The 274,371-nt window shown below is 40.4% G+C and overlaps 3 protein-coding genes across 7 annotated transcripts; 1 reads left to right on the forward strand and 2 right to left on the reverse strand.

The window, feature by feature from the left end:
- Window positions 1-5,467: 5,467 nt before the first annotated feature.
- On the reverse strand, window positions 5,468-169,015 carry MYO7B (myosin VIIB). The gene is made up of 48 exons (XM_078146147.1): window positions 168,962-169,015; window positions 129,212-129,319; window positions 127,110-127,262; window positions 125,375-125,559; window positions 114,936-115,057; window positions 113,578-113,720; window positions 111,431-111,544; window positions 109,936-110,089; window positions 106,747-106,823; window positions 104,131-104,250; window positions 101,291-101,433; window positions 100,315-100,525; window positions 99,335-99,470; window positions 94,851-95,014; window positions 87,564-87,701; window positions 86,188-86,340; window positions 85,305-85,403; window positions 81,054-81,148; window positions 77,442-77,526; window positions 71,031-71,249; window positions 69,369-69,476; window positions 67,916-68,092; window positions 67,046-67,255; window positions 66,131-66,301; window positions 63,408-63,485; window positions 58,749-58,876; window positions 56,312-56,438; window positions 55,158-55,277; window positions 53,031-53,204; window positions 50,693-50,920; window positions 46,153-46,320; window positions 42,899-43,016; window positions 42,665-42,791; window positions 39,543-39,712; window positions 37,405-37,586; window positions 33,060-33,187; window positions 31,162-31,319; window positions 27,254-27,407; window positions 26,373-26,531; window positions 20,839-20,944; window positions 18,616-18,729; window positions 15,937-16,024; window positions 13,946-14,052; window positions 12,356-12,541; window positions 10,065-10,181; window positions 8,608-8,691; window positions 7,981-8,100; window positions 5,468-6,799 (listed from the first exon to the last, which is right to left on the reverse strand). Exons 1-48 carry the CDS (start codon window positions 169,013-169,015, stop codon window positions 6,722-6,724), a joined length of 6,558 nt encoding a protein of 2,185 aa, XP_078002273.1. The 3' UTR covers window positions 5,468-6,721.
- Window positions 169,016-192,411: 23,396 nt separating this feature from the next.
- On the forward strand, window positions 192,412-235,574 carry IWS1 (interacts with SUPT6H, CTD assembly factor 1). Of its 2 annotated transcripts, XM_020967160.2 has the most exons (15): window positions 192,412-192,785; window positions 195,123-195,238; window positions 210,176-211,466; window positions 219,415-219,610; window positions 220,128-220,185; window positions 221,466-221,566; window positions 223,671-223,821; window positions 224,683-224,765; window positions 225,242-225,371; window positions 225,995-226,112; window positions 227,149-227,260; window positions 227,618-227,674; window positions 232,339-232,450; window positions 232,923-233,070; window positions 235,193-235,280. In XM_020967160.2, exons 1-14 carry the CDS (start codon window positions 192,752-192,754, stop codon window positions 233,049-233,051), a joined length of 2,688 nt encoding a protein of 895 aa, XP_020822819.1. In that variant the 5' UTR covers window positions 192,412-192,751; the 3' UTR covers window positions 233,052-233,070; window positions 235,193-235,280. The 2 variants fall into 2 exon arrangements, with proteins under 2 accessions (XP_020822819.1, XP_020822818.1); XM_020967159.2 differs by lacking the exon at window positions 232,923-233,070 and having other exon boundaries at window positions 192,413-192,785; window positions 235,193-235,574.
- Window positions 235,575-240,779: 5,205 nt separating this feature from the next.
- Window positions 240,780-264,430, reverse strand: LOC110194699 (coagulation factor X-like). 4 transcript variants are annotated; one of them, XM_020967188.2, is made up of 10 exons: window positions 264,339-264,430; window positions 263,234-263,370; window positions 260,699-260,859; window positions 259,811-259,835; window positions 253,078-253,191; window positions 249,261-249,392; window positions 246,905-247,039; window positions 245,700-245,758; window positions 244,789-244,906; window positions 240,780-241,515 (listed from the first exon to the last, which is right to left on the reverse strand). In XM_020967188.2, the coding sequence occupies exons 2-10, from the start codon at window positions 263,310-263,312 to the stop codon at window positions 240,938-240,940; spliced, it is 1,401 nt and encodes a 466-aa protein (XP_020822847.1). In that variant the 5' UTR covers window positions 263,313-263,370; window positions 264,339-264,430; the 3' UTR covers window positions 240,780-240,937. The 4 variants fall into 4 exon arrangements, with proteins under 4 accessions (XP_020822847.1, XP_020822846.1, XP_020822848.1 ...); XM_020967187.1 differs by having other exon boundaries at window positions 264,279-264,356; XM_020967189.2 differs by lacking the exon at window positions 264,339-264,430 and adding an exon at window positions 263,485-264,222.
- Between the last annotated feature and the right edge of the window lie 9,941 nt (window positions 264,431-274,371).

Consider the following 274,371-nt stretch of genomic DNA (forward strand, 5'->3'; position numbering starts at 1 on the left):
AAGAAATTGTCAGAAGAGAAGTAAAAAAAGCAACAACTTGAAAAGAACACATGAATATTATAGAAGCCAAAACAACTTACCTTGAAGACATTGTGCAGAGGCAACTTAAGGATTGTAGTTGTCCCAGAAGAACAAGACAGATTAAAAACTTGAATGTCATACTGCAGGGGGTAATAAAAACAAACAAACAACAACTACCTAGAACTTTGGAATATAGACAATGAAGCACTGATTGACTGAATCTCTAGATTGCTGTCAGAGAAAAACCCCATGCTTGAAACACTGAGGTAGGTAGTGGTAAAATTTAACATTTTCAAAAGCAAACAACATATTTTGCTAGTAGCCACGAGAAAGACTTTCAAATATGAAGGACTGAGTTTGAGTAACCCAGCATTATGTTTCAGGGGTGAGAAATCAAAGAACAAAATGGGATAGTATATTTTAAAACAACCACAACCACAACAAAGGAGCTCAAACTGGAGCCCAAAATAACATCTCAAATGGAAAAAAAAAAGATGTACTCTCAACATTAGAGGCATTTGAGGCATTTCTACAGAAATATCGATGTGATGAGAATATTTGATTTACAAAAATCCCCCAAACACACACAGTTAAATAATAAAAGTTGCTATTCAGTTGTGTCTGACTCTTTTTGACCGCATTTGGGGTTTTCTTGGCAGAGATACTGGAGTGGTTTGTCCTTTCCTTCTCCAGCTCATTTTAGAGATGAAGAAACTGAGGCAAACAGGGTTAAGTGACTTGCCCAGGATCACACAGCTAGTAAATGTTTGAGGCTAGATTTGAACTCAGAAAGATGTCTTACCTGACTCTAAGCCCAGTGCTCTATCCACTGCACCACCTAGCTGCCTCCAAAATAATCAGAGTAGCTAACTATTTCATAGTGTCTTAAGGTTTGCAGCACACTTAACATATATAATCTCACTTGATCCTCGGAACAACTCTGTGAGGGAGGTGCTATTATTATTCCCATCTCACAGTTAAGGCTGGAAGAGGGTAAGTGAATTGCCTGCTGCCATATGGCTGGTAAGTTCCTGAGGCATATACAAACTCAGGTCTTCCTTTACTTTATCCACTAGAACACCCAGCTGCCCCTATAAGCACAATCATCAAAGAGAGGACTAAGTGATGAAACCAAGTCTTTCATGTTTATGTTATTTAAATAAAAAGTAACTGAACTAAGAAGTAAAAGAAAAAAGGGTCAAAAAAGCCCAAAGGAGTTAAAGATTTAATGCAAAAGAAAGGAGGAAGAGCTTTCTAAGTCCAGTGATTCCCTATAAATCACTATCTTCTGCCAGAACAGAAGAATAGCACAGTGGGAGGCTGCATAGAAGGGGAGAAAGGAGATAAGAGACAGGGAAGTTGGAGATTCACCCTCACCAACTACATAGATAAACAGAGGAGGAGTAATCATTTACCTAATTTATTTATAAGAATGGAGGCTGTTGGGGAACAGTTTATAAGCAATGGAAGGAAAAGACTGAGATGGGGCAGTAGAAAGAGGGATCTCAATTTAGCAGGGGAAGGGAAGGATGTGTCTGTGGTAAGAATCAGCAAGGGGTAAGAGTCACCTAGGAAATATTTGCACATTAGGAGAGCACCTTGCTTGAGAAAGGTTTTTTTTTTTTAGAAAGTGTTGTACCTCCTAGTACTACATATTATCCCAGGAGAATGGATAGATGAGTCCTTCGTGTCAGCCAGCACGCAGGGTCTTAGGGATGAGATTAGAATTAGAGTTAGGATAACCTGGTTTTAGAAGTGACGTATAATCAAGTTGTTGATCGTTGTCTTTTGTTCTTGAGGACCAAAATGACATCACTATGTTGGAGTCAAGGTACCTGGTGTCCAACTATGGCTGATCAGACCAGTACGTGCTCAGAAGGCTCTACGATAGGTCGAGTACAAATAGTCCACATGAACATTTGGAGTGGAGGTGTCTCTACATTTGCTCATCTCATGTTTCTTTTGAGCTACTGCAATTCTGCTTTGCTTATAGAGCACAGCACCTTCTTTGATGCAGGCACCCATGATGGACAATTCTTTGCCAGTGTCTCCCATGAGAGGCAATTGATTTTGAAGTTCTTCAGAGAGACATTGACAGCGTCCTTTTATCATGTTTTCTGACTTCCATGTGAGTGCTTGCCTTGTGAGTTCTCCATAAAATAGTCTCTTAGGCAAGTGTACATTTGTCATTTGAACAATGTGGCTTTCCCATTGGAGTTAGGCTCTCCGTAGTAGAGTTGGAATGCTTGGTAGTTTAGCTGGAGAAAGGACCTCAGAATCCAGTAACTTATCTTGCCAGGTGATCTTAAGAATCTTCCTAAAGCAATTCAAATGGTGGTGATCCTATTTCCTGGCACGCCACTGGCATACTATCCAGGTTTCATAGGTATACAGCAATGGGTTCAGCACAACAGCTCTGTAGACCTTCAGTTTGGTAGTCAGTCTAATACTTCTCTTCCACACTTCCCTTTGGAACCTACCTAACACTGAACTAGCTCTGGCAATGTGTGCATCAACATCATCATCTATGTGGACATCCTCGAAGGCATATTGCCAAAGTAAATGAACACGGCATTCAACATTTCTTCATTTTTTATAACCCTGTATGGTTGGTGCAGTGCTGGCTGGTGGAGAATCTATGTTTCCTTGGTGGTAATTATTAGACCAAAATTGGCACAAGCAGCAGAGAATCAGTCTATATTTTGTTGCATCTTGGCTCCAGAAGCTGCACTGAGTGCATAACCACTTGAAAACAAAAATCTTGCACCAGCTCTCCCTTCACTTTAGTCTTGGCTTGTAGCTTTTTCAAGTTAGCATCAGTGTGGCAGCTGACCTTGATGCTATTTTCACCCTCATTGAAGGTATCTGACAATATCGCTGAAAATATCATGCTAAAAAGCATGGGAGCAAGCATGCAGCCCTACTTCACTCTACTGGTGACCAGGAAAGCACAAGAACATCTTCCATTATCCAGAACCTGGGCAAGCATGCCATCACGAAACTGATGTACAACACTGATGACCTTCTCCAGCACCCAAATTTTGCCATAATTTCTCACAAGCTCTTATGACTGACAATATCAAAGGCCTTGGTCAGATTGACAAATGTGTACAGATTTCTGTTCTGCTCCTGGCATTTCTCCTGGAGTTGTCCAGCAGCAAACACCATGTCAACTATTCCTTGGCCCTTTCTGAAGCCATACAGGCTTTCAGGTAGATGAGCATCTTCCAGGTGAAGAATCACAGTAAGGGCAAAGGAAGGACCAGACCTTATATCTCAAGACATAGATTGACTCCTGTCACATCCCACTGCTTCCCTTTAATATTATTTCCCTCATCAATTAATATTTTAAGAATGAGGCATAGTAGAAAAGAGAGGATGGAGTAAGATCTCTAAATGCAATGACAAAAGTGGGGTAGAGGAAGGAATTCAATTTGTTACTTCAGAAGCCATATCTTCATGACAGAGACAGAAAGCTTAAAGAAAGAACAAGTAAGAGTAAAGGCCATATATTAGAAAGTAAAGTTCATAACAGACTAGAAAGAGAAGTAAGGAGGACAAAACAAAGGAAAACTTCTTGGGAAATGGTGCCACAAGAAAACTGGAACACTAATGCATTGTTGCTGGAGTTGTGAACTGATCCAACAATTCTGGAGAGCAATTTGGAACCATGGCCAAAGGGCTATAAATTTGTGCATACCCGTTGACCCAGCAATACCACTTCTAGGGCTGTATCCCAAAGAGATCATAAAAACAGGAAAAGGACCCACATGTACAAAAATGTTTATAGCAGCTGTTATTGTGGTGGCAAAGAATTGGAAATTGAGGGGATGCCCATTTATTGGGGAATGGCTGAACAAGTAATGGTATATGAATGTAATGGAATACTATTGTGCTATAAGAAATGATGAGCAGGCAGACTTCAGAAAAACCTGGAAAGATTTACATAAACTGATGCTGAGTGAAATGAGCAGAACCAGGAGAACATTGTACACAGTAACAGCCACACTCTGTGATAACTGACTTTGATAGATTTGGCTCTTCCCAGCAATACAAAGATCTAAGACAACTCCAAAAGACTCATGGTGGAAAATGCTATCCACACCCAGAGAACAAACTATGGAGTCTGAATGCAGATGGAAGCATAACTATTTGCTCTCCTTTTCCTTTGTTGTTTTGTTTTACTGCTTCATTCTCATGGTTCTTCTCCTTAGTCCTAATTGTTCTTTACATCATGACTAATGAGGAAATATGCTTAATATGAATGTATAAGTAAAGCCTATATCAGATTGCAAGCCATCTTGGGAGGAATGAGGGAGAAAAAAATTTAAAACTCAAAATCTTATGGAAGTGAACGTTGCAAACTAAAAATAAATAAATAAATAATTGAAAATAAAATAAAATGGTGCCACAAAAAGAATATTATTTGAAGCTAGAGGTTGGATGAAAGTGGGGAAGGAAGATTTGAATCACACATTTACTTTAGCAGGGAAAAAGAAAGAAAAGGAGTAGAAAGAGATAAAAAAAAAGAAAGAAAAATTAACAATTTAAGTAAAACCAAGGAACTTGAGGTAAGGTAAGTAAATGGGAGTGGGGTGGGGTGTGCTGCAGGACTAGACTAGGATCAAAGTAACACAGGAAACTAATCATTGAAGCAAAATGCTCACTTAAAAGAAAAAGATGATTAAATTAATACAAAATAAATGTAGGAAAAGACAAGCCTAAGAATATTAACCTCAAATGTAAATAATTAAACAATACAATAAAATGAAAGAGAGAATCAGGATGGATAAGAAAATAAATTTGTTGTAGAAAACAATTTGTTATATAAAATTTGTTTATATAAAACAAATTGTTATATAAAAGAAGCACATCTAAAAATAAAGGCATACAGAAAGTGAATAAAAAAGGCTGGAACAAAATTTACTATGCCTCAGGTGATCTCAAAAAAGCAAGGATTGAAATGCTCAAAGAAAAAAACAAAAATGCATAAAGTCAAGAGAGATAAACATGGAAATTATATTATACATAAAGTGCCATAATAGACAATGAAACAATATTAATACTAAACATATATCGCTGAATAGGAAAGCATCTAGATTCATAAAGGATTACCTGAAATAAAAAAATGACATCAACACAATAATTATGGGAGATTTTAATGTTAGTGCTCAGGTAAATCCTAACAGAGATATAATAAAAAGGAAAATATAGAATTAAGCAAACTGTTGAAGAAGTTAGATTGGAAATACTCATGGCATCTTGTGAATGGGAGCATTAAAGAATATACATACTTCTCAGTTTCACATGATACCTTTGCAAAACTTGACCATGTGCTAAAATGCAGTGAAACTAAAATCAACAACAAAACAAAACCAAAAACCAAAATGGAGACAGAATATTATGTTGTCATGAATTTGAGTGTGAAGAAATTACAAAGGAATGATTATCATTCATTTAAATTTAATTCAGTTAGGCATCAAGTGCCTACAGCTTGAATGCACTTTATTAGGTCTTGGAGACACAAAAACAAAACGAAAAACAGTCATACCCTCAAGGAGATTACATTTTACTGGGTGATTTAATAGTTATATAGTAAATACAAGATCACTTTTGGAGGGATAGAGTACATTATCTCCTGGTGGAGGGCATCAGGAAATACCACCATTAGTAATGTTCCTATATTGAAGCCTGAAGAATGATAAGGATTCTAGGAGGGACATGTAAGGAGAAAGTATATTCCAGGAGATGGGGGCAGCTCTGGCAAAGACAGGCCTGGAAGTGGCTGATGGAATTCTAAACTAAGGGAACATATTGGCTGGAACATAAGAGTTCATAGAAAGAGAATAATGTGAAATAAGTCTGGAAAGGCAGGCTGGAACCAGACTGTGAAAGGCTTTAAATATTAATGTGGGGAGTTTGTTATTTTATCCTAGAGGCAATAGGGAGCCACTAAAGATTTCTAATCAAGGGAATGAAGTAGTTAGATCTGTTCTTCATGAAAATTATTTTGGTAAGATGGATTAGAGAGAGGAGATACTAGAAACAGTACCCTAAGGAAACTATTTCAATAGTTCAGGTAAGAGGCTATAAGGGCTGCAACTAGGCTGGTGGTTACTTGAGGTGGATAAATGAGAGAGACTTTGTGGAGGTAGAATCAAAAAGTCACGGTGACTGATTGGATATGGGGAAAAATGAGAAGGAAGAAGTGAAGATGATTCTGAGGTTGTAAATTGGGGTAACTAGAAAGATGGTTATGTCCTCAAGAGAAATAGGTAAATTTGGAGGACAGTTGGGTGTTGTGTGTGTGGGGATAATTAATTCTATTTTGGATACTAGGAAGCTACCAGATGGTGGGTAGTGACCTCCCCAGCAGCAACCTGACTCTACTGGATACCCAAGTGGGTGCTGGATGTCTTCCCACCATCCATGGGGTAGACTCTTGACATTCCTCATTCCACCTCCACCCTCAATCACAAACTAAGGATATGCTTCACACTACGTGTTGCTTGCCCTGGTGCAAAAATTCCTAGTTAATGCTCTGGCTGAGCTCAGTCCATTCCAGGATGAGGAAACTGGAGAAGTGAGAGGTAAAACAGGTGGCAGCCTTGCCTTTCTCTGTGGAGATGAGAGTTCCTGTCCATTCAGCAGGTGGATGGGTAGCTGTGACCTCAGCCAATGTGCCACCTCAGTCTAAGGTTCAGAGATTCTTCTGTCTGTTCACCGAACACAGGAGCAGCTGCACATAGGATGTCAGTAGGTCATCCATCTTATAGCCCTGGGTTGGGAGACACAGAAGGGGCACAGAATGGTCAGGGTGGGCCATTGGGGAGGGGGAAGAGTGTGCTACAGAGCCCCAGGAGCTGTGAAGGAGAAGGGAAAGGAATAAGCATATAGAGCCTACTGTGTGCCAGGCATTGTACTAAGTTCTTTGCAAATATCATCTCATTTGACCTTCACAACAACCCTGGGAAGTAGGTGCTATTATTATCCTCATTTTTCACAGTGGAGGAAACTAAGACAAACAGCAATTAAATGACTTGCTCAGAGCCACACAACTTATAAGTGTCTGAGGCCAGATTTGACCTCAGATGTTCCTGACTCCAGGCCTAGCTCTCCATCCACTGTGCCAACCTAGCTGTCAAGGGGAAGATCCTTCATGCAATAAACATTTAATATGTATAACTGTATTAAGCATATTAGCCATATATTCCTTATTCTAATGGGGCTTTCAGACTAGCATAGGAATATAAGACATGACAAGTGGCATCTAGGTGATACAGTGGATAAAACACTGGACTTGTATCCAAGAAGACCTGGGTTATAATCCTGCCTCAGACACTTACTAGCTTTGTGACCTGGGGAAATCATTTAACTTCTCTCAATCTTAGTTTTTTTCATCTGTAAAATGGGGATAATAACAGCATCTACCTACCTCACAGCATTATTGTGAGGATCAGATGAGATGACATGTGTAAGTGCTTTGTAAACCTTAAAGTGCTACATAAATACCAGCTATTATGATACGAAAGAGTCTCGAGGAACCCCAGGAATCCCTGGACCACACTTTGAGAACCATTGCCTACACCATGCTGCAAGTCCAGAACCTAACATAGTTCTTTGTACATAGCAAGAGCTTAAAAAGGGTTGGTTGAGTAGATGAATGAGAAATCAAAAATGACTGGGGCCACCTGAGAAGTCAAGAATCTTTGACATTTCACAACAAAACATTTTTGCCCATGGTTATTTCTCCTTTCCAAGCCATGTCTGCAAGTTAATGATCTCATAGTAGGACAAGGTAGATGAAAATTTTATCTCTGTTCCCTGTTCCTTTTTCTCTTCTACTGGAAACAAAACCAATGACTCCTCGTGCCATCCTCTCCCCTGCCCTCCCCACACCTCCAGAGCCCCTGGTATTCAGAGGGGTCCCTTGCACTCCCAGCCCCAGGGTGGGCTCACCAGGGAGGTCTCACACAGCAGCCGATTCCCCCTCATGAGGTTCCCAAGCACCAGGTGGAAATAAGTGCTACCACTGCTCCAGCTGGAGATTTTTGTAAAGGGGTAGGTATTTAGGAGCTCCTGCAGGGAGAGATAAGGAAGAGACGACAGGAATTCAAGGAGCCAAGGTTAGGGGGAGAGGGTTTGGGGCCAAGGTGGAGGGATGCCTAAGAAACCTAAGTAAAAATTCAGGGCTGGCAGTCCGGAGAGCTGGCTTACGGTGAGTCCTCGATCTACTGTTTAATCTGTCTCAATCCCAGTCCATCAAACAGGGCCAGTTCTATCTATTCTATTTTGCAGAGAGCTAAAGAAATAAGGTGCCCTCCACATCTTTCCCGAGCCAGAGCCTTGACTAGGATCCCCTCCACTATCCTCTCGTCCACCCTCCTTTCTCTCGTCCTCCCCACTGCCAACACTGGGGCATCACTGTGCCTTGATGGGGAAGGACCGTGTTCTGTATCCAGCCTGGGCTCTGGAGAGCAACACTCTCCTGCCACCTGTCCTCCCCAGGCCCAGTAATTGTCATTGTTAGGTCTTTGTCCTCCTGTGGTCTTACTGGAGGACCTAGCTAGGTTAATAATCTCCGACCTTGGTCTTGGGGTGGATGAGCTGCAGTCCATGCTTGTTGATAGCAATGAGGATGACCTCTGGGTAAGTGGGCTCTGAGCTTTGCTGGAATGGAGAGATGGAGAAGGAAAAGAGGAAGTCACTAATGTTCCTCACTTCATCCCCCAACCCATTTTTTCCCAAACCAATTAAAATAGGCAACTTGGGATGGAGTTGAGAATAGCACTGTCCTGCTTTGTAGCTCCTGGCCTGGCTCGCTTGGGCAGGGACTAGCTCTAAGTCTCTTGAGACCTTACAATTCAGTAGCTACCGGAAAAGAGAGTGTCAAATCATATTTCCCTTTTCATCTCCTCTGGCCAGTACTCCCATGTCCCCTTACATATAGGATCAGAATGGTCACAGCCATGTTCTCAGGCACACAGAAAAAGCTTAGATAAGCACTCTCTCTCTCTCTCTCTCTCTCTCTCACACACACACACACACACACACACACACACACACACACACACACAGAGCCCCCCACAGAACTTCCTTAAGACCTGATGTGTATTTGCAGGACAAAGAGGCTTCCTGGATAGGATTAAAGGAAGAAGTCATAGATTGTAAACTCACTGAGGACTGGGTGGCTCCTTATGTATGTAATAGAAAGAATTCTTTACTTAGGGTAAAAACCTAGCATTTAGATTCCTGCTCTGATACTGCCTGTGTGACTTTAGGTGAGTTACTTAACCTCTTAGGGCCTCAGTTTCCTCATCTGTAAAATTAGGGGATTAGATTGTTGTTATTAAGTCATTTTGGTTGTGTCCAACTCCATGACCTCATTTCCTTCCTTTCCTTCTCCAGCTCATATTACAAATGAGGAAACTGAGGCAAATAGGGTTAAGTGACTTGCCCAGGGTCACTCAGCTAGGTAGTGTCTGAGACTGGTTATATCACTTCTCAGATCCTTTCCAGCTCTAAATGGATTAGCAGGATAGTAGTATGTGACTCTGGGCAATTGACTTAACTTCCCTGAGTACCAGTTTAAGCATCAGCAAATTGGGGATAATAATTCTTGAACTATCTACCTCACTGTTGTGGCGGGGGGGGGGGGGGGGAAGTCCTATACAAATGAATCATCATCATTATTATTACTATCCTCTTAATATCCCCACTACTTAGCATAGTTCCCCAGACATAGGTGTCAATCAACAAGCATTGACTGAGCACTTACTACGTACCAGATACAGTATTAAGTGCTGGGGATACAAAAAAAAGGCAAAAACACTGGCTGCCCTCAAGGAGCTTGCTTTCTAATGGGAGAGACACTATGCAAATAACTGGGGACCTACAAGATGTCTACAGAGAAGGAGAAGGTTTTCTGAAAAGGAAAAGGCATTAGCAGGTGGAGGAGATGCTTAATCCATCAATTCTTTTCTAAATGAATAAGATTCTGCACAGGGAGGGTTGGGATTGGTGGGGTCTGAAACAGAACCTACCTTCACCTCGAAGAAGGCTGACCCAAAGGTGGGCCACCGGTAAATCAGCCTCAGGAAGGCCACCTTGGCTTCATCCACTGTCTTCTCTTCACTCTTACTGTAAGCGGCAAAGATGTTCTGGAAAGAACGGGAGTGCAGGCATATAAGCATGGGTGAGCTGGAGCCACTTATGCAGGGACTTGTGAGGATGCTCTATGATGTTGGGGCACTAGCACTGGCTTCATGGACTCCAGGAGACCAGAGAGACTGACCACATCCAACCTTTGTTAGTAAATCTGACCAGAAAATCTGGGCTCACAATCCAAATAATCTTCACTTTACAGGAATCAATATCAACTCTTTTTCATTCATTCTGTAAGTTTCTTTAAAAAGCGAATTCTCCTTTGAGTTTTTGTCTGTGATCCTCTTTTTCTATTCTACTTTGTACATGGACATGAATTTTATTTTATTTATTTTTTTGGGGGGGTGTTATATTCAGAATAGAAAAGTTACAAAGAGACTCCTTTCTCTATCAGGATGGATAATGTTCATTACCCACATGCTCTAAGTGTTTACAGCAGTTCCCAAAAGAAAAATTGCAAACTATTAACAACCATATGAAAGATTGTTCCAAATTACTACTAATAAGAGAAATACAAACCAAAACAACTCTGGGGTTTCATTTCAAACCCAGCAAATTGACAAAGACGTAAAAAAAAATGGGAATAGTAAATGTTGGTGTGACTGTGGAAAGAAAGGCACTCCTGGTGTGGTTTCATTTGATCTGACCATTTTGGAAAGTGACCTGGAATTACGGTTAAAAAAAGTGACTATGTTCATACCCTTTCACCCAGAGATCTGACCATTAAGGAGGACAAAGATAGAGAGAAGGGCCTTCTAGACATCAGTATATTCGTGGCAGTACTTTTTGAGGTAACAAAGAACTAGAAACAAAGTAGATGTCTCTTAATTAGAGAATGGCACAAGAATATAATGAAATATTACTACACTATTACAGAAAGATGAAAAAAGAATTCAGAAAAATGTAAACTGATGCAAAGTGAGCATAATCAGGAAAATAATATACACAGTGCCTACAGCAACGTAAGTGGAAACTACAATAACAATAACAAAACTGTGGATGCTGATTAATTATAATAACCAAATTTGGCTGAACAAAGAGATGAGAAAATATACCTCTTTTCCCGTCTTTGCAGAAGAGAGGGACTATGGATATAAAATACTGCAAATACGGGCAGACTTGGTCGATGTGTTGATTAGTCTTACTGAACAGATTTCCATCCTTCTTTCCTATTTCTTCCTTTCTCTCTTCCTTCCTTTCTCCTTTTCTTCCTTTCCTCCTTCACTTCCTTTGTTTCTTCCTCTCTTTCTTCCTTCCTTCCTCCTTCCTTCTTTCCTATTCTTTCTTATTAAGAGGGGCTCTCTGGGTAGGGAAAGGGGGAGGTATATATTTAGAAATAAAGAGTGATGTAAAAAAAATCTTAATCATTTTTAAAATTACATTTGTCTATAGACTAGTAGCTACATGGTACAGTTGGAAGAATACTGGACTGGGAGACAGGAAGTCTGAAGTCCTGTGTTCAAATCCCAGACTTCACATACTAGTGGCAAGTCATTTAATCTCTTCGAGCCTCCATTTTCTCATCCATAAAATAGGAATAATAATACTTTCACTAGCTACTGTTTCATAGACCTTTAAAGGGCTGTATCAATCTGAGTGAATATTGCTTGAGTAATAATGTGTGTGTATGTCTGTCTGGAGGGGTTGCATAGGGAAGCTTAAAGCTAAGGTGTGAGTATCCATTGCTTCTTTCTTTTCTTTTTCTTTTTTCAAAGGCAATTGGGATTAAGTGACTTGCCCAGGGTCACACAGCTAGTAAGCGTCAAGTATTCGCTCTGAGGCCGGATTTGAACTCAGGTCTTCCTGACTCCACGGCTGGTGCTCTATCGATACACTGTGCCACATAGCTGCCCCTCCACTGCTTCTTGATGATCTGTTAGATATGAAGAAAAACCTCTTGGAACTGGTAATGTAAATCAATGGCAAAATAAAATTCAGCTTAGAAAAACATCAATTTGTAGATGGTTTTTCAGAAATTTGTCTACTGCATAAAGCAAAGGATGCCTGTACCTGGGAGGGACTTAAAATATATTCTAATAAGAGTACCCCAAGAAACAGTCCTGGAGTCCCCCCTCCCTTTCCTTTTCCTATACTCCTCCAGGTGAATGGATTATTCAGTACATGGTCACCCTAGGGAAGGGATGGAGACTGCTAAGGGCAGACCAATGACCTTTTTCCATTCCTCTGAAGACATCAGTTGGATCATGTTCTCAGGCACCAATTCTTTCAGGATCCTGGAGACAGTGGCTAGCTGGGACCTGTCATTGTCAAACTGGACTTTGTAAATGAGGCCTGCGAGCTGGATGGCATCCTCCCTGGAGCACTTGTGGAATCCACGCAGGTATTTGGGCAGCTCCTGGCATAGAAAGACAGACAGACAGTCAAATTGAACATTTCCTCCTAGTGTACTGATGTCTGAAGACTGCCTAGCCCTTTAGCAAAACTGGAAAATAGAAGTTTGCACGTGGTAGCACTTCATGTCCCCACTGTGCTGCTGCTCCAGAACTCTCCTGACTCTCCTCCCTCTTCCAACTGCTCCTCCTTCCCCTGCCCCGAAAAATGGCTGAGAAATTCATCTACGTTCAGGCGTTAGGACTTCATGTGTCTTTTCTCTCAGGGGGATTTGTTCCTTAAAAATGGATCCTGGAGAGGGATGAATGAATCACTAAGTGTAGAATTTCAGCACAATGTCTGGCATAGAGTTCCCTTCTGGCACGATGAATGAGACTGAATTGTTCCCACCCCTAAATGAATTGGCCCCAGGCACAGTTTTAGCTAGTCATAGCTCAACTGTGAACTTTTCTATGAGTGCATGTGTGAATGCATGTGAGTGTGTGAGTGTGTGTGTGTGAATGTGGGTTTCTCTGCCTCCTTTACTGCAAGATATGGCTAAATTGTTTGGTTTAGAAGTCAGTTCTTTGTGGCTTACAACTCACATGCCATTCAAATCTCAGTGTATCATAGGGATGGAGGCCCTGGGAGAAGATAGCCCTTGAGTTCTAGTTCTAGCTTTGTCATTAATTAATTAGGTACAGTTGGGAAGTTCCTTCACCTCTCTTGTCCTTAGTTTCTCCATAAGTAAAATATTATGGAGCAGGACTCGATGAGTCTAATATTATTGCATAATCTAGTTTCCTGCTTCCTGTCCCCTCCCTCCCATCTATGAGCTGACCAACACCATTCTATGTAACATATCCTGCTTTATTGATCACAGTGGAGTATGATCTTTGCCTACCCCATCAAATTCCAATTCCTCTTCAAATGCAAGAGCCTCCACAATCTGACTCCAACTTACTTCTCCAATCTTATCTTCCATTGCTATCTACCATGGACTCCCCACTTTACCCATGCTCACTCCCACCTCAGCTTACACTATAACCTACTAGAATCCCCTACCTCCACCCTAGCCTTCTTTCCACTTGTCCAAATCTTACTCATCCTTTAAAGCCTAGCTGAATAGTTTCATTCCCTCCTTTTTTTCTTGAGTCTAAAATAGTGTCTGTGTTTAATAAAAGTTTGTTAAATGAATGAATCAATGATGTCTAGGCTCTTCCTTGAAGTGTCCCCTGATCACCCTAGCCCATGATTCTTTCTCCCTCCCCTGGAGTCCTATATGGGCCAGAGGTCCATATATATGCGTGTGTGTGTGTGTGTATGTGTGTGTGTATACACACATGCACATATGTATGTATATATGTATGTATACACTGTATGGGTCAGTGGTCCATCCATTAGTGGAGTTGACAGGCAGCCCTTTTACCTGATGATAGTGAAGGATGGTGTCAGCATTCAAGTCTTTCCCAGGGAAGACATTCAACCAGAGTTTTCTCATGAAGTACACATGGTAATACAGGGTTACTGCTGCCCCTGAATGAATAAGGTCATGGCCATCAGCCACAGGGTCAAGGTCTTCCTGAAGCAGACAGCCTCCTCAGGCCAAGTGATCTAGGCAAGGCTCAGCACAGAGGATATTCTGTGTGCCCCCCCAACTCCTTCCCCCCGGGCTCTGCCTCCTCTCCCTCCCATACTACATCCTCTTAGACTTGATTTCATTTCAAACCTCTCCCTCTACCTCCACCCATGGTCCCTTTCAACTCCCTTTGATATCAATTTCTCCTTCTTCCCTGCCCCCAAAGGGCCATACACTTTATGTTCATTATTTTTGATCAAAGCAAGTGAATCAGTTTGGGTTTGAAAATTGAAGTTACACTTCAATTGAAGTTACTACCTGCCCTGTCATGCCTTCACAGAGTCACAGATTTAGAGATGGAAAGGATCTATGAGGTCATCTAACCCTATATTCCTCTCCCCATTTTACAGCTGAAGAAACTAAGGTCCCAGAAAATTCAGCAATTTAGCCAAGATCACATAAGTAGAAAGTAGCAGAGCCATGATTTGAATCTAGGTCTTTGAACTTCAAAATCCCATCACTCCAGCTCTGCATTTTCTTCCCTGACTATCCTGGCTCACAGTGATTTCTCCCTATCTTGAACTCCCCAAGCAGTGCCTGTCTATATCATTCATATGGTACTTAGTATATACTGTGCTAGCTAGGTGGCACAGTGGATAGAGTGCTGGGCCCAGAGTCAGAAAGACTTGTCTTTCTGAGTTCAAATTGGGCCTCAGACACTTACTAGCTGTGTGACCCTGGGCAAATCACTTAATCCTGTTTGCCTCAGTTTCCTCATCTATAAAGTGAACTGGAGAAGGAAATGGCAAACCGCTGTAGTATCTTTGCCAAGAAAATCCCAAATGGAGTCAAGCAGAGTTAGACGCAACTGAACAACAAGAATGACATACTGCCCTGTGTTGTTAGATAAGTGCGTATGTGTGTATGTAAATATTTGTGTGCATGTGCGTGCACAGGTATATCTTGTCTCCACAGCCAGATTGTTAGCCCCTTTAAGACAGGGATCAAGCCTTCCACATCATGTGTCGCCCACATCACTAGTGGGTGGGCAGTAAATCTTCACAGAATCACAGAGCTGGGAGGGATCTTAAAGGTCAATTAGTCCAGTCCCTACTTGAACCATGCTGACTGATTGATCACTGAAGATGTTCCCTGTGCATCTTGTCTCTTAAGCAGGTTATAGGGGACTCCCAGGTTCCTACCCTGTCCACTCACCTCCATCAAAGCCCCCAAAGGCTTAGTCAGAGCAATCTAAGGGGTGGAAACGGGTTAAACACTCTATTTTCAGCAATTGGAGTCCTGCACACCTTTTCACCTACTCTAACCAAACCTTTAGAGAAACTCCTACGATCAGTCAAAGGGGAAAAAGGTGTTTTCTCCTTCCTCTCAGAAGATACTCACATGTACCACTGATTAGATCCCTTCACAACCACATACCCCAATAGCGTAAACTCATTCTACCCGGGCCACCTCCGCCCTTGAATCTGCAACTAGGGAACTTCTCTATGAAGGCCAAAGTCATGTTCTGAGAGACAGGTTTCCTAGCCGTCCTCTGGACATTGGGTCAGAAAACCCCTGTGGTACTAAATGGTCATGGTACATTGGTCTGGGAGACAGGAACCAGGCTCTGATAGTGACTAGCTGTGTCACCTTGGGAAAGTCACTCGTGCTGTAGAAATCTTTACTTTTTTTAAACGATAAAATTAGGGGATCAGACTAGATGATCTCAAAGGTCCTTTGAAAGTCTAAATTTTTTGATTCAAGGATTCTATTTAACACCTCTCATCTTGCGGTTTCCACTTTCCACCTCCCCTAGGATAGCTGGCAGGGACCCCCTTTACCTTCTCTTGCAGGCTTGGTCTTTTTCATCCAGTCAGACACCTGCCTTAAGGAATCAAAGAAGTAGTCTTTTTCATTTTGGCTAATGACCTGGTGAGGGAGAGCAAATGTGAGATTAGATTGCAGCTAAGAACAATGCAAATCCCTGCCCCGTGAGTGGCTCCTTGCTAAGGAAGGAGCAGAAAGGCCGGGCCTGGCCCTGGGAGGTAAGAGAGTTTTCTAGGGGAACCGAGAACATAGGCAGGCAGAAGAGACAGTTGCCTGCGATGAATTATTTTGAATCTTGCTCTTCTATAGTGAAATCACACTTAGAATATAGTATTTAGTTCTGGAAGTCACATTTTCGCCAGCCTACCCATCCAGATTTATTACATACTTTGACCCTTTGCCCACACTGTGGTCCAGCCAAATTGGCCTAGCAGCCACTCACGTAGCCCTCAATCCCCCACGTCTGTGCCTTTGTATGGGCTGTGTATCCCATCTTTCCTCATCTCTATTTCTTAAAATCCCTAATTTCCCTCAAAGCTCAGTTCAGGCACTTCTTCAGACGTGAAGCCTTTCCCAACATTATTTTATTTTTGAGTTCCAAATTTTCTCCCTCCCTCCAGCCCCTTTCCCACCCACTGAGAAAGCAAGAAATATGATACCCATTATACATGGGAAGTGATGCAAAATAAGTGTCCAGATTGGCCATGTTGCCAAAAAAAGCTAGAAAAACAAAGTAAAAAAAACCTTTTGATCTGCACTCAGAGTGCGGCCTTTCCTAATTCACCCCACTGTGAGCACTTTCTCTTCCATCCAGGAAGCAGGCAGGTAGTAAAACCAATAGAGTTCAGGGCCTGGAGTCAGGGAGACTTGAGTTCAAATCCAGCCTCAGACATTTTCTAGCTAGACACTTACTAGCTTTGTAATTCTGGGCAAGTCACTTAACCTCTGACTTCCTCAGTTTCCTCAACTGTAAAATGGGGATAATAATAGCACCTACCTCACAGGGTTGCTGTGAGGAACAAATGAAATACGATGTGTGAAGTACTTAGCACAGTGCCTGGCACGTGGTATGCACTTAATAAATGTTTCGTTTCGTTTCCTTCCTTCCTTCCTTCCTTCCTTCCTTCCTTCCTTCCTTCCTTCCTTCCTTCCTTCCTTCCTTCCTTCCTTCCTTCCTTCCTTCCTTCCTCCTTCCCTTCCCTCTCCCCCCAATCACTTGGTATTTACTACACATGTATGTATATGTACATACATATATGCATATGTGTGCATGTATACACACATATACACACAATATAGAACTATAATACCATATTAAATATAATATAAATGTAAGACTATCACATAGTTAATGCGATGATAATACTGAGGTATTAACTTACATTATAAATGTGGTTTTCCTCCACAGAATAAAAGATATTTGAGGGCAGGAGCTGTTTTTGGTTTTGTCTTTGCGTAGTCATGACTTAGTGTGGGGCCTAGCACATAGCAGGTGCTTAGTAAATCCTTCCTTATTGAGTGAGTGACTAGGTGGTGCACGTCCAGAGGAAGTTAAGCGGAATGCAGAGAAGACTAAAAACTATATCATTCAAGGATTTGTTGAAGAAACTTATCCTGAAGAAAACAAAATGTGGGGGCGCTTATAATAGATCTAAAGTATGACAGATTAAAGTACTTAATGAGCTATCATGCAGATGAAGGATTGCTAATTCAACTTTCTATGGTTAGCCCTAAAGGACAAAACTAGTAGCAATGAGTGCAAGTCACAGAAAGGGAGATTTCAGCTGAATATAATTTTTTAAAATAGTAATAATACTTTGAGGTATCTATAAACTCTCAGACATGGGTATTTCCTTCAGTGGTGCAGATAGCAACCTCTCTGTGCCTTCCTGATCTGTGCAACTGCGGTACATGATTCTTTCCATGAATGCCCCATAAGGACCGACCCAATGTACTGAGGATCTTCCTATTTCTTGACATTTTATGGATACCAGCGGAGGACAGTGGATGCACATGACCTGACTACTTCCTTTTTTGGTCACCCATTTCTTTGATAATATCTTTTCACTGCTTTTGTTGCACGCTTTGCTCTAGGTAGCATGCTAACATTCGCCTCTCCATTGCCTCTTGTGCGACTTTAATTCTTTGCAGACTGTGGCACTGAATTACTTATAAACATCACTAGAATAACATTAATATTGAAAAGGTGGACTTTTCCATAGGCAATTCCTCCTGTTAAATTATGGACCCATATAATTGTTCATTTGAGATGTGTTTCCAATATATATGTACTAAACATACAACTGGACAACAGATATTTTTCATCCACTTGGTTTTTCATGTATAGATAGGCCAAACTCTTGAGTGATTATGGATCTCCTTAGGAGGCTCTCCGATATTTCAGGATTTGATGTGATCAGCACAATGTCATCACTGCCAGAAGCATCAGGAAATCATTTTGACAATATATCTGGACCTCCCCCATTAGTGACAAACACCTGTGGCCATTGTATACTCTTTTTCAAGTTTTGTTTTTGGTCATTCATTAGCTGGACTGGGTCTTCTGGTCACCTTCTCCATTGTAGGCTCAGCTAGGGTAAATTGGTGTCCCCCACTCCAAAACTCTAAGTTTTTCACCCCTCCTGAGCACCAAGCCCTCCCACCACTGTCTGCTGCCATTATTACTGTCATACCTTGTCTGAAATCCTGACAAATAGGCTACAACCCTCCCAGGAGCTCAGTTGCAGGTGAGTGCTGATGTTTTGACACAGGTCCTGAACCTTTGTGTTGGCTCCAACTTCAAAGATCTGAAAGAAGCAGAGCCATCAGTTATGGGGGAGAAAGGCTGATCTTACATGTGGGCAGGACTGGAATGGAGGACAGGAGAAAATGAGGAAGTCTAACCCCTGGCATAGCATGGCCAAACAGAAGAACCAGGACAGTCTCTCTACTGTGGGAATGTCTGTGAATATGTGAGCTTTCCCTCTGCTCTTCCCACAGGAACTCAAGAGAGGCTGGGGTATTTTCTCTGCAGTGAGGATGTAAAGAAAACAAGTCAGGGTTATAATTCATGATCTTTTGTATTCTTTAGCGCTGGAGGGGACATCATAGGTCATCTAGTCCAATTCCCTCAAATTACACATGAAGAAACTAAATAGAGGGAGTGACTTGCCCAAGGTCACACAGTCAGTGAGCAGTAGAACTGGGATTAGAGCTCAAGTCTTCTGATGATTAGTCTAGAGTTCTTTTCACTATTGTTGCTCTTCCAGAGCACTAAATATGGCATCGGAGGTCTTTGGCTTAAATCCTAGTTTTACTACTTACTACTTGTCATTGGAGTTTCTGGGGCTTCAGAGGTTAGATTAGTTGACTTTAAAAGTGGCACAGTGAAGAGAGCACCAGGCCTGGAATCAGAAAGACTAATCTTTGTGAGTTTGAATCTGGCCTCAGACATGTACTAGCTGTGTGACCCCTGGGAAAGTCACTTAACCCTTTTTGCCAACGGCAAACCACTCTAGTATCTTTGCCAAGAAAACTCTAAGTGAGGTCAAGAAGAGTTGGACAGGACTGAAACTATTGAACAATAACAAAAGGTTAGTTCCAGCTCTGATCTATGACTTTACCTTTTGAAGACTCAAGGACTAGAACAGGTGAAAAACATCTAAAATACAGCTGTCTCTCCATTACCCAAGGGCCAATGATTTACTTCATAGCTTCTCTCATCCATGGCTTTTTCTCTTACTCCTTCCATTTGTCTCTTTGTCTTGGGCCATTTTCTACTAGGACCTCTCCCCCCCAAATAGGACAGGGCTAGAGACAGGAGGCGATTCCCCCCCCCATCTTATTTATTTCAACAAATTATAAAGTACAGGAAAAGTCTGAATACTATAGTACTCCATGTGGTATTAGGCACACAGCAAGAGATTAATCAATACTCCTCGAGCTAAACAAAATTATTGGACTAAGACTCAGGTCTGGGTTTCAGTGGTGGCTCTTTTGTCAATTTTCCGTTTAATTCAAGGCAGGGTATCTCAACTCTTTGTGCCTCAACTTCCTCAACTGTAGAATGGGGATATCACTTTCTGTCTTATTTACCTCATAAGGTGGGGTTGTGAGGATTAAATGAAATTAATTGAGAACATTCTTGAAAGTTTGAAGTGCTAGTCCTTGAAGATAAAGCTAGAAACTTTGGTCCCAGAGAGAAGCTGAGAAAATATACTTCCCTCCCACCTTTACATACGGGGACTATAGGTGTGAAGCTCTTCATACATTGTCAGGCTTGTGCTTCTAAGTTTGCCTTTCTCTGCCCCCCTCCCCTCTGTTGTATTCTTTGTTACGAAAAATGGCTCCCTGGGTAGGGCCAAAAAAAAGATATGTTTGGAAATGAAGGTGATATAAAAGCAAAAGGCATCTGTAAAAAAAATTATTAAAACCAGTGGCCAAAAAATGAATTTAAGAATTTCATTCTTCTTTACCATTTCTGGTTTCTCTTAGTTCAGAGAAGGTCAGCTAGGATATTATCCTTCAAAAACTCAGATACACATCTCTTCAGGAGTCTAGTAATAGCCATGGGTTTGATAGCCCCAGATCATACCTGGCTTAGAGCTAATTGTTAAATTTTCATTATGAGCATTTACACCTAAGAAATCAGCAAATGCTGACAAATCAGACCTTGACTTATTGCTTTGTTGATTGTCTATATGTAAGAAAGTGATAGAGAAAGTGTTAATAATGCAAATTAAACTTAAAAGTACATCATAGGTGTATTTTTTTTCTCCTGGAGAGCCAGTTGTTAAATATTTAGTAGCATACCAGTAGTAACACCCAAACATTGGCAGACCCAAGTTCAGGGACCCATGCCCAAACAGAGGCTGGAGGAGTAGCCTACACTTGGAGGAAATGCCTGAGCCTCTCACCTCATCTGTGTCATTGGGGAAGTAAACCTTGTGGCAGATCTTGGTGATGTTTTGCTGAATGGCCTCCACTTCTGCATGGTGAGGGGGATACTTCCGGGGGCCAGTCCTAGAAAAGAACAGCACAAAAAGTGTGGCCAACCTCAGGATTGAAAGTAGCTTGTTAGCTCAGTAGGGTGGGCTACAGTGTCAATAAAGCTGAGATTCCAGAGTCAATCCCTGACTGGGCCAAATTGTTTTGCTCAGTGACCCTGGACTATCCCCCCAATCCTAGCTAACCAACAGTGAGTCTGTGTGTGCTATTGGTCATAGGAAGAAGACAGTGAGAGTGAGCCAACCCTACTAATAAAAACACAATTCTGTACCCATTACTCTTTTGTGTATACTCTAAGATCCACAGAAATTGCTGCTCCTGTTTATAATATTCCATCTAGGCAGCTAGGAGGCATAGATCCTGCCTCAAGATACTGACCAGCTGTGAGACCCTGGCAAGTCACTTAACCTTTGTTTGCCTCAGTTTCCGCATTTGTGAAATGGCGTAATAATAACACCTACCCCCTAAAGATGTCATGAGGATAAAATGATTATATTGGTAAAGCCCTTTGCAAACCTTAAAATGTTATGTGAATATAAATTATTATTATCAATTAATTTTCTGACTCCATGCTTCTGTACTAACTATCTCTTATGCCTGGAATGTACTTCCTCTCTCTTATCAAATATATTGAAAAATACTTTGATGCTCATCTCAAGGGCCACCTCTCCTGACTCCCCCAGTTGCTAATGTCCTTCTACCCAGTGGAATTTACTTTGGATCTATTTTGTATATATCTGTGTTTCTGTTGTTTCCCTCCAGTAGAACATACTCTCCACGAGGCCAGAGGCTGCTTCATTTTTATCTGCATCCTCAATTGTTGTTGAATCATTTCAGCTGCGTTTGACTCTGTGACCCCATTTGGAGTTTTCTTGGCATAGATACTGGAATGGTGTGCCATTTCCTTCTCCAGCTCATTTTACAGATGAGGAAACTGAGGCAAACAGGATTCAGTGACTTGCCCAGGGTGGTTCTTTCTTCCTTGTTGTCCTTCCTTCTCAAAGAAGACCATGACATCAGAAAGGTGATGTCATGACTTGTGAGTGAATTGGATTTAAATGACAGAGGGCTGTACAAGGTCATCAGCCTCACTCTCTCCTCTAGAGCCATCTGGGTCCAGTGGCAAAATATAGATCAGGACGACTGGAGATGGCAAAATGCAGTGGGAGGGTCACACCGATAGTAAGTGCTTGAGGCAGGATTTGAACTCACTAGATGAGTTTTCCTGACCCCAGGCCTGGTGCTGTATCCACTGCGCCACCTAGCTGCCCTAGTTACATATAACATGCTTAGTAAATGCTTGTGGAATGAAGGGTATTCCTAAGGACTGGCTCTCACTAACCAGGCCTCTATTACAAAATGAATGAGTGAATGCTCATCTGTGGGTAGTACTGTTGTTTATTGACTGACCGATTAACTGACTGCTGGGAGGTTTGGTCCCAAAGGTAATGAATATATATGGAAATCAAACAGCTTTCAATCCCTAACCTTATGGAGCTCATTATTGGTAGAGGGCAGGCTTTGGCTCAGACTGTGAAGGTGTCAAAGTTTGCTGTTAGTGCTCCACGCTGCCTTTTTTTGCCTCAGATTTTACAGAAGAGTGGGCTGAACTTGATGGCTTCCTAGGATCTTTCTGGATCTAAATCTCTGATCCAATGATCCTTTTCTGCATTGTATGATAGAAAGCGCATCAGACTGAGAACCAACAGCCAAGTTGGAGTCCCAGCTCACTAGCAACAGGACCCTCGATAAGTCACTTTATTCTTCTGCGCCTGAGTTTCCTCCACTGTAAATTGAGGGAGTCAGAGTTGTGATCTCTGAGGTCCTTTCTGATGCTAGCATTCTACCATCTGTGTTGTTTTTCCCACAAAATAAGATTACAAACTAGAATGTGCTGTTTGGGGCTACTGTCTGGCTGGAGCTGTCCTTGGCCCTCCCCATCCCGTGGCTTCTGGGGAAGGCCTCCCCACTCAATTCCTGAATAAAGGATTCATTCAACCACAGGACAGTGCATTTCATTGCAGGGCAGCTGGGCTGGGCTTTCCTACAGCTGTTGATTTAAGGGGCACCACTGAAGGCCTGGGAGCTCTTCTGGAATCTGTCTCAAGATCAGGTCTGTTGGGCCCAGATGTTACCGCCTTCTCGCTCTCAGTTTAGAAGGGAACAAACAACTGTGACCCAGTGGTCACAGAGCCCCAAGTCAGGACTAGGGAATGGCAAGGTAGGCAGCTCCTAGGATACTCAGAGGGGTGTCATGAAGGATACTTTTTAATGTCAATGTTTAGAAATGCTTATTTTCAATGCCAAGAAATTCTATTCTCTGTGGCACGTAGGATTTATTGTGGGAAGAGTTAAGCTGCGCGTGTTACAGAGAAGACTCAAAACCTTTGGCGGACAGTCACGCATAGGGCCAGGGCATCAATGCCATTTTCTGTCCTTGCCTGGAGTGCATAAATACCTTGTACTGGCTTAGCTCTTTTTAGTGGGATCTGGAAGTCATCTCATCCCCTTTGCATCATGGCCTTGTGCTGGAAATCTTCTTCAGCATGGTCTAGTGAAGAGAGCCCTTGATTTCAGAGTCAGATCTGTCTTTTCACTACCTGTGTGACTTTAACCAAGTCAATTAACCCTCTAGGTTTCAGTTTCTTTTTCTATAAAACAAGGGGAACTGTACAATTTTAAGGTCCCTTGCAGTTCTAAATCCTGCGATCTTAAGTTGCTTTGTTTATTTTCCTGTCTCTGAGCAAGCTTCTCCTAATCCCTTCCAGATGATAGAAACAAATAGGGTATCTGTGTGTATTTTTTCCTACCAAAATTTCCAGGATCAGAGAGTTTACATTTTTCTTCGGAGTTTTGATAACCCTTTTCTTTAGAGTAGTTCTTTCTGTTCAGTCTCCATCCCTCCAGCTACAATTTCTATGCATCCCTTCTTGGCTATCTGTCCACTAACTTGTCATTTTTAGAGACCTCATCCTGTTATCTACAATCCCAGATGCCCTCAGGCAGCCTTAGCTCAGTGCTATCGTTTCTCTTTCTCAGTGTTCAAACTAAAGAGATGGGGAGAATTGGAAGAGGAAGCTGTATCCAACTTGGCCACTATACTGTTTCCAGCAGAGCCAGGTCAGTGACTGGGGAAGGGGACTCCTTGAGAACTATTTGGAGTAAAGCCCTCATGGCTATGTGCCACATGTACATCCGGTTAGAGCCCAATGCCAAATAGTTTGAAATGAGGGAGGTCTATACAATATCATCTCTGGCTAGAGGAGGAAGGATGTCAATTTCCTGAATTAGGAAAGGATGCGGAGACCTCTGTGGGGCCCGACTTTCTCTGGATCAGCACCAGAAAACTCTAGAGGCCTATAGTTTAACTTCGCTCTCAGGTCTCAGGCCTTCTCCCTCCCAATTCGCTCATAGAGATTCTCCCAGAGGAGATAGCCCTGGCCGGGGCCCAGCAACTCCTCTATCCTCAGTGAGGTCTCTCTGGGTTGCTGCTGCTCAGATCTGGACAGAGTAGAGACATCCTCTACTCTCTAAACCCCACTTTCATGAGCACAGAAGGTTGTAAGAGAGAGGGGGGAAGACATGGAGGTGGGGAGGAAGAAACAAATAACAGAGTTGGGAAAAGTCAACAAGCATTTATTAAGCATCTACTACGAGCTAGGCATTGTGCTAAGCACTGGGAATACCAAGAAAGGCAAAAAAAAATCTCTGCTCATAACTTATAGTCTAATGAGAGAGACAACATGCAAACAGCTGTGCAGAAACAAGTATAGACATGGGATAAATTGGACATAATCCCAGAGCGAAGGCATGATAATTAAGGGGGACCAGAAAAGCTTGTTGTTGAAGATGAGATTAGCTGGGCCTTGAAGGAAGCCAGGTTCACTAGATCGAAGAGTCATTGGAGAAGAGGCAGGTATTGCAAGACCGGAGATGTACGAAGGGGCCAGGTTATGAAGAGCTTTAAAGGACAAATAGAAAAGTTTGGATTTGATCCTGGAGGCGATAGGAAGCTACTGGAGTTTATTGAATAGTTGGGCACGTGGTCAGACCTTTAGGAAAATAATTTTGACAGCTGAGTGGAGGATGGATTGGAGAGGGGGAAGAAAATTGAATTAGAGAGACCAACTAGAAGATTCATACAATAGTCCAGGTATGAAGTGATGAGGGTCAGTGTCGGGAAAGATAAGCGAGTCTCTGTGAAAGACATTACATATCATAGAATCAATAGGACATGGCAACTGATTGGATGTGGGGGATGAGAGAGTGCGAGCACTCAAGAATGATGCCTAAGTTGTGAGCCTGGATGACTGGGTGGATGATGGTGCCCTCGACAGTAATAGGAAATTAGGAAAAAAGGAGGGCTTGAGGGAAAAGATAACGATTTTAGAGAAACACAAAGTCAAGGGGAGGGGAGGAGAAACAGGCAACAGAAAAAGAGGGAGGAGAGGGGGAGAAAGGGGAAGTCACAGGAAGAGAGAGAAAAGGGTAGAGAAATAAACAGAAATTGTGCTATAGAGAAAACACACATGGTAGGAAAAGAGACATAAAGATTGCATCAGAGAGGGGTAGGAAGAGAAGAGAGGCAGAGTGTGGCTGAGAGTGAGACAAAGACAGGAAATGAGACAGTGACAGAAATGGAAATGGGTAAGAGATAAAGATAGGGAGACGCAGAGAGAAATATCTATCTAAAAAAGACAGCAACAGTTACTTGAGCTTCTACAGACTACTTCTGGCTTTCTGGAACCACAGAGGACTAGAAGGGCATAGATATTTGATGCCCACAGATAATCCACAGAATTATGATCTCTTAATCATATGAGATCTCATTTCAAACCCCAACAAGCATTTCCTTTCCCACCTAACCTTTTACTAGAGCTGGGGGAAGCCTTTAACAGGAGTGAGTTAGAATACTATACCACCTTTCTCCTGAGCCTGCCCTTGGAGGGAAGACTTCCCAGGCAGGGAAGCTGTCAGCAATTAGGGAATAAGGCCGAAAAGGAGTGGCAGGATGACCAAGGTCCCAGGCTAGTTCGCTGGGAACAGCCTCAACTTCTAATGCAGCAGGTGCAAGGGGTCCTTCTCCTTCAGTCTGGTCTCCTCATTGCTTGTATGTGCCATACTTTTCTCTCCCTATCCTCTCTCTGCCCCTTCCCCATTTTCTCTGTTTACCCAAATCCTACCATCCTTGAGGGCCCAGGTCAAGTTTCACCTCCTCTAGAAGGCCCCCGACTGCTACTCTGACCTCTGATCTCTTCTAACTTAAACAATTATTTGATTGTATTCTCTCCTGTATTGTTCTCTCCCTGTCCAATGTGAGTGAATTTTGGTTTTCCCAATTAGAATGGGAGTCTCTTGAGGGCAAGAATTTCTCCTTTTCTGGTCTCTTTGACAGTGTCTAAGGCTCAGTAGAAACCTGTTGACTGACAGGAGGAGCAATTACCTCATCACCTTTTGAATCCTTCTGCTGCAATCAGGTGCAATGTGTTGCTTCTTCCTCCTTGACTCGATGAACTTCTGGGTGTGTGGCAGCAGTGTTTTACTGGGTGGGAAGAGGCCGGTGCAGAGCCAGAGAAGTTGCCAACCACGCTCCAAGCTGTAACTGAAGAAACAACCAGCCACCACTTGCCACTCATCATAGCCAATAAGGAGTGAGTTAGTGGAGGGGGCCCTTTGGGCATCCCACTGAATGCTGAATCCTGGGGAGCCCCAGGGCACAAAAACTATATATTTCCCACATAATCAACCGCAGGTAGCAATATGGAGAACGTTATCTAAGTACTAGGAGCTAGGAGAACCTTGGACCTAACCTGATCTTCTACCCTTTAAGGGAGAAGTCAGATATATATATAGTGTGTATACATATATGTATATGTGTGTATCTGTATATATGTGCGTATATATATATATATATATATAGTATGTATACATATATGTATACGTATATGTATGTATCTGTATATATATGTATATATAGTGTGTATATGTGTATGTATATATACTTATATACTCTATACACATGTATACACATGCATATATGTATATATACATATATGTATACACATGTGTGTATATATACACATTGAAAGAGACATATATGTATTTATAGATTCACATGTATATGCGTATGTATATATATGTGCAAAAATCTATTTTTGCCTCCTACTTTCCTTCCCTATTGAAAAAAGAAAAAAAATACTTGTAACAAATATGCATAGTCATGCAAAATGATTCCCAGACTGGTCAGTAAGACAGGATTTTTTAAAAACTTGGGCTCTGTGATATTTTTTAAAAATGTTTTTGGCTAATTTTTTGATAGCCTACCGGTTAGTGTTGTTCGTCAGTTGCTTCATGATCTGGCAGTACACTTCATCCCTCAATATGGCCTCCTGGACAGCAGCTGCGAAGATCTGATCGGTGAGCTTCATGGTATCCCCGGACTGTTTGGATGGGTAGTCTCCCATATACTTCAAGATGGGTGGGAGGCAGTGAAGGAAAAGGGAATTTGCTAGACTTTGGTGGAGTAGAAAAGTGGAAGTGGAGGCTCTGGAAGGTGTATATGCAGTTTAATATGCAAACTATAGCTCCCAATTAGTACAGTAGGCTGGAGGCAGCTAGGTGGCACAGTGGGTAGAGCACTGGACTTGGAATCACGACGACCTGAGCTCCAAAGAGAGAATAACATACCCATTCAGTTGGGGAGAGAAATCTATCTTAACCTATAGGAAGTAGGAGTGGAAAGGGGAAGGAAAAGGGAGGGGGGCTGATAGAAGGGAGGACAGATGGAGGGAGGTGGTGGTCAGAAGCAAAACATTAGTGAGGAGAAAAAGGCAGAAAGGAGAGAGAAAAGCTTAAGGAGGGGAGGGAATAGGTTGGAGAGAAAGACCCAACTAGTAACCATAACTGTGAATGTGAATGGGATGAACTCTCCCATAAAATGGAAGCAGCAGAGTGGATTAAAAACCATAATCCCACAATATATCATTTATAAGAAACACATCTGAAGCAGAGAGATACACACAGAATAAAGGTAAAAGGCTGGAGCAGAATATATTATGCTTCAGTTGAAATGAAAAAAGCAGGGGTAGCAATCCTGATCTCAGACAAAGCAAAAGCAAAAAAATAGGTCTAATTAAAGGAGATAAGGAAGGAAACTTCATCCTGCTGAAAGGTACCACAGACCAGGTTTTCTTAAACTTTTTCCACTCATGACCCTATTTTACTTTTAGCAGCATTAGTTAGCATTGCATGGCCTGAAGACAAGCACAGTGCAAAGTGCATATGCTTTGCATTCAGAACCAAGGCTGCAGTTAAGTTGTGTGACACAACACCAGTAAGTGCTGCCAGAAACACCTAGGATTCAGTACTCGTTTGATTTTTTAATTAATTTTTGGCCATTAAGCATTCAGAAATCTTTTACTGTCACCAAATTACAGTTGAAGAAATGCTGCCATAGACAATGAGGTAATCTCAATCATAAACATATACACACCAAGTGGTATAGCACCCAAATTCTTAGAGAAGTCAAGTGAGTTATAGGAAGAAATAGCAAAACTATACTAGTGGGGGACTTCAACCTCCCCCTCTCAGAACTAGATAAATCTAACCAAGAGAGAAAGAAATTAAGGAGGTGAACAGAATTTTAGAAAAGTTAGATATGTAGACCTCTGTAGAAAACTGAATGGGGATAGAAAGGAATATACCTTTTTCTCAGTGGCACATGGGACCTACACAAAAATTGACCATATACTAGGGCATAAAAACTTCAAAATCCATTGCAGGAAGGTAGAAATATTAAATGCATCCTTTTCAAATCATGATGCAATAAAAATTACATGTAATAAAGGGCCATGGAAAGATAGACTACAAATTAAGTGGAAACTAAATAATCTAATCCTAAAGAATGAGTGGATCAAACAAGAAATCACAGAAATAATCAATAACTTCCTCCAAGAGAATGACAATAATGAAACAACATACCAAAACTTAAGGGATGCAGCCAAAGCAGTTCTTAGGGGAAATTTTATAACTCTAAATGCTTACATGAATAAAATAGAGAAAAAGGAGATCAATGAATTGGGCATGCAACAAAAAAAGCTAAAAAAAGAAGTACTGAGCTCAAATACTTCCTCAGACACAGCTACTCAGCTGGTGATGCTAGGCAAAACTTCTTTTAGCCTCAGTTTCCTCATCTGTAAAATGGGAATGATAATAGCCCCTATCTCACAGTGTTGTTGAAGATCAAATGAGATAATCTGTATAAAATGCTTTACAAATTTTAAAGTGCTATATAAATGTTATTATTATTAATAACAACAATGATAATAAGTCATAGGTTTGAGTTCCATAAGAACTTAATTCTATGGACACATAATGACCTCTAACCTTGGCCACAGACTAACTGATGAACAGTCATCTCCCAAACATCATTGGGTCTGAGTGAAAGAGTGAGAGAGTATTGATGGCTAAGTGCAGTTCATCCCCATTAATGGAGACCAATTGCTACAGTGTCTAACTACTATGGTACCCTGACATGGCCTTGAATAGAGACCGTCAGCTGGGAGTAGGAGACATTTAGAAGCACTATCACATAGCAGACAGAATGCTAGCCTGGGTGTTAAGAAGACCTCAGTTCAAATCCCGCCCATTTCTATGTGACCCTGAGATACGTACATCTCTCTGTGGTTCAGTTTCTTCATCTATAAAATAATGGGATTGGATTCAATAGCATCTAAAGTCCCTTTTATATAGCTCTAAATCTATAACCTATAACCCACATCTTCACTCTACCATTTATTTACTATGGGATCATAAGCCAGTCACGTAATCTTTCTGAGCCCGAGTTCCTTTATATATGAAGCAGAAACAATACTTACAGTACCTACTTCATAGGGTTGTTGGGAGGCTTGAATGATATGGTATTGGTGTTCCAAAAGTCCAAGTGCGGTTTTAAGCTTTGATACCTTTGGGGATACTCTACATATATAAAGTGTCAGCTAAATAAATAAATAAATAAATAAATGTCAACTCTTAGAATGGTTTATTGAATTCTGGGGGGTAATGAAAAGTGAACTTGAAACTTCTTTTTGGTTTTACCCTACTGCTGAAAATGATCGGAGTATCCTTTCTTACTTCAGACAGTCCAGTCTAATGACCAGGACTGACTTTGTCTTTGCTGACTGAGGATCTTCCTGGGCTCACCTGCATTGTCCTGAATAGCCATTATCTGTGTACCAGCCCTAGGCATAGAGGCTCATTGAGTGCTGAGCACTCCAGGGAAGATGCTTTTTTTTTTTCCTTTTTACTAAATTCCAAATATCAGCTTGTTGTTTTGTCACTTGTAACTTTTTTCCTTAAAGCTGAGGGTGGAAAAAAGAATTGCAGTTAACTTATTTCTAATTAAGATTTTATATTTGCATAATTTAAATTTACATAGCAATGACCTCTAAGGAGTTTAAACTTTCTTGAGAGTTGTTTTTTTTTTTTTAAGGTTAATGAAATTCTATAAAGCAGGTAGGAACAGCCATTATATCAGAGCTTTGACTAGGATGGAGCCATGGGGCTTTGTCACAAGGTATGGTATTTATAGGGCAATGTTGGCTGGCAACACTGTTGAGGGAGGAACTTCTTATCCTGACAGCCCAGGCCCCATCCCTAGGGACAATAGTAGTGAGTTCCTTCCACGGTGCATCTCCTCTTCCTTCAACAACATGGAAACCTCCCTGTGTCCTGGGATGGACCTCCTTCTTCAGGACTGTGTGCCTGCCTCAGGTGCAAACATTGCTGGGTATGTCTCTCCATTATTGTTCCCATTTTGTAGTCAGAGGAGCATAATGGGCCCAGATTGGGTAAATGATTCACCCAAAGTCACAGCAAATCCTAGGTGGAGGGACCCTCCTGAACATTCAGTCTGTTTGGTACTTGTTATTCTGTGACTTTGGACTGAGTAGCTATTTCTTCTTCTTTATCTCAATGAATTTCTGAACTTTGGGCAGCAGTGACTTATTGATGGTCATAAAGAGGCCAGGTAGAGTCTGCTCTTGGCTCTCATCCTGGGGGACACAAAACATGAATTGTACAGGAGAGTCCACATGGAAGAGATTCTACTCCCTGCCCCCCACCTCACCTTGGGGTCATATTGATAAGGGATCCCTGGCAAAGCATAGTGCTCATTCTCTGCCCCCACCCCATGGAATTGGGGAAGGAGGCCTGGCCCATCAGAGAAAGGATATCAGCAAAGGTCTGGCAGGCGATGTCCCGAAGGTCCACATTGGCATGGACTCTCTTCAGTAGCGGCTGTTTGAGGGGCTCCCAGGAATGCTCCCACAGCTGGCTCTTACCCCTTGCCTTGGGGAACATGACTGGGTTGATAGTCTCCTTTTCGGGGGGCCTAGATAAGGAGAGAAGCTTGGTTGTGGCCTAAGGACTCTGGTCAGGGACTCTCCATGGTGGGACAGCAGGGTCAAGGCTAGGACTACAGGGAAGGAATCCTAAGGCTTAAACATATCTGAGCAGCCAAGTTAGTTCAATAAGCCTTTACTGAATGTCTCCTCTTTGTCAGCCCATAAGAAAGACTTGGAAAAGGGGAAGGTCACCAATTTATGTGGGCCAAAGGCATTTAGTTTTGTCTTATTCATTACACTTTCTTTTTTTCCTCCCTCTTTTCCTTTTTTTTTTCTCTCCACCATTTACTCTTCAATTCTCCCAGACATTTCCTTTTCCCACACATTAGCCAGCTAATGATTCTCTCACCTTCTACTCTGCCACTCACCTCCAGCCTAACTCCTATTGTTAAGTCTACATGAGAGCCCTTGGACCTAATGAGGTATCCACAAATTGGCCCCACCTGCTTCATTTTACAGCCTTATATCTCACAACTCCCTAAGCAATTACATTATGTACCCAGTGATAAGAGAATGGGTAGCCAAATGAACTCAGAATCACATAGTAAGACTTCTATAGTTTGATGTATACAGAAGAAAGCAGAGCCAAAGACTGATGACTACAATAATGTAAATTGGGGGTTCTTGATCTGGGGCACATAAGCAAATTTGGGGGAATGGTTTTGAACCTAGATGAAAAACAATTATATCCTTGTTTTCACTAACCTTTAACTGAAATTTAGCATTTCTTCTATTATGAAACAAGTATAATTCTGAGAAGGATTGCTTTTCTTTGTAATTAGAAGTGTTTTCTTTCATGCATTTAATAACAATATTCTGAGAAGGGGCCATAGGAATGTCCACTTGGTAGACTGCCAAAGGGGTCCATGACACACAAAAAAAGGTAAAGAACCCTTGAAGTAAATGAAGACAACATTAAAAAGCAACAAAACTCAGGTCAAAGGCAATGGATCACACTGACACCAAAGCATCAAAGTGAAAGTTCGTATTCTACTTTGTTGGTGATAAAATGATGGGTACTATCAGTTGCAATCCTTCTTTTGAGCATTTTTTCTTTCTTTTTTTTCTCCTTAATAGAATTTTATTTTTTTCAATTACTTGTAAAGATAGTTTTCAACATTCATTTTGTAAAATTTTCAGTTCCAAATTTTTCTCCCTCCTTGCCTACCTTCTGTCCTCCCCAAGACTACAAGCAATCTGATATAGGTTATATGTGTACAATCATATCAAACACATTTCTACGTTAGTCATGTTGTGAAAGAAGAATCAGAACAAAGGGGAAAACTATGAGAGAAAAAAACAAAAACCAAAATAAGTGAAAATAGCATGCTTCGATCTGCATTTGGACTGCATAGTTCTTTCTCTGCATGTGGATAGCATTTTCCATCATGAGTCTTTTGGAATTGTCCTAGATCATTGTATTGCTGAGAAGAGCTAAGTTTATCATAGTTAATCATTGCACAGTACTGCTGTTGCTGTGTACAATGTTCTCCTGGTTCTCTGAGGAATTTTTCTTAACTGTTCTTGGGGAATACACTTTGTCGAGTAGCATTAGTTACATGTTTGTTGGGATGTGTCTGCTGTGTCAAAGCAAAATGTATCCATAAAAGAAAAAAGTTGCTGATGGAGGCTGAACTAAGGAGCCTCTGTCCTTGGGTGTTTGTAACGCCAGATCTGGGTCTCACCTGTTTGTGAGGGTAGAGGGTAGTGTTACCTAGGAATATTACCTGAAGTATTCATAGGAGTACTCCTCTAGTGTGAATGGCTTTTCCTTCGACTCTTCTTCTGCATGTTCTTGTGGCTGTGTGTTCTGGGTGGCCAGCTTCCGATCCTCAGGGGACGTTGCCAACAGACTCTAGAAATACAGATACTCCAAGTGTGGCAACACTCTGTCTTCATGCAGCAAGTCTGAGCCCCAGCAAGGTTCTGTCCCACAATTACACACTGAATACTTGAGGCCAGGTCTGGAGGAAGGGCTCTCCAAAGAGGAAAACACCTGTCCATAGTTCCAAACTCATGTTTCCCAGGTGATGACATGGCCATGAACTCAGCACAAAGTACCAAGGACACATTAGAGAAGGGACAGAGTGACCTTTAGCACAGAAGCCAATGTCTAACCCGAGCATTTTGCTCTTACTCAGGCTCTCTCCCTCAGACTCCTCACCCACTCACCCCACATAGCCAAATTCTTGCTAGGTCCTGCTTTTTACATTAAAAACATCTCTTACATACACACCCCCTTCTCTCTACTCACATAGGCTCACTCTGGTGGAGACCCTCATCACATTCCACTAGCAATAGCCGTCTAGTTGGTTTGCTTTCTCATCTCTCTCTCTCTGCTCCACTCCATTCTTCACTCAGCTGATTGTCCTTAAAGCACAGCTCTGACCGTATCACCCCAGTACTCAATAAACATCTGCGACTCTCTATTACCCCTGGGATCAAATACAAAATTCTTTGGCTTTTAAAGCCCTTCACAATCTAGCCCCTTCCTATCTTTCCAATCTTCTTCCTGGCTTTCTTTTAATCCCTGGTGTCTGGCACCCAGTAAATACTTAATAAATGCTTTTTGAATGACTTATGGGTCGGTGAAGGGCTTCTTTCTTTACTAAAAGGGCCAGGGCCTCACACACATGGCCTGACACAGAGTCAAATAAATGCCCATTCCATGTGCAGGGTCATTCTCTGGGTGACCCTCATTCCCTGCCCTGCTGGGATGAAGCCCCAGAATTGGCACTGCACGTGAATTCTGTCCTCTTCCTGGAGACCTGATCTCTAGGTATTTCCTGACTTAGAATTAAATTCTATATCACTTCCACATGAGTTCTTTTGTACTTGTTAAGACTAACAGCTCCACTGCTAACTCCAATTACCACCTATCTTTGCACTGACTGACCCCTCCCCACTATCCACCATCCCTAGAATATACTCCCTCCTCACCCCCATCTAGTGGAATCTTTGGTTTCTTTCAAGGCTCAGCTCAAATGCTACCTTTTATATGAGCCTTTTCCTCTCCCACCCTTATCCCAGCCTGCTAGTGTCTTTCTCCCAAATTACTTACTATCTATTTTATATCTACCCATATGTATATGTCGTCTCCCCCAGCTAGACTGTAAACTCCCTGAGGGCAGGGAAATTTTCAGTTGTGTCTTTGCAGCCTTTGGGTCTAGCACAGTGCCTCTCACATGGTAGGTTTTAATAAATTTTTGTTGATGGATTGATTAACTACCCTACTCTGGAAGGTGGGGACCCTAATGAAGTCTAATTTTCCATACTATAGCTAGAAAATTTACATCTTTCTTCTCCCCATCTGCGCATGCTATCGGTTGCCAAATATTGTCCATTCCAACCCCATAATCTCTTTTCCATCTGCCCCCTTTTTCCATTTCCTACTAAACTCCCCACTCTTTTTGCTTGTGGGCAGGGTAGGCAGCCACAACTTTAGTATAGGCCCTTATTATTTCTCCTTGGGACTAGGACAATAACCTCCAATAACCTCCTCGTTCCCAGGATGTCGCCTCTTTGATGCAGCATCTTCTTCATAGCTGCTGAATCAATATCCATAAAACTCAGATCTAACAATGTTACTCCCCTACTCAGAAATTTTCAATGGCTTCCTTGCCTCAAGGATAAAACATAAAATCCTCATCCCGATATTTAAAGCCCTCCACAACCTAGCTCCAACCTATTATAAACTCCCTTATTTGTCATTTAATGCCACATTCAAACTGCTTCCAGTTTGGCTTATCATATTCTACTGCCCTTCATACCCCCGAAGGTCCAGACAAAGAGGCCTTCTTCCTGTGTCTTACTTATGACATTGCGCTTCCTCCCCGCCTGCCATGCTCTCTTTCTTCCCACTCATCTTAGAACTCCTTTCAAAGTTAAGGCACCACCTTCTATAGGAATGCTTTCCCAATTTCCCATTGAGGCTACTACCTCCCCTCCTCACCAAAAGACTTTTTTTTTTTGCTTTTTAGTGAGGCAATTGGGGTTAAGTGACTTGCCCACTCATGTGGAAGTGATATAGAATTTAATTCTAAGTCAGGAAATACCTAGAGATCAGGTCTCCAGGAAGAGGACAGAATTCACGTGCAGTGCCAATTCTGGGGCTTCATCCCAGCAGGGCAGGGAATGAGGGTCACCCAGAGAATGACCCTGCACATGGAATGGGCATTTATTTGACTCTGTGTCAGGCCATGTGTGTGAGGCCCTGGCCCTTTTAGTAAAGAAAGAAGCCCTTCACCGACCCATAAGTCATTCAAAAAGTGACAGCTGGTAAGTGTCAAGTGTCTGAGGCTGGATTTGAACTCAGAGTCAGAGCTCTATCCACTGTACCACCTAGCTGCCCCAGACATGGAGTTGGATTTTTTTGTTTGTTTGTTTTTTGAGGGGGAGGGATGAGGCAGTACGGGTTAAGTGACTTGCCTACATCTAGTGTCAAGTGTCTGGGGTCGAATTTGAACTCAGGTCCTCCTGGCTTCAGGGCTGGTGCTCTATCCACTGTACCACATAGCTGCCCCTTTATCTTTATTTTGTTTATGTACCGTTTCTTCCATTAATAGAATATAAAGTCCATAATGGAAAGATCATTCCATTTTTGTCTTTGTATTCTTATTGCTTAAGCCCCAAACTCATAGCAGGTGCTTAATAAATGCTATCGATTGAGGGATTAACACACTCTCCATTAATAACAGTTCCTAGTCCTGCTGATGTGCCAGCATGATCAGGGATAACCACTGGGGAATCTCTCTGAAGGGTTTCAAATGTTATGTGATTACCTTGCTCTTTGGCAGTGGAATAGAGGCACCAGATTTAAATCAGGAGCATCTGCTTTAATTCTCCTCCATTCACTAGCTGTGTGATAATAGGAAAGTCACTAATCTCTCTGAACTATCTAACTCACTATCCTAATCTGTAAAATGGGGATAACATACGGTGTTCTCTGTATTGTTATCTTTATGACGCTGTATTTTTAGGGGTGGGGCTGCGGGTGGTGAGCACTGTAGAGGAGGGGGGAGCTCCTTCAGGGGGAGAGAACCACTCAGCTGTGGTCTCCAAATCCCCAGTCATCACTGCCCAGCTCTGCCCTCCCCTCAAGAGGAGGTTTAACCCGAGGTAAGTGCAGCCTCAGAGGAGAGGCCTCTTTTTCCATCTCCACTATGGGGAATGGGCTCTCTAGCCATTGCTGAGAATATCTCCTTTGCCTCAGAATTCCCAAGCAGGAGGAGACCTCTAGAGGTCATCCGATCCAGCCTCTTGTGTTCTGACCAGTGAACAAGAGGAGTGGAAAGAGCTGGACCTCGAGGGACATGAGTTTTAGTGCTTTAGTTTCCCTAGCTGCTGCATTGATTATGGACAATTACTTTTCTTCTCTGCATTTGCCTTGCTTTCCTTATCTGTAAGAGAAAGGAGAGTTAAACTAAATGACCTCGAAAGTCCCTTGCAGCCCTGATATTCTATGACCTATGAATAATTAAGATATTTAGGACAGTCGACTGTCCTTTTTGGTTTTTTAAACCAGTCACTTTTGTATTCTTTCACAGTTCTAGGGCTAGTGAGCCCAAGGTTTTTGATCTTGGCATCATTGAGGTGGAACAAGAAAGACATTGACCCACACACAAATCAGAAAGGAGTGTGGAGGCTTCCCCTGACACAGAACTACTCTCTCCTCCTACCTCGTGGCAGATAATGTTACAGATAGGGACAGAAACATCTAACAGGGGTGATAGGAAAGGTGATGGGGAGAAGTACAAAACTGGGGACTTAGGGAAGTGCCATAAATCTATGACAAAAAGGGATATAGCTCAGAGATCTTGCCAACAGGTAAAAAAAAAATAGCAGGTGGTTCTGCTTTACATTTAGCTCTGTAGGGTATAGTAGAAGAAGTACTGAGATCTGTGTTCAAGTCCTGACTTTGCCACTAATTTGTTTTATGCCTGTGGGTGAGTTACTTCAATGCTCTGACCCTAGTTTCATCTGTAAAACAGGGATAAGTTCTGTTAAACATTCAGGGTTGTAAGACTGTTTTGAGAAGCACAAAATGACATAAATGTAAGAGAGCATCATTACCATCATCTTGGGGGTAGGCTTCACGACAGTGGGGATGATATAGATGCTTTCAGTGGATACTGCTCCCATCTTGCCCATCCTATCATTCTGGGCCAGGATCCAGTTGTCATTGGGCACTAGCCCTTCACCTTCAGTCAGGATCAACAAGTCTCCTCTTCTATACATCAGGATGGTGGGGTCATCTGGAAGCCCAAAGATAAACACAGGGTACTGTCTACCTGGAGGTGAGGGGGATAGTGCTAACACATTATCCCTTGGCCCTGAAAATCAGGTATTTTTAGGAGGATCAAGGCAAAGAAAGACTCAGAGAAGAAGAGACAATAGTGACAATAGTTTCCACCTGTTTCTTTGAGACCTCTCTTTAAAAGGAATGGAATTATCCTGGTTCTCATTTTACTTCTTTCCTACAGTATTAGGAGTCTAGAGATAGTCTCCCAGAGACTTTCCAGAGACTCCATCTCTAAACCATTATCATTACCTTCTTCAAAATTCACCTCTCCTAGGCAATGTTTCTTCATTGTCCCTATTCCGATCCCTTCCTTTCTTTGCAGTCCATAGTACTTCACCAAATACTTCAGCCCATTCTAGGGTTTGGACCTCTTATCATTCTTATATGTAACTAGGTGTCATAGCAGAGAAAAGCTTGGAGTCAAGAAGAGTACATAGACATAACATCAATGAAGAATGAATCTAATTCCTTATATTACTAGCATATCCAAGTTCAAACCTGACCTCAAACACTTACTAGTTATGTGGCCCAGGGCAAGTCACTTTACTGCTTCCTGCCTCAGTTTCTTCAACTGCAAAATGGGGATAATAATAGCCGAAAGGGTTGTTGTGAGGATCAAATGAGACAATATTTGTACAGTGTCTCGTCGACCTTAAATTGCTACATGAATGCTAACTATTGATCACCTATGTGTACAAGAATCTTGTTTCCCCAATTAGACAATAAACTCTGGAAGGGACAATATATACTTCTCTTTTATTGGATATTGGAACAAGAGTTGGTGACTGTTTGACTGGGGAGGAGAGGGTATTGGTGAGAGGGAGACAGAGTTAAGCATCAAGGATGACTCTAAAATTGTGAACCTTGGTTGCTGGATGGATGGTGGTACCCTTGACAGAAGGAAGGAAGTCAGGAAGAGGGGTAGGTTTTGAGGGGGTAGGAAGATAATGAATTCTGTTTGGGGAATGTTGAATTTGAGATGTATAGGAAACATACAGTTGAAAATGTCCAAGAGGCAGTTAGTGATGGGGGTTGGGGGGGCAGAGGCTGGAGTTCAGATGAGGAACCAAGTCTAGAGAGGGCCAGTCACTTGGTCATACATACACTATGACCAAGATCATAGAGCTACTGAATTAGTGGACTGGAATCTGAAACCAGGCCTCCTGACTCCCAGGTCAGTGTTCTTTTTCCTTTATACTTGATGTGGGCTATTTCTTACCCTAAGCATCTCCTATATGCTTTGCCCTGATGCTGTCTGATATTGCTTGAAGATGACTTTTCCCATAGAGAGCCAGGAGGAAAGCTCAGGTGAATTCAGAGAAAGCTGGAAGGTAGAGCTGGCTCCAAGAGAGGCCCTCAGAGCACTGAATGTGACAAGTCCAGAGGACTTTTTGCCAAACTCAACCCCATTGTCAAGTAGAATGCAGGCTCTTTGAGAAAAAAGACTATATTGTCTTTGTATCCCCAGTGCCTTACACATAATAGGGATTTAATAAATGTTCCTTGAATTGAATAGTTAAATCGACCTCAGGACTGAATCCCTACAGCCCAACCCCAGAGCCTGGCCTTTTTCTAGATCCCTTCAGACTTCATCATGCTAGTTATAACCTTATTCCTAATGAAAAAAGGAGTTTTTAACCTATGGCCTTCAGATCCACGAACCTTATTTGATTACTGACATGCTTCTGGCTCTTGTCTGGTCAGGAACTTTATGACTGTGGATTCTTCCCCAGCTCCCTTGCTGCCCCACCATCAGTCCCTCCCCTACCCCTCAACCATCCACCATACTAAGAAGGCTTCAATCAGCATCATGGAATCACTGGCCCATTGTAGGGTCTGCCCCTGCCCAGCACCTCACACCCCTGCCTGGTACCTTGCCCCCCTCCCCTATTCCCTGGGACCAGGGTACCTGTGGATTTCTTATCTGTTAAGGCCATAGCAAAGATCGATCTCTTCTTCAGACCCTCCAGGAACATGGCCACTAGCTCGGCGATAGCCACGCTCTCGCTGGAGGTAAACACATACTCCTCAGCATACAGGGTGGACAGTGTGAAATTCTGCTTAAATACCTGAGGTGCCCTGTGGGTAAGAATGCTGGTTATCACTAAGGCCAAGGACTAACCCTGGCCTCAGAGTTAGACAACTATTCTCCATTATCCAGGTTGAGGGTATGAATCAATCTATGGATTTTCCTGATTGTGGATTATTTTATTTGCAGATTTACCAGACTATGAATTATTTAGGCTCAGCTGTTTCTACTTCTCTTTATAGCATTTAAGTTATTTCCTGTTTCCTGTGGTAAAGGAGAGGAGAAAAATAAAAGTGGAGAAATTTTCATTCATCAAATTTGGGAGAATCACTCGAAAAAATTCTGGCCAGAGATATGGTAGAAATATTCAGCTAAAATGGTGTCAGAATAGAAACCAAAAGGGAAAGGCAAAAGACAAAGCTTATAAAAGTAGGAGAGAATGAAGGTATAGGTGAAAGAACAGTGGGTTTGAATCCTGGCCCTGGCATTTACGATGTGACCTTTGTGTGAATCCTTTCATCTCATTGAGCCCCAATTTTCTCATCTGTAAAATGGGAATAATAACTTTATTAACTACATGTAATCCCTTGACTCCTGGGATGCTGCCTGGAGAAGATTGCCATAGAGATGTCAGACTCCAGAAATGGCCAAGTCTGTCCCAGACTTCACCCATTTGGTGACACTTTTGATCTATTGGGAGAGGGAAGTTGGAACAGTAAGTCAACATTCAACACGCATTTAATAAGTGCTTACTATATGCCAGGCACCGTACTAAGTGCTGTTCCATCTTGTGCACCATGTAGAATGAAGAGCTGCAGACAGGACCAACTGTGTGTATGTGTATGTGTGTGAGATCTAATAGCTAGCATCCCTATTTTATGGATGAACAAACTAAGGCTGACTGAGGCTAAATGATTTACCTAGGGTCACACAGCTAGTAAATGTCTGATCTCAGGTCTTCCTGACTCTAGGTCTAGCGTTCTGTCTACTGCACCACCTAGTTGCTTAGTGATTCTTCTTCCAAGACTTTGGAGAGCGGCTGCTGCAGAATTATGGGATGCTTGTTAGTGGTGCCCACCCTGTTCAGCCAGGGAGGAAGAGAGAGGAGGAGATGTGATCCTCTCGGTTGCTGCTCACAGCATCTGATGTTTCATATATTATTTATCTCCTGGTCAGGTCTCCTCTTATTATCATATGTCTGATTATAAACAAAGTATCTTGGTTGTATGATTAATGCCAGTACAAATGAGGATTTGGAGGGAAGTTTTTCATGTCTTTAAAATGACAGGAAACATCAGCTGTCTTTCAGTACAAGCTGAGGTATCTTTTAGGGAGGTGGATATTGGTAGGTATGTATTCTGTTTGGATTTGTCGCAATCAAGAGAGCCGTTTTATAATAGTATCCCCTTCTCAGTGCCTCCATTCAGAAACAAACCACTGAGTGGGAGCATCTGTGGGAGTAGCCTTGGGGAGTGAATAGGATGAATTTTTGATGAGAAATGGAGGCTAATACTCTGTTCAATACAATGATCTGAGACAATTCTGAAACACTCATGATGAAAACTCAGAGAAAAAACTGATAAACTCAGTGGAGATTGAAGCATCCTTTTTCCACTTTATTTTTCTTGCTTTTTTGCAACATGGCAGAAATGGAAATATGTTTTGCATGTATAATTGACATCATTTTGATTACCTTCTCAATGGGTAGGGAGGGTTTGGAGGGAGGAACAGAATTTGGAACTCAAAATTTGAAAAATAATGTTAAAAAGTAAGTAATAACTTTTTCTAAGGAAAAAACAAGACATGAAGGCTGTTTCAGGTGGCTTGAAATTGATGGTATCGGAGACAGCTAGGTGGCGCAGTGGATAGAGTGTTGGCCCTGAAGTCAGGAGGACCTGAGTTCAAATACGACCTCAGACCAAACACTTGACACTTACTAGCTGTGTGACCCTGGGCAAGTCACTTAACCCCAATTGCCTAAAAAAAAAACAAGAAAAAAAGAAAAGAAAGGAAATTGATGGGATCAGCCCTTGTTAAGGGCCTGCCCTTAACAAAACTGTGAAGTTTAGTAACACGTGTGTTTCTCACCTTCCAGTCCCTATTTCAGCATCCTCTGCTTTCCAGGCTCTCAGCACCCAATATTTTTATATTACTACAACTGTCCTGAACAGAAAGATCTGATCAACTTATTTACATTGAAGTGTGAGAGACTTGATGTTTTACCACCTTTTCTGAGGGCATCTGTGTTTTAATACAAGCCTGGAAAGAATAGTGGTTAAGTGAAATAAATGAAGCTCAGGGCAGATGGATAATTATTTTGGGGTGACAATGGGTAGGGGGGGTTCTGAATACTCCTCTGTGAGGGAAAAGCCCAGACAGAAAAGGTTCAGTAATCATAGCTGAGCAACAGGTCTCCCTATTCAGAGTTTCCACCTCTAGCAATTCTGATTTACCCAAGGAATTGGGAAAGTCAGTGCTCCTACCACCCCTGACCATTAGACCCATTCTAATCATAGGAGGATAGGAGTTTAGAGCTGAAAAGAATCTTCGAGTTCATTTAGTCTGGGCTCCTGTATGCCCTTTCTTCGGTGAGTTCTTTCCATAACCTCCACTTTGGGAAAAGGCCCCAGAGTCATCCATGATTCTCTAGACTTAGCTATAATTATGCCCCAATTCAGATGCCTCCTTCTTGCCCCTCCCCTCCTTTCAGCTAACCTTTTATGCATTGCCTTCCTCCATCAGAACGCAAACTCTTTGAGGCCACAGACCATTTTTGTTTTTGCTTGTCTTTGTAGCGTCTGCTCTTAGCAGAGTACCTAGCATACAGTAAGTGTTTAATAAATGCTTGTTGATTGACTAATCTAGTTCAATCCTTTTATTTTACAGCTAAGGGAACTGAGACCCAGAGAGGTTAACTGTTTGGCCCAAGGATACACAGGTAGCTATGCCACTGCAGAGGGCACATGGCAGGTAAAGACATCTTTGCAGCTCAGGGCACTAACCTGTTGGTGGCTATGCCAGTAATCTCAGGGAAAGTTAGGTCCAAAAGTTTATTCTCTGATTTGTCGAGGAAGCAGATACCTTTCCAGTTGATGGCCAAAATCAGCTGAGTCTTGTGCAGGCTGGGCCCTGGAAATTGGATGACATATTCTTTATGAACACTGAGGGATGGTGCCCTGATTCAGTCCTGCCCCATTCTCCCTACTGTTTTCCCCTTCCCAATTAGCTGTCATTACCTGAAACTTTGGTAACTTCAAAAAACTTGGAGAATAGTAGAGGCCATTGAAAACAAACCATAGTCACAATTTCTTCCTTTACCAATAGTGGAGAGGAGCGATTTTGGATGTAGGGAGCCTAAAATGGAGAAAACATCTTCTGTGATACCCAACAGAAGTACTCTTGTCCGTATTTTCATTCATCCACTCAGTAACCCATTTGTTCAAACATTCATTGATTCAACAAATATTTATGGAATGACTTTTATGTACCAAACACTCTTGAGAGGCACAGGCATTTATTAAGCATCCATTATGACCTTGTAGATTACAAGTAGGTGTCAAGGTATTTGGAGACACCCTGTTTCCCAGACCTGAGGCCCAGAAAGCAGGCTGTGCTCTGAGCTTGGCATAACAACAAACCTTTGCGTTCTAGATGACCTCATCCTCTGGCAAAGTGTATTGCTTTGACCAGCACCAGGTGTTCACTGAGGGATTTATGACTTTCATATTTATCAACACCTGTTTAGATTTGTTGGAGTTCCCCCTGTTTCCCAGGACCTGACAGCCAACGTGCTGCAGCCTAAAGCCATCCATCAAAATCTCTGACATGCTTACAATTCCTGAAGTCCAGTGCTTGTGTAAATGAACTAGCTACTGCACGCTTGTTCTAGCCACGCTAACTCTGATTCTGTACTCTACTGACCCTTAAGATTTAAAGACAATCAATTTAAGAAGTGTTCCCACATAGGGGCAGCTAGGTGGTGCAGTGGATAAAGCACTGGCCCTAGAGTCAGGAGGACCTGAGTTCAAATCCAGTCTCAGACACAGGATATTTACTAGCTGTGTGACCCTAGGCAAGTCACTTAACCCCAGTTGCCTCACCAAAAAAACAAAAAGAAAAAAATGAAGCGTTCCCACAGGATCCAGGAAGACCTGCATTGTCCACACATGAGCCTCCCGTGGAACTGTGAAGAATGATTGTGTTGTGGTCCAGCCTACTTGTGGGGTTTTTTAATGTATTTAAGACCTACCTTTGCTTCAGCATGTTAAGCCCTCCTTCTCAGGAGGTGGGGCTTCTGCTTGCAAGCGTTTTCCTCGCTCTGAAATTAATTAAACTTCTGTTTTGTCCCTGATATACCCACCTCTGGCCTGCTCTGTTTAGCTCCAGCAATTCCCACGTTAGAGGCCAGTTCCAGTCTGGTCCACATAGGAAAACTCCATTATGGTGGCCATAATAAAACTCTTTATGGAGTTTCTCTTCCCGTAATGTACCAAATCATAATGGATGCTTAATAAATGCCTGTATCTCTCAGAGTGTTTGATACATGAGTCATTTCATAAATATTTGTGGAATGAATGAATGACTGAATAAATGTATGAAGTTTATGTAGCCTGTGGAAGAGGTATCAAAAAGGACATCAGGTCTTTTACGTACAAAACTGTAACACAGATTTAAAACCCTTTTGTTCCAGCCTCTGAGAAGGCCACAAGATGAAGATCTTAGTCCATGAAATTCTCTGTGCACATACTTCATCTCAGCATATCCCTCCCTTTGTGTTTTGCCCTGCCTGCTTTGTTCCTAGGGTTTTGTTTTTTTCTGTTTCCCTCTCCTTGGACATTGCTCTGTGCCTGATTTCTGCGTATGTGTCTAATTGTCCCTTTTGTACGTTTCTTTTCCCTGTATTTCTCTCTCTCTCTCACTTGACTTTTTTTTCATCCCTGTCTCTTCCCCTTCGTTTCCTTCCCTCGAATTCTATCTTCCTTAGAAAACAGAACATAGAACTGTTCTATATTATATTTTATACTTATTAAACAAAATCTCACGTTTTCTATTCTTAATTTTAAAAGTACACAAATGGAACATTTTGCCTTTATGTTAACCTTAAATTATGTTTCCCTCGTATACTAGTGCCTTTGATAAAAATTTCCTCATTACTTCTCTAGGAGAGCTAAGAATGGTGTGATCCCTACCCTCAATGCACTTCCTATCTATTACCATACAGTTTTTTCTCTCACGTGCAAAATACTAGTGGCATTTCAGAGCTATCTAGAGTTCAAGTTCATTCAAGAGAAAAAGGAGGTAATTTTGTTATTCAGTTGTTTCAGTCATGTCCGACTCCATGATCCCATCTGGGGTTTTCTTTTCTTTTCTTTTTTTTTAGGTAATTGGGGTTAAGTGACTTGCCCAGAGTCACACAGCTAGTAAATGTCTGAGGCTGGATTTGAATTCAGGTCCTACTGACTCCAGGCCTGATTGCTCTATTCACTATGCCATCTAGTTGCCCCTAAGGACAGGGTTAGCTCCAAATTAAGGATCCAAAGGATCATAACTTGCTCACCCAATGAAGAGAGTCTTTGTTCAAGCTTAAATCTGTTTGGATACCTGATCCCTTGAACTTTTACCTGACTTTAGACCACATTTTCCTGTTTTGTCTATAAGATCCTGACTTGGTAAGACTGCTGACTTGTACTTTCAGATCTTGGGTAGCCCTCCTGCCTCTAGGTTAGCTCATGTTAGCTGCCTCGCTAATAGACTCTATTCTCATGAATGAAATAGGATTACCTCTTGCTCACTAAATGAGATATTAGTACTGTGGACCATGCTACCCAGACTAAGCTGGCCTTTCAGTATTGAGGCTCATACCATGGAAAACTCTCGGCCGTAGTCCCTGAGTAGGCCCCACTGAGCAACAAAACTGCCTCCTCTTTCTCTTGAATGAATTTGAGCACTGAACAGCTCTGAAATGCCACTAGTATTTTGCACACGAGAAAAAAAAAACTGTAGTAGTAAGTAGGAAGCGCACTGGGGTCAGGGATCACACCATTTTTAGCTCTCTTAGAGAAGTAATGAGGAACTTTTTTCAAAAGCACTAGTATACAAGGGAAACATAATTCAAGGTTAACATGAGGGCAAAATGTTCCATTTGTGTACTTTTAAATTTAAGAATAGAAAACATGAGGCACAGGTGAGTCTGAAGGACACAGTATGCTTCTCTAGCAGACAAAATGATACCAGAGATGTCCATAAGGTTTATATTTTCCTTCCCCTTCTTTATTACCACTATTGGTAGTTCATGGATTTCTCTAGCCTGCAAGTTTCTCTCCTCTATTCTGAACACGTATATGCTTGTTACATCATCTGTTATTTAACTGCCATCCTTCACTGGGACAGACTATGTCACATCATCACATCTCTAGAGTGCCCAGAACATAGCAGGCGTTGAAGTTGGAATCGAGTGGAGGAGAATTGGTTGCCATCTGGAGGTTCTGACCTTTGCACAGGCTGCAGTCACGAGGTTGACCCACTGTTCCTGTGACTTTGTCTTGAGCACCCTCCCAGGGATGCAGGCAGGAAGGGTCTTCTGGATGTCACTGCTCTGGATGAAGCTCCCAAATTCAATGTAGCAGTGTTTGGCTACTACCTCCACCAGGTCCTCCTCCTGTAAAAGTTCAGTTTGTCATAGGTAGTCTGATGGGGATTGGGGAGAAAGAGTTCTTCCCCTTTAAGCCTTACTCTCCTCTCCTTTCCTTTTGGGGCCCATACTCAATTCAACCCAATTAACTGCTCACCACTACTTCCCAAGATCAGTACTGAATCCACTTAATCCCTAGGGAGGTAGAGAATGAAAATAAGTAGGACAGGAAGAAAGCCCAGCAAAACACATGTTTTAGAGAGGTCATTTGATTCATCCCCCTGCCTCCTAGTAGAACATCCCCTTTTCCAAACAATATCAGACAGAAAAAGACCATATGTTAAGCAGGACCTCAAGTTCAGATAGCAGTTGCTTCTTATAGAAGCAGGGTCCTGATTCAAACTTAATGATGACCTGATATTGGCCCTGGCCCTACTGCTAGTGAAATAAAATATATCGGTGCTTGTATTAGTTTTGAAGATCTTTCAGGTACCAGAGATATACATTTGGCCAGCTGCTTTCCCCATCTAGGAGTACCAGATAACTTAACATAGCCTCTACTTGGTTCTCAAGGTCCCCTAAAATGTAGTTATGGAATCATAGGGTGTTAGAGCTCAAAGGATATTTGTCATTATCTAGTCTAAACCCCTGTGAAGAGAGAGGGAATGACTATCCCAAAATCAGGTAGTAGGTTAAAAATAGAATGAAGATTAGAACTGAGACCATCCAACTCAATTTCCCATCCTTGTCCAAACTCCTGCTCTAGCCAGGCCAATTTTCTTACCACATTCACGTACCATGCTTTGTTCCCATCTTCTGTGTCCTAGCTTATGTAATTTTTTCCTATCTTCTACTCCTTGTTAGCCCAAATTTTACCCAGCCTTAAGACCCATATCAAGTGCTACCTTCTCCATGAAGCTTTCCTTGACTATTCCAGCTGATGCTGATTATGAAATCCCATTGTACTTATAATTGGAATCACACGATCTAACACTGCTTTATCATGTTCTCTAAAGTTTCTTGTATGTAAGCCTTGTCCAGCTTCACCCAGCAGCAAATTGGCCCATCTAACAGAGACAATGTTCCCTGAGAGGAATCAGTCTAGTTGATCCTCCCATTCAGCTGAGATACCAGCATTTGTGGGGTGCCAGCTCAGATTAGTTGTAGATTCCCTTGTGCATCACTGACCCCATGCCTTGAAGTGAACTTTGGAAAGATTGTTCAGAAAAAGGAAAGACATTGATGTCCTGCTGTTTTGGGGTTGCAGATTCCTTTGACCAAATGTATTCCCTACCTATGTGTCTTCTTAGGGCTGTGTCCACTCCACTCCCTGCTTCTGACTCTGTATGTCTTTGTGGGACAGTTCACCCCAATTTTTTTAGGGGAAATGCTTTGTTACTACTATTGCTGTTCACATGGTCTCCTGACCTGGCCTGCCTGCTGGAGGGGAGACAGGTACCATTCCTTTGAGCTCTCTGCTGCCTAAAACCTTGAGAATACTCAACCCTGAGACCAAGTCCTTAAGGATAATAATAATAATATACCCAATCTCATTCCTCAGACCTAAACATACTCCCAGCCTCTTGTCCCCTCCCCATCCCAGTGATTCTGAATCTCTAGCTGTGTTATTCAAACCTGTTCTCTCCTCCCCACCATCCAATCCTTTATTCCCATTTCCCTCAACTCAATCCTGCCAAGATGCCACTCTAAAGTGAATCATTCCTTCTAGTTTGTTCTCTGGAATGTCTCCTCCACTGGTAACAAACTTGCTTTCATCTTAAATCTCTTCCTTTCTCCCTCCTTTTATCTCTGGGTTCTGAGTCCTGGCTCCCTCCTGAGGACACACCCTCCCAGGATAGACTTTCCAGTACTGGTTGCACTGGCTGCTCAAACATTTCATTCACTGGTTGAGGTGAGGGAGATGGAATATTCTTTGCTCCACATTGACACTGCCATGCTCTCTCTCTCTACCATTATCACTTCATAATCTCTCCTCTTTTGAGGTTCACTTAATCCAAATTTACCACCCAATCAAAAATTCTGTTGGTTGTTATCAACCGTCATGCAGGACGCTACTCTTCTTTCCCTAATGAGTTTAGTGCCTGGCTCACAATCTTTCCACCTCAACTCTTGTCTCATAGTAGGGAACTTCAACATACATATTCAATATACATATGTTCTCTCAAACACACTAATGTCCCAGTTCCTCAACTTACTCATCATCATCATCATCATCATCATCATCATCATCATCATCATCATCATCAATAGCTAACATTTATATAGTACCTTCTATGTGCCAAGCATTATTCTAATTGCTTTACAATTATTATCTCATTTGATTCTCACAACAGCCTTCGGAAATAGGTGCCATTATTAATTCCCATTTTAAAGTTGAGGAAACTGAGGCAGGCTGAGGTTAAGTGACTTGCCAAAGGTCACAGCCAGTAAGTGTTTAAAGCTGGATTTGAACTTAGGTCTTCCTGACTCCATTGCATCATTTTCCATGACCTATTTCCTCCCCCAAACTTCAGCTACACATAGCGATGGTCATACTTTTGACTATTATCCATAAATGCACCACCTCCATCTTCATGAACTCTGCAATTCCTTTATCTAATCACAATCTGTTGTCATTCTACTTCTCACTCTGCTTGCACCCCCAAATTCTGTTCTTGAAGCCCTCCATTCCTCAGTTCTTTCCCAGCCCATCATACCTACACTGGCTGCATTCCCCTCACTTCTCCATCTTGACCCCTTAGTGAACAAGTTCTGCTGTACACTGTCCTCTTCTCTCAAGTCCCTTGTCTCCTTATCTCATTACTGATTTTACCCTGCCAAACCCAAGCCTAGGATTACTCCCACCACCATTGCCTTTGCTACTACTCACATGTCACTGAAATTAGGAGAAAAACACAAAACTGTGATGACTGGGTACACAGAAAATTTAATCACAGCTAGGTTCTGTCTGTGGCAATGCAATCCTTTTACCCCACCTTCCCCAATTGACTCATCCCATTCACCACAGTGGCTTTTAAAAAACTTTTTGTCCTGCCTCAAACCTTTCATAGTTCCCCTTCTTCACTCTCTCAGCTGAGAAGCTTGCCCCATATTTCACTGGAAAAATTGAGGCCATTCTCCTAGAGCTCCATCTTCCTCATCTCACATCATTCAGATGCTTTCTGCTAATATTTCCTCTTTTACCCATCTCATATGACTAGATGGACCTTCTAATTATATTTTTTGTTGGGGGAGGCAATTGGGATTTTTGATTCCCCTTTAATGCTAGTGTTTTCTTTATGTTGATTATCTCCAACTTATCCTGTCTATATCTTATTTGTACATAGTTGTTTGCATTTCTAGCACATGCACATAGTAGGTCACTAATAAATGTTTGTTGACTAATTGACTCTAAGAACTAATTGAATCTACTAGTGGATTGTTAATGAGAAGACTCTGGTGAGGAATTGTGAGAAGTAGTCATGAACAGGGTTAGTCCTAAATTTCAAGGTAGTGATCACCAGGACTCAACCTGCCAGTGTGAGTGCAAATTCAGAGAGTAGTTCAGAGAGGATGCTACATGTGTATCTATATCTATCTATACACACACACACACACACACACACATATATATATACATATACATATATTTACACATGTATGTGTTGTCTCCATCATATAGAATGCAAACTCCTTGAGGTCAGGACCTGTTTTAATTTTTACTTTGAATCACCAGCCCCTAGCATGGTACTTGGCACATAGTAGGTGCTTAATAAATACTTGCTGAATGTTGTTGTTGTTTGTCTTTATTCTCAAAGGTGACCAATGACATCAGGAAGGTGATGTCTTGACTTGGCAAGTGAATTGGATTTAAGCGAGGCAGAGCTGTGCAAAGTCATCAGCCTCACTCTCTCCTTCATAGTCATAGGAGTCCAGTGACAAGACACAGGTCAAGATGACTGGCGATGGCCCTGGATGCAGTGGGGGATTTTGGCCTTTTTAAGCTAAGATCTTTCCCAGGTCTTAGTTTATCTGAGGCAAAGCCCATTCAGTAATTAAGGGCTAGGCAAGAATCGAGGCAAAAGATGGCCTAGGTTGCCTTCATTAAAAGAAAGGGAAGACCCTCAGGGTTTCTGGCCAGAACAGAAATAATTGCTGTTTTCACTCACTCTGAACCATCAAAACCCAAACAAAGAGCAAGTGAGGTGAGGGCTGGGACCTATTATTGGCCAATCAGTGAAAGCCAGAGTGATTTAGGTTTAAAGAAAGGCATAGTCAAGAATCACATTGCGCTTTAACAAAGCCCGGTTTTCCAGAGCTATATTTCAAGAAATCATAAATGAAAAATCACATGAGACAAAAGAGTTGATTGATCGACTGTTTCAAAGAATCCCCTCACCTTCTCCAAGCGGTACTCTCCAAACCGGAATCCTCGGATAATCTGGTGATAAATGAGTTCTGTGCTGACAGGATCCTGCTTGAAGTCATGCCATGGAGTGAAGATTTCTTTTCTGAAGAAGAAGCGCCAAGGGGACAGGCGTTCATTCTCACCCTTCTCCTTGGTTAGTTGTTCACACTGGGAGATGGCATCCATCAAATGGTCACGCCCTCCACCTAATGACCAGACCTGAGTAACAGAGAGTCTCATATGTGGGAGGGGCCTGAGATCCAGAAGCCAGCTTTCCACCAGCAGAAAGAAAAAAGAACAAAGATCTCTTGCTTTCTCAGTTCCCTCTCTCTGTCTCTGTCTCTCTGTCTTTGTCTGTCTCTCTCTCTCTGTCTGTCTCTCTCTCTCTCCCCCCCTTCTGTGTGTATACATATACACTCCTTCCCAACTTTACTCTCCCATGTGCTTTCAAACTCTTACCACTTTTTCTCTGTCAAAGATTGCTCTCCTGAAAGGATCTGAAAAATTGGTTGATATTAATGTTTGAACAACTTAATGTGCCTCTTGGGACTGTTTTCATAGGTGGAGAGGCCTTTATTCAAAAGAATAACTATCTCATAGTAAAATTTATTTTTTAAAAAAAATTGGCAGGTTTTAGTTTCCTTCCTTTTTTTTCTTTAACATTTAATGGCATTTTAATTTTTCCAATTACACATAAAGATAGTTTTTAATATTCATTTTTATAAGATTTTGAGTTCCAAATTTTTCTCCCTCCCTCCCTTCCTTCCCCCCTCCCCAAGACAGCAAGCAATCTGATATAGGTTATACATATACAATCATGTTAAACATATTTCCACATTAGTCATGTTGTAAAAGAAGAATCAGAACAAAAGGGAAAAACCACAAAAAAGAAAAAACAAAAAAAGTGAAAATAGTATGCTTCAATCTGCATTCAGACTTCATAGTTCTTTCTCCGGATGTGGATAGCATTTTCCATCATGAGTCTTTTGGAATTGTCTTGGATCATTATATTGCTGAGAAGAGCTAAGTCTATCATAGTTGATCATCCCACAATGTTACTGTTACTATGTACAATGTTCTTCTGGTTCTGCTCACTTCACTATGTATCAGTTTATGTGAACCTTTCCAGGTTTTTCTGAAATCCTCCTGCTCATCATTTCTTACACAACAATAGTTTTCTATTACATTCATATATCATGCTCATGGTAAAATTTAAGACAATGGGAGAAATATTTTTGTAGGAGAGGGCTTCCAAATCACAAGATGAAGGCAGTGAAGTACTTTCCCCTACATAAATCTAACACTTCTTACATAGATGTAAGCACAGGTATATTCAAAACCAAATGTCATAAGAGTTATCGAACTGCAATGTCAGAGATCATCTAGTTAAGGCCCTCACTTTACAGATATGAAAGCTAAAGTTCAGAGAGGGGACATGTCAATACCTTTGAAAGAGGATTGTTATCTGAGCAAATGTGAAATGATAGTATTATAATAAGCTCAAAAAAGAAACAAAAAAAATGAATCCATTAGGAAGTACTGTGAAACATTCAGGTTTTGAAAATTTTACTTTGACAGTTTCTAAATGGTAGGACTAACTTTCCTTCATCAGGATTTTGCATGGTCTGATCATTTAAAGTTGAATTAAATAATGCTATTGGTTTTGAATGGCCAGAGATGTCTCTCCCCACTTTGCCAGAGTCTGACCCTCTAATCAGAGGGAGGATAGCCTGTCTGCGAATAGGTCAGTTTGCACATTGGCATCATGACACACAAACATACTGCCTAAAGATAAACTTGACCTAATATCTTTGATGTAAAGGTACAAAGGTGACTTGGTATGTGGTTATATGGATATATGTATGTGTTCTGTGTGTGTGTGGGTGGCAACTGAGTGTGTGGAAATCTGGGTGTGAGGGTATGTGGGGCATAGGGGTATATGATAATGTGAGGGTAGGTCTTTGGGTACCTCTGTATGTTTGTGCATGTGTAAGAACAGGAATCTGTTTTAGAGAATATGAGCATTGATATGTAGACATAGTGTTTAGATAGGAGGGTGCTTGAGTGTGACAGTGTCTGGCCAGGAGTCATCTGGATGTGGGATCTGTGGGTACCTAGATGTGTGGTGACTGGTATGTAATGTCTGTTTGGATTATGGGGGTTGGGTGTAGAATATCTGGTAGTCAGATGTAAGGGTATGTAGGAGGAAATCTAGGTAACCTCTGAGTTCTTAGATTTTGTGGGTCTGTACTCAGAGTAAAAGCACGCTTGTTTGTATGCATGAGTGTGTGTGTGTGTGTGTGTGTGTGTGTATAAATAAACGAGTTACCTTGTTATATATGGCAACATAGATGGAAAATCCAAAGAGATCCTTTAGCTGTAGTTTATCAGCTATATGCTGGCAGACTTCCCTGGAGGAAGAGGCAGAGTCGGCTGTAATTGTCAGGCTTTCCCCATTCATCAGGGTGACGTTGAAAGGAATACGAGTCTTGGACTTGACCGCCTGTAAGAAAGTCCCCAGACAAGACTAGGATTCAGGGCCCCTTTCTAATTTCTTGAGTGGGGCTGAGGCCAAAGTCCCACAGAGTCCTTCCAGCATTTACACACTTATGTGCATTGTGACTAGTTTTGCAAATCCCTCAGCATGAAGAGATTTTAGTTTGCTCATGGAGGAGCTGGCCTCCTCCACTCACCATTGTCTTCTCCTGCCCCATCTTCCTGTAGCCTGTGAGTATTCCACTCTAAACTATCTGAGAACGTACACACCTCTACATCCTCCATAGCCTCCCACAGAGCAGGCACTTAGTGAATATTTTTTGGAGGAAGGAAAATAAATATAAAAATAATCTTGTCTCCCATCTGAAGAGCATATTATACTAACAAAGACTGCATTTGTATTATGTCTTCACAAATTCCTTAATGGGCATGAACAAAGGAAAAAAAACCCAGGATTTGATTCCCCAAGACATTTGGGGATCAATACATTATGTATTGAGAGATATTTTTTGGCTTATACAACCCTAAAATAATAATGATTATTTCTATAGCTAGCCTTTATATGGGGCTTTAAGGGAGAATCAAAAGCAGATAGGTGGTGTAGTGAACAGAGCACTGGACTTAGAGTCAGGAAGACCTGAGTTCAAATCCTTTAGACCCTTAATAGCTGTGTGATCCTGGGCAAGTCATTTGACTTTTCTCTACCTCAGTTCCTCATCTGTAAAATGGGAACAATAATAGCACCTACCTCCCAGGGTCTTTGTGAGAACAAAATTAGAATATTTGCAAACCTTAGAGTGCTATAGAAACACTAGCTATCATTTTAATTTAAGATATGCAAAGTGCATTGCATGTATTAGCTCATTTAGCCCTTACAACAACACTGTGAAAGTAGGTGCTATTATTTTTGGCATTTTACAGATCAAAGAAATTAAAGCTTAGGTAAGTCAAATAAGTTTGTCCAGGATCACACAGCCAATTAAGTGACAGGAGTGGGATCTGAATTCTGGTGCTTGGTTCCTTCCTATTATTTAGGCAATTTTCATGTTCTAATTAAATGATTTCTTGAGCTTTTCTTAATTTTTCAATTAATAAGGCATTATTTTCTTTCCCTCCCAAATTAAAAAAAAAAAAAGGAAAAAACCCCATGTAACAAATATGCACAGTCAAAACAAATTCCTGCTTTTGCTATGTCCAAAAATGGATGTGACATTTTGCATACCTCTCTGCTTGCTTCCTCATTGGTCCTGTTAATTAAATGATTTTGCCAATAGTGACTTATTATAGTGTGGTGATAGAGAGTGCTTCATTGATGGGCCTCCAAATGATTGTAATTTGCCTAATTGATTACTCAGAACAGCCACAATGAAAAATAACAAGGGCTCTAGTGTCCAGGCTCCCATCCAGTTGTCACTGGTCCTACATAAACAGGTATAGTTTTATTCATTGTACATGTATCCCCAATATCTAGCATGGTGCTGGCCATACAGCGGACACCAAATAGGTATGTGATTGATAACTGGGGAGACTACCTACCCTAGGGAAACACCTTGGTCTTTTGCCACCCTCTCCATCTGCAGAAAGCACATGGAAAGCTATTATGGCTTTCCTGTGGGGTTTTGAGTAGAGGACACACCACTGGAAGAATGATGAGTGTTGAGGATACACTATGAAGGACCCAGAACTAGAAGAGATCATGTGGACAGATTCTTCCCTCATCTCCTTACGCTTGTCTTCACTACCTGGTTAGGAGGTCTCTGGAAAGATGTGTAATGGGGACCTTCTGGGATAGGTGGAAAATGCCTCTTATGATGTCTCCACATGAAGAGACTCCATCTTTTCCCTCATATCCTCTACCTGGAGATGCCATCTGTGGCATTCTGCACATGTGCCAGACCCCAATTACCAATCTATTCTTCCCTCCCAGCCCCCAGAACCTGTCCCAGATGATGGCTCCCACCTGGAGCTCTAGCGAGTTGGGAGGCTCAGTCCTCACTCCATTGGCATAGGTACGCCTCAATCGCTCTGAACAGAAGGATCTGTAGCCTGGTGGGCCTCTGCTGATGAAGTTCAGCAGGTACTGGAGGGATGAAGGACAGAGGACAGATAAGTAATTTATATTGGACATTTGTAGATTACTTAGAGGCAGCTAGATGGCTCAGTGGAAAGAGTGCTGGGCCTGGAGTCAGAAGACCTGAGTTCAAATCTGGCCTCAGATACTTACTAGCTGTGTGACCCTGGGTAAGTCACCTAACCTCTGTTTGCCTTAATCCACTGGAGAAGAAACTGGTAAACCACTCCAGTACGTTTCCCAAGAAAATCTCATGGATAGTATTGTTGTGTTATGGTCCACAGGGTCATAAAGAGTTGGACACAACTGAATCACTGAACAAGAACAAAAGGTCTTTTACATTTGTTATGTTGTTTCATCCACACAACAATGCCATGAGGGAGTTAGCCCTGGTATTACTATCCTGTTTACTTGAGGAGGAAACTGAGGCCCAGAGAGTTTGAATAATTTGTCCGGTGTCAGAGAACAAGGCCCTGATAGGTCTACGACTGTGAGTGATGTCTCCTGATCCCCGGTCCAACAAGCTTTCCAACACATCACACTGATTCTCATTTTTAGATTGTGATTCTTTTTGGGGGGAAAGAAGAGAGAAAAAGTAGTAGAATTAACTTCTTAATTATATCCTACAATATTAAAATGAATTCTAACTGCTTTAGTCCTTTTCCTCCTCTCAAAGCTAACTAAATGGCAACATTCCAAATTATTCCCACCTGGGTCCAAGGCTGATTACAACCTCCCCACAGGGTTTACGGCGTCCTGTCAGTCATAGGAACATAGGATTTAAAACTGGATGTCATCCTAGAAAGCATCCAGTCCATGCCTTTTAAGTTGTAAATGAGAGAACTGAGGCCCAAAGGGGAGATGTGATTTGTTCAGGGTTGCATAGGTACTCTGGAACAGAACTAAGATTTGAACACAGGTTCTCTGATTCCAAAGCCAGTTTTCATCTCCACTATACTATGGTTCCAAGTAACCCCAGAGTCTTGGGCTCCCTAGAGGCCAAAGCCTACTTCCCTGCCTCCCAAGAGGCCGGGAAATTGTACCTTCATAAACTTCTCTGAAGGGGGGAAGCAGCCGAGGCAAAGACACAGTAGAATCCACCCTCTTGCAAAACTGTTCTTGTTGTAGTTCTCAGACAGCTGCTTGCAGATTTGGCAGTAGATCTCATCTCTGTAAGAGGTACACAAGCAGTGGACGTGGAGCTAGTGAAATGTTGGTTGAGGACATGGTATTGCAGAAGTTAAAGATCACCTAGTCCAGGTTCATTTACAGCTGAAGACATGGAGGCTCAAGGGACTTGCCCAAAGAAATAGAAACACTTATTTTGGTTAAGGCAGAGACCCGAGAGGTCAGAATGGTCCAGTCCACTCATTTTATAAATGAGGAAACTGAGTCCCAGATTGGGGTTAGAAGTAACTTGCCCAAGGTCACATAGAAAGTTAGTGGCAGAGATGATGATTCTGAAGATGATAAAAATAAGGAGGATGAGGAGAATGAAAGAAGAATGCTAAGAGGTGAAGGATAAGGATAGATTTGGGCCTGAAATCTTTGGCACCTACTACATCTGTCTTCCTTTAACATCCCTTTCCTGGCCCTCAACACACTCTTTCTCTGTCTCTATCTCTGTCTCTCTCTGTCTCTGTGTCTCTCTGTCTGTCTGTCTGTCTGTCTGTCTCTCTCGTGCCCAAGACGCCCAGGACCCTTCACCATAGAGGCCCCTTCAAAACTTATTCTTTTCAAGAAATGCACCATGTTCTGAACTTTGGCTAATTCCTTCTCCCCAACAAAATTTGCTTATCCCAGATCTTAACGCCTCAGAGTATTATGTTCTCTCAGGTGACAGCTAACTAATCTAGGGACATCACCTATGCTGATTTATTCATGATAGCTTAATTTCCCTAGGACCCAGTTCCCTTAACTGTAAAATAAGGGGATTGGACTTGATGCCTCTGACCCTTCTTGCACAAATCTGTGATATAGATCTATGAAATATCCAAGTCTTTTGGCTTGCCTAGAATTCATAGCATCATAGCAGTGTAAAGCCTAAGGAACCTTAGAGTTCATTTGAGCCATCTTCCTACCCAGTGTGGGACTTTCTGCCACATGGACAGTCAGCTTTCACAGAACAATCATGGTTAAGTGAGGAGCTCAATGCTTTACAAAGCAGCCTGTTTTATTGGGGCACACTTCTTAGCTATTAGAAAATTCTTTCTTATATTAAGCTGAAATCTGCTTCCCTGTACTTTTCACTTAATTCTACTCTCTGGGGCTACAAAAAATGGGTCTAACAAAACATTGTTAGTATTACTGAGTATCACTTGTACTTTGGAAATATTTTTTGTTAAATAGGAACTCCTCACTCTGAGTCACAGTTGTACTTCCTGAAAGCTTCGTGCAAATCAAACTTCAGTTAAGTAAAAATTCCCAAGGGAAGTTAGTTATTTTAAGACACCAAACAGTGACTCCTTCCCTAAAGTGAAGAATCCTTCTGTGATAACCACCCCTTAATTCATCTGTTCTGGAAAACTACAACAACTGTAGCTTGCATTTATATAGCACTCTAAGGCTTGCAAAGTGCTTTGCGTGTGCTATTTAATTTCATCCTCATAACAACCCTATGTGGCAGGTGATTTAATTATCTCTATTTTATAGTTGAGGAAACTGAGGCTGAAAGAGAATGTAACTTGCTCAGGGCCACACAATTAGCAAGTGCTCGAGGCAGGACTGGAATTCAGTTCTTCCTGACTCTCAGTCCAGTGCTCTATCTACCACATCACCCAGCTGCCTTAAAAAAAAAAGGGATTTTGGGGGAACAGATAGGTGGTGCAGTGGATAGAGCACTGGCCCTGGATTCAGGAGGACCTGAGTTCAAATCTGGCCTCAGGCATATGATACTAGCTATGTGACCCTGGCCAAGTCACTTTACCCCATGGCCTAGCCCCCTCCCCCCCAAAGGATTTTTTTTCATATATCAGATAGCTTAAAGCAAATATAGACATTTTTGTTGTAAAAATATTTGTTCTAATGAAGTATAACCTATATTTAAATATCAGGGAACAGGAGAAACTGCTCTGGTCTATGTGTCCCAGCCTTCCAGAGCTAGAGGAAGGTAAACAGGGGTATGCTGGTAAATGTTTCACAACCAACTCTCTGAAAACAGAATATGCCCACAACACACTCTGAAGCTTAACCTGCATTATTACCATTTTCTCCATCACTTTCTTGTCTAGACAATCAACAAAATAATAAACAGAACTCTGATTTGCTTATTTCTGAGGTGTAAGTGCTCACTGACAATTTCACCATCTACTCTCTCCAGCAGTGCAAGCTGTCCCCAGCACACCTCGGAAGAGTAGAGTAAGGATGAAGAATTAAAGGGTAGTAGCTATCGGGTGGGAAGGGGCTGCAGAGTGGTGCTAGGGCTGGCACGGGAGACCAGCGTCGGATAGAGCTGAGGAGACAGAACTGAAGGTCACTAACCTGAGGCTGGGCTGCTGGATGCCATTTCTGATGATGAAGTTGACCTTTTCCAGATTGGACATAGGTCGTTCTGTGATAGGGCTTTCTTCCTCAAAGGCTTCTTCTCCGCTGCTCAGCTTGCTTGCTACCTAAAACCCAGGGTGTGAGTAGGAAGTGGGAAAAAGGGGGAGAAGCATGAGAGAAAGCCTTTTCTGGAGAATTCTCTCCCAGGACAAAGTTGGTGTATCCAGACAGCTGTGGGGATGAGGGTTTTTTTTATCGTGAGGGGAAATACATCTGGGACTAGAGAGACTAGGGGGAAGGTTGCCCCATTGTGTACATCTGGGGGAAGGAGAGCAAATACACAAAATCTCCAGCTCCTGGGGTAACTAGGTGTTGTTAAAAATCTGAGGGGCCCAGGTCTCTACAAAGACTCCCCAAACCAACCTTATTCTCTCAGTTTCTAAGGTCTAAGCATGGGACCTATCTCTCTAAATGAGGGTTCTAGATAGGGGTGGTCCTGCTTTTCCCTGCCTCAACTGGAAATGTTCCTGAGTCAACCTGATACCCAATCTGGACCCCATCCTCTCTCTAATTTTATCTTTCATTCTTCCTAACCTGCACTTGTAGCTCCAGCTGTGTTTGCTGGTCATTATTCCCTGTTACTGGCCCTTACCTTTATGTCACATTCCACCTCAGCTCCACACTCATTCCTTTCCCCTATTTTTTTATTGATCATTTCTTCCTTTCTTTTTTCCTTCCCTTCCTCCCTCCCTCCCTCTCTCCCTTCCTTCTCCCCTCTTTCATTCCTTCTTTTTTCTTCTTTCCACCCTCCCTCTTTCCCTCCTATCCTTCCTTCCTCCTTTCCTTTCTCCCTTCCCTCTCTCTCTCCCCTTCCCTCTAAAAACCTTATGATCATAGAAATTTTGTAATTTCTGGAAGCTGAGAAACTAGAAGGAAAACCAGAAATCATTTGGTTCAGCCCTTTCCTTTTACATATGAGAAAATTGAGAGTCCGAGAAGGGAAGTGACTTGCCTGAGATCATATAGCTAAAAAGTGATAAGGTTATTTTTTTAAATAACAGGACAGCACTTGAGGGAAAAAAAATGGAAAAGAATGAGGGCTGTGGAACAAGGAATTGGAAAGGGAATTAACAGTTTTGCCCAAAAGGTACAAAACTTTGTCCAAACAACAAACTCTAAAAATCAGAATGAACCAAAAAAAGTCGATGACTCTATGAAGCAATAAGAAATATTAAATCAAAGTTCAAACACTGAATATATAGAAGAAAATGTAAGGTATTTCAGCAAAAAACATCTGACCTAAAAACAGATCAAAGAGAAAAAAAAAGTAAGAGTCATTGGAGTATCTGAATGCAGTGACCAAAAAAGAGCCTCTTTTCAAGAAATCTTAAAATTCTCAGAAATGTCATGGCTAAAATCCAGTTTCCCATCAAAGAAGAAGTATTGCAAGCAGCCAGGAAGACAGAATTCAAGTACCAAGGAGTCAGTCAGGATCGCACACAATTTAGCAGCCACCACTATATAAGAACAGAGATCTTGGAATACAATATTCCAGAAGGTGAAGGAAATGGACTTATAGCTAAGAGTAACTTATCCAGCAAAACTGAATATAATCCTCTAGAGGAAAAAAATAGAGCTTGAACAAAATAGAGGACATCTAAGCAATCCTGATGAAAATAACAAAGATGTAGATAAACTTTGATGTTCAAACACAGGAGAGAAGAGAAACATAAAACATTAATGAACAATGATGAAGGACTAAACAAGGATAAACCACTTATATTCAAATATAGGAGATGATACACATGTTCCCTCTGAACCTTATTATCATTAAGGGTCATAGAGGTAATGCAATTAGACAAAGCCTGGGAGTGGTTCTATCATGTATTATCTTAAGAAGAGAATGGAAAGAAAGGGGAAAAGGAATACATAGGTGGTGGGGGGGGGAAGAAGGGAAAAATATTAGGGAAAATTATTTCACATGATCAGGTGTGCAAGTAGACATATGTACAAACAAGGAGCATTGGATTGGGAGAGTGGCTGACACTTGAACCTCACTCTCATCTAAACAGTTAAAAGAAGGAAGAATACACACACAGAGTTGGGTAGAGAAATATATTTCATGCAACAGAGAAATAGGGAGGAAGGAGGGTAAGGAGAATTAGAGAGAAAGTAGATTAAGGGAAGGATTAGTACTAAGCAAAACAAACTCTAAGAATGCATAAAAATGTTTATAGCTCTTTTTGAGGTGGTAAAGAATGGAAATCTTAGGCAGTGCCCATAAATTGGGAAATGGATGAACAAATTGTTGTATATAAATATAATGGAATACTACTGGGCTGAATCAATGTAATGACTAACCACAGTTCCAGATGACTGATGATGAAACATACAACCCACCTCCTGATAGAGAGGCAAAAGACTCAAAATGCAGAATGAGGCAATTTTTTTTTGTGGGGGGGGACATGGCCAGTGTGGAAGTTTGTTTCGAGTTTTGATTGACTATACATATACATACATTTTGTTTTAGTTGTATCTGACTCTTTGTGACTACATGGTTTTCTTGGCAAAAATCCTAAAGTGGTTTACCATTTCCTTCTCTAGCTCATTTTACAGATGAGGAAACTGAGGCAAACCAGGTTAAGTGACTTGCCCAAGGTCACACAGCTAGTAAGTGTCTGAGGCCAGATTTGAACTCAGGAAGATAGGTCTTCCTGACTCCAGGACCAACACTCTATCCACTTTGCCACCTAGCTGCTCCGTGTATGTGTGTGTGTGTGTGTGTATGTGTGTGTGTGTGTGTGTACTCTATTTTTCAAGATGGGGAGAGGGTAAGAAGCCAGATTTTGGTTGATTAAAACAAAATATTTTTTAAAAAGTGGTTGGACTAGAATGCAAATCCAGATCCTTGGATTCCAAAGTTCTATCCATTATACCAAACTACCTCTCATTATTATAAATTATTATTCAAATCTTATCCCTTGTGAGTTATTATTTATCATTTATTAATATTGTTGGATTCTGGGTTTATGTGGCTAAAAATTTGTCTAAACCAAAAAGTTTACTATCAAGTTCAGGCTGACCTCAGAGATGCTCCAGGGAGGCTAGATGGTTGTAAAGAATTCTACCCAGTACCTATTTTGGGTTCACACAAAACTTGTGTTTTGGGTTCCCCAAAATAGACTGATTTTACCTGCTGATATATATATATATATACACACACATATATACATATATAGTATACATACATATGTGTGTATGTATACATACATATATACATACATACACACACATCTATCTATCTATCTATCTATCTATCTATCTATCTATCTATCTATATCTATATATATATCTATATCTATCTTCTTGGAGATGACCAACTGCCTATGTGAGGCCAATCAGGCAAATGTCCTTATACCTTGTCTAAACTCTTCATAATGTAAACTCACGAAGACTTGAAGAGGGAGCCACCCTTTCTCTCTCTCTCTCTCTCTCTCTCTCTCTCTCTCTCTCTCTCTCTCTCTCTCTCTCTCTCTCTCTCTCTCTCTCTCTCTCTCTTTCTCTCTTTCTCTCTCTCTCCAAATGTCCTCTTACTAGCTGTGTCACTTAACCTGGGCAAGTCACTTAACCCCATTGCCTGGAAAAAAAAAACCCCAAAAAACCCCCAAATGCGCTAACAAATTTCTATCTAAAACTATTTCAGATTTTGGGGTTGTTCTAGTGAACAACACGTCCTCCGAGCCCAGCTCAAATCTAATACTTCCACGAAGCTTCCCTTGAAGACAATGAGACAATGCATCCAAAACAAATTTGTATCCAGAAAGCACTACAACATATGAGTTTTTGTTATTACCCCAGACCATAGTAGTCTCTTTTCTTTGAGCTCTTTTACCCTTTTCTTGATCCCCCATTAGGTATCTATCATACACTGCCTGACATTGTTCTTCAACTATACACAATAGTCTTGTTTCCTCTACTAAACTCTAAACACCTGGAAAGTAGGGATTGTGCTTTGCATTTCTCTGCAGCCCTTACAGTGCCCTGCCCAGATGTGGACACACAATAAGGATTCAATAAATATTTATTGAATGGAATAAAATATCCCTTCCAAGACTCCTCATGAATTTTCCTCAAAGTCCAAAATTATCTTTGTGGATCTCAAGTCTTTTCATCTCCTTAATCTATATGGCCTATGTCCATGATTTGCCTATTTTTTTCTATTCTGTTTCACGTATTGTTATTACCCCATTCTCTTGTCTCTTCTCTGAAAAGTTTGGTGGTGAAGATCTGTTATTCAGAAGATATAATTAGATTCTTCCTTCCTTTGGGGGTTTGGGAAAAGGGAGTAGATGAGTAAGGGAGGGTAGAGCAACATACAAAATAATGTGAATTTAATTCAAAGCATAGAAATTATTCTACACCCTTCATTAAACAGAATCATCCCTATCTTATAGATGATAAAACTGAGGCCCAGATAAATAAAGTGAATTATGCCAAATCATAGAGCAGATCAATGACAGAACCAGAACCAGAATGCAGGTCTGCTCTCATGCTCTTTCCACTACACCCACTCTGCCCACTAGTGCATCAGGGAGGACATCTCTGGATATCAAGAAAGCTATAGAATGGAAAATAGCCTCATCTTGCAGCCCTTACCTCTCCTGTCAACCTGGATGAACGCTTCAGCTTCATGGAGGAAATGTCTCTGTTGCTCTTCTTCCTCCAAGTGGACTTCTGAATAAGAGAAAAAAGAAGGAAGCCCAAGGGTGAAAGAGGTACATAGGTTTTGGAGGAGAAAAGATAGTGGGGGAAGGGAAATGAAATCCCTGATTGCGTGAAAGGAATCAGCAAGGCGAGCCTAGAGCTTGCGAAGCCAATCAAGCAACATAAAGTTTTAAAAAACAACAACAACCCACAACCATTCTCTGGTGTTTAGCTCAGTGGTTAGAACATTGTGTCAGTGAGGTCAAAATCTCAGGTTTGATCAACTTAGCTTTTTTCTCTCTTTCACTGCTGCAGACTGCACCTCTTAACTTGTATTCTTTACAACTTTTAAAACCTAATGCAAATGGTATTTCTTCCATAAAGCCTTTCTGATTTTGTGCTCCCCCATCAGTAATAATCCCCTTAGACCTTTAGATTTCATATAGAACTGTTTTTTTAAACTCTTACTATGTAATGTATAGTACAGTTATCTGTATCGGTTCTCATTTTTTTTACTAGACTGTAAGCCCCAAGAGGGCAGGATTCATGACTTTTCTAGACTCTGTATTTCTCTTAGTACCTATCACAGTGTTCTGCAGATAAAGGGCATTTGGTGCGTGTTCTTGTATTGTATGGTATGGTAAAGTATGGTAAGATATGGCACAGTATGGTACAGTGTGATGTGTCACTTTATTGCATCTACTACTGGGGTCACAGACTGATTTCTTAGCACATCTTCAAACAGATTCATACACACACACACACACACACACACACACACACACACACACACACACACAAAACACAGGCTACAAATTGGTTTCCTAACAATGACCAGTCATCTCATAAATATTTACTGTTGATCACAAAGGTAAACAGGTGAGAGAGTACAATCATCACCTGCTGAAGACTTTCCACTACATCTCCCATCATTGCCCTCTACAAATTCAACATTTGTACTGATAGTCCATCAAGTATTGAAGTTAAGAGTTCTTCACCACTAATTATCTTCACCTCCACTTCCACTACTGTATGGACACTCCTTGGATCTTGTCACTACTTGAAACTGCTCCATGTTCAAGACTGTGAACTCAGAGCTCCCTTCACTAAGAACACAACTGCCTCACCTTCCATTTCTTCCTCTCCCTCCCATCTACTAGATCTGTTGTACATACCCATTGTGAGCTCTAATCCCTTGATGCCTCCCTATTCTTTCAGGCCATCAACCGTATTCTGGACATAGGGGATGTTCTAAGTGAGGAAATTCAGGATCCCTTAGTTTGGGTCAGTAGGGACTAAAGGCTCCTGAATTTCCTCACCTCTCTCAAATTCCTAAATCAGAGCTGCTTGTGCTGGCTGCCTCTTTGATGGGTTATGACCCAGTTTTTAAGGCCAAAATAAGAACACTATGGGTGCCAGTATCCTGCAAAACCTGCTTTGTGCTGATGGTCATATGACTCAAGCCCAGGAGTCAGGACTTATTTCTGGCTTTTCCATCATCTACTCTACAAGAGGATGAGCACTATGAATCAGGTCCTCATCAGTGAGAACTAGGGTTGGGTTCCTATCGAGCCATCCACACACTCTTTTGTACCCCTAATCATCGAGCATACACCTTTGTGTCACTGACTGGGTTAGGAAGCCAGTCTATGGTCATTTGATGGCTGGGATTGGAATTAGTCATAGCTAGAGTTAAAAAGTCAGTTTGAGGTCAGTCTGGGATCAGCTGATGGCTATAGAATAGAGTTTTTCCTTTGTGCAAATTAATTGAAATGCATGGAAATCAGGGACCTACGCAAGAATTTTGGGCTGATAGTGTGCCAGAAATAGTTAAGGGGCATAAAAATGTAAGCAATTAGAAGGGAAGACTTCTGGCCAGGACTAAAGCAGGACTCCCCTGATGAGTCAATGTCCTAAAATATAGGGTGTGCCAAAAGCTATTAAAGCTTAAAGCTGCACTAAGATTTTTGGGACACTCTGTATGTGGTGATAGACCTAATGAGGATCAATCTCAACTTGGCTACATACTTACTACCTGTGTGACTTTAGGTAATTCACTTGGCCTTTACAGGCCTCAGTTTCCTCATCTATAATAATATTGGCTAACATTTATATAAAGCTAATTATGTACCAGGCACTAAACTAAGCATTTTACAAATATTAATATCATTTGATAATCACAACAACTCTGTGAAGTAAGTGCTATTCTTATCCCCATTTTACAGATGAAGAAAATGAGGCAAATAGAAGTTAAGTGATTTGCTTAGGGTCACACACTTGTAAGTGTCTAAGGCTGGATCTGAACTCAGGTCTTTCTGACTCCAGGCTCGGGGCGCTACCCACTAAACTATTTAGAAGCCCCATCTGTAAAAGAAGGAAATTGTACTCATTGACCTCTGAGGTCCCTTTCATCTCTAAATCTACAATGTTATAATCTATGACATGTGCTTTAACCATTGGGCAACCAGCCATGAAATAATTTGGCCACTGCTTTCCTTTTAGAAACATAGGAAAGTCAATGCCAGTCATTCTCAATAATAACCCCTTGCATTCAAATAAATCATTTGCACTTTATTCCTTGGTCATCAAGGACTGAGGTTTGATGGGGTGAGGGTGATCAGAAGTGCCAATTTCCTTTCCTTAGTTAGTGTGGGCCAAGTTTCCTCTTTCCTCACCTTCTCTGGCACGCTGTCCACCACAAACTGGGCATTATTCTTCTTACCAAGAGTGTCTCGGATTTGTCTTGCTACCGATGTGCCCTGGGGGTTGGTGTTCTTGGCAAATAGCTGGGGCTCAGGGAATTCACCCATGAATCGCAGGATAATCTTCCATATAACTAGAGCAATCTAGGGAAGAGGAGACACAGAGAAACAGAAACGAGAATGATTCACCTTGGATATGGGAGCCCCTCTTTGTGAACAGACCCTTTCTACCTGTGGGACGTGTACACATACATATATAGATTCATGCACAAACATCTACATAGGCATACATGTAGCCACCTAACACATGTAGAGAGACAACCAGTTCAATTCAGTAAACATTTATTAAATGCCTACTATGTGCCAGGCACTGTCTCCCTCCTGTGCTGCAGTCACACATATAGACACATATTTTTGGGGTAGTTAGAACCCAGACAACTTCTTTTAACTTTTGCTTCTACCGTCTCATTTCACTGGGGGTTGGTAAGACACTGGAACCATTAAAGGAATGGGATACCTATTATAATGTTCTTTTCTGTGGTTCCCATTTCCTTCCACTCCCCACCAAGGCAGTATTTGGACCTGCTTTGGAGGCCTAAGAAATTAGCATGAAGGAAACTGTACCATCTTACTCCTTGAGGAGAGTGAGTAGCAACAAAAAGAACAGCAGCCTCAGAGAAAGGCAAAATTTGCTCTTGTTAGCACCCCATCAGAGACTGGATCCAGGGCTGTAGGGACCACAGGGCTGCTTCTCACAACCATTTCTCTCTTCCTGTCCCCACTTCTTTCTTTGACTCTAAGAACTAGTGCTCTTCCTCCTCCTCTGTATTCAGGAAGGAGAGGATATGGTCTCAACTACTCAGAGGAAGAAGTATGGAAACAAGGTACCTTGAAGTTTTCATCCTCTTCATGGTAGAGCAATGAGTGGTGGAGGGGCCGGCGAATGTGTGTGTGGGTAGCAGCCTTCTGGAAGTAGGTAGCAGCAAATTTGGGGAAAGTATACTCATCTAGGTCATCCATGTCTTCCTCAGGCTCCACTGACATAGGGATGGTGTCCAAGTCTACCTCAGTCAACTTCTCAGTGGTTGTTTCCAGATCCTGGTGGGAACAGTCAGAGAAAGATAGAAAGAGAGATAAACAATCAGTTAACTTCAAAGTCAGACTGATAGTCAGACTATCATTCAAGAAGGAGGGACTTAGCAACTCCTGTGTGCATCCCTTGTGGAATTCTCCTTTCTTGTGTCTCCATCCTTACTGAAGTGTCTGAGAACTACCCTCCCTCACTTCCCTTAGTCCTCTCTGCAGCCTTCCCTGCATCTTATTTGTCTTTGTTGAACAAATGGTTTGGGATAGACAGGAGAGGTCTAGATTTTTCCTATCCTGCCTGCAACATACTCCTCAAATGAATTGTTCACGCATTTTGTTGTTCTCCGGATTCCCCTTCTTCCCTTTTTCTTGCTTCTCTCCTAATCTCCTAATAGCATTTAGTGCATAGCCATAATAGTCCTAATAGCACTTCAACAATCTCTCCTTCTTCCCTTTGTACTAGTCTTTGTGTGTGTGTGTGTGTGTGTGTGTGTGTGTGTGTGTGTGTGTGTGTATGTGTGTGTGTTAGTCTTGGTTCTTCAACTGGGCAGTAAGTTCCTTGAAGGCAGGAATGATGTCTTCTTCTCTTGTATCTTTACTACACCTAGAAGAAGTGTGGGTGAAGAATAGACATTCAATAAAGACTTGTTAGAATGAATGGGCTGAACTTACCTCAAATCCCTGTGGTGCCTGGCCTTTCTGGCCACCTATGATCATTGGGAGGAAGCCAAATACTTCCTCAACCATTTCAGTATCATTGACAGGGTCATAGATTGAATCACGCTTCTTGGCTGGTTGGACCATTTGGTTCTTCCTTTCCTCTTCTTTCTCTAGGGCAGCCAGATGTTCCTACTCACATAACAGATGCACAGATGTTATTGACAAGTGGGCAAGACCACTGGGCCCTAATGGGACTGAACTATAATCAGAAGGTCAGAAATTTGGGTCAAATTTCATTAATTCAGACTACTTGAGAAGGAGGATGCTAGAGAGTTGTCTGAATTGTTGGATTTTTTTCTTAGAGTAGTACTACAGTACTAAGGGCACTGACCTTGGTGCTGAAAAACATGATCTTGGCCTTGCTGCCCAGGGTGTGCACTTGGACAGACCGCTTTATTTCTCTAAGGTTCAGTTTCCTCATCTCTACAATGGGGATGATAATACCTGCTATCCCTCCCTCATAGGGTTGTTATATGGATCAAGTATGATAATGGATTTCAAAGTATTTTGGAAAGTATAAATTACTATTATATAATAAATAATCATTACATAGTATTTATATTTGCCACATATCAATATCGATATTTATCATGTTATGTTATACAATAAATGATATAACATGTTTTTATCATATAACAACATATAATATATTATATATAATAATCATGACTATTATTATTATTATCCAGATAGCACCTCTCACCAAAGGCTAAATGCTGTCAAGTAAAAGTCCTTATGGGGGGAGGTGCTTCTACAATCCACACATGAGATCAATTTACAAGAAGCACATTCATTCCAAACAGATGGAAGTAGCTGGAGGGATTGGAAGCTATTCTCTTCTTCACACTATTCCTTACTTGAGACAATTCTCCCTTTCACAGGTGGAGCAAAGATAAATGTCATATTAGCCCTTGTCTGTATTATCACAAAGTCTTAATGTTTCAAGTCCAAATTATTGACAGCTTGAGAACATTTCACACTAACAAGAAAGCTGAAATGGTTTGTCTGGGGTCCTCTATCTGCTGTGGCAGAACCAGGACTAGAACTCAGGCCCCCTGACTCTTACTCCAGTCCTCTTTCCAAGAGAAGACCCCGTTTTGGCCTCCTTCCCCCACCCACACTTGTTGCCACAGATGCTCCCTTACATAAACAAAGGGTAACAGGCTGGAGTCCTCTCTCCTGTCCTCGACTCCAGGGCTCCCTCTGGACTGACAAGCAGGGAAAGGGTCATATGGAGATAGAAGCAGGGAAGGGACAGAGGAAATGGCCTCTAAATAATAGTGCAAGTTAGAGTTGAGGGGAGTTTCTGATCATCAGATGCAGGCCCATGGACAAAGATTTGGCTTCACTATGTTTTCTGACGCAGGACTGAGGCCAGGGCCCACCCCCTGAGCTTGTTCCGCACCTTTTGGAGGTGACTGGCTTCTTCCTTTGCCTTCTTTGACCTGACAATCAGCCTCAGACCTTCCTTCTCTTCCAGTTGAAGCTTCTTTGTCTCAGGTCTGTTCTGGTGCTGTGGGAAAGGGGCTAAAGGTTAAAGCTACCCAGATGTTGCAACTCATCTGGGAACCAGCTGCTTTGGCTGCCACTCACATAAATCTGTACGCTGTAGTCAAGGCACCCTTATTACAAACACTGTACGATATCTTAATAACCAGGTTCTTTAGGGGATCCAAATTCTACCCATCCTTTCAAGTCATTCAGAAAGCCCATGTCCTCCATGAATCCTTCCCTGATGTTATGATCCACAATAATCTTTAATATCTCAAAACCGCTAGGATGCTTATTGCCGGTACCATATAATGTAGCATGTGGTCATGTATTGTCTTATATTGTTATCAAACTCTTCTACATGTGAATATCTTAACTCTTCAGCCACATTGTAAATCCCTTAAGGATCTAGATGATGTACTCTATGCCTTTGTATTCCCTTGGGCATCACTCAACCAATCAATCAAGAAGAATTTATTAAGCCCTACTATGTGCCAAGCATGGTCCTAGGCGCTGGGGATACAAAGACATCCCTGTACTTGAGGAGCTCACATTCTATTGGTCACTGATCTTTCTATAGCACTTAAACATTTGCAAAACACTTTACATACAGTATATCATTTGATCCTCATAACAATCCTGTGAGGTAAGAACTATGGGTATTTGAAGACAGGGACAAGACCTCTAATTTTATTAGTGTAGGGAACTTCCAGATGAGGAAACTCTCTCTACCAATGTGGACTGGCATCTTCTCATCAACTTACAGTCTTAGAGAATTGCCCTAAGTCCTGAGAAGTTAAATGACTTACTCAGAGTTGCACGGTCACAAAATGTCATAATTGGGGCTGAAATCCAGTCCTTCCTGGCTTTGAGGCTATTTCTTTCTCCATTATGTGACGCTATCTTATTGAATTGAATAGAATTGCTGTAGATTTAGAGCATATGGAATTCTCTGGGTTTTCTGTTGCTACATCTACTTCCCTGCCCTCCCTTTGTCTCTCCATCTGGCCCCAGTCCCACTTCTCATGTCCATCTCTAACTTCAATTCTTTATCTTTGCTCTGCCTCTGCTCCTGAGCCCAAAAGAACCCACTAAAAAGGAGATCCAAGTAGGTAGAGGTCTGATATTTGAGCTATCAAAAACTCAATGTGAACTATGTTTAACTGTAATCTAACCCAAAGTTTTGTGTTTGTCATACCCACAAGACACCAGAACATATTTTTAATCTGCCAGCATGAGGATAGGCAGATTTAGAAAATTATGCTTTTTTTGTTGGCTTGGTATTTTTTTACTATGAATTTAATAACCATCAATAAATATTTCTATATACAAGGAAGACTAAAAAAAGAGAACTGTGTATGAAACTATACACTTTTCTGGCATATGATTGGTTCAGAGAGTGGTTCCATGGAAATTCTGATGATCCCACCTTATAGCTGCTCCCCTTCTCTTGACTGACTCACCGCTGTCATCACCTTTGCCCCCACCTTATTACTCTGGTCCCCACCTCTGTACTTTCCAACAGGCTCTATATCACTGAAATGTAGCATCTCTGGATTTGGACTCCAGGCCCTACCTCTGTTCTTCTCCTCTTGAGATTCTGGCGGGCAATCATTCCCCTTGCATGTGCCTGGATTGCCACCACTGCCCGTTTCTTCTCTGCAACCTTCTGGCGAATCAGATAGCCTCGGCAAAGGGCCTGGAACTGGATAACTTTGGCCCGCATGGCATTATATTGTTTTGTCAATTGGCCCCTTCGAATGATAGCCTGTAGCCGCTCAAAGCCCAAAAGGATCTGCAAAGAGTAAGAGATACATTAATGGGAAGGTGATAGAGGTTGGCTAGGGCAGAGTTGCATGGAAATTCTGAAAGAATATAAGTAGAGTTGAAGGAAAATCAGAAAGAAACCTGTTTTCCAAGTATATCCAACTGATCACAGAATCATAGAATCTTAAAGTTAGACAAGACCTCTGAAACCACCCAGTCCAACTCATGTATGACTAAAAATTCTTTGCAGTTGTTATTTAGTCATTTTCAGTCCTGTCTGACTCTTCATGACCCCTTTTAGGGTTTTCTTGGCAAAGATGCTAGAGTGATTTGCCGTTTCCTTCTCCAGCTCATTTTACAGATAAGGAAACTGAGGCAAACAGGGTTAAGTGACTTGCCTAGGGTCACATACCTAGTAAGTATCTGAGGCTGGATCTGAACTCAGGTCTTCCTGATTCCAGACCCAGTGCTCTATTCACTGTACCACCTAGCTACCCCTAAGAATTCTCTCTACAATGTTCCTAATGAGTGGTCACTCAGCCTTTTTGCAAAGCCCTCCAGTAAGGAGAACTATTTCCAAAGGCAGCTCATTTCACTTTTTTTTATTCACTCATTCATTCATTCATCTATTTATTTATTTATTTATTTGTTTGTTTGTTTATCTATTTATCTATTCATCTATCTATCTATCTATCTATCTATCTATCTATATCTCTCTATCTATCTCTCTATCTATCTATTTATTTATTTGCTTTTTGGTGAGGCAATTGGGGTTAAGTGACTTGCCCAGGGTCACACAGCTAGTAAGTGTCATGTGTCTGAGACTGGAGTTGAACTTAGGTCCTCCTGACCTCAAGGCCAGAGCTCTATCCATTGCGCCACCTAGCTGCCCCCTCATTCCACTTTTAGATAACTGTAAATGCTAGAAAGTTTTCCTTACATCAAACCTAAATTTTTTCAACTTTTATTCATTATTCCTAGTTCTGTGAAGGCAGGTAGGTAGCTCAGTGGATAGAGCACTAGGCTGGAAATCAAGAAGGCCTTAATTCAAATTTAACCTCAGATACTTAGCTGTGTGACCCTGGGAAAGTCACTTAATCTCTGTTTGCCTTAATCCACTGGAGAAGAAAATGGCAAACCACTCCAGTATCTTTGTCAAGAAAAGCCCATGGACAGCATTGGTATGCTATGGTGCACAGGGTCAGGAAGAGTCAGACAAAACTGAACAACAATGAACAACCACCTAGTTTTGCTCTCTACTATCTTCCACAGAATGATCCTTCAAATACTTGAAGATGGCTGTCATGTCCCCTCTTTTCCTTTCCAGACTAAGAATCCCTAAGTCCTTCAACCAAATCCTCATGAGTTGTGGTCTCCAGCCCCTTCACCATTTTTCTCTGGAGTGTCAGTGTCAGAACTTAATACAATATTCTCAATGTTGTCTGACCAGGACAGTACACAGCAGAGGAACATCTCCAGTGCTCTGGATCCCATGCTTCTCTGAAGGCACCCCAAGATTGCACTAGATTTTGTAGCTATTTATGTTATACCACCTATTCATCCTGATATTAAACTTCACTGAAAAGCCCAAGATCTTTTTTTCAGATCTATTTATCTAGTGATGTCTCCTCCACCTTGTTTCTACAAAACTGATTTTTTGAACCCAGGTATAGAACTTTACATTTATCTCTATTATTTGAGTCAGCCCATAACGTTATCTTTTTTATAGATAAAAAGTGAAAGCATCACGTATATCAACTAAACTTGGAAGTCTAGATGAACAATGAAAAAATTAATTATTTTATCCTTCTAATTAAACTACAAACAAATAAGGAAACTGTTGTTTTAGCTCATAGGTTATTGAAATCCATTAATGGCCCTTAATAAATGAAACTGTGTTTGGACTTTACAGGTTATGTTAGAATTTCATAGTTGTGTTATTTCACATCTGGGAGACAAGTCCAGTTAAAACCTTGTTATGCAAATATCTATGGCCCAAGCATAAAACCTGACTTGAATTAGTTAAAATTTAGTTTAGGGAATTGAAGATAAATTTGTTAATTAAAACAATTGTTTCTTAAGAATCAACTGTGTGCATGGTATTATGCTAGATTCTGGAAATTACAAAGATGGAAAATGGTGTAGCTCCTGCCCTCAGAGAACATACAGTTTAGTAAGCCAATGATGCTTATACAGAAACACATAAAACACATATGATATTCAGAATGAGAGAAATACAAAGGAAAAATCCAAATGAGAAGCATAAAAGACTGGAGATTGAGAGTGCTCTTCCATATGGGGGACTCATGAAAGGCTTTATGGAGAAAGTGGCACCTAGGCTAGGCCTTGAAGGAAGGAAACGATTTCAAAAGATGGAGATACTGAGTCCCTTCCAGAGATGGGGGATGATGTGTGCAAATGCAAAGAAATAAGAGAGGTCTGGACAAGATGAGGAATTGTTAGCAGTGAGATCAGCTGACAGAGAATGTGAAGATGATGTGGTGCTTATGCTTGGGTGTTTATGTTTGGGTGCTTGTACTTGGGCCCAATTTCTCCCTAGCCTCAGAAACACTATCCCTGACAGTTTCTCCCCAGCCCAAGGACCCTGGCAATTACTCATGAGTGGGGCCCAGCAAGACCCTTATCTCTCTCCCTGGTGCAGTTCCAAACAGCACCTGAAGGACTTATTAGTTTAAACTGGCTTTGCACTGGGTCATAAAGACATTCTTACCCACTACTATACTATCCTACCGCCCTACCACATTATCTACATCCTGGGCTCCTCATTAACTGTATTCTAGACTTAAGAGATATGTACACTCCCTACATCCATCTTGTCTAACAAGACATTGATTGGTGGCAGACTGGACAACTCTCAGTTACCCTGAACTCTAGTTAACTTAGTGATGTAGCAGGCCTAAAACCACACCTCCATGTAGCCCCCCTTGTGGGCTTTTCCTAGTGAACTCTGGGTAAAATGCCTGCGCAGTAGGTACAAGAAGTGCGTGTTCTTTTAAGGACTGACCACTCCTTAACCACTCCCTAATCCCACCCTGAATCCCCTAGTTAGCATATTTGGCACATGTTTTATTGTATTTTATCCTATATAAACTTTAACTGTACCTCTCTAAGTTTGCAGGATCCTTTAAGAATCCTTGCCCGCTGAAAAGTTTAACAAAAAACTTTGCCACCTTGACTTAAAGAATGCTTGAGTCAGTGAATTCATTCCAGATGACCCATGTACTTCAGTCTTTGAGGTCACAACCTCTCAATCTCTCAGACCGCAACAAAGAGAAGCATGGCAAAATATGGCTGGAAAATGAATGTCAGAGTAAGGATTTTGTGGTCCCTCCTTTAGTTAAAGGGAAGCCACCAAATGTTTTTGAGGAGGGAGCTGTGCGTTGATAAAACCAGTTTGGCAGTGGAGTGAAGAGTAGAGAATAGAGTAGAAGCAAAGAGATCAATACAACAGGCAAGTGAAGAAGGGTAATGGATGTGAGAGAGGTGGTGGAGATGAAATCAATAGGACTCAAATGATTGACTGTGCTAACGAAGGGAGAGGAAAGAGGCAAATGTAATCGAGATTTCTAGTCTGGGGGGATCAGAAGGCGGTTGTACCATAAACAAAAATAAGGATGTTAGGAGGAGGGGCAGGTTTTGGTGGGGAAGTAGTTCAGAGGAGATGTCCAGCAGGTAGTTAGGAAGTTGAGACTGGTGCTCAGGGGAGACTCTAGAGGTCGATATTCAGATTTTTGGGTTGTTGTTGTTCAGTCATTTCAAGCATGTCCTATTCTTCATGACCCCATTTGAGGTTTTCTTGGCAAAGATACTGAAGTGGTTTGCCATTTCCTTCTCCAGTTCATTTTACAGATGAGGAAACAGGGTTGACTTGCCTGGGGTCACAGAGCTAGTAAGTGTGAGGCCAGATTTGAACTCAGGAATATGAGTCTTCCTGACTCCATGCCCAGCACCCCATCCACTGAACCAACTAACTGCCCCATTTAGACATATAGATAGGGGCTCATCAATCAGCCCGCAAGCATTTATTAAGTATCTGGGGACACAAAGATATAGTTCCCACCCTCGTGGAGTAACATTCTATCAGGGGAGAAACAACATGTTCATATATAGGTATATCCAAAGTAAATTCAAGGTGACTGGGAGTGGAGGAGAGTACTACTAGTTAGGGAGGAATCAGGAAATTTTTTTATGACAGGAAACTTTTGAGCTGAATTTCAAAGGAAACTAGAGATTCTTAGAGGCAGAGGTGAGAGAGCATGGGGAATGGCCATTGGAAAGACATGGAGCCAGGAAATGGAGCGCTGCGAATAAGCAATAACAGTAAGAAGGGCAGATTGAATAGATGGTAAAGTGCTTGAACAGGAATTATGTACAGCCCATGGCTGGAAATGGGAGGGGGCAGACTGTGAAGGGCTTTAACTGCCAGAGAAGTTTATATTTTATGGAGCCTCTGGAGGTTTTTGCACAGGGAAGTGACATAACCAGACCTGTGCTTTAGGAAAATCGCTTCAGCAGCTATGTGGAAGATGGTTTGGAGTGGAATTAGATTTGACACAGAGAACATTTCAAAGGTCACTGCAATTGTCTGGGTGAGATACAACAAGGGATTGAAATAGGGTGGATGAAGAGAAGGGGAGGGAGGCTGTTGCACTGCTTAGCTGTTGTCACTGAAGCCTCCAACTTTGGGCTCAGACAGTTCCCCATCCTAGGGTCCTGTGATGATCTTTCACCTCAGAAAGCCCACACCTTAGAACCTGTAGGAGTCTCAGCTCTAGGTCCCATCATCTCAGGGGCAGGGTTCGCACTCCAAATGCTTGTACTCTCTACTTTCTCAGTGCTCCTACTCTGCAGTTGGACACCAGCAGTGGCACCTACTTTGATAGACTAAATATGCAGAAATAAGACAGAGAGAGAGAAAGAGGGAGAGAGATCTATCTCTAAGGTAGGTGGGGCTACATAGATATACTTTTATATATAGAGATATGATATAGATATAAAGATATCTCTAAGCAAAGTAAATTCCTATAATGTGAGTCATGGATATAGATATCTATATATCTCCATCCATCCATCTATCGATCCATCTATCTATCTACCTATCTATCCTGAATATACACATATATTTACACACATATATATTTATACAATCCTTACTACAAGGGTTTTGTTCTTCTTTTGGGGGAGGAGTGGGAAGGAAAGAAAACAAATGCTTGTTAATTTAACAAAAACCTCTTTTTTTCTGCCTCTCCCATTTGATGTGGAGATGTCTTTGCCAACCCTTGCTTTTCTTGACCTTTTCATATGCAAATGGGCCATTCAAAATTCCCCTGCCTTTAGCAGCTGGGAGTGGGAAACTTAAAATTTCATGTCTTTTAAAATCTTTAAATAGGCCCCTCAAGATTGTCCCTAAAAGTCTGAAAAGGGCAAAGTCTGAAAGAAGCTTTATCCATATCCTTTGTCTTGGGGATGAGAGGAGGAAGATGAACCCAGGGCCAGACAAGGAATTGTTTGAAAGATAGGGATCCGATAAAGAAGTAGCAATGTCATGGAAGTCAAGGGTGCCAAGAAGAAAATGTCAGAAAGAAGGGGTAGTCAACAGTGTAAAATGCAGTAGAGATGTTCAGGAGGTTCAGGCATGAGAAAGGCCATAGAATGTGGTGATTACAAGGTCTTTTGGTAACCTCTGAGAGAACTAATTTCTCTTTCCTGCACAGGTATTAGGCTGGCTACAGTAGAGACATTAGTTCACAAATGTATTCTCCTCACTCTTTTTTTTTTTTTTAATTTTAAGTTCATTGGTTCATAAGCATAAAGAGCCTCCCAGGGAGAAAACTCTTTCTAACAATGTAGAGTGATGCTTTCTCAGCAACTTACAGTAAAGGTACTAATCAGTGACTTGCTCAGTCATACATCCAAGGTCCTACGGCTAATATTTGTCAGAAATGCCGAGCCCTCTTGGCTCTGAAACTAGTTCTCTTCCCACTATGTCAGGATGGTTCTCTGAAGTCTCTTCTACACGTGGAAGATAAATCCAATCCAACTCATTCTAGGCAACTGCCCCCTTTCAGGGTCTCCTGATGGAGTTACCCCTTCTCTGTTCAGTCTTTCCCTGAGAAGTCTCTCAGAGATCTTAGAGCCATTTACAGCATAACCCATTCCCTCCCACAGATTTCTGGGGATCCTCAGTCAGCTTTCTTACCATCTTGTAATTTCTTCTGCAAGCATAACCTCTCCATGTTGCCTGAAGGGCCACAGCTGCTTGCTTCTGACTCAGAAATTCCTTCCTAGAAACAGAAAATGCCAGTCAGAAATCTAAAAGTTTCAGAAATATTGAAGCAATGGGTAAAGTTGGTATGAAAAGTAGAGAGGATAACTTTGGAGATGAAAAAATTGAAAATGGTTTTATGAAAAAATGGAAATGTGACTCTAAGCACCTTCTTTGGTAGGTGTTTTGTAAATAACTGATAAAGAGCTCTGTATTCTTCTTCTCCCACGAACATGAATAGAATAGAGATTAGACTTGTGATCATATCAGTGTAGGGAATCCTACATGAGGAAATTCCTCTACCAATCACCTTTGTAATTTGTAGTCTTAGGTCAGTATCCTCTTTGCAATTTAAGTCTTAGAGCATTGCATAAAAATACTAAGTAGTTAAATGACTTGCTCAGGGTCACACAGCCAAGATGCATCAGAGTGGGACTTGAACCCAGGTCTTCCTGCTCTCTATCCATTCCACCACACTGACTTTCAAATATGTTTGTGCACATTAAATCAGATTAAAATAAATGCTAAAAGCAGGATTGAAGGGGGAAATAGGTCATGAAAGGGGAATGTGAGGAAAGGGTATAGGATGAGACTGGGGACAGTTCTTTCTTAGCCTTCATTGCAATGATAGAATTTATGGGCTGATAGATAGGGCCTCCTTTACTCAAGCCCTACTTTGGTACCTCATCATGGCATGAAGGTAATCCCAGAATTTAGAAAGTGATATCAGTGGATTACAAGCTTGGACAGATTCTATACCATGCTCCAAAGACTGAATATGCCTCTATCTGGGTATCCCCAAAGTCCCTCTCCTGGGCTCTCTTCTCTTTTTCCTCTAACTTATCTCACTTGGTGATCTCATTGGAAATCCTGGGTTCACTCATCATCTCCATGCAAATAATTTCCAGATCTATACAACCAGCTCTAACCTCTCTCCTGAGCTTTAGTCTTTTGATGCCTTTTGAACATCTGAGTTGGGGGTGGAGTTGGCTAACACAGGAGAGCTCTGCAATTTTCTTTAGACCTTTGAGCTTATGAGTCTCTTCATGCTCTGTAGTTACTTTGGGCACTTCTCGTTTCTAACTTCAAGAGAGAAGACGGACAAGGCCAACCCCACTTCAGGTTACTTAAGGAAAAGACTCTGGGAAGACCTGAGGGAAGCTGCCAGTCACCATCATGTGCCTATCCCCAGTTTGTTGCACTAGAGACTTCAGGGAACTTCACCTTGGGTGAAGCCTGGGGCTCTTTCTCTTGGCTGAGCTGTGTTATCTCACTCCCAATGGGAGAGCTCCTTCACTCTGTATTGTCTGTTCTATATCCTCCTATGTATACCTTCTCTGATTTCTGTTTTGCTATCAGATTGGATAAATGGGTTTCTTCGCTAATTGCTATATGGGTGTTCATTGTGGAATTGGTATTTTGGTGGGAAAGGAGTCAAGCCTTGTATATAAAGCTTGGAGTCCTGTTTCTCCCCATTTAATGAAACAATAATCAGAAGTTAGATTGAACCTGAAAATAACATCCCCTAGACTAGCGATACTTAAAGGAGAAGATAGATATAATTCTAGCCCGATATCCCCTCTCTTTAAGGAGGGCAGAGTATCCTCCAGGCTCAAGTTCCTACTTCCCCTTCTGGGAGGAATTAAATTCTCCCTTGGATAAGAATGGGGGGAAAAGAGGCTAGAGATGCCTATTCTGCCTTCCTTTTGAGCCACACAATGGCACCCCCATGCTAAATGAAGGGGACAGCCCTTGCAATATGTGGAGCATCACCACAACTGAATACAGGCTAGGAAATACATTGTGTTTATCATGCAAGGACCAGACTAATTATAGATAAGCTCATCCCTAGGTGGTAGGATATCTGGTCATGAATTTGAGGGTGGGAGTCACAGTGACTCATGAAACTATAGGGCCATCTAGTCCAAAGCCTTATCTTATAGACAAGCAAGCTGAGGCCCAGGGACCAAGTCACAAAGGCAGTAAGTATCAGAGAGAGGATTTGAACCTAGGTCTTCCGACTCCACAGACAGTGCTCTTTCTACTACCACAGCAGTTCTTGACTTTTTGTGTCATGGACACTTTTGACAGTCTTGTGATGCCTGTGACTCCTTCTTAGAATATGTTTAAATATGTATGTGTATATATGTATGTAACTATTCATATATATATGTACATATATATATTACACATAGGATTACACAAAGAAAAACAATTATATTAAAATAAAGATGTATTTTTCCCCCATCCAAGTTTACAGACTCCCTGAAATCTATACTTGGACCCTTTGAAGGTTTGTGGACCCCAGGTTAAGAACCCATGTACTTTAACATCCTGCTTCATACTAAGGCACATACTAAGGCAAAGAGGGGTACTATACTATATGTCTTGCTAGAGAGAGTGCCACACCACTGAAATTACAAATGCTAGAAGTATTGAAGATGAGGTCTTTTTTTTTTTTTATTGCCACCTAAAGGATTCCCCTCCCATTTCCTCCTTGGCTGGCTTCCTCCCTGAGTCATTACCGAATGGTCAGTCAAAGGAGTGTCTTAGTGCCCACCAAACCATAGGGCAGTGAGCAATCACCTAGACATGCTACACTTTAGGGATGGTACTGATGACTACTGATTGTTCCCTTGTTTGACATATTGCTTTTGGCATTAGGGACCTTGGCTTTTACTCAGACTCCAGCTAACCCCACTGAACTGATGTAGGTAGAAGGCCTGAGTCTCTTATCTCACTATCTTTCAGCACCTCCTTATTCCTCTAATATTCCCAGGCAGCAACTCTGATTTTGAACTTCCTTTGCTGGGCCTCATAGAGGTGCCTGTGACTGGGGGACCAATCATCTTCATTTTCACAGTGATGCCACTTTCAGTTGACCTTGTACCCACAAAATTATAGAATTTCAGTGTTAGAAGGGGTCTCAGATGTTATTTATCCAATCTCCCTCTCAAAGGAATTCCTTCTACAGTATTCTTGAGAGACGACCATTTGCTTGCTGTTTCAACATTTCAAAAGGCACAGAAACTCACTATCTTAGAAGTTAGCATGTTCTACTTTGGGACAACTCAAATTCTTGTAAGGTTCAGTTTGACTTTAGCTGAAATTGGCCTCTCTGTTACTTCACCTTAATAGGCTTAGTTTTGCTGTCAAGAACAACTCAGAATAAATCTAAGCTCTCTTCACAAGACTGTCCTTCACACATGAGCTAGTATTGACCGATTTACACAATATTGTCTCAGTGTACTGCACATTTCCCAAGATAATTGAGATAGCTCTATAAATACCTTACTTAACAGCACTTAATTGGATAGAGGGAGAAAATCTGGGCCCAGGAGTAGGACCCAATGTGATAATATTTACAAATAGTGCTTGGCATAGTGGCTGGCAGATAGCAGGTGCTACATAAATGCTTATTCTCTTTCCCATAATATCAATATTGGTCAGTCTCTTAAGGGAGTAGAGTCAGGAGGAATTTCCTTTTTGGAGAGGAACTAAGAAAGCATGAAGAAGGGGATGGGTATGGGACAGATCAAGGTATACCTATACTTGTATCCTCGTATGGCTTTCTGTATGGTGACAGCATTCTTGTGCAGCTCCTGGCTCATCTGCTTCTCCAATAGAGTATCTTGGTAATCCTGGAGGGTGGGGAGAGAATCAGATATGAAGCAGATAAGCCAGCCTAGACAAAGCAACAAGGCACTCTAAGGGAGAGGCAAGAAGCAGTACCTGCAAGCAAATGGACCCACTACTGCTTCCCCTCAGATCCAGATGGAAATAGCCCAGGACCTTGAACCCAAGAGTCTTGAGAATAGCAATGTCTCCCAGACCACTGACCCTACTTCCAGCCCAGACCCCACAATAGTCATTAAGGGGAGTGATCACTTTGGAGAAAGGGTCTACTTTCCTCAACACCACCAACACCAACTGCCACCAACTGACAGTGAAGTTCAAAAGCCCCAGGAATGGTAGCATCTCCCAGACCATCAATCCTGCTTCCAGTCAAGCCCCCATAGCCATCATCCCAGGAAGAAACCCTTGTGGAGACACAGCCTGGCAACCTCGTCTACATGTGCTGCAGCCACTCCAGACCCAGAAGAGAAAGTTCTTACCACCAAAGTCCCTGACACTGGTTAAATAGTTCAATATCAGAAACTCGTATGATTTTATTAGTGGAAATGGCATTAAAGAAGATGCATTACCACCAACTGTACCCTAAGGACCACGGGACATTTCCTTCTGATTTACAAGTAAAACTTCTTCTGTGTATTGTCTCCTCATAGTAGAATGTCAGTTCCTTGAGAGTAAAGACTGTTTTACTTTTCTATTTCTCCCTAAATACAATGAGGTAACACAATGGATAGAGCTCTGGGTCTGGAGTCAAGAAGACCTGAGTTCAAATTTGACCTCAAACATTTATTAGCTGTGTGATCCTGGGAAAATCACTTAATCTTTCTCTGCTTCATTTTCCTCATTTGTCAAATGAGATAACATTGTGAAGTGCTCAGCACAGTACTTGGCACATAGTAAGTTCTTAGTAAGTGTTGTTCCCTTCCCCAGTGCTTTGTAGTAAGCACTTAATACATGCTTTTTATTTCATTCATATTATTGCTAGATCCTATCACCTGCAGAGGGAAGGTAGAAGGTCTTCTTCAGTTCTGCATCTCAGTATATGTAATTTATTGTGAGCTCTCAGAAGGCAAGAATCAGGGACTATGTATTTCTCTTTGTAAAACACATGCTTATTTGTCAATAATACCTACCTGCCTTATTGAGGGGAGGGTTGTGAGGATTCAGTGGGTTAAAGGACATGAAGATTATTAGAAGAAGGTGTATTTGGGTTCTTGAATGTTACTCCAGGGGAGTGACACCTGTTAACAGATACTGCCAAGGTGTAAGAGCTTTGAGTTTGACCTCATAAATGGACTAGGTGGACTATTTTTTGTTTTGTTTTGTTTTTGGCTAGGCAATGGGGTTAAGTGACTTGCCCAGGGTCACACAGTTAGTAAGTGTTATGTGTCTGAGGTTAGATTTGAACTCAGGTCCTCCTGAATCCAGGGCTGGTGCTCTATCCACTGCGCCACCTAGCTGCCCCTAGGTGGACTAGTTTCTAAAATCAGCCTAGGTAAGGTCAGAGAGACTCATCACCAGACGATGACAAATGTCTTCATTCATAGCACCCTCAGGAAGGCTTGCTGGAGTCATGATCAGCATGGGGTCATGACATTGGCAGAGGGAATACCCTCAGTGAGGAAATCACAGACTTATGAAAGTTTTAGAATTAGAGAGCAGATAATATACATTCCAAACAATTTGATGGTCCTTGTGTCCTCCTAGCCCCCTGGATTTGACATGAGCTCAGACTTCAATCTTTTGGTGCTGCTGATACAGGGACTAAGTTGTATCCACCAAATAGGAGATGCGTGAAGACTGGAAGAGTTTACCCAGTCACCAGACCAATCAAACTTTTCTACGTGGGTGTGACCATAGTGGAAATTAGGTGGCACAGTGAACAGAGCAGTAGACCTTGAGTGAGGAAGATCTGAGTTCAAATCCCACTTTAGACTCTTATTATCTGGGTGACCATGGGCAAGTCATTTAACCTGTCTCATTTTCCTAATTTTTGTTGTTGTTGTTCTTGTTCAGTCGTTTTCAGTCACGTTCAACTCTTCGTGACCCATTTGGGATTTTCTTGGCAAAGATACTAGAGCAGTTTGCCATTTCCTTCTTCAGTTCATTTTATAGATCAGGAAAACTGAGGCAAACAGGGTTAAATGACTTGCCCAGGGTCACACAACTAGTCCAGACTTGAACTCAGGAAGATGTTTCTATCCAGCACTCTATCCAATCTATAGCTGCCCCATCTATAAAATGAGGATAATAATAACACCCATCTCTCAGGTTACTGTGAGGATCAAATAAGATAATGTTTGTAAAGCTCTTTATAAACCTTGAAGTGTGAATAAATGCTAGTTATTGTTGTTATTATTATTATTATTTCAACCTGATCCTGTCAGAAGAACCCTATCCAAAGTTGCCTGCCTACTTGCCAATAGAGACAGTTTGAGTCAATTGAATGACCAGGAAGGCTGGTTCAAATCCATTTACGTTTTCTGTAAGAGGCAGCTGGTGGCATAGTGGATAAAGTACTGGGCTTGGAATCAAGGAGACCTGAGTTTAAATCTGAACTCAGACACTTAACTAGCTATGTAACTTTGGGCAAGTCACTTAACCGCTGTCTGCCTCAGTATACTCAGCTGTAAAAAGGGATGACAATTGCATTTGCCTCCCTTCCAGGGCTGTGTTGAGGACCAAATGTGATAATATTTGTAAAAGCACTTAGCACAGTGCCTGGCACATAGCAGGTGCTATATACATCCTTATTCCTTTCCCATTCAATTTCTTCCTTTCCTTTGTCTCTTGAGTGAGGGAGAATAGGCAAGCAGAACCACTGGTGGGTTCTTGGTTTGCAAGGCCAAGTTCTTTAGCCTAGCTTTGAAAGCTTCATCACACTAAGTATAAAGAGAATAGACTTTCAGAAAAGGGAGAGATCAATGTAGGCTGGGGTGTGTGTGTGTGTGTGTGTGTGTGTGTGTGTGTATACAGCAGTAAGATTAGCCTGGCTGGAGTAGAGGATCCATATTTGGGGGAAAAGGGTAATTACAACAGGTAACGTTGGAAGGATAGACTGGGGTCAGATGGTGGATAGCCTTGAATACTAGGCTGGTTATCCAGGCCCTTTTTTCATCTCTTTGCTTTGTTCCTCACTTTGCATAAACCCATCTCAGAATGGGTCATGGCAAGGAATAGGGTTATCATTTCACTTCTCTCATTTGGAAACAGATGCTATAAAGGCTGGGTGGGGAAGAGGGTTGAGGGGGGTATGCAAATGAGAAGCAGGTATTATTTCAGGATTTCAATAATCCGGATTACATCTATTCCTCCCCATCTGTCCTCCCTTTCCCTCTATGGACAACTGGGAGTCATTGCACAGTTTATGTGAAGTAAATTATACAAAATTGTGCATTTATATTCATTGTAAGGTCTCTTCCAGCTCTAAAATCCTATGATCCTATGGTAGTTCTCTATAATATTAGTCAATGAATAAATATATGAATACTCTGTATTACTACAATCCAGATTTGTAGCCCATTTTTTTTAAGGGGGAGGAGGGCATTAAACCTGTGACTTCATTAGTGTAGGGAATTCCCAGTGTGGAAACTCTTTTTGTTATACAGATGAATGGTTGCTCCACACCATTTTCCAGAATTGCCTGGGTCCACTGAGAGGCTGAAGGTCTTGCTCAAAATCATAGGGTCAGTATATATCACACGAAGGACACGACCACAGGTTGACCTGGTGCTGAGGCTGGCTCTCTATCCCCTACTCTGTGCTGCCTATTTTATAATTCTTGGGGAAATGAAAATCTCAGTCTGTTCTCTGAATTTATAAGAAGTTTGCTGAAGGTGTGATTTTGTATCATTTTACAGAAGGGTTCACTGCAAAATTCCTTTAATTAGCAAGTTCCAATATTATACTTAATGGGAATCAATTTGAAGAAATCTTGTTGACCAAAAATCCTTACACTTTTCAGTAATAAGTGACAGAGTATGTGGGGTTACTGGAAGCTTTACCAGGAGCTCCCTCTACCCTAGCTGGAATCACAAAGGGATGTGATGGACCCAGGACTAGAGCGTCAAGTAGGAAGAAAGGCAGAGAGACTATTTCTCTAAGAAATTGTTTATGGCTTATTTCCTGAAAGGTGGAGACCAGGGCATGCTCAGCCAGCCTTACCTTGAGGAAGACTTTGGTCCTCCCCATTTTCCAGTTTTCATCTTTCCCTAGCCAGGTTTCTAAGATGCGCAGACTGGCCTGACGAGGTTTGTCCTGCAGCTGTCATTAAAAACAAAACAAACAAAATAGGGATAGGTTAGTGCCCCAGCAAAGGACGAGGTCCTGATCTCCAAGATTGCCATGATATTGGAACATTGTAGGGGGGATTCCATTGGTTCCTCCAGAATATTTCAGCGAAGGAGCTCATACATGTTACTTTGCTAACCACATTTTACAGGTGGTATAGGTCAAGTTAACAAGCATTTATTAAGCGCTTACCACATACTAAGTACTGTGCTAAGTCCTGGGGATACAAAGAAAGGCAAAAATATATTAAATATGTTTATATATATATATATATATAAATATATTAAATATGTTTTTATATATATATATGTATATATATATATTACACACACACACACACACACACACACACACACACACACACACATATATATAATAGATGAAAGGCAATGCAGTCAGCACCCAAGCCAGGTCTCCCTGTATTATACCATTACAATCAGAGAGGACACGTCTAAACGAGGGCCCTGGAGGTAAATGGCAGCATAAGGGCATTGAATGTTTCTGGTAGAATAGAGGGATGGGTAGTTAGCAGGTAGAAAGGAAACAGGAAAGGGAAGATGGCAGGATTCTGAGTACAAAATCAACAATTTTCCAATTTTGCTGAGGGGCCATCTGCTTTGGCCAGTTACAACCCAGGCCAGGGACAAGCCAACAGCCTGTGAAACCTTTTGCCAAATGGCAGGCACTTGCAGGGTGGACACAAAGAACTGCAAAGTCCCCGGGGCCAACCTTCCCCCAGCGGAGGGATAACACAAACCTCTACTCGAGCAGCCGCAGGTAGGAGTATCTTGTACCTCTGGAAGAAATCTTCAAAGGTGTAGCGGATGAGATAGCCTGATTTCCTTATTTCCACAGTCTCCATCATGCCAGAGTACCGTAGCTGCTGAATACACAGCTCCCGATCAAAGAGCTGGCAGAGAGGAAACCACAGGTGCAGCACATTAGGGAGTTAGTTCCAGAGCTGGGACTGTAACCAAGGTCTCCATATTGTGAGGGACTTGGACAGAGGGTTTTGGTAGTGTTAAGACCAATAATAATAGCTAGCATTTATATAGCACTTAATCTGTGCCAGGCACTATGATAAGCACTTTGTAATTATTGTCTTGTTTGATCTTCACAACAACCCTAGGAGGTAGGTTTTGTTATTATCCTTGTCTTACAGATAAGGAAACTGAGGTAAGTAGACCGGTAGACAACAACACAGAGTAGCATAATCTCAGTGGAGACACTGAGGAAAGAGCAATTCAATGATATCACCAGGGGACATGGGAGGTTCTGCAGTATTGGAGGCATGAGTTGACAAAGCCATCATGTTCTCTGGTCATATGTGTTCCTTATGGTTCCCTCTATGTTTTTTCACTTGCCACACATGTTTACCACATATATCCCTCCCACCATTTGGTAGCAATTGATGGGAAAGTATACTATTGAGGGGAAGGCAGAGGGAGAAATTTTTATTTAATTTTTTAAAAATTCTGAATTTAGCAAAAGCCAAATAAGATAAACATTTCTATATGCAAAGCAGAACAGAAAAAGAGGATTATATTACATAGCAGATCTGCATCATGCACAGTTTGCTTTTCACAGAGGGTCTTTCATATCACTTATTTGCTATGCTTTTTGGTTAAATGTCTTTTTATTTAAACTAAAATGTCCCTCTAATTGGCCTGGTAAAAGAAAACACATTGGAACCCTCCAAGGAGCTCTGAAACTGTGATTTTCAGTGGATGCTGTCCCAGAGAACTTTAAATCTCAGGTAGCTTTCTGGTCAGCTTAGTGTGTTCTTTCAAAGCAAAAGTAACAGCCTCATTGGCAAAAAATATGAGGCTATTTCATGAGATGTTTTTGTGTCACTTTTCAGAATGTTTATTTTTGAAAGGTATTATCTTCTGTTCTTTGCTTTACAAATCCAGGTATCTAAACTTTAATTGTTCTCAGAGCCCAGCATAATGTACTGCACATAGCAGGTGTGTAACAGATGTTTATTGTTGATAAAAGCAAGTGGTGTTGGGGAAGGAGGGAGGAAAGAAAGAATGGAGAAGGCTAGGACCTTGGAGCTCAGATGATACAAATGACCTGCTGCTTGCTCTTCCTTAAAATGACAACTAAAACAGCGGGGAGGATGCAAGTTACCAGGGGTTTCTTGAATTCATTGGGTTTGATGCAGCGGACAAAGTAGGGTTGGCAACTGTTTAGGATTTTCATCAGCTGATCCAGGGACTGCTTGAACTGGCTTGCTAGGGTAGAGAAGCGTTTGGTGACATCAGCATTCTGTAGGACAAAAGCACATCATGAACGCGTATGTACAAATACATGAACATACATAAAAGAGAAGTGCAAGTAGACATCGATGAAAATTCCACCAGTTACCCTGAAAACCCTTATGTTGCCTGAGTCTGGGTGAAACCATGGCCATCTAGTCCATGCAGTAGCCATTTTAATATATTTAATTTTATTTCTTTTGCTTCTATGATAGTAGTAAAACACTGTATACAGTCAAGCAATGCTTGTGTGGTCAATACTATTAGGCCTTGCTCACATAATTGCTAAAATATAGCAGGGAAGGAAAGAGGGCAAAGTCTCCTAGCGAGTGAGGGCTAAGTCAAGACATGAATTAGGTCAACCCCCAAGGACCATATACAAATTAACGAGGTGAGCACTGCCGTTCAGAGATAGAGCTAGTAGGCAGAGGTATCCAACTTTTTGAGAACCAGAGAATTTGGCATCTATTTTGTGCACTCTCTGCTATTGGGCATGACCAGACTTCATTAAGGACTAGGATTCTTATGCTTAGCCAGTCAGTGACCCCTAGGAACTAAATATATGTTTGGTAATATGGATTTTTCACATATGGAGTTTGCTTAGAGTGAAGTCCCCTGTGTTTTCTCGAGGCTCTACCATCAGGCAAATCCAACATTTGCAGGCATTCCTAGGTTACATTAGAGGGAGAAAAAGTGAGAGAGGAAGGGAGGGAGGGAGGGAGGGGGAGAGAGAGAGAGAGAGAGAGAGAGAGAGAGAGAGAGAGAGAGAGAGAGAGAGAGAGAGAGAGAGAGAGAGAGCGCAAGAGAGAGAGCATGCATTCATGAGTCTGGCTATGTCTAACTGGTCATTTGGAATAAGGTTTCAGGAAACTTAACAAAGAACGATTAAGGGAAAAGGTGGGGAAGGGGGGGGCAAAGAGGAAAGTGGGTCTTTCCTAGCATTAAATTAATGATTAGTTTCTCTCAGAGGCCAGTTATTATGTCCTAGGAATATTCAATAAGGAATGTATGACTGCCATTATGTTTTCTGCAAGCATTCACAAGCCAAGAAAAACATGAGGTCATTGTCTCCCTAGGTGTCAGTAAGTCATTGGTAATTATTACCAATTATAATGATTACAATACTGTTATGTCCTCTTCTCCTGTAGTTAAATCAATCAATAGGCTTGTGACCAATGAGCTGCCTTCTTCCTACAATTTTACTCCCCACCAGTTTTCTAATGTACTGTAGTGCTTATTAAAATAATCTCAACTAGTTAGTGCCTACCTCCAACTGAGCCATAAGAAATTTGTTCCTTTCATTTGCATTCTGAATCAGCTGAATGGTATAGCAGTATCATCCATTTATAGATGAGAGATATAGAAGAGCAGAGAGGTTATTTGATATGCTCGGGGTCCCAGGAAGGCAGTACTGTGAGCAGAATTGAGATTGGGGATAGAATTCCAGTTTCTTGACTCACTGTTCATCCACTAACCACAGGGTCAGGTTACCACTCTTAGTCAATTTACCATTACGATAAACCCTAAGTAACTATTGACGTTTTTGTTTGAAAGTGGATAGAATTTTGGGTTTGGTGTCAGGAAGAGCTGAATTAGAATCCTGCTTCAGACACTTCCTCTTTGTGTGATTCTGGGAAAGTCACTTAACCTCTCCCAGACATTATTATCTGTCCCGGATATTATTATCCCAGGATAATAATAGCACCTATCTCACAGGGTTACTGTTAAGATCAAATGAGATAACCTATGGAACATGCTTTGCAAACCTCAAAGCCCTATGTAAATGCTAGCTTGGAAAATCAATGGGCCAATATCACCCATCTTTGTTTAAATTATTTTTTTCAATTAATGAGCATTTCCCCCCTCATTCTTACCTCTCCCTTCATTGAGAAAGAAAAAGAAAACCCTTGTAACAAATATGCTCTATTGGACTTCCAAGGCCCTTTTTAATCATGTGGTTCTGTGATTTTGTGATTTCATGCTTTATCAGCTGTGATAAAGCACGTCGGAAAGGTATTTTTGAGTGACAGTATCCCAGTGATTCTGAAATCACTATGCAGACAGCCCTCTATTGCATAAAAATCTAAGAATGGCCCTGGTGCTTTCCACGACAATAGAAGCAAGTATGGGCCCAGGTCCCTGAAAACTTCTGATTTTTCCATTCTTCAACACTGGGCTCAAGGAGTTAGAGGTAGAAAAAATCCTTGGTACCATGGAAAGAGTCTTAGATTTGGAGACAAAGAGACTGGATTTGAATTTCAGCTCTGCCCCTCACTACTTTTGAGACCCTGGGCAAGCCAGTTCACCTCTCTAAACCTCAGTTTCCTCATTTATAAAATGAGAAGTTTGGATTAGATGACTCCTAAGATCCATTCTAGCTCTAAGTACATGATATCATGATCTTGCTGAAAAGTGTCCTGTAGTAGAAGCTTGAATTATTTTCCTATTTAGTTTGGACAAATAATTCACTAACCCGGGTATGGTGTCCCTATAGGCAACCTCAGGACTGGAACAGATCCCAGAGACCAATTTTGAGGTCCTTTGTGCTGACCAGTTTAACATTGTTATCTGTAGAGTTCAAGGTGAGCAAGGCTTCAGTCTGGCAATAAAATCCAAATGAATAGTCTGTTGGCTTCTGGAGAAAATACCACTTCTCTATTGGGTTCCCTTAGAGCTCTGGAAATAAAATATTGATTTGCCACCGGTTTATATGAGCATTGGACTGGCTTTAAGGATAGAGTTCCATCTAGGCAGGGAGGGCCTTTGTGCTGCAGAGCTGGACAGTCCAGAGGTCATAGGATCATAGCTTTAGAGCTGGAAAGGACCTCAGAGGACCTCTAGTCCTGTCACCTTGTTTTATAGATGAGGCAATTTAATATCAGAGAGAGACAGTGATTTGTCCAAAGTCATACAGGAGATAAGTAAGGTAGCTGATACTGGAAGAAGGTACTTTGAGCTGTAGTCCTAGTGCCAATAACTAGCTGTGTGTATTTGGGCAAGTCAACCTAATGGGGTGGGGGCCATGAGAGAGAAGAGAAAGGGGAGATGGGTAAGAGACTTTGTGGAGGTCGAATTGGAGCTACTTGGCTATTGAGTGGGGAATGAAGGAATAAGAAAGGAGGGAAGGAAGGAAGGAAGGAAGGAAGGGGGGAGGGATGGAGGGGAGGAAGGAAGAGAGAGGGGGAGGGGAGGAAGGAAAGAAAAGGAAGGAAGGGAAGGGGGAGAAGAAGGAAGAAAGGAAAAGAAGGGAAGAAGGAAGGAAGGGAAGGGAGAGAGAGAGAGAGAGGAAGGAAGGAAGGGAAAGAAGGGAAGAAGGAAGGAAGAAAGGAACACAAGAAGGAAGGAAAGAAGGAAAGGAGGGAGAGAGGAAGGGAGGAAGGAAGGAAAAGAAAGAAGGAAAGAAAGGAAAGGAAAGGAAAGGAAAGGAAAGGAAAGGAAAGGGAAGGGAAGGGAAGGGAAGGGAAGGGAAGGGAAGGGAAGAAGGGAAGGGAAGGGAAGGGAAGGGAAGGGAAGGGAAGGGAAGGAAGGGAAGGAAAGGAAAGGAAAGGAAAGGAAAGGAAAGGAAAGGAAAGGAAAGGAAAGGAAAGGAAAGGAAAGGAAAAGCAAGGAAAAGAGTGAGGGAGGAAGGAAGAGAGGAAGGAAGGAAGAGAGGGAGAAAAGAAGGAAGAAAGGGAAGAGAGGGAGGGAGGGGTGGGTTGTGGGAGATTGGGAGAAGATAATGTTTCCATGTAGAGTTTGAGGTGTTGGCAAAATTATAAAAATGTGAGTTATTTGTATTACTGATATTGAATAATAATCTATGAAGGTGAATTAGTTTATTAGACCTTTTCTTTCTGTGAAGAAAGTGTGAGAGTATCGGGTGACTGTGATGGTGCTAAAAATGGGCTAAAAAAGGCTGAAAAAAAGAACCCCAGCAAATGAGGTGTGCTGAAGACAATTTCCCAGTTCACAAGGTTGCTGTCTGGCCTCGCAAGACAGAATTTCTAGGTGTGTTTTCTAGAATCAGGCTGATTCCTTTGTTCTCACGGTGAAACAATAGTGCCCTCTTGTGGCTGATGCCTTAAAACCAGGGCCGGTGCCTTTGAGTTCACAGTGAGTTCCCCAAAGCAATTTGCCCCCAGCACCCTTTTGATAAGAGCTTGCTGGGTCTGAGGCCAAACCATGGAGTAGGGGAACGTTTGTCAGTTCAATCTAGAGCTCAGAGGCCATCTAGTTTACTCCCCTCCACTACCACTCCATTTTACATATGAGGAAACTGAGGTTACAGGCCATAAAGTCATAGATCTGAGATGCATTGGGAAGTTTATCTTCACCCCAAAATACTTTAACCCTCTAAATACTATCATGGGATCACCCCTCAGTGAGAATGGCTGGACAGCCCCCTTTCCTAACAGAGGACCCCTGTGGTAGGACCGTCTTCTGTGCCTCCAGTTCAGTTGTTTGCTTGATAGGGAAAAAAAAATTCTAATTATACCTCTAGTAGTGAACACATGGTTTGTTAACATCCTCTAGGAAGAAAATGTCTCCTTGTGGAGATTTGCTCTGCAAAGATTGATAACCTGTAAAACTGCTGAGAATAAAACCAGAGGAAAAGGGCTTCAGTTTCAGCGTGAAGATTCTAAGCTTGCCAGTGAGAGGCAGAGTGCTAGAATTTGTCAGAGGACCTGGGTTCAAGGTCTTATTCTGCTATTTGCCACCCCCGTTACCTTGGGCAAGTCATTTAGCTTCACTGATCTCAGTTTCCTCATCTGTAAAATGGGGGAGTTGGATAGTCTGACTTCTCTAAGGTCCTTCCTAGCTCTAAATATACAATCCCAAGCACCTACAATAAGGCAAGATTTCTCGTACAAGGACTTCAAAGGAAGGTTATAAATGCATCCTTCCTGAAAGCTTTTAAAAAACATTTCCTAAGATTTAGAACTAAAAAAAGAATTTCTAGCCCAACATTCTCATTTTACATGTCCTCATATGAAACCTCGAACTGAAGCCCAGAAAAGTCAGTTAGACTCATCCAGGGTCTAGCAGATGATAGATAGGTGGCAAAGTAGGGATTCAAAACCAGCCTGACTGTTCCAGCTTTCATATGCTTTCAGGCCACACCACAGACAGAAGCCGTCCTATAGATTCTAACTAGCCTAAAATGATTTGTGACCAGTTCTGTCTACTGGAAGGAGAAGAGACTAATTAACTGTTCATTCCTGGAATCAATTTTTATATCACATAGGAGCTGGTTTTGGTGAGTGTTTCTCTTCTTGCCTCAATTCACACCATCTGGAAAATAATGAAATCTAACCTTGGAACCTTCCATCTACATATGTCTTAACATCTGCCAGACACAGATACAAAGGGTATCTCATGACAGGTGTAGAAACTCTGGCTGCTTTTACTCTGCATAAGAGGGCACCAAGGCTAGGTGAAGGGATCCCTGTGCAGGGGTCTTAATTTGAGATCTGTGAACAACTACTTCTTCTTCTTCTTCTTCTTCTTCTTCTTCTTCTGCTTTTTTTGTTTTTTTAGGCAATTGGGGTTAAGTGACTTGCCCAAGGTCACACAGCTAGTAAGTGTCAAGTGTTTGGTCTGAGGCTGGATTTGAACTCCGGTACTCCTGACTTCAGGGCCGGTGCTCTATCCACTGCGCCACCTAGCTACCCCTACTTCTTCTTCTTCTCCTTCTCCTCCTCCTCCTCCTCCTTTTCCTTCTCCTTCTTCTCCCCCTCCTCCCCCTCCTTCTTCTGCCCCTCCTCCCCCTCCCCCTTCCCCCCCTCCTTCTTCTTCTTCACATTTTGAGAACTATACAAGTTGTTCCAAAAGTCTTGGGCTTCTGGAACACCTTGTATTTTAATATAAGTGGTTTCTCTTATAATCCTATGTATTTTTCCCACATTTAAAAACATGATTCTGAGAAAGGATCCACAGGCTTCACTGAACTACCCAAGGGGCCCTTGACAAACAAGGTCGAGGTCCCATCTTAGTGGAAGAATCATGACCCAAGACTACAGCACCTCTTGAGTTTGAAGCCACACTGGTTTTTCATGCAAAAGATTCCTCTCATACCCTGCCTCCTTGAAGTGCCTCTCTAGACCAGATCATCCCTTCTCCCTAATTACCCAGACCACTGGTCATGCACTTCCACACTAAATCCTTGCTCTTGCATGGTTCTTTAACTGTTTAACATGTATTTGCCTCATCTACACAACTAGACTGCAAATGCCTTGAGGACAGGCCATGTCTCATTATATTTTATAATCCCTGTATTGCCTGGCACAAGCCTCCATGTGCTCAGTAACTGCTTAATTGAGCTGAATGGGTGAGGTGGAAGCAATTTTCTTTTGTTTTGTTTTGTTTTGATAGGCAATGACTTGCCCAGGGTCACACAGCTAGTATGTATTATGTGTCTGAGGTCACATTTGAACTCAGGTCCTCTTGACTCCAGAGTCGGTGCACCACCTAACTGCCCCAGGTAGAAGCAATTTTCAATGAGGGGTTACCTGGGGGGGTCGGAGGGGGTTACATTTTCTTTCTCAGTTCCCAGGGAATTCTATGCAGAGCAAGCTCTTTGGGTCCCATTTAAAAGTCCAGGGGGCAGTAGCAGCAGAGGATGAGGCCTTGCCTAAGACTCCTCGATATTGCCAACAGAAGTTCCTTGTTCTTCCTTGCTCAGCCTCCTCTGCTTTCCAGATGCTGGAACTTTTCAGCAGGTGACATTCTTATGACTTCTAACAGCTGTGTTAATTTGGGACCAACTGAAGCCATTATTACCCAACACATCTGTGATGTTCTGGGGGATGGGGGTGGGGGGAGCTGACAGTTGCAGTGCATTCACCTGGATATCCACATCCCCAGACAAGCCCATGCCCAATTATGTTTTACCCATAGAAATATATACATAATGACATATAATCCCACCTCCATAGCCACAGAAATGTTATGCCTTTACATATGTATGGAACTTTAACACTGTCTTTTGCATTCAAATATATTACCTTGTCTAGAGTCTCACAATAGCTGGTAAAGGTAAAGTATTATAGAGATTGCAAAACAGAAGCACAACGTCAATTTCTCATCCCAACACCCTTGAGACCTGGTCTGGGACTTGGGAATGTAATAAAAGGTGATCTTAGCTCCTGGGCTAATCATAACGTCCAAGCAGCAAACTTACCGTAGACAGTAAGTCTGAAGACCTAGCCAGACGGATGGTACCATGGCGTAGCTTGATCTGGGAAGGTTCCAACTGGAAAATTTGGTTCAGGAACTTATTTTGAGATGAATATACTAGTTTGATGATATCAGTACTCAGAACATCACGATTCTTCTCCAAGAAACCTGTCAGGAGAATAAGCCCATCTTAACAACCATAGATTCAAACTAGGGGAGAAGTAAGAGGGAGGGTGGCATCTTATTCACCAATTTCCCCTACTTCTTATACTTTCTAGCTTTTTTCTCTCCAACACTTTGCCAAAATGCCCTACGTGCTCATTTTTCTTCAGAAAATCAGACATAATTCATCACTAGACCACAAAAATTCACTCCCTTTTATGTCACTTAAATTATGTTTTGATTTCTCCAATCATAAGGGTAAATCATAGCATTTAGAGATACAAGAGACCTTCAAGAAGGGTACATTTAGAGATGCAAGGGACCATCTGTAAAACAAGGTGTCGAAATTCCTCATTTTACAGATCAGGAAAACTGAGGCCCAGCAAGATTAAGTGACTTGCTCAATATAGGACATAAATGGCAGAGCCAGGATTTGACCCCAGGTCCTTTGACTCCAAACCTAATGTTTTTACCACTAGAAACTGAGGTCCAGAGATGTTAAGTGATTTAAATAAGATTGCGCAGTAAGTAACAGAGCCAAGATTTGAGCCCAGGTCTTCTGACTCTCAAACTATTATATTACCAAATTGGATTCTTACTTTGAGGTCTGCTTATGTGTGTGCAGGGGTCTTTTGGAAATGCCAAATCTAAAGCATTTCTGTGGAAAACCCTGAGCAATACGTCCAGCTGTCAGAGACAGTTCTATTCCCATTCTCTGTCAGTCCATAATCTAATAACTCTCTGCACAGAAATATAGAAACAGCCCAATTAGGTCAAAATATGGTTTTATATTCAAAATCAACTCTACCCAGAGATGATAATGAGCCTATTGTTAAGTGTTAAATTGAGAGAAGTATACACTAAAACAGACATGGGAAAACTCTTTAACCTCCAGAGTCTAGAGGGGGTGGGAGAAGGAGCAAGATGAAGTGGAGGTATGAAGAAAAGAGGAGGCCATTGGTAAGGATGAGCAGAGGGAAAGGGCAAAGAAGGGAGCAGGCAGAGAGTAACGGGAAGGAAAAAGTGAAGGTTGGAGGATATGATGGTAGAAAGGGAAACAGCATAATGTAGTGGGGTTATGGCTTCTAGTCCTAACTCTGCTGCTAATTAGCTGTGTGACATCAAATAGTCACAATGTTTCTGGGGGCTCAGTTTCTTTATCTATAAAATGGGGGTAATAATGCTTTTCTTATTTGTTTCCCAAGTGCAATATAGGTATTGTAATCAAGAAAACTTATGCAAAAGTATTTTGGAAAAAATTCAATACTATACAAATGTGGGATAAATCCTTTACAAGTGTAGAGTGGTGGACAGAACACTGAGCCTGGAGTTAGAGAGGCTGGAGTTTAATTCTTGCCTCAGAAACACTCTGTGAGGCTGGGGCAATCACTTAATCTCTCCTAGCCTCAGTTTGCTCATCTATAAAATGAGAGGGTGGGAACAATGACCTTCAAGATCTGTTTCAGCCCTAAATCTATGATCCTGTGATTATACTCCATGATTCTCTCCTTTCCATGGACCACATTCCCATATCCATTTATTCCTAATGATGTCTGTTTCTTTTTTAAAATTTTAATATTTTTTCAATTACATGTAAAAACAATCTTTAACTTTCATTTTTTAATTAATTATTTATTTTTAGTTAGCTACAATCACTTCCATAAGTTTTCAGTTTTAAAATTTTCTCCCCCTCCCTTCCCTTTCCCCTCCCCAAGACTGCATGCAATCTGATATAGGCTCTACATATACATTCCTATTAAACATATTTTCACATTAGTTTGTTGTAAGGAAGAATTAGAACCAATAGGAAGAACCACAAGAAAGAGGAAACGAAATAAAAAGAAGGAAAAAGAAGAGCAAATAGTATTCTTCGATCTACATTCAAACTCCATACTTCTTTCTCTGGATGTGGATGGCATTTTCCATCACAAGACTTTTGGAGATGTCTTAGATCCTTGCATTGCTGAGAAGGGGCAAGTCTATCAAAGTTAGTCATCATACAACATGGCTGTTACTGTGTACAGTGTTCTCCTGATTCTGCTCACTTCACTCAGCATCAGTACATCCAGGTTTTTCTGAAGTCAGCCTGTTCATCATTTCTTATAGCACAATAGTATTCCATTACATTCATATACCACAACTTGTTCAGCCATTCCCCAACTGATGGGCATCCCCTCAATTTCCAATTCTTCGCCACCACAGAAAGAGCTGCTACAAATATTTTTGTACATCTGGGTCCTTTACCCATTTTTATGATCTCTTTGGGATACAGCCCTAGAAGTTAACCTTTGGTGGTTTTTTTTGGTTGTTGTTTGTTTGTTTTTCGCAATTTTGAGTTCTAAATTCTCTTCCATTCTCCTTCCTCTCTCCCCTCAATGAGAAGGCAAACAATTTGATATAGGTTATACAGGTATAGTCTGTAAAACATATTTTCATATTAGTCATATTGTGAAAGAAAATACATATCAAAAAATCCCCAAGAAAATTAAAGTTAATAAAAAGTATGCTTCGATCTACACACATCAGCTCTTTCTCTGGAGGTGGGTAGCATTTTTCAGCATGAGTACTTTGGAATTGTCTTGGATCATTGTATTGCTGAGAATAGCTAAATAATTCACAGTTGATCATTGTACAATATTACTGTTACTGTGTACACTGTTATCTTGGTTTTGCTCATTTCACTTTGCATCAGTTCATGTAAATCTTCCCAGGCTTTTCTGAAACCACCCTGCTCTTCAATTCTTATTGGCACAATAGTATTCCATCTTAATCATATGCCACAGCTTGTTCAGCAATTTCCCAACTGATAGACATTCCCCTGATTTCTAATTCTTTGCCACCACAACAAGAGCAGCTATAAATATTCTTTTTTTTTTTTTTTGGCTAGGCAATGGGGTTAAGTGACTTGCCCAGGGTCGCACAGCTAGTTTAGTGTTATGCGTCTGAGGCCAGATTTGAACTCAGGTCCTCCTGAATTCAGGGCCGGTGCTCTATCCACTGCACCACCTAGCTGCCCCTATAAATATTCTTATACATACATATATATATATATATATATATATATATATATATATATATATATATATATATATATATATATATAAAAGTCCTTTCCCTTTCTTTTTTAATCTCTTTAGGATACAGATTTAGTAGTAGTATTGCTGGGTCAAAGCATGTATATCTTTATTTAAACACCCCTCACACTAAGAACACCCAACCATACCCTAATATATGTTCCTGTCAGAAACCTGGAATGAGGGTGACATGGGAGCACCTCTGCATCCCTATATCCTTAGGGCTGTCAGAATATAAATGTACAGAAATTGTCCCACTTTTTCATTTATCTTATTGAAATTAATCCAAATCATCCCAAGTTCCTCATTTCTCTAACTGAAATGATACACAGACAATCCTGGAACTCCAGCCTTAGGTCCAGCTGTCCTTGTTGGCTAGTGAGTTATAGCAAACTCAACCAGCTCATTATGTCTAGTTGGCATCAGAGCACCACACCATGCTTACATTCCATCTAAGCTGTGCACCTTGGCCATCTTGTGATCAGTACTGCCTCCATGGTTTTGCCCTCCCTTACTTTCCACCTCATGCTCTTGCTCTGGGCTCAATAATTAAATAAATACAATATAATTATCACTTCCACATTGAGGAGGTTAGGGGCACAGCACCCCTACTATCTGGATAATCTGCATAAAATTTTTGGCCTTCTCTTTGTACCAGAGAAGAAGTCTGAATTACTAAGGTATTAAAAGATCAAATATGTTGATATTATATAATACTATGCATATATTTTATGCATTTCTGAGTTTCTAAACTTTTTCTGGGTCATCTTCTGGCTTTTGCATGTCATCTGCAGCTTCCACAAAACTCACAAAAAATTCCTATTTAATTTCTTATGCTGACCCACAATATATTGAAACCACAATGGGGAAAAACATGACGTGGAAAGGATAGCTGTACTACCATGTCAATTGACTGTTCTGTTGATCAACTTACCTTTCCTATGAATTTCTAGATATTTCTTTCCTTGGCTACTCTTCTCATAAATGTATTGTCTCTCCCTATTAGGACCTAAGCTCCCTAATTAAGGGCAGGGACTATTTTGCTTGCTTATATTTTTATCTCCAACACTTATTACAGTGCCTGAGAAATAGTAAGTACTTAATTAATTCTTTTTCATCCACCTACTCATTCATTTGTTCATTCATTCATTCCTCCAATTCCTCATTGTTCGAATGGAAGAATATACAAATCTCACTCTCGCTTCCCTTCCCATCCTAACCCCCCACCTCAGAAGAGACTGATGACACTCACCTTCAGTCTGATAATGAACTAAACCAGCAAAATGAACAATGCCAAATTTCATGTCGTGAATGTTCTTGGGTGCCGCATATATTTTGTTATTGCTATGGAGATGGTTCATTTTTTGTAACATGGTGGCGTCTGTGCCCTGGAAGAAGCACACATAACCAGGACATTGGGATAATGACAATTAATCATTAGTGGATTAGTTAAACTCCTCATTGTGACCTGAGAAGTCAGTAACTCTGTGGGGCAATAGAAACTAGGATTTAGAATTATAGAATATCAGAGCTAAGAGAAATCACAGAGACCATCTATCCCACTCTTTTCATTTCAGGGGTGAGAAAACTCAGGCCCAGAGAGATTGCGGTACTTATCTGACATCATGTAATGAGTCAGTAACAGAGCTAGACTAAGACAAGTTTCCTGACTCATAGCCCACTTCTTTTTTCATTATTGCCCTCCCAGAATATCAGAACTTGAAGGAAACTCAGAGAAGATCTATTCCCAACTGGTATCTAAAGAGGAGTCCCTCTACAACATTCCCAACAAATGGTTTTCCAGCTTCTGCTTAAAAACCTCCAGTGAATGGGAGCTAACTACTTTCTGAGGCAGTCCCAAAGCCTAAGCAATAAAGGAAAACGGCCACTTTGGTCAGATCCCCCAAACCTCACTTAGGAGACGTCAACTAATAAGCCACCCCAGACTATCTTCTGAAAGTGCTGGTCATAACCACAGTGGGGCTGGGAGACATACATCATGAAGCCATCTCAGGATTGGACTTAATTCTTTGAGGCGTAAGTGAAAATCCAGTAATGATTCCATGATTTCAGGAGGAAGGATGACTTCCTACAATTACTTGATGAACCTTTTGCAACTTTAGGCACACAGAGACCACTTAAAAGTGGTTTTTTGATGGTGATAAAGATGAATGATCCCAAACCTGAGTGTGACTGATAGCTGTGACCCACTGTGACAAGGGGGCCACACACCTTAGGGAATTTGCTCTCCTCATCCATCAACGAGATGATGTTCATCGGTTTGAGAGCCAGTAGGTCCAAAGTGAGCCGATTGTCATTGAAATGAATGTAGTTCCAGGCGATGTTCTCTGCATGGTACTCTTCCTGCTCCATTTTGAAGATGTGGCGGACAAAGAATTGTTGGAGATGCTCATTGGCAAAGTTGATGCAGAGTTGCTCAAAGCTGTGGGGGCAATCCCAGTGGGATCGTTAGTCTTGCCTTTCAGGATGTTACTTTGGTTTTTCCTCTAAAGCAAAGCTTCCCCAATTTATTTTTTTTTTAATCTATAGCTTGCCAGAGTGTTCTTGTTAAGACATCATGAAGAAGATGAGTTATCATGGCCCACCCTGTGCAACTATTCATGCATCCCACTGTCTGTCCGTCCATATTTTTTATCCCCAAATGTACAATACACACATACATATTTACATACACATTGCTTATCACAAACATTCATATGATAATATCTCACATATATTATATCAAAGCTAAATTTCCCTCTTGGTAACTTTCACTCATTGTTCCTAGGTTTGGCCACTAGGGCCAAGAAGAATAAATTTAGTCCCTCTTCCACGTCATTACCTTCATTTACTTGAGGACAGTTATCATGTCCCCCAACTAAGTCTTCTCTTCCCCAGTTCTTTCAGATAGTCCTCACTTGGTTGCTGCTTAAGGCCCTTTACCCTCCTGATTGCCCTTCTCTGGACCCCCTCTACGTTATCAATGTTCTTCCCAAAATAATGGCATCTGGAACTGAATTTTATGCTCTGGATGTGATATGCTTCAGATCACAGTGTCAAGAGAACTATGCAGGAAGGAAAGGCATGACTAGAATCTCCCTAAGACCACTGGGAAAACAGTGTCGGAAAGAGCTGCTGATCCAACTGGCTCTTTTTCTCTGTTCACCACCTCTCCCAATTCCTTAGACACAAATTGAGACTATCGTACCTATTTGTATGAAAGTTTTCAAAGCCAAATATGTCCAGGAGGCCAATGGACCTGCGCACATTCTGAGGGTCTTTGGAGGGTTCCCTGAAGATTGCAGCATTGATCTTGTTGACTATCCATAGGAAGAGATGCCCATAAATTCCCTGGAAATAAGGTGGTGAGCAACTGAGGCATTGAAGTAGAATGAGGATGAGTCAGAAAAAGCCACTTTCTCTAATCTCTCTTCTGTACAAGTTGAGACCTGACATGCTCTCAACAAATCATGAAGCGACAGATTTGACTTTAATCAGCTAATTAGCAGTATTTCTTGATTACCTCTAATCAAATATAATAACATGTAAACAGCTTTGTAAACAGACTATAAAGTACTGTATAATGCTAGCCATTATCATTATTAATTATTATTATTATTATCCAGAGCTTTGCTGAGTGCTATATAGTATACACAATAGATAAAACTTGACTATAAAGTAATGAAGACTGATTTTTAATTAAAAAATAAATACACATATTTTTAAGGTAGTCATACTGGGAAGATATGTGTGTGGTATGTGGAATGGTATGTTATAGGGTGTGGTGTGTGTATGTGTGTGAGAGAGAGACAGACACACAGACAGACAGACAGATGGGCCTATCCAGCCTTTGATTATGTGATGGATGTGGCTACTCATACCACCCCACTGAGCAGAAGTCACCAACAACAATCCCTCAGGCAAGATGACCATCTCCCAGGTGAAGGATCAGCCTATTAAATAGGGCTCTGGCAAACATCTTGTTGTCAATGCCTAAGAGACCCTTCCTCTGCTGTGACTGTCACAGGATAACCTATTTCCTTTTCCTTTATAGAGATGGACAAGGGTGGCATCCTTGAACTCCTGGGGGATAACTTCTTCTTGCCACATAACCCAGAAGATTTCAGTCAACTTTTGTGTGAGCAGTGGACCCTCTGACTTATAAATCTCTGCTGAAATAGAATCAGCACCAGACTCTGCCACACAAGAGGAACCTAATGGCATTCAAACCCAAGTCTGGCTAGAGAGGGATTGACTTCAACCTGAGGTATATGGTCAATGGCTTCAACGCTGACTATTGTCAATCTATTGAGAACATTGTGGAAGTGTTCGGCCCGTCTCCCCAGGATCAAGTACCTTATCATTAATCAATGTGGCTCCATTAGTGCTGAGTAGTTGAGATACACCATAGATCTTTGGCCCATAAATAGCCTTCAAGCCATCATAAAAGTGCTTTGGATTGTTACTATCAACATAAAACAGAATATTATAACGATGATGTGAAAGACTTAGCTACTCTGATCAATACAATGGTCCATGACAGTTCCCAAGGACTTATGATGAAAAAATGCTATCTACCTCCAGAGAGAGAACTGATGAACTCAGAGTTCAGATTGAAGCATTTTTTCATTTTATTTTGTTGCCTTTTTTGTTGTAATATAGGTAAGGTAGAAATATTTTGTATGACTTCACAAGAATAATGGGTATAACATTGTTTGCCTTCTCAATATGTGGAGGAGAAGCTGTAAAGAAGGAGAGAATTTGGAACCCAAAAATTTTAAAAATGAATGTTAAAAAAAGAGAATTAAGAGAAATGATTTAAAACAAGGTCCAAATTCACTACTTAGAATGAATTTGAAAATGAGAATAAAAAATGAATAAAAGGTGGGGAAAATGAATGCATTTTCATTCATTCATTCATATAATCAAATGCTAAGGGCAATGAAGACTGGAGTAGTTGTGGTAGGCTTAATGTAGAAGGTAGGACTCAAATTGGACCTTGAATTTGAGCTAGATTTCAACCATAATAATTGCTAAACAACTATATGAGATAGGTGTTATTAATACCTACATTTTACAGATGAGAAAACTAAGATTGAGAGAGGTTAGGTGGCTTGCCCAAGGTCACACAGTTAGTAAATGTCTGTGGCAGGATTTAAATTCAGATTTACCTGACTCTAAATCCAACATTCCATCTATCCACTATTCTACCCAGGAATGAGTATGGCATATTTGGAGTGTATTGACTTGACCAAAGCAGAAGGTGTGTTCCAATACTTAGGGCAGAAAGAGTTATGAGTAGAGGGAGATAAGGTTGGATCAATCAGATTACAGAGGTCCTAAAGAGCCAGACAGAGAGGAGTGAAGTATATATGGAAAAGGGTTGGGGTAGGGGAGAATGACAAGGAAAGAGAAATGAAAAAAAAGGTATGGCTAAAAGACATGTTGATATGAAGTGGTGAACACCTTAAGACATTGTACACCATGGTATGTAGTAAATAAGTAATGAGAGAGCTTACATCAAAGGAGACCATTAAAAGTCCAGGGTGAAATGTATTGAGGTGAGGCACAATTTCTAATCATATTGCTGGGATATGAGAACAGATGGAGTTGTACAAGGAGGTAATCAACCTAGGGGAGGTTATGAGAAAATGATATTGGGAGGAGAAAGGAAGGTCCGGGGTATATTTGGGAAGGTCCTATGCAAGAGAATGTTGCTGAAGTAAAAATGACAAAACAGATACAATTCTCAGTCATTCTGATGAAGTGGGGATCAGATCCGTCAAAACGGAAGAGCTCAGGGCAAAGGAAGACACTAGAACGTATGAAATAGACCTAAGAATGTGGCACTAGGGAGTGAGAGATATGGTTTGAATACCTTCTGACTCCTTTCAGTTACCTGAAGGACATGCAAAAAGTGGAAGAGGTCATTTCCATTGCCATGAAATATGTTAAAAGAGAAAAAGGACTGAATATTCCCAATATCAAACTATAGAGGAAGTTGGGAAGGACCAGAGAAGGATGGATAAGAAATATGAATCTTTCCACCTTGACAAAAGCATCTCGTCGGTCACTGGCCTGGAGGATGTTCAGTGGTCGGAAGACTCCTTCCCCACGGACGATGATGTAGTGATTGGTCAAACACATCTGGAGCTCCATAGCCTTCACCTGTGTAAACATCAGCAGAGCATCAGGGCATTATTCTTTAAGGGAAAAAAAGCGAGTTGTGGCTACTGAGCCACCATGTAGGCATGAACTCAGAGCTGATTTTATAATGATCATTCAACAAGTATTTATTAAATGTTTATTGCAAGGTGCTAAGAGCTAGGAATTCAAAGAAAACAGCAAAAATATTGCTTGCCCTTAAGGTGCTTACATTCTAATGAGGAAGATGACATGAATAAATAGGTATAGACAAAATACATAGAGAATAGGTAGAAAATAACCTTAGAGCAAGGAAATAAGCATTTATTAAGCACCTACTATGTACTGGCACTGTCCTAAGCACTTTACAAATTATTATCTTACTTGAGACTTTCAATGACCTTGTGCTATAACATCCTCATTTTACAGTTGAGGAAACTGAAGCAGACAGAGATTAAGGGATTTTCCTGGGGCCACACAGCCAGCAAAAATCTGATGTTGAATTTGAACTCAGGTTTTCCTGACTGCCGTCCAAGCACTCTAGCTACTGCACCACCTAGCTGCCTCTAGAGGTAAGCAATGGCAGTGGGGGGTGGGCGGGAAGGTGCAAGGAGGAGGGGAAGAGACCAGAAAAGGCCTCCTACAGGTGGCTGTGTTTAAGCTGAGTTTTTAAGGATTCTAAGCTGATTTTTTTTAAGGCAATCAGGGTTAAGTGACTTGCCCAGGGTCACACAGCTAGCATCTAAGCTGAATTTTTAAGGATTCTAAAAGGTGGAGGTGAGAAGGAGGAGCTTTCCAGGCATGGGGGGCAGCTACTGCAAAAGGAGGTATATGGAATATCAAGTGTTACATGTAAGGAACAGCAAATAAGCCAGAATAGCCTGACCATGGAGTACATAGTGAAGAATAATGGGTTAAAGACTAGAAAGACAGGAAGGAACTAGGCTGTAAGGAACTTTACATGCCAAATAGAGCAGTTTACATTCGATCCTAAAGGCAGTAGGAAGCCCCTGGAGTTTACTGAGGTTTTAGGAAAGTTGCTTTGGCCGCTGAGTGGAGGACGGATTGGAGTGGGGGGAGACTTGAGGCAGGGAAAACAATGACAAGGCTACTTTAGGAGTCCAGGCACATGGTGATGAGGCCTTGAACTGGAGTTGGGGCTGTGGGAATAGAGAAGGAGAAGTAACTGAGAGATGGGTAAAGGAAGAAGCTGCAAAATTTGGCAACTGATTAGATAGGTGAGGTGAGTTCTTGTTTCTTCATCTTATTTCCCTTGTACTCAGGACCATGCGATGGCAGAATGCACAGCTAGGTTGGGGGCCAATGTGTCTGGGATTTTAGTTTGTATCTAGAGCCACAGTTAGGGGTCAGTCAAATCAGTCAAGAAGCATTCATTAAGCACCTGCTGTGTGCCAGGCAACAACAACAACATTTTACAGATGAAGAAACTGAGGACCAGGGAGATCAGGTGCCTTGCCCAAGGTTAAACAGCTAGTAAATGGTAAAGCTTGGATTAGAATTCAGGTCATGTAACTTTAAGTCCTATATTCTTTTTTTCTATTTTTTTTGGCGGGGAGTGGTGGTGGTGAGGCAATTGGGGTTAGGTGACTTGCCCAGGGTCACACAGGTCGTAAGTGTTTCATGTCTGAGGCTGGATTTGAACTCAGGTCCTCCTGAATTCAGGGCCGGTGCTCCATTCACTGCACCACCTAGCTGCCCCTTTTTTTCTATTTTTTTTTAAGGCAGTTAGGTGGTGAAGTAGATAGATTGCTGGGCTTGGAGTCAGGAAGACTTGAGTTTAAATCCAGCCACAGGTTACTAGCTGTGTGATCCTGGGCAAGTCACTTAATCATTGTCTGCCTCAGTTTCTTCAACTGAAAAATGGGGATAATAGTAGCACCTCCTTCCTAGGGTTGTTGTGAGGATCTGATGAGATAATCATTGCAAAGCACTTAGCACAGCTATTCGCACATAGTTCGTGCTTAATAAGTGCTAGCTATTATTATTATTATTGCTATTATACCACTATACCACAGCTCCTCCTAAAGCCATGAAAGTGTTGGAGGGATAGTAAGGAGGAGAAGTTTCAATGGGGGGGCAGGACAGGTCTAGAACACGAAGTAATGGGTAAGGGCATAGCAATGGAAACATGAGCAGTAGAGAGGCAACATGAGGATGAGAAATGTCTGAAGGTGAAGGACACGAGTAGAATAAAAAAGGAGTGGCATGGAAAACGAAATGGGAAGAGCATCGATGACAAATTTTGACACCTTCACCATTTTGCTAAAATTAAGTTAAGTTAATGCCATGAGTACTTGCTCCCTCTTGCTACTTAAAGGCCAGGGCTATTCCTAGAACAGTCAGGAAGTCAGAGTAGACCAGTGCACGCAGGTGGATAAGAGAAGTGGGGAGGAAGGGAGAAACAGCAGGCCTGGGAAGAGAAGCACATGTTGGAGCATCCAGCAGCCCAGAGACCTGTATCGTGGGCACATTCTCATAAAAGTGGATGCCAGAACCTACCTCCAGTAACTCAACTGCAGCCAGGAAGTGTGGAGTCTCAACGACATCAGAGCAGTCCAGATTGTCAGAAATAGCAGCTAGAAACCAGAAATAAGAAACATCTGTGAGAAAGGTTGGCCTAGAGAAAGAAGTCTCTTACCCTGAGATTTGAAGGGGACAGGGCACCCCTCAAAACCCTCTCCCACTGGCCTGAAATCTCACTGTTGAAGATTATTACATCTTGGGGTCAGGACAAGTGTCTTTAAATGTCATCCTTTAAAAAAGCAAAGACCCCTGGGAGGGGTAGCATATTTAGAGGTTAGTAGCTGTTGGAACCTTAATTGTGAATTAGATTAACAGATCTATTTCCCCTGTGATGCCTTTCTTCCAATGAGGTTAAGGAATGAGAGAGAATTTTCCAATGCGGAAGGAAGGTTTTGGAACATTGGAGAAGGAAAAGTCTAAGGAAACCTGGGCAGCCAGGGGACAGAATGAGGACATTGGTTTCTGGGGATGGTATTGGGTGAGGGTAGTTTTGAATGTGTCAGAATGAAAAACAGAAGGTGAGGGAATGACAGTTCCCTAGAAGTTCTCAAACTTTATAGTTTTAGGACCCCATTATACTCCTAAAAATTACTGAGGACGCAAAAAGCTTTTCTTTGTGTCGGTCATATCTATTTATATTTATTGTTTTAGAGATTAAAACTGATAAAAATTTTAAAATATTTAATTCATCAAAAATTAAAATAAACCCATTACATGTTAATAAAATAACAATGAAAAAATTATATATTGCAAAACCAAAAAAAATAGTAAAAGAATAGCATTGTTTTTCATATTTTTGCAAATCTCTAATGCATGGCTTAAAAGAAGAATGCTTCTGCAGTCAATCTATTCCATATAATATATTGTTTTGGTTTAGGTATATATAGACAATCCTAGTTCACACAGATAATGTGGCTGCAAAAGGGAGTATTTTCATCGGCAAATAACATTTTAGTATATTATGAAAATAGTTTTGGCCTCACAAACCCCCGGAAAAGGTTTTGGGGACCCTCACAGCCCATGGACCCCACTTTGAGAACTGCTGGATTAGGCCTCCTGCCATAGGCTAGAGCTGCCCAGGAAGATTAACAAGTGTTCTAAGAGCAGGCCAATCCCATGTTTCAGAAGGGATTATATTCTATGAGAACCATCTCTGGAATTTTATTAACTGGAGCACAGGGTGTCTACAAAAGGTCAAACTCAGTCAGTACAGGGCCTGTTCCCAGGTCATTTTGTACTCATGATGCCGTACTTAAATTCCAGCCTCCTTAACTGGTGGTAGAAAAGATGATTTTTAAAAAATCCTTATGAGAGTTTGCCCATCTGCAAATTAGTCAGGCTGGCATTTTATGTCATCTGCAACCTGGACCCTCTTTGCTGTTGTTGTGTAGTTGTTTCCAGTCATGTCCTATTCTTCATAACCTCATTTGGTTGTTGTTTTCTGTTGTTGATTTTTTTTTTGGCAAAGATATTTCCTTCTTCAGCTCATTTGACAAATGAGGAAACTGAGGCAAACAAGTTAAGTGACTTGCCCAGGGTCATACAGCTGATAAAGTTGTCTGAGGCTGGATTTAAACTCATGAAGATGAGTCTTCCTGACTCCAGATCCAGCACTCTATACATGTGCCATCTGGCTCTTTATCCACTCAATATTATCTCCCAGGGCTGCCTAATACATAACATGCTAGTTAAGTCTTCTCCCTATCCCCTGAATGTACTATATTTGTTCCAATCTCTGCACTTTTGCTTAAACTTTTCTGACCTTCTGCCCAGGCTTACATGCAATCCTCCCATTCTTCTACTTAACCCAGAGCCTACTTTCCACATTTAAGGTCTGGTAAAAAAGGCAGGGGATGTAACAATAAAAACCAAAACAGCAATACTCAGCTAGGTGGTACAGTGGATAGAGTGCCAGGCCTGGAGTTAGGAAGACTGGCCTCAGACACTTACTAGCTGTATGACACTGGGCATGTTGTTTAACCCTGTTCGCCTCAGTTTCCTCATCTGTAAAATGATCTGGGGAAGGAAATGGCAAACCATTCTGGTATCTTTGCCGAGAAAACCTCAAATGGGGTCAGGAAGAGCTGAACACAAATCACTCAAGAAGAAGAACAACAATAATAGTTAGTACTTATACAGTGTTTTAAGGTTTTTCAAAGCCCTTATATCTGTTATCTAATTTGAACCTGGCAACAACCCTGTGAAATAGCTGCTATTATTACCCCAATTTTACAGATGAGGAAACTAAGGCTGAAAGAATTAGAGAAGTTGGCCAGGGTCAACCAATCAATCAACATTTATTAATCACCTACCATGTGTCAACCACTGTTCTAAGCACTGGGGATATAAAAAGAGGCAAAAGACAATCCCTGCCCTCAAGAAGCTTATAATCTAAAGGATCACCTGGCTAGTAAGCATCTAAAGTAGGATATGAACTCAGGTCTTCCTGACTCCAAGTCTAACACTCTATTCCCTGCAATGCCTAACTACCTCAACCTAAGTTCCATCTCCTCTGTGAAGTGTTCTCTGCTCATTCTGGACTTTGTTGAGTTCTCTTTTTGACTACTCATACAGCCCTTCCTTTATCTGTCATGTATGTTAGTGTCTGATTATGTTCAGCTTAGCATTTCATTATCTACTACTGCCCTATGTTTTGTTTTTGTTTTTCCTAATCATCCATGAATATATATATCTTGCCTAATTAGGCTAAAATCAGCAGGCTAGTCAATAAACATTTATTAAGCACCTATGATGTGTCAGCCACTGTGCTAACTGCTTGAGATATGAAGAAAGGCAAAAGACAGTCCCTGCTCTCAAGGAGCTCCATCTAATGGGAGACAACAAGCAACAAACATGTACAAACGAGTTATATACACATTAAATAAGAAATAATTAAAAGAGGGGAATGATATCGAGACGGGGTCTCCTGATTACAAGCCAGAGCTTTCTCCAATACAGTAGGATCATAAGATCATAGATTTAGAGTTGTAAGGGACCTTAGAAGCAATCAATCCGATCTCTCATTTTAAGGAAACCCGGACACTGAGAGGTTATGTGACTTGTGCAGAGCCACACAGCTGGTAAGTGTCTAAGTTAGGTCTTCCTGACTCTAGGTCCAATGCTCTATGCACTGTGCCACTTAGATTCAAGAAGAACCAGACTTACCTGAAAATTCCACGTTACCCAGGTGAAGAATAGCTGCCAACAATTTGCTAATATCCCAGTTTTCAGAATCAGAGAACATAAGAACCTTCATAGCGGAGCGAAGGGACGCATAGTCCTTGACATCATTGCGACCCTCGCAGGATGTGCAGTGACCCTAGGGAAGCAGGAGGACACGGCATGAGTGTCAAATGGTCCTTGAATGGTCGTACTGATCCCCTCTGCCTGTGACACTGACTTATAGATAACAACACAATGTCATCTCAATGATACCATGACTTTCAGCTTAGCAAGGAACTTAGCAAGGAACAGATGGAACTAGATAGCATGCGAACTCTGTGTCAGTTCAACAGAGCTTAGGGTGGGGCACCTAAGGAGAAGGGAGGAGAGGAGAGAGAAGGAGGAAGAAGGAGGAGGAGAAGAAGGAGGAGGAGGAGATGAAGGAGAGGAAGAGGAAGAGGAAAGAGGAGAAGGAGAAGGAGGAGAAGGAGGAGGAGGAGGAGGGGAAGAAGAAGAAGAAGAAGAAGAGGAAGAAGAAGAAGAAGAAGAGGAAGAAGAAGGAGAAGAAGAGGAAGAAGAAGAGGAAGAAGAAGAGGAAGAAGAGGAAGAAGAAGAAGAGGAAAAAGAGGAAGAAGAAGAGGAAGAAGAGGAAGAAGAAGAGGAAGAAGAAGAGGAAGAAGAGGAGGAAGAAGAGGAGGAAGAAGAGGAAGAAGAAGAAGAAGAAGAAGAAGAAGAAGAAGAAGAAGAAGAAGAAGAAGAAGAAGAAGAAGAAACAATGGTATAACCTTTGAAAATGCTTTTAAAAGTACCAAGCCCTATGTACATTTAATGTAGCATTGAAGAAATGCAAATGATAGGTAATGGAAGAAAAGAGTCCTTAATAATTGTTTTAGGAGTTGGCTGGAGGCATAACCAACAATTTCAGCATTTAGGAAAATTGGTACAAAATATACTTAAGGGCAAGCAGCATGAAACAGGTTCTCAAATACTGCTGAGGAGGGAAGACCCTGGGGCATGGAGCCCAAGGCACTAACAGGCTGGGGGATGTTGGGGTGTTAGTATGGGAGATATGAATATATTAGTTTGTCAGATAATGGCCATCTAAGATTTTCCTAATTATTCTTGCTAACTAAGTGTCAAACTCAGTTGTTTCTAAGCTGTTGAAGGATTTCAATTTGTTAGCACCCTGTAAATATTAGCACCCTAGGGCAGAGTCCCACCCCAGCTGCAGCTCTGTCTGGGCCATATGCTGTCTCCTCCTGGCTGATAGCTTTTAGCTACTGGGTGATAATTAACCCATGACAGATCCAAAAGAGCTAGAGCCCTTCATTTTCTGAATGGCTTTTTGCATTTGACATAATAATATCTCAGAGACATCTACTTTCCATGTAAGCTAGGCCCTTTAGGAACCTGGATAACAGGGTGAAGGAAATGACGGATGGTAGAGATAAGGTAGAGTTGGGAGTGGTAGAGACAGGTAGGGAATACTGTTCCATACCATGGTGAGGTAGTTGTACTCTGAGATTGTCCCCAAACTCAGCAGCTTCTTTTGCTCCTCGTTCATCCCCATTAACATGCAGTAAAAGATGTGGTAGTTCCTTTCTTCCAGGGCCTGGAAGGAGGAAAATGCCCGAGAGACAATTTATCAGTAGAACTAAGTGGTGCCCATGAGAATATAAGAATGTTTTTAATTTTAATTTTCAACTGACAAGCATTTATTTTCTCTCCCTTCCACCATCCCCCAATAACAAAATCCTTGTAATAAATCTGCATGGCCAAGCAAGACAAATTCCTGCACTGTCCATTTCCAAAAATGTCTGTCTCATTTTGGACCCTGAATCTATCTCCTCTCTCTCGTGAGGTAAGTAGTAAGCTTCATCAGTCCTCTGGAGTGCTGGTTGCCTATTGCATGGATCAGGGTTCTTAAGTCATTCAGTCTGTTTTACAAAGTCATTTTTGGATGATTTGTAGGAGTGTAAAAATGTTGAGAGGATTGCCACACTGGAGCACCCCTATGATCTATCCAGCAGAAGATTCTGTCTTTGATGGAACATGACAGTGGATTCAGGTGAAGTTATGGTTGTCCTATCTGACACTGACCTCAAAACTTAGGCATATGATCCAAAACTGGGACATGATAACTTTTTTAAATAATAGATTCTGGGCAGGGAATGGTGGTGCATATTTATAATCTTGTTATTAGAGGAGGTTGAAAACAGCTTGATTTTAGGAGTTCTGAGCTGCAGTAGAGTGAAAGTCAATCAGGTAGCCATACTAAGTCTGACACCAACTTAGTGAGTCCCTGGAAGGGAGCGGTGGTTCCAGGATTTTAAAGGAAGGGCAAACCAATCCAGGTGGGAAACAGAATGGAGTAAAGGTTCCATGTTGAACAGCAATAGGATTGCTCTTATGAATAACCACTGTACTTCCAGTCTGGGCAAGATAGGGAGACACAGTTTCAAAAAAAAAGAGGGAGGAAGGAAGGGAGGAAGGGAGGAAGGGAGGAAGGAAGGGAGGAAGGAAGGGAGGAAGGAAGGAAGGAAGGAAGGAAGGAAGGAAGGAAGGAAGGAAGGAAGGAAGGAAGGAAGGAAGGAAGGAAGGAAGGAAGAAGAAGGAAGGAAGGAAGGAAGGAAGGAAGGAAGGAAGGAAGGAAGGAAGGAAGGACTAGAAGAAACAAAGAAGAGGGAGAAAGGAAAGAAGAAAGAGAAAAAGAAAAGGAACACCAATGCATATTCTGAGTCTTTCACAGAATCAAAGAATCATTGAATCTCAGAGTTGGCAAGGCCTTCCATTGAATTGAACCCATGCATGAACAAGAATCTCTTCTACAATATATCAGAACAAATCTAATCCTTGTTCCATGTGATAACAATCCTTTAAATAGCTGAAGGTGGTTCTTGTGTCTCTTTCTAAATAATCTCTTCCCTGGGCTATCTCCATTTCCTTCAACCTCTCATTCTAAGGCATGATCTTGAGGTGCATGATCTATCTACATGTGTGGAGGGAACACTCACATCTGTTCACTGAAATAAAGGAGTAAACCCATTCCTGACTGGGAAGGTTAGTACAATAACTATATTAGCAGACACTACAATGCTTTGTCTGGTCAGTATCTAAAAAATTATTGTAATTTTGCTGAGTCCTGGGTCATGAGACTTTGGGCCACAAGACAGAAACAGGATGAAGTATTTGTGTGACCTAATACAAGCTCTGGAAATTTCCACTCTTGAACTAGAGGTTTAGTCTTTGTTGCAACCCAACCCCATAAAACTATTATTTGGCATGTAGAATAGAGTTTTCTGGTATTCAAAACATGTGAGTTTATAAAAAATAATATTCAAAGTGTATCTGACTGCTTCCCCTTGAGTGGTGTGCCCTAGACAGCTGCTTACCTCGCCTACAGTTAGTTTTGGTTCCGACATAAGACAAATTAGTTTTGACTCAGGGAGAAAAAAGGAAAAGAGCTAGAGCAAGGGTTGTCATCCAGGAGGGGAGGTCTAAATGAATCAAGTCTGGTTGCCAGGGTAGTGGTGGTACTGGAAAGGAGATGTGGAGAGACACTGAAGACAAACCACAGCTACTTGCCCATTTCACTGTGGACCGCCTCTGCTGCTCAAAATGATCTCCCATGTGACATGGACTTACCTGCCTGCAGACTCGGGACTTCTCTAGAAGGAAATGTTCTATTTGGGCTCCTTCAATCACTCCATTTTTGTTGAAGTGGATTTCGATGTATTTCCCAAAGCGGCTTGAGTTGTCATTTCGAATTGTCTTGGCATTGCCAAAGGCTGAGAAAGAAAGTGGTGCCAGGGGAGGTCAGGAAAGGAGAAGAGGCAAGATTTCTTATCCATTAGGCAGACTGACCCCATAGGTTCTCGGCAGGATAGAAGTCAGAGTAGGAGAGGGAGTGGTGGGACGAGTAACAAATGTGATCTTAGCATTGCATGACATTTCTCTCCATAAACAGAAAGTGAGTAACTGTGGGGTCCACATTTATCCCTTCTGTTCTCAGTGGTATCTAGGTGCCAATGGATAAAGCATGGGACTTGGAAGAGCTGAGTTTGAATCTTGCTTCAGACTTATAAGTTGTGTGATCCTGGGCAAGTCACTTAACTTGTATCTCAATTTTCTCATCTGTAACATGGGATAATAATAGTACCTACTTCCTAGGATTGTTGTAAAGATCAACTGGGTTAACATATGTAAATTGCTTTGTAAGTCTTAAAACACTGTGTAAGTGCTATCTATTGTTATTATTATCATCTAAAGTAGCATTAAGGTAAGCAACATAATGGATCTACCCAATGAACTTGAACCATATGGTTGGCAGGTTCTAACAGAGTAAAGAATAAATAACTCTCCTCATCCCCACTTGGGATTTCTTTCTTTTTTTCCCTTGGAGTTTCTAAGATTGCCCAAACATTGTATAACATCTTATATTTACAGTGGACTACTGAGGAATCCTCATGGACCATAAGTGGACAATAGACCACATTGTGCAAACTACATTGCTTCACAGTGAGGGTGAGGCGATTCTAAATCTAGGGGCTCTAAGTTGGGGTCCAATGAAACTGATCTGCTTTTCCTCACACCTGATGCCTTTACTCCTGCCTCCATGCCTTTGCCCTGACTGTCTCCCATGCCTGGATGCTGTCCTTACTCACTGCTGTCACTTCTTAGAATCTGACAGTTCATTCAAAACTTGATTTTTACCGCCTTCTACATGAAGCCTGATCCAGCTGCCTGTGCTCACCCATATTAACTTGTGTTTATTTTGTTCATATTTGCATGTTGTTTCTCTTCTTCCTCCCGCTCCACAACAGAATGTAAGGTCCGTGAGGGCAGAGGCAATTTCATTTTTATCTTTTTATCCCCAGCACCTACCACATTGACCAATGACTGATCAGTCAGTACTTTTTAATTGATTGATTGATTGACTTATTGAAAAAGGGATGGTCAAAGGAGGGACCTACCTTTTAAAAAAGGGCTAGTGACACACCTACCTTCCAAAATAGGGTTGGCCTCCAGGACCTGCTGCTCAATCGAAGAATGCTGGCCGCTAATGATGGCTAAGAATTGAAGTATCAGTTTGGTCGTTTCTGTCTTCCCAGCTCCTGACTCGCCGCTGGAAAGAGCCAAAAGTCAGACACAAAGTCAGTCAACTCTTCCAATCCCTCATTTTGCAGCTGAAAAAAAAAAGATATGAAGTCACAAGTCATCTTTTCAGGTCTGACTGAAGCCTGGGATCTGTTTCACAGCATTTAACACAGAGCCTAAACATAGTAGGCACTTAATAAATGTTTATGGACTCACTGACAACAATAATTTGTAGAGTGCTTTTGTCGTGGTCAAATAACTTTCACATCCATTAAAGTGGTAGAATGTAAGAGCTTGAAGGGACCTTGAAGATTAACGTTTCTGGATTTGGGGCTTTCATCTGTAAAATGGACTAGATGACCTCTGAGGTTTCTTCTAGTTCTTATTGTCCATGACCTTGAGGTCAATCAAAGGTGAATACCTTTTGATCCATCAATACCACTACCAGGTCTGTATCCTAAAGAGATCAAAGAAAAGGGAAAAAGACCTACATGTACAAAAGTATTTATAGCAGTTCTTTTTGCAGTGTCAAAGAATTGGAAATTGAAGGGATGCTCACCAGCTGCGGGATGGTTGAATAGTTGTGACATATAGCTGCAGTGGAATGTTAGTATGCTATAGGAAATGATGAGGTGGGTAGTTTCAGGAAAAACACGACAAGACCTATATGAACTGATGCAAAGTGAAGTGAGAAGGACCAGAAGGTCATTGTCCACAATAACAGCAATGTTGTAATGATGATCAACTGTGAAAGACTTGGCCACTCTGATCAATACAATGATCCAAGACAATTCCAAAGAACTTATGATGAAAAAAAAATGCTATCCACCTCCAGAGAGAAAACTGATGAACTCTGCAATTGAAGTATAACTTTTCCACTTTCTCTTTTTCTTTCTTTCTTTTTGTTTTGTGATTTGGCTAATATGGAAATGTTTTGCATGATTTCATATGTATAATTGCTATCATTTTGCTTACCTTCTCAGTGGGTGGGGGAGCAATAGGAGGGAGGGAGAGAATTTGGAACTCAAAATTTAAAAAGAAAAGCATATTAAAAATAAATAAATAATAAATTTATTTTTAAAATTAAAAGAAAAGGAAATTATGCTATCTGTATAAAAGACCTAGGGATATTTAGAGCGGAAAAGAGAAGACTTAGTGGGGACAACAAAGCTTCCTGATGGTTGTCATGCAGTACTTAAAGTACTATCCTTTGGAAAAAGAATGAGTTTTATTTCACTTGGACCTGGAAGGCAGAATGAGGATCAATTGGTATAAGATACTGAGAGGCAGATTTTACCTCTATATAATTCAATTAAATTCAATAAACATTTATTAAGCACCTGCTATGCACCAGGCACTGTGCTAAGCCTGTCCTCAAGGAGCTTACAGTCTAATGGGGAGAGAACATGCAAACAAATATATACAAACAAAGCTATATACAGGATAAATAGGAAATAATTAAAGGAGGAAAAGCACTGGAATTGAGGGGTCAGGGAAGGCTTTCTGAAGAAGGTGGACATTTGGTTAGGACTTAAAGGAAGTCAAAGAGGTCAGTAGTTGGAGCAGAGGAGGGAGAGTGTCCCAGGCATAGAGGACAGCCAGAGAGAATGTCCAGAGCTGAGAAGGAGTGTCTCATTTGTAAAATAGCCCGGAGGCCAGTATCATTGGATCAAAGAGAATGTGGCAAAATAAGCTACCTTTAAAGATAGAGCTCTTCATCCCTAGAGGCCTTCAAACAAAGGCCCCTTGCAGGAATGGTGTAGAGGCAGGAATATGTTGGTAAATGTTTAACAACCAGCTCTCTGGGTAGGTGGATGGGGATTTTAATCTGCATTATTAACATTTTCTACATTGCTTTCTTAGGTAGACAATCAACAAAATAATAAACCAAGCCCTAATTTGTAGCATTTGCTGAATTCCGATGTGTCAGTGCTCACACTGAAAATTTAACAATTGGCTCTTGGAAGGTGGTAGGAGCTGACTCCAGCATGAACCTGTGTAGAAGGGACTTCTGCTCCCCATTGAACCAGACAACCTCTGAGATTACTTCCAACTCATTGTTCTGATTGGTTTACACAAGATCATGGGAGTCAAAGAATCATAGAATTTTAGAGCTGAAAGGAATGTTAGAATTCATCTATAACCAATCCCCTATTGGTTGAGAAGACCAGAGAGGGAAAGTGACTTTTCCAATGTCTCAGAGAAAGTAGGTAGCAGAAATAGAACTAGACTTCAGGTTTACTAATTTTTAGTCCAAATACTTTTCACTCCACTAGGCTATCTCTCCACTCATCATTTACTCTACTGCTGAAGCCCTACTATGAGTGTTCACTTTGGAGCTGTGTCCGTTAGATTGTAAGTTCTTTCAGGGCAGGGACTATCTTTTGCCTTCTTTTGTATCCCCAGTGCCTGGTACATAGTAGGTGCTTAATAAAGGATGATTGAGGGGCAGCTAGGCGGGACAGTGAATAGAGCTCTGGCCTTGGAGTCAGAAGGACCTGAGTTCAAATCCAGCCTCAGACATTTAACATTTACTAGCTGTGTGATCTTGGGCAAGTCACTTAACCCCAATCGCCTCACCAAAAAGCAAAAACACCCAAAACAAAACATAAATGTTGATTGAGCAGTTGTTTCCTTCATGCAAGATCAAACCAGGGACCACAGGACTCAATTCAGTGAGAAATCTGGTAAATAGATTACTGTAACATCTTAATCTCATAAACAATCATAATAGTTAACATTTATGTAGTATTTTAAGGTCTGCAAAGCATTTTACACATATTATCTATCTCATTAGATCTTCACAAAAATCTTCTGGTGTAAGTACTATTATTACACCCATTTTACAGATGAAGAAACTGAAGCTGAGAGAAATTAAATGCCCACAGTCACATAGCTATTAAATGTCAGAGGTGGGATTCAAACACAGTATTTCCTGACATCAAGTTTGGTTCTCTGCCCATTATGCCATGCTACTTTTTTTTACAGGGGGTCAAGAGGACCTCATTTTATACAGTACTTGAAGAATTGTACAGGAATTAAACTTTAGTCAATTAAATCTTATTTAAATATATTAGAGAATTCACTCCCTAATGGGCTCACTGCAGCTTCCTTTTGTAAAGTATATAATCCCTACTGAAAGAATAAACTTTATAAACTGGAATGTAGTATATAAAATTTTTAAATGGTGTATCCTCAGTCCATAAAAAGATCTCTCTCCTCTCTCCTAGTAATCCAGAATCAGACTTTTCAGCAATTTCAACCTCCTACCCCTAGTGCCCAACCCCGAGCAGAAGATAAAAGGTTTCTGAGAAGCAGATAGCTAACAAAAGCCTGCATACTTTACATTCTTGGCAAGATGGAGCCACCCTCCAATTCCTCACTCAGACAGAATAGGGCAGTAGGATACGTGGATGTGCTGAGAAGTGACAGCTGATAGTTGTCAGTAGACTGATTCAGCTGGTATTTTTTTCACAGAAGCTTATAGATCAGAAGGATCTACGACCAAATGGAAGCAAACTAGCATCTGGGTTATGCCAATTTTCTAAGCATGGTGCAAAATTGGGCATAACTTGGCGGGAGGTGGGACATTGGGCTAGTGAGCTGACAATAATGTAGAGACGCTCCTACTCGTGTCCTATCCCTTTCTTTCAGTTTTGATCGTGGTCGTCTTACTGACAGCACTGGGCAGAGAAAAACAAGAATCCTATTAGCAGAAAGGAGAATGACAAAATCCCAGCATTCTATGAGAAAATCCCACCTTCCATAAGAAGCTGTTTCTAGTCCTTCTTAATCTTATTGCCTTCCCTCTCGGATTATCCCCAATTTATCCTGTATTATTTACATATTATCTCCCCGCCCCCCCCATTAGACTGTGACTAGTGGGGTTTTGTTTTTCTTTTCTTTTCTTTGTATCCTAAGCCCTTAGCATGGTGCTTGTCGACTGACCAGCTGATTTGGGGAGTCAACAAAATGCTTCGATTATTCCTGAGGGTATCATTGTATTATGTAGTCTAGTACAATGATGAATGTTCGTAATATCCACCTCTTGAAATCCTCTCTATCCTTCAAGGCTCAGCTGTGTGCTTCCTCCTCCACGAAGCTTTCCCTGATCCTCCCAACTGAAAATGAGCTCTCTGCTATTGGATTTCTTATTGTAATTTGTTTGAATCCTCTGTGGCAACGGTCAAGTATGTTGACACAGTGAAAAGAGCCTTGGATGTGGAGTCCAAAGACCCAGAGTGAGTTTTGGTGTGGCTGTACAATGATGGACAAGTCATTTCTTCTCTGGGCCTCCATTCTCTACCCTCTAGTATAATTGTTCAGTAGTTTCAGTCATGTCCAAGTCTTTGTGATATTTGCACCAACTCACTGGCAGGATTGTTGTGAGGACATGTTTTCTAAACCATGAAGCAATAAAATCTGAATTAATATGATTATAACTTGTACTTTAGCTACCTGGCCTATGTCTTATCCCTTCAATTAAATTTTAAACTCCTCGCGGTCAAGGACCACTTTATTTTGTCCTTGTATCTTCTGACAGCCTACCACACGGTCATGCGTGTAGCAGGTACACAATTAATATTTGTTGAACATTGAAATAATCTGATTGCTGATAAAAGCAGTAAATAACAGAGACTTCCGTGTACCCTTGATGAAGCAAGTGGAAAAGTGGTGAACTACAGGTATAGAATGGTACATATGTTGTTAGAGAGAACCAATGTGTCCACTTGTTCTGCTTGGCTATATTTTTTTCTTGATAAGGAGGCTTCTGTTGTGGGGCTGGGAGAGTTACTGTGAAACGACAGTGATTTTTTAAAAAGTCAACAAACCATTTTTTAAAAAATTAATTTTGTAATGGTTTTTAATTGAAAAAATATGACAAGTAATTGCTTAGTAAATGCTTGTTGATGGTCTTTTGTATTCACCATGGTAGACTGGTGAGGGAATATTTTCAACATTGACTTAAAAAGTAAAGGTTTGAAATAGGCAACAGATTTTTCTGCCTGTTTTATGGGAGCAAAATCAGAGTAAACAAAACTAACACATATTTGTTGAGCATCTACTATGTGTAGAATTCAGAACCTATAATGAGCTTGGAACAAAGGTAGTCCTCCATCTTACTCCCCATGAGCTCCTCCCCTGCCCCCCTTCTTATGGGGGAGGCAGATCTCCAATCTGATTGGAAGAATGGTCAGGAAGGACAGATAATGGGAATACTCTAACTGATGTGTCAGTTGAACAGCCAGAATTCATTTGGATTCCTCTTAAGCATTTTGCCTCAGATATGACTAACATCAGGGCTATCCTATAATAAGAGCCAGGGCATTTGTAGCTGAAGCCTGAAACCAACTGCTCCATCATTCTGAAGGTGTTGCAGGCCAGATGCTTGGGACTATGTGTGAGAGGCTCAGTATTGAGGTGGATCAAGGGCAATATGGAGAAATAAGTTAGAGCTCCTATTGATAAACTCTAACTTAATTCACTTATGATTAAACAAAACCCACCTATATTGTATTATTACTCTCCTCTTTCTTCTCCTTCTATCTCTGATTTTCTCTTTCCTTTTCTTTTTCTGTATGCTTCTATCTCACAGAATCATTAGCATTTGAGGTAGACCTCAATGGCCATTTGAAAGGAATCTTCACTATAACATACTGGACAAGGCATCATTCAATCTTTGCTTGAATCCAATGGGGAAGAATCCATTTTCTCTGAAGGCAACCTCTTCTATTTTCAGACAATTCTAATTAGTGGGTCATGGACAGCTAGTTAAAGATGTAGGGGGAAAAATTGTAGCTGCCTGAACTCATCTCTTCCTATTTTGAAGGGCATGCCATTTTGATTCCCTGAGATCTGGTTTCTTGGAAGAGAAAAGAAAAGGTCAGAGGGTGGTTAGAGGGCTAGGTCTGAAGTCAGGAAGACTCATCCTCCTGAGTTCCAATCTGGCCTCAGACACTAGCTGTGTGACCCTGAGCAAGTCACTTAACCCTGTGTGCCTCAGTTTCTTCATCTGTAAGATGAACTAGAGAAAAAAATGGCAAATCACTCCAGCATCATGAAGAATTGGACACAACTGGACAACAACAGTCTGTATATAATTGTTTACATGTTGTCTCCTCCATCAGATTACGAGCTCCTTGAGGGCGAGGCCTGTCTTTTCCCTTTTCTTTGGATCTCCAGTGCCTAGTCTAGTGCCTGGCATATAGTAGGTGCTTAATAAATGCATATTGACTGACTGATGGTTTACCTCATGACAACACTTTAAATGTGTGAAAACATCCCCTGAGTCTTCTCTTCCTCAGGTTATGCACCTCTTGTTATTTCCACCAGTCCTTATGGGAAATAATGGACTCTAGTCCTGCTCTGGACCCTCTCCAGTTTATCAATGTCCTCGCTAAACTGTGATGCTCCAAACTGAATGCAGTCATCTAAATGTGGTCTGACCAGGGCAAAGTATAGGGGGACTATTAATTACCTCCTTATTCCCAGAGGCTCGTTGGATCCCAGGATTGCATAAGGTTTTTTTATAGTCACATCATTCTACAGATTCACATTGAGCTTGCATGTCACCAAAGTCCCCAGATATTTTTTCACCCAGGCTCCTGCCTAATGATGCCTCCCTATCATTTCCACATTATTTATCTCCTTCTCCTCTCCCTCTTCTTTTTTCTCCTCCACTCTTCTTTCCACCTTCAATCAACAAATATTTTGAATACTTATTACATGCTTGGTATTTGGTTACTGACAGATAAAAACCTTTTCTCTGACCTCTTCTCTTTTCTTCCAAGAAACCAGATCTCAGGGAATCAAAATGACATGCCCTTCAAAATAGGAAGAGATGAGTTCAGTTAGCTACAACCTTTCTACCTCCATTTTCAACAAGTTTCCAACTATTATGGCCCTAACACATGCAGACTGAAAGAAATGATTATTAATAATGAATGATTTGGTGAGATTCAGAGTTCCCCATTTTTCTATAGTACTCATTTCAAAGTTCAGTCTCTTGAAGGACATTACTGATAATAAGATTGAATTAACTCTCCCAATCTTGGTGAGACCCCACCCAACCTTCTTATGCAGGTTTGTGTGGGGATAAATTCTTTGAACAGATTGTACAAGACTCTGGGGTAATTTAGAAGTAAATGACATAAGAATTACAATAGATCAGCCCCTTATTGTAACATCCATTCTCTCTCATTAATTGTTAACCAATCAGAGTTGGTTGCCACCCTCAGGACTGCCCCTCTTTCAATGGCATATAAGCTGTAAGCTGCCATGATTGTCTTTGGCATTCAAGAGTGCCACTGACTTCTTTTATTAAAATGTTTGCATTATTAATAAAATGACTAATTACCCAGAAATTATATCTACTGAACTTTTTAAACGCCACAAGATGCTTATCCTGTGTCCTATTTTGTGGGATCATGCTTTTAGCCAGAAGTTTAGCGCAAGCAGCTAGCAGCTCTGGGCTTCGAGTCAGGAATACCTGAGTTCAAATCTGGATTCAGACACAAGCTGTGTGACCCTGGACAAATCTCATAACATCTTTCTGCCTCAGTTTCCTCACCTTTAAAATGGGGATAATAATGCCACCCACCTCCCAGGGATGTTATGAGGATAAAACGAGACAGGAATTATAAAGAGCTTAGCACAGTGCCTGGCACATATATAAACACTAGCCATTATTGTTATGTTATTTTAAAAAGGTAATTTATTTCAAACTTATATTCTCCCCTTCACATACTCTCTACACAAACTGGCCTCCTTGCTGTGCCCCGTACCTTAATTTCCATCACCCATCTGTGCTTTTGTGCAGGTTCTGTATCTGGAATGTCCTCCCTTCTCTCTGTCACTGCTGAGAGTCCCCAGTTTACTTCAAAACACAGCTTAGGCACCACCTCTTAAATAAGGCCTTTCTTGACTCTCCCAGGTTTTTGCACCTGTCTCTCACTTAGACTTGCTTTGTGTAGAATTACTTTCATATATAAAAGCAGCTAGGTGGATAGAGAACTGGGTCTGGAGTCAGGAAGCCTGAGTTCAAACCTGGATTGCAAGACACATGCTAGTTGTGACCCTGGTAAAGTCATGTAACCCCTCTGTGCCTTAGTTTCCCCATCTGTGAAATGGAGATTATAATAAGCATCTACATCCCAAGGTTGTTATATCAAATGAAATATTTGTAAAGTGTTTTATAAACATTAAAATACTATATAAATGCTAGCTATTATTATGTAACTTGTATTTATTTATCTGGATATGTGTAGTAAACTCCTCACAACTAGAATGTAAACTTCTTGAGGGCAAGGACTATTTTGAGTTATCTCTTTTCATCTCCAGTGCCTAGCACAGTGCCTTGAGCATTGTAGGCAACTTAATAAACTTTATTCAATTGAACTTGACTTTAAACGATAACACAATCAGTCAAATTTACATTAACAACTGATTATGCTTTTTAAAAGAGCCTTACCTATTACATTTTACCTTTACTATTTATCATGTTTTCTTCTCTAGGTCCCTCTTCATTAAATGAACAAAGGTTCATTCAACCTTATATCTGCATTTATCTTTTCCTTTTATGCTATCATAGGCATTGTGTAAACTCTCTCTGGTTCTCCTTTCTTTACCTTGAATGGTTTCATACACCTTTCTGCATTTCTTTATATTCCAGTATAATTTGTTGTAAATTGCGTTATGGTATTCCATACATCACTATACCACAGCCTGATCAGTCAGTCTCCAATTGTTAATGTTTAGGTTCCTTCCATCTTTTTTCATAATCATAAACAATACTGTTAGAGTCTCAGAGGACATCCCTATGTCACCGTATAATTCATGTATCTTTGAACAGGAAGTCTTTTTTCTTTTTCATAATACTTTAAGGGCGTATGGGATATGTATTTGCATGTCAATGGGGATTCTTGGAGATGAAAAGTCTTGAAGACCTAAGAGAATGAAACAATAATGACTGAATTCCAGGCATCAGCTGCAGCACATTGGAACAAGAGATAAATGTAAAGTCTTATGCGTGAGTTTTTTAAAAATTGGCTTTATGATGGGGGAAGCATGGCTAGGCACAAATTCGTCTTAGAAAGATCTGGGGATTCTAGTAGACAGCATGCTCCACGTTAGTCAATAGTATGAAATGGCAGCCAAGAAAGTGAATGCAAATTTAGATTGTATCAAGGGACTAATGTCATCCAGGAAGCCTTAATCACTTACTAAGCCTTAATCCCTGAATAGGGTTTGCCTCAGTCAAACCTAAACCTGTTAAAGACCTTAGCTTGAAAAGGCCAGGGGTCCCCACTGCATCCTGGGCCATCTCCAGTTGTCCTGATCTGTATCTGGCAGAGGTGAAAGTGAGGCTGGTGACTTTGCATAGCCCTCCCTCACTTAAATCCAATTTACTTGCATGTCGTGGCATCACCTCCCTGATGTCACGGTCCTCTTCAAGAATGAAGGACAAATGATAGTAAGAGCAAGCGGCAGCAGCAGCAGCCAGGAATAAAAACGTAATAGGACTTCCCTACTCTACCCTGGTCAGACTCTACATAGAGAAGTATGCTCAGGCCTGAATTCTACATTTCCAGGAAGACACTGATAAACTCCAGTGACCTGAGATGGGCAAACAGGATGGTGCAGCACTTTGAATCCATGCTAATAGAAGAGCTGGTTGAAGGAACTGAAAAAGTTGATTTCCTTGAAAAACCCCCTACTCAAACTCCAATCAGTGTTAGCCAGTTCATTATGGTTTTATAAGGGTTAAGGATTATTAGAAATTATTTTGCTATATTTATCCATTATTAATACATATTTTATATAAGTTACATAGGAATATAGATTCTAATTTAACCTGGAGAAGAGTAGAATTAAGTGGGACAGGGTAACTGCTTTCAAATATTTGAAGAATTGTCATGAAGATGGGAATAGATTTGTTCTTCTTGGCCTCAGGGGCCAAAACTAGAAGCAAGGGGTGGAAGTTATAGGAAGAAAATATAGGCTTGATCCAACTGGGAAAAAAGAAACCTTTCCAATAATAAGAGCTCCTCAAAAGTGAAAGGAGCTGCCTCTGGGGAGAGTGAAGACATTGTGTCCAGGCTTCAAGCAAAGAGTAGGCATGTTTTAGAGGACTTACTTGTTCAGGCACACTTTGGACCAGATAGCCACTAAGGTCCTTCCCACCTTTGTAACTGAGATTCTCTAAGATATTTAGACATGTTCTTCATTTCCCACCATGTAGGTACTCGCTTACTCTGCCTCCTCCTAAGGTTGACTCTGAGCTTCTTTGTCCTATGACTTCCTACATCTCAGGTCCGTAAGTGGAAGTCCAGTCCTCCCATGATACCTGATAATGCAGCACTGGTCTCTCTTGTTCTTCTTCATACTGAAATAGCAGCTGTCTGCGACGGCAAAGACGTGAGGGGGCAGTTCTCCTATCCTCTGGTTGTAGTACAGCTGGATCTGTTCCATAGTGTAGATGGGCAGCACCTGATAAGGGTTCACAGCCACCAAGATTGTACCTATGTAAGTCTGTGGAAACGAAAAGGAAATTGTGACGTGTCCATGAACCATCGCCGACAAAAGTGAGGCCTGAGATAGCTACCTATTGGTATTCTGCTTAAGCTAATGATATGCCAAGCTCTTGTGACAGGGGGGCTGGATTGGCAAGCCCTCTTCAGATCAAAAGGAATGAGTGGGGCAAAAGGTAAAGAAAAAATGAAAAAAAAGAAGAGGTATTGGAGGTGAAGGGGGACGGGTAAGCAAGACTGCTCTACCACTTCTTTTATTCTGAGGAGTGCTTGTCAGCCCAGTTCTCTGCCATGATAGCATGGACTTCTAGAAAGGAGAGAGCATTTGGAAGGTTATTGTTCCAACATATACGGGTACTAATGGTGATGTTGGCAATAGAAGGCTGCAGTATGCCATAGGGAACCAGTCCAACTCCCAAGTGATAGATGTATAACCTAGAGTTGACTTAGTATTCTTCACAGGGAAAATTGAGAAACTGCTGGTTTGTCTTCAGGGCTCTTAGTTTCTGTGCCTCATGGCCTGTTTCCTTCCCTAGCTAACCTTATCTCCTCCTCACAGCCACAAATACATCCAGACCCTTAATGCCTTCTCTCTCCTCTTTCCTGTCCAAACCTGTTTCTCAGATCCTTCATTCATACTAAGGCACCAATGATTGTTAAGAGATTAGAATGTGGTTTTCCCATTTATTTTAACAAGGAACAAAACCTTAAGCTAAAGGGCTGAAGCTTGATAACAGGCTTTCAGGCATCAGTTTGCAAATCAGAAAGGTCTGAAGGACTCATCAAGCCTTCTCAAACCCCTGAAATCAATGACTTAGTGTCCATAAAGTCACAATTTTAGAATTACATATAGTAGACAGCAGTAGAGAATGGTTGTCAGAAATGATTTACCTTAATGGAAGACAAAATTTTTTTTCTCATTTAGCAACCTGATCACAGGACACATCCCAGGGTGGGACTTTATCTGTGACCAAGGGTAGGGCCAAGGAAAAGCCCACCCCAATAAAGGATGGCATCAGGCACCCTGAAGCAACAACAGAACTCTTTTGTCCAAAGGCAGAGCTCTAGAAGTAGCACTCACAGAGTAAGTGCCCGTTCCATTTAGGGCAGTGTGCTGTTCTCAGAAAGGAGAGAGCACACAGGTATTAGGAGACATGATCCTCTCTTTTGCTGCAGGTATCCTAGAGGTCAACTCCAATCTGATCTTTAGATCCACTATCCTGTTGATTGGGTACCATCATTCACGGCAGGGTTGATACCATCCTCAGGGCTTTGCCTTTTGCTTTGTCCTGCTGCTTTCTTTGCCAGAACCCAAGTACTGTCTGGCCTTTCCATTGGCCATGAATGGAGCCCTCTTTTATGTACTGTCTCCCCCACATAGAGTGTGAGACACAGGGACTATATTTTCTACTTGTATCCTCATTACTTAGTACAATGCTTGGCACATAGAAAACACCTAATAAATTTCCATTCCATTCCATATTGCTCCTGGAATTTCAAGGGCTGACATTGTACTGCTACTTGCATGGAGGTCAATTCCTTAAGACTCACATAGATTTTGTGCTTCTGGTAGCGGATGAGAATATTGTGCACCATACTAGCTTCATTCAGGTCCCCCAGGAGGATCATGTCTTCCACCCCCTGAGCTGAACTGAGGTTCATGAGTTGGAGGCATTTGAAGTCCTGAGCTTCAATCCAGCATTCCTGGGCAAAAAAAAAAAAATGGGGGTTAGAATTTCCTTAGTGAAGTGCTTTCTACTCATGGAAATCATACTACTGACGCACTGTTTTCCTAGGAGTAGGAATGGATTTATCCTGACCTAGCCACACTTTCTTGCCCAGTCCTCCTGTGGCTCAAGGCAAATGGCAATTAGCAGGGACCAGTCTGGAGCTGGGATTAGGAGCCAGTTTGTCTACAGGCAGAAGACATAATGCCCTCTCACAAATATATCCTGGCCTGTGCAGGAATTATACCTGTGACTTTGGAATTATTAACTACCATGCTCTAGCCTAGGTTAGAATCACCTTCTTAAAATCATATAAAAGAACTCTTAAACATTTGATCCAGGGACTGTTCAAACCTGCAATGAGACCAGATTTCACAGTTAGAGTAGAGACAGTGCCTGGGGGAGGAGGTGGGCTATGATACAGAGATGACAGCACACATTTAGGGCTGATTGTATCATCCTTTTCTTCCTCACTCTAGATTGCCACAAAGCCTGTTTCTGATGGAGCTCTGCTTCATCCATTGCTAGAGGGACCAGAATGAACAAAACCGACACTATACTAGAACCAGTGCTGGCCCCGATGGATCATGACTCTGGCATATGCTGTCAGCCAAATATGAGTATGAAATGTCTAGCTGTGGTTAGTGCACTTCCTTCTTCCACTTCACTTCCTCCCCCACCTCCTCTATCTCATCTCCTTTTACACTATTATATGCCCCTTATCCTCCTTCTATTTTTTCTTCCCTCACACCCTCCTTTATGTCTTAACTTCTTCCTTTCCCCTCACGTATTCTTCTTCCTCAGTCTCCTTTCCCACTTCGCTTCTTCCTTACAAGCCTACTCACTTCTTAAAATTCCTTCACCTTCTTGCTCTTCCTCTCTTCTACCTCCCCCAAACCATCCTTTGATTTCTTTCTTCCAATTTTCCATCATTCTTTCCTCCAATTTTCCTTCTCCTCTCACTTTTCGCTACCTTTATTTCATACTTTACCTCCCCTTTTCTCTCTCCCTCATCTTATTTTCCTCATTTTTTCTTTCTCACATCCTCATCTTTCTCCTCATATTCTTTCTCGTCATATTCTTTTTCCCCAACATACTTTTTTCACTTTTCCTTTTTTCTCTTATATCCTCTTCCTTCTTCAGAATTTCTTCTTTTTCTTCACTCATCTGATCTTATTTTTCCTTCACTTAATCACAATTTCCTTCACTTAAAGCACCCTCTGTTCTCCCAACCCATACCTTTCTTTTCTCTCTCATGCTCTCTCCTCTCATGTCTTCTCTCCCAAGTCCTTCCCCTAACATTCCCTTCCCATTCTCCCAAACCCTTGAATTTCCAAGATTATGTCAAAATAAAAGTATTTTTCAAAGCCATATTGCAATATTAGTTTTGAATTTTTCTTGTTGTTCAGTCATTCAGTCATGTTAAATCTTTGTGACACACTGGACCATAGCATGCCAATACTGTTCATGGAGCTTTCATGGCAAAGATATTGGAGTGATTTGCCATTTACTTCTCCAGTGTATTAAGACAAACAGAGGTTAAGTTACTTGCTTAGGGTCAGACAGCTAGTACATGTCTGATGCTGGATTTGAACTCGGGTCTTCTTGACTCCAGGCCCAGTGTTCTATCCCCTGAGCCATCCAGCTGCCCCATTAGTTTTCAGTTACTATCCATTTATCCTAGCTTTAATTTTTTTTTATTTAAAAATATATGTGCTCAAGATTTCATCATTATAATTTTTTTTTTCTCTCTTAGCCTTTATTTTTGCCTTTGTCATCTTCTTTTCTGGTATTCTGGTCTTAGAAGAGTAGCCTTTCCATAGAAGAAGGTTTCTGTCTTAGAGGAAACTTCTACAGAGTGTGATAAGAGTCCCTATTTGAGGAAAGGTTTCCTTCTGGCAATAATCAACAATAGGAGGCACTTACCTTTCCCTCATCATCTTCTACCAAGACTTTATTAGGGTTAGTGTTATCCTTCACAACTGCACCAATGGGGACGTTGTTGGAGGACAAATCCACCCACACATGATCACCCTAGAAAGGAAGATGTGACAATTGAATAAAGTGAACAAGTATAAATCCTACCCATCCTTCAAGTCCAAACTGAAATTTCACCTCCTTCATGAATCTTTTGAAGGACCATACCCCATTGCACAATGGTGTCTCTTTCCTTTGAATTCCCATAGTAACTACTATTTAACTCTCTTTAATCACTAATTATCTTGTGATAAATTTATGTTTTGTTTTCCCAATTAGACTTTAAGCTATTTGATGACAGAGACTCTATCTCATAACTTTTTAAAGCACCTTCAACATTTATAAATTCAATTCACTTCAGAATTCAAAAAGCATTTTTATAGCTTTTTCTCTATCAACCATCCACCCCAAGTCCTAGTCCTATGCCTTATTTGATCTTCCTTTTATCCCTAACATAAAGGACTTATTATATTAGGCACTGGAAGAAACAGAAAACTTAATTAACATATAGCCAATACATCATCAAGGATGGGGGGGGGCAGGAAATGACATGTATACAAATAACTATGATACAAAGAAGTGAATTGAACATGGTAGGCCTTCATTAAATAATTGTTGAATAAGAATGATTCTTGCACAGTCCTGAACAAATAATGTTGAATACTAAAGCCCAACTGAAAATAAAAATAAAATTGAATTTTGAAAAAAGAGTACTAAGGCTCAGAATGAACTAAGGTTGACAATGAATGCTGAGCATAACAAAAAAAAAACTATTTTCAGCTAGGTGGGGGCAAGAAGGGATGAACAACTGCCTAGGTAGCTAGGATGATCTTTCCATACTTATCTCATGTTATTCTCTTTCATTAGATTATTATACATTAGATTATTCTCTTTCATACAACTACAGTTACCAGTTCATTGATCTCAGCATTCCTTTTCCTACCTCCATACATTTGAATAAACCACCCTCCCTCTTCTGACAAAAATGTAAAGAAGGCAAGGTGACCCCAGGATGCCAACTTGGGGGGAGGAGGTGATTCCTCCCTTTAGTAGTCCTCTAGCTTATTGACCTCATTCCCTTTGGTATTACTTCTCAGGGTCCTTCTCTTTTCCCTGGACCTGACTTTCCCCACCACCATTCCTCTCACCTACCACTTCCTCCATCCCATCTTTCCCCAATGGTTGTTGGTGCTGTGGGGACTGAGACTGATTCTTTGGAGTATAGACTATTCCTTGTCTCAAAACAACCACATTCAACTGGGGCAACCTATACTTTTCCTTCCTTCCAACTAAATTTGCTTGGGAGCTGGAATTCCTGGCTTTGTTGCCTGGAATGCACTTTCTTATGTCTCTAATTCTCAGAATTCTTATTTCCCTCCAAGGTTCAACTCAATTGTCTCTTCTTTCTTAAAGTTTTCTCTGATTCCTCTAGCTTTTAATACTTTCTTACTCCTCAAATTACCAAATATTTACTTATCTGTCTGTATGGTATATTCTTCTCCAGGGAGAGAAGTACTCAGTCTCATCATGGTGCAGAGATTTATGGGAAGTAACATGGATGCCCCCTCCCTCCCAAAGTCTTTTTCAACAAATGTCCCTAAGATGTAGTTTCCATAGTCTAGCTGTGTAAAATGCAGCTCTCAATTTGTGGTAGAATGGTTACTGATCTGCATTGGTAGAGGGAATTTCCTCACTGGAAGTTCCCTACATGCATGAAATCACAGATCAAAAAGAAAAGTAATAATAATAGCTTATATTTGCATAGTGCTTTAAAGTTCACAAAACCCTTTACATATATCATCTCATTTGAGCCTCACAACAACATTGTGAAATAGGTGTTATTATTGTCCCCATTAAAGAGAGGGAGCTGAGGCTCGGAAAGTTAAGTGACTCACCAGGTTCACATACCTAGGAATTCTCTTAAGACTACAGTTGAACCAAGATCTTCCTAGATCTAAGTCCTGCCTCTATCCACAATACGACTAATTCAGCTTGTTAATATTCTTAAAATGTCAGTGAGAATACAATACAAGATTTAAATGTGGTCTGATCAGTGTAGAGCAATCAGACTATCGTGTCCTTTATTCTGGACATTAGGATTTTCTTCATGCAGACTTCATGGCTTTTTTTCCATGCCAGAACACACCAACTCGTTCGGATCTGGTAGTCTATGAAAACCCCCAGATGTTTTTCAGTTGTGTTATTTGATTCATATCTTCTCCATACTGTCCTTATACATTAAGGCTTTGAACCAAACATTCTAGACTGTCAAGATCTTTTAGGAGCCCTTCTCTGATAGCCAATGTACTGTGTATTCTTCCCATTTTGACATCACCTGCAAATTTTAGAGGCCTGCCTCATGTAAGTTACTGACAAAAATGTGAGCAACATGGTATTGAGGACCAGATCTATATGGAACTTCCCTAGAAACTTCTTTCCAAGTTGATATCAAATCTCCTGTCTGCTGTGTTGTAGAAGGGATTCTAATTCAGGTAGAATTGGAAGGTGCCTTCCAGACTTGAGATTCTGTGATGCTGGTTCTTTGTCAAACCCTGAATATCTCACCTGTCCTTTCTGTGGTTTTCTTTGTTTCTCTTTTGGTGCACACCCCAGGAGATGGCAACTCTATAGTATCACCCCCTTTCATGGTGTTTCAAAGACTGCTAACATTTCAGTTAATTGTGAAGGTCGCATCTGTGGGCTTTGGTAGAATCTCCCTTCAGGAAGCTGTCTCCTTATCTAAAGGAAAACAGCTCTGCTGAGGACTTGGGAGTGGTAGCAAAAGAGATATAAAGGGGAAGGAGAAGATAGCAGCTTGGATTGGAAGGAATGGCTTTATCTTAGGAAATGTCAGCTTTCAAGAATTCAGAGAAGCTGATTATTCAGTCTAGGGGTTACCCAGATGGGAGGTACCATCTGAACCTCAATGTGTGAGGGAGGTAAAGGTGACTCCCGTTCTGTATGTGGGAAAAGAGAAGAGCCCAGCCATAGCTGAGGGTCATCAGTGAGACAAGGATCTTGACCTAGGCTGTCATATGGTGGACTGCTGCAGAATCTTCCCTCTATAGGCCAAATAATTTCCAATTAAGTAATGATTTCTTTCTGTGCATACTTGGAATTGAAAAGATTCTCAATTGTAGGAAACTTTTTCATTCATTAGTAGTCAAGGGGGAAACTTAGGGAACACAGATAAATAATCTGTAGATTATCTCCAGTATAGATTATAACTTTAGTTCTATCAAATATCACATCATGTGTTCATGGAGTCAAACAGTCAGACAGTCATACATCAAGTCAGAGGACCTGTGTCAAATCCTACCTGACACTTACTGTCTGTATGACTTTGGGCAAATCATTCAGCTCTCCTGGGTCTCAGTTTCCTCATTTGTAAAATGAGGAAGCTGGAACAAATTGCTCACAGGTCCCTTCCAGCTCTAGATATGGTCCCATGGTCCTTGACACACAAAGATAATATCTAAAAATCATGGAATCATAAGATGTTAGAGTTGGAAGGCACCTTACAAGTTGTTTAGTACAATCACCTCATTTTACAGAAGAAAGAAAATGAAATCCAGATCTGAATCATACCAAGATCTCCAGATAATTAGAGGCAGAGCCAGAACTTAAATCTGGCTATTCTGACTCTCAGTCTTTTTCTATACAATACCCTCTCCTTCTGGAGATCCCTGGCAGAGAGTAGAGGGGGTAGGACAGAGCATGCTGGACCTTTAAGGAGGGAGAACTCAGCTGTACACTTAACAGTACTCTATAGGTGTCTCTTTATGCAATAGAGAAATTCCTGGAAATTTGAAGGTGAATCAAATTTATCTTAAATTCACTAGAAAAGATGGTCACTAGAAGGCATATTGATGTGAATTTTTTTTCTAAAGAGTGAAGAAGCTTTTGGTAAAGTAAATATAATCCTTGCCCAGTTTGGATTTTCATATATTTTTAGCTTTACCTCAACTATCCACTATGGAGTTGACATTCATTCTTTCCACAAATATCTCTTGAGTATCTGTAATGTGCAATGCATTATGCTAGTTTCTATGGGATCAGGGAAAGACAGAGAAGATAATCACTACCTTTAAGGATTTGAACTACCAACACTTTAATAGGGGAGATAGGACATGTACACGAATAAACATGTACTTCAATGAATGTGCTTTGTGCCTTAAGATAACTTCATTGGGTAGGGCACTGGCTCTGGAGTCAGGAGGACCTGAGTTCAAATTCGGACTCAGACACATAACACTCACTAGTTGTGTGACTCTGGGCAGGTCATTTACCCCAAGTGCCTCACCAAAAAAACCAAAACCCTTCATGAGTTTATCTAAACCTTATTTCAAGCTATTTACATTTCCTATGATCCTTCTACATGAAGCTTTTCCTAATCTCCCCTCAGCTGCCAGTGCCCTCCCTACAAAATCACTTTAGACCTATTTTTTCATATACTTTGTATTTATTTATGTCTGTACATATTGTCTCTCTCAGTGAAATATAAGTTCTTTGAGGGAAAGGACTGTTTCATTTTTGTCTTTGGGTCTTTGATATCCAGCACAATGCCTGACTCAAAGTAGGTGCATAATGAATACTTGATTGATTGACTTAACGTCTCTTGAAGTAAAATGTCGTATGTTTACTCCCTGTTTGTGTAAAGCAGGATTTTTCCCAAAATGACTTATTTCAGTCCCCTGTGAAGCCTCCCATTGTTCTGGGATGTGGTCCCTAAGCCTAAAATTTCCCTACCTATATCTTTCATTCATTCAATACTCAACTAAATTTTATTAAATGTCTTTAGAGGTAGTTCAATGCTGTGGAAAAAATGTTAAACTTGGGGTCAGGAGAGACCTGGACTGAAGTCAGGGCTCTGACACATTTTAGCTTTGAGACCCTGGGCAAGTGACTTTATCCTTCTGAGGCTCAGTTTCCTCATTTGCATAAAGCAGGTAATAGTTCATGTGCTAACTACCACACAAGGATGCTATGAGGAAATCACAAACCTTAGAGAACTATAGAATTGTGAGCTGTTATTTTTAAACACCTTCTATCTATAAGGCACCATTCTAGGTGCTGGAGAAGATACAAAGATTAAAAACTACACACTCCTTGGTCTAATGGACATCTATCATATGTCGGTCTTCTTTTTCTAATGGAAAGTGTATCTTTTAGATCATCTTCCTCTAGCAGTTACCCCATCCTTTTGACCATTTTGTTGGGCTGGATTTTTTTGTTGTCTGGATTTTCTAATTGGGTTCTGTTGGGTCTCCATTAAGGAGTGGTGACCAGAACTGTATGGAGTTTTAGATATGTATTCACCATGGTTTTGTATACAGGGAGAAGAATTTTATTCTTTTTATTTTTGACATTTGATCTTTTAAGAAGAGCATGGTCCTTTGAAGGTACTCTTCAAGTTATATGGGGCTAGAGGGTAGGCAGGGGGAGATTGTTCAAGTAAGACTTTGAATGAAAAGATCTCTAGCCTTCCGTCTCAAGAATAAAGCAATCTTTCCGCATATGGCTGAGAGAGTATGAAGGACTGTGGGGGTGGCAGACTGGGCACAGAAAGGAATATGAAGTAGAGCTGAATATTTGGCTTGATATATAATCTTCCTTCCATATCCCAAGGAGTAACTTCACTATCTAGTTTTCTTTTGGGAAGATTCATCATAGGAATGAGAGACAATAATAAAAACAAGGGCAATCTACCCATCCTACTTTTTAATTGGCAAAAATTTTCTCCCTTTATCTCACTTGAGTCTCACAAGAACCCTGAACAGCAGGTACCAATTGGTTCCTGGGAGAAAGGAGGACTGTGGACAGACTCCACTGATTCCGTTCAGATGACATCAACTTTTGGTTTTGTATTCTAGATTCTTCTTGCCTCCATTCTCTCCCAGATAAGGTTTTACTGCATCTATTCCTTTTCCCCTCATGCTGAGAACAGATTTCACTTGGTTTTGTATAACTTCCCCCCATTTTGTCTTACAGCTCCAAAAGATCAGCAGCGTACCTGTCTGAAAACTGCCATCTCAGACCAACTGTCCACATGCAGCCTGTTTGCAAAGAGAGAAGATACAAGTCATAAGCAGTCCTTTATGATAATCAACTCAGTCCCAACCCAAAGGTTAAAAAAAAACACAACCCTATCTCCAATAAACCTAATCAAGCAAGTATTTATTGAATGTTTACACTATGGGAATACAGAAAAATTGTAAAACTTGCACTTTGCCCACAAGGAATTTATACTCTGGCTGGAGAGAAACTGAAACAATTAAAGATTAATAGGAGACAAGTTATGGTTAAATGCTAAATGGAATGGGACTTGCTAAGTTCTTGATTGGATGTCTTTAGTTAGTAACCCATACCATTTCTGTTCTTTTGCTGCTCTTTATGTTTGATCAGAAAACAAATTTAATTGCTTTTTTTATTTTCTTTTTAAGTCTTTGATTTAAGGGGTAGTTTGCTGGGTAGGAGAGGAGGAGGAGGAGACATATTAGAAAACGAATTTAATGTAACAACAAAAACCAATAAATCAAATTAAAATAAATAAGTGTACTGGAGAAAAAAAGAGGAACAAAGCATGGGGCCTTACCTAAACTTCACCAATAGATCCAACACAAATAACTACAACACAAAATTACAAAATCATTTACTATAAATGCATACAAGTGGTACAAACTGCTGTGTAAAGTCCAAATGGGAGAAAAGCCATGTTAAAATGTTCTTTTGTCTCAGAAGGGGATCCTACTTATTTGAAAGATAGCTACAGCTGCCTATTTAATAAGAATTGCAGAAAGAATGGAACTGGTAAAATACAGTTTTAGACAAGTACCATATGCCACAATACTTTCCAAATAGATACTTGACTTACATATAAAAGGTCATCATAAAAGAAAATTAAGGGAAGTTGGATGGAGGTGGACACAAGGAGGACACAACTATGTCTAGAGGGAGAATTCCTATCCAGATATGGAATAGGAAAGATTACAAAAGATAGAATAAATAATTTTGATTATATGCGATAAGGCCAGCCAGAATAAGATATGAAAACATCAATTTGGAAAAAAATTGTTGTATAAAATATCTCTAGTAAACTTCTGATATCCAAGAAATGTAGGGAATTAATACAAATATATAAGATCAAGAGCCATTCCTTAATGTATAAACGGTCAAAAGATTATGAACAAATAATTCTTGAAAAAAAATTATGAACTAGTAACAACTAAGATTGCTCCAATCTGTAATGATAAAAGAAATACAAATAAAAATAACTCTGAGGTTCCCTTCACACTTAATGAATTGGAAAAGATAACAAAAGATGGAAATGCTCAGTGTTGCAGGGTCTGAGGTAATAGGAACTCTAACTAGCAAACCTTTGATAGACCTGTGACTTGACCCAACCATTCTAGAAAGCAATTTAGAAATATACCCAAAAATATGTACAAAATGTCCATAGTTTTTGACCCATAGTTTAGATCCCACTGCTAGGCATATACCCCACAGAGGATAAAGAGAAGCAGAAAGGTTTCATACACACCAAAATATTCATAGCAGCATATTTTTTAGTAGCAAAGAACTCAAAACAAAATAGATGCCTTTCTGCTAGAAAATGGTCAAATCAATTGTGGTATGTAAATGAATTGGAATACCACCGCACCATAAAAAACAGTAAATGTGAAGTATTCAGAGAAGCATGAAAGGACATATGACCCTATTCATGAAAATAAAAAGGATCCAGAAAAATAATGTACTTGGTAACTACAACAATTTAAATGGAAAGAATAAAAAAAAATGGCACTGAATGGTCTGCAATTATAATATCCAGATAGCCCAGGAGAAGAGTTAAGAAAATATACTTCCTTCCCTTCTTTTCAAGTTTGGGTGCTGTGGGTGTGGAATGTTTTATAAGCAATTAGGTACAATTTATATGTTGATTGGTTTTGCTGAATTTTTTTTCCTCTTCTTAAAATCTGTTATGAAGGATAGCTCACTAGGGAGGGGAGGGGATATGTTCAGAAATGAAGATGATATAAACACAAGAGATAGCAATAAAAATAAAACTTAAAAAAAAGAAACTGAACCATTTTGTGGAATTAAAAAGATCAAGCTTGGTCTCAGAGAAGCATTGAGAAAAATGCATTTCCCTCTATGACTATGGAATAGTGTACGCACGTGCACTCACATGTGCAGACACACACACACACACACACACACAAACACACATATATACACATTGCCAGACACTTGTTATGCTGGTTGGTTCTGCTGAATTGCTTTTTTTTTCTTTTTTTTTTTTAATCTTTGTGATCAAGCATGGCTAGTTGTGGGAGGAAGGATAGAGAGATACAGCCATAAATGAATTTAATATAAAAACAAAAGGCATCCAATTTTTAAAATAAAGGTAACTAGAGTTAGAATACATAAAACTGGAGACCAGGGTGATCACCCCTACTACTCAGTTGTGTGAAAACTCCAAGAGAGGCCCTTAATTTTAAAGCTGAGGATTTGGATTTGAAGAATAAGTCTTTGTTTACTCTCTCCTTCACTTTCATGATCAGATAATTGTTGATAATAGTGCTTCTTGGCCTTTCCTAGACTGAAGAATTCACATGTCATAGCCATTCTCCAATTGATCCTACATCTGAGCCCCCACCTAAGTCCCACTATGGAGCCAAGGAAAATCTTGAACTTGGCTATAGGTCATCAGTGGAATATACAACAATTTTGTGAATCCTCTTGAGGCCCCCTGAATCCCTCTACTACCAATCGTATATGTAGAGTGAGTAGAAACGACTTGTATTATCACTCTTTCTTTCACCTAGTACAAGTTACCTGAGGGAAATCACACAAGGAAAACACACAAGGTACTCAGGGAAATTTCAGGTGCCAGAGCACTAGGTGTGGATTCTAGTGCTGCTTTGCTATGAGCTTCTTGTGTGACCTTGGCTAGGTTACTTCTCTGGGTCTCAGTTTCCTCATCTATAATTTTATCCATTTGCTGATTTTTAAGTTTTTTTTTATAACTCTAAAGAAAATGGATATTCCCATAAGGCTGTCCCTGTAAGGACTGTTTTGAGTGCTCCAGGGGATAACCTAGTACAATGAAGCACAAACAGAGCTGAGAGCCAGGCTGTCCACAGTTTTCTGTGGGAGGTATCAATCTCCTCTTCTCATTCTTGACATCCCTGTAGTAGCCTTCCCTTTCCCCTCACTCCTGACAATCCTTTCTCTTCTCCAACCCACCAGGTAGCCATTTCACTACCAGCCAGTTTCCATGATGAGTTTTTGTATTACGAATACAGATCCCAAAATGGTTTTTTAGAAGTAGACAAATAAGCTGTGCTGGAACTGCAGCATTATTACAGACAAAACTATTGCCTATAATCACCCAGTCATAACATTGATTCATAAATATTCAAGATGTTTTAATAAATGTTGCCACAACAAACGCTCATAATCTCTAAGCTATATAGAATAAAAGGCTCTCACAGTATAGAGTCCTAGCAGAAGAAATCAAAACCAGGATGGAAACAGGATGTATTTATTACCCTTGTCATCTTTTCTGCTACCGAAGCCATCCTAAAGATGCTTACAGTAGCTTCCAGAAGATGAGCTTACATGCCAATACTTTCATTCAATTACAAAAAGCAGTCACCTCATCTACCTGCACAATAATTCACAAAAAATTAAATGTAAAGAATAATAGCAAGACAGCAAAAAGTACCAGGGCCTTTTCTTTCTGAACTCCAGCAAGGGAAAAAAAATGAGAAAGAAATAATAATAGGGACAACAACCTGTGATTTTGTTTGTGTAGGAGAGGAATTGGCAAACTATGACCATGGCCAATCCTGCCTGCTAGCCAGTGAGCTAGGAATGGCTTTTGCAATTTAAAATTTAAAATTAAATTATTGTATTTAAAATGTAGAAACCATTCTTAGCTTGAGTCCAAACAAAAACAGGTGGTGAACAGGGCTTGATACTTGGGGAGTAGTTTGCTGATTCCTGGTATAGGGAACTCCCAGGTAAGGAAATTCCTTCCTCCAAGGCAGGTTGACACATTCTTATGACATATAGACTTAGAAAGTTGGGTAGTATTCAAAGAAGTTAAATGACTTGTCCTGATCTATATAGCCAGAATGCATCAAAGGCAAAATTTGAACCCAGATCTGATGCCAGCCCTTTATCCACTATACCACACTGCTTCTGACACTAATAACTGATATTTATATAGCACTTTAAGATTTGCAAAGCACTTTCCACACATTATTTCATTTGAGCCTCTTGCTTTCTTCCCTGAGAGCTTTTGAAGAGACAAACTGGGGAATGCTTCAAGGCAGGGGGAAGGGCAGCAGCTTCAGGTGTCTGCCATGTTTCCATGATCACATGACACCTCTGTTCCTGGTATATTTCTTCCTTTCTTATCTCAGGTGAATGAATGTCCCAAGAGGGGAATGCCTATATAAACAGTAAGGTCAGGAAATCTATAAAAGTCATCAAAGTAACACCGACAGAGTCCCAGAGCCAATGGCTACAATAAGTGAGTCTGGTGAGAAGACTGTGCAGCAGCTCTTAGGAGTGACCAGCTTAACCCAGCTGAGCAAGGTGGTGGCTTGTCTATCAGCCATGCCCCACCGAGAAGTGACTTCATGAAGGGAGAAAAGAAGGGACTCCCAGGGCCAGGAAATAGTCTGCCTGCTCTCCCCCTACGTGGGGGAAAGGAGTGTTTTGTAGTAATAAGTTTAAGTTCAAGACCACTCTTTTCAAGGTATGAGTAGGTTGTAAAGAGGAGAATACAATTCCTTGTTTAGGGGGTTGTTGTACTTCAAGCTTTGTTATGCCTTCTCAGTAAATATCCATTTGTAAAAGTTATTTGGTGTTAATTGGTAATTGGTTTTGAGAAGATATTAACTGATTAATTATAAGAGAGCACACTGGATGGGGACTCATGAATGATAGCATTAGAAGCCACAAACCTCAGGGTTATCTCTAGAACCTTAAAGGGAGTAGTAGCCAGTCATTCTCTGGGGACTCAGTTTGCTAGAGGGAGTAGGAATTGGGAGAATGAGCCTAGAGAAAAAAATGTGGAAAGTACGGCTCAGAGAAATTAAATTATCTGTACATGGTCACACACAAATAAGTGTTAGCATCAGGAGAGAAAGAAGGCAGGCAGGAATGGTGCTGACAAAGCACTGGTCAGCTGCAAAGCCCAACAACCCCTGAGATGGAGGAAACCAGATAATAATTAGCTTCGAGATCTGCCACGGGATCCCAATCTATTTGGGGAGCTCTGGAATAATAGCCAAGAACGCATTTTGACAAAAGCTCCAATATAAACAGTGTTGCAAAGGTTTGGACAGGTGTAACACTGAGTAGGTCTAGCACTTGGAACCGCCTCTCCTTGCTAAGTATAGAGTTAGAGGAGTGGGAAATACTCTGCAGTCACATGCATCTATTTAGGAAATCTACAGAGACAGGGAACTTGGTGAAGGATTAAATTAATCTGCAGCTTCCTTTGGGAGATGACAATCCAATGAGGCTCCTAGGAAATGCTTTCCTTCTCCAATAAGATCATCAGGTAGGTCAGCAGCAGTGTTGGACTACTCGCTGGGTGGACAGCCCTGTGCTAGGCCTCAAGGCTGGCCTGGCCTATTGGGGGAGCATACGGAGTGATTTGAGGGGTTAGGAAAGCTTCACTCAAATATTACTCTCCACTACTAGTATGCCTCAGGATCGGATGTGTAAGGTGACTGTTGTTCAGTTGTGTCTCACTCTTTGGGACCCCATTTGGAGTTTTCTTGGCAAAGATGCTACAGTGGTTTGCCATTTCTTCTGCAGCTCATTTTACAGATGAGGAAACTGAGGCTGACAGGGTTAAGTAACTTGTCTAGGGTCACACAGCTCGTAAGTGTCTGAGAACACATTTGAATTCATGAAAATGAGTCTTCCAGGGGGCAGCTTGGTGGTGCAGTGGATAGAGCACCGGCCCTGAAGTCAGGAGGACCTGAGTTCAAATCTTGCCTCAGACCAAAATACTTGACACTAGCTGTGTGACCCTGGGGAAGTCACTTAACCCCAACTGCCTAAAAAAAAAAAAGAGTCTGCCTGATTCCAAGCCCAGAGCTCTATCCACTATGCCATCTAGCTACTATCAATCACTAATACCTTAGTTTGAAATTCCAGACCTCTGAAATCAACATATTGATCTTGAGAGGAAGACATACTATTGGAGTAGAAACAGGATGTACTTGTAAATGTTTAACAACTGACTCTCCAGGGGGAAAAAAAACTGTACTGTCAATACCTTTTAAGTTTAAACAGCATTATTAATCTAAATATAATTATATTCTATATTATACAATTGTGTGTTGTATAATACTTATATAATTATATAATATTCTATAATAATAATTAGTGTTAAAATCCATCACTTTCTCAGGTCTTGGCTATCAACAAAACAATATAGCAAGTTCTGAGTTGTAACCCTTGCAGATTTCTGAGGTGCTCACACTGAAAATTTAACAATTCTTGATCTGGCTCAAGAACGCCTCTCAGGATACTGCCAAAACTAGATGCCTTGGGAGAGGTACCAATATGGGCAACCTGGGAAGCTGTGGTGGCATGGTCTAAGGTACGGCGTGGTATAGTCCTTGTGACAAAGGAGGCCACAGAAACTGAAAAATAGTTCCTCCTCACCACTGATAAGTAAGTTATTCATTACAGAAGCTATTCTTCATCGGAGGAAAGATCCTATGTAACACTTAAACCAACATGTGACTGATATGTCACCAAAACCTAGATCTGCTTGTAGGACACATTCTCTTAGGCCAGAAGGGATTGAAAATAGAGAAATGAGCAAACTGAGTAGTCTCATATTTAACATCCCTCAAATTGACCTGGGGCCTGGTCTAAAGAAAAATGTGAAACATATACAGTGGAAAGATAAGTGGACTGGGAATAAGGAGACCTGGGTTCTAGATCTACCACTAATTTGCCACAGGATTACGAGAAAGTCATTTCTCTTCTCTGTGTTTCAGATTCCTCATTTGTTAAAAAACAAACAAACAAACAAACAAAAACAAAAAAAACAAGAGTTGATCTCTACCTTCCTTCTTACTCTTATTATTAATATTGTTATTATTGTCTTCACAAATTATCATGGCAAAAGAGTCAAGATGGCTGAATGAGAAGAAGCATTAGAGTCTAGCTCTCCCAACACAGCTTCTGAAAGAAGATCTAGAAAATGTGCCAGGACCAATGGAAGACGGAACAGACAGAGCAGGGGCAAAACCCCAAAGATGTAGTCACAGCCAGCATAGCTGGTACAACTTAGAACCTCTGGGACTCTGGAAGAACAGTGCAATGGAATTGGAAAGGTAATGGTGTAATACTCATGGAGTCCTTTTTTTCCTGACTGAAGGGAAGACCCTCACAGGAAGATTTAGAGCTGAAAGAGACCTTTCAGATCATCTAGTCCAAATGCATCACTTTACACAGAAAGAAAATGAACCCCAGAAAGGTTACGTGAATCACTCATAGATACCTTATAGAGAGAGAGGTAGTATGATCCAATGGAAAGACTCCTGAACTTGGGATTCAGAAGACGCAGATATGAATCCTAGCTCTGACATTTAATAGCTATATAGGACAAGCTTTCAAAACATTTAATGGCTAAGGCTTATTTCAATTTGGAAAAATTTACCTTTGCAAAATGAGTTACCCTTATTCAAATAGAAATACCATGAAAATATGTTATAGGATCATAGATTTAGACCTGGAAAAGACTTTAGAGGCCATTGAGTCTAAGCCCCTCATTTGAGAGACAGGGAAACAGAGGCACAGAGAGTTTAGGTAGACCACACAGCTAAGAAGAATGTGAGGAAGGCCTGAGTGCAGGTCTGGTGTCCTGCAATATTGCCTCTCCCATGATGGGCTGTTTCTTTAAGAAGAGTTGTCAACAGCAAGTTTGTCTTTCACTTCCCAAGTGTTTGGTTTGCCACCCTCATGCTGTCAGCCTTCCTAAGGTCTCCTTTGTTAGGTCCGTGCTGACAAGAACAAGAAATTGTCCTCGTTTCAGAATGTGACCAGTGGTCAATGTCTCTTCTTCTATCCTAGCAGGCTCCGAACTAGTGACTTCAGTTACTGCCTCTTCTGCGCCTATGAGACCGCTATAGATATATAATTGCTGTCCTAGTGCCAGTCCTATGGGCATGTTCTTTCATTTTCTTTTCTTTTTTTTTCTTTTTTGTTTTTTGGTGAGGCAATCAGGGTTAAGTGACTTGCCCAGGGTCACACAGCTAGTGTCTGGTCTGAGGTCACATTTGAACTCAGGTCCTCCTAACTTCAAGGCTGGAGCTCTATCCACTGCGCCACCTAGCTTGCCCCCATGTTCTTTCATTTTCAGTGCACACGAGGCCTTTCAAGGGCTCGATCTTTCCAACCCTCGCTTTCCTCATTTGTAAAATGGGAATAATTATACTTTCACCACCTATCTCACAAGGTTATTTGAATCAACATGGTTTGTAGGTAATACTTCATTTGTAAGGCTTTTTAAAAAGAGATTATCTAGTTCAACCTCCTCATTTAAAAATGGGTTAAATAAAAATAAAATATTTTATAATATCAATATAAGTATTCAGTCATTTTTCAGTCATGACCCCATTTGGGGTTTTCTTGGCAGAGATATTAGAGTGGTTTTCTATTTCCTTCTCCAGCTCATTTTAGAGAAGAGGAACTGATGCAGACAGAGTTAAGTGACTTGCCCAGGGTCACACAGCTAGTAAATGTCTGAGTCCAGATTTGAACTTAGATTTGAATCTCCTTGGTTCCAAGGCCAGTGCCCTATCCACTGTGCCACCTACCTCCCTATGAATATAAGCAAAATTGTATTTGTAAATAATATAAATAATTATTTTAATAAATTAAATTTATATTTATAAATTTCAGAGTTGCCAGAGACCTCAGCAACCATCTAGTCCCACCCAGAGATGAAAAGAATCCTTATTATAATACACCCAGCAAGCAGATATCTTGTCCTTCATTTTTGAAGAGGATCAGTGACATGATGGGGTAATGTCTTACATGTAAACTGGATTCAAGTGAAGTAGACTTGCACAAAATCGTCAGCCACACTCTCTCAGGATTCAGCAGATGACCTCAGTGTGTCTTTGATGTCTGACCAACCTCTAAGCACTCCACGGTGGCTGCTTCAGCCATCTTCACAGCCAATGGAACAACTTGTTGTCATTCACTCATCCCATATGCTTGGGGTAGACATCCTTCTAACTCACCAATGGGTCTGAGGCCTGTCTGTTACCCTTCACGTGGTTGAGCCTGTCTGCCAAGACAGTATACATGAGTGTGGCTGCTGTGCCTGCTACAGCTTCTCAGAGCCACAAGTGAGAGCTGAATGCCAGGGGGACACCAAAGGTGAATGAGCTAAAAAAGGCTTGGCAAGGAGCTAGTCCTCCATGAAAATCCCTTCTTGAAGACCTCCAAGAAGGGGGCAAACTGCCATCTCTGTGGTATTCTGCTTTTGGATACCTCTCAGTGACAGGAAGTTTTTGCTGATATTAAGCCTAAATTTTCCTCTTTGCAGCTTCCATCATTGTTTCTGGTTCTACCTTCTAGGGCCAAACAGAACAAATCGAATTCCTTTGCCACATGAAGTCCTTTAAATGCTTGAAGTCAGCTATTGTGAGCCCCATGATTTTTCTCTTTTCCAATCTAAACATGTCCAGTTTCCTCCAGTGATCATAGGACATAGATTCAAGGTCCTTCACCATCTTGGTTGCCCTTCGCTGGACACTATCTGGCTGATCAATATCCTTCTTAAACCATGGACTCAAGAAGAAAACAACGATACTCCAGATGACGTCTGACAAGGGCAGAGTAAAGTATGACTTCCCCTGTCTATTCCTGGAAACTATGCCCCAAATAATGTAGCCACTTTTTGGCACTGCTATCCCACCCCGCTGATTTCTACTCAACTTGCAGTCAGCTAAAACTCCTTTGAAAAAAAATATTTTTCAGAACAATTTCTGCCATCTTGTATATGTGAAATTGATTTTTTTATACCCAAGTTCAGACTTTGTATTTATCTCTATTGAATGTAATCTTATTAGATTCAGCCCAGGGTTGAGTCTATCAAAATTCTTTTTGGATCCTGAATGTGCTATCTAATAAGTTAGCTATCCCTCCTAGCTTTGTGTCATCTGTAAATCTGACAAGCATATCAATCTATCCCTTCATCCAAGGCATTGATAAAAATGTTAAACAAAACAGGGCCAACCAAACACAGATCCCTGGGGTACTGCACTGGAGACCACCAGCCACATTGCCATTGAACTATCTACTGGCAATTTCTCTTTGAGTCTAGCCAACCAACCAATTCTAAATCCATCAATTGAATTATCATTTAAGGCATATCTCTCCTTTTCCATAAGAATATGACATAAACTTTGCTAACATCCAAATAAACTGTACCTATAGCATTGTTCTCATCTACTTGCTTAATAATCATATAATAAAAATAAAATGCAGGTAATTTGTCATGACCTTTTCTTCATAAGGCCCTGCTTTGAAATGGTTGCTTTCTCTATTTAGATCTTCACTAACCCAATTCTCTTTTTCATGATCCATCCTAGAGTCTTCCCAAGAAATGAAGTCAGTATTACTGGCTTATAGTTTCTAGACTCTGCTCTGTGGCTGGGTGACATAATGGAGAGAACCCTGGCCCTGAAGTCTGGAAGACCTGAGCTGAAATCCCACCTCAGACACTTACTAGATTTGTGACCCTGGACAAGGTCACTTATCCTTTGTCAGCCTCAGTCACTTCATCTGTAAAATGGGGGTGATAATAGCACCTACCTCCCAGGGTTGTTGAAAGGACAAAATGATTTAATGTTTGTGAAGCACTTTGAACACCTTAAAATATTATATAAATGCTAGCTATTATTATTATTATTTCCTTTTTTGAAAATCAACACTTGCCATTCTCCTCTCCCCTTTTACATGATCTTTCAATATCAGTGATAGTGACTCAGCTATTCCATCTGCCCATTCTTTCAGGACCCTGGGATTTAGTTCTTCTGAGCCACATGACTTGAATTCATCAATGACAGCTAAGCATTTTTCTTGCTAACTCTTCATTTATCTTGGGGAGCAACTCCCTATCAGTCATTTTTGTTCTGTCATGTCCAATGCAAAGGTCATTGCTTTTTCAGAGAAAACAAAAACGATATTAGAATTGGGCTCTTCCGTGAGCTTTGTTTGTCACATTATCTAGTTAGTTTGGGCCCTGAAGAGGTAAGATGCAAGAAAGGAAGGTTGCAATGGAGGGAAGCCATGGGCAGAGACAAGATCTGGGTAGATGGGGCTTCATGACGCACCAGAAGCAAGAAGGGCAGACCTAGGACAACGGGTCTCTGAAGTAGGAGATTTGGGGGGCATTACAAAGGGCGAGGATGCCAAAGACCAGTCACTTCACAATTTTGTCAAAGGCCAGGACTTTCAATTCAACACATTTAGTGAGTACTTGGCAGCTCTGAGTGGCTCTGGCCATTCCAAACTAGATGAGAAAATCCCTCTTTTTTCCACACTTACACAGAACTCCAGAACAACTTGGAGTGGGAAGTCTCTATTATTCCCAAGGGATTCTTTGGATTAGAGAATCTGCTAAGTGCTAGTAAGCTATTTAAGGGCTGATGGTTCATCTTTGCAGCCCTCCCACCATAAAACAGGTACTTCATATTCAGGATCATATGGAGAGTTGGACTAGAAGCCATCTAGTCCAACTAAAGCCCAAACGATTATGTCAATATATTACCTGTTGTGCTGCTATTCAGTTTCCCAACAGTTGTTATCAAATTCCTTTCCCCAGTGTTATTAAATAAATAGCAATGTATTTGTATATTGGATTTTCTATTCTACACCATTGATATACCACTGATGTATTTTTCTGTTATATAGTTATATTATATATGATATCATAGAAACAGAGTACATTTCTATTACACAGTTTTGATAATTATTGCTTGGCAATATAATTTGAGATCTAGCCGTGCAGCTGCCTCAAATTAGTTTTATTTTTTCCCTCACAGTTCTCTTCAATATTCTTGCTCATTTGTTTTCCACATACATTTTATTGTCACAATATAATTATCTATGAAGTAAAATCTATTATTATTATATTATATAAATTAAATAATATATTAGCTTCAAAACAGATACTTAGTTTGGCATAGCACTAATTATACTACATTAATTCAAAATATATTGGAGCAGTGAGGTGGCACAGTGAATAGAGCTCTGGCCTTGGAGTCAGGGGGACCTGAGTTCAAGTCCAGCCTCAGACACTTAACTCTTACTAGCTATGTAACCCTGGGCAAGTCACTTTACCCCGATCGCCTCACACACACACAAAAAGATATAGATATAGATATAGATATAGATATAGATATAGATATAGATATAGATATAGATATAGATATATACACACACACATATATACACACACACACATATATACATATATATACATACATATATATACATATATATGTATATGTGTGTGTGTGTGTATATATATATATATACATATATATATACATATATATATACATATATATATATATATATGTATATATATGTTCTTTTTATTCTGGCTCAACCTAAACATGTTCATTGCTATCCTTACAATTATTTAGATTTTCCTTTATCTCTGTTAAAATTACTTGAGAATCATATTTGAGATGGCAATGTCTGTAGATTAACATTCAAATATCAAATACATTTTGTTATTATTATAAGTATTTCCCTATCTGTTCTTTTTAAGTAAAGAAACAAGTAAGTAAATTCCTCTTCCATCATCACCACTGCCTTCCCCTTAACCCCCAACTATGGGAAACTACTCAGATTCTATGCTGTGAAGTAGAAATTGTTTTACTCTTGTCATTTGGAGACAGCTGCATTAGATTTCAAGTTAGAAGGAACCTTAGAGACTACTTAGTCATACACCTTCATTTTATAGATGGGGAAACTGAGGCCCATAAAATTAAGTGACTTGCCCAAAGTCACACAGGCAGTCAGTAGAAGACCTGGGAACCAACTGAAGTCACATAATTACTTGGGCTTAAAATCTTAGTCTTTTACTCATCTCTTCCAAATTAATCACCAACACTTGTTCATTCTTTCTCCATGATATCTCTCACAACCATTCCAGGATTATAAATGTAGAAATTTGCTGGTCTAACATCCTCACCTCACAGAAGAAGAAACTAAAGCCCAGAGCGGTCAAGTGGACTAGCAAGTCACAGAATTGTGATTTGAACCCATGTTCTCTGGTCCCAGACCAGCATTCCTCCTCCTACACTCCACTACTCTCCTCCCTCCCCACCTTCCTTTCTATTGTTGCAGCCACTACCCCAGTGGAGGCCACTGTCAGTTTATACTTGGACTTGGCCTCCTCACTGGTCTCCCTGCCTCCAGTCCAGGCTACTTATCTCTGAGACAAATGATTATTTTTCTGTTGTATTAATACTCAGTTAATGGATTTGGACCAGGGTTTTTTCAGAATCCTTAGGTTGTTCAGTCTCTGAAGAACTTTGTTGATGAATACCGTTGCCCACATCCCCTGGTCCACGTTTTTTGATCCTGGGTGGGAGATCTCACCCAATTAGAGAATCTTAAAAGAATTTAATCTAAGGTGAATTCTAATCCATTATGTTGTACTCGGGCTCTGAGGGGGTAAATCCTTTGTCTAGATTGCCCAAGGTGGTGTGATGTGTTGTGGTCTGGAAGTAAATAACATAATCAAAGTCACACCTAGCCCCTCATTAGAATAAGTCCACCTCTCATTATAATTTTTCTCATTAATTGTTAACCAATCAGAGTTGATTGCCACCCTCAGGAACACCCACTCTTTTATTCATTTATTTATTTTTATTTTTAGGCAATTGGGGTTAAGTGACTTGCCCAGGGTCATACAGCTAGTAAGTGACAAGTGTTTGGTCTGAGGTCGGATTTGAACTCAGGTCCTCCTGACTCCAGGGCCGGTGCTGTATCGACTGCACCACCTAACTGCCCCAGGGAACACCCACTCTTAAGCACTGAGAGTATTCCATGAGGAGTTGAGAGTGCCACTGACCCCTTTTATTAATTATCCACATTTTTAATTTTTAATTTATTAATTATCCACAGCATTGTTAATAAAATGATTAATTATCCAAAACTATATCTCTCAAACTTTTTATATGTCACATCTCCACAAGACTTTCTCTACCCTGCTGTAGAAACCTCGTTACCCTGGAAGCTCACTTCACCCCTGGACAATTTCTCACATTTTCTCACCTTTTAGTTTTCCTGAGACCTCAGTTTCTGATTGCCTGATTCCCCACAGAACCTCCAATACAAGGAGAAGGCCCAAGCCAAAGATGTCTTTATCCCCTCTACAAGCTGTACTGCTATCTCATTCCCATAAAACTTCCTCTACCATGACCCTGCCCACCAGGTACCTTCTTCCCCTCACCCCTCCCCCACTCCAGCTTTTCAGCTTCCTTTCACATGTTATCACCTCCTCCACTACCCACCCCATCCCCCAAATTTCTTTGAGGCCAAGGACTGCCTGCTTCTCTTTATATTCTCAGTGCTTAGCACAGTGGCTGGCACATATTAAGTGCTTAATAAATACTTACTGACTGACTCACATCACTTAGAGTTGAATATTTCTGGGATATCATTTTCATCATATTACTCTCCTGCCCATAAACTTTCAATAGCTCCTTATTGCCTTGAGACAAAGTTTAAACTCCTTAGTTTGGCATTCATGAACCTTCACAAAATGGCCCCCAACCTTTCGAACTTACTGTCCACTTGTCCATGCAAACATTATACTCCTGGGCAGGCTGTTTTTCTCACTGTGCCCCAGCTCTTGGTTTTTCCTGCTCCTATGCCTTAACTCATACCATTCTCCATCTGGAACACTGTCTCCCATCTACTCTTCCTGGACTTATTCTATGGACCACTGATCTGGCACTTGTTATCTTACTTTGTTAGTTAACTTTTCATTGGGCATGTCTTATTTCTCTTATCACACTATAAGATCTTTAAGGCTAAGGAACTCATCACATGTTTGTTGGGATCCCATGCACTGACTAGCACAATGCCATGCTTATGCCCTACACAAATAAATTTTGATTAGTAGATAGATGGTGGGGAAAGAATTTATTAGTACCCACTATATACCAAGTGCCTTGCACTTGGTTGTTTTGTTTTAGATCAGTAGTTTTTCAGTCATGTCTGACACTTCATGACCCCATTTGGGATTTCCTTGGCAAAGATACTGGAATGGTTTGCACTCTCTTCTCCAGTTCATTTTACAGATGAGGACACTGAGGCAAATGGGGTTGAATGACTTACCCAGGGTCACATAGCTAGTAGGTATCTGAGGTCAGATCTGAACTCATGAAGATAAATCTTCCTAACTGCAGACCAAGCACTCTATCCACTTTACCACCTAGCCGCCCAGTCCTTTGCCAAGCACTTTACAAATGTTTCATCTGATCCTCACAAAACCCTGTGATATAGGTGCTATTATCTGCATGTTGCAGATGAGGAAACTGAGGCAGACAGAGGTTAAGTGACCTGCCCAGGCTCACACAGCTAGTGTCTGAGGCCAGATTTGAACACAGGTCTTCCTGATTCTAAGCCCAAGTGTTCTATCCACTGTGTTACCTAGCTGCCGCAAACTGCCTCCTTACTTAGAGAAGCAATGCAATCGAAAAATGCAACTCAGGACCCAAAACTAGAGTAGTTGATTTGGTTATGTCACATACTAGTTATGTCACCTTCAGCAAATCACTTTTCCTGGGGCCTCAGTTTCCCCATTTGCAAAATGAGAACTCTTACAGCCATATTACTGAAAAACAGAACCCTTATCATAAGCATTAATTCAGCAAAACAAATTCCCACACTAGCTGTGCTTTAAAATGTATGTCTCTCTCTGCACATCTGTCTGGCAATAGGCGAGTGGTATGTTTCATCTTTAGTCCAGTGGACTCATCCCCACAGCTTTTCCCACAATTCTGTTACCTCTGGGCCCATGGATCTGACTCTGATACCAAATCATGGCCTTCCACACTGGGGACTCCCTTCTCTCTCCCTCCGTTATGTTTGACCTCACAAGCAGAAAACCGGAGGGCACTCAGAAGGTGGAAACCCCACTCGCAAGTCATCTCTTACCTGTCAGAAAGGCAGGCCGTGACTTCTACCTGGCGATGCTGGGTCTCTCTTTTTCTTCGCCCCCACACCTCTGAAAGAATGGAAGAAAAAGTCCAGGGCAGTGGATATTTGATGCTAAAGGATTTTTTCTCTTAATGCCTGGTGGTGGAGAAGGGAGAAATGAAAGAGAGGAAGGAGGAAATGGCTGAAGTCCTCTCTGCCAGGGTAATTTATTACAGGACTTTGTCCCCTAGCCTCTAGCAGGTATCCACTCTCCTACACAGTGCACTCTGGAGTCACTGCTCAAGCTGATCTGTACCAGGCCTCACTGATTCTTACTCTTTAACCTAGGCTCTGCATCGCTTCTTCCAGACCTCTTCAGCAATGACCAAAAGCTTCTCTGCTCTCCCTGACTGGCATTAACTTTTCTCTTCTTTCTTGTATTTCAATTCTAATCGTAGCAATTAGTCAATAAACTAAGATGTATTTGGCATGCAGTATTCAGGAAGACTGTCTAGACAAGACTAAGCAGCTAGACCACTGCTAGGCCTATACCCAAAAGAAATCAAAGAAAGAGAAAAAGGCCTTTTATGTGTAAAAATATGTATAACAGCTATTTTTTTGTGTGATGGCAAAAAACTGGAAACTAAGGCTATTCCCATCAACTGGCTGAACATGTTGTGGTATATGATTAGAATGGAATTCTATTGTGCTGTAAGAAATGAGGAAATACATAATTTCAAAGAGACATGGAAAGACTTATATGAACTGATGCAGAGTGAAATAAGGCCCATACTGTCTCCCTAATGAGGTCCTCTAGATATTCCCTATTTGCAACACTGGGTTGATTGCCTCAAGGCCCCAAACACTACAACTGCATCTATAGTATTACTGCAGTTTTATTGTTTTCCTGTCCAATGGTCATAATATTGCCAGGGAAACAGTCAGTCATACTAAGCATATTGTTCTCTATCAGCTTAATAAATGGCATTTTAAGACATTCACAATTAGCTTGGGTTTTTTTTTTGTAAGTTTCCTCTCCTCTCACCATACATACACCTGCCTTTCCTAATCTTCCTGCTCAACTTTAAACAACAGCTCTAAGTTACCCATTAGCCCTATAAAATGGTACATTTGTCAGTGCCAACCTTCATGGATGAGTTAATCCAGAGTTCTGTCTACAATTTGAGAATCCTCAGCCTTAAATGGGACCAAATGAGCTTTATCTTGTCCATCTGCCAAGTTTCCCTAACCCACTCCAGAAGAGATAGGATAATACCACTTGTAGAGTTCTCTGGAGAAAGCGATTCTACAACTGATAACAGGTCATGACAATATACCAGTGTTGTTGTTGACTCATTTCAGTTGTGTCTGACTCTCCTTGACCCCATTTGGGGTTTTCTTGGCAGAGATACTGGACTGGTTTGCCATCTCCTTCTCTAGCTCATTTTACAGATGAGAAAATTGAGGCAAATGGGATTATGTGACTTGCCCAGGATCACACACCTAATAAGGCAGGATTCTATTCAGGTCCCCCTGACTGTAGGGCCAGCACACTATCCACTGTACCACCTAGCTGCCCATACCAAAGTTAATCCATTCCTTTTGTCTTTTTTCATCTTTTGAGCTCCCAAAGGGAACACAGGTGTTAAATGTGTTTTGTAAGGTGAATGGTCACTTAGTTTTTCAGTCAACAAGCATTTATTAAGGCTTGCAACATTCCAGTCACTATGCTAAGCACTAAGGATACAAAGAAAGACAAACACAGTCCCTGCTCTCAAACAACTTAGATTTCAGTGGGGGAAACAACATGCAAATAACTGTATATAGAAGACATATGTGTTATGAATAGAAGGTGATCTCAATGGGAATGCAAAAGGCAGGGGGTGGGGATTGGGAGAGACCTCCTGCAAAAGGCTGGATCTAAGCTTTCTCAAAGGAAGCCAGTGAAACCAGTGGAGTGGGAGGGATGGGTAAGAGGGCAGAGCCTTCTAAGCATGAAAGACAGTCAGTACAAAGCAGGGGAGTAGGGAGGTAGAGTGTTATATACAAGGAACAGCAAAAAAGCCAGTATTAATGAAGCAGAGTCCACAGAAGGAGTAAAATATAAGAAGACTAGAAAGATAGGGAAAGAGCCAGGCTGTGAAGGACTTTAAATGCCAAATCTCTGTTTGCCTCAGTTTCCTCATCTGTAAAATGATTATAGTTCCTATCGCCTAAGGTTGTGGCGAAGATCAAATGAGATGATAAGTGAAAAAGCCGTTTCTCTGGGTGCCTGGCTCACAGTAAGCACTACAAATGGCGGCTATTATGATGGCTAATTACAGAGGAAGAGATGCAGACAAAGATGGAAAGAAGATCACCTGAGCATGGTGGCATTTTCTGGGATGGTAACTCCTGTGATGGAGAGAAGTGCTGACAATAGTCACTGCTCCTCAGAGCCCAGTGGAGAGCTCCCTCCAAAGTGAAGCCCATAGTCCTCAGTTTGTGGTGGCGGCTATAATAGTCACAGCAACACCTGCAGAAAATCTGTATTGGTGTGACAACAGTCATCGAGGTCTCCCTCCCTGAATCAGCTTTTAATCAGCTCTTTGGGGCAGTTATAACCAAGACACAGCCACTACTCAATCATGTTGTAAAGATTCTCTTGACAAACATGCACCCTGCTGCCACAACCTCTTTGAGCAATGTGAGGACTCTAGAAAAGGAGAAGACAGAATTATGTTTGATATGCGTCCTGCAGCTGGAAATCACAGGGAGCTGGATTATGACCCATCTTCTGATTGGTTGGTCCTACAAGAGGGAGATCCCTGCATCATCTCCTACTCCCTCTGAGGTACTTACTCTGCTTGGGAGAGCACTGGTACAACGCACTAGATCAAAAAGCCAGAGTTAAAAGGAACCTTGGAGTCCATGTCATCCAACCTCCTTATTTTGTAGATGAGGAAATTGAGGTCCATTTAAAGACATTAAATGATTTGCCCAAGGCTACACATATAGCAGGTACCAGAGGTAGGATTTGGACCCAGGTTTTCTGACACTGGATCTAATGTGCCTCACTATCCCTTATTCACCAACAGAAAGAAAATGTGAAAAGGCACATGAAATAACATGAAATGAAGAAAGAGCCAGAAGATCAATATGCACAGACCACAACTATATAAAAGGACAAAAAATAGACATACAAATGGGGCTTCTAGGTGGTGCAGCAGATAGAGTGCCATACTTGGAATCAGGAAGACTTGAATTCAAATTCGGCCTCAGATATTTACTATCTGGGTGACCCCAGGCTAGTCACTTAACCCAGTTTGCCTCAGTTTCCTCATCTGTAAAATGAACTGAAGAAGGTAATGGCAAACTGCTCCAGGATCTTTGCCAAGAAAATCCCAAAAGGGGTTATAAAGAATTAGACATGATTGAAACAACCAAATAACAATACATCTACAAATACAAAGCTGAATAAACAAAGACAAGGAAAGAAGAGGCAAAGGGAGGAGATAACCCATTACTTTGATAAAGACATTTGCATGTTGAAGGTCACCTTAAAAAGTTTAAATAGCTATACTACGTGTAGGTTTAAATATTTCTGTTATTGTTTAAAGTAAAACACATAGATTAATAAATAGAACAAAACTTTGTCACAGATTCCTAAAGTGTATATGCCAGATGCAATTACAGTAAAATGTCCTCTTTCCTGAGCCAATGGTAACCAAGAATGTGATGAAAAATTAAATTTCCTATGACCTGAAATCAAAGGACAGAGCCCAGTCACTCATAGAAAGTTTGAGAATTGACATATGGTTCCATTATTGGCTGTGGCTTCAATGCCATTATTAACATAGCACATGAATCCTAATTTTGTAAGACTCCTTAGCCTCTGTGTACCAAACCTGACCAGAGGAGAAACAAAAAATGAGAAAGAAGGGGTGAATTTTAAATTGAGAGAACAAAAAAAGTGATTCAACACTGAATCTGGACCTATGATTCTATAACAATTGAAGATAAATGAGAAAGGTATCTAAGCCACCTAGATACATGTATAGGGCAGCTGGGTGGCACAGTGGATAGAGTACTGGACCTGGAATCAGGAAGACCTGAATTCAAATCCTGCATCAAACACTTACTAGCTGTGTGAGCCTGAGCAAGTCACTTAAGCCTGTTTGCCTCAGTTTCCTTATTTGTAAAATGAGCTAGGGGGCAGCTAGGTGGCACAGTGGATAGAGCACCAGCCCTGGATTCAGGAGGACCTGAGTTCAAATCCAGCCTCAGACACATAACACTTACTAGCTGTGTGACCCTGGGCAAGTCACTTAACCCCCATTGCCCAACCAAAAAAAACCAAAAACAAAAACAATAAAATAAAATAAAATGAGCTAGAGAAGGAAATGGCAAACCACTCCAGTACCTTTATCAAGAAAACCTTAAAAGGGATCACAGAGAGTCGGACAGGACTGAAAACAACTAAACAACAACAGGGACATATATTTCTCTAGATCATGTTCTATGTTTTATTTTTGTAGCTAGGACTAGTGAAGTCAAGTGAACAAGTATTTATTAAGTGCCTACTATGTGCTAAGTGCTTGTGATATTAAGAAAGGCAAAAAGAAAAACAAAAAACTGTCCCTGCTTTCAAGAAACTCACAGTCTAATGAGGGAGACAATATACAAACAATTAAGTATGAGCAAGGTATACAGAGGATAAATTAAAAATAATCTCAGAAGGAAGTCACTAAAATTGAAGAGGAGCAAGGAAAGGCCTTCTTCTTTTTAGGCCAGTTGGGGTTAAGTGACTTGCCCAGGGTCACACAGCTAGGATGTGTCAAGTGTTTGGTCTGAGGTCACATTTGAACTCAGGTCCTCCTGACTCCAGGGCTAGTGGTCTACCCACTGCGCCACCTGGCTGCCCCTGAAAGGCTTCTTGAAGAAGGTTGCAGCTTAGCTGAAACCTGAAGTCAGCGAAGCCACGAAGAGGGAGAGGTAGACAGAGGATTCCAGGTATAGGGGACAGTCAGTGAAAACGCACACTAGAGAAATGGAGTGTCAAGTGTACAAGGAGACAAGTGTCACTGGATGGCATAGTACTTGATGGGGGAGAAAGGTGTAAGAAGGTTGGAAAGGTAAGAACGGAACAGGTTATGAAGGGCTTTAAAAACCTGCTGGAAGTAACAAGGGGCCACTGAAGTTTATTGAGGAGGGGAGTAATATGATCAGAAGGTCATCCACTGCCTCCCAGGCCATGGCCAGTCATCCTCACTTTTGTCTTGCGACTAGACTCTGGAGCAGAGAGTGAGCCTGAAGACTTTGCACAGCTCTGACTCAATTAAATCCAATTCACAGGCAAATCAAGACGTCACCCTCCTTCTCCTCTTAGGAAAGAAAACAACATGATCAGACCTTTTCCTATAGGAAAATCAGTTCAACAGCTGAAGGGAGAATGGAATGGAATGGGAAGAGACAAGTTAGGGGAACCAACCAACAAGGCTATTTCAAGGGCTAAGTAATGAAGAACTGCAGGAGGGTTCTGGGAGTGTCAGAAGAGAGAAAGGGGCATATCTGAGAGATGTCACACAGGTAAAATCAACGGGCCTTGGCGACAGATTGGATGCGGAGAGAGTGAGAGTGACAAGAAAAGCATGACACCTATGTTGTAAGCCCGGGTGACTAGGAGGATGATGGTTACTTCTCCAGCAACAGGGAAGTTAGGAAGAAGCAAGAGTCTTGAGGAAAAGATACTGAGTTCAGTTTTGGACACGATGAGTTTAAAACCTCTGTAAGATATCCAGTTCGAGATGTCCAATGGGAAATTGGAGATGCAAGACTGGGGGTCAGAAGAGAGGTTAGGAAAGGACAAAGAAGTATGAAAATCACCTGCTTGGGATGATAATTGAACCCACGGGAACTGATGACATGACTGAACAAAATAGTATGGAGGGAGAAGAGAAGGTGGCCTGGGACAGGATATATTTTTATGTTTAGTTATTTTAATAAAGAGATACATTTAAAAAAATTTAATTATGTAATTGAGTGGAAAGTAAACTACTTTATTTTATTATATCTTTCAGGTAACCATATCTTTGGGAGGACTTTATATTCAGATAAGGAAATAGATAAGATATAACCTGGTGACAGCTTACCTAACTTCAGGCCAAATACCTAGAAAGAAATAAATAGCCTCACGAACATTGGCCCGGCAAATCTAAAACTCCCTCAACAAATCACATTCTGTAAGAAATGAACTTCTGGTGGCAAAGTATGCCTAGAGAAGCATTATAGTGACAATCCCAGTAAAAAGAGTAACAGACAGATCCAGAAGACTTGACATTCAATATTTCGAAAGCAGTCCAGTCTTGTGAGGTACTCCAATCCTACAATGCACAATACCAGTTGTTTTGGAGAGTAGCTCTGGGTGGCTGTGTGTATGTATAAAGGGCTGGGACCGGATCACAAATAGATGGAGAAGGAGGTGGGGGAGAAAAAGAGAGGTTTGGAGTTTGAGAATGGTCACATTGTCCATCGTGAGAGAGACATGTGAGGTGGCATAGGTACCCTGCTTGTAGCCCCAACTTGTTTCTGCCTTACATGCAGAAATCTGTGAAAACTGTTGATTGCAATGAGGACTGAATCTGGTTTGGGTGAGATGGCTTCCCAAAGCATCTCCTCTCTTTGGTGTCTAAGCAGGATTCCTGCTTCCTATAGTCAGAAAATCAAGACTGTCATATTTCCTCTGCCTGTCAATCAGTTCCTTCCCCTCATTGAATGTCCTATTTGTTGCTTCTTTTCTGTTCTAATGCTTCCTTCCTGATACATAAAACTAATTTCACACTAACCTTGCTTGTATGTTTGTTTGTTTTTTTTCTTGTATGGTTATAGGGGCTAGCCACAACCACTTCCTAAACCAGAGCAAGGTTATAAGTGGGAGTTATAAAAACCAGAATGAGGGCAACTAGGTGGTGCAGTGGATAGAATACTGGCCCTGGAGTCAGGAGGGCTTGAGTTCAAACATGACCTCAGATACATCACACTTACTAGCTTCGTGACTCTGGGCAAGTCACTTAATCCCAACTGCCTCATCAAAAACAAACAAATAAAAACAAACAAACAAAAAAGGAATGGATGATACATGATATGAGCCTGAATTTTCCCTTAGTTCTGTTATTCCTTAACAAGTCCAGTAGCCAATGACAAATGAACCACAGAGCTGAAGGATTACAGGCATGGACTTTCCTGGGTTCCTCTACCCCCTGGTACTCAGCCCTGTGCCATGCACAAAGACTTCACCTACCCTAGTGATATATGTAAATACTGCATACACAGTGTACAAACTAGGGCCCTACTCATGGCTGGTGGCCAAGGGGATAACCTGCATGTATATTTTGCCAATGTTCATCCTGTATATTTTTATAGCCAAGAGGAGCCTTGAAATAGAAGTTAGAGTTTTTGTTGTCTGCTCTACGGAACACTCCATCCCGTCTTTCATTTATATTGGGTAAAGATGGAAAGTCCCAAAGCTAAACATTTCCCCTCCCTCTAGTCTCCAGAGACAATGAGAAGAGGGAGAGAGTGGTATTAGGTTAGAGAAGGTCCCACCATAAGTTTTTATAATTTCCCTAGTTGCTAAAGGGAAAATCACCCTGTATCTATTTTGTGTCACTTTTGTATTTACCAGTATATGTATACATTATCTGTCCTGGCTTGACTGTAAGCTCCATGAGGCCAGGGAATGGTTTGCTTTTGTCGTTGTAGACCAAGCACCTAACGCAGTGCCTGGAGCATAGTAGGCACGTGATAAATGCTTGCCTGCTTGCTTTAATCAACTGTGTTATTGTAGGAAAAGCTATGAATTTGAAGTCAAAGGACCTGGTTTGAACACTCAGCTCTGCTGTTTATTATCTGTATGATCTTGGGTAAGTTAACCTAATTTTTCTGGGCCTCGGTTTTCTTTTCTATAAGATGAGGCAGTTGGCCTACCCAACTTCTAAGGTAGCTTCCACCTCTAAATCTGTCAGAAGAGCAAGTGCATTCCAGACCAAAGGTGAATAGTACTCTACTAAGAACCAAAGTTTAAAAGTCTGGTGTTAATTACTGTACAATAATCTCTAGCCCTTCTTAACCCCTTCTATCTCTATCTATCGTTGTGCAATGTACATATTTCAACAGAGGAACCTAATTCTAAGGATCCAAAGTATGCTTCAGACAGAGGAAACATTGACACAGTCACTTGTCAGGTGGCAGAGGCAATGTGTTTACCTATCGCAACTTATCAGCCATCAGATTCTTAGAGGATTGCACACTCAGGTCTGCCCTAGTAACCACAGCATACTGTTGGTGGGGTAGAGAGCACAAAAGGAGGGGACACTTCTTTTTCCCACAGAGCTATTTTACAAAGAACAAGGATTTTCTGAGACTTTTCCCTGGTGTCCAATATTTTAAATCTTTGCCACTTGCTATAGAATCTTCCGAACCCAGGTACTTTGTTGGGGCAGCTAGGTGGTGCAGTGGATAGAGCACCAGCCCTGAAGTCAGGAGGACCAAACACTTGACACTTACTAGCTGTATGACTCTGGGCAAGTCACTTAACCCCAATTGCCTAAAAATTAAAAAAAAAAAAAGAAGGTATTTTGCCTTCATTTGCCCTCCAGTCCCTAAGGACCAATCAATAGCCATCCATGGTGGGGGAAAGGAAGGAAGGGAGGGGAGGCAGACAAATGCCTGAACAGCTTCCCATCCTTACAGCCAATAATAGTATATATGAAGCTTGCTGCTGGGCACATTTTCATGTGAAGGGCAGGGATTTATAATAAAAGATGTGAGGTAGAGTATAATACCTTCCACCCTTACTCAGCCTTTTTATCCTTATTTTCTCCCCACCCATTTATTTCCATAACAAGACCCAAAAGATCTTGGGGGCTGGGGAAGGAGGCTGAATGAAGTTACAGTCCTTCAGAGTTCTTTATGGTATATGGGAATGTGGCCCTTAAGATTGTTAACAAGGGAAGCAGTTTGTCAATCAAAAACTGTCCAAATCAGATAGAAGCTTGGGGCAAGCATATAGCTGGTGGAGAGAACTAGTTCAAAAGACAATCTTAGTGTTTGGGCACTAAGCTTGGTTTTTGTTTTGACATTGGCTAGGTGTGATAACTCATAGTCATGGATTAAAAGAGCAGTCAACTTGCCCTTATCAGGAAGAGGCTTTTCCAGTCATTGAACTCTTGCAGATGAGAGCCAAGATGGTTAGCAGGTACCCTGAAGTGATGAAACCCAGAAGCTGGTAATAGACAGAAGCCTGGCAAATGCAAGTCTAGCAAAGATGCTGTGCTCCTTAGAAAGCAGGCCCAAGGAGAGCAACATGATAATATCACCAGAAAATACAGACACAGTTCTGCAGCACCAAAAGTATGAGCTGATCATCCACACACGTGCTTTTGTCACACGTATTCCTTGTGATATGTTCCTTCAAGCATGATCATCATGCCTATCCATGCTGCCACTGCTTCATGTGTATTTCTACAAGAGTGTGGCCCCTCTTTATGAGGAAAATGCTCTGTTGCTACTTTTCTTACAAAGCTATTTCATTCGATCCCTTTGCTTTGAATTAATCATGAATTAATCCTTTGGGTGATGAATAAAAGTATAAACATCAGTAAAGGTTCATGAGCAGTGGTTTTGAGCTTATGTAAACCCACCCACAGAGTACTTTGAACCTGTGATGGCTTTTTCTGAGGGGACTCACATTTGAGGGGAGCGTGTTCTCAGTAAATGTTCAAAGTAAATGAAAGAGCAAGTAGACACTATTACCATCATAAAACGCTTTAGGTCATCTAACCCAACTCTACTCAGCAAGACCCAAAAGAATGGCTCGGGAGAACGAACATTTGACTTCCAGTCAAAAGACATAGGTTCAAGGGCATCTAAGTGGTGCAGTGGATAGAGCTCTGGCCTTAGAATCAGGAGGACCTGAGTTCAAATTTGGCCTCAGACACTTAACACATAATAGCTGTGTGACCCTGGGCAAGTCACTTAATCCTGATTGCCTCACCAAAAAGCAAAAAAAAGAGGCATTTCAAAACTTTTCTCTGCTACTTACTACCTCTGTGACCTTGGATAAGTCACTTGATTTCTCTAGGCCTAATTTTCCTCACCTATAAAATGAGGGACTTGGGTTAGATGACCTTAAGGGAAGCCACTTAATCTTTCTGTACCTCAGTTTAAGAACATTGGACTCAATGAGCTCTGAGTTCCTTCCCAGCTTTAATAGTTATGATTTTATGCTTGCACTTAGAATAGTCAGCTATAAATGTGGCATAGAATGTGTCAGTAGAGAGGCGGAGCCAAGATGGCAGAGTGAAAGCAGTGACTTGCTTAAGCTCTCCCCCAAACCCCTCTAAATTCTCATAAAAAACGGCTCTAAACAAATTCTGAAGCAGCAGAACCCACAAAAAGTCAGAGTGAAACAAATTTCCAGCCCAAAACAACCTGGATGATTGATCAGAAAGGTGTATCGCGCCGGGCTGGGAGCCCAGCTCAGTGCGGCATAGGCGCGCAGGCCTCAGAGAACCTGGAGCAGGCCTCAGAGGACTGAATCGCAGGCAGCTGTGGAGGTTTCCAGACTACTCAATCCACCAATGCCAAAGACAAATTAGAAGGTCAGTGGGAAAAGTCTGTTTCTGTCGGTGCCTGAGAAAGGAAGGCGGGGTTTCAGCTCCATTCCCCTGGGGGGGGGGGACAGCTGCTTCCCGAGCTTCCGGCCCACAGACTAAGGGGGAATCCAGTGGCTGATCAGAGAGGGATTGCAGGGGTTCTCTTTGCCAGTGCTGAGGCAGGAATCTCTTGCTTTGCCTGTGTTTGGATCTGGGTCACAGTTCTGGGTGGCAGTCCTGGGGTGAGGAGGAATGCTGGCGTGGTGGAGCTTGGAGTGGTTGTGGAGAGAAGCCCCTCATCACAGTTACAGGACAGAAAGGAGTACTTGTGTCACAGGCCAGGAAAGGAGTAAACATCTCGCCCCTTATCATACCACCTTGGAAGAACTGAAAATTTACAGGTCCCTACAAGTATCTCTGAAAACAGCTGTACAAACCCCCGAAGCTTGGGACAGTACATTCTCCACATTGGAAGTAGATGCGTACCTTAACAAAGAGTTTAAAACTCAAGTAATTGGCCTGGATCATGAGCAAACAACGCAAAAAGACTATATTATCTTACTTTGGTGAAAAAGAAGACCAAAATATACAACCAGAAGAAGACAACAAAGTCAAAGCCCTACATCCAAAGCCTCCAAGAAAAATATGAATTGGTCCCAGGCCATGGAAGAGCTCAAAAACGATTTTGAGAAGCAAGTTAGAGAAGTAGAGGAAAAACTGAGAGTGATGCTAAAGGAGACCCAAAAAAATACTGAAGAAAATAACACCTTAAAAAATAGCCTAACCCAAATGGCAAAAGAGGTCCAAAAAGCCAATGAGGAGAAAAATGCCCTAAAAAGAAAATTGGCCAAATGGAAAAGGAAGTCCAAAAGATTACTGAAGAAAATACTTCCTTAAAAATTAGAATAGAGCAATTGGAAGATAGTGACTTTATGAGAAATCAAACAGTAAAACAAATCCAAAAGAATGAAAAATTAGAAAACAATGTGAAATATCTCATTGGAAAAACAACTGACCTGGAAAATAGATCCAGGAGAGAGAATTTAAAAATTATTGGACTATCTGAAAGCCATGATCAAAAAAAGAGCCTAGACATCATCTTTCAAGAAATTATCAAGGAAAACTGCCCTGATATATTAGAACCAGAGGGCAAAATAGAAATTGAAAGAATCCACAGATCTCCTCCTGAAAGAGATCCCCAAAGGAAAACTCCTAGGAATATTGTAGCCAAATTCCAGAGTTCCCAGGTCAAGGAGAAAATATTACAAGCTGCCAGAAGGAAACAGTTCAAGTACTGTGGGAACACAATCAGGATAACACAAGATTTAGCAGCTTCTACATTAAAGGACTGCAGGGCATGGAATATAATATTTGGGAGGGCAAAGGAGATAGGATTACAACCAAGAATCACCTACCCAGCAAAACTGAGTATAATCCTTCAGGGGAAAAAATGGTCATTCAGTGAAATAGAGGACTTTCAAGCATTCTTGATGAAAAGACCAGAGCTGAATAGAAAATTTGACTTTCAAATACAGGACTCAAGTGGAACATGAAGAGGTAAACAGGAAAGAGAAATCATAAGAGACTTATTAAGATTGAACTGTTTACATTCCTGCATGGAAAGATGATATTTATAACTCATGAAACCTTTGTCAGTATTATGGTAGTTGGAGGAAAAAAATTATATGTATGTATATATAGATAGATAGAGGGCACAGGGTGAGCTGAAGATTAAGGGGTCATATCTGCAGAATAAAATTAAGGGATGAGAGGATTATACTCAGAGGAGAAGAAAGGGAGAGGTAGAATGGGGTAAATTATCTCACAAAAAAAAACAGAAAAGTCTCTTACAGTGGAGGGGAAACAGGGGAAGGCGAGGGAATGAGTGAATCTTATTCTCATAGGATTTGGCTTAAGGAGGGAATAACATACACATTCAATTGGGTATGGAAATCTGTCTTACCCTACAGGAAAATAGGGGGAGAAGGGGACAAGAGAGCAGGGGGATGATAGGGAGGAGGGCAGATTGGGAAGGGGGTTAATCAGAAGTAAATACTTCTGAGGAGAGACAGGGTCAAAAGAAAGAATAGAATAAATGGGAGGGCAGCATAGGATTAAGGGAAATAGAGTTAGTTTTTCACAACATGTCTACTATGGACGTGTTTTGCATAACTGCACATGTACAACTTATATTGAGTTGCTTGCCTTTTCAATGAGGGTGGGTGGGGAGGGAGGAAGAGAGAAAATTTGAAACCTAAAGTTTTAAAAACATATGTTTAAAAAAAATGTTTTCACATGCTACTGGGAAATAGAAGGGGAAGGGGATAAGAGCAGGGGGGAGAAATAGAAGAGAGGACAGAGTAGGGGAAGGGATATTCAGAATGCATGACATCTTGGGGTGGGGGGAGGGGGGAGATGGGGTGAAAATTTGGAACTCAAAAACTTGTGGAAGGGAATGTTGAAAACTAGAAATAAATAAATTTATATTCCTGACCAAAAAAAAAAAAAAGAATGTGTCAGTAGAAATATTAAGGCAGGGGCAGCTAGGTGGCGCAGTGGATAGAGCACTGGCCCTGGAGTCAGGAGAACCTGAGTTCAAATTCAGCCTCAGACATATAACACTCACCAGCTGTGTGACTCTGGGCAAGTCACTTAACCCCAGTTGCCTCACCAAAAAAGAAAAAAAGAAAGAAAGAAAGAAAAAGAAAGAAAGAAATACTAAGGCAATTGATATTGATGACATTATAACTGTCTTAGTTCCCTTGAAGAGGTGAGAGAAAGAGCGGGGTCTGCTTTGTCTTTTCTTTGTCTTTCCAGCACAAAGCACTTTGCCTTGAACACAAATGGCACTTAGACTTTTTTTTTTCAATTAAATTCAATTATAAATGAGTTCATGTTAAAAAAAAAAACACCACAAGTTTCAAGATTATAAACTTAACCATAAAAACCCCACAGAAAACTAGAGATTAAATCTTACCTTGGACCTTTAGCCTTATTAAAAAAAAAAGTTTAATTGGTGAATTTTGTCTTTATAGCATAGTCATTTCTGGAGAAAGAAAAAGAAAAAAAAAAAGAAACCTCCTTACCCTACCACAACAATCCTCTCTCAAGGACCCATTCCCAATCACCAGACTGACTCTTCTTTCATAACAAAGATAAACAAAAACAATCTATTACAACTAAGACAGTTTTGTATATTTTTGTATATGCAGTTCTTTTTTTTTGTATGACAATTTTTAAATTTTATTTTGTAAAGGTTTATTATTTATTTTTAACATTTTTTCTTTTTAAATTTTGAGTTACAAATTATCTCCCTCCCACTTCTTCCACCACCCACTGAGAATGCAAACAATATAAATATAATAAATTATACATGTGAAATCATGCAAAGCATATTTCCTTATTATCCATATTTCAAAAAATAAGCAAGAAAAATAAAGAAAGTGAGAAAACTATACTTCAATTTTCACTCAGAGTTCATCAGTTCTCTCTCTGGAGGTGGATAGCATTTTTTCATCATGAGTCCTTTGGAATTGTCTTGGATTGTTGCAAGTCAGAGTACCCAAGTCTTTTACGGTTGATCATTATTACAGCATTGCTATTATTGTGCACAATGTTCTTCTCAATTTACTTTGCATCAATTCATATAGGTTTTGCTATGTTTTTCTGAAACCATCCTCCTTCTCAGCTCTTACAGTACAATAGTACTCCATCACAATCATATGCCACCTTTTTTTTTAGCCATTCCTTAACTGATGAACATTCCTATGATTTCCAATTCTTTGCCACCACAAAAAGAGCTACTACAAATATTTTTGTTCATATCGGTCCTTTTCCTTTTTCTTTGATCTCTTTGAGATACAGACCTAGTAGTGACATTGCTGAGTTGAAGGATATGCATAATATTATAGCTCTTTGGGCATAGTTCCAAATTGTTTTCCAGAGTGGTTGGACCAGTTCATAATTCATCAACAGTTCATTAGTGTACCTACTTTTCCCTCATCCCCTCCAGCATTTGTCATTTCTGATAAGTGTGAGGTGGTACCTCAGAGTTGTTTTCATTTGCATTTCTCTAATCAATAATGATTTTGAACATTTTTTTATATGACTATAGTTAGCTTTGATTTTTTTTAAACTGCCTGTTCATATTCTTCGACCATTTATCAGTTGGGGAATGGCTCTTATTTTTATAAATTTAACTCTTTCTACTCTGTGTGTGTGTGTGTGTGTGTGCGTGTGTGTGTGTGTATACACATAAGCACATATAAATACATTTGAAAAATAAGGCCTTTATCAGAAACTTGCTGTAATTTTTGATGTTACTTCATTGTCTAGGGTACATTTTTATTGAGATGAAGTTTCCCTGATTATCTCCTTTACTTAGATCTATTTTTGCTTTTGCTTTGTCTGAGATCATGATTGCTACCCCTGCCTTTTTCACTCCAGTTGAAGCATATTAGATTCTATTCCAGCCTTTTATTTTAACTCTATGTGTGTCTTTGTTTCAATTGTGTCTCTTTTAAACAGCATATTGTTGGATTCTGTTTTCTAATCCATTCTGCTCTCTGCTTCCATTTTATTGGTGGGCTTATCCCATTCACATTCACAGTTATGATTACTGTCTATTTCTTTCCATCTCATTATCTTCTGTTTCTTCTTTGCTCTCCTTCTATCCTCTACCTCCTCAAAAGTCCATTTAGCTTCTTACCACTGCCTCCCTTAATCTGCCTTCCCCTTTATCATCCCTGCCACTTTCTCTTATCCCCTTCCCCTTCTGTTTCTCTATTAGATAAGCTATATTTCTATACACAGCCGAGAGTATACATATATACACACACATATATACACATACATATACATACATCACATGTTTTATATATATATATATATACATATGACATATATGCATAATACACACACACATATATACATATATATTCTTCCTTCTTTGAAACAATTCCAATGAGAGGTTCAAGCATTGCCTGCCACTGTCCCCCCATTTCCCCCTCCATTATAAAAGCTCTTCTTTGTGAACCTCTTTTATGTGAGAAAATTTTCCCCATTCCATCTCCCCCTTCCCCTTCTCCTAGGGCAGCCCTCTTTTTCCCCTTTTCATTTTTTTCAGTGATCATTCCAACATAATTGACTCACATCCATGGCCTCTGTCTATGTAAATTCCTTTTAACTATCCTAATAATGATAAAGTTCTTAGGAGTTACATGTATAATCTTCCCATGTAGAAGTGTAAATAATTTAACTTTATCTTGTCCCTTATGATTACTCTTTCATGTTAACCTTCGTATGCTTCTCTTGAGTCTTGTGTTTGAATATCAAATTTTCTATTCAGCTCTGATCTTTTCATCAGGAATGCTTGAAAACCATTTCATTGAATGTCCATTTTTTTTCTCCTGAAAGATTATACTCAGTTTTGTTGGGTAGGTTATTCTTGATTGTAATTCTGGCCTTCCAGAATGTTATATTCCAAGCCCTCCATTCCTTTAATGTTGCTAAATCTCATGTCATCCTGACTGTGCCTTCATGATATTTGAACAGTTTCTTTCTGCATACTTGAAGTATTTTGCCTTTGACGTGGGAACTCTGGAATTTGACTATAATATTCCTGGGAGTTTTCATTTTGGGATCTCTTTCAGGGGATGATTGGTGGATTCTTTCAATTTCTATTTTAAACCTATGAATCTAAGATATCAGAGCAATTTTCCTTGATAAATTCTTGAAAGATGATGGCTAGGCTCTTTCTTTGATCATGACTTTCAGGTAGTCCAATAATTCTTATATTATTTCTCCTCGATCTATTTTCTGGGCCAGTTGTTTTTCTAATAAGATACTTCACATTTTCTTCTATTTTTTCACTCTTTTGATTTTGTTTTATTGTTGCTTGATGTCTCATGGACATTAGCTTCATTAGCTTCTACCTGCCTAATTCTAGTTTTTAAGAAATTATTTTCTTCAGTGAGCTTTTGTACTTCTTTTTCCATTTGGCCAAATGTGCTTTTTAAGGTGTTCTTTTCTTCAGTGAATTTTTGTACCTCCTTTTCCATTTGACCTATTCTGCTTTTTAAGGAGTTCTTTTCTTCAGTGAATTTTTATGCCTCTTTTACCTTTAGGCCAATTTTGGTTTTTTAAGTGTTATTTTCCTCACTATTTTTAGCACCTCTTTTACCAAGCTATTAATTCTCTTTTCATAATTTTCTTGCATCACTCTCATTTCTTTTCCCAATTTTTCTTCTACCACTTTTATCTCTTTCTTAACTCTTTGAAGAATTCTTATTGGGCTTGAATCTAATTAGCATTTTTCTTTGATGCTCTTTTCATCACTTTTTCACACTGTTGTCTTCTTCTGAGTTTATGTCTTGGTCTTCTCTGCCACTATGACAGCTTGTTACGGTCAGATTCTTTTTGTTGTTGTTGTTTGCTCATTTTTACAGCCTATTTCTTAACTTCACACTTTATGTTAAAGTTGGGCTCTGCTCACCTGAGGGTGGGGAGGCACTGTCCCAAACCTCAGGATATTTTCATGCTGCTGATTTTAGAGCTACTTATGAGTGTCTGCAAGTTTTGGGTGCTTTCAAGATGGTATGATCCTCGGAAAGGTATGGTAATTGCTCTCCTGATCTGTGCTCTGGTCTTTACCAAGGAAGGGTCCAGGTCCCCTGTAGCCACAAGCACTATTACCAGGGCTCCTGCTCTCTTGTGACTGACCACCAGTGCTCCTCTCTACCCTGGAACTATGATCCAAAACTACATATGGGCAATAGAGTTGCCAATCAGGGCCAGCAAAGGGTCCCCTGTCATCTCTTTCTGACCAGCCCTCCAGCTCCCTTACCATCTCCAGGCTGAGAGCTCTTGAAGCTGTTGCTGCAGCCACTGTTACCGCCATCCATGTGTAGGCTCCAGACAGACCTCCACCACAACTCCAGCCCAATGTTTCAGACTTCTCCTGCCTACTGTTTAAGTTTTCTTAAGCCAGAAAAATATGTCGCCCAGGCTTTTTGTTAGCTCTGCCTCTCCAAAATTTTATTTGAATCATTATGTCAAAGTTGTTTGGAGGAAAATGTTGGGAGAGTTCAGCTGAGTGGCTGCCCCTAATCTACCATCATGGCTCCTTTGTATAACAATTTGATATGGAGTCCTAAAAATGGAATCACTGAGTTGAAAGCTATGGTCATTTTTGTGGGTCATATTGTCAAATGACTCTCCAAAATGATTACCCTGGTCTACAGTCCTACCAAAATGCATTAACGCACCTCTTTCCTGAAAAACCCACCAATGATGAACTTTTTTTGTTCTTTCTGCCATTCGAGCAGTTATAATGTAGAAACTTAAGTTTGTTTTTGATTACTATTTCTCTAATTATTAGGGAATCTGAGCATCTTTGCATATAGCTACAAAGAGTTTGTATTTCCTTCTCCACAAATTGTCTGGTCATATCCTTTGACCATGGTTCCACTGGTGTGGTAGAAGCAATCACTATCTACTAGAAATGGATGCTTTTCCTGAAATTGATTGGTCCAGGAGGCTAATGCTCCAGCCAGTTGACACAGTTTGCCTATGTCGGCCTGGGGCATAGAAGACCAGCCTTGAAGGAGTTAGTGACCCTCAGACTTGATGGATAGCCCACAGCTTTGGGAATTACTGTACCCAACACATCCTGCTGAGTAGGGGCATTTCTGTAAGGAGAGGGCAGGCCACTTCCACCCGAACAAGTGTCATATCCTTGATGAGTATCCTTTCCATGCTATGGCTAAGTAAACCTCTTTTGTTCACTGGCTTATGCATGTTTCATTCCGTTCCAGTACTAAGGCTGAAACACCAAATTGGCCTGAATAAGGCCTGGCTTATAACAGGGGAGGGTGTATTATTAGTGCAACATTAAATAGGTGACAATTCCTTATAGATACTGATATAAGGCTTTACCTAATACGAAATGAGCTCATCATTCTGGTAGAAGAATTAAATCTTTAAAAAGAAATGTCCTTCTAACATTCCATGAAGTATGTTTTAAAATCTTGTTATATCTAACAGGCTTTAAAAGCTGTTTTAACCATTTCAGGGCAGCTTCAGTACAGACGTGGTCACTATGAGACTTTCACCTGACCCAAGTTTTAAGTGGTACAAATGTTGTGCATTTAATGTTAAAGGACAGTCTGCGGTAATAAAGTAAGTAGCCAATGTGTTGCCCAGTAGTGCTGAAACTTGTCTGCTCTATTGTAGCTTTGGGAAACACAAAAGTCCAGATATGATTCTATTTATGAAAAATTTATCTGTGTTTTACAAATAATTTTACCATCTTATATTAAAAATGACCTTTTGACAAGTGTACACTGTTTTGTCTCCAGTGAGCAGATACCACGTGGATTTTATATGTACGTCAGTACAGTGAATCCACTGGCACAGTGTGTGTATATACCAGATGGGGTGAGATTTTATCTGATAAATGTGATCAAATTAAAAATAACTCCTGACAGAAACTGTAAGGAAACCAGCTGAATGTTTGACCTGATGACTGATGTTGTATGGTTTATGTTAGATGTATATTCTTTTAAGTAATGAATAAATCATTAAAAATTAGAAAAAAAATGTTCTTCTTTATCAAACGTTCTCTTCCTCACCCTAACACTATTTTCTTCATCTCAAGGCAGTTAGGTATAGTGGAAAGAGAACTGGACTTGGAGTCAGGAAGACTTGGATTCAAATACTGCTTCAGATACTAATTAGTTCCGTGATTTTGGCAAATCATTTGATCTCTATGTGCCTTAGTTTCCTCAACTGTAAGAACAGAGTTGGACTCTGGCTCCTTGGGTCCCTTCCAGCTCAAAATCTATCATCCTATTCCTTCCCTTCTTCAAGTCCCATCTTCTCCATAAAGCCTTCCTCTTTTCCACAAAAGCGTTGGCTTTTGTGATACTAGTTGTACTCCTACCCTTCCAACTGTTCCTTCTCAGTCTCTTTAGCTGGTCAGATTCCTCCCCAGTGCTAAGGGTAGATGTCACTCAAAGTTCTGTCCTGGGCCTTCTTCTCTTTTTCTTTCCTCCCTTGGTGATTTTTATTTGCCCCCACTGATTTAACTGTCTTCTCTACATAAATGAAGTCCAGATCTACAGATTCAGTCCAAACCTCTACCCTGACATAGAGAATTTCTATCAATTTTTGAGTTGTCAGCTACCTTCTAGACCCCTTTACTTGTGTATACTATGAGCATCTCAGATTCAACATGTGCAATACAGAATCCATCACTTTCACTCTTAAGCTCACTTATCCTCCAAAACTCCCTATTCCTACTAAAGGTCTATCATTCTCCGAATCACTCTCTTTAATGTCATTCTCTCCTTCACCTCTATACCCAACAGGATTTTACAAAATCCTGTTAATTCTACCTCCACAACATCTCTCTCATCTTTTCCCTCCTATTTATTCACATATCACTTCTTTCTTGCTTCTTTCCTGGAATATTGTAGTAGACACCTTGTTCCAACCTCTCCCCTTCATTAATGCATTGTTTGCCTCTAAGGCAAAACATATTCTTCAGTAAAGCATTCAGCCTTCTACAATCTGACTCCAACCAATCTTTCCTGTCTTATTTCACATTATTTTCCTTTACATATTTTGTGTCCCAGACAAACCAGTCTAGTAGCTGCTCCCTAAACTCTGTACTCCATCTCTTTCCTGTATTTTCACTACTCCTCTCTCAAGCTAGAATGCCCTTCTCTCTCATCTCTGCCTCTAGGAATACTTATCTTCCTTCAAGGCTTAGTTCAGGTTCCACTTCCTTCTCGAAGCCTTTCTTCATCTCCCCAATTGTTGGTGCAATTTCCTCAAATTATCTCTATTTTGTATTTACTTATCATGCCAGTAGACTTTATGTTCTTTGAAGACAGGGGCTGTTTTATTTTTGTCTTTGTATTCCCAGCACCTAGCAAAATACTTTGCACATAACAGATGCTTAATAAATGTTATTTGAGTTGTATGTAGGTGACTGGTGCTTAATAAATGCTTATTGATTGATTGAGTTTTAATCAGGTCACCTTTGATCAATTGAATCCCCTCAAACCACCTAACAAAGTTACAGGGTATAAGCAATGACGTGTTGGAGTAAGGACTTGAGAGAGCCAATTGTTAAATGTTCAGTGTGAGCATTTATACCTCAGAAATCAACAAACAATACAAATCAGTGGCTTGGGAAAGACTTTCTGCAGAAGATGGGATTTTTGTTGGGACTTGAAGGAAGCCAAGGAAGGTAGTGGGTGGAGATGAGGAGGGAGTGCATTCCAGGCATGGAGAGCAGCTAGAGAAAATGGCTGGAGATGAGAGTTGAGGGGTCTTGTTTGTGGAACAATCAGGGTCAGTGTCACTGGATCAAAGAGTATATGGAGGACAGCGAGGTGTGAGAAAACTGGAAAATAGCAGGGGACTAGGTTATGAAACCCAAACAGATAATTTTGTATTTCATCCTGGAGGCAATAGAGAGCCACTAGAATTTATTGAGTAGGGAAAGTCCTTGACACTGAATCTCTCTAACTGTGTCCTAACATAGCAGCAGGCATTTTGTTTGCAATATCACACAATTAACTCATTTTGAGACAGACAGGCAAAAAGCAAGACATGAGATGACGAGCTCCTAGACTAAAGACTGAGAGGAGAAAAGATGGGGGCACAGCAAAAGCAGACTGGAGATGAGACCAGGCTAAGTGGCAATTGTGGCAGTTATGGCAGTTGGTAAGATTGGAATCCAAATGCTTTCCTTCTTTCTCCCCAGCTTTTCCCAGAACATGGTGCTGGGGAAATTTCCACATAGAATTTAAATCCCAATTTCATTCTTTATTAGCCCCATCTCAGACTGGTTGGGAACATTCTAAAGCAGGGAAGAAAGAGCTAATTCTAGCTGCAAGCCCCACTGCAGTTTTTTGTACCTGGTTTGAAGGTTTACCTGAATTTCCATTATCTAATACACTAACAAAATATGCAGCCATTATCAGTGATTTTGTCTGAGCCTAGAAATTCATAGTTTGAGATATAGATAGAGGAAGCCCATGAAAGAAGAGAGTTCCCTAGTTTTACTTCAAGTTTATTAGGATGCAATTTTAGTAATTTACTGAGAATATCCCTTTGCATACCCAATAGACTATCTTTGAACACAGAGAGAGAATATTGATAGGCAAGGTGCAGAGAGGGGTGGAGGTTGGTATGGTTGCCCCTTAAAAGGTATACTACTCACACTAAGATTGCAATAACTGGCAAAGACTAGGGGTTGAATATTGTGGGTACATCCAAGAACAAGAGCCTGTGTTCCTGCTTGTCCTATTTATTTCCTTGAATCCTTTTCCCCTGATTCCACAAAGATGATTCATTGAGAGAGAAAAGGACTGGAGGAGCAGTTTCTGATGAAACTTCCTCGCATGAAAGGATGACTTCCCTTTCATCTTCAGCTAGTTCTCCATGAGTTCTCATTTGCAACAGGGCAGAAGACAAGAGACAAGATAAAGTGATGCTATCCGACTGTTGCAAAACTCCCTTTTCATTCCCTATCTTCCTTCCTCTGACCTTGTCATTTTTACTTCTGAGACCGTGGCTCAAGGTGCCAACAACCACATGACCAGTACTATCAAGACACCATAAGGAGAGTTTCGGGGCTGGAACCAGTGAGAAGCAGTATATTGGTGAGGAAAAGAGCCAAGAATCATGGATAACCATCTATCGTGAAGACCATTGGGCTGGTGAGCTAGGAAGCAGATTTCAATGTTAGCATATGAGTCTGAGATGGAGGATACTTCTCCCTCTATATGTTCCTTCCCGTGAGCTTCAAATGCACATGATTAGGATTCTATCCTGCTGAACCCAAAGATCTGGGAATGAAACAACAAGAGGGCTAAGAGATGTTTGGAGGCAAAAGTTTCTACGTGGGAATCTAGTTTCCTTTTCATCACGTTCTATGTACATATAACAAGCCCTCTGCCGCAGGGAAGCTAAGGCAACCTCTCCCATGAAGAAGCCTCAGTTCTGGGTTCACTCCTAACAAATACTAGCCCCCGGAGTGGGAGAGTGGGGCTCTTCTCACGTGCTCTGATTCATTAGGCAGCCAGGTTGCACAGTGGATAGAGTGAAGGACCCAGAAAAGGAAAACCTGAATTTGAATCCTGCCTCAGACATTTACCAGCTCTGTGATCTTGGGGAAGTCACTTAATCTCTCTAAGTTTCAGCTTCCTCATCTGTAAAATGTGGCTAATAATAGCACTTACCTCACAGGGCTGTCGGGAGGATCAAATGAGATCATGTATATGAAGTGCTTTGTGAACCTTAAAATGTCACACAAATTTTAAAATTATATATATGTATATATGGGTGTGTATATCTATATCTATCTATTCCTATCTATATCTATATATAATATAGATATCAATATATCAAAGGAAAGCTCTCAGAGTTCCAAGCCAAACATTCCCAAGAAAGGAAGAAGAAAACAAGAGCAGAAGCTGTCTCAGTAAAATCGACCGAGCAGGCATTTCCTGTTGCCAGGGGTCAGTCCTCCCTGATGCAGCCCTCTGTTACGGTAGAGGGCTGGGGAGAAGGCGATACATGCTGACTAACCGGAAATCTCACAGGCCCTTTATCAAGAGGTACATGCCATGGGGAAGTGATGAGGGCTCAGGTTGAGTGCTCCATGTATAATAGGCCAGGCCTGACTCAGGGCACTCTAGTAGTTTAGGTTCAAGATTGGAACAAAATGTGATACTTGCAGATGATTTAACAGTTAACAAAAAAGGTTTACTTAGCAACATCTGGGAAAGGATATTCAGGAGTATATGGCATTGATTCAGTTAAGTGTAGCTTTCCTGCTCTTATGTTTTTCACTCTAGTCTGAGGGTCAGAAGCCTGACCTTAGAAGTCTTTTGTACTTAGGTTACCAAGAAGCTAGGTCAATGGACCAAATCTTAGTCCTCTGAGCCAATAAAGTCTTGAGGATAATTTCAATATCTTTGAAGGAAAAAATAATCTAGCCTGCATGATGTAGAGGGTTAGGCTATCAACCATATCACATCATGGGAAAAGCCAGAACGTGTGTGTGTGTGTGTGTGTGTGTGTGTGTGTGTGTGTGTGTCTGTTACTAGATGTGTTCAGGGAGCAGGCCTGTCTCTAAACCTTGTCCACAGGATGGCCACTGTTATATACAATAAAATACATGATCACAGCATGCTAAGTGTGTCAATTTATGAATGTAATGGGAGTGAATTAGAGGAGAATTCAGAGATAGGGGTTCTATGCTAGGTATAGACAACAGATTTTACATTTTTAAAGTTTTGAGCAATAGTCCATTTCATCCTCAAGACTGTACTCAGACCTTGCCAGTAAGGAGTTAAGCAAAACTCCAGTGCCACCAGTACAGGGGCTTAGCAATTTAGACTGTGCCCTCCCTTGCTTAGATAATTAATATAATGACTTGCCACGTTTTGTAGACTTAAGGAAAGCAGCTTTTGAGTCATGCTGCCAAAGCGCTCCCTCTGGGAGCCAATGTCTCACAAATACTGGGCTAACATATGGAAAGAGAGATTAGATTTGTTCTGATTGACTCCAGTGTGGAAGTAGGGACAATGAATAAAAGTGTCAGATTTAGCACATTTAGGCTCCACATGAGCAAAAATTTCCTAACAGAATTGTCTATAGATGAAATGGTCCAAGAAGATAGAGTTTGCTTTCTCTACTGGAGGGAACAGAAGGAAATAAAGGTTTATATAGTACCTACTATGTGCCAGGCAGTGTACTAGTGCTTTTTTAAACAAATATTATTTCATTTGATCATCACAACAATCCTGAAAGGTAGGTGCTATTATCATCTTCATTTTATAGTTGAAACATTGAGGCAGAGATCGTGACTTGTTCAGGGTCACACAGCTAGCAAGTCTATGAGGCAAGATTTAGGTCTTCCTGACTGCAAGTCCACTGCTCTATCCACTGCATCACCTAGCAGCCCCTCTGGAGGCTTTTAAGTAGAAGCTACATGAAAACACATCAGTTACGCTATAGAATCGACTCTCAGGTTGGCGATGGCTTAATCTGGATTAACTCTGAAGTCCCTTTTCACCCTGAGGTTCTGTGATTACAGGCATAGGGAATGGGGTAGAGGTCAGAAAGGACAGGATGAGAAGGCAGCTGTGGATTAACTAGAACAGAGAGTAAATGAAAGGGCAAAAGATGGGGAAGGACCTGGCATAAAAATTAGCAAACATTTTTAGCAAATGTTTGTTAGTTAATGAATGTTTGTTGAATTGACAGGTAGGTTAGAACCAGATTTTAGAGGCCTTGAATGCCAGGATCAGGGTTCTTCTGAGGAATTTGACTTACTACAACAAATAACCAGGCTAAAATCTCTCCAAACCTGAAAAGCCATTACTGTGCACTAATTATTTTTTTAAAATAATTTCTACATTTCATATATGACAGGCCCAGAATGTTAGGTTTGAGCACAATTGCAGCAGTAGGCTCTATTAATCAATTTTATGTACTTGGAGCAAGCAGCCACTCAAATCTATGTAAAATTGAATGTAAATTTAAGTTGCTATCTTATGCTCCTCAAAAAAAAAAGTAGGACTATATTACTGAAACCAAAAGTATAGTCCCATTATAGCAATAGACCAATCATAACATGAAAGATGACCAGTAAACAAATCACACAGCAAAAACATTATCTCCATGAATTGTTGACCAATGCAGCAAATGACAAAAGCCTTTAAAAAAACCAACCCTGATCTGAAGCATTCAGATAGTTCACAGTTGAGGGATGTTTGTTTTCTACTTATTGCTAGACACTGAAATCTCTGTACTTAGCCCTTATTTTTAGAATAACAGATTTAGAAATAAGAACCAGCATAAGAGAGGGGAAAAAGTACTCTTGCTATGTGACTTACAAGCAAGTCACTTGATTCCTTGGAGACAACTCCAAGAATTATCTACACTGTTCTAGACAGATTAAAATGTATGTTCATCTATAAAGGTGAAAAAGATCCTGGAGAATCTCATGTAGTCTCCTCATGGTATTGTAGCTTTAAAGTTGGAAGGAACTTCAGAAGTAATCTTGTCTAACCCCATTGTTTCAGAGATATAGAAAACAAGGCTCATGAAACAACTATCTTGCCCAAAGTCAAACAGATAGTGAGTTATCAAACCCATAAGCTATGTGCTATGCCCAAGGTATATGCTACTAATGATGGAAAGTTAGCTTGGGCAAGTGTTTGGGGCAGAAGGGGGATGGGGGACAGTGCGACTCGGGCCAATACCCTGTTAGTCTAGGTTCAACGTGGAGATGAAATGAGGTATTTCATTGGTCATCAAGAATTAACAAAAGGGGGCAGTTAGATGGTGCAGTGGATAGAGCAGTGGCCCTGGATTCAGGAAGACCTGAGTTCAAATCTGGCCTCAGACATTTGACACTAACTGTGTGACCCTGGGTAAGTCACTTCACCCCATTGCCTCGCCAAAAGAAAAAAAAAAGAATTAACAAAAGGTTAACTTAGCATAGCAAGGATAAGCAACAAAGGAACAGTAGTACTTTAGGTTAGGTAGACCTCCCCCCCCAATCTCCATATGGAAATAAGTGTGGTCAGCAGGGCAGGACATGTTGACTGGAATAGTCTCAGGACATCCCTTCTGAAGGGTCCTGACTTCATATGGGTGGGCATTTTTTGCCTCTAGGCCTTGATCCCCTGAGTCAATCAAATTTTAGCTTTTTTTTTTTTTGTGAGGCAATTGGGGGTAAGTGACTTGCCCAGGGTCACACAGTTAATAAGTGTCAAATGTCTGGTCTGAGACTGGATTTGAACTCAGGTACTCCTGACTCCAGGGCCAGTGCTCTATCCACTGCGCCACCTAGCTGCCCCTATGGATAGCTTTGTTATCTCTTAGAGGGATATGGGTATTATCAGCACTCTTTTAGTTCAAGGTGCATGTTGACAAAATAAGGCTCTTGTAAGTCATTGAAGATGTCAAAAGGAGATGTTCTTTGCCCAAAAACATCAAGGATATGCAACAAGGATACCATAGAATTTATTTTCAGCTTTTGCAGATACAGCCTCCTCACAGAAACTTGTCTGTTCAGCAGATCAGAAGGGTGTGGTCATTTGTGTTCTCAAGCACCTACCTAACGTGAGAAGACTGGACTCCAGATGACTGGGACTTGGTGTACCTTTAGGTGACCAGGAAGCCACATCAGGGAAGCTGGGACCAATCAGATCCCGGGGACAATCAGGTCTCTTTGGGGGGAAGGCTGATTCCTGATGGAGGAGGGAAAGAGGAAGTGCCTGGGTCGACCCCATGTTGAGTAGGGAGTGAGGGGTGGGGATGGGCTGGGAAAGAAAGCTACATCAGCTGGTAAATATTAATTCTGTCACTGCAGGAATATAGGTAGCTATTGGTCCTATCACAGGGAGCCAAAAAGCTCTACTTGGGGGAATCATATAGTCCCTTATTTACAGACGAGGAAACTGAGGCCCACACAAAATGTAACTTGCCCAAAGTCATACACGTAATACATGAGAGTCAGGATTCAAACCCCATCCTGACTCTAAATCCAGTACACTTTTCATTCTACCATGATGGTTTCAATTAAATGTTCCATCAAAATGACCAGTTTTCCTCATAAAATATTGTCACAAGATTTGTGCTGTACAATACTAGACTCAATATACATTCTTTAAAAAGTAAAGCTGTAGTTAGCTTGAAAGGAAAAGAGTTTTTCCAGCCACATTAGTCTTGGGAGTAGGGGGAAGTTTGAATTGCAACTCTGTGGAAGTTAGGTAGGTCTCCCAGGTACAAATCTGGCTTTGTAACATACCATCTGTGTAACCTGGGGCAAGTCACCTATCATCTCTTAGCTCTAGTTTCCTTGGCTACATGGGGATTGGATTACATCACCTTTAAGGTCCCTTCTAATTCTAAATCTGTGATCCCAAGATCCCTATCACATTAGTACCTCAATAGCAATCTCTAATTTTGTTGTTTAAGCAACTAGATGGCACAGTGGATAGAGTGCTGGGCCTGGGGTCAGGAAGAACTGAATTCAAATCCAGCTTCAGACACTTAGCTATGTGACCCTGGGCAAGTCACTTAACATCTATCTGCCTCAGTTTCCTCATCTGTAAAATGGGGATCATATAGCACCTATCTCCCAGGATTGTTGTGACAATCAAATGAGATAATATTTGTAAAGTGCTTAGCACATTGCCTGGCACATAATAGGCATTTAGTAAATGTTTATTAATGAGTAATATAAACATATAAGTACTTGAGAGAGGAGCAGAGCTCCAGTTGGATTCTGGCATCTCCAAATGAAGACCATCTGTAATTATCACTTTCTTCAAGGCCATGATTTCTAGACTCAGCTAATTTCAAGATCTATTTTTTCCAGATAGGATATCAGCCAATTACACTTAAGCTGACTTAAAGAAACAAATGTTTATTAAAAAAAAAAAACTTACCTGCCCAGAATTCCTAGGTAAATCTACTTCGTAACTGGGACCAGAGGGGGAGAAATTCTTATTTTGAGTATATTTGGGGGAAATTTAGTCAAAGTCAGTGAAAACGTGCCTTTCTTAATCAATAAAACCTCTTGTTAGGTTAAAGAAAAAGTCACATAAATATCATATTGTGTGCAGTTGTAGACATCAAATGTTAAGAGGGTCACTGACAAACTAAACACTGTCCAGACGCAGTTTTCAGGTCAGTATGAGGAAGAACTGTCTAATTACTGGATTTCATCCACAATTCATTGGACTGCCCAGGGAATTAGTGGAAGTGTTCAAACAGAGGTTGGTTGACTATCAGTTGAATAAATTTGTAGAGGAGATTGCTTTATTAGGAGGGAAATAGGACTAGATGACTTCCCAGGGCCCTTTCAGTTCCAATAATCTATGATTCTAAGTAGTTTCGTGGTAACTACAAAACAGTTTTACAACTGTAACCTGAGTCTCAAAGCCCATTTTTAAGGGACTCTCGTTATTGACCAAGAACGATTACTCAATTCTCTGAGTTTGTATAAGGGATAGAATTGATGAGAGCTTGGGGGGGAGAGAAATCTCAGACTTCTGGCTTTTAAGTTTTGAGAGAGAAGATATGCAGTTTCATGCTCTCTTCAGGTTCTTAAAGGGAAAGAAAGACCCTGGGAAGAAGCCAACATGCGGAGGAGATGGCAACCTCAATCATGTCCCTATTCCCAGTTTACTCCACTAGAGACTTCAGGGAACTTCCCCTTAGTTGAAATCTGAGACTCTCTTGTTTGAGCTAATTTATCTCATTCCCAATGGCATAGTTCATTCACTCTGTTTTTTGTCTGGTATGTATTTTCCTATGTATACTTTTTCTGATTTACATTTGCTAATAGTTTTGGATAAATAGATTTATTTGCTATTTGCTATATGCTTTCATTTTGGAATTGGCATCTGGTGAGGAGTTAAGCCTTGGAGATATATACATATATAGATATATATATATATATATATATATATATATAGAGAGAGAGAGAGAGAGAGAGAGAGATACATACACACACACACACACACACACACACATACACACATACACACACACACACACACCCCTTAGGGTCCTCCTCCCTGTTAAAGGACAGAAGTCAGAAGTGCAGCTGGAACTAGCATCTGGTAAGGAGTCAAGCCATAGATGGATAGATAGATAAACACATGTGCACCCCCCTCCCCATGTATATACACACACACACACACCCCTTGGGGCCCTCCTCCCCTGTTAAGGGATAACAATCAAGAGTGAAGCTTGAACCTAAAAATTATTTGTCTTACACTAACAATATCTAAAGAAGAAGATAGGTATAATTCTGATCTGGTACCCCCCTGTCTCTGAAGAGAACTGATGAGATTGCCTCTGGATTCAACCTCCTGTTTCCTCTCCTGGTAGGAATCAAAGACTCCTTTAAAGAAAGGGTAGAGGTGGGGGAAGAGACTCTATCTTTCTTTGCCTCTCTGAGAGTCACATTTATTTATTTATTTATTTTTGCTTTTTGGTGAAGCAATTGGGGTAAGTGACTTGCCCAGGGCCACACAGCTAGTAAATATAAAGTGTCTGAGGCCAGATTTGAACTCTGGTTCAAAGCCCCTGAGGGCCGCATTTAGTCAGATTCATGTGGGCACAAATAACCTATACAGACAAAACAGCACACAGAATACACACACCAAACACAGAACCCTTGTACAACTTACTGCATTTTCATGGATTTGGTTAAGTATATCATCTCCCCAGCTAGACTGGAAGTTTTTTGAGGCCAGGGTATACCCATAAGGCCTAGTACAGGGCTGGGCAAATGAGTCACTAGCCCTATTTATACATCCTCCAACAGCATCTGTCCCTTTTCTTTCTCTTCATACCACAATCACCTTCGGCTTCATTACCTTCTCCGGGCTCGTCTCTACCTTTGGTGTCTGTCCATACCCATCCAAACCATCCTCCATAGCAGTGCTAGATTAACTGTGCTAAAACAATCTTAAAACATCTCCAACCTATTACAGTAGCTGATGAGTGGTGGGGCTGTCTTTCCTATGAGCTTGATTTGTATGATGTACTCCTGTGACTCGGGAAAGTGAAGTAAGGACCAATTTGGGTGGTTTGGCAATAAGACTCTGGTTTCTGGTTCCTGAGGGCATTCTACTTAATTAAGAGACAGTCATAGGGATGCTGAGTGAAGTGAGCAGAACCAGGAGAACGTTGTACACGGTAACGGCCACCTTGTGCGATGATTAACTTTGATAGACTTGGCTCTTCTCAGCAATGCAAAGATCTAAGACAACTCCAAAAGACTCATGATGGAAAATGCTATCCACAGCCAGAGAAAGAAGTATGGAGGGGCAGCTAGGTGGTACAGTGGATAGAGCACCAGCCCTGAAGTCACAAGGACCTGAGCTCAAATCCGGCCTCAGACCAAACATTTGACACTAGCTATGTGACTCTGGGCAAGTCATTTAACCCCAATTGCCTAAAAAAACAAACTATGAAGTCTGAATGCAGATGGAAGCATACTATTTGCTCTTTTTTTTCCCCTTCTATTTTGTTTTGTTTCTTCTTTCTTGGGGTTCCTCCTATTGGTTCTAATTTTTCTTTACAATATGAGTAATATGAAAATGTTTAATAGGGATGTATATGTACACCTTATATCAGATTGCACACCATCTTGGGGACAGAGGCATGGAGGGAGATTGAGAAAAATTTAAAACTCAAAAGCTTAGGGAAGTGAATGTTAAAAATTAATAAAAAATTAATGAAAAAAAAAAAGACAGACAGTCATAGGGACTTAGAGTTATAAAGGGTCTTCCTAACATAGATTATGTCATCTCTCTGATTCACCACCTGGCTATGATAACTAGCATTTATATAGCACCTTAAAGTTTGCAAAACACTTTATAATTATCTTATTTGATCCTCACATCAACCCTATGAAGGAGGCATTATTATGATTCCCATTTATAGATAAGGAAACTGAGGCAGACAGAGGTTAAATGACTTGTCCAAAGTCACATGGTTAGTAAGTGTCTGAGGCCACATCTGACCTCATCTCTTCTAGAATCCAAGTTCAGCACTCTATCCCCACCATCCAGTTGCCTCCAATGACGAAGCTATGATGGAATCCTAAAGACACCTTCCCTTGTACCTATATTTTAGTGTTCAACTTCTGTTACTAAATAGGTGTGTCAACTAGTCAGGTTCCCCTTAAGCCAGTAAGAACTAAAACTTCTTCCTTCCGTGATTTTCTATCAGCAACCCTTGCAAGATTAAACTGATTAATAGCTCTAAGTCTCTGGTATCTACTGCTAATTCTAACAGGGATGGACAGAAGGTCAGAAAGCCTCCAAACACTAGTAACACAAGAAATCTCACAAAGGTCCTAGAATGTAAGCTTCTTGAAAGTAGGGATTGTTGCATTCTTTTTTTAAAAATTCTTTTCAAACTTACATACAAAAAAATTCCATTTACACAGCACAGCACAAAGAGAGGGAACTATGAATCTCTTTCACACTGTTTATTTAAAAAAAACCCAACTATGTAACAAATGCTACACATCTTTTTCTTTTTTTCTTTATTTATTTTTAGTTTTCAACATTCACTTTCTCAAGATTTTGAGTTCCAAATTTTCTCCCCATTTCATCCCTTCCCCCACCCCAAAATGGCATGCATTCTGTATACGCCCTCCCCTAATCTGCCCTCCTTTCTATCTCTCCCCCCCACTTCTCTTATCCCCTACCCCTTCTATTTTCCTGTAGGGCAGGATATATGGCAATACCCCATTTCCTGTATTTCTTATTTCCCAGTTGCATGTGAAAACAATCTTTTTAACGTGTATTTTTAAATACATACCTTTTTCAAAGCTATCCTGCTTTTCTACACTTCCTTCTGAGTTTTCTTTTGTTTTCTGCTGTGCACTTCTTTTTCTCCCTCTTTCCCCACCCCACTCTAGAGAAGGCCACCACTAGATATAGATATAAATAGACAGACAGAGAAAGAGAAAGAGAGAGAGAGGTAAAACCATACTATACATACTTCTATTTATCAATTCTTTCTCTAGAGATGTGGATAGCATCTTCTTTCATAGGCCCTATGTAGCTGATTTGAGTATTTAGAATACTAACAATAACTTAGTTGCTTATAGATGCTCTTCAAACAATATTGCTGTTACCATACACAACATTCTCTTGGTTCCGTTCATTTCACTCTTCATTATTTCATGCAAGCTTTTCCATGTTTTTCTAAAACCAACCCGCTCATCATTTCTCACAGCACAGTAGTATGCCACCACAATTATATTTTACAACTCTTATAGCCAGTTCCCAACTGATGGGCATCCCCTCAATTTCCAGCTCTTTGCCAAGACAAAGAGAGCTGCTATAAATATTTTAGAACATACAGGTTCTTTTCGTTTTTCCCTGATCGCCTTGGGAAGCAGACCTCGTAGTGCTATTGCTGGGTCAGAAGGTACAGGCAGTTTGCTAAGTCTTTGGGCGTAATTCCAGACTGTTCTCCTAAATGGTTGCATCCGTTCCCATTGCCACCAACTGTTTCGTTCTTTATATTTGTATTCTCAGCACTTAGTGCAGTGTCTGACTGCATCGGTCACTTAATAAATGCTTGCTCATTGCTTGATGATCCAAACTCTGCTTTTCTTGAGTATCATACATCTTTTTCGTTCCTCTCACTTAGACAAGGTGGGTCTCTGGGGGACCCGCACATTCACCGGCTAGGCCCCTCTTTCACTTTAGAGAGTGAACTCTCTGCTCTGGATTACCAACAGGTCATTCTCCCCCCCCCCCCCGCTCCCCTTTACTCGTGTTTTTGATGAGGAGATTTTCTCTAGCTGGTATCTTTTGGAATTCTACTGGGACAGTATGGCAAAGTAGGCAAGAGTGATTATTCTGAGACAGAGAGCATAAGACAAATGCCTCAATGCCACAGAGACTTTTGCATCACACACACCCCCTCTTGTGCTTCCTTTATGCTTTCCTTTCCCCAGCCCAGCTCTTGTGGATACACATGGGAGTACGTAGATAAACACTATTTATATAAATTTATGTGGGGAAATACTTGAGAAGTATTTCACATTTCTTCACAGGTAAGGACATCTAGTGGCTAATGCACTAAATGGGAATTTGGGGTTAGAGAATTACATTTTATTTCTTTATTATTAGTGATAGAGGGACTGAACCTGTAATTTCACTGGAATAGAAACTGATAAAGTGAAGGAAATTCTCTTGATCAATGTGGATAACTTATTCTCAAATCACAGCCTTAAAGAACTGCTTCAAGCACAGAGAGGGTAACTGCTTGCGCAGGGTCACAGAGTACAGGACAGGGGCAGGATATGAACCCAGGTTTTCCTGGCTCCAAGGCCATTTCCCTACCCACTATGTCTGCCTCTCCTTATTATCGTTATACTATTATGGAGCTTAGCAATCATCTAAAATGAAATCATTCTTAAAAAGAAGAGACAAGCCCAAAGCAATTGAATTATCCCAGGTTACACTTCAAGCTTGCCTCCCAACTCCTAGGACTTGGTTTTTTCACTATAGCACCACAACAGTTTATCTCACATCAGCTTCTGATTCATTATAAAGAAGAACAATGTTTCACAGCCTGAATGTCCTTATTTTTTTGCCTGAATACATATGAAACTCTGTAAGTGGACTTCGGGGTAAAAAGTTGTAGAGGGAGCAGCAGAATGTACAAGTTTCCTTCCTGTCTGCTGCTCCCAGACCAATTCTTTCCTTATTTCTAAAAGTTCCGTGCATTGATGAGATTGAAAAACCAAGGCACCAGAGAGAGAAGTTAGTGGTTTGCCTGAGGAAGATCACCAAAGTCCTTGGCAAAATCAGGACTCAAATTGAGGTCTCCTGATTCCCATGTACCTTCCACTGAATACTTAAACCTCTTCATCTCTGCCTACTGGCTTCCCCGGCTTCCTCTAAGCCCCAGCTAAAATCCCATCTTCTAAAGGAATCCTTTCCCAACTTCTCAATTCTACTGCCTTCTCTCTCTTGTTACCTATGTATCTGGTGTATACCTTGTTTGTACCTATTTGTTTGCTTGTCTCTCTCATTAGATTGTGAGGTCCTTGAGGGCAGGGACTATCTTTTACCTCTCTTTGTATCCCTTAGCTTAGCACCTAGCAGGTGCTTAATGTTTATGGACTATTATTGACTTTGTGTTTTCAAAATATCTACAGACTCCTCCTCTCTCCTAGTTTTACCTTTTAAATACCTTAATATCTAGTGTTGAAAACAAATTTCTGGAAGAACATAACTGATTCCATCTTGTTCTATATTAACCATTTTGCTGTGTGTAACCCCTCATGAACTGCAAGACCAGATACACAGTGTCCCCTTTTCTCCTCTTATCAGGAGAAAAGGACTTACCGAAGACGGAGGATTCCAGACTCCTGGGAATGTCCTCTTCTCTTATCTGGCCAGATGGGCAGTTTTCTTTGATTTAGTGAAACTAGCTATACTAAGAAGATAATTCCATTATCTACCTCCTGTGGCAAATGATATATACATTTTCTTTTAACAAGTATACTATATTTCTTTGTATGACCACCTGCATGTTAATGAATAGTCATGTTTTATTTGTTTCATATAACACATGGATATTGCCTGTTAAATTACAAATGACACATCCCCATCAACTGTTAGTGGAGAATGACACACTCTGAGTGTAATAAAACCTTATTCCAATTTGTTCTGCCTTACTGGACAAGTTCTAAACCTTTGCTTATAGTAGCCTACCTCTCTTATTGTTTCTGGTATGTCCTTTATAGAATCATAGCTTAATGGTATTATCATAGGTAGAAGGGACTGTAAGGGTCATTTAGTCCAACTCTTTTGTAGGGTTTACAGGGTTGTGAGCCTACATTGGGGACTTCTGAAAGCATCTCCCTGTAGAGGAAGGCAACATGTCCCCTGGTAAAAAGTTGTGTGTGGGGGGTGGGGGGAGGTTGAGAGGACAAAAGACAAGGGTTGAGACAAAAGTTGAGAAGACAAAAGATATATGATTAAATCTCAGCACTACAGCTGCCCACAAAACAAACTGCTTGGTTTGTTTGGAATATACCCTTGTCATCCTCCTTTTCTCCTTTCACCAACTGGGTTTCCCCCCAGGATGAATTGAATGGCATGGCAGCCTTTTGTGAGAAAAAACAGCTGCTGGTGCTGGCCTATGAAAGAAGACAAAAGAACACCTTTGGTCCCCTTTGTCCTTTTTCTACTTTTCCTCTGGAAGGTCTCTGAGAGCCCAGCAGGTGGGGCAGTGATATAATTCCTTCATAGGTACATGACAGAGGCAGACAGTTGCTTTCCCACTTGACCAGAGAGGGATATTTCTAAACAATGTGATTCATGAACCCTTGCCTCCTACTGAAATTGGAGGTGAGGAGAACTCCTAGACAGGGTAATAGCTCCTACAAAGGCAAGAGGGACTTCTTGGATCTATAAAGTCCATTCTCAGGTTTCTAGTCTCATACTTGTGCTCCATAAAGGGTGATCAGAAATTCTCTCTGCTCTCTGGGTGAACATGTTTAGTCTTCATCTAAAGCTAAAGAAAGGTAGCTAGGCTTCTGTAGGATGGGCAGGATAAAAGCACTGAAGACAAAGGGACCAAGACAAGGGAATAGGTTCTTCCACAAAATCTGTCCTCCCCAATTTGAGCCAAATGGGGCCCCAGTCACCTATTGAACTTATCGAGGGAAGAAGCTTGATCAAAACCCTTATGTTGGAGGCAAAGCCAAGATGGCAGAGTGAAAGCAGTGACTCGCTTGAGCTCTCCCCTAAACCCCTCCAAATACTCATAAAAAAAGGCTCTAAAAAAATTCTGAAGCAGCAGAACCCACAAAAAGACAGAGTGAAACAAATTTCCATCCCAAGACAACCTGGATGATTGATCAGAAAGGTGGGCTGGGAGTGGAGCACAGTGTGGCATAGGCGTGCAGGCTGCAGCAAATCTGGAGCAGACCTCAGAGGACTGAATCGCGGGGAGCTGTGGAGGTTTCCAGACTCCTCAATCCACCAATGCCAAAGACAACTTAGAAGGTCAGTGGGAAAAGTCTGTTTCTGCGGTGCTGAGAGAGGAGCGTGGGGTCTCAGTTCCATTCCCCAAGAGTGTGGCCCTGGGGGTAGCAGCTGCTTCCCGAGGTTCTGGCCCACAGACTGAGGGAGAATCCAGTGGCTGATCAGAGAGGGATTGCAGGGATCTCTTTGCCAGTGCTGAGGAAGGAATCTCTTGCTTTGCCCATGTTTGGATCTGTGTTGCAGTTCTGGGCAGCGGTGCTGGGGTAAGGAGGAGTGCTGGCATGGTGGAGCTTGTAGTGGCTATGGAGAGGAACCCTCCTCACAGTTACAGGACAGAAAGCAGTACTTGTGGTCACAGGCCAGGAAAGGAGTAAACACCTTGCCCCTTATCATACCACCTTGGAAGAACTGAAAATTTACAGGTCCCTACAAGTATCTCTGAAAACAGCTGTACAAACCCCTGAAGCTTGGGACAGTACATTCTCCACATTGGAAGCAGACTCTTACCTTAACAAAGAGTTTAAAACTCAAGTAATTGGCTGGGATCATGAGCAAGCAGCACAAAAAGTCAGACTATATTATCTTACTTTGGTGAAAAGAAGATCAAAATATACAACCAGAAGAAGACAACAAAGTCAAAGCTCCTACATCCAAAGCCTCCAAGAAAAATATGAATCAGTCCCAGGCCTTGGAAGAGCTCAAAAGGGATTTTGAGAAGCAAGTAAGGGAAGTAGAGGAAAAACTGGGAAGAGAAATGAGAGTGATGCAAGAAAATCATGAAAAACAAGTCAACAGCTTGCTAAAGGAGACCCAAAAAAATACTGAAGAAAATAACACCTTAAAAAATAGCCTAACCCAAATGGCAAAAGAGGTCCAAAAAGCCAATGAGGAGAAAAATGCCCTAAAAAGAAAAATTGGCCAAATGGAAAAGGAAGTCCAAAAGATTACTGAAGAAAATACTTCCTTAAAAATTAGAATAGAGCAATTGGAAGCTAGTGACTTTATGAGAAATCAAACACTGTAAAACAAATCCAAAAGAATGAAAAATTAGAAAAAATGTGAAATATCTCATTGGAAAAACAACTGACCTGGAAAATAGATCCAGGAGAGAGAATTTAAAAATTATTGGACTATCTGAAAGCCATGATCAAAAAAGAGCCTAGACATCATCTTTCAAGAAATTATCAAGGAAAACTGCCCTGATATATAGAACCAGAGGGCAAAATAGAAATTGAAAGAATCCACAGATCTCCTCCTGAAAGAGATCCCCAAAGGAAAACTCCTAGGAATATTAGCCAAATTCCAGAGTTCCCAGGTCAAGGAGAAAATATTACAAGCTGCCAGAAGGAAACAATTCAAGTACTGTGGAAACACAATCAGGATAACACAAGATTTAGCAGCTTCTACATTAAAGGACCGCAGGGCATGGAATATAATATTCCGGAGGGCAAAGGAGATAGGATTACAACCAAGAATCACCTACCCAGCAAAACTGAGTATAATCCTTCAGGGGAAAAAATGGTCATTCAGTGAAATAGAGGACTTTCAAGCATTCTTGATGAAAAGACCAGAGCTGAATAGAAAATTTGACTTTCAAATACAGGACTCAAGTGGAACATGAAGAGGTAAACAGGAAAGAGAAATCATAAGAGACTTATTAAGATTGAACTGTTTACATTCCTGCATGGAAAGATGATATTTATAACTCATGAGACCTTTGTCAGTATTAGGGTAGTTGGAGGAAAAAAATTATATGTATGTATATATAGATAGATAGAGGGCACAGGGTGAGTTGAAGATTAAGGGGTCATATCTGGAGAATAAAATTAAGGGATGAGAGAGGATTATACTCAGAGAAGAAGAAAGGGAGAGGTAGAATGGGGTAAATTATCTCACAAAAAAACAGAAAAAAAAGTCTCTTACAGTGGAGGGGAAACAGGGGAAGGTGAGAGGGAATGAGTGAATCTTATTCTCATAGGATTTGGCTTAAGGAGGGAATAACATACACATTCAATTGGGTATGGAAATCTGTCTTACCCTACAGGAAAATAGGGGGAAAGGGGACAAGAGAGCAGGGGGATGATAGAGGAGGGAAGATTGGGAAAGGGGGTAATCAGAAGTAAATACTTCTGAGGAAGGACAGGGTTAAAAGAAAGAATAGAATAAATGGGAGGGCAGGATAGGATTAAGGGAAATAGAGTTAGTTTTTCACAACATGTCTACTATGGAAGTGTTTTGCATAGTTGCACATGTACAACCTATATTGAGTTGCTTGCCTTTTCAATGAGGGTGGGTGGGGAGGGAGGAAGAGAGAAAATTTGAAACCTAAAGTAAAACATATGTTTTAAAAAAATGTTCTCACATGCTACTGGGAAATAGAAGGGGAAGGGGATAAGAGCAGGGGGGAGAAATAGAAGAGAGGACAGAGTAGGGGAAGGGATATTCAGAGTGCATGCCATCTTGGGGTGGAGGGAGGGGTGAGACAGGGTGAAAATTTGGAACTCAAAAACTTGTGGAAATGAATGTTGAAAACGAAAAATAAATAAATTTATATTTAAAAAACCCTTATGTCATCATTTTGTGGATTAACAATTAGTTGCTGATATTTAGAAAACCTTAGTCTCCATACAATGACAACCTTTAAAATTTTTGATGCCTCTGATGTGCACCTTGTGCAACTCACTTAATCTCTCTGGGATTCAGCTTCCTTTTTTTATAGTAGGGGGTAGGGTGAGGAGAGTGGATAGATTAAATGGCCTCTAAAATATCTTCAAACACTAGCACTATCTGCTCCCAACAGCAATCACCTGAGTAAATACTCTAGATAATATCATTTCCATTTTACAAACAAGGAAACAAGTTTAAAAGTTATAGTGACTTGTCTCTGGATACACCAGGTAGTAGGTCCTCTTACTCCAAATTCTATTTTCTTTTCACTAAAAGTGCTGCTTCCTTTTCACCCCTCTTCCCAAGGACATACTAGTGCCATCTCAAACCAACTTTCAAGAGAAGATTTGTTAAATTTTCAGTCTGGGCATTACATCCAGGAATTTGCAAATGCTACAAATCAGGGCTTAATTTGTTATTTTGTGACTTGTATAAACTTAGTAAAATGATGGAGAAAATGTGTGATTCAGATTAAACTTAAACATATATATATTTTTTGAGAACTGGTTGCTAAACATTTACCAAGGCCATTCTTACCTCCAGCTTACTCCTTCCTTACCCAAGTGCCCTAAAGCAAGCTCTGTAAGTAGTACATATTTTTCTCTTCCCTTATATTGTGAGCTTCTTGAGAGCAGGAACTATCTTTTGCCTTTCTTGTATCCCCAGGGCTTAGCAGAGCGCTTGGAGTATAGGAGACACTATATAAATGTTTATTACCTTCCCCCTTAGTAAGTGCTTATTAACTACTGACTTTCCTCATTAGAATATAACCTTCTTGAAAACAGGACTTCTATCATTTATTTTCCCCAGAGCCTATAGTACAGTCTCTTGTCATTTCATTTGGACTTATTTTCATTTGTGTTCAGAACTCCTGAAGGGAAACTCCCTCTACCCATGCAGATCTGCAGAGTAATTTAGTCTTTTAGAGAGTAACCTGGCACACTAAGAGATTGTGACCCTCCCCTGAACATACACTTAATGTGCATCAGACACCGGACTTGAATTTAGATTTTCCTGATTACAATGCACTCTATCCACTTCAACAAGCAGCGCGTCTGCCTTGCACAGAGTAGGAGCTTAATAAATGCTCGAGTCGAAAAAAGAAAAAGTGTGAATCAAGGTGGTAACTAGAAATTTCTGAGAAAATAAAGGGAATTCTGATTTTAAAATAAAGTAATTGGGGCGTTGGGTTTTCTCCCCCCCTTTTCAGTAGAAATTCTTATTTTAAAAAAATCATTGGATTGTTGTTTTTTCCTCTTTCAATAGAAGTTGATTTTACTTTTTAATTCATTGGACAGTTGGCTTCCCCCGCAATGAGTCCAGAAAAAGGATAGGTTCAGAAGTACCGGCCAAGCTTTGTCTGAAGCGCGCTTGCCCTTCTTGCCCGGGTTCAGTCAGACTACATTTCCCAAAGGTCTCTGCTCCCACACAGCTCTACCAATCAGAGGGCAGAAAGATGATTGCCGGGCGAAGAACTGAATTTAGGCCTAGCCAGAAAGGAGACTAGACAGCTCCTCCCTGTTCCAAATCTCAGACCTCAAGAGAAGGGCTCACTTTGCCGCCCTAAATATCCATATCCTGAAATATGGAGACAAGTTTGTTCTTTTAAAAAAGAATAATGGTCGAAGACGTTCACACAGCCAACTTTGAGATCCACCGTGCATCACCATACTGACAACGCTGGCGGAGAACAGAAATTTCCTCGTTTCCAGGGGCATGTTTGGGAGTAGTAGTCCTCAGGCACACTGTTGCATGCTGGGAACTGTAGTCCCAGCAGCTCGCCACCTACCTCTTCAGGAATAGAGTGGCTTAGAAACGCACGACGACGAAGCCTGAGATTGTCGGAGCAGGGGGCCGGACCGCCATCCAGGGTACGCACTCGGGTCGTATAGGGAGCTGGTGAAGCTCTGCCTTCCAGGAACGCAATCGGAGTACCCCTTTTAATGCTCTCCTCCGCCCATTCTCGAAAACCCTCCGCAGCCACCGTCTCCCGCCGCTCATTGGCCCTTTGAGTCGTCGCGACGCCTGCGCACTAGGTCCCTTTGAGGGTCTTGGGCAGGCGCCATTTTGGTCACGGAGGTGCTGCTGGGAAGCCTCTCTCCCGCCGGCTGGGGGACAAATCACACTAGGCCGGCCCTAGGCAGCGGTCGGCTCTTTCTCGCGGAGGTTCCCGGCAGCCTCCCCGCCCCCTCTCCGTCCCTCCTTGCTGCAGGTCGCAGGGACCCCCCTCTGATTCGGGGTCCGGTAGGCGCCCTCCTGAGCCTCAGGCCGGGCTGAGCCGGGAGGGGAGGAGAGGGGGTCGGTAGCGGGGAGGAGGCTGGGGGCGCGGCGCGGGGGGCCCGGAGCCTCCCGGTCCAGGCGCCCAGCTCGGGCCCGGGCCCGGGCCCGCCATGGAGATGGAGTATTACAGCGGCGACCAGTCTGGTGAGGAGGCCCCGGGGATGGCAGGGGCTGGGAAGGGGGCAAAAGGCAGGCTCCCCGGGGAACTTCCGTCCTGCCCCGGTGAGGGTCTTCATCCAAGTCTGGGCCCATCCTCGGGGCCTCCGAACGCCCCTGGGAGAAAAGAGGAGATTCTGGCGGAACAAGGAGTGGAGGTCGCGCACTCCGCGCCCGGGACCGTGTCCGGCACACAGTCGGCGCCTAATGGTTGCTTGCTGACCAACCGTTGTTTGCCTACGGGGAGATCGTTTCTCCCCCAAAGTGAAGTCGGTGTCCAGAGTGGAAGAAACCCCGGGAAGGGGAGACACTAGGTTTCCGAGCAGTCGTTATCAGTTTCAAAGTCAGATTCTCTTTGGCTAAAAAGTTGCCAATCCGAGGGAATCCGGATTCGGTGTGCCTTTTCCGAGCGGTGTCCCGGGCCTGCAGCTCACCGAGCTTGCAACTGTTCTGGCTGTCGAAATCCTCAGATGGCCTGCAGAGTCGGTAACCAAAGCATCTGCCAGAAAATAGCTCACTCCCCATGTAGGATTTGGTCTTTATTGAATAGTGTTTTTCTCACAAAAGTCGTTTGAGTTGAATAGTGTAACAGCACTAAACCCATCTTACAGATGAGAAAATGAAGGTTTGGAGAAGTAAGGAAACTGATGGCCACAGCTATCCAGTGACCAAAACGCTAGGTTCTAAATTAGGCTTCGGGACTTTGGGCAAGTTGTTTGATGTGTTGAAAAGGCGATGGACTAGATCAGGAGACTTGGGCTTCAGTACCCTTGATGCTTCTTACTGTCGTTTGGCCCTTGGATAAGTCGTATTTTGTGAACCTCAGTTTATTCATCTGTAAAAATTATTAGGTAGTACTAGTTGGTCTCTAAAGGATATTTAAATTAATCTTTAAATAGCACAAACTCTTTGAATTCCTTTCCCATTAGGAAGTTCCTTAGATTTTAGGCAGTGAACATTTTGGAAATGTGCTTCTGTTCCTACTTGGATTCAGTGAATGTTCTAGATCTCAAAGGTGGCCCGCAAATGGCATTTAGTTGTTAGTGACATTTTGCACTACACACTGTAATTTTTTTTCTCATTCTTTATTAAACAAACCTGCTATATCCCTGGCACTGCTAGGCGCTAAGGATTCAAAGAGTGAAAAAGGAAAAGGAGGGAAGGAGAGAGAGAGCCTGCTTCATAGTGCTTGTATTTTCTATTTTTCCTCTCTCTAGCTCTCTTGCTTAATCAACTCTTTTCTTTCTTCCATTTTTATGTCTTGGGTCTACTGGTAGTATCTGATGTCACTGGTTTGCCCCACTGGGAATTCTTTGCCCCAGAAGTGACTAATTAAAGTTAAATTTGATCCTGCTTTCGATTTAGATTGACTGTTAAGACTTTGTAGCAAATAGTTGGCAAAATATGCTTATCAGCATAAAGTAGTGAGGAATGCTTAAGTGTTATTTCCTTTAATGCTTTCTCATGTTCATATTACAACTTTGATTACTAACTATTTTAATCTGTTTTTACCAGTATTCTTTATGTTGTAAGTGTTCCAGGTAGGACCAAGCTTTTGAGTTGGATGGTCCTAAACTCTCTAAAGATGCTTATTGTGATTCAGCAATGGATCTTTGAATGCTAAAAAAAATTATAGGTTGACGATGGTCAGGGGCAAAATAGATGTTGAAGTTCTATTTGAAAGCTACGTAGATATAAACTTTTGTGACCTGTTTCACCTGATAGTCAAATACTTGTAAGTGTAGGTTGATTTACTTTTTTAAATGATTACTTCAGATCTTTCATGTGCAAAATTAATATTTGGAGATGTTATATTTAATTTTTGTGACCTATTTCACCTGATAACCAAGTACTTGTAAGTGTAGATTGATGTATTTTTTAAAATGAGTACTTCAGTTCTCTCACGTGCAAAATTAATATTTGGAGGTATGGACCTTCACTATTTGTGAATTACTTTGCCATGCTGTATTTTAGGTCTACCAGAATGAGATCTGATTTTCAATATGAAGTATAGTATGATCTAGTTAGCCAAATAGGAGTGATGTTTAGAGATCTTTCACTTGCTCCCTGGCTTCTCTATTGATGTTTGCTAGTTCTACATACCTCTCATCATATTGATGTGGTTACTAGTCATTGTTATACTTGTCACTATATGACACATATGGCATTTTTAATACAAATCTAATGTAGAAACATAATGTCCTTAGTTATGCTGTTTGCTAGTGGCAACCTTTGGCTATACTTTAAACTTAATCTTAGTTGTAGCCCAAGACATCATCCATCTTACCCTTTAAGTGGGATTTTTATTGTTTTGTTTTTGAGCAGATGATGGTGGAGCTACCCCAGTACAGGATGAACGGGATTCAGGGTCAGACGTTGAAGATGATGTAATTGAACAGCACTCTGGATCAGACAATGGAAGTTTAGAGCATCATTCAGAGGTATTGGTTGAACAGCATCTTTGGGGAGGATTCATTGTTGTATTTAATTAGAACTGCTTCCTTTAGAGTGGATCTTGGAAATTATGTCAGAATTTGTCATCAAAACTTAGTGATTTCTGGGGAGCAAGGTGGGAAGGGTGGGGAAGTTAATTAAAAAGTTTTTTTGGAAGTAAAAGTAGAGTTGCTTATTATTTATAAATTGGCAGTAAAAACAGTTTTGGTTGCTTTAAAATTTTCATTCTTTTATTTTCAAATATTAGGCAATTGCAGCCTTGAATGTGGGTGTAAAAAATGGATTGGCCCAATGGTGGCTTCCAGTTCTAGTCAGATTCACTGATGCAGTATGATGGCAGTAAGCACCAATGGCTTACAGAAGTAAAGTGCCAGTCTTCAGTCACAGGTTGTGGAGCATGTTATAAATTTTCATAGTAAACTACTATTTGCTAAAACTTTATTTACGGATCTGATCCTCAAAGGCTTATCTGGTTAGAACAGTGTATAAGAATTTAAAAGTTAAATTAAGTTGCCTGTTTTTACTTTTCAGTCAGCATGAAGTTCCAGGGCTAAGTTGTTAAATTACATATGTATTAATGATCAAAGCAAAATTGAGCTTAAAAAGGTATGGAGATTCAAGAACCCAAGCTGTAGGTAAGTTCTGCACAAAAACATTTCAGAGTGTTTAGCCTAGTCCTCAGACTAGATGGTCTCTAAGGTCTTATCTCTTTCTAACTTCACAGGTATGTGTAGATAACTTAAAAATTATATCGCCACCTTCCTAGGTCATATAGGCAGTACTATATACCGGTAATAAAAATAAAACTAACATTTATTACTCTACTATAAGTTGTTGTATGCAAGATTTGAAGCACAAGGAAATAGGAACAGTAAAGACAGCTTGGTTTTTTGTTTAAGCAATACATCATTGAATTAGTGAAGAAGTGTTTGTGCACATGTGAAAATGAAGAACATTCTTCAATAATGTAGTGAATATGTTCTCAATATGTTTATTCTTTTCAGCAATACAGATTGCAACCCTTATATTCCTTCCCAATCTTTGTGTTCCCCTTCAGATCCTTTGCAGAGGCTTTCTAGCTAACAATAGGAGGCTATTTATTAGTGCAGCAGTCAAGCTATCCATCCCTTGCACTTGTTATGTGTCATATGCCAATTCACCTTTTCCTATCATTTCTTCTGTGATAGCCCTTAAACCATTTCTTTTGTATAGTTCATCATTGGAAGCATCTTTATACCCATCATGCATTACTCCATTGCCCCTTGTGTCACCTGTACCTTTAAGTTTTCAGAGATTGTGGTGTTCATAGAATCTGAGATTTAGAAGGGCCATCTAGTTCCTAAATCCAGAAAAGGAATCCTCACTCTGAGAGGTCCCAGAGTGGTTTTTTAGACTCTGCTTGACGACCTTCAGTGAGGAGAAACCTCCTGTTTCCAAAGCAGCCCGTTCTACTTTGAGACAGCTCTAATTATTAGAAAGTTCTTCCTAGCCTTGTGCTTAAATTTTCCCTTTTGCAACTTCTACCCATTACTCTCTAGAGACAAAAAAGAATAAGTCTGATACCTGTTGCATATGACAGCCATTTAGAAACTTGAACACAACTCTCATATTCCCTCTTAGCCTTTTCTTCTCCAAGCTAAGCATCCCCACGTTCCTTCTGCTGATCCTCATGGACATGAACTCAGGGACCTTTACCATTCTGGTTGCCCCCCTCTGGTCTTTACAGAATAATTAGCCTTGTGCTAGGGACTGGACCAGAACACATAGTTATAGTTCCTGCACTGGTACATCACAACGTAGCTGGGGAAGACTGATTCACGAGTATAAAATATACAAAGAAGAGTGCAGGACACTGTACAGTCAAGTTTGAGACAGTAAAGTTGTGGAAACTCCAAGAAAAAGATCAGGAAGAACTAGAGCAATCGAAAAACTCTCCCTGTAGGGAGAGGTCATAATATCTTAGATTTAAAGCTGGAAGAGATCTTAGAACCTCTGGTCCAACTACCTCCTTTCTACAGATAAGGAAACTGAAGCACAGAGTGGCTATGTACATTGCCCAAGGTCACTCTGGCATAGCCAGGATTTGAACCTAGTTCATCTGACTATAAATTCCTCATCCTTTCCAATGTATCATGCTTCCCCACTAAGTACTTTAGCTCCAGCCTGAAGGATGGGCAGAGAAGAGCAGGGTGGGTATGCCAGGTAAAAGAAGTGATGTAGAGGCAGGAATGACTGTGGCCTGTGCAGCACACTTTTGTGATTAACTGCAGTGAAAGGTGAATGTTGAGCAAATATTGACGTTATGAAACAATTTAATTTTTAATAAAAGCACTGGCAGTGAGTCAAGGGCTCCTATTGCACGTTTTAAAATGGTATTAGCTATTAAAATGGGTATTTTCACAAATATGGTTGTATGTAAATTGAATTGAGAAAATATAATTTAGTTTTCAAAAGTAAAAAATTTATAAAAAATTATTGGTTTTCCTATTTCTTTAATGACTCCTTTGAATTCTTATTCTCTTCCCAACTTCTTAATGTGGACATTCCCCAGGGGTCTGTCCTGAGGTCTCCTCTCCCTACACTCTTATTTTGCAGTCTCTGACTCTCAAAAGATTTTGCTATCTTTTGATTTCCATAACAGCATCTTCATTTACGTACATGACACCTCTTCCTACTGTGTGAAAGTGTTGAAATATACTGGGCATATAATAAATACTTGTTGCTTGATTGATCCAGATGATAGATGAAATTTAAACAGTCTATTAAGATTTACAGAATATTAAGTTCACTGTCTTCTTTTATCCAGCCTTAATCTTTCTCCTCAACTCCAGTCCCATGTTACCAGCTTGCCTGCTGGACATTTACTAGATGTCCCATTCACATCTCAAATTCGTCATTTTCAAAATAGAACCTGGTATATTTCTCTCCATATTCATCTGTCTGCCAGACTTCCACATTTCTGTTGAGAGCACCACCACCATCCTTCCAATCACACAAGTTCATCTAACACTTAGCACAATACTTGGCACATGGTAGGTGCTTAATAAATGCTAATTGACTGACTGACAAACTTGCCTTACCCTCTATATCTAATCAGTTCACAAATCTTAGAAAATCTACCTCCACAGTATCTTTAGTACTAATTTCCTTCTTTCTATGTACAGGCAAACCTCGGAGATTTTGCGGGTTCAGTTCCAGACCACTGCAATAAAGCAAATATCTCAGTAAAATGAGTTACATGAATTTTTTGATTTTCCAGTTCATATATAAAAGTTATATTTACGCTATACTGTAGTCTTTTAAGTGTGCAGTAGTATCATGTCTAAAAAACCCAATGTATATACCTTAATTAAAAATATTTCATTGCAAAAAAAAATGCTAACTATCATCTGAACCTTCAGTGAGTTGAGATCTTTTTTCGGGTGGAGAGTCTTGCCTTAATGTTGATGCTGCTGACTGATCAGGGTGGTGGTTGCTGAAAGTTGGGGTGGCTGTGGCAATTTCTTAAAATGAGACAACATGAAGTTTGCTGCATCTGTTGACTCTTCCTTTTCATGAAAGATTTCTGTGTGATATACACTGCTGTTTGATAGCATTTTTATCCACAATAGATCTTTCAAAATTGGAGTCAGCCCTCTCAAATCCTGCTGCTGCTTTATCAACTTAAGTTTATGTAATATTTTCTAATATTTTTGTGTCTCAGGAAAGAGGGAGGCCTGAGGAGAGGGAGAAAGATGATGGAGGGGCCAGTGGATGGAGCAGTCAGAACACATGCAACATGTATCAATTAAGTTCATTGTCTTTTATATAGGTGAGGTTCGTGGCACCCCAAAACAGTTACAGTAGCAGCGTCAAAGATCTCTGATTACAGATCACCACAAGAGATATGATAACAAAAAAGTTTTGTGTATGTAGAGCCTATATCAGATTGCACATCATCTTGGGGCGGGGGGGGAATTTAAAACTCAAAAGCATATGGAAGTGATTGTTGAGAACTAGAAATAAGTTAATAAAAATTTTTTAAATTTTTTTAAAAAATAAAAAAGTTTGAAATATTGTGAGAATTACCAAAATGGGACACAGATACAATGTGAGCACATGCCATTGGTAAAAGAGCTCCAGTAGACCTGCTTCTTGCAGTATTGCCACAGACCTTCAATTTGTTTAAAAAAAAATGCAGTATCTGCAAAGCACAAAGAAATGAGGTGTGCCTATACACAACTTCTACCCTAGTTCATCGCCTCACTTGGACTATTGTATTAGCCTCTTAATTGGTCTTTCTGATTCCAGTTCTGCCCTTTTCCATCCATCCTCCATGTAGTTGCCAAGTTAATATTCCTGAAGCACAGATCTGACCTTGGCATCTCCTCACTCAAAAGCCTTCAAAGGCTCCCTTTGATTTGTCCCTTGGATTTATTCCTCACAGAAACCCTATGACATAGGAATTATAACATTCAAAGGTGAGGAAAAGATGAGGTTCAGAGAGATTGTGACTTACCCTTGTCACACAAGGTTAAAGAGGTTGTATTTGAACCCAGGTCTCTCCAAGTTCAGTGCTCTTTTCACTATACCACAGTTCCTTCCTGATGTCTCTACAGCACCATTGTGATTCAGCACATCCCAAAACCAAGTTCATTATCTGGTCCCCCAAAATTGTTCCTCCTTCATTACTTCTATCCCTTCCTGTGCCCTGTTTTACAACCTTGGGACTATACTTGAGGCATTGCCAGGTGCACATTGGTGTTAATATGGTGGATTTTTTGTATCAGAATCTTGGACAGTCCGAGCATGTGCCTCAGAGACTCCCCTATTGGAGGAGAACCCTTAAGGCTGCCTTTTGCTTTACTGAGTCCAATGCTTTTTTGCAATCATTAAGTACTGCAGGTGTGTGCACCAGAAGTTCTCTATTCTGTTGACCTCATAGGCCTGGACCACAAACCCCATATTTGGATCTTATACTGTCTATGCTTTTTCCATGAGTTGCAGAAAACTTTTCGAAAGCTTTCTTATTAACTTTGCATACCTGTGTACACATATCTATAGAGATTCCCAAACTTATTACTGCCTCATTAAAAAAAAAACTATTTGGCATCCCCTTGGAAATCTACTTTCTTTAACCTTTTAAACAGTTGTTTTTAAAATTTGCATCATTTCAAAAAAAATAAAAATGACGCATCTTAGATTTAATAATTTATTGTAAATTTGTGGGGTTTTTCCTGCATTGAAATTTTGATGATGCATTATCACGTCATGTAACTGTATAGTATCATATTGTAAACAAGTCATTACATGCACATATTCTTGCCTATGCATGCTGGACTTCCGACAATGCGCAACTTGCTGGCCTGCCAACACTTCCTTGTTAAGACTTGTCTTTGGACTTGATCAGTGATCAGTTATAACTTGCATTTTGTGTGTTTATTTAGAAAATAATGTAATCACTATGACTTTAACTCTGTTTTACAACAGATGAAACATGTATGAACGGTTTTTCGAAATTTTCTTCTTTCCTTATGCTTACACTACTCCCTTATTTTCATTCAAAGCCCCCCAGTTGCATCCCAGGCTACTACCAACCCTCCTTGAATTGTTCCAGTGCTCCCCAGGGGGTAGTATCACCCACTTTGGGAACCTGTGGTCAGATTATTAAATTTTTTTATAGATGGCAAAGTAAATGTATAGATTGGTAGTTATCAGTGCCCTGTCAGTTACCTTGTCATTTTCTCTCTGACATGACATAAAAAAGATTCCTTGATGGTTTCAAGATTTTCACCTCCAACATAGATTTCCTGTGTACATATGATCTGGCCTGGCATCCCTTACCAAAACTTCATTGTCGTAAATGTCATTTTTCCTTTAACAAATAATAGCTCGTTAAGAATTGGGCTTTAAATTCCACATGCAATGGAGACTCTAACATTTTCCATTGATTTGTTGCTGCCCTCTTGCCAATTTCATGTGTGAATGCCCTTGGAATGATAACAGTTAGGTCTTTCCCCAGGATATCTATAGATTTGTTTTTGCTTTTCACAGTTTCGTGAGGCAGTGATGCTCATCATCTTCCATAGTGATTTACAAATGAGTTTGTATTCCAAACTGTTTCCTTTTGTAACCATGTCTATACATACCAAAGACATCTTTGCTGACTGAGGTAAAGTTCATCAGGAAGTTAGTGGTAATTGAAGTCAATATCTTTATCATTTTGCCCCCATTTTCCAGCATCATTGGCTTTATCAAGTGCTCAGTATTGTCTTCTCATTTTTATGCATCTAATATGTTGCGTTTGACTTTTATTCTAACTAGTCAGTGGTCCAGCTATACAGAGATAGCCATATAAGCATTCCCATCTGTTAAGAGTTATTTTAAAATAATATTTGGTATTCACTGTGTCAGGCAATAGTAAGCAGAGAGTTCATAAGAGAATAGGTCTAGAGCCAGAAGGGCCCTCAGAGGACATCTGGCCCAGTCCTTTATCTTCTAGGTTAATCGATTTGCCAAAGGGCACAAGGTAGTATATTAATGCTTAGAGAGTGACTGAGAGGTGGGGTTGAGGCAGTCGCTTCTCAGGGGCTCAGTTTCCTCATCTGTTAATGAAGGAGTTGAATTAGATAACTTCTAAGACTTCTTCTGGCACTTTGCACAGTGAAACCAACTTTGCTAACAAGTACCGCATAGAAAAATGTTGAAATATTTTTAAGTAGATCTAATTCTTAGAATTGTCATTAATGACATCTGTCAGATGAACGCATCAATCAGTCATTTATTAAGAGCTTACTATGCGCAGAGTACTGTGCTAAGTGTTGGGAATACAAATAAAAAAGTAATATTGACCTTGCACTCAAGAAGTTTGCATTCTAATGAGAGAGACAATGTATACAGGAAGTTTCAGCTGCAAGTTAGATGGAAGGGTCCATGGTCCTTAGGAGGCTGCAGCAAAGCAAATGGTAATGTCTCTTCTTTAATGTCCATTGGCCACTTTTCTATTTGTTGAGTTGTCTTCAGTCATGTCTGACTCTTTGTGACCCCATTTGGGGTTTTCATGGCAAAGATACTGGAGTATCTTTCTCCAAGTGTCTGAAAACAGATTTGAACTCAAGAAGTTGAGTCTTCCTGACTCCTGTCCATTAAGCCACCCAACTGCCTCTTCAATATTAGAGAATGGCTTTTCATTTTGTGGATGGGGGATGGGAAGAAACTGAGGGTTTCTCTAGAGTATCCAGTTATGAAACTCTTAACATTTTATGTGAGAACTGCCTGTCTGAGAGGTTAAGTAACTTACCCGTGTTAAGACAGCTAATAAGTGTTAAAAGGTGAGTCTTCAGCCCAAATTTTCTTGACTCCAAGACTAACCTGTCCTTTGTAGCACACTGCCTCTCTTAGTTTTAATAATTTCTATCAATTACTTATGCAAAATAATCAGAGAGGTAGATGGTGATAATGATGATCAAGTAAATTATGAAAACTTCATGCAAACAGTGAAAGCAAAGTAGAGACATTATACAGAGGGTGCTAAATTTCTTGTATAAAATTGTTTATTTGCTTTTTTCTTTATAACTTTTCTGTAAAAGAAACGTTTTCAGGGGCAACCCTTTTCTGTCAAAAGAATATGTATGTATCAGGAACAATTAGGACTTTGTTCTTCCATATCTTTCTTCTCTTTATCTTACCATCAATTGTTCTGAAATTTTCTTTTGGAAAATTAATCAAGTAAGATCTTGCATGTGGCTTACTCTGATTATAGATAGTCAAGCCCTTCTGTACAAGTAAGTTTAACTAGAGTTTACTCAAATAAGAGCATACTTGAGATATGCCTTCTGCCTTCCCGCCTTCCCTTCCTGCATTCCTTCTGTCCTTTATAAGAAATAGTTTCTTTAGAAGGTGTCAGTGTGATGTTGAAGTGTGGAGTTGTAATTCCTCATGGACTAGATAAATCAACAACATGTACTTAGAATTGCATTATTGCAAATGAGTGAATTATCCACCTAGTTGTATGCTGCTTTTTTGTATTACTGGTGCTATATCAGAAAGCATTTTCTTTTGTTACTTGATTTTTAAACTTTGTTAAACCACTTAACCTACTACACCTCAGTCCATCCCAAGTTGTATTTTTTCTGGTTAAAAAAAAAAAAGATGTGGCACTAAAAAAAGGTTAAAATGGCAGGGTCATAGATGATGATTTGTTTGTATAGTGGTCTCCAGAGTGGGGTGTGTGTGTGTACTCCTTCAGTAAATATCTTTTGAATGTGTACCCCTCTGTGTATGTGTATATTTACTTATTTGTGAATGATATGCATGTACTACTATTCTTATGCTTGGGTACATTATAAAACTTAAACATAAACATTTTAAAACTTAAAATAAAAACTTTATATAATAAAAGACAAAAATAATTTTTGATCCTAGAGTCGACTAGGAGTCACTAGAATTTGAATAGTAAGGGATTGACATGGTTAGACATGAATTTCAGGGAAATCACTTTGGCAGCTGAGTGATGAATGGATTGGAGGGGGAAACTTGAGGTAGGGAGACTAATTAGAAGGGCATCACAGTAGCCCAAGGGAGAGGTAATATGGGTCTGAACCAAAAAGTGGTGGCTGTGTGACAGGAGAGGAGATGTGTGTTAGAGATGTTGAAGACAGTGTTTGCCAGCTGATTGGATAAATGGGTGGAGAGCACTGAAGTTTTGATGGATGGTGGTGCCTTTGACTGACATTAATAGGGAAATTTGGAAGGAGGAGAATTTGGGAAGGCAGAATGATGATGAAATGAGATCTTTAATGTAAACTGCAACAGGCCTGTTCAGTCTATGAATTCATTCTCTTCTACCCAGTGAAAAGAGGTAGAAGCAGGGATACTCATCTTACTCACTGGTCACTGCCCTAGAGCATTAAGCCCATCCTAATGGGGGTGCCTGTCACACAGTGAGGGGCAATTTTTCCAATGGCACCTTTGTAGCTACTGCTCTGGGTACCCAGGACCAGTCAGATTATAACTTCTGAGGGGGCAAATACATGGCTCAGAGGAGGGAAAGGTTGGGAATTTGTACAGCTGAGGGGGCTTGTTGAGGACTGAGTGGGTATAGTTATTTTATAGATGAACCCCATAATTGACTGTCCTGGAGAGAGTACAATGAGACCCATCTTCACAGCCTCTGATTCTCACATAACTCATTGGGATTAGGCTGTAACATAATCTCACTTTGGAAACCACTGAGAGAGAGGAAGAGCCACAAGGCTAAACCTTAGGGTATTCCACTTTAATGGACTGAAGATTAATATACAGAGTGTCTTTACACTTAACTGCAGTGATTTCAGCTGCCGTAAAATATTTCTTAGCTCCTATCTTCTACGCTCCTTTCCCTCAAAAACACTGTCGCTGCCAACAACTGAGACTTTGAACTGATATCTAAACAACTCCCTCTTCTGAAAAACCCTGATTAAATCAGAATTGTTAATGAGTGATTTAATAAAATCAGAGTTGTTCTTAAGAGTGATTTGTTGGATAGATTAACTTGTCCTTTCTTAATCATTTCATCTTGAGGTGTAAACACCAAATTCCAAGATTGAACTAATTTCTGACTAATGGCCTTCCTTGAGCTCCAGTGTCCAAGGATCCTCAGAAACTGGGTTGATAACTTTTTTCAGTCCTTAATCCCATGAAAGCCCCAAGACTTTTCAATGCCCACCACTGAATTTGTGAGCTAGTATTTCTACCCAAGTAAGGAGGGTCAGAAAAGGAAAATGAGACACTGCCCAGCTGTGTATCTCTTTTCATAAACTGGCCATCAAATGCCTTGTTGCCTTAGTTTACTCATCATCATTGTGTTTGAATATTCAGTATTCAATAATATTACGTATTTTTCTTTAGAGACTGATATTTAAAAGGAACATAATTTTATTCTGTGTATGTTTTCATAGACCTCTAAAAGTAAATTATTCTGTAGACAAATAAAAACTGGGAATAATGCTCCTGTGTTTCTTGAGGCTACTGAGACTTCCATCAGATGCATCATCTTCAAGACACTGGTAAACATGCAAAAAGCAAGTGAAAATTTTGTAGGCTGTAAAGAAATGGAGATGTTAAAAAATTACTCGGCAAGGTTGCTTTAGTTAATTACAGTACTTCAATTTCCCTAGATAGTTATTGCTTTTATCTATAAATGATTTTTATTTATAGATCAGATACTGATTTATAATGGAAATGTATAAAAATTTTATCTTAAAATACTTATGCATTGAGGAACATTTTACTCAGTAGAACAGCATACATTCTATTGAACCTGCCTATTCTATTCTTCACTAAGCCCATTCTAAACCATTTTTTTCACCTATTTCCAAGCTTATTCAGCTACGCCCTCTGGAAGACCTATCTTCTCTATTCAATAAAGTGATATATCCTCAGGCTTTTCAACTAATATTGCTCCCATCTTATTTTAACCAAAATGTACTTTTCCTTGAAAATGTATTAGAACCAGCTCCTTTGGAGGCTATTCCTGGATTATTGCCTTTGTGACTTTGAACAAGTCACTTAACATCCCTGGGCGTCACTTGCCTTACCTAGTAGGTAGCCTCTGAGGTATCTTCTAGCTTTAGAACTATGATCTAATCTGGAAGAAGAATGGAAAGATCTTTGCTCTTTCTGTTGTTGCTTCTCTTGTCACTGTTCCCTAATGGCCTTTTCCCTTTGAAGTCTATCCAATCTCTGTTTATAAAACGTTTTCCCTAGTCCTTGATGTTGTTATCCATTGACCTCTTCCAGGTCATTCTCTCAATTTTTTCAGGGATTTTTTAAAGTAACTAGCTCATGGTATTTTTCTCTATTCCATCCCCTGCTATCATTCTTGAGGACTTCCTTAACACACAATTTCTTAATTTCAACTCTAATGACTTTCTTATAGCTAATTTATCTTACCATACCTCTAAATATAATTTCCTGTTCTCCTTCCACTTTCTCCTACTAAACGTACTTTTTGCCTTTCCTGTGCAGTTTTCCAAACAATGAAGTGTAATCTTGGTGTTCAAGACTGTTTTGGGGCTGGGTTTGGGTTGTGGAGGGAGGAGGAGTTGAGACGTCAGTGGCCAAAAATTATTTGATGGCTTTGAGTACAATTCCTCCATAAATATATCCACTTTATTCATTGAAGAAAAAAAATTTTTTAATGTCATAATACTAGAGATTCTTCTTTTTTCTGGAAGACAGTTGATTTCACCTTGACTTTTCTATGTGTAATATCTATTTTGTTGCTGCATAACACTATAGGGAGATTTTCACATGCTCATACCAGATTTCTATGGTAATTAGGTACATTCTTGTAGGTAACTCTTTATGTTACACCAAACTTTATGATGGTACACTAAGCTTGGGTGTAATTAATGATCACCTCTCGGATCACCAAATTTCTCTTGGACAACTATATCCCATACATTGAATTTAATAGGACCTCGATACCCAAGGTAGCTAACTTCTCAAATTCACCAATCAAGTAACTTTTTAGAAAAGTGATTTTTCCAGTAACTCCATCACCAGCGAATACAAGTTTGAACTACACTTAGGGTTCTCCTTGGGCAGCCATCATGATGATTCTTCCAGTCTCTGCCTGACTGAAATCTGCTTGCTTCATTTGAAGGAAAAATGTGTGAATTTAAAGTTAATCTTTCTGGGTTAAAATACCGTATCTGTTATTTTCTCAATACTACTTATTTTGGTGAGTAAAATATAATGAACAGGTTTCAAAAAAAATCTGCAATTTTTAAAGATTAGAAAATAATTCAAAATATTTATAGTCTTTTGACATTTCAAAAATGAAATATAATTGTCCTAATTTTTAAGTAAAATAATATGCATTTATGATAAATGTATAATTAGTTTGAAAGAAAAATCTTTCTAGCTAAAACTAGCACATATCAATGGAGACAGTTTAGGAATTATTGAGGTGCAAAATAAAAAACTGCAAATCCAGAAAATGCAATCTTGTGGGATTCACAGGGTATTGTTATTTTTTTAATTAGATATTTTTATAAGCAAAAGCCTCCCTTCTCTCCCTTTTATTTCTTCCCCTTGCTGAAGACATATAGTCAAACAAAACAAATTTCTATGTTGGTTATGTCTTTTTTTTAAATGTCAGATTCTGACATTTTTTAAAATGTCAGACTCTATTTTCTCCTCTTTATCAGGAATTGTGGTTGGTCACTACGTTCATCAAGAATTCCTAAGTCTAAATTGTTTGTTTTTACAATATTGCTGTCATTGTATAAATTGTTCTGCTCATTTCACTGCATCAGTTCATACAAGTCTTCTCAAGTTTTTCTGAAACTATCCCTTTCATCATTTCTTACAACTCAATATTCCATCACATTTATGTACCATAACTTGTTGAGCCATTCCTCAGTTGATGGGCATCCTTTCCATTTACAATTCTTTGCCACTCCCCAAAGAGCTGCTATAGACATTTTTATAAATCCTTAGTTTGTTTGCATTTACCAAAAAAAAAAATTTGTTCAAACTGTGAATAGTAATTTATGAAGTAATGTTTTTGATGTTTCCCCATGGGGGGGGTGCAAAACTGTCCTGCAAATGAAATAGAAGATATTAATCCCTTGTAAGCATTTATTAAGTGTCTACTATGTGCTATGTAGACACTTCTAATTGCTGAGGACAGTCCCAACTTTCAAGGAGGTTACAGTCTATCAAGGGGAGACCACGTAAATAAACAAGTATATTTCTTGTGATTCAGTAATATTCTACTACATTCATATGCCAAAATTTATTCAGCCATTCTCATCATTAGTAGATAGCTTTGCCATACGATTCATTCTCTGCATGATCCTAGCCCATTCTGAAAAATTTTCATGGTGAGTGTTGTTTCAATGCTGGTAGACTGGCTGTGTTCAAAGTAGGGAGGTTCATAGCTCAAATATTGAGTGCATTCTTTATTCAAGGAACTGGGCACTTGGTGTTATGTAATTACTATAAATAAGAGTCCCTATCTGCATTAAATTAGGGGACACAAGACATAAATAAAATGCAAGATATAATGTGAAAATGCAATAAAAAAGTTTTAGGTGTTATAATTCAAAGGAGGGAGTGATTACATTGAGCTTGGGAGATGTGGGATCAGAAAGTTCTCATAGAAAAGATGGCTTTTAAACTGGACTTGAAGGTAGACTGGAAATGAGACAGGCAGAAGTAGGGGTATAGGGTTCATTTCAGACAGAGGGAACATTGTGAGGTGAGGTATAGTTGAATAGCTACTCACTTTTGACTGGAACGTAGAATGTGGGAAGTTGGAAAGTAATATGAAATAAGTCTGAAAAGGTTGTTGGAGCCAGATTGTAGGGAGACATTGGAAAAAGTACAGTATTATGTGTCAGGTCCCGTGAATTCAATCCCTGTTCTGATTTTTTTTGGCAAATAAGTTAACCTCTCTGGGCCTTAATTCTTTTTATTTAAAATGAGAGGACTGGATTTTACATGACCTCTAAGGGTCCCTTCCAGCTCAAAACTAAGAAAACATGAAATATGACAATATTAAGCCTGAAAGGATTGATTGTATTTTTTTTTCACTTAAACAGCATATTTTATTCTACGTATGGCTATGTTCCATCTCCTAATATCGTATTACTTAGGTAAATGCCAAGTTTCAGTAGGGGGTATAGGTTGAAGGAATACTAAGGTTTTCTATGACTGAATAAATCTAGTAGAATAGTTGGTACACAAGGAATACTAGTGATAGCTTCTTGACTAATGCTTTGAAAAATTGATCCTAACTATAGGAATAAGTATTCCTAATCATATTTGAATACAGTAAAGACTGAGTTACTTTGGGTCTTAGTATATTGGGAGGACATGTTTTTTGTCAGCACTTGGAAATTTTTAGTGATGCTGTGAAGCTCTGAATGAAATTTGAAAATGGATTTCTGAAACAGGTGTTTTGTATATTTTATCACATTGTTAAATTAGGAAAACAATTACTATTATATTCTTTGGGGGTAATCGATGTACTATATCATAGTTCTTGTAAGAGTAGGGATAAACGGAAACTTTAAACAGTAGTATAGGTGCTGAGAAAAGTATCATTTTCATTTCATTTGTCTTTCAGTATAGTCAGTGGATCATTTCATGGTAAAGGTGTACCCAGCTTTTTGGAATAGACATGTTCCCTGTTGGCTGTATAGTAAGATTATATTAGTTGAATCACATTTTCTTGTTGGTTTTCATTATAAAATTAGATATGTTTCAGTTTTTTTAATTCTCCCAAATATAAAAAGTCATAAGAATATAGCAAATATTTTAAGAAGTATGCATTTATAGAAAACAATTTTCTTATGAAAGAATAAAAATTGTGAAGTCAGGAAGGCTGAGTATGCATGTATGGGGACCCCATGTCTACACATGCTCTTGAAACTTAACCAGAAACAAGCCAGAGTCACTTATAAAGAAACCAACATTTGTGTGTTGTCTGGCCTTTTAAAATCAGTTTGGGGAAATTTTTTGCTTTATCTTGTATGATATCTCCTAATAGTTTGGCAGGACTGGTATGGGCTTTGGAGGCTATTTGATGTGCTAGAGATCTATGCCTTGTGTCTGATCCTAGAGAGCTAGGCCTGGTGTCTGATCCTCTAAATTCAGTATATGCTTTTAAATATTTTTGATTTAGTGCTTTTTGTATTTAGTTTGGTGAGAGCTGGCTTATCTTTTCCCATTTGGGGCATCAGATGATGAGTTACCATAATATTCTTTTGTTTTTTCATAATTGCACATTTCTACATGTAGTTTTCTTTTCAGTATATACAGCTATAGAATAAGCATTTCAATTCATAAGTATTACACATTTTTAAAAATGCATTTTAATTACATTTAAAAATTCATCTACCATAATCTTTTTCAATGTTATTAATTTTCCTGGGTTTTATTTACTCTTGCAGAATGATCAAAGTGATAGAGAAGATGGACGTATTAAAAGACATCATATGACAGACTCTGAAAATGAGGACCTTACAAATCACAATGTTAGTGACTCTGAAAATGAGGAGCTTCATAGGCATAAGTATAGTGACTCTGACACCGAAGACCAGCCAGACCCTCCAGTAAGTGACTCTGAAAATGAGCACTTGAATCATCCCACAAGTGACTCTGAAAACGATGAGCCCCAGAAGCTGCCTGCTAGTGACTCTGAAAATGAAGAACCTCTCAATGGGCATGCAAGTGACTCAGAAAATGAGTATGCTTCTAAGCTTCCTGCCAGTGACTCTGAGAATGAGGAATTTCAAAAAGGTATTGATAGCGATTCAGATGTTGAAGAGCCCCATAAAGGTCCTGCCAGTGACTCGGAAGCTGATGAGTCCCAGAAAGGTCCTGCTAGTGACTCAGAAGCTGATGAATCCCGGAAAGGTCCTGCTAGCGACTCAGAAGCTGATGAGCCCAGGAAAGGTCCTGCTAGCGACTCAGAAGCTGATGAGCCCAGGAAAGGTCTTGCCAGTGACTCGGAAGCTGATGAATCCCGAAAAGGTGGTGCCAGTGATTCCGAAGCTGATGAGCCTAGGAAAGGTCTTGCCAGTGACTCGGAAGCTGATGAATCCCGAAAAGGTGGTGCCAGTGACTCTGAAGTTGATGAGCCCAGGAAAGTTCTTGCCAGTGACTCAGAAGCTGATGAACCCAGGAAAGGTCCTATCAGTGATTCAGATGCTGATGAGCCCAGGAAAGGTCCAGCCAGTGACTCGGAAGTTGATGAGCCTCGGAAAGATCCTGCCAGTGATTCGGAAGCTGAAGAGCCCCCAAAAGGCCCTGCCAGTGACTCAGAAGCTGATGAGCCCCAAAAGGGCCATGCCAGTGACTCTGAAGCTGAGGATGCCCCAAAACTTGCCAGTGATTCTGAAAATGAGGAGGCCCCAAAACACCAGCGAAGTGACTCTGAAAGTGAGGGGCTTCAGAAGACTCATGCCAGTGATTCTGAAAATGAAAATTCCTCTAGACAAAAACAGAAGGTTGAATCAGATGATAGTGACAGAGAGAACAGGCGGGATAAAGGGAAATTACAGAATGACTCTCTGCATTCAGGTAGCCATCCAGAGGAGAAAATATTTCACAGCTCCGACAGTGAGGATGAAGCACCTAAAAGGCAGAAAATGGATAGTGATGATGATGAGGAGAAGGAAGAGAAAGTAGTGAAAAGGAAAGCTGCTATCCTTTCTGATAGTGAAGATGAAGAGAAAACACGTAAGATCATTTTTTAAAAATTTCTGTTACTCTCACCTTTGTTTACCATCATGTCTGCTAATAGAGCCTTTTGGAGTTTCTTTGTATTTTGTTAGTTTTATTTTTTTGGTATCTGAGGTTTAAAATGTCTCAATGAACTTTATAAAGGCTTGTCTTTGAATTTAACTTACCATGAATTATCAGCACACTTTAGCTAAGGGAAAAGCATTCCCAGAATAAAAAGTTAAAACATGAATAATGGGAATATAAGGGACTGGTATTGTTTTTAGAGAGGATTCACTGAGATAAATGTAGGTAGCATAATGATTATACTCAGATTTGACTGAGTAGTTTTTGACTGAACCTCCATAGTGGTTTGAGATGAAACAATGGAGACAGAGCCAAATGATAGCTGAGCTATTTGCCGCATCCTGCCCTCTCACGCCTTGGTAAAATTTGATGCTACTGTAAGCATCTCAACCTTTTTAAAATTACCCTGTTAGCACAGCTTCCAATTCTGATTTTATCGCTTTCTTTGGACATTGAAACAGAAGTATATTCTTTCCTTGAGTATTTAGCTGAACAGTGCCTTCCAGGGGAAGGACAATCAGATGTGAGGTGACCAGAGCCTACACCAATGTGATGGCATTATCAGAGGAGAGAAAATGTTATGAAGGTAAAAATTGACAGGACTAAATAACAGATTGAATATGAGGGGGTTATGGGATAAAAGAGAGTAAGGAGTCAAGAATGACTTCTAGCTTGCAAATCCTGGGTGATTGAGAAGATGATAGTGCCCCCACAGTAATTTAAGGGAAGTTAGGAAGAGGAGAGGGTTTAGAAGAATGATAATGAGTTCAGTTTTAGATGTTTTGAATTTAGACATGTTGATGTCTACAGGACATCCAATTTGAGATGTCTGGAAGCAATTGGAAATGAGAGACTGGAAGTCAGGAGAGAAGTTAGGGCTGGATAAATAGATCTGAGAATCATCAGCGTAGAGATGATAATTGAATCCATGAAAGCTGATGAGATCACTGAGTGAAATAGTTTAGAGTAGGGTTGGGGGAGTCTGTGGCTGACTCCAAACTTCACAGAACAAATTCCCTTGATAAAAGGATTTGTTCTGTAAAACTTGGACTCAGTCAAAAGCCTGCACCCAAGGACCTAGAAGGCCACATGTAGCCTCAAGGCCGCATGTTCCCTACCCCTGGTTTAGAGAAAAAAGAGAACCTAGGACAGAGCTTTGGGGGACACTCACAGTTAGCAGGCTCAGTCTGGATGAAGATCCAGCAGTGGAGCCTGAGAAGAAATGTGGGAGAAAGATAGGAGATGAACCAGGAGAGAATAGTGTGTCACAGACTGCTAGTGAGTATCAAGAGAATGATCAACAGTGTCAGAGGTTGCAGAGAGGGCAAGAAAGATGAGCATTGAAACAAGGCCATTAGATTTGACAATGAAGAGATCATTGGTAACTGGAGAGAGTAGTTTCAGGTGAGTGATGAGGTTGGACACTTGACTACAAAGAGTTAATAGAGTGAGAGGAAAGGAAATGGAGGCGCCAGTTGTAGATGACCTTCTCAAGGAGTTTAGCAGTGAAAGAGAGGGTAGATATATAGTTAAGATTGCTAGCAAGGATAGGCAAAACAAGTGAGCATTTTTTGAAGATGGAAGAGACGTAAATGTGTTTGTAGGCAGTAGGGAAGTAGCCAGTACACAGAGATTGAAAATAAATGAGAGATGGGGCAGCTAGGTGGTGCAGTGGATAGAGCACCAGCCCTGGAATTAGGAGGCCCTGAGTTCAAATCCAGCCTCAGACACTTGATACTTACTAGATGTGTGACCCTGGGCAAGTCACTTAACACCAACTGCCTCACCAAAAATCAATAAATAAATAAAGTGTACGAGAAACTCAAACTTAGGTGGCAGGAAGAAGATGAATCAACAGAGGAGTTAGTGGTCAAGAAGCAAATCAAGAAATAAAAGTATGGTAGAAGTCAAGAAAAAGCATCTAGACAATGAGTGTCAACAGTGTCAGATGCTGCAGGAAGGTTAAGGTGTGAGAACAGTTTGAGAAGAATAGCAGTGACAGATTTCAGTGAACTGGGGAGTTCAGTGAGTGTTAAGGAAGTGTGGAGGTAGCAAGTATAGGCTCTTTAGTAGTAATGGATGAAAAGAGGACTTGAGGTGATGTCAAAGTCAAGGGAAGTTTTATTTTTTTGTTTGGGTTTTTTTGTTTGGGTTTGGTTTTGTATTTTTATAATGGAGAATACTAACATATTTGTAGGCATCAAGGAAGCTGTGCATGTGTTGTAGGCATAATTGATGATAGAAGGTCCCAAAGGAGAACAAAGAGGTTGGCATTAAGTGCACAAGTATGGAGGGGTTAGCTTTGGCTTAAAGAAAGGCTACCTCATCTTCTGGAACTGAAACAAAGGGGGATAGGATGAGTGAGGGCAGTTTGAGGTTTGAGAGGAGGAAAGATAAGGGAGCTCAAAATAGCTGTACTCAGTTTTCTCAATAAAATACTTGGAATAGGGGTATAATTGAGGGAAGAGCCTTGGAGCAGCTACCAGGATTGTCATGGGTCAATGAAAGCTCCAGTTGCTGTTATATTGCATCAATATGTAGTTAACCCAGGACATTTTCTTGACTTCCTGCTGTACCATGTAACTGACAGTACGATTGGAAAAATCAGATGGTGGAAGCCAGTGTTGGAGATTAGCTGCATGAAAAGTGGAAGGAAAAGGGATGGGATTCAAGAGTGGAGGACACCTCGTTGAAATGACTGACTATAAAGGCTTGACTTCGAAGAGAGAGAAATGAAACCATGACTTGGGAGTACAGGGAAGTATCGAAATACGTCTTTGGTGGGAGGCCAAAGAACACTTTGAGAAAAAGTGAAGTAGCAAAAGAGGTAGAAAAGCAGGAGAGTTTGACTATAGAGAATTTCAGAGTTCTGAACCTTAGAGATGGAATAGTCATGGTGAGATTTACTCTTTGGGTAGTTCAAGTAAGAGTAGAGATGAAGGTCTTGAAAGTAAAGGAGGAAGGATCTGGATAGGGTCACATAACTGGCGTGAATGTCAAAGGAATAAAGGTTATTGAGTTATGGTGCCAGAAAGAAAGGTTTGGAATCATGATTAAGGTAGTTGCCTCCTTTTTTTGGCCCTGAAATTCAGAGAACATCCCAGAAGTAGTGGCCATTATTTCAGAGGGAAACAAAGGATGTAGTTTCTTCAAAACAAAATCAGGCATGTTAAAGGCATTTAATAAAAAGGAAATCTAAGGCAACAGAATCTTGCTAATGATATAGTAGGAACGTGGGCAGGGAGGAGCAGTGTGGTGCAGGGAATGGGCGGAACAATCTAGAGACTGGGGGGAGTAAAGGGTTGAGGTGGATGGGACTGATAGTACAGGAAGAGGTAATTGAAGAAAGAAATTTCCACCAAAGCAGGTAGTGATTTGTCCAGAATTACAGGAGGAGAATAGTTATTTGTTAGCTGTAGAGCAGAAAGATTACTAGGAAGAAAAAAATTTGTAAAGTAAATCAACGTGAAGGGTCTCTTTAGCATATTGGTATACTTTCAGTGTAATCTGGATCTGTTTTTTTTTTAATTTTTTTTAAAAATTATTTTGATTCATCAACAATCACTTCCATATGCTTTTGAGTTTAAAATTTTTCTCCCCCTTCCTCCCCACCACCCTCCCCAAGACTGTGCACAGTCTGATATAGGCTGTACATTTACATTCCTATTAAACATATTTTCACATTAGTGAAGTTGTAAGTAAAAATTAAAACCAATAGGAGGAACCATCAGAAAGAGGAAACAAAACTCAACAGAAGAGAAAAAAAAGATAGCTATTCAACTTTCACAGTTATGATTGCTGTCTGTGTCTTTTTCTCCATCCTTTTTTCATGCTTTTCTTCCCCCCCACCAGTACTTTGCTTTTGACCACTGCCTCCTTCAGTCTCTCCTCTCTTCTATTTTCCCCCTCACCCCTCCTCCCCTTTGCCCCCACCACTTCTTCCCTCCCTTCCATCCCCCCTCCCTTTTCTTTCCCCTTTTCCCTCCTACTGCCCATAGGGCAAGTTAGATTTCTATACCTAACTGATTATGTTATTTGCTTCTTGAGCCAAATCTGAGAGAGCAAGGTTCAAACAGTGCTCACCCCCCTCCCTTCTTTTCCTCTGCTGTAATAGGATTTTCTGTCTTTTCCTGTAATGTAATTTACCCTTGTCTGCCTCCTTCTTTCTCAGCACATTTTCTAAGATCAGACTAATCCACTTACTTGGATCCATTTAACCCACTTGATTAGATTTTTTTTTATCATTACATCAAAGTCAACTAATATCCACCCCCTTATGTATACTCCTTTAACATGGTGTAATAACAATACAGTTCTCAAGAGTTGCAAGTGTCATCTTCCCTTGTAGGGATGTAAACAGTCCGTCCTTATTAACAACATTTTGTATCTTTCTGTCCCATTTACCTTTTTATGTCTTTCTTGAATCTTGTACTTGAAGATCAAATTTTTTGTTGAGCTCTGGTCTTTTTATGAGGAAGGTTTGGAAGTCCCCTATTTCGTTGAATATCCATCTCCTCCCTTGAAAAATCATGCTCATTTTTGCAGGGTAGTTGATCCTTGGCTGCAATCCAAGCTCCTTTGCCTTATGGAATATCATGTTCCATGCCCTGCAGTCTTTTAATGTAGAAGCTGCAAGGTCCTGTGTAATCCTGACTGTGGTTCCATGATATTTAAATTGTTTCTTTCTGGCTGCTTGCAGCACCTTCTCTTTCATCTGGTAATTTTGGAATTTTGCTATTATATTCCTTGGTGTTGTCAATTTGGGATCTCTTTCAGGTGGTGAGCGGTGTATTCTTTCTATGGTTATTTTACCTTCTGGTTCTAGGACTTCAGGGCAGTTTTCCTTTATGATTTCCTGAAAGATACTGTCCAGGCTCTTTTTTTCATCATGATTTTCAGGTAGTCCAATGATTTTTAAATTGTCTCTCCTGGATCGATTTTCCAGGTCGGTTGTTTTACCAATGAGGTATTTTATGTTTTCATCCATTTTTTCATTTTTTTTGTTTGTTTGACTGATTCTTGCTTTCTCATAGTCATTAGTTTCCATTTGTCCAATTCTAGTTTTTAACAGATTGTTTTCTTCTGTTAGTTTTTGTACTTCCTTCTTCAATTGGCCAATTGTGTTTTTAGGGACTTGTTTTCTTCAGTGTACTTTTTTTCCAATTGGCCAATTGTATTTTTTAAGGACTCTTCTACCTCTCTCATTAGACTTTTAAAATCCTTCTTGAGCTCTTCTAAGAAGGCTTTTTGGGCTTCAGACCAGTTCATATTCCCTTTTGATGTTGCAGATGTGGGTTTGTTGACAATGTTGTCCTCTTCAGAATTTCTGTCTTGATCTTCACTCTTCTCATAATATGAATCTATAGTATGTTTCTTTTTACTCATGGTTTCTTTATTCCCTGGCCCTTAAAGAGATTGAGCTCTCCTGCTGGGGAACAGAGGGCACTGACCCAATCTTCTTGTGTTGGGAGCCTAGTTCCTGGTCACTGGCTTTGTGTGCTGGGGGCCTCTTATGTTGGCAATTGGAGGCTGTAGGGTTTTGGCAGCTTACCTCGTTGGTCTGGAATCAGCAAGGCTGGAACTTTCAGGCAATTCTAGGTTGCCTGTTTTTCCTTTCCTTTAGCTTTCTTCAGCTCCTTCTAGATGGGTGCTGCAGGGTGTTTATCTGCCTGGGGCCCCTTGCAATGCTGCCTCCCTTGTTTCTGCTAATGCACTAGGAGATTCCTTTGCGGTAGAGTGCCAAGGCACCTGGTCGTTTTCTGAGCTGGTTTCCACCAGTTCCCCCGCCCTCACTGAGGTACTGGGAGGTCTAGGTGTTGGTGTTTGCCTGCTCTACCACCTGGGCTTCAGAATCTCCTCCTGATTGACAGTTGGAGGCTGTAGGGTTCTGATAGCTTACCTGGTGTTGGGTTGGAGTCAGCAAGCCTGGGACTTTAGGAAGACTCTATGTTGCTTTCTTCAGCTCCTTTCAGATGAGTGCTGCAGGGTGCTTCTCCGCCCGGGACCCTTTGTCATGCTGCTTCCCTTATTTTTGCTGAGGCACTGGGAGACCTGTTTGCTGGGCTGTTCCCCATCTTTCTTCTAGTTCAGCTGTTCCAGGGTTTGGTTTTTTTTTTTTCCTAGGGTGATATTTTCTGGGTTTTCAGAGGTTGATAGGGGAGGGTGAGAGCAACTCCTTTTTTACTCCGCCAGCTTGGCTCCTGGAAGCGGAAGTTTGTGAAGCCTGGATCTGTTTGTTTCAAGCCCTAGAGAACATTTATTTTAAAAGTTCTGGAGTTCCTCCCTCGCTTCACCCCCTACTCCTACCTCCACCCTGCTATATTTCAGATGGTTGGTTGTGCTTAGTGACCATGATACAGTTGTTTTCAGCATGTTACATTGAGAGATGAGGTGAAAAATGTTTCAGAGGTGGAATTTAACCAAGCTTGTGAATTGACTGGATGTGAGGTAAAGGAGAGAGAAAAGCCAATGATAAGATCACTATCCTGAAAACAGGAAAATGGGCAAATGGCACTACCACTGAAAGAAACAGTAAAATCAAAAAAGGAAAGCAGGTTTGGGGGAAAGAAAACAAACTTGGCTTTGGACATATTGAGTTTGATGTTATGGTGGGAAATCTGGATACTCAGATGCCAGGTTCTTCTGGTTCACCTCCTACTTCTCTGTTACTCTTTTTCTGACTCCTTCACTAGTTCCTCATCCTTAAGATTAATGTTACCCCAGGGTCTGTCCTTGGCCCTCCATTTCCTTATATACTCTCCTTTGGCAGTCCTTTTCACTCCCATGCCCTCAGCTCTTAACCTCTTTACAGATAATTACCCTTCTGTAGCAATAGCTCTGGCCTCACATCCCATTCTCACATCCCAATTTACATTTTTGATTACCTAGAAGACAAATCTGCCTAGATTTCCCACCATAACATCAAACTCAATATGTCCAAAGCCAAGTTTGTTTTCTTTCCCCCAAACCTGCTTTCCTTTTCTGATTTTACTGTTTCTTTCAGTGGTAGTGCCATTTGCCCATTTTCCTGTTTTCAGGATAGTGATCTTATCATTGGCTTTTCTCTCTCCTTTACCTCACATCCAGTCAATTCACAAGCTTGGTTAAATTCCACCTCTGAAACATTTTTCACCTCATCTCTATTTTCTCTAGTAGAGGATTTCACTCATTTAGTAGAGATTTCAGTCATGAGCACCTGCCTAGACAATTACAGCAGCATATTTAGCAAATTATACCACTGCTCTTCATTCTATCCTTAATATTGCTGCTAGACTAATCTTCCTTATGCATAAATTTGATCACATCATTCCTCTGCCCAGAAATTTTACCTACCAAGTAAATTAGTTATCCTTTGCCTGGCGTTCAGGGGACCACCAACAACATAGTACTGCTGTACCTTTTCAGACTTGTCTCACCCCTCTAAATATCCTATATATACTTAAGCTAAATGGAACTACCAGGTTCCCTGAACATACTCTCTTGATTTTGTTGACACTATTCTCTGTGTCTGGAAAGCTTCCTCTCTCTCCCACCCTCCTTCACCAGTTGTGTTCTAGTCGGTCTTTTAAGGCCCATTTGAATTGCCACCTCCTCCATAAATCCTCCTTTGGTCCCTGTAGTTGATAATGTGTGTATTCTTATGGACCTTACATCATACGTGTTTAATGTGATTTTTTTAAAAAAATTGTGGTAATGTTTGTGTCATATCCCCTTACTAGGCAAGAACAATAAGCTTTATGTTTCCCCCATTGCCTAACACAATAGGTGCTTAATAAATGTTTGTGGCACTGAACTAAATAAGATGAAGTATGTGGAAACTTGACAAATATAAAATGCTGTAGAAATATATTATTATTAACATGACTTTGCATATTAATAGCTGCAAAGAAGGGGCGCATCGTCTCTGATGCAGATGATTCTGACAGTGATGCTGCTTCTGAAAAATCTGCCAAAAGACAGAAAAAAACTGTAGCATCAGAGAGTGACGAAGACGACGCTGGGAAGGAAGAGACTGGCAAGAAGAGTGAAGAGAAAGATCTGTTTGGGAGTGACAGTGATTCAGGAAATGAAGAGGAGTAAGTGACAACTTAAATGTATTTGAATTTCCAAAGGATTCTTAAAAATGAAGTTTAGGAAAATTTTGTGTATTTCACGTACATTGAGGTTACCTGTTAAGCTGACAGTGATATGACAGTATCCTAAATTTTTATTATCTGTTGGAATCTGGATTTTTGGGATACTTTGGAAATGCCCAGTGTGGTGGTGCACACCTGTAACTCCTGTTACCAGGGAGGCTGAGGCTGGTGGATGATTTGAGCTTGAAAGTTCAGGTATCCCTTTTGAGTCCAGCATCAATCTGGTAAGCCCCTCCCAAGATCGGGAGACTACCAAGAGGGGTCGAAACAAAGCAAGTCAAATCTCTGCTGCCCATCAGTAATGAGGTCAGGCCTATGAAAGGCCGCTACACTTTCAGCCTGGGCAGAATAAGGAGACACAATTCTCACTGTACTTCTCCAGCCAAAAAAAAAAAGGAAGGAAAGAAAGAGAATGAGGAAACAAAAATAACTCTTCCTCTGTTTATGTCTTTTACAGGAACTTGATAGCAGATATATTTGGAGAATCTGGTGATGAAGAGGAAGAAGAATTTACTGTAAGTATATGTGAAACATTTACTTTTAAGGCACATTGGATTTTTTTTTTAACTCTCAGATCAATTTACCTGACTCTAATCTCTAAACTCACATCTCCAGCTGCTAATTAGCATCTCAAACTGCTGGATGTTTTGTTGATATCTTAAAATCAACATATCTAAAACAGAGCTCACTATCTTTGCCCCAAAACCCTCCTCTCTTCTGAACTTCCCTATCATTGTCTAGGGCACCACTATCCTCTCAATCATCCAGGTGCACAACTTAGGTGTCATTGTTGACTCCTTGCTCTGTTTCACCCCTCCACATGCAGTCTGTTGCTAAGGCCTGTTGATTTTACCTTGTCAGCATCTCTTATATATGGTCGCTTTCCCTCTGACACCGCCTGCCACCACACTGTTGTAGGCCCTCATCACATCACACCAGGAATATTGCCATAGTTTATTGGTTGGTTTCTCTGCCTCAAATCTCTTCCCATTACAATCCACTCTCCGTTCAGCTGACAGAATGATTTTCCTAAAGTGAAGGTCTGACCATATCACTCTCATGTTCACTAAACTCTACTGGTTCCCTATCATCTCTAATATGAAATCTTTTGTTTGGATTTTAAAGCCCTTCACAACCTGGCCTCTTCCTACCTTTCCAGTCTTTTTGCAGTTTACATCCTTCCTGAGCCCCCAGTACTCTGATTTAGTGACACCAACCTAGCTTTTCCACCCACAAGACTTTATCTCCAGACTCCAGACATTTTCTTTGACTGTCCTTCAGGCTTGGAATACTCTCCTTCCTCATCTCTGTCTCTTGGCTTCCTTCAGGCCCCAGCCAAAATCTCATGTTCCATCAGAAAGCCATTCCTTATTTCCCTTAGTGCTAGTACCTTTTCTCTATTGATTATCTCCAATTTATCTTGTCTGTATCTTGGTTGTTCATAGATATTTACATGTTTTCTCCCCCCTTTAGACTGTGAGCTCCTTGAGAGCAGGGACTCACTTTTTTCTTTCTTCATATCCCTAATGTTTAGCACGTAGGATGTATGTAATCAGTGCTTATGACAAGCTGACAAATTGGGGTAAAGATCAATAAACCTAATATCAGGTCTCATCAGTTAGAGCAGGGCATGTGACTTCCACTTTGTTAAAATTCTGCTGTCTCGTGTCTCTTATATTGAAGAAAATGTGAAAGAGAGAGAGAGAGAGTATGTAAAAGTATACAGGAGAATACCCATTCAGGAATCAACAGAGAATAGGATCGCTTTAACTAACCTGCACTGCCTCTGATTTAGGGTTTTAACCAAGAAGATTTGGAAGAAGAGAAAAGTGAAGCACAAGTTAAAGAGGCAGCAGATGATTCAGATTCTGACGATAACATAAAAAGAGGAAAACAGTAAGTCCATATGTGGGCAAAATGTTTTATAAAAGGTTTTTTATAATTGAGGACAAATGTTTATCCAGTTTATTTCCCCTCCTGTTTGAGATAATGGTTGTAATATTATTTGATCATAATTACTTGGGTCAGTATAGTCTTGACATTGTTCACATCCTGAATCTTAAAAACTAGATTCCTAACTGCAATACAAAGGACAAACCAGTACCACATTTTTTTTCTTTTGTCGATCCCAACTTAATCTACCCTAAGCTTACCTGTGAAGCCAAGGGGAAAAGTATTAATCTTCCTAACAAGATTTTGTAATATGGATTAATACAACCCAACCATTAGACCATTTTCTTTATATTACTTTTGAATTGAAACCGATTTGAATTCATAGCAATAATAACAGATAGCATTTATATAGTGCTTATTGTGTGTCAGACATTGTGCTAAGCACTTTTTATAGAGATTATTCGATCTTTACAGCAAACCTGTGGGGTGGGTACTATTATTATCTTCATGTTATAGATGAGGAAACTGAGGTAAACAGAGGTTAAGGACTTGCCCAGGATCACACAGCTAGTAAGTGTTTGGGGCTAGCTTTGAGCTTAGGTCTTCCTCACTCTAAGCCCAGCACTCTATCCAGTGAGCCTTAGCTGCCTCTAAATATGTACATATTCTGGGTTGGGTTTGCAATATCATATTGTCCTATTTTAAATTTTGCTGCAAAATATCATCACTTTATATTTGAATCACACTTTATTTTGCAAAGCAGTTTTATCATCTGGGATCTCATTCCATTTTCCCAAGAACCCTGTGAAGGAGGTATAAAGCAAATGGTATCAACCTGGTATACTAATGAAGAAGCTAAAGCACCTAATGGCTAAGTGATCTAAGATCATATTGGCCACGAGTTAGTAGAAGAAGTGAGACTTAAATCTAAGACTATAGAATACATAGTGCAGTGTTCCTAAGTATCTTGGTATAGTAGAACTGGAGTTGGAGTCCAAAGTTTGGAAACTCACTAACCATTTGACCTTAAACAGCACCTCCCTTATTCTTCATCTGTAAAATAGGAATCATATTTATACTGCCTCCCTCACAGGATTATTTCCTCTATACCATAAGGCCTGTTATAAATGCATTTGATGAAAAACAGCTCTAAAAGACTTTTAGAACTTCAATCACTGCAATGATAAACTATGAATCTAAAGGCCCAAAGATGAAATGTTCGGCCCACCTCCTACAATAAGACTTTAAATGCAGAATGAGACCCATGTTTCTAGATGTGGCTATTTGTTTTGTCAGACTATGTAATATATGTTAAGGGGTTTTCTTTCAGTGTTGAGAGAGGGGCAGTAGGAGGAAGAGATAATAAATACTTACCCCCAAAAAATTTTAAGTCATTACAGAAGAGTCAGGAGATTCATAAATGTACAATTTCCCTTCAATAAGAGCAGCTCTTTTTGAATTTTTTGAAATCTCAGGGCCTGTCCTATCTTGAGGTTAGTGCCTACATGTAATAAGGATGTTGTTTGTAGTGTAATGCATCTTAAAACAACATTATTTATAAAATTTATAAATTTTATCCAAAGTAATATAACACCCAAAATTTAGTTGCACTTCATCTAAAACCACTATACTAGACTGTAAGTTCCTTGAACACAGGGGCACTCTATCTGGTTTATTCTGTACCCCTAAAGCACCTAGATGAGTCAATTCAACAAGCATTTCTTAAGTATCTACTGTATAAAGCACCATTCTTATGTCTTATATATAGTAGCCATGAAATAGTCATTCCCCACCCCCAAAAAAAACCCCACATATTTTTGACTGTTTTTACAAATAGTTTAAAACACACAGATAAAATAGCACTGTGTACTCCACAATTGGGCATCAGTTTAAGAAATGTCTTTATTTTCAGGTGATAAATGATTAAAGGTGAAAGTGTCATTAAAGGGTTTGCAGTTTTTTAAATACCTACAGATCGACAGCATATCCCAGAGTTGAAATTTTAAATGCTTATGTAAGTTTGTAGGTATGAAAAAAATGGTAGTGGGGAGACCAGGCTTTCCTTGACATCTTCACTAAACCTAGCTTTGTCTTCCATGGAATCCAGTATGGACTTCATGTCAGATTTTGAGATGATGCTGCAGCGTAAGAAGAGCATGAGTGGAAAACGCAGGCGAAATCGTGATGGCGGAACTTTTATTAGTGATGCAGATGATGTGGTTAGTGCCATGATCGTTAAGATGAATGAAGCAGCTGAGGTAAGATTTGTCTCATTCTAGCATAGATCTTTTTTCCCCTCCACTTCTAATTGAATGGGTGGCGTTTTGGGACTCTATGTTAAAGAAGCTCTTGATTCTGCCGTTTAACAGCTATTCAGATAGTGTACCCTTTTTTGAGAATTTTGAGATGGCAAATATTTCCAACTTTTCATTTATCTAAAATAAAGTCGTGGGTTATGAACTTTTTCACTAAGTAAATAAAAAATATAAAAATGATCTGTATTTGTCTTCTTGGGTTTGAGTAGTATACTGAGTATCAAATTTTTCTACATAAGAATCATTTTAATGATCATGGGCATGGAATCTAGTTTACTTCAGTGGAATAGTAATATGTCCATGTAGATATAGCTGCCTTATTTTTCCTTTAAAGATCTTCCAAGTAGATCCCACAATTCTTATTTGTCCCCCACATTTCAATATCATCCAGTTCCTAGGGTTACAAAATTTTTCCTAATGTCTAAAACAGATCTCTTTAGCTTTCTGTTAAAGCCTGTATTGTTGTGTGAGCGGTCTGAAAAGTTGATGATTTATTCCACATTTTAATTAAAATAATTTCTTCTTTGTTTGGCTCTCATCTTTAATGACTGTTTTCATTAAATGGTAATAGTGGTGTGTGTTTGACCCACGTTCAGAAAGCTATGAATCACATAATTTGGGCCTCAATAAAAATAGTTCTTTCCTTTGCCATTCTGATCTGTAAGATCAATGAATATATCAAAAGGAACAATTTTGTGTTTTTTATTGCGAAATTTACATTAGATTAGAAGTTTTGTTTTAATTTTTTAAATTACTAATGACTATTTAAAACAGTAATTTATTCTGTCTGCCTCACTTTCATAGGAAGATAGGCAGCTGAACAATCAAAAAAAACCAGCACTGAAGAAACTGACTTTGCTACCTACTGTAGTTATGCACCTTAAAAAGTAAGTATCTTGTTCTTCTATTGTCTTAAAAATAGAAATGTTTTTCTTAGTATAAGGATCATTATATAAAAATTGATTAATGTTTTTCTGCCTTATGAAAATCATGGGTGCGAGCTAGCCTAGCTAAATTTTGAGCTGCTCATTACCAGATTAGCTACAAAGTGATAAATTTTTTGACCAAGCAACTTTCATACCAACCTACTAAGTCATAATGGGGATGCAATCTCTCTTAGTGCAGGGACAAAGTCACAAATCTTAGGAAAGAATCGCAGAGCTTATCTAAATACAAAATTTCATTAAATGCTGTTAGCTGCTCTGAGATTTAATTCTTACAAAGCTTAGCTGTCTTTACCATTCATCTAGACATAATTATGTAGTATCTTGAATTGTTACTTAAAGTGTTTCATGTATATCTCATCTATTCAAAAAAATTCTTTAAGATTCACAATCATTTCTCTTGGAACTTTTCTTTCCAGGCAGGACCTTAAAGAAACTTTTATTGATAGTGGTGTCATGTCTGCCATCAAAGAATGGCTTTCACCTCTACCAGATAGGAGTTTGCCAGCACTGAAGATTCGGGAGGAACTTTTAAAGATCCTACAAGAGGTTGGACTTGATCTCCAGATATTATCTAGATGTATTCTTTTTACCATTATTTTCCAAACTTTTTTGTTTTGTGACATAATTGTATTTCTGTTAAGTAGTACTTATGAATATAAGATAGTGATATTGTTAATCACATTTACTATATGATAATATTGAAGCCTGGAAAAACATTGTGTATTTATTTTAAAAAAAATTTATACTAACAACCCTGGGCTGATTTGTACAACTGAATTGAAAAGTTGAAATTTTTAAGTACCTTGATAAACTTTACTTTGCCATTCTTAGTTTTCCCTTTATTCTAGAGAAATGCAAGTGTTTTATATTCTTCCCTTCTTTGACATCCAGCAAATAAGCTCTCATGTTGCCCACAAATATTTTATATGCTTTGAATATTGTTTTATACCTAGATTCAGAGGTGATAATTTTTCAGTTACTCCTCATTTCTCTCCCTACCCCCCTAACAACCCTTCCACCTTCTTGGCTCTTGTTTAGAATATCCTAATTCTAGAAGTGGAATTTTGTGCCTATAGACATGAACTGTACCTTTTAGTTCCACCAAATTTGATCAGTAAGCTTCTTGTTTCTCTGATTATTTAATGAATGTGCATGTCTGTGATTTCCAGCTACCTAGTGTGAGCCAGGAGACTCTGAAGCACAGTGGTATTGGACGGGCAGTGATGTATCTTTATAAGCATCCCAAGGAGTCCAGACCCAACAAAGACATGGCAGGGAAATTGATCAGTATGTAAATATTTTCAAAGTAGCACCTTTTCTTCTATATTAGCTTCTGTCTAATATATAGCCATCTGTCTAAAAAAAATGAGGGGGAAATCCTGATTGTGTTTCATGCACTGAACCCTTTGGCTCTCTCTCCATTGATTCCTGTGTAATTTCTGTAATATGTTAAATCCAATATGAATTGCCTCATGTTGCAAAAATAGAATTACAATGATAACTGAACAGTGAATATGTAAAAAGTTTCCACCTCTTTTAGTCACCTGATGGGTAACGCTTATGCTTAACAGTTTCTCATCTGAAAAGGTGTGGCTCAGCTTATTATTTCAAAGGTGTATCTAATTTTTTTAGCAATATGATTATGAATAATTTGAGGCTTTTTGTTAGTGGGTTAAGGAGAATAAAAGAATTGTTTTTATTTGTATGTAAAAAGGCTTCTTCTTTTTTAGCCCATTAAGTTTCCTTAGGCTGTCTCTGTATAATGCCTACACAACTGATTGCAAAGTACAACATTGAGTCCAGTACTGTCTTATTTGGGTGTTTATAAAGACAGTTATAGTTCAGCAAAATCTTGGAACTTAGATGCAATCAGGTAGCCTGGTTTGAATTCACTTTCTGCCACTTTGTTAGCTTCATGACCATGAATGAGTTGCTTAACTTATTTGAGTCTCATTTCATCTCTAGGAATTTGTAAAACATGTATTACCTATTTGATATATTTATGGTGAGGAAAACATTTTGCAAACCTTAAGGTGGTATAGGAGTATGAGTTATTTTTAGGCTGATAGTATATCACTGAACTGACAGGAAATTGGGGGTTAGGGACAGAGAGTAAATTAATGTAGCCACAGCCTTTTGAGTCTTCAAATTCAGAAAATCATCTCTTGTGCTCAACTGTAAAATAATCCTAAAATCACTTAACTTTCAAAGGTAGGGTGTTGTAAGGGCTTTGAGTATAATCAGTTAGAAAGAGAGAGAAAATTATTTTTATGAGTGTAAGCAGACATGTCCATAACAGCTGGCCCTTTTGTTCATATTGTAGATGAGTGGTCTCGACCTATCTTTGGCCTCACCTCCAACTACAAAGGGATGACCAGAGAGGAGAGAGAGCAGAGAGATTTGGAACAAATGCCTCAGCGTAGGCGAATGAACAGGTAAGAGATGTCACCCAGCTCTGAGTTCATGCATTGCAACCCTTTGGGCTTCTATCTCCATTTTATTGTTGGTGATTATTCATACATTAGAAAGCCTGAAAGTTTATCCCAGCATGATTGTCCTCTCTGTTTTATCTGCTTCACCAGTAAACTGTAATAAAGTAATGCTGTGAAATTTAGTAATGAAGATTTTTTTCACCCAAAGATTCAGCTCAGAAAGCATTTCTTAATACCGTAGTATAAATAAAGGATGTTACCTACACTGACAGGTTGGAAAAGCCTAATGTTTCAACTTGGATTTTCTTCATTAAAAAAAAAAAGGTGAACCTCTTAACTCTTTGATTTTTGTCTGTATAGTGCTGGTGGTCAGACGCCACGAAGAGATCTGGAAAAGGTGTTGACAGGAGAGGAAAAGTAAGCTTTTTCTTTTTTTTCTACAAAGATATTCAGTATAACTGAACTTGCCTGCCTATTGTACTTGAAGGGAAGATACAAAAAAAGTTAAAGTAATACTATCACAATGTTTAAGAGTTTTGCTAAAGTTCCTCTTTTTTCTTTTTAGATGTTTTATTGATTTTTTCTGTCTATTACCTCACTTTCACTTCCCAATTACTCTGCTCCCCCCCAAAAAAATACTTCACTTTTCAGTGCTACTATCAATAAGTCACGAAGTATTTGTTAAGCACCCAACTTGTGCTAGGCCCTGTACCAAGTGTTGGAAATACAAAGAAAGACAAAAATAGTCCTCACTGTCAGGGAGCTCACAAGCTAATGGGGAAGACAACATGTAAACAGCGATGTACAAAGGTAAACTGAGGCTAACTTGGAAAGAATCTCAGAGGGAAGGCACTGACATTGTGAATGGGACCTTTTCCTCTCTCTTTGACCTCCTTGGGTTATATGTCTGCTAGTGGTATCAATGGGCCAAAGCTACAGGTAGCTTAGGCACTTTTTCTTAGTATGATTCCAGATTGTTGACCAGAATGATTGAACCATTCACAACTCCACTAATGATGTATTGGTGTGTCTGTGTTCCTGCAGCCCTCCTAATATTTATTGTTTTCATCTTTGTCATTTTTACCATTGTGATGGCAGTGAAGTGAAACCTCAGAGTTTTTTGTCCACTTAAAATTTATTTTATTTCAAACTTAAAACCGAAAAAAAAGAGAGAACATCCCCACGTACATAGCAGAACACAAAAAGAAATCCCATATGAAACAATAAATCTGTATTTTGTACCACTTGCTTTTGAGTTGAAAATTTTTCTCCCTCTTCCTCCCCCCCATCCTCCCCAAGACGGCGCAGTCTGATATAGCATTTACATTCCTATTAAACATTTTCACATTAGTGAAGTTTTAAGTATAAATTAAAACCAATAAGAGCAACCATCAGAAAGATGAAACAAAACTCAACAGAAGGTAAAAATAAGTGATAGTGATTGGACTTCCATAGTTCTTTCTTTGGATGTGGACAGCATTTTCCATCCCAAGGCCTCTGGAGATGTCTTAGATCCTTGTGATGCTGAGAAGGGTTCAGTTTAACTACATTAGTCATCGCATAATGTGGCTGTTATTGTGTACAAAGTCCTCTTGGTTCTGCTCACTTCACTCAGTATCAGACCATGTAAGTCTTTCCAGGTTTTTCTGAAGTCAGCCTGTTCATCATTTCTTACAGAACAATAGTATTCCATTACATTCATATACCACAACTTGTTCAGCCATTCCGCAATTGATAGGCATCCTCTCAATTTCCAGTTCTTTGCCACCACAGACAGAGCTGCTGTGAATAGTTTTGTACATGTAGGTCCTTTTCCCATTTGTTTGATCTCTTTGGGATATAGCCCTAGAAGTGCTATTGCTGGATCAAAGGGTATGCACGTTTTTGTAGCCCTTTGGGCATAGTTCCAAATTATTCTCCAAAATGGTTGGATCATTTCACAACTCCAGCAACAATATATTAGTGTTCCAGTTTTCCCACATCTTCTCCAACATTTATCATTTTCCTGTTTTGTCATGTTGGCCAATCTGATAGGTGTGATGTGGTACCTCAGAGTTGTTTTGATTTGCATTTCTCTAATCAATAGTGATTTAGAGCATTTTTTCATATGACTATAGATGGCTTTAATTTCTTCATCTGAGAACTGTATACCACTTGCTTTTTAAAATACATATATATGTATATATGGGTATGTGTGTATATGTCTGTTTATTACATTCATCACTTTCAAAATTCTCCTGCTTGGCTGTGCTTTCTTCTGAACTTCCTTTTCTTCTATGCGTTCTAAATATCTTCAGTGGCTTTTTTTGGCAATGACAATTGCTAACCCCTCAATCTTCCCCCTCAAATCCTGTCTCCTCTATTAAAAATCAAGAGAAAGAATTTTAAAAAAAAAACAAAAAACCCTTTGTAACAAATAATCATAGTCAGGCAAAACAAATCCACACAGTAGTCAGATACAAAATGCATATCCTTTTTTGGACCTTTAAGTCCATCACCTCACTGTCAGGAGTCCTCTGGAGACATGAGTGGTCATTGCTTTGAACAGAGTTCTTAAATCTTTACAGTGTTCTTGTATAAGTTGTTATGGCTTTGTTCACTTTACTCCACATCAGTTGACACTAACTAGATTGTCTAAATTGTCTCTTAATGTTTCTCATTATATAATTATATTCCAACACATTTGCTGCCACAATTTGTCCAACCATTCCCCACTTGAAGAGCACCCTAGATTTTAGTTCTTTGCTTTTTCTTTTCCTTGCAATTCCTCAAAGTAGTCTTAATTTGCATTTCTCCTACCATTAATACTTTGAGACATTCTGTCATCTGTTTCTTTCAAAAGATATCTGTTAATGTCATTTCACTGTTTAAATATAGAGGAATATCTTTTGTTTTTATATATTTGTATCAGTTATCAGACCTTTATCAAAAAAAATTTGCTGAGATTTCCTCCCCATTCTAGCAGCAGTGCTTTTGTTTTAACAAAACTTTTCAATTTTATCTGATCAAAATAGTCTGTTTTATCTTTTATGATGATGTCTGTATCTTATAATTGTAATTGGCAAGGTAAGATTCCTCCTTCTAATTACCTGTGGTTTTTTTAAGTAATAAATTATATTAAGTAATATAGCCTCTAATATTTAGGTTATCTAAGTTCTTTTGTGCATAGGTTATCTAGGTTGTATATCCCATCTGGAACTTTTTTTTTGGCATATGGTGTAAGATGCTAATCTAAACCTAATTCTTTCAAACTGCTTTCTAATATTGCCAGCTTTTTTTTGTCAAAAGGGCTTTCTTGCCCCTATAGTTATTGTCCTTGAGTTTATTGAATACTATTCACATTCAGTTTTATTTGGGTCTTGCTTACCTAATCTTCCATTGATTAACATTTCTGTTTTTAACACTGCCTTTTCAGATTATTTCTCTCAAAATTTATGACATTTTATTGCTCTAGATGAGAGATATCAAAGTCACAGCTCCTGGCAGTTGTTTAACAAAATAAATAATTCAGTACAACATCATTGTTAATTTGTGGTTTTCTAAGTCAATATGCTGCCCCCCAGGGATCCTTTTCCATTGGAATTTCATACCACTGAACTAGATTAGTGATTCTAAACCTTTTTTTGTGTCATAGACTCCTTTGGCAGCCTGGTAAGACTCACAGACTCCTCAGAATAAGAATAACGTGTTTTTTTTTATTTTTGTTGTTTTATAATTTGTTCTAGTTTTGCTCACTTTACTTTGCAGCAGTTCGTATAGGTTTTCCCAGGCTTCTCTGAATCCTTTCCCTTCTGTTTTTATAGCACAATAGTATTTTATCACATTTATATACTCTAATTTGTTCGGCCATTCTCCAATTGATGGGTACCCCCTCAGTTTCCATTTCCTTGTCACCACAAAAAGACCTGCTATAAATATTTTTCTGTGTGTGGGTCTTTCTCTTCTTTTCTTAATCTCACTTAGGCCAAGGATATGCCCAGTTTAACACCATTTTTGCTACTTAATAGCTTTTTGAGTGTACACAGTTTAATAGCTTTTAGTGTTAATAATACATTTTGTGTGTTTCTGCACTACAAATAATGCTAGCTCCTGAAATTTTTGAGCAGAGTTCCAAATTGCTCTCCAGAGTTGCTAGACTAGTTTACAGTTCCGTCAGCAGTGCATTAATGTTCTGTTTTCCCACAAATGCTAGTCTTCTAGCATTTGTCATTTTTCCAAATTAATTTTTGTTATTATTTTGTCTGGGTCTCTGAAGTGACCCTTTGTAAACCCGTACATTAATTTAGCTATTATTGCCATTTTTATTATTTTGGCAAATCCTAATCATGTGCAATGAGTATTTCTCCGATTATTTAATTCTTCTTTTATTTCTGTAAAGGATATTTTGTAGTCATAGTCATATAAGTCCAGACTATGCCTTTGTAAAGTGACTCTCAAGTGTTTTATACATTTTGTGGGTGTTTTGAATGGAATTTCTTTTTTTCTCTTTCCTGTTGGGTTTTAAGAATAGACAAAAGGGCTAATACTTTTGTGAGTTCATTTCACATCCTACTACTTTACTAAAGTTACTCATTGTTTCACTTTTTTCATTGAATTTCTAGGCTCTTCTTAAACTAAACCATCATATCTATCATCTGTAAATAAAGACAATTTTGCCTCCTCTTTGCATATGCTTAGTTCCTTAATTTCTTTCTTGTGTCATTACATAACTAGCATTTTTAGATCTATATCAGTAAGTTTTAAATATCATTTGTTATATGTGTATGTATGTGTGAATGGATGGATGTATTACTATTGCTTTACAATATTGTTCTTTTTCTTTTTTCTTCTTTTTTTTAAATTAAAAACTCAGTTTGTCTTTTTTTGACACAGTACACAGTTAGCAAAGTATTTCATATCTATTTTTTTGCTTCTGTTTCCTTGGAATGTTCCTTCCTTTGGCTAAAAAGAAAACTTAAAGGCCTAATCATATTGGGAAGATTTTTGTGTATTTCTGTACTACAAATAAAGCTAACTCTTAAAGTTTACTTTTCTAAGACTTAGCCTTTTAAAAAGAAACACTTTCCTTTTTCCTATCCCAGAGCTCTTAGACCTGGAGACCCTGGCTTCTGTGCTCGTGCCAGAGTACCAATGCCCTCCAACAAGGACTATGTTGTCAGACCCAAGTGGAATGTGGAAGTGGAGTCATCAAGGGTAAGTGACCACACAAAGGGAAAACAGATATCTCTTTTATTGCCCCATCTCACCCTGTCATCTCTGTGTGGTTGAGAGAGGCGTAGTGTTTTTTTATGCAGCCAAACCAAGTACTGAAAAGCAATACAGAGACTGTCGAGAACATGACCATGATTGTTTGTGAAGATGAATATGGTTCCAGTTTCAAACAGCAGTCATTTCAGTGAGAAATCTTTTATTGTAATCCTTTTTGCTCTACATAAATAAGCCTAGTGTCCTAGGATATCTGAGCAATTAATCCTGGAACTGAATGAAACTACTTTCATGTGATGTTCACCGGTTTCCTTAAATCTGTTAGGAGAAATTAAGGGTTGAAATTGTGTGATCTGAATCTTTAAATTGAAAATAGAATGTTAGACAAAATTAGCCAAGTGGTCCTTTATATTTTTAGTTAATTTTGGTTATATCCATTAATTGAAAATACTGTTTCTAGCCTGGTATTCTTAGAAAAGGCTTAAGCCGCTTGGAGAAACACAAGAGGCGATTTGCAGAGCAGAAACGACTCAGCAAAATGCATCGGGCTGTCAAGTTCAGCATTGAAGGCAACAGGATGCCCTTGTAAACCTGAGTTTATCAGAGAGGTATCTCTGAGGAAGTGTGAACTCTTGCATGTGCTTTAGCTAATGGCATTTATGGAGTGAAGAAAGTGTGCATTCATTATCTTAACCAGGAATGCCAAATTTTGTCATTTGTGATTATGACCCTAACCCTTTTGAGCCTATATTTCATGAAATTCAAGTATCCTTGAATTTGTCATTATAGACTACAGGTTGCAAGTGCCTTTTAGAATGATTTTGTTCAAATCAAGCTTTTAATAAGACAATGTGTTACCCTGAGTGGTAACAAGGGAGGTAACACATTCAAAATCATAGGTTCAGAAACTACTTTTAAAAAGCTTCTGTCAGTTATGTCTTACTGAGATGGATATGCAGTCCTTTTCATAGACATAATAAAGGCATACTAGATAGGTCCTGAAACCCTTTCTCCCCACCCCCCCCTTACTTCTCTCTTCCTTTTTCTGCCTCTCTTTCTTTGCATCTTTTTATTTCTCCTTCTTCCCTACAGTCTCTCTCCTCTCCCTTACCCCCATTTCTTTCTGCCTCTGTCAGCTCTTTTGTCTTTCCTCTTCTCAAAATCCAAAATCTCTTCTTTCTACTTCTGAATATTCTCTATTTCCTTCTATCATTAGCTCTCCTCTCAGTTGCTGCCATCTAGTGTCAAATTTGAGAACTGTATCATGCCTGAAAAGGAAGGCATCAATTTTCTTCACTCAGTATACATGAAGTACCTTCTGTGTTGTGTCAAGATTCATTAAGATGCTATCTGTGTGTGTATTTCAATTTCATTGGATTAAGATGAATTGCTACATAGCCTATGCCTTCAAAGAACTTCAAGTATAGGAGGGATCATAGAATTTTAGAGCTGGACCTCAGAGACCGTCTTAGGTTACTTTTTTTGCGTCATAGATCTCTTTGGTTAGTCTGGTGAAAACTATGACTCCTTCACAGGATAATGTTTTTAAATGTATAAAACATGTAAATTGACAAAGGAAACCAATTCTGTTATTTGAAATACAGTTATCAAAATATTTTTTAAAAAGCAAATTCACAGACCTCACGTTACTAGTCTAACTCCCTAAATTTACAGATGAGTTCAGAGAGGTTATGAGACTTGCTAAAAGTCTCATGCTGTTTAGTACTGGAGGCCAAAAGATATATGGGCAGGCATACAATATCTCCTTGATTTAGAAATTATATTTCTTCCTCTGTGTGTCCTGGGGCAGCAGTTGTACTTGATGGTAAGCCTGCTCTTAGGAGCCAGCTATACTTTCAGAGGTAAACAGTGCAATATAAGAGTATGCTTTTTCAACCTCCTACAGGGAGGTGGATAGCCACAGGGAGCCTAGGACAATAAATTTTTTTTATAAAGGACAGATTTTTTTTATAAGGGAAAATAATGACCATTTTCTTGGATACCAGAATACTTAGGAGTTACACATGATGATTTTAGGTTATAAAAGAACAATAGTAGAGCTATTAAATGCAAAGGATAACTAGGGATAGATAATAAAGTTAAAATGTCATAATTTGTAGTGGTGAATCTGTATTTGTCCGTTATTTCAGACTATTCTTACAAGTCTTAAGTCCCTTCAATTAAGAAATTTCTTTTGACCCTTTTCTTTGTAAATAGTCTTGCATATAAAACAAATTAGAGTTTGTTATTACTCATTTTCTGCTATTTAGATTCTGTCAACTTGTCATTAATATTTTCCTCTCCCCTTAGGTATAACACGTCCCCATTGTCTTGTAAGATTTATCTCCTTTATGCTTTCTGTGGGATTGAGGGTTTTAAGTGTTCTTACTGTGTAGCTTAATTTTTATCAAATAGAATAGGAAAAGGTTGCCCTTTTTTTCCTTTTCACCTATGAGTTAGTCACCTTAGGGAATTTTCCATGTACTAAATAACAATAAATAAGCGCTGGAACTAAACATTCCTTTAGCTCTAATGCAGTATCATAAATATGTGAATTATTGTTACCGCCTGCTGTGCACATTTGTCATACTAGTCCTTAGCCCACCAAAGCATCTTGTTGGAGTTATAGATCTGCCTAATTTGACTGCTGTATTTTCATTGCTGGAAGACAAAGCTGTGTGTGTGTGTTCAATTTCTGCTATTTTCTTAACTTTTTTTTTAATCTGTTAGTTTCAGGGGACTTCTAAGAAAGGAATCAGTCGATTGGATAAACAGATGCGGAAATTCACAGATATACGGAAAAAAAGCAGATCTGCTCATGCAGTGAAAATCAGCATTGAAGGCAATAAAATGCCTTTGTGACCTTGCTGATGTTCCTTCATCTCTACTGTAAGAAATGCACCATTGGACTCTTGGGAAAGGATGACATTTTAAATTTTTTAGTGTATCTGTAAATTGTTGGTTCGATTTCTGTATCATGTCCTTGGACTGAGACTCCAAAGGCTTCTCTCCCCCAATTGTATTTAAACTGTTCTGTTGTGTACTTTGTACAGATGATATTCGTTGTACTGCTTCAGACTTTAGACAATAAATACCCTTCTGGTTTTGGGAAGCTGTCTCTTCATTGTTTCAAAAGAAATGTGTATATGATAGAAAATCATATTGCTGGTTTTATTAGTTAGAGAAGTTAGAAGAACTTATGGAAATTTTTATGGAAGATTTTTAAAAATCCTTATATTTCTTCTATACTCTTTAGATTGCCAGGTTGCCTAATCCATTTGATTTTATGTAAAATTCTGGGTCTAGGGATTTTTTTAGTTGCCTACAGTGCTAAGTCCCAGAAAGATGAACCTGTACAGCAGCGATTTATTCTCCAATTTATGGAAATAGGGGTATAATAATTAACTAGAGAGGCAGCAACCTCAGTTATCCAGAGCACAGACGAGAGACTTGAATATAGACTGTCCTCCCCCTGTTCCCCAGACTACACCTATCAGAACAAAAGAGATATCACAGATTCACTGAAAGCTCATGCATTTTTCTCATAGGGAAGTCCCCTGGACCCTAACTCACACAAGGCCTGATTATTCTTATTCTAGACATTGTAACAAACCTAATTATCTGGTTTCATAGGACATAGCAGAGTGACAGCAACAAAGCTAAGGTGGGTGTGCTAACAGCAGAGGAAGAAGACTTCTTTAATTCTTCACTGGATCTGTTTTCTCATTGATTTGGGGCCCCACCCTACAACAGTGCCTCCCAGAAAATAAATAAATAAATAAATAAAGATTAACACTCTTTCACCAAGTTCAAACATTGCTAGTCTTTGAATAAGAAATCTAGGGAATATGATCCAGGTTTGTGTTTATTAGTATTTCTGTTCTTGTCAGTGGGATTGAGGAAAATTTTAAAGGAGACTTATCTTCCATGCTTGTGGGAGAGTGGCTCCCACTGTTTCCTGGTCTATGTTAGTGATTGCTTCATTCCTGGCCTGTCATCTCTTTCCTCACCAGCAAAAAGTGTCATCCTAATTATGTTGCCACCTCTGAATCCTCTCATTTTCCTGTTGTAATGGCAGCAGGCTCTCCTGAACACCCTTTCTTGTGGACAGCCAAGTAAAAGTAAGCCATGGCCCAAACAACTGTGGTGTTATGGAGGTAATGTGGGGTATCTGGTCTCTATAAGCATGTAGGTATCAACAAGTCAGCAAGTATTAAGTGCTTACTATGTACCAGGCATTTTGCTTAATACTGAGTGTACAAAGAAAAGTAAAAATAGCCCTTATTCTCAGGGAACTCATAATCTAATGGGTGAGGCATCGTGAAAACAATTACATACAAATAAGCATATACAGGGTGAATTGGAGATACTCTAATAGAAAAGACACTAGCATTAAGGGGCACCAGAAAAGTCTTCTTGAAATCGGTGGGATTTTGGTTGGATCTTAAAATCTGGGAGGCAGAGATGAAGAGAGAAATTTCTAGGCATGGAAGACAGTCAGTGAAAACGCGTCCAGGAGGTAGAGTGCCGTATAAAGGAACAGCAAGGAAACCAGTGTTGCTATATCACAGAGTATGTGGAAAAGTAGGAAGGGTCCTGGTTATAAAGGGCTTTGAAAAACAAAAAGGACTTTATATTTGATTCCAAGCTAACACTGGAATTTATTGAATAGAAGTGACAAGGTGAGATGTGCTTTGGGAAGGTCGATTTTGACAGATGATTGGAGGATGGACTGGAGGATAGATGAGGCAGGGAGACTAACCAGAAGGTTAGGTGATGAGGCTTGTGTAGACCAGATACATTTTGCCTACTTTAAAAAAAATGGTGTATTAGGATTCCTGAGAGATAGCTGGCACAAACCCTTCAAAATGGAATAATAGGCTAAAATTAGTACAATAGAAATGCAGGTGGCAAAACACTTAACTCAAGATTCAAGTCTCTTGGATCGACCTTGTTCTTTTTCTCAAGGTATTAACGCACACCATAGCCTAAAACAGATGTATGCATCAGAAGTCTTACTTGGCATTCAAATTCTTAAAAGTTCTCAGGGTGAGAAGGGGTAAGGCATATCCCACTCTTTCCAAAATTCTTCCTTCAGTTCTGTGCATTTTGTTTCACTTTTTCAGCATAATAGGTTTTGTAAAAACAATCACTACAGGATCTCTTTTAATGCCAAGTTCCTGTAGAGCATTTAAAATAGGATCTGATATGCAAAATTTTAATTTGCACAGCGTTTTTTAAGCAATTAACTGTCCTATAAACTAAGGTACAACTTTAGTCACTCAAGTTAATAGGTCAGGACCAGGGAGTTTGGGTTTTCAGGTCCCCAGAAGCTAGCTGGGAGAGTTTATTTCATGGAGGGCCAGGCAGGAGGATTTTATTTATTCATTCATTCATTTATTTGCAGTGGGCCTGGAGAAATGTTATTGCTAATGTATGATTGCCATACTGAGTGGTGGTCAGGTCTCAACTCAGGTGCCAACTGATACTCAAATCTTAACCCTAGCACCCCAAATTCTAGTGTTCTCTCTTTCCATAAATTACTGCTCTCTCTCTCTCTCCCTCCTCCTCTCTCCCTGTATATGTTTTCCTCTACATTTTTCACAGGCTGCCTGAAATTTTTTTGCTGGGCCACAGGTTATGTAGGCCTCAGTTACCAGATAGATCGCCTAAAAGGATATGAAGAATGAGACCAGGCTAGGAAAAAATTCTATAGCTGCGTGTTTTTCTAGGGTAATCTGGGAAATGGCCTACTTAATTTTATTGTAGTCTGTAAATATAGCGGGGGGAAACAATATTGCTACAAAAACCAACTGAATCTTTTTTTGGCTTGAGAGGGAGAGATGGGTGAAATTTTTTTTTTAAACTTGAAACATCAACAAAATTTTAAATTTGCTTTTCAGTTATTTGCATTTGAACACATGAATTTTATCATATAAAGTATCCATAACAACTTGTCAATTACTGCAAGCCACCTTCACCTTTCCTTGTCCATTCATCCCTATACATTTTTTAAACACAGTTACACTGTGTACTCTCTTCTGGTTTTGTTTTCTTTGCTTCATATTATTTCATAAAGATCTTTTTAGAGGGTGGCTAGGTGGTGGATAGAGCACTAGGCCTGCAGTCAGGAGGACCTGAGTTCAAATTTGACCCCAGACACATAACATTAGCTGTGTGACTCTGAGCAAGTCACTTAACCCCAATTGCCTCACAAAAAAAAAAATCTTTCTGAAATTGCATTATAGTATTCTATTATTCTAGTATGCCATAATTTACTGAGCCAGGACTCGGACATTTTGGTTTTCAGGTTTTTGCAACTACAAATAAGGTGACAATATATTTGAACAAACAACTCTTTTTAAATTTTTTGGTAAAAATTAGGCATAGTCCTAATACTAGGACTTTTGAGTCAAAAAGTGTGATTACATTTGTAGCTTTCATAGTGTACTACCAAATTGTTCTCCAAAGAGTCCATCAATTTGCAGTTCAGTGAAATTTTTATAAATAGAGTATATGTTGGTTTTTTCCCTGGCCTTTTCTAATTCCTGGGCAACTTTTAAAAAGTGCACAACTGTATAAATCAACAAGGATTTATTAAGCACCTACTATGTGCCAGGCACCATGTGAGGTACTGGGGATACAAATACAATGAATGAAACAATTCCTAGTCAAAAGGAGCTTATATTCTAATGGGAGAGACTGTAAGGACAGGTAAAAGTACATACAAATAAATATAAAAAGAAAGCTTTCATTGGCCATCCCACATGCCTAGAGTGTTTTCCCTCATCTCTGCCTCCTTGGCTTCCTTCAAAGTTGCTGCTAAAATCTCAACTTCTATGAGAAACCTTTTCTGATCCTCCTTAATGTTAGTGCCTTTCCTCTCTTGATTATCTCCAATCCTTGTATATATTCTGTTCATATGTAGTTGTTTGAATATTCTCTCCCCATTAGATTGTGATTTCTTTGAAGACAGGAACTGACTTTTGTTTTTCTTCATATCCCCATCACTTAACACAGTGCCTGGCAAATGGTAGATGCTTCATAAATGCTTATTAACTGACTGACATTGACAGAATAAGAACATGGTTAGTGTCTGTAATTCAGCTTTACAAGAATAATTAGGACTTAAAGGGTGTAGGTGGGTATAGGAGAGTTTGTCTTGGATTTGAACTTGGAATCTCTAATGTTGCTCTTGGTATATATTTCTATCCCTATGTAGACAGTTACATCTCATATTCCTTTTTTAAAATGACTACATATACTTGTTTTCTCAGAGAGATCGTTGGGTGAACTCGAATGGATGTAAGTAGCATCCCTAGTCCTCCAAATAAAAGAGTTGATAACACTGATGTCTTTCTAATTTTAGTTTCTTTTATTCTGAATTTAACAAACAACAACAAAGAGAATCTCTGAATATGAAGTAGCACAGGAAAAGAAGATTCTTTGTGAAACTGCTAATTTCAAATTATGTGTAGCACATACACATATACAGTATATATACACATTTGTATATGTATACATTTGGGGTAGGGGAGGCAACTGGGGTTAAGTGACTTGCCCAGGGTTGTGCAGCTAGTAAGTGTCTGAAGTCAAATTTGAATTCAGGTCCTCCTGACTCCAGAGCCAGTGCTCTATCCACTGCACCACCTAACTGACCCTCTATGTATATGTTTTGGATGTATGTGTATGTATGTGTATATGTGTATGTGTGTGTATATATGTATACATGCATATGTGTGTACATATGTGTATATATACTGTGTGTCTGTATATCATGTGCATGCATATGTGTATATATTTATATGCATGTGTCCATGTATATTCACACATATATATTTTGTGTATATGCATGTGTTTGTGTGTGTGTGCTTATATGCCTGTATGTATATGTGTGTGTGCATTGTGTATGTGCACATATTTACATATACGTGTGTGTATATATACATACACACATGGGAAGAGTGGAGAGGCATTATTTTGAAAGCTGTCCTTCTTACCTGAACACTGGTATTTTACTCAGATTTAAGGTGGGGAAACCAAGAAAATCTTCTAGATATTCAAGTGCAACTCAGCTCAATTCTATCTAATCCAGTCAGATCCACTGTTCCATAAGGGAGCTCAGAGGCACCTTCCTGTTCCTTGGCTTGCTTCCTTTAAGCAGAATGGAGAAGACAGTTTGTGAAGGTGAGACCTAGTTCCCTCCAGGTTTGTTTGTTTGTTTTACCTCAGCTAATTCTGGATTATGAATTAAGTTGTTTCCAGATAATGGCCTATAGTAGCATTTTAAATAAATCTATTATCAGATTACAAAAGATACATTTGTAGGTTATTTTTATTTACTAAAAAACAACACTGGGGAGTGTGAAGTTTCACTTGGCATTAGGCGTCCTCAGACTTCCACACTAAGTCAGCAGGTTTAGGAGCCTTCCTTCCCACCGTGAACTGAGAGGTATACTTTGGTCAGATCATTTTTCATTTTGAAGCTGGAGTTACATCACTGGCCTTGGTCACAGCTTCAGTGGTCTCTTTGATCCACGAAACATAATTGGCAACTCGAGTGTAGACGCCATACTTGCCTTCTTCAGCACAGCCTTCTCCCCAGCTGATAACACCCAGCAGGTACCAGGTGTCTCGGTAGAACACAGCCAGGGGCCCACCGCTATCTCCCTTACAAGAGTCCTTCACCTCCGTACCATAACCCGCACAGAACATGTTATCTGTGATTATCTTGTTTGTTGATTTCTGGCAGGTTTCCATGCTGATCACTTTTAAATCCACACGCATGAGGAAACGGGAGGAAGGACCTAGGTAGTATGTGGATCCCCACCCACTCACCATCCCTATTTTCCCTTCTTTAGTTAGCAGTGTTCCTAGGTTATGGTTCGGAAGGCAAATAGGAAGAATGTATTTGTTAAAAACCACATCTCGGCTCAGGTAGAGAAGGGCTATATCATTGTCATAGTTCTCAAAGACGTAGTAAGGGTGTGTATGAATTTCCTTCACAGGAATCTTCTCTTCACTTGGCTCTCTTAAAAACTTGTCATGATCACCTACAGTGGTATAAATATAATAATAATAATAATAATAATAATAATAATAATAATAGTAATAATAATAACTAACATTTATGTGGTGCTTAGCATGTGCCAGACACTGTGCTAAGTGCTTTACATTTATTATCCCATTTGATCCTCACAACAACCCTGGGAGGTGTCATTATTTTCCCTGTTTTACAGATGGCAGAGGCTAAGTGACTTGCCCAGGGTCACACAGCTAATAAGTGTCTGAGGCTGAATTTGAACTCAGGTCTTCCTGACTCCCCCTCCCAGCACTATCCACTGTGTCACCTAGCAGCCTCAAAAATAAAAGATGAGGGGGCAGCTTGGTGGCGCAGTGGATAAAGCACCAGCCCCGAAGTCAGGAGGACCTGAGCTCAAATCCAGCCTCAGACCAAACACTTGACACTTACTAGCTGTGTGACCCTGGGCAAGTCACTTAACCCCAATTGCCTAAAAAATAAAATAAAATAAAATAAAATAAAAGATGACTATAATGTTTTCAGACACGGAAAACATGGAAATAATAAGTGCCACATTTTACTCTTCTCTAAATTCCTATTTACGTGATAGTTTGAGATTTCCCAAATAGCATTTAGTTATACTACAGTAAGTTATACCACAGTAAGTTATACTATGGTAAGATTCTAGACTTGGAGTCAGTCTACCCTGGGTTCACGTCTCACCTCAGCACTTACTGTGCGAGCATGGGCTAACCACCTAATGTTTGGGGGGCCTTAGTTTTGTCACCTGTAAAATTCTAATAGTGCTTCATTCACAGGGTTGTTGGAATTAAATGAGGTGATGTATGTAAAGCTCTTTGTGAATCTTTAAGCTGTATCATGGTTGTTAACAAATCATACAAGTAATGATAGTTTTCCACGGACTTAAGGGGAAGTTCTCTTTGGAAATGACCTTCAGCAGCAGCATCACATCCTTTTGAATATCCTGAGTGGTGAGAGACCATGTGGTATAGTGGATAGAGACTGGAGTCAGGAAGACCTGAGCTTAAATGCTACCCCTAATGGAATTAAGCAGTTAGGTTGTACAGTGGATAGAGCACCAAGCCTGGAGTCAGGAAGGCCTAAGTTCAAATCCATCCTTAGTCACTAGCTATGTGACCCTGGGCAAGTCACTTAACCCTGTTTGCCTCAGTTTCCTTATCTGTAAAATGAGCTGGAGAAGGAAACGACAAACCACTCTAGTATCTTTGCCAAGAAAACCGGAGTCACGAAGAGTAAACAGGCTGAAACGACTGAACGACAACCATAGAATGGCTTTGTGATCCTGAAAAAGTCACTTAAATTCTCATTCCCACCAGACAATTTTCCAAAACTTGCAGAGAGGGTGCCTATTTTCATGGGGAAAGGGAGTTTCCATGAGGAAAAAGTAGTATATTCTTAATGGTAACAAATCTCTGTTCTTTGAGGATATGAAAACAATCAAAAGTGATTCAAAGGCACATGCTAAGTGGTAAGAAAAATAATTGCAAAAATTATAACAATCAATGTATCATTTATTAAGCACTTACTATGTGCCAGGCACTGGCAACTTATGTTTTAAGATTTACAAAACACTTTTTCTCACAACTCCTCCTGTGTGGGAGTTAATATAAGCAGGATGACCAAACTAGATAGTTCCTGTTTCGTCAAGTTAAAGCTGGAAGGGATCTCAAGGGTCATCTGTTCTACCCCCTTTCATTTTACAGATAAGAGAACTGAGACTCAGCATGGTTGAGTAATTTACCCAAGGGTTATTACACAATGGCAAAGTCAAGTCTCAAACCTGGGTTTTTCTGACTCCAAATCCAGTGCGCTAGCCATGGCACCAAATACTATACAGGTCCAGAACAAGATGTCACTATAAAATGGGGGCATCCATTTCCTTTTGTGGCTTAAAAACTGTCCTTGAAGGCATTTCCAAGGAGAAATTCTCTCAGAGTTTTGAATCGATAGCAACATTGACTGGCAGAACTATGCCATCTCTCACAGTGAAGAGGAACAGTCATTTGGGTATGTAAGCACTGGTGGTTTTGTCCAAAAGGCAGAGACAACCTGCCTCTCATTGACTTCTTTGACTATTGGTCCAATTCCTTTTGAATCTCTACAGTGATAACATAGAACTGGGCCCCCATTATGTGCACTCCAAATATTCTTGGCCATTTCATGATTTAAAAAGACAGTGAAAATGTAGCTTTCCCCCCTTCAGATGATGGTTATTAGACCCCCAAGTCAAAAAAGTAGAGTTGGCCCTTTTAAGGAATTATAGAGAACTTAGGGAGACTAATTAATTGAGGTCTTGGGACTTAGAACTTGAAAGGGACTTTAGAAATCACAGGAGCCTTGACTTAGAAACAGAAGAAACTTTAGAAGCCATGTAGTTCAGCCTCCTCATTTTACAGCCAAGGAAACTGAAAATCGAAAAGAATTGTGTTATGCCCTAAGTCAACCTGGCAGTAAATAAGAGATATGGGATCTGAACCTAGGAATTCCAACTCCAGATCCCATGTTCTTATCATTGTACCACACTGCCTCTTCTAATTATACTCTAATGAACCAGAGGGGGCTTCCAAATGAACAAAAATCCTGCAGAAATGAAATTCCAGGGAAGTTGCCTATTAGACTTGAGGTCTTACAAGAAGTGGATAAACGTAAATATAGCTCCATAGGGCTTCCCTTAGTCCAGCCATTGACACTAGGATAGAATGACCATACAGCCTCAGGGAACCATCTGATCCTGAGGTTAATGGACCTTTAAAATTAAGGATTCCTCCCACTGCCACCCAGGAATAAATGTATGAGGAATAAGCTGACAGAACAGAGTACTTCAGTGAAAGATGAGCTTAAATGGAGCCTGAAGGAATTGTAATTACTCCAAAATTTAGGTACTGATGGTACAATAGTCCATTATTTTCTCATTTTATGTGGATTTTTTCTTTTCTTTTTTTTTGGCTAGACAATGGGGTTAAGCCCAGGGTCACACAGCTAGTAAGTGTTACATGTCTGAGGCCGGATCTGAACTCAGGTCCTCCTGAATCCAAGGCCAGTGCTTTATCCACTGCGACACCTAGCTGCCCCAGACTTCTTATTTTCTATAAGAGAGTAAGTTCACTGGGGCCTTCATTAGCAAAGTTTCCTGCACATAGTAGGTACTAAGTACATGATTTACTGATGATTGACAACTTCTGACTTCCCTTAAATGAAAGCTAAGGGTGTGGGATTTAGCTTAGAGGCATAAGCTTCAGGCACCTTTGGCAATGGGACTCACCTACAGTCACGTAGTGTGGCTTCATGCTCTCTAAGCAGTGTGCAGCGGTGACCACCCAGCGACTGTTGATTAAGCTTCCACCACAGAAATCATGATTTTTTTCGTTCCAGATCAAGGCCTTAGGGGAGGGAAATGAAGAACCCCAAAGTCACCTTCTCCTGCGCACACCATTTCTGTTATCACTGGGTACCCTTGTTTATTCATTCATTAATGATAACAATAATTCACTGTGTAGCATGTGCTGTGAGCAACACCAAGACTGAACAAAACATGGAAATGCACAGCCATCACAGAGCCCAGCAATCCCAGATTTCCTATGAGTACAGTAGCTTTAACCAAATGAAAGGATACAAGTCTTTTTTCATGATCTTGCACAGTAAACAGGCCAATATGACTCCTGTCTTAAGATCTCTGTTGGCTCTCTGTACCACCAGAGCCACAGGCAGATTTTTAGGAAAGTCCCCTGGGACTAGTGAGGAAGCATGCCTCTTATCTTTTGGCAAAGAGCTCGTAGACAGTAGTTGCACAGTGAGGGATACATTTTCTTCTTTTTTTTTTTTTTTGGCTTGACAATAGTTGTTACGAAGAGGTAGTGGGTATCCCTAGGAAGTGAGTATTGTTGCTGTTGTTTTAAAACACATTAAAAAAACATTTCAACAGAATTTTTTTTTTATAAAGAGAGGAAAATCTCCTGGGCTATGGTAGGACTATGTAGGCAAATCATCCTCTTGCTCCCATACTGACCTGTCATAGCTATAAACCCCAGGAAATGGACTGATTATAGAAGCAGCAGATTAAAATCCTGTGGACTTTTAGAACAGAGCATTGTCAATTTCCCCTATTTTTCCAAACTTTTTTCTCATCTTCCACTGGAGGAAGATGGAAGAAGGAAAGATAGAGACTACACCTACCTGCCATGGGCACTTTCCCAGGTGACAGGAAGATCCTCCAATGATCTTGGTTCTGTCTTCTACAACGAGAGGAACAGGAGTCAGGCTTGCTGCAATTTAGACCTTGCCTGCTTTTCCAACTCTGTCTTCTATCATTTCTCAATAGGTACCCTATGTTCTGACCAGGTTAGTCTGCTCATGAGCCCTACACACTGTTCCCTATGTAGCATATCCACGATTTTGCCTCCTATCTTGTCAAGGTCAAATCCTACTCATCCTTCCGAGGTCCAGCTCCATTTCCTACCACCCCCCAAAGAGCCTAATCTGAGCCACACTGAATGGTTTCTCTCTGTCTCTCTCTTTCTCACTGTGCCATACAACTGCTCCCTCCCTTTTCTGCACCCTTCTGTCACCTTATAATAGGACAAAGGATCGGTCATAGATTTAGAGTTGGAAGGGACCTTAGAAGCCAGCTAATCCTAGACCCTCCATTTACAGATGAAAAAAACTAAGGCTCAGAGAGGTTAGATCACTCGCCTATGGTGGTATAGCCCTTAAGTGTCAAAAGAGATTTGAACCCAGGGCTTCCCAGCTCCAAGTCCATCACTGCAAACACATGCCAGGCATCATTCATTTGACAATCAACAATAAATATCTGTTGGTTTTCTACTATACATTTTACCCCTCTAGTTCTACATGTATGCACCTTTGCTATAAGACAGTATATAAATGTATTTTATATATTTCTTCATAATGTGTACATATCATTATAGATTAATATATATGTTGTATATATTATATCTGTGAAGCACTAAATGCAGGGCATAAGTGACATAAGGTGTTCCAAAAGTCTTAGTACAGTTTTAAGCTATTAAAAACTGTTAAAGCTTACAGCTGCACTAAGACTTTTTGGAATCCCCTGTATAATACAGTAAGAGTTTGTCATTGTGGGATTCAGTGTTCAGCAAAGGATTTATAGAAGAGGTGAAAATCATGGCTTTCTTGTATCATAACAACTTTTCCTATGGTAGTCATCTCCCCAACTAGATTCTAAGCTCCCTAAGATTATGTCATCTTCTCTTGTCATACACAGGACTAGGCACACAGTAGATGTTCTACAAATATTCCATGAATGAATGGAGTTAGATCTATTACCTTCCATTCTGTAATTAGTCACGTTTCTCCAACTTTAACCTTTGTGGAAGCCCTCTTTTACTGGTCCTCACCTGTCTCGTTGTTCCAAGAAAACCCTTCTTCAGTTGCATTCCAGGACACGTTCCCATATGTCATATTGTTCTGGGAGATTTCTTCCTGAAGATCCCTGGTGTTGGCCACTTTGATGAGCCCACAAGGAAACAAGGCTAAAAGAAGAGATGGTCTTTGTCTTTGTATCAATTAGCTCTTAAATCCACATTCCAAATTATTGAGGAATCCACATTCCAAATTATTGGGAAATGGCCATTAGTCTATTTTGGGGTTCTTCATAACTGTTAAATAGCATGTTATCCAAAACCCACATGCACATAGTGCTATGGTTCTGGCAGTCTAGTTATGCATTTATAGAACACAACACAAGAACAAAAGTAATAACTTTTTTTTTCCTTTTTAGGACAACTGATTCATTTAATGAGGCAGCTGGAGGGTGCAGTGAATAGACCTGAAGTCAGGTAAAACCAAGATCAAATTCTACTTCAGACATTTATTAACTGCATGACCCTGGGAAAGTCACTTAAACTCAGTCTACCTCAGTTTCCTCACTGTAAAATAGAGATAATAATAGTTCTACTTCAAAGAGTTGTCGTGAGGGTAAAATGAGGTGACATTTGCAAAGTGCTTTGTGAACCTTAAAACTTAAACACTAGCTGCTATTATTATTATCTTCATTATTATCATTAGTAGTAGTAGTAGTAGTAGTAGTAGTAGTAGTAGTAGTAGTAGTAGTAGTAGTAATCCTAGGGTCAAAGCACACAAAGCCAAATGTTGGGAGACCTGGAGCCTAATCCGGACTGTGTCACTAGCTAGCTGACTAAGCTCAGAATTATAAGATTTTAAGATGGAAGAAGGGACAGCTAGGTGGTGCAGTGCATAGAGCACCAGCCCTGAAGTCAGGAGGACCTGAGTTCAAATTCAGTCTCAGACCAGACACTTGACACTTATTAGCTGTGTGACCCTGGGCAAGTCACTTAATCTCAATTGCCTCATCCTCCCCCCCAAAAGTATCTAGTCTAAACTCTTCATTAAAAAGGAGAAAACTAAGATCTAGGGACATTAAATGACTCACTCAGGGCCACATAAGCAGTAAAGAGCAGAGCAGCGATTTGAACAAAAGTTTTCTGACATCCCAATCTAATGCTTGCCTCATCTGTGTCTCTAACACAAGCGTCATCCTCAATTTCCCCATCTATTTTACATAACTGTATGGATAATGCATCTTCTAATTATTATTCATGTTTATATATTGCCTTAAGGTTTACAAATGCACTTTCCTCACAAGAACCATGTGACATATTGTTTTCCCCATTTTATTGAACCTCAGGGAGGTTGTAACTCGTCCAGTGTCACAGCGTTGGAATTTGAACCCAGGTCTGATTCCAAGTTTTCTTTCCAATACACCACACTGCCTCAAATATTTATTGAATAGCCACTGGGGTTTTGGCACTGTGCTAGGACAAAATGGGGTGGGGGGAGAGGAAGTGTTTTAAGTATCATACATATAAAGAGGATGATTATTACTGTTTTTCTAGGTAACTTCCTAATATCACTGCCAGGAATTAAACATCTCCATGTAAAAGCATCATGGATAGAGACTATAGGACTTTGTAAAGTGTGGGGGGCGGTTTTGGTTTGTTTTTGAGTGGTGGTGTTTGTCCTTCATTTTTGAAGAGGACATCATGACTCGTGCATGAATTGGATTGAAGTGAGGCTGAGTTGTGCAACATTATCAACATCGCTGTCTTCCATAGCCATGGAAGTCCAGTGGCAGGACACAAGTCAGGACAGCTGGCAGTGGCTCAGGATGCAATGGATGCCCTTGGTGTCTCTGATCTCTGACCAAGCTCTAAGCGCTCCACAGTGCATGCTTCAGCCACCTTCATGGATGTTGGAACAAATCGTTCTCATGCCCATTCCACTAGGGGAAGGCTTCACATGCTTGGGGTAGACATCCCTCTAACTCACTGATGGGTTTGAGACCCTTTTGTTACCCTCAGCCTGGTTTAGCCCATCAGTTTTACTGGGGTGTAGCTGCTGCTCATGCTACAGCTTCTTGGAGCCACCAACTTTGAGAACTGGGTGAATCAGGCAGGCATCGAAGATGGATGAGCAGCTCTGAAAAGGGCTTGGCAGCTTTCTCAATAGAGGTGCTAATCTTCTTACCTGGTCAGTTGTTTCCTTAGATTCACGTCCTTTACTTTCTCTGTGATTTCTCCCACCACCCCAACATCCCAATTTTCTCAAAACACAAATACAACATGTATATCCCGCTAACTGAGCTGGGGAGGGAATGCCTAGGTAGGTGTTCTGGGCATGTCTCCTCTGCGATCAGGCTGTACCTCCCAGCCCTCCACAGGACATCTCATTCACCTTCCTCCTCACACTTCATCCCATCCTCTGCTATGGTGTAGCCCTCAGCACAGGAGCATTTTGCATGGCTGGATTCCTGGTCCTGGCAGTACTGCCAGCAGCCACCATTTTGGTACCAGCATTGGCGTTGCTCTGTAAGGGAAAAAAAACATGTTCCTCTGTGAGAGCCCCTGCTCTGAGCGTGCTCTGTGGTGGAGCCTCTTAAGCTAGCCTTTGGCATGGTCAATGACACTGACCCAAGTTCATAACCCTCCCCATCTAAAATTGATTATTTGATTTGAAACTTCACCTTCTGGATGTCAACAACTTGGAATGGTATAGAGGAAGAACTTGGGAAGGTGTGTAGTTTGAAGATCCCAGTTCATTCCTGGATGTGCTATTTACTACCTGGGTGACCTTAGCTACATCATTTAACATCTCTGGGTCTCAGTTTCCTCATCTCTAAAATGAGGAGGTTGTGCTAGGTGACCCCTAGCATGCCTTGCAGCTCAGTATCTACAATTCCTCGTTCCTGATTTTCTGAAAAGGTCACAAAATTATCCTGCTTGGAGTGGTGGAAGAGAGAGCCTGGTGGAAGGCACATTTTATTAATAGTTAAGACATCTGAGTTCTAGTCCTAATTTTTCTACTAGCTCACTGTGTGACCTTCAGGAAAATCATTTAACTTCTCTAGACCTCCCTCTCAATATATGTAAAATGAATATAATAACATCAGTCCTAATCACAATAGAACAAAGAAGGGTTGTAGGCAAGGTAGGCAGCCACCTAGGGCAAAAACAAGGAATATAAATATTATTGTTTATAATGATACAGATCTTCCATGCCCCAAAAATCTGCTTTCCATTGTATATAGCTACTTCATAATTTGTCAGTTTGGTATTTAACAGTAAAGTCAATTTGTCAATTTGGATATTTGATGCCCTCACCTGGACAGAAACACTCACAGAGTGCAATATTTTAAAAACCTTGACCACCTTGCACAAATAAATATCTTGCCCTTCTGCTTCAAAGAGGTTCTATAAGAATCAAATGAAAAAATAGATTCAAAAACAGTATGAGGCTCAAATTCCTTAAGAGTCAGGCCAATATGGCGGATCTTTAATAAACCTTGTCTTTGGCTGAAAAAAAAAAAAAGAAAGAAAGAAAACAGTTTGGGAAAAGGTGAGATTTGAACCCAGGGCTTCTGGCTCCAAGTCAAGCAGTATGAAGGCAGTAGGTGGTAAATATTTTTAAAACATAAAGGTATCTAGGTAGCACAATGGATAGAACATCAAACCTAGAGTCAGGAAGACCTGAGTTCAGATCCAGTCTCAGATATTTACTAGCTGTGACCCTAGGCAAGTTACTTAATCTCTGTCTGCCTCAGTTCTCTCATCTGTACAATGGAGATAATAATAGCACTTACCTCCCAGGGTTGTTTGTAAGAATCAAATGGGATAATATTTGTAATGCATTTTGCAAACTGAAAGCATTCTATAAATGCTAGCTATTATTATAAAGTGCTATACAAGTTTAAGAGATCATTATTCTTAAGAATAAGAATAATTTAAACACGAGGGGATTTTGCCATTTGGAAATGCTGAATCATTCAGCTTTGACCTACTGTGGTAGCTTCCTTCAAGGTTCAGCACATATACTGCCTCTTACAGCAAGCCTTCCATACTGCCTTAGTTGTTAATGCTTTCTCCCTCCATAAGTGTCCATATATTACACCCATCATATTGTCAAATACGAGAAAATGTAAAAATGGTCAGTGATGGAGGGGTTCTGGGAAGACAGGAACACTGTTGGTAAAGTACTGCTGGTAAAGCTGTGAATTGAACAAACTTTTGGAAGACAATTTGAAATTATAGTAAGAAAGTCACTAAACTATTCCCCAGGGATACCACTACTTGACACATACCCCAAGCAGGCCAGTGACAGAGGGAAAAGTCCCATATACACAAAAATATTGATTGCCATACTTAACATAATGGCAAAGAACTAGAAGGAAAGTGAGTGCCCATCAATGGGGGAGTAGCTGAATAAATCATGATATGTGAAGATAATTGATATTATTACTCCATAAATAAATGGCAAACATAAAGAACTCAGGAGAATATCTATGAAATTATGCAGAGTAAATTATCCAAAACCAAGAGAACAATTTGCTTGATGAGCACAATATAAAGGAAAACAACACTAAAACATTTGAGAACATTGATCAGCATAGCAATCAATCATGTCTTGAGGGGACTCACAGTGAAGGAAGCCTCTGACTCACAACAAAGACATGATAGACTATGGGTGCAGAACAAGGCACACATTTTAGACATGGCCAATGTGTTGATTTATTTTACTTGATTATTCGTATTTGTTCAAAGACAGTTCTGTTGGAGGGGAAGAGGTAGGAGGGAATCATTGGAAAGTGACGGGTTTTTTTAAGATCATTAATAAAACTTTTTTTTAATTGGCATATATATGCTTATCTATTTACATGTTGCTTCCTCCCATTCCCTTCCTGCTTCCTGAGGGCAGGGACTACTTTTATTTTTGTCTTTATTTTCCAGCACAGTTCTTGGCACTTGGTAGGCACGTTATAAATTTTAATTGGATTCGATTGAATTAACCACAACATGTGTTTGTTAACCCCTCTCCTACCATATGCTCCAGTCCTTGTTCCCTTAATCTTTCTGTCTCAGAGCAACAAGACTAAAAGAATGGGCAATGATGTCAGTCAATCAACAGACATTAAGTGCTTATCACATGCCAGACATTGTACTAAACACTGGGGATATATGGAAAGGCAGACTCTGTCCTCAAAAATCTCACGTTCTAGAGGGGGAATGAGATCTTTGCATAAAGAAGAAATTCAGGCTCATTTTCTTCGTCCAGTAGAAATCCTGCTTTGACTTTAAAGTGCTCTTTACCCTTTATCACCAGCAGCAATAACATGCATACTACCTTGAACCTCCAAGGAGGAGGGTGTGACCCCTGGTCCCAAGACACTCAGCCTAATGAGGGGACAAGGCACTCTAATGGGAATACCTGATGTATATATATATATATATGTATGTATGTATGTATATATATAGAGAGAGACAGAGACAGAGATTCTACGTCTGCCAGTCAACAGGCATGTATTGATATGCACATTAGCAATGCCTCATAAATAAAATGAGGTAATAAAATAAATGTAAATGTAATTTAAATTAAATAATATTTGTAAAGTCCTTAGTACAGTGCTGGCACATAGTTGATGCTTAATAAATATTCATTCCCTCCCACTTGGAGCCAAACCATTAGTCCCTCCAGCCCAAGAGTCAGTCTGTCTTCTTTATCACAGTCAGTCAATCAGTAAGCATTTATTAAGCTCCTTCTATGTGCCAGCTAATCATTGGGAATACAAAGAAAGGCAAAAGACAGTCCCTGTTCTCAAGGAGCTCACAGTCTAATGGAGGAGACAACATCCAAATAACTGTGTACAAATGAGTTATATACAGGTTAAACTGGAAATAATCAAAAGAGGGAAGGCATTTGAATTAAGAGGTATGGAGAAAGGCTTCCTATACATGGTAGGATTTAAGAAGGAACTTGAAGGACCCACGGAAGCCAGGAGGCAGAAATAATGAGGGAGAAGCTTCTAGGTAAGGACCCACCTCCAGTTCTACCTCTCTTTCATGATTATTTCTGGATCTGTTATCTGGGAATTTGGTGGGTAGGAGGGCTAAACCTGATTGTCAAGTGGTCACAAGCTAATTGAGAAAGGCCTCCCCTGAAGAAAGTGAGGCTTTGAGTTTAGAACCCAAGGGTGGGGAAACTGAGCTCCCATACTCACCAGTTTCACAGTGTTCCCCCACAAAACGAGGTGGGCAAATGCAAACCACCTGATAGTGCTTCACTTGACATACACCCCCATTTTTACAGGGGTTTGATTTGCAGGGATTTTTATCTGAGAGAAAAAGAAAGAAAATTGGTGAGGCACAGATTCCCTAGAGGCAGAGACCATAACTACAGACTGTCCCCTAATACCAGTCAAGCTTCAAGTAACCATAAGGCTCAGTAAATAGGATTTTCCCCTGTTTTGTTTCTTTCATCTTCACTGAAATGCTTTTGAAATAGTGCCTTGATGCAGGGCCTCCTCAAGTCATCGTTCTGGGTGCTTGTGGCCCAGGACAATTAATGTGATGGGTAACCTTGGCCCAATTGTAGCTCCCTTCAAAACTCAACACAAGTGTTCTTCTACAAAAAGCCTATTCTGATTCTACACCTTACCCTCATTAGTTGCTAGTATTCTCCCCTGAGAAGTTACTTGTATATATTTTGTATTTAATTTCCTATACACGTGTAGTTTTCTACCTCCGTCCCTCCAAAGGAACATAAGCTTTCTGAGGTGAGGAACAGTTTCATTTTTGTATCTCCAAGGCCCAGCACAGTGCCTGGCAATCAACCAATAAGCATTTGTTAAGAATCTACTATATGTGGGGCAGCTAGATGGCACAGAGCACTGGCTCTGGAGTCAGGAGGACCTGAGTTCAAATCCAGCCTCAGACATTTGACACTTAGTAGCTATGTGACCCTGGGAAAGTCATTTAACCTTAACCATGGCCTAGTTTAAAAAGAAGAAGAATCTGCTATGTGGCAAGCACCAAGCTAAGCATTGAGGATACAAAAACAAAATGGTCCCTGCCCTCAAGGAGCTTATAGTCTCATATAGAGACATCCTACAGAGGTTTCAACATGTACATATTTAAGTTTATACAGAATAAATATAACAAACACAAGCATGTTTAGGTACTAGCGGGTTGGGAGATTAGGAAAGTCTTTATGTAGAAAGTATATTTGAGTTCTCCAAGGCAGAAATGAAAAGGGAGGGGCAGCCAGGTGGTGCACTGGATAGAGTGCCAGCCTTGAAGTCAGGAGGACCAGAGTTCAAATCCCACCTCAAACCAAACACTCGACACTTAATAGCTGTGTGACCCTGGGCAAGTCACTTAAACCCAATTGTCTAAAAAGAAAAAAAAAAAAGAAAGAAAAAAAAGAAATGAAAAGGGAATGCATTCTAGGCATGGGGAACAAAGGCAGGGAGACAGGAGCGGTATGTGCAGAGCAGTAGTAAGTCCAGTTGGCTGAGTTGTAACATGAATAAAGAGGAGTAGTATATAATAATGCTGGAAGGTAGCTGAAGCTAAGTTTTGACAGACTTAAAAAAACAAAGAAAAGAGTTTATTTTTATCCTAGAGGTAATAGGGAGCTACTAGAATTTCTTGAGTAGGGCAGTGACACAGTCAGACCTGTACTTAAAGCTTGCTTTGGCAGCTTGGTGGAAGATGGACAGGAATGGGGGAGAAACTCAAGGCAGAGACTAATTAGTGGATACTGTCATGTCATATGACCCACAATATGGCAGACTATAGACATTTTCTCTGATCCTCATGACCTCTTGAACCTCTCCAAAATAGGAATTTTACCCAGGAGATAAATTAGTGATAAATCAATCTCCATGGTCTAAGACTCCATGAATCCAAATAAGGTAACAATTCAATGAAATAACAGTAGATAAAGCTAAATGCTAGCCCTAATGTTCTCACTTGCTACTTTTCGCCCCATTGCACCACTTCTGGCGGAAGGGCTGCACAAGCTGACCCACAGACATGCAACAGAACTCAACTCTACATCCCCTCTTTTTCCTACCAATCCTGGGGAAAACCAAAAGACAGAAGCGAATTTAGGTCAAAACATCAGTGCAGCAACCCTCTGTAGCTCATCCAGAAAACTAAGAGACAGAGGGAACTGGGGCAGGACACATATGTGAGACTATGTGGTGTTAACACTAAGTTCGATACAAGCTCCACTTTCAGTTGGAGCCAGTTCTGTATCTCCTCCCATCCCCTGAAGTTACTTAGGACAGAGGTTAAGGCTGGTGAACTCAATTATCCAGGATGGGAGGTCCTAAAGATGGCTTTGATCAGCTCCCAGGGAAATCACACTCAAAGAGGAAGGAGTCAGAAAGAGAGCAATGGGGACTATAAGAAAAGAAAAAAGTCTGAAAATACCAAAGATCTAAGCCAAAAAACAAAACAAAACAAAAAAACTCACTAACTAGAGAAGACATTAATAGCAGAAGGGAATATGGCCTCTTAATTAAGTAAAAGAGTTCAGACATCTATGAATAAATGTTGCATGACAAAGGAAAATGAATCAACACCTGATGAGGCAAAACATCCTGTAAATTACAAAGAGAGCATGGAACCACAGTAGCATGTTCCTAAATGGTTTAAAAAAGAAATAAGAACGTGAAGGCAGTATTTATAACCCACACAGCAGAAATAATTGGCAGAATAGAAAAACTGGAACCCATGGAGGCAAGTCTCACTAAAGAAACAAAAGAGAAAATAACTTAAGTAGGAATGTAAATACACATAAGCGAAGGATAATCTAGAAGGACAGTAGCAAAAAGGAATGATTAAAAGAAAACTATTTCCATACAAGCAAAATATATTGATCTCAAAGACAGGATGCACAGAGAAAACTTAATGACTATAGGTCTTCCAGAAAAACATAATAAGTCAAAAAAAACAAGAAATAATACAAGAAAACTGTTTAGAATTTTTGAACACTGAAAACAAAATGTCAAAATAATCTATATAAGTTTTTTTTCCTCCAGAAAAAGCCCTATGCTGCAGTCTCCAACACATATGTTAAATTTAGCAAATTTAACAAAGGCAAATCCTGCAAGTGACCACAGGAAAGACCTTCAAATATAAATGAAAGGAAATTTGGATAACACAAGACTACTGTATTTTGCATCGACCAGAAAATGCAGAAAGGAATGGAAAAATGTGTTGCAAAGGAAAAAGAAGCTCGAGATGCAAATCAGGGTGCAATTCAACCTACTCTGCAAAGCTGAGTCTAGCCATTAATGAAAGAACATAGATATTCAATGAAAAAAAAAAGAGGTGCTAGAAAGAAAACCAGACCTGAAGAAATTATTTGCTTTTCAAATGCCTCAGATAACAACAGATAGGCAAGAAAGGTAAACAAATACAACAACCAAGTTCAGCAAAATAACAGCAGAGAGACCATTAAGAGATTTCTTTCTAAATGTTCACAAGGGGGCAAGGTAGAAAACGGACATCAAATAGAAGTGATAGTAGAGAAACAGGCCTGAAGCATCATGGACTAAACCTCACAACACTCCCCCTACCAATGAATCAGTGTTTTTTTAAGGAACTAACTTACAAAAGAAGAGAATGCATAAAAGGGAGAAGATAGAAGGGAATGAGATAACTCGGGGCAGCTAGGTGGCACAGTGTATAGAGCAGTGGCCCTGGTGCCAGGAGGACCTGAGTTCAAATTCAGCCTCAGACACTTGGCATTTACTAGCTGTATGACCCTGGGCAAGTCACTTAACCCCATTGCCTTGCAAAAGGAAAAAAAAAAGAATGAGATATCTTAAACCAAAAGCTTACAATGAGGGGGAAATAATTCCTGTGGTCTCTCGGGAAGAAGAAAGCCTACAGGAGAATTTGTAAGGAGGCAAAGAGAGATGTTGAAAAAGAGAGAAATCTTTCAGTAGTGGGAGAGGTCACTACTGATGCATGCCTCTGTGGGAGATGAGAACTATTCTCTCTCTCTCTCTCTCTCTCTCTCTCTCTCTCTCTCTCTCTCTCTCTCTCTCTCTCTCTCTCTCTCAGCAATCAAGGTTAAGTGACCTGCCCAGGGTCACACAGATGGGTATAATCTGCAGGGATTTGGAAGCAGGCACTCATCCTGCCTGAGGAATTGGAGCTCCTTTGGGGAAATGACACTCAGAAGAGTACAAGGACATAAAACCAAGGAGGAGATTTCTAAGCAAATGGGGAAAGGCAAAGTTTAATGATGAATTGCACAATGAGGAGCATAGGAAAATGCCAACCATGGGGCAATATCCTCCTATCACCTGCAGGAATTTATATTTCTAAGAGTGAGGTATAAAAGAAAAGGGAGGCCAAGGGGTAAGATCTGTAATGCAGTAACTTGGAAACTGTGTAGAAGAAGGTACTTTGGAAGCTTTAATTCCATGAAGAATAGAGAGAGTAAAGAGACTAAGTATAAGGGCCATGAATTAAAGAATAGAAATCTAGAATACACAGAAAATACACAAATAATGAAGAGAATGAGAGAAATAAACTTGAGAAAAAGACACAAAAAATGAAAATTTAAAACTAACAAATAATTAGAGGGAGAAGAGGAAGAGGGATTTTATTTGACTGCTAAACTGAAAGGGAAAAAAGAAAAGAAGAATTAAATGACTAGATAAAAGCAAGGGGAAAAAAAGAACTAATAAAAAGCAAAATTCCAAAACTAAGGAAAGGTATATCAGATGAGGCTGGGTTGAAAGTAAGGATAAGAGAGCTAGTGGGAATAGAATTACCTTAAAATAGATTAATATAAAATAACTAAAATAACTGAAGAAATAAAGCATTGTATTTACAGATGGAGGGATGGAATAAACCAAATTGGAGACTAAACAGGAAGCCACTACAATAATCTAGGCAAGACTGACACAGCAGTCCTGAACTAAGGTAATGATTGTACATAATGAGAAGAGGACGTCAGAGAGATAGTGTAAAGGTAGAAACAACAAGATTTTGCAACTGATTGGATTGGATGGACGGATGGAGATAAATATATGTGTGTGTGTATATATATATATATATATATATATATATATATACACATATATGTGTGAGTATGTGCATACATATATATATATATATATACATGTATACATACACACACACACACACACACATATAAGCAATTGGATCATTTCTTTTTCTCCCCCCACCCCGAGGCAATTGAAGTTAAGTGACTTGCCCAGGGTCACACAGCTAGTAAGTATCAAATGTCTGGTCTGAGACCAGATTTGAACTCAGGTCCTCCTGACTCCAGGGCCGGTGCTCTATACACTGTGCCACCTAGCTGCCCCCTAGCTGCCCCCTGGTTATTTCTAATAATAATGGGATTTCCCTGAGTCATAGGAGCATAGAATGAATTAAAGCTGGAAAGGACTCAGTGGTCAATTAGTTCAAACTCCTCGTTATACAGATGGGGAAAATGAGGTCCAGAAAGCTCAAAAGATTTTCCCGGGGAGGCAGAAATAGGAAGGCACAGAAGAAAGATTTGACTCTAAATCCAGAGCTGTTTTAGCATCTTCCTGCTAAGTCTTTAGTCCCCTCGCTTACTGGGCTACAGGGTCCCAGTGGCGCCTTGTGTTCATATACCATACTTGCAGTGTTCAATCTACGTAACTCCTTTTTAATTTTAATTTTAGCAAAAACGACCACTAAAACAAAGCTCTGTTTTATTAGGATTATAATCAAAGACTAAACCACTGGCAGTACCTTGTATTTTCCTGATAGAGCCTGGACTGAATCCGTTGCTTTGCCTCACAATGTGCTGAGTCCCCATTTAACTGTTGGTTTCCCACCAGCATACATACATTTGTTTAAAGTGTTATTGATGCCCTTAGTTTTGACATCAGAGTCATCCAGGAGATACATAACGCTTCCTCCTGCCCCTAGAATCAAATCTTCCCTTTAACAGAGAAAAACAGTTTGGCAAAAACAACCAATGCAGTCACCACATCTCGCAATATAGGCAACATCCCTTATATATTACATCTCCTAACACCCCACCTCTCTGCCAAGAGGAGATGGATGTGTATCATTGACTCCTCTCTGAAGCCATTATTGGTTTTTACAGTTACTCAAGAGTTTGGCTTCCTTTTCATGTTCTTTTCATTTACATTGTAGTCGTTGTGTAAATTGCTCTTCTGATTCTGCTTATTTCTACTCATCATTTCCCACAAGTCTCTGAGTTCTTTGTACTCTCACAGCTCCCTTTCTCTTGTGCTGTCTCGATTGGGAGAGCCCCATAAAGCCTGCTCTGGATGTGAGGCTCCATGAGGTTATTGTGGCCCCGGACACCATAACTATCAGCCTGGCATTTTAGAATCAGAAAAGACCTTGGAGGCCATCCAGTCCAACCCCTCATTCCAGCAACAGCTTTGAAAAAAGAAGATAGTAATTTTTAAATTATATTAATAACCCTACTTCTATCTTCATCAAGTAGATAAAGTAATTGAACAAGAAGATGGACATTTTTAACTTTTCAAAAAAGTTCTTTCCTGTTTGCTATCTTATTTGATCCTCACATCCACCCTATGAGGTAAGTCAGGCAGGTATTATTTTCCTTATTGAAGCAACATGACACTTTGGAAAGCACAGTGGACCAGGCTGACTACCAGTAAGTTCTCTGAACCTCAGTTTCCTCCTTTAGAAAATAAAGAAAATAATCTGCAGTTCTGTGATTAGAAGATCTCCAAGATCCCTTCCCACTTGAACATTCCAGTTCACTTTACATATGAAGAAAGTAGGCACAAGATTGCTGAAGTGACTAGCCTGAAATCACAATATGGCTAGCTGAGACAAAATTAGAATTTGGGTCCCCTGATCCCTGACCCAGTCATTGTCCACTACCCCACCAGGATGAGAGATAACCTTACTTCCTCCCCTTCTTCTTACCTTTGTAGTAGAACCAGAACTCCATCTACAAAAACAAATACACAACAGTTCTCAGAAAGAGACATCAGCTCTATCTTCCCTTCCAGGAAGAACCCATCTATCCCCATATTTTTGCTTCACACTCACTAGAACAAGCCAAAAGGAGACTCACATTTTAACCAAAGGGCCCTGTCTCCAGAGAGGGATGGGATTGGTCAACCTCAGTTCATTTTTTCACCCCTCAGATCCATGGCCCCTCTGATGATTGGTAGGGGAGAGGAAGGAGGATGTGGAAAAGGAAGTGGCTATTCTTGAGCAATTCAGTGTGCATGTATTATTACACTCGACTTTTAAATTTCTATGCCACTGGAGCAGGGTTAGAGTGCAGTGAACACAGATACTTAGAAGATGGAAGCTATTCTAAAGATTATCTACTAGTCCAACCCCATTATTTCAGAGTTGAGTAAACAGAGGCCTCCAAAAGCAAAGACTTGCCCTGGCTATATGGTTAATGGACAAGCTAGAACTAGAACCAAGGCCTCTATAAAAGAAATCTATATATGGCTTTGGAGTACACATGTGTGACTGAGTTTTGCTTCAGTCTTATAGCTACTTCAGCTATTGCTAAAATAAATTTCTACTCCTTGAGCACATATCTATGAGGTTGGAAATGTTTGTTCCAGATGTGAAAGGAGATGAGGCAAGGGTAGTAAAAAAGAGGAGCAGAGCAATCTAGTGATTACATAGGAGCCATAGATGATCTTCAAAATAAACAAACAAACAAATGAAAAATAATAGATAGATAGAAAACTGGGTATTGACTTGGGCTATGAGGACCAGAGCATACCAATGGGATGAGTCATAGAGGGATGATAGCATTAGACAAAGAAAGAAGATCAGAGCACTCACCGTTTTCTCTTGGGACTCAAAAACCTCCCGGGCTTCTTCAAAGGAGCAGCTCTCTTCCACACACTCCCTCTCAATATTCCCTTGTTTTAGTTCCTCCAGGAACTGATTCTCTCTCTTTCGTAGCCTCAAGATCTTGGTGGCTTCAACTTTTCTCAAAAACACTTAAAAATACCAACATTCCTCGACTTTAGGTATCTTTAGTTGACAGGGCCAGTGAAGCTCAGTGCTTGGTAAGTCACTGCCCAGCCCACTGTGGAAGGGCATACCATTAGGTCCTAGGGAACAACTCTGGCTGTTAGAACACCCCATCCCATGTTAGCAAGTGAAATACAGGAAGACATGGTAGCTTGGGTCTAGTGTTAAGAGCACTAGACTTGGAGTCAGAGGCTCTGGTCATTATTGGATTATGCTCTCAAATTGGTAGAATTCCACTGGACAGATAAAAAGAATTCTTTTTCTTACCTTCCTCTCACATGAGGACCTGATAATACCATGCCATACACTATTCTAGGTACCATGAACTCTTTGACATGGTATCCTTATTGTAGAATCACATAAAATTAAGCATCCAGTCTACCCTGTTTCTCTTATTCAGTGTTTTTGATGGTCCTCACGTATCTTAATCTTCTCAGTCTTTTTTTGAACTACTAACATGGGTAAAGTACAGGCACTCATACAGGGCCGTTGACTAACAACTTTTTTTTTTCAAGTGGCTCCTTAGGTCTGCCATCTTGGAGAGAACCATTTTTTCTGGGACCCTTTTTGTAAGAAGAGTAAAGTAGTGATAGAAGTGGATTGTGCAGCAGCCTCTGCAGACATAGCCTACTCATGCATTGAAAACACCACAGCCCCTACCACTGAGTTTCCTCAAGTGATGCTTCCATTCTATGGGCACCAAGGAATTTCCAAAAGTCAAACTTCTCTGGCTATACCCCCATGGTTGAGGGTTTGGGATGGGGAATAACCTGAGAGTGCTGGTTGCCATGAACCTGTGTGTTCCCTGTCAGCACTGTCTTTTGCCCTTCTATAGGTTAGTGCAGAGAAGACATAAATGGTAAGGAGGTTCCAGTACTGTACCCCCACTCACTGCCTACATATAGTACCGTGTGAGTATTCTGCATAGCTAGAATTATTCTCACTCAAAGCAGAAACTCCAAAAATATTGGTTGAGTTTAGATACGTCAGGGCTATGGTATCTACCTCTTCAATGGCACCCATGGACACTCTAGATGTTTTAATATAACTCCAATCAAGGTGGTCCCTGCTAATTTTTAGAGAGACTTAATCCCTTTAGAGGCAGCAAAGATGTTTTGGTTTCAGTCAAATGAGTTTTATATCATTATTACTCAGGATCCACTGTCCAAGTCATCAGCATACTTTTAACTTTCATATTTTCAAGGCAATACTATGTATCATATTTTTCCTTTTTCTTCCCTTGCTATCAAGACACATAATAGCTACTTAGACCCCATTCTGGAAAAACCTCCCCGTCCTCTGACTATCTAAATCCTTCCTAAAATAAAGCCTACTTCAAACAACCAACTAGTATTTATTAAATACCTACTATGTATCAGGCACTGGGGATTTAAGTACAAAGAATGAAATAATCTCTACTTGCAATGAGTTACATTCTAATGGGGGAGACATCAAATATTTGTGAAAATATTGACCAACCTAGCCTACAGAAGCAATAATAATAACAATAATAATGATAATGATAAACCACACTTACATCAAGCATCCCAAAAGTCTTACTGGAGTTTTAAACTTTAACATCCTGTGTAATCCTTTAAAGTATATGAAGTATTTGCCTCATATTGACTTCGTGAGATAAGTAGCATAAATATTATTATCCCCATTTGAGCCTTTCCAGAAGTTAAAAGAGGTCAAATGACCTGCTCTGAGACACAAATCTGGTAAGTATCTAATGTGAGATTTGAGCCAGCCTCTTACCCTGAAATCCAGCAGAGTATTCTACTACACCTCTGGATTCTTATGGCAATTATATAGTCCATTTATCATTTGAGTGCAGAATTATCTGTCATTCACTACCGTTTCATGTATGTTGGTCTTCTTTTCCTACTCCCAACCCCTAAGTAAACCATAAGTGTCCTAAGCCCAGAGATCATATCTTTTACAGTGTCTCAAGAGTCTTAGTGCAGTTTTAAATTTTAGTAGCTTAAATACACTAAGACTTTTGGTATGCTTTAATTTGTGGGGGTGAGGGTGTGCTCCACAGTAGCAATCACAGGGCTAGATAAACAGATGGTGCTGTCAAGATTTGATTGCAATCTGCCTCAGTGGAGCAAGCATATTCACCTTGGAGAAATCATGGGATCAAAATGGTCAAGAGACACGTAGGAGAGTGTCTGGACTGAATCAGAAAAGTAAACACACACGCCCAGACACACACACACACACACGCACACACACACACACACACACACACACACACACACACACACTCCCCTCCATCCTCGCTGATATCAGCATGATGAGGTCCCTTATTCCCATCAGCTATCAGCCTCTACATACCTGACTCTGCTCCAGCCACACAGGGGAGGCCCAGTCCCAATGCCAGGAGTGTTGTAATCAGTAAGAACTTCCACTTCATGATGGGAGAAGGAAATAAAGAGCTTCAGAAGTGCCCAAGGCTATCTGTCACAGGAACTCTGAAGGAGAAAGGGCAAAGAGGTACCCCAGAGAAGCGAGAGCCACACAGGTAAAATGGACAGAAAACATGCTTAAGGAAGTTGAGGGTGCCAATGCACTTTAAACATCCTTACCTTTTTCACTCACACCTCTTCAGGAGGGTGTCCCAGCTCTAACCCACATGATCACTCTCTTCTCTGAATTTCTTAAGTCCAGAAACTCTTATTGACATACTCAATTCCCTCAATCTAGTGTTTGATAACTTAGCTTAATATTATTTCTCATACATCTGATTTGTCTCTCCCATAAAGATGTAAACCCTTGACTAAAGACCACATGTCTTATTTCTGATTCCCCTCCTCCACTATTAGCACTGGTCTGTGCCCACCAATTAGTTGCTCAATACCTATGTGTGCATTTATAAACTTGTGTGACCCTGGGCTAGTCGCTTTGTGGGGAGGGAGATATAAGGTATATATAAGACATAATTTCTGCCCTTGGGGAGTTTAAGATTTACTAGCAGAGATACAATCAGGTAGCATCAGTAAAGAGAGAGGCTGAGGCTGCTGGAATGGGTTCTGAATGACGAAAGGCAATGCCAGGCAAGATAAGATTGGGTGAGCTAGCATAGTCCCACCTCCACCCACAAGTTCACTGAACACTGCCTGCCCCCTTCTCTTCCCCAAAGGGATGATGTTGGCTGCTATCACATTTGCCAGGTGGAAACACTGGCCAGTCTGGAAGTCTGGGAGCCATATCTCTTACTGGGGGAAATAAGAGTCCATTCTGCCTTGTACTGGCAGGGTTTAAGAGGAAGGAGGAATGTAAATTTTTTTTTTCTCTCAGGACTCCAGACAATCAGCTAATCCCTAAAGGGTTGGACCTATGTTTCCTCAATACTGCCCTGCCCACACCTTTTCCCACTCACCTCCTCATTCTCCCTGCAGGTCCCTCCAAATAAATCCAAGTTGTCAGAATGAACACTCACCTTCTGGGGAGATCTGGGTTGTGGTGGTTTCTGAAGCCCTAAGGACAGCAACCAGCTAATGATTGACATGTTGCAAATATTGACAGAGATATAGGGTCTACTCTGGCCACTGCCCAACCAAACATGTTTATCCAACTCTCCCCCTTTTCCCTTGTAGGAAAGTTGGGCGGGACCTTAGAGACCAACCCCTTCATTTTATAGGTAAAGAAACTGAGGCTAAGAGGTATCAAGTGACTTGCCCAGGGTCACACACCTAGTAAATGAAAGTAAAAGGTTTTGAACCTTAGGTCTTGCTGATTCCTAATTAAACACTCTGCGACTACAGCCTGCTGCTTCTAAATCTAAACTTTTAGTCTCTCTTTTCCAATCAGCTGACTTTATTATTAAATTGCCCTTCACTAAAGGGCAATCCTCACCTCACCCCAACCTCAGGGCACCTCCCTAGAGAAGGAACGGGAAATCCTGCCTCTTCTGTGCTCAAGCCAGAGAGAGAGAGAGAATTACCTGATTGGAGCTTACTCAACTCACAAAGTTGACCCACCCATGCCAGGAAACCCTGGCCATCACCAGTGATTACCCAGCATTGGGAATTAAGTACAAGCCATTGAGCTGGTCACATTGATCTCATCCCAGGGGAATTCTTTCTAACAGCAGCTGCTTGGGGTTTTTTTGTTGCTCTTTTTTGTGTGTTATATTTGAAGGTCACTCCAGTGATGGATGCTGCAAGATATCTTTTTGATACTTAGTCCAAGAAGCCTTCTCTGATCACTCCAGATAGAAATGATTATTCTTTCCCTGTACTATAGGAATAATTGTTTTCTCTATCATTCCTATAACTCTTAGCACCTAAGGCTTTGTACAATAGTTATTTGTATGCATGTAGTTATATTGAGGACACAACATAATATACTGGAAAGATTGTGGCAACTAGGTTGCTCATTGGATAAAGCACTCGAGTCAGGAGGACTTGAGTTCAACTATGACCTCAGGTACTTACTAGCTATGGGACCCTGGGCAAGTGACTTTACCTCTATCTGCCTCAGTTTCCTCATTTATAAAATGAGGATAATAATAACACTTACTTCCTAAAGTTATTGTAAGGATAAAATGAGATAACATTTGTAGAGTGATTTGCAAACTTTTAAGCATTGTATAAATGCTAGTTATCTATAATTATTTATCTACAGTCAGGAGATACCTATCTTGCCTTGATGTCATCATGTGAATAATTACTTCATCCCTCTGAGCCTGTTTCCTCATCAGCAAAATAAGGATAATAATAGTTGTAATAAGGGTTACCCCATGGAGCTGGGCATATGTTTTAGGTTCATGGAAATGGATATGTACCTTGGTCTCTTTCTGTGGTACATATGCTCCAAGCTCTTGCTAAAGGGCATGCTACGTAGCAATTGCTGATTGGTCACTTGGTCCCGACGACCAGGACTTCAAAGAGGATGGCTGCTAAACATTGCAGGGGATTAACTCCTATATAGAGACCTCCACTCTCAAATGAGCTATACAAAGTCTCTGCCCCTTTCCTTTTAGTCAGCCACTTTGGGACCGTATCTGGTGTTCTTTGGACTTCCAGTGAGGGGAGAGGGGAATCTCTACACACACACACACACACACAAACACACACCACCACCACTAGCAGCAGCAGCAGCAATGGCAGTCCACAGCTACAGCACGTGTGAGTGAGAATATGTACTTACCTAGGCAAGCCTATCTGAACCTTCAGACCCTGGCTGCCTCTTTGCTCCCTATGCACAGGTCATAGGATCTAAGAATTATAGATTTAGAGCTGAAAAGGATCTTAAAGGTCATGGAATCCAGCCCCTTCTTGCTTGTGTGCCAAGAGTCATACAACTAGTAAGTGTCTGAGGCAGCAATCCTGATATGAGTATTTTTAATACTGTCAATAACTTGTGAATTCAAGAGTTCCTAGGTTCTGAGTCTATGCTGACTGCCTAACAGGAGAGGCTACCTGCAATTACATCACTTCTAAGTGGAGATGTCCAAGACAAGCAGGATCCTGTCCTGAAGGGACTAAGAAAGCTACAGCATGCTGTTATGAGTCTTATGAGTTGCTCAGATAGGACAGTCTCAGGTGAAGGTGAAAAGTCTGTTTGGCAGTCCCCCAAAGTTGTTTGTGTGTGTGTGTGTATGTGTATTTTTTTACCTCCTGGGAAAGTATAATGAGTGTGGTGTTATTATTTAAGTGTATTATACTTCAAGTATCTGTTAATAAGCATTTAAGAGACATATGTGCTTTCAGCATTTTCTTTCTTTTTGGAGAAAATAAATAGCTGTCCCATACATGATTTCTGTTTTATACCATGAGTATCTTTTTTGTTAGATGCTAGACCCTTTTTGGGGGGATAAGAGGTACTACAGGATACATATATTATCAGTTGCAGATGGAAGGAAAAATGTCATACATGCCTCTTTCTTAGAGAGTATGTGCTACCAGCTATCCTTCCTCCTATCCTATACACATTCAGGTACTTGTGCACATTAGCCACACATAAAGAGTTCTTATGCTATTTCCTCCTTTCTCACTACTTTCTAGAGGAGAAGCTGACAAAGGATAAATAAAGGATCAAAACTGGGGAAAAGAAAACCTCTGGGAGATAAGGAGGGGGAACGGAAGCATCAGGGGCAAGGAGTAAGCAAGTGAGAAGGTGAGAGGGACATACTTTTAAAAGCGTTTTTCTTTTTTTCCTTAAAATCTTAGTATTGTAGGGAATATGGTGGTAGATTCTCATGCTACAACCCTGACTCCCACCCTCCACAGTAAGCTCCCACATTGCAGCCCTTTGGTTTCACAGACAAAATGAAATAGTCCTCTTAAGACCTGAGGGTGTGGGCTCAAGTATGAATCCTATTTCTAGTCTTTGTTGTGTGTAATGAATTTATTCTATCTTCATTCTTTATTGGCTTGGTGCTTGCAAGGGAATTTCCATTTTAAGGAAAATATTCAGGCTAGCCATGGTTTCATTCCTCTCCGGCTCACTCCTGATTCTCCAAACTTTCTCTTCTATTCCCTCCACACTCTCCATTTTTCACCTTCCTGTTATGTGTTGTCTTCTCCCATTAGAAGGTAAGCTCCTTGAAGGCAGGGTCTGTCAATTTCATTATTTCTGCTTCTATTTTGTATTCCCAGAGCTGAACATTACCTGGAACATAATAAGTGCTTAATAAATGCTTTACTGACTTGGCTTGTTGACTTGAGGACACAAAAATAACAACTAAAAATGAAGCAAATTCAGATATTACAAGAAAAGAGATTCTGGGTGAGGAGGCAGAAGCCATATGGTGTGTGTGTGTGTGTGTGTGTGTGTGTGTGTGTGTGTGTGTGTGTGGGTGTGTAGATAGATGTAGATATAGATACATAGATAGATAGATAAGCATCCAAGACTGAAACTGGTTTGTCTGTCCTCAGTTATCCCATGGGTTTCATGTAAAATCCTTTGTACACAATTAAGCACTATACAAATGTTTGCTAATTTTAATGTACATCTTTTCTCCTAGATTGTAGACTACACAAGGACAGAATTGTAACTAGGTTGGGATGACTAGTTCTGAAAGTTAAAAGGCATTGATAGAAGTTGTACTTTCCCACCGGATAAAAATAACTATACTTAGCACTTAGTAAGAATAATTATTTAAAACAGGAAGCTACCAGATAGTCCTCCTGCTGAGGCCACACCACAGGTGATCTTCCCAGTCTGGTGCAGATCTACTCCCATCCCTTCACTGGTGGTAGCCTTCCCAATAGTGATATGCTGTACCTTGTTGTATCTTCACTGCATCCTGGGCTTTCCATCTCTTCATTATAGTGTAGTACCTCTGGTCTGCTAGGTAGTGCTATGGATGGAATGCTGAGCTTGAGTCAGGAAAACCTGAGTTCAAATCCAGCTTCAGACACTTACCAGCTATGTGACCCGGGGCAAGTCACTTCAATTCTTTCTGCTTCAGTTTCCTCATCTGTTGTTTTTGTTGTTGTTGTTATTGTTCGTCTGTTCTCAAAAAGGACCATGACATGAGGAAGGTGATGTCATGACTTGCAAGTGAATTGGATTTAAGTGAGGGAGGGCTGTGCAAAGTCACCAGCCTCACTCTCTCCTCTGGAGCCATCTGGGTCCAGTGGCAAGATATAGATCAGCACAACTGTAGGGGACCCCCTTCTCACCTATAAAATGGGGATAATAATAGCAACAACCTTTCAGGGCTGTTATAAAGATAAAATGAGAAAAATTTTTTAAAGAACTTAACATAGTTCTTAGCACATAACAGGTAACAAATCTTTCCTTCCTCTCTTCCTCCCTTTCTCCTTCCCTTCTTTTTTTTCCTCCCTCCCTTCCTTCCTCCCTCCCTCCCTCCCTTTCTTCCTTCTTTTTCTCTCTCCTTTTCTCCTTCCATCCTTCCCTTATTCTTTCCTCTTTTCCTTTCTTCCCCTCTCCCTTGCCTCCCTTCCTTCCCTCATCTCTTTCTTCCTTATAGCCTCCTCCCTCCCTACCTCCTTTCCTTCTTTCCTAGCTACCTTCCTTCTCTCCTAGACACCTTCCTTCCTCCTTTGAGGCCTTGTATATTTGAAGTCTTAGATCTTTCACTGAGGTTTCTTCATACCATATCACTTCTCATCCCACCCTACCCTGGTTACACTCAACTGAATTTGCCTTTGAAAGATCATTTCTGTAGTCCTTTCTTTTCCATGGCATGTTCCATGGTGTTTGTCCTGTACACCAGAATTGCCAGGTATCACTCTGCCAAATGCAACATGGAATAGTGGAACAAGTTCTAGATTAAGAGTCAGAAGGCCATTGCACCGCTACTAGCTGTGGGAAAGTCATTTCACCTTTTTGGGCCTCAGTTTCCTGGTCTATAAAATCAGGGAACTGAACAAGACGATCACAAAGGTCCCTTCCAATTCTGACATTCTATGCCTTACTCATACCGGTGTCTCAATAAATATTTGTTGAACAAATGAATCTCCTTTCCCCACCCCTACCCCTAGAGTAACAATTTCATTGTTTAGGTGATGCCCAGTGAGGGAAGTCCTTCTGTTAATGAAGATCTGCAACTGTTATGGGATTTAAAGACTTAGAAAGTTGCTTGAGAGGGGCAGCTAGGTGGTGCGGTGGATACGGCACCGGCCCTGAAGTCAGGAGGACCTGAGTTCAAATCTGCCCTCAAATCAAACACTTGACACTTACTAGCTGTCAAGTCTAGGGCTGGGCAAATCATTTAATCCCAATTGCCTTAAAAAAAAAAGTTGCTTGAGTCATTAAAATGCAATGCTAGCCCAGGTACAAACATGGCCAATTTGTGTCAGAAGCAAGATTTGAACTTAGGTTTTCCTGACTTCAAAGCCAGTTTTCTATCCACAACATATGCTTCCTTTCCCTAGCACACAGTTATTTTTTTCCACAGATAGTATCCCTACAGTTTACTCTGGCAAATCTTTGCTGAGAACAAATCTACAGAAAAAAATAGCGACGCCAGTAAAGTATGTCTCTAGTATCTTTATACATCTCTCTTGGTCTCCCTTTGCATCCTGAACCATCTCCAGTTGTCCTGACCTATGTCTCGCCACAGGACTCCAATGATTCTGAAGGAGAGAATGGGGCTGATGACTTTGCATGGCTCTGCCTCACCTAAACCCAACTCATTTACAAGTCAATACATCACCTTCCTGTTGTCATTGGTCCTCTTGCAGAACAAAGGACTGACAACAATCTGTGAGCAGTGGTAGCTGGCCCCCTGGGGGACTCAACAGGCCAGTCCCAGTTGAGCAGTGCTACTATTTCTTCCTCCTCCTCCTTCTCCTCCTCTTCCTCTGCCCACACGGGGAGTCATACCCTTACATATGTGTGCTCTGTCCAAAGGAATATACATTTTGTTCGCTTATGCTTCACAAAGTATCTTGGGGTTTAGGATAAATTGGATTTTTTTTCTTTGCTACTTATTTATTCTATCATTTTTTTTAAAAACTGGGACAATTAACTCTTCTGTCTCATGTAATTTTAATTTATGATTTCTTGAAATACACCTCTGGAAAACCAGGCTTTGATAAAGCCCATTGGGATTCAATGGGAGCTACCTAACTATGCCTTTAAACCCAAATCACTCCAGCTCTCACTGACTGGCCAATAATAGGTCCCAGTCCAAGCCTCACTAGGTCATTGGTTTTGTTTGTTTGCTTATTTGTTTGTTTGTTTGTTTGTTTGTTTTTGATGGCTCAGAGTGAGTAAATAGCAATGGTTTCTGTTCTGGCCAGAAGCAGAGGGTCTTCCTCTCCTTGACTGATTCTTTTGTGAAGGCAAACTTGGCCATCTTTTGCTTCAGTTCTTACCTAATCACTTGAATGGGGGTTGCCTCAGACAACCTGAGACCTAGGAAAGACCCTCACTTAAAAAGGCCAAGGTCTCCCATTGCATCTGGGACCATCACCAGTCATCCTAACCTATGTCTTGTCACTGGACTCTGATGACTCTGGAGGAGAGTGAGGCTGATGACTTTGCACAGCCGTGCCTCACTTAAATCCAACTAACTTGCGAGTCAAGACGTCACCCTCTTGATGTCATTGTTGCTCTTCCAGAACGAAGGACAAACAACACCTCCCCCCTTTTTTTCTCCTGTCTCCCTTCCTGATAGACTTTGTCCAGATACCTGAGGTGAGGCCCACTGCCATTCTGCACCCATGCCTGCTCTCTGCAAAGGCTCTGGACTTTTGCCACATTCCATTTCCTCTGACCTTGAAGGTTGACTGCCTTACCAAGAGGCCCTGATAAATTACATCATAGGACACGGCTAATGATTTAACAAATTATCCATCTCAGGGGCAATCAGACTTTAAAAAGTGGAGCCTAGAGAGAACAATGCTTAACTCAAAAGGGTAACTAATTATACGATGGGCACACCTTGTGGCAGCATAGTAAGGAAAATATTTTAGAATATATAAGGGACCTTTTGGCTTCCCCTCAAATCATACCACATAGGCAACCACTTATTTATGCATACTCTTTGTTGTAGATACAATAACTGTAGCAAGACATTTCAAAAACTTAATTTCTACCAAATGTTAAATCCCTTCTTTTCCAATATTTTTATTAGAGCTGAAAAGGCAGTAATATTGACTGGTTTATATTTTGCTCCTTATTTGGCATCATAGAATTTTGGTGATAGGAGTTAGGAAGACCTGAGTTCAAATCCAGCCTTAGATATTTACTAACTGTGACCTTGAGCAAGTCACTTAACTTCTGTTTGCCTCAGTTCCCTCCTTTGTAAATTGAGGATAATGAGAGAACCTACCTCACAGGGCTGTGGGTAAGATCAAGCAAAATAACATGGGAAGTATTTTTGCAAACCTTAATGTGCCAGCAATAATGATGATGATGGTGGTGGTGGTGGTGGTGGTGACAATGATGGTGGTGATGGTGATGATGATGAAGATGATGGTGAGGAGGAGGAGGATTTCCAAATCCCTTAGTTTTTGTAGGTGAGAACATAGAGAAGTTAAGTTACTTACCTAAGGTCTCACAGGAAAGAGAACTGGGACTAGAACTCGGGTTTCCTGACTTCTAGTCTCATCCCCTTTCCATGATGTGATGTTGTGTCTGATCCCCACTTTTATAAATGGGTATTAAGAAAGACAAAGAGGAAAATCACAAGACCTGGGCCTCAGTTTCCTCATAGGTGAACTCTAAGACCCCTTCCTGTTCTAAAATTTTCTGATTCTGTGATAACACATGATAAGTTAGGTCCTTAGCCCGTGAATAACTAAAGGTTGTTAATATCCCTAGATGGTTCAATAGTCCCTTACATTTGCAAGAAACCCAACAGGGCAAATATATCCTCATCTGTCCCCACAGAGTTTAATGGTACTTGTCAATTCTCATCCCTACACTGTGGAGTTTTGGTGTTCCCATTGTAGGATGGAAAAACTTAGGCCCAGAGCAAAGCATTAAATAACTTGTTCAGGTTTACACAGTTGGGTGAAAGCTGCAATAACATCAGAACTCATAAGATATTTATGTTGCTTAGTTCCCTGAGAGCTAGTCTACATCTTCATTCAATAAATATATACTGAACATCTACTATATGTATCATACTATTCTGAATGCTGGACATGGAATGGTATAATGAAAAGAGCACTGGTTCTGGAGTCAGAGCACCTGAGTTCAAAACCCAACTCTGCTGCTAATGACCCTGGACAAGTCATTTAACCCTTCTGAGCCTCAATATCCTCATCTATAAAATGAGGAGATTGGGCTACGTAGTTTATGAGATCCCTTCCCAGTCTGTGCTCTTAGTGCCAGAAAATATAGGAGATAAAATTAATATTATTATGTCTACCTTCCCCTTTTGTCCCTAGCTCTAAGTATAGAGTAAGGGTAGAGGAGTTTAAATAATAAAATGTCTTAAACAGAGTGCTGATTAAATACTGAATGGGGCTACAGTAGGAGGTTAAGAAACCTAAAGATGTGAGGAAAGTTCTGAATCAGTTCAGGCTTGGAGGCAGAGGGCTGGACCAAAGGGCTTCCTCAGTTACTTTTCAGTTTTACACTGCTATCTACCATTCTGTTGTGTATCCATTGAGGGTGGAGGGAGGTTGCTGGAGATAGCTCCAACCAGATATGCAGAGCCAATTGTCAAATTTTCAGTGTGAACATTTACACCTCAGAAATACACAAATGTTACAAATCAAGGCTTGATTTGTTTTTATTGATTGTCTAGACTAATTAAAGTGATGGAGAAAATGTCAATTAATCAGATTTAGAAGTGTGACCCTCCCTACCCTTTGTAAAACATTTACCTGCACATGCCTTATTGTTGAGCTTGGTGGAGACCACACCTACTACCACCTCACTAATCTGCAGAGGTCATCAGAAAGGGAACTAAATCCTCCATTCCGCACCCCCCCCTTCCCCCATTCTCCAACCTCTCTCTAGTGCAACCAAGAGGAATATCTTACTCTGGGGCTTTCCTTTGGACTGCATTGAGTGTTCAAGTATTACCTGCTCCTCCAGCGGCTAAGAGTCCTTGATTTAATACATTAGATGTGGAGCTGAGAAACTGGTTTTAAATCATCACACATCTATAAGTCCATTCCTCACTTTCTATTGACTTACATTGTATTTTCTGAGGTGAGCTATCTTCCTTCCTAGCCAACTCTTCAGCCAGCAAGGACTCCTAAGAACTGAACTCTACCTTCCCCTACTATCCTTCCATGATTCTTACCCAAGTTCTCTGTCAAATAGTTCAATATATACAAATTGAGGAGGATGTAGAGTACAAGAATACAAAGGACCTTGGATTATTGCACTGGATAGTCCAATGCTTTCATTTCACCAATGAAGAAACTCAGAGAAAGAAGTGATTTGCCTAAGATCATATAGTTATTAATGGGGCACAGTGAATAGAGTGCTGGGCCTGGACTCAGGAAGACTCACCTTCCTGAGTTCAAATCTAACCTCAGACACTTACTAGCTGTGTTACCCTGGACAAGTCACTTAAACCTTTTTGTCTCAGTTTCCTCCTCTATGAAATAAGCTGAAGAAGAAAATGCCAAACCACTCCAGTGTCTTCACCAAGGAAACCCCAAATAGGGACACAAAGAGTCAGATATGACTGAAAGGACTGAACAATAAAAACACTATTATTAAGTCCTTTAAGACTCATCACAAGTGTCATTTCCTGCAGGAGGCTTTTTCCCTATTCCTCCAGCTTCTAATGCCTTCCCCTCTGAGTGTTCCAGCTTATTCTGTATGTATCTTGCATGTACCATGTATGTACATGTTGCCTCCCCCATTAAAATATAAACTTCTTAGAGGCAGGGACTGTTAGCCATTAGCAGAGTGCTTGGCACACAATTAGCTCTTGCTTGTTTAGTTGATTAAAAGAGCTAAGATTTTAACCTGAGTCCTTTGACTCAAATCTATAAGAATCTTTTTTTAAAAAATAAATAATAAGTGTCTCTTAATTTATTTGACTCTAATGTCAGAGTTATGTATATGGGATTCCTTTAAAC

The sequence above is a fragment of the Phascolarctos cinereus genome, unplaced genomic scaffold, assembly GCF_003287225.1.
Source record: "Phascolarctos cinereus isolate Bilbo 61053 unplaced genomic scaffold, phaCin_HiC Scaffold_726;HRSCAF=1367, whole genome shotgun sequence".
Classification (NCBI taxonomy): Eukaryota; Metazoa; Chordata; class Mammalia; order Diprotodontia; family Phascolarctidae; genus Phascolarctos; species Phascolarctos cinereus.

Excerpts from the sequence above, each read along its gene's own strand:
- MYO7B (XM_078146147.1), bottom strand. The coding sequence starts at position 169,015 with ATGGCGGTAACAGTGGCTGCAGCAACAGCTTCAAGAGCTCTCAGCCTG. Across the intron at positions 85,404-86,187 it reads CTGCGGCTGCTCGAGTAGAG|CTGCAGGACAAACCTCGTCA; the intron begins GTTTGTGTTATC and ends TTTTAATGACAG. Across the intron at positions 81,149-85,304 it reads GGACCAAAGTCTTCCTCAAG|GATTACCAAGATACTCTATT; the intron begins GTAAGGCTGGCT and ends CCCACCCTCCAG.
- IWS1 (XM_020967159.2), top strand. The coding sequence starts at position 192,752 with ATGGAGATGGAGTATTACAGCGGCGACCAGTCTG. Across the intron at positions 224,766-225,241 it reads GTAGTTATGCACCTTAAAAA|GCAGGACCTTAAAGAAACTT; the intron begins GTAAGTATCTTG and ends TTTTCTTTCCAG. Across the intron at positions 227,675-232,338 it reads GTGTTGACAGGAGAGGAAAA|AGCTCTTAGACCTGGAGACC; the intron begins GTAAGCTTTTTC and ends TTCCTATCCCAG.
- LOC110194699 (XM_020967188.2), bottom strand. The coding sequence starts at position 263,312 with ATGAAGTGGAAGTTCTTACTGATTACAACACTCCTGGCATTGGGACTG. Across the intron at positions 245,759-246,904 it reads TTCTTGGAACAACGAGACAG|AAGACAGAACCAAGATCATT; the intron begins GTGAGGACCAGT and ends CTCTCGTTGTAG. Across the intron at positions 241,516-244,788 it reads GCCACACTACGTGACTGTAG|GTGATCATGACAAGTTTTTA; the intron begins GTGAGTCCCATT and ends ATACCACTGTAG.